Source organism: Desmodus rotundus, chromosome 5 (assembly GCF_022682495.2).
Source record: "Desmodus rotundus isolate HL8 chromosome 5, HLdesRot8A.1, whole genome shotgun sequence".
In the NCBI taxonomy this organism is placed as follows: Eukaryota; Metazoa; Chordata; class Mammalia; order Chiroptera; family Phyllostomidae; genus Desmodus; species Desmodus rotundus.
Window position 1 is genome coordinate 125,526,079 of NC_071391.1, and position 285,945 is coordinate 125,812,023.

General features: G+C 48.7%; 4 protein-coding genes and 1 pseudogene across 8 annotated transcripts; 1 reads left to right on the plus strand and 4 right to left on the minus strand.

Moving 5' to 3' along the window:
• Positions 1-16,743: 16,743 nt before the first annotated feature.
• Positions 16,744-16,868, minus strand: LOC112298199 (U2 spliceosomal RNA; annotated as a pseudogene).
• A 10,926-nt stretch (positions 16,869-27,794) lies between these two features.
• MCFD2 (multiple coagulation factor deficiency 2, ER cargo receptor complex subunit) lies at positions 27,795-51,728 on the minus strand. Of its 5 annotated transcripts, XM_045189466.3 has the most exons (6): positions 37,522-37,600; positions 34,891-34,955; positions 33,347-33,436; positions 31,556-31,716; positions 30,682-30,841; positions 27,795-29,282 (listed from the first exon to the last, which is right to left on the minus strand). In XM_045189466.3, the coding sequence occupies exons 4-6, from the start codon at positions 31,702-31,704 to the stop codon at positions 29,151-29,153; spliced, it is 441 nt and encodes a 146-aa protein (XP_045045401.1). In that variant the 5' UTR covers positions 31,705-31,716; positions 33,347-33,436; positions 34,891-34,955; positions 37,522-37,600; the 3' UTR covers positions 27,795-29,150. The 5 variants fall into 5 exon arrangements, with proteins under 5 accessions (XP_045045401.1, XP_024408613.1, XP_045045402.1 ...); XM_024552845.4 differs by lacking the exon at positions 33,347-33,436 and having other exon boundaries at positions 37,522-37,602; XM_045189467.3 differs by lacking the exons at positions 33,347-33,436; positions 34,891-34,955; positions 37,522-37,600 and adding an exon at positions 51,704-51,728.
• Positions 51,729-54,494: 2,766 nt separating this feature from the next.
• On the plus strand, positions 54,495-168,140 carry TTC7A (tetratricopeptide repeat domain 7A). The gene is made up of 20 exons (XM_024552841.4): positions 54,495-55,282; positions 62,985-63,148; positions 68,368-68,536; positions 84,489-84,619; positions 87,092-87,207; positions 98,558-98,636; positions 99,459-99,616; positions 100,224-100,287; positions 109,464-109,601; positions 111,103-111,186; positions 115,148-115,252; positions 122,424-122,541; positions 123,704-123,761; positions 124,940-125,012; positions 127,954-128,114; positions 141,825-141,941; positions 145,386-145,483; positions 147,078-147,212; positions 154,836-155,038; positions 165,954-168,140. Exons 1-20 carry the CDS (start codon positions 55,099-55,101, stop codon positions 166,173-166,175), a joined length of 2,577 nt encoding a protein of 858 aa, XP_024408609.2. The 5' UTR covers positions 54,495-55,098; the 3' UTR covers positions 166,176-168,140.
• Positions 168,141-175,404: 7,264 nt separating this feature from the next.
• Positions 175,405-212,180, minus strand: STPG4 (sperm-tail PG-rich repeat containing 4). Its single transcript, XM_024552990.3, has 7 exons — positions 212,093-212,180; positions 209,573-209,632; positions 208,210-208,464; positions 196,709-196,773; positions 196,206-196,260; positions 178,185-178,289; positions 175,405-175,598 (listed from the first exon to the last, which is right to left on the minus strand). The coding sequence occupies exons 1-7, from the start codon at positions 212,111-212,113 to the stop codon at positions 175,482-175,484; spliced, it is 678 nt and encodes a 225-aa protein (XP_024408758.1). The 5' UTR covers positions 212,114-212,180; the 3' UTR covers positions 175,405-175,481.
• A 4,064-nt stretch (positions 212,181-216,244) lies between these two features.
• Positions 216,245-230,732, minus strand: CALM2 (calmodulin 2). The gene is made up of 6 exons (XM_024552840.3): positions 230,626-230,732; positions 224,759-224,789; positions 218,246-218,389; positions 218,055-218,161; positions 217,596-217,731; positions 216,245-216,877 (listed from the first exon to the last, which is right to left on the minus strand). Exons 1-6 carry the CDS (start codon positions 230,626-230,628, stop codon positions 216,849-216,851), a joined length of 450 nt encoding a protein of 149 aa, XP_024408608.2. The 5' UTR covers positions 230,629-230,732; the 3' UTR covers positions 216,245-216,848.
• Positions 230,733-285,945: the final 55,213 nt, after the last annotated feature.

Consider the following 285,945-nt stretch of genomic DNA (forward strand, 5'->3'; position numbering starts at 1 on the left):
GCCTAGGGAGCCTGGCATGTTTCAGAGTTGGGCAAAAGGTTGGAAGATCTCTTTCAGCAGAGACTCTGAAGATGGGAGAGGCTACTCTCCCCACCCAATACCCACCTGGGATGGCTCAGCGCACCGCCTGCAGGTCTTGGCCATATGCTTCGGAGGGTTCTCATCTTTAAAAACAGACAAAACTCTGCTGCCCCAGCTTCACATCTGACCTTTTTTGCTGCCCCTTCCTATAATAACCACTCTGCAGTCCAGATCTCTGGTTCAAATCCTAGCTCTGCTTCTTGAACAAATTACTTACCTCTCTGTGCCCCAAATTCCTCTGAAAATGGGGATAATGATAGTACCTACGCCACAGAGCTGTTCTTGGATTAAATACAAATAGATTTAAGTCCTTAGCTTTAGTGTCTGGCATATAGTAAGTATTCTCTAAATGCTAGTGTTTATTATTACTATTATTTGCGTTCATTTTTCTAACCCAAAGCAACCATTCATAACCACTCGCTGGGCGCCTAACGCCAGGGGGCACAATACAGGCTGTCCCTACAGGCATCTCAGTGGTCGTCACAACCACCTTGGAAGACAACTCCCTCATCCTGCAGATGAGCAAACCTGGGCCCAGGGAGCAAGGAACCCGTCCAAGATCTCACTGCCAGGAAGTGACAAAACAGAGATCGTGACCCAGATCTGGCAGAGTCCACAGCTGGCCTTTTTTCACTTTGCCACTGGCCTTGCCACTCCTTTTACCTGAGTAAATTTTTTCAGAGGCGTGTTGGGGAAATCAGAGACATCTGAGATGTGGGAAAGGGACATCACCCAATTAGGACACAATGCCACACGGTCAGAGGTTACCAAGCATCCTGGGCAGCCTCTAGGGAAGAGAGTTGGGGACTGCAGAATGCTTGTGGCCTCCCACATCTGTGGCTTTTGTTGTCTGCTGGCCGATTTTCCATAGTGGTCTTAGGAAACTTGGTAAAAAGAGAACACCTCCTGGGTCATTGTGCAACAGGCTGAAAAAAGAAGCCAGAAGCCAGGCATTTATGTCAGCGGAGGGAGGTGCGGGTGTGGCCCTTGGCTTTGAAAAGGAACAAAGTTCTCTCTCTCCCTTTCCACTGCCCTCACGATAGTGGGCAGGGTCATCGTGCCTATTTAAAAGACCTGGTACACGAGGGCATGGCCCCTTGCAAGCCAGGCCGAAAGATTCCCAGCCAGGGCGGAGTCCAGAGAGGAAAGGCTCAGGATCACTATCCCTTAGAACAGATGTTTCTCTGAGGGTATCTTTCTCCCCACTTGTTACAAGTAACCCTAGACAGCCCCTTATTGCACCTTCTTCTTGCCCAGCCCCAAGCTTGCTCCGTTTAGATGAGGTGAGTGTAAGTGTGCTCCCCGGCAGTCCACCTGGGCCATGGGGCCCACATGTTGGGGCTGTTCACAGCACCTGGGCTGGTCTCTGCTCACCTCACACTCGGTGGCATTAGGGGGCAGAGGCCCTTTGGTTCACAGCTCTTGGGCCTGACTCTCTGAGAAATGGTGGTCCCATGTTGCTTCCAAGGTTTGGGGTCAAAGCTCCAGCCAGCAACAAAGTCTCCTCTTACTTTGTTTTGCCTTTTTCTGTGAGGGGCTGGGAGGTTGGGAAAGATTTGAGTACTTCTAGGTCCTCTGGTGTAATTTCCACCCATCTGATGGCCGTCCCAATCTCGCCCTGACATCTACAGGGGGTGGTGGCAGCCACACTGTGAAAACTTTTTTTCAAAGAAAGAGAAGAGGAGGGCAGACTCTGCCCTTGAGTCTATGGAGATAAAAAGATCTTGTCTTTGGCCCTTGGGAGTTTGCAGCTGAAAAACCCATGCACTTCCCTGACACGTGACACTCAATGCCAACAGCGCTGGACTTAGTAGTAAGGGAGACAAGTCCAAGAACAATGGAGACACTGGCGGTGGAGGACAGATGATGGGGGGAGGAGAGCAGCAGTGATGGAGGCGTGGACAGGGAGCACGTGTCTCATGCCCTGTGGAGCCAACAAAGCTCCTGGACTTCAATCAAACACTTTCCTGTCCTCTAATACAAGCTGTAATGACACCAAAGCAGCTCTGACAGACCGTCTGTGTTTCAGACCTTCAGTCTTTGGGGTGAGGATATGACAGCCAAGGCCAAGATCCAGCTGGCCAGTGGGAACGTGGGACGGGTTCTCAGGAGGGCGGTTGTGGCTGGGGGCACAGATCCGGAAGCAGAGGCTGAACCTGCAGCCATGGGTGACTGCAAGGGGGTGGGGTTGGGTGGACGGGGATCTGAAGAGAGAGGAGGGGAGGCCTCCAGGAACACAGTGTCCTCAGGAAGCAGCAGTTCCTGTTGTAAATCCTGGCTCCTCGCCCCCAACAAACTTCCTGATTCTGCACAGCGTGGCCTCAGTGCTGGCGCCCTCCCCTGCAGAGCTGAGGGGACTCGCCTCTGTGACGACCTGCTGTGTGTCCCCACCGGACTGCAGGATGCCTGCCCTGCCGCCCTTGGGGGCAGGTACTGGGCTCCCACTGTGCCCATGAGCACCCAGGGGTAACAGGCAGAGGCTGAGCCCCACCCCACAGCTCAGCAAAGTCAATGCTACTCCTCAGAGAGGTCGACTTGCTTGTCTCGGCAGCACCGTCCCTAAACTGGGATTGCAGGGACCTGCATTCTGGTCCTGGTCAAATCTCTGGATATCTGGATGTCTCGGGGAAGGCATGTCACTTCTTTGGGCCTCAGTGTTTTTGCCTGTAAACAAGAATGTTGGATCTCAGAGCCCCCGTTCAACTTCAAGGTTCTGGAATTCCACTTCAGAACCCAGTGGTGGCACATGGCTAGCTGGTTGTGTGTCCCTGTGGTGGCTTATCGTTGGGGGTCCTCCAAGCTCCAGTGGTGAGAAGGGCAGCCTTTCTCCCTCAGCAAGTCAGAACCTCCTTGAGGTGAGGCCTCTGCCTTCCTATCATGAGCTACATCTCCTTCTGCTTCTGGATTGAATTCCACTCAGCAAACACTGCCTGGGCCCTGGCGTGTGTCTGGCTCTGTGTTGGGCTCAGGGAGCATCCCTCCAGGAATTCTTGCTCTAGTACGATGAGACAGGCACAGGGAAGGAAACGATTTTCTCATTCAGGAGAGTCAGGGAAATTTTCACAGAAGAGGTGGGTCCTAAGCTGGGTTTTGAAGGGTATATAGGAGTTCAACAGGCAAACCAAGCGTGCGTGTGCACACACACACAGAGACACACATACACACAACTCCTCCAGGCAAAGGGAATAGAATGTGTGAAGGCACAAACAGCATGGCACAGGGGAGATCTGCAAGGGGTTGGAATATAATGAACAAGAAGAGGAACAGCAGGGATGAGGCTAAGGCTGGGAGGGGGTGGGGGGCAGCCTAAAGGGCTTGAGCTTCATCCTCAGGACCTTAAGGAGCCATCAAAAGGTTTCAGGCAGGGGAATATGATATGAAGACCTGTTTCTCACAAAAACACTGCAGTGTGAAGGACAGATCAGAGGCAGGGCTGGAAGGGGGACGGGGTGGAGGCAGGGGAAGCTCTGGGAGCTACTGCAATAGCCCCAGTGAGAAGCAAGGAGGGCTGGCCCATGGCATGACGGTGGGAATGGAGAGGAGGGTGTGGAATCAACCATGACCCAGGACAGAGAGGCAGCAGGAGCAGAAACCATCAGAAGTGGCTGGGAGAAGGAAGATTTGCCAAGGTGCCAGAAGCTAGTTAGGTGTGTTTTGTGAGCTAGGTGTGTTTTTGCACACCCAATAAAACATTCTCACAGGAAACAAACCTGTGCCCCCACACCCAGCTTCCCTGACCACATGCCCTTTCTCCTAGTGCTGTCCTGATAGGAGATGCTGTGCCCACTAGCCCATCCACCCTGACTTAGAACAGCTTTCTGGGTCCAAACAACCCTCTTCCCTATCTAAGAGGCCCAGAGTTCTGGTCCCCATTACAAGAGTCAGGAAGCTGAGGACCCGGTGAGAGATGAAGGGAACCATACAAATTCCCACCGGTCTAGGCATTTTCAGTCCCCAGGCTCATCTCCACTTAAGCCCTCCCTTTAGACCCATGGTTCTCAACAGAGGCAATTTGTCCAAGTCTTGAGACAGTTTGGTTGTTGTGGCAGAAGGTGCTAGTGGCAGCTAATGGCTGGAAGGCAGGGGCACTGCTAAACACCCTGAAATGCACAGGACAGCCCCCACAACAAAGAGTTTCCAGCCCCAAATGTCCATTGTGCCAGGCTGAGGAACCCTGGTTTGGACAGGGGTCTCAGGGAGCCCCTGCCCAGACAAGCCAGGAAGAGGCTAGGTGCCGGAGCAGGGCTCCCAGGCAGGGTGTCCCAGCAATAAGGGTAATCCTGACAATAGGGAGAGTTAAGGGCTGTGTGCTCCTGGCACTGATGAGGCACAGAGGGGCTGTGAGCAGCCCAAGGCCCCCCAAGGGGCAGGACAGGGCCAGGCCTGGAGCCCACCTCTCCAGCCTTCTAGAACAGAGTCCCAGAAGATCCCCTGAGTCCTCTCTGAAGGGCAGCACCTGCCAGAGCTTGAGGGGCTCCTTCCCTCCTTCTCCCAGCATCTTCTACTCCAGTGGGTTGGGCAACTATTTTCCTTCTTTGGGACTTACAGCACGTTCCACTGTCCCTGACACCATGGGTCATGGGGGCTCAAGGAGCCATCCGTCAAGAGCAGCTCAGAGCCCGTGTTCCACTGGCCCGGCTCAGGGTGTTTTGTCAACTTACTCAAAATACAAAAAACAAAAGCAGAGCTGTCTCTAGGCCTTTGTTTCTGCCTCCTGTGGCTCACTTTTCTAAGCTTATAGACCAAATGCCCTGCTGGCCCCTCCCTGGGGCACAGACCCCAGAGCCCTGAGTGAAGGACCTGTCAAATCTGAGGGAAACGTTCCATCGGATCCGTTCATGTGGTGTTGGAACACAGGCCTGAGAGAGCCGGACGCAGACGCCAGCCTGGAGCGTGCTCCTCCCTCTGGTCAACTGGGCAAGCCCACGGCCTGCACCTCCATTCCCCTTACACTGATTTGCATCTCTGAGCTATCACAGCCCTTCCGCGTGTCTGGGTCTCTGTCCCAGGACTACCTGGTACGCTCGCACTGTTTCAGTGATGTCAACCCTCAGAGCGGATAGGCTCTTTCCTAAAAGTGCCACAGGCTTAGTATGCAAATTTAGCCCCTGCTGCCCTGCCACCACCACTGCAGCCACAGCCACTTCATCAAGCGACTGCCAAGCTCCTTGTCTCCACGACCCTGGGAGAAGGTGACACAGCTCCGAGTGCCCACAGGGCTGCAGCCCAGGCCCAAGTGGATCAAAATACCCTCCACACTCCCCAGGAATCGTGGAGGTTTCTGGCCTCACGCTCGGGTACCTGGCTGCCCAGAGCCGTGGGAACCTGCTCTGGAGTCCAGCAGCATCTTCTCTAAGCCGAAGCCTGGCCCCCAAAGGGCAGTCTTCCCCCGACCCTCACATGGGACTCTTGGCTCCCAGCTAAATGGCCGGCTTCTCACATGCCTCCATTTCCCTTGAATATCACGGGCCCACTGTGAATGCTTGATAAACACCCATGGCAGGGAAGGAATGTTCTCAGACACAGCAAGAGACTCAAGCTGCCCACAGGACCAGGGCAGCCCCTCCCCACAGTCCCCAGCCCTGAGCCTGGGGCCAGGGGAGCAGGCAGGTGAGGGAGGGGCAGAGGGAGGGAAAGATGGTGTCAAGGGTTTAGGGATGTGCTCCAGGTGGTGGTAGGAAGTGGCTCTGATAGCCCAAGACCCTCTCTGACCTTTCAGCTGGAATTTCTGCCCTGCACTAGGCTATTCCTCACCCCCAACACTCCAACCTCACTTTGCGCAATCAACAGATTCCTGAAAAGATGCCAGGAGATCGGTTTGGGGGTAATCATACCCTGTTCTGAATGCCTGGTGGGGAATGCTGTGTTGAAATACATCTCCCGTAAATCCTTTCATAAAGAAACACCCCACCACCAGTCAGTGCAGCGATCAGGGGGGCTTCTCCAGGACGCTCCCCACTTCCTCAGTTACTTTCTGCTCCCTCAAGGCTCCCCTGGGTGAGAGGACCCCCAGTCTCAGAGGACATAAAGGACAAACAATGATAAAGGACAAGTAATGAGACATTTGCCCTTTGCCGGCAGGACCTGGGGGCCTGCAGCGAGGTGAGTCACAGGCAATGAGTCACCCCTGCATTGTTTGTGTGGATGCTGATCCGGGGAGGAAGCAGTCAGGCTACAGGAGAAGTTGGCTTTTCTCAGCTCGGTCTGGGCGTGTGAGTTTACATTGTTTACGTGCATGTGTGTGGGGTGTGCACGTGTGTACGTGCATGCATGTGTGTACGTGCATGCTTGGGCCCCATTGAGTGCACATGGGACAGCACGTACCTGGAAAATTACTATTTCCTAACGCAGTTGGGAGTCACAAGTTTATCCTTCCATCACAAGCTCATGACTTAGAGATAACAGGGCGTGGGCAGCACAGGCAGCAGCCTCCGGGACCCATCCCTCAGTGGTGCAGGGGATGGAAAGCTGTCCACTCAGCACCGCACCCACCCCTTCCCTCTGCCTGGGAGCTGCCCTGTGCCCACCACTTGTCGACTCTTTCCAAAAAGCATGTCCCCTACCCCTGCCCCTGGATACACTTTACAAGGCCAGAACTGGAAATGGGAACTGGGACTAAGGTTCCACCCTGCCAACAAGGACCAGAGCTGCCCCTCCCCACAGTCTCCAGCCCTGAGCCTGGGGCCAGGAGAGCAGGCAGGTCCAACTGCCCCCTGGTCAGAAGCCATATGAAGTTGAGGCTCGTGGGCGGCTGTTTTCCCCACTCTATGGGCTGGAAGGCAGAGGAAGCAGCTGCCAGAAGAGAGAAGAAAGAAGCAGGAGCCCAGAGGCGCAGGGAGGTTTTCTACACACACAGCTCTTCCATGCCTGGGCCCCACTCCTGCTGCTCCCCACCTCCCACCTTGTCCTCCTCCTGCAAGTCTAGCCCAGGGTCACCTCCTCAGTGAGGCCTTTCAACCCCCACGCCCAGCAGGGCACCCTCTTCCTTCTCTGTGTCCTCCTTCTCTTGGATTGTTTCCTCACCGGACTGAGCTTCCTAAGGGCCGAGCTGTGGCCCATTTATCTTTACACACCTAGCACAGTGGGTGCGAGTAATGGGGGATTTGTAATACTTCTGGGCTAATGTCCCAAGGCCAGTGTTGACCTTGACCTTCTCTGTTCCCTACACAGTGAAAAGTGCCGCTTATAACCTTGGTGACTCTGCCTCTGTAAAGGCCTGAATTTCCCTCGGTTTACAGGGTTGAGAGCAGCTGGTATCTTTCAAATGCCTCCCCTGGGGAAGCCGAGGCAGGAAGCCCTCTGTTTTCTGATCTGGGGAGCATTCTGAAGAACATGAACCTTGCCAGGCAGAAGGGCTTGTTTCTGAATTGGTTGTGATGTTTGGCTACTGGTAACTACCGCCCCCTGGAGCTGGCTTCAGGAAACACAGTTTAAGGAATGCAGGGGGCCTTAATCCAAGCTTGAGGGCCTTAGAAATCTCCCAAAATATTTTCTATACAAATGTGGATACATATACAAATACAAAATCCTCTCTCTGTAAACTATTTTTATTCAAAAATATATTGCCAACGTTTTTTCACGTTAATAAACCTAGATCTAAACCTTCATTTACTGCAGGCAGTACTTCCATTGTAAGGATGTGTCAGAGTTAGAAGCACGTGACCAGTTGGGCATTTAACCTATTTGCCATTTTACACTGAAAGCAACATTATGAATGAACGTCATTGTACATACATCTTGTCTGATGATCTCCATTAGATAAGTTACTTACAGTAGCATTGCTGGACTAAAGGGTAGGCACTGGGTTTCTGGTGGTTTTTTTCTTAACTTTTTTTGATGCATAACTGCTCTGAAAGAAAAGATTGTAGCAGAGAGCCCTCCCTCTGCCCCCACAGGCAGCCTATGAGAATGAACGTTCCCTCACACCTTATCAGCGCTGCATCTTATGATCCTACAAATTGTTTTCAAAGTGTCAATCACAAGAAATTCATTTTCCCTCCCTTGCTTAAAATATGGCTTTACAGGAGGAAGCCCAAACTCTCTGGGGAGGGGCTGACACCTGTTGAAGCGCTACTACCATGTGCCAGGCATGAGACACGGTCACTCGCCCTTAATCGCCTGAGGCAGATGTCATTGTTCCCATTTGACAGGGGAGGTTCAGGGATGTTAGGTGATCACATAACCAGCCAGAGTCAGGTTCTGAGCCCTAAAGAGAAGGCCCATGCCCTTGCTCCTTGGAGCCCCTAGGGACACAGAAAAATCCGGGGCCTAATCCATGCTTTCACGCCTCATCTCCTGGACCCAGCAAAGTCCCTGCACGTTAGCCAAGCCAGTCTCCCTCCCAGGGTGCTCACCCTGAGTCAGCACATGCACCCCTGGGTGGTGGAATCAGAGGTGATTTTTCTTATTGCTTACCTAAACTTTCTACCAAGGTAATATTTGACATTTCATAAAGAAATAGAAAGGGTTTTTTAATTTTAAAAACACCTCATTGTCAAGATTCTCTTGGAGAAAAATAAAAAACAGTCCCTTCCAGTGGGGTTGGTTGGTGTGAGGCAGGAGATGGTCAGGAGTAAGGGAACTCTGGAGACGCCCTGGGACTAGGACCAAGGACACGGACACAGGACAGAGACTCTGTTGTAAGACTGGTTGCCCCTCCCCTCCCCTTTCTGGAAAAGTGCTGAATCACAGTGAATCGTGACTGCACCTGCACAGAAGATGCTACCTGACCCCTGCTTCATTATAATAGCATTGTAATAAATTAGCATTGCGGGTTCCCCCTCCCCCGTGGCCAATCAAGGAAAATCATGGCAGACTGCATGCACAGTAGCCTATAAGTAATGTAACTACTTGTACTTGCACAATAAAAGCCAGCCAAAACCAGCCAGGAAATATCCACCCTATAGGAATAGAATCCCTCCAGCCACTGCAGGTCAATCTCTGCTCGGAGTTGGCCCACTCCCACGTTCTGTGGAGAGCACTACCGCTTAATAAATCTGCTCTCTCTCTGCTATGAACTCTTTGTGTGTTCGGTTCAATTCATTGTTCATGATCACTGAGAACCCAGTTATCTGGGCCCACCTGTGACAGTGGGCCACAGCTATAGATGGAAGGGATGGAATATCTCAGAAATACCACATGATCTTCCAAGGGGTGACTGGGGCCAACTCACCCACAGTCAAGTCTCCCACAACAGGCCACTGTTCTTTGAAGACAGCCCAGAGCTACTGCTAGCCTCTCTCTCCCCCAGGGTCCTGACCTCCCCCAACTCAGGTTGGCTGTCTCAGGCCCAGACCCTCCACCAGCCAGGCCTTGGGGAAACAGCTGGAACCAAATGACTCCAGAGGCTGCAGCTAAATGGCCAGACCTTCCAAAATAAGCAAAGGGAAGCTGAGGGAGCCAAGGCGGCCAGTATCAATGAGGGCGTCTGCTGAGGGCTGTGAGGCAGAGACAGACCCTGGGAATATGTTGCTCGGGGGGAGCCAGGGCTGCAGCTGGGGCTAATGTAAGAAAACAGAAACTGGGGGATGGACTGGGGGGCAGGGCAGGGGCTTCCTCTCCTATACCCACACCCACTCGCACACCGGACCACACACTCTTTCACAATACACGTAAGGCTTAGAGGAGACGCGGTGTATATTGAGTGGGCGGGTGGGTGGATGGCTGTACAAAGCAATGAATGCACGTATTGATGGACAATGAGTAAATAGTCCTGGTTCCTTTGGAAGTCAATGACACCAAGGTGAATCCGGATTCGTGAAGACATTCATTCTCATTGAGTCCTGCGCCCCACCCCTGTGAATTCACTGTAAGGAAAGAATTCCGAGGAAGAAAACTGCTCTGGCCCCAAGAGGCTGCAATAGACTTGCTTCTAACACAGCAAAGCCCGAGTGGCCTAAATGAGCGATAACCGGAGGCTGACGAGTAAATTCTGGTAAAACATTATGCAGCCATTCAAGTGATAGGCAGATGACAGTGTAAAAAAAAAAAAAAAAGATAACCACCTTTTTGAAATAATATGAAGTAAAAAAAAAAGAATTTAAGATTTGCAAGTATGGAGTTATTTCAAAAGTCAAAGTATTTGGGAAAGTAGTTCGTAGTATTTCAAAGTATTTTCTTAGGGAAAGTATTTGGGTGGAAAGAACCATGCAGGCGCAGACATTAGGTCAGTATGCAAGGCCACCTGCACCTCAGAAATGTCACTCATGTCCCCAGCCTCCTTCTTCACATCCCTAAAGTGGGGACACAAGCAAACCCCATCTCCTGCTGGGCAGGACTGCATTAGCTCTTCTGTGTGAGGGGGCTTTGAAAACTGTAAAGCTCGTTACACACTAGTCAAAATTATAAGTGTCTCTGGGTGGAGACCGGAAGGAAAGCAAAATAAATACAGTGGTGGGGTTAAAACTGGTGTTCAGGGAAATGCAAATTAAAACAAAACAGTGCAATATTTCACCCACGTCAGGATGTCCAAACACCACCAAACAAACAAATGGCAAAAAGCATAGACGGAGTGGCCTCCATGCCTGATTAAGTTAAACCTGAGCCCTGGCTTGGGCTGCCTGCACGTGGCCGTCCACCTCAGCCAGAGGTGGGGCAGAGCTGGGTCGTGGACAAGGGCAAGTGGGACTGTGGGAGAAGCAACCCGAGACAGGGCTCTGCTGTCCCCTGTCCCCTGGAAAAGGGCCAATGAATTCAGATTCGCTGAGCATGGCAGACACATACACAGTGTTTGCTCTGGGCCAGGGACGTTGTAAGGGCTTTGCATGTGTTCATCAATCCTCCTAACAGTCTACCGAGAATGATACTCTTCCCCACCCTTTACAGCTGGGAGCGCTGAGGCACGGAGAGTTGAGGAAACTGGGCCCAGGATCACCCACAGGTAGCTGGGAGAGCCAGGACCACAAACCGTCACCACCTCTCGCACACCCACCCTGACTCACGTGCTGCAATCTCCAGAGCCCACCGCCAGAGCAGATGCAGCATCGCAGGGCTCTTTCCAGAGGGCAAAGCCCACGGGTTAGTTGCAGTTGGCCGTTTTTTCCTGGTGAATTGGCATCTTTGCTGCCCTGGGACAGCTGACCTGGCCTGGACCAGCCCTGGGAGTTCATGCCCCATCCTCTCTCTTCCCGGGTACCCTGGCACCCCATGTCCAGGCCTTGGAGTCCTGAGTTCTGTACCCTGGCCCCATGCTCCCAACGCCAGAGCTCCCTCCCTCCAAGACTCCACTCCCAGGAGAACCATCCAGTCAGAGGACCTGGGGGCCCCGGGTCACCTGCTGAGCACTAGCTCTGTGACCTGGACAAATAGCTGTACTTCCCTGGCCCCATTGCCACATCTGCCCATTGAAAGAAGGATATATATTTTACTCCTAGGTCTGACGACCACAGAGGGGTGCAGCTGAGGTGAGAAGGTAGCCTGAGCGGTTGGTTGTAAGGGCCACTCAGCCTGCCACTCTGGGGGTCCCCATCTCAGGCACAGGGAGAGAGAGCCCTTGCTGTGGTCTGCAGTAAGAGGGGCAAGAGCTCCTTGGCAGGTAAAGGGAAGGGGCCTAAAATCCCCAACAGCCCTAATTCACAGCTTCTTGGAATTCAGCTCTCAAGGACTTACTCAGCTCCCACTGCGGGGGGGTTGTGTTTGTGTGCGTGTTTAGGGCCCAGTGGAGAAAGGATGGACATGGAAGTAGAAGGCAGGTGGCTCAAATAAACCATCCCTTACCTACTAGGCACCAGATTTTTCAAATTCATGGCCTCTTTTGACTTTCAAAGTAACCCCAAGAACAAACAGTCACCCCTTTTACAGACTACGAAGGAGGAGTCATCCCGAGCTCTTCCTTCCACGCTGCCCTGCCAGGTCCAGTCTGGGTGATGGAGGGCCCAGAGCGGGAGGAGGTGCTCTGGGGGACTCGGGTCTTGGCCGAGTCAGCTGGCCTGGATGTGTGTTTCACAGCCTCTCCTCGACTCCCCCACGGAGGACATGACTTAATTCCCACAGGCAATACCCCTGGGCACACGAGGAGGTCGGAGGGCTGTGACACAGAAGCCAACAGCCTCAATTACCCTTCAGGATAGGAACATAGAACATTTTTATGAAGAGAGAAATTTTTGCCTCATAAATCACACTTAACGAGAAACCAGCCCGAGCCAGTGACCACGGTGACAGCCAGAGGCAGCCTCCCCAGCAGGGATCACCCCAGACAGAGTTCTGAGGGAGCACCTAGGGGTCAGCCAGGGCCAGGATGAGGTCAGGACGGGCAGCAAGAAGGCCTGGAGCTCGGGTGTATCCCTGCTTCCCAACCTTGGCTGCTGGTGGCACCAACCACGGAACTGGAGGTGGGGAAGGGGCTTTAAAAGGGTCCCACCCCCAGAGATTCTGATGTAATTGCTGGAGCCTGGGCACTGGGAGCTTTAATCCCCAAGTGATTCTGATAATACAGCCGAGGTTGAGAACTAAATCGGCCTTCCTCCACCTGCTGATCAGTGAACAAAACAGCAAGCTGTCAGCGAGTGCCGCCTGCTAGGGGGGCCCAGAAACAGGACGCGGTGTCTGTCCAGGCCCATGAAGTCATACTTACAACTCCCATACCCCATGGGAGTCACAGAACCCAGGAGGAGGCCTGGGTGCCAGACCTGGTACTTTGGGGAGCTGCAGCGGCACCTGACCCAAGGCCAGAGGCTGAATCTGTTTTGGGGCTCCCACCAATGCACACAAACGCTGCCCCTCCGTGCAGTGGTCATACATGCATCATCCTTTTGGTCCTACTCTTCGCTCCTCCACCCTCACCAAACGTCCCCAGTGCCGCAGGCCTGCCTGCCAGGGGGGCTTCTTTCATATCGTTTACAACCCTTTGCTGATGTCGCCTCAGGCTCACAGTGAATGCCACCAGGCCCCCGTGGGCTGGGACACAGGAGTCAACAAAGCTCCCTCATGCCCACAGTAATTCTTCTCTCAAGGAGTGGAATCCATTCACGTGATGAGCGGCCTCAGAAGGGTGCAAGCAGAGACTCAGAACAGCCTCTAGCAACTTACATTCTTCCAGTGAAATTGCAGGCTGATTCCAAGCTTACTGGAAAAAGAGAGATTATTAATACTCTTGGGTATTAATAAATAATCCCATATTTTATCATAAAAAGTCTATCCCAACCCCTGCCAGCCAGAGCAGCCCTGCGGTGGCTGAGGTTCTCAGATGCGCCTGGTGTTCAACGCTGACCCTGGGGAAGATTCCACGCGCGCATAGAGACCCCCCATGACTTGGGGGGGCCCGGACTTGACAATGTCCCCTCCTAAACTGACATGCCAGCATCGTCTGCATTCAACATGTGGTTCCTCACACAATATTCAGACTTCTGTGGGTCGTTGTTGTTGTTTGTTTTCTAATGAAAGCATTTAAGGACATGAATTTTCATCAGAGTATATAGCCAATTCCCTAATGAGCATTGTTTGCCCTCCCTACCTTTCAAAAATGATCAAAGTAACATAGGCTCATTGTATAGCGCATACAACCCAGAAATGCATTCATCAATTCATTCAATGAATATTTATCTCATGCCTTCTGTATGCCTGACACGGTTCTTGGCACAACGGAAGCATCAAAAAACACGTCAGACGCAGACCCTGCCCTCAGCTTCCAGTTTGCCCGGGCGTCGGGTGGGCACTACTGATTATGAGCTCATGTGATGCAGAAAGATTAAAACATACACACACGAGTCAGCCGTCATCTCAAAGCCCAGAGATTTCCATGGTTCGCATCCCCGTGTCAGTGTTATTGTTATTACATGTAGCATTAGACTGTGAATATTTTCCCATATCAACAAATATTTCTCAACCAAATGATTTTAGTACTTCAAAATGTGCATGAATCATAAATATGTGAATCACAGAATCTGTAAAGCGGAAAGACTCTTTCCAGGCTGTCATGCTGTGGGTGTGTGAAGTGGGTATAAAACCAGGAAATGTCGGGAATTGCGGGTTCCAGCGGCGTTCCCCTTCTACTGGCACACACATTTTTGGAAGGGAAGGGAAAGGAAGCGAAGTTCAAACTGTGCGGATTCAGCCCCAGCCCTCCGTGGAAAGCCCCTGAAAAGCTCCCCCTTCACCAAGAGATGAGAGGTCAGAGACCTGGAAGACTTGTGTGCCCAGAGGGCCTGTGGGTGACAGTGTCAGGACGGCCCATCGTGACTGTCAAGCTGTACCATCTCCAGAAACTTGTAGCTGGGTCTCCCCATTCCCACTGGATTCCTCCATTACTTGAATAATTGCTTCGATCTTTTCATCAAAACCCAAGGTCAAGGGGATCAGCCGGAAGCTCTTTTTAAAGGAAGAGATTGTACTCCTTGGAGCTGCAAGGCTGGACCATTTAACGCCTCCTTAATTCCAAGGCTGAAGCCTTTCCTCAACTGCAGCCAAACTGCAGCCGAATTTCAACTTTATTTAAACTTTGGGAAAGCCTGGTGCATGTCTTTAGCTGGAAGACGTTTTTTCCCCCTTCCTTTTAATCAGCTTAGAAGTCAGTAAGCAGCTTGGGCAATCAAGTTCATAGTTGGAGAAACCAAAGACTAAGTCACCATCCGCATTCACACCCAGGGTGCACGGTCTCAGCTTTCAAGAATTTAGTGTTTGTCTTGGAGAAAACCAAGAGCCTAAGTGTAGCCAAGGGAAAGAGAAAAGTGCCGCCTCAGCCCCGAGCTCTGGTCCCCTGCAAACACAGGTGCGGTGGAAGAATGCGGTCAAGAAACACAGTCAAAGGACGTAGCTGTGCAGTTGTGTTAGTCTTAAGCTTCCGCTCTTGCATCACCCTCCCTGTGTTTGTGTGCGTGCATTCACAAAACCCTCTCCTGACGGCACTCTCTGCCGCTTTGCTTGGTCATCATTCTCCAGCGATTCCCTTGTGGGTCTTCAACTTTCCCAACTAAACTTTAAGCTTCGAGCAGGAACCTTGTGGGACTTGGGGTTTGGTTTGTTTTAACACCTGCCACCCACTCAGGGATCTTCACACAGGCTCTGCTGTGATGAGAAGGGGGTTGGGGGGGGCGGGGAGGGAAGGACACCAAAAGTTGTGGCTCCAGCCTCACTGTAGCCACATGCCACAAGCAAGTCACTTAACTTCTCTGAGTCTTGATTGTCTCATCTGAAAAATGGGGATGTCAGTGTCTGCCATATTTAATCTGCCACACTAAATACAGTGTGTTAAAGTGTAAAAGATGGTATCAAGTTAGTAATTATCCTTACTGTTGAATGCTAATTACCCACATGGAGATTTGAATTGTATCATGAAGACTATACATTTCATTGCATTTTCTTCTTGGCAAGTTCCCAAGGAAAAAGCTTTATAAGAAACTTCCGGAGCTAAAGAAAAAAACTGTAAATTGAGAAAGCCTAGCACTGGACTAGATGTCTTCTTGTAGTTGAAGATTCATTTATTCCACCACAAGTCTATGAGGTGAGAAATATAATTAGCCCCCTTCAGACCAGTGACCTTTATCAAGGTCACCCAGCTGAGGAGAAGTCACAGTGGTATGCTGGTAAACTGACTCTCTGAAGCGGGGCAGGGAAAGCCTTGGTTTCTTGGTTCGTAGGGTTTGCCAATTGCTGTGGTGTAAATACCCCCACCATGGCTGATTTCACACTAACCAGTCAGAGCTAGCTTGAACATACTGCTGGATCTGTAGCATCTGGAAGCAAACTCGGTTTTAGGTAAAGATCATTTCATGAGCTGATGACTCCCTGAGATGCTCCCTGAAAACAGAGAATCCCCTCCCACCAGGGAGGGACCAGGGCTGGCCAATGCATCTGGGCACCTCCCCCAGACCTACCCAACCAGATCCTCTGGGGCAGGACCTAAAAGCCTGCATCCTACACATGGACCTGCACCTGCATTGGTGTTTGGGTCCAGCCCAGCCCTCAGCCACCAAGAAGGTGATCCGTCCAGTCACCCCTAAGGCCCCTCCCAGTCCTGTCTCCCAAAGGTAGCAGGGATGCTGACACATCTGAGCAGAGAGAAGACAGTATCCTGAGTCGCCTGTACTAGGGTTCTGGTCCCAGGCATCCATGGAGGAGCTGGGTCAGGGTGGGGAGATGATGGCTCTGCCTTCATGTTTATACCGTTTTTCACCAAATCGAAGATGCCTCTCCTATAAGCCACACCATTATGTCGTTTACCACCAAAAAAGTGTTATCAGATTCAAAGATGTTAAAATATGAAAAAGTACACTTTAGAATGGATGAAATATGATACGTGTGGGTGTACTCATACGTCCCCCAGGTCCACAATGGCTCAGTTAAATCCTGTTCTTTGAGGGTGAGACTGGGTCCCTCTCATCTTTCTGTCCTCAGAGATCCATCAGACTAGGTTGAATGAATACATACCTAACAGCCTATCAATATATACACTTTATTGGTTGATTACCAATAAATGCATCGGGCTCTGTGCTAAGGACTTTACCCTTAATCACCACAATAATCCTATGAAATAGGCACCAGACTGACCCCACTTTACAGAGGAGGTAACTGAGGCTTTGTGAAGCCACGTAACTCCTGCACACCCTGCCTGGAACTTGACCCCCAGGTCTGAGACTCATGACTGCCCTCACAGCACCGGCTCCCCAGAGACATTCAAAAACGTTCACCAAACTCAATGGCAGAACACCACACCTTAGTCTGTTCTTCAAGGCTTGGCAATAAATAAACCAGTCTGATTTCTCTTTGGTGCTTCAGCTGAAAGAACAGGTAACATTTTCAACTGATAAGAACAGATACTACACTTGATCTTAGCCAAAAGGTTGAGAAGCAATGGGAACAGGTAACATTTTAAAAAGCAAGGTTTTCTCACCTCTTTTGGGGTTTTGGCTTTCTCAGACTTTGAAGAGGAACGGCGGGAAGGGATTTTCTCAGCTTTGGTAATGCTTGGAGGGCTTGCTGGCATAAAACCTTAAGACTGAGTCAGGGTGCAAACTGTGGGGTACAAGGCACTTAACCAAGCACCTCGCCCCCCTCCCACCCCTACTCTCCCTGCCCCTCAGGGTTTGGTTCTTTCATTCTATCTTGCTTTCCAAATCCAGGCTGTGCCCCATCCATGGCCATGCCTCTCCACCCCATCCCCACACTGCTGTGACCTTGGGGGTGGCCCTGCTCCCTGGAGAGCCAGCCTAACGACAGTGTTGGGGAAATGCCTTTTCCCTTCAGCTCAGCTGCAACATGGTGGGGATTTCTCGGAAGGCATTTGTATTAGGGGAAGAAAGCACAGTGGCTCAGAAGTTGACAAGCCGAGGTCCTTCATAGGTCTCAGAAGAGGCTGCTTTGGCCCACTCAGACTTTACTGGGTCTATGGCACCACCCCAGCTCTCCCACCTCTGCTCACCACTTTCGTTGTTTGGGGAACATTTAACAGCACCTTTCCCCACAGTAGTTCAGCTTGAGTGGTTACATTCTCGAGTACTTTTTGTTTTTGAATGGTTTCATTGTTGTTGTGTGACTGTACGTGACTGTGTGTTGTGTGGAGGGGCTTCTGGTGGCCGTTTGATTCAGGGAGGTTTGAAGAGGAGTCGACCTTTGCCCTCGTAAAGGATCGTGTGGAAAGGAGGGAGTCACATCCAATTCAGACCGTGTGATTCCGGTTTGCATCTGGAATACGCAGAAGCATTTGATGTCAGCCAGCCTGGCTCTTGAATTCGAAGACTGAAAGTCTTCTGTTCCACCTCGAAGCAAACAAAGCAGCCAACCCCACGTGGAAGCGCTCGGTGTTGTTCCCGCCATTTCAGCCTCCCAGGCACCATCTAGGATAAGGTCAGTCTCCAAACCTGATTCGTCTATGAACAACATGTGTAACAGATTTGGGGGCTGGCTTAAGTTCTACTCCCTACTAGCATTGTTAATATGTTTTTAAATCTATTTAAAAGTTATATAAAGGCAGTAGGACAGAGCAGTTTGTATAGAGAGCATTCTGTATAGACTGTCCCTTTTCGATCCCATCACAACCACTGGCTTCGTGTGTGCCTGTCGCCTTTGGACTTCATCCACATATAGATTCTAGGTTCGTAATAGTCAGAGTCTTGTGTGACTTAAATTTTCCAAGTGGAGTCAACAGCCCCGTGAGAGCATCACTGCAGCTCCAACTAAACCTTTCTCCCTTCCCCGAAAGGCCACAGCGGCACTGCCCCTCATTCTCAGTACAGGGCCACACAACTGTGGCAGAAACAGTATATCTATGTAAGTGAAGTGTAGCATTAGGTCTGACACACAGTAGGTGCTCAGTGAATGCAGGGAGCAATTGAGTTTCCCATGCAGACCTGTAGGAGCGTTTTGTGTGCGACCTTGGACTACTTACCTGTCCATGTTTTTCCACTGTTCTGCACTGCTTCCGGACAGGTGGAACAAAATAATGCAGTGATTACTCTGCCTGGGAAATCCACGCAGGTGAGGGGCGGTCAGGAGGGAGAGTGAGCTTGGGTTTTCCAGCAGTGAAATAGAACTGACTGTACAAAATAAGTAGCCAGTGGATGGGGCACTAAAGGCTGGCAATGGACCGTCTGTGAGATACTGCTGCCATCTCGTGGTTAGCATGCAAATAACAAATTTTGTATCAGACCTACTGAGGGGTTCAATAGTCAGGGTTGAAAATAAAAATCTCAGAATCGTACAATGTTGGCTTTCAAAGAGTCATCACAGGCAGAGAGTCAACAAAGGCTGACGTGAAGTCAACAAATGCTGGGTCCAGCCCCTGCATCCACTGGCGCGGGGCTGTGGGCCAGGAGACAAGACACACTCAGGCATCCCGAGTACTAAGCACCTGCCAAAGCAGTGACAAGTAGGAAAAGAGCAAACCCCGGTGGACAGCAAGTGGAGGAGTGATGGGGACTGGAATGTTGCTTTAACACACATCTATCTGGCTTTCCACTCTTAGAACACGTATCACTTCAGTGGTCATAATGATTTATTACTTATTATCGACCATGTGCTCCCTAAGGCAAGGGTTAACCTCAGGTCTACCACCCCTAGATTCACCCATAAAATAGGGTGGAAAAAGTTATATCTTTGTTTCCATAAACCTCAGACTGAAAAGTGGCATTTTCTTCCATTATAAATTAAGCAACACACTGTGGCGGTGTTATCAGAACCTGTGACTTCATCATTCACAGGAAGGATCAAATATTTTCCTATCACAGTACAGGTGTTCCAGATACCTCAGATCATTTACTCATCACTACTTCAAAATCACATGACTATTAGAGCTGCTGCTGGATCCTATTCATGTTAATAAAGAAGCACATATATCACTAAATCATTTTTAAACTATTTTGATATCCATATCTCAGTATAATTGGTTTCATTGAAACCCTTTTTTATTTTATGCATTTGGAAACATTGTTTTTAGAGGGGTCCTTGGTCACAAAAGGTCGACAGTGGCTGTCCTGGAGGCTTAGAGAAGGAACAGGTGGCCATGGACTGGACTAGTCACAGAGGGCTCCCCAGAGGACGGGGGTATATGTCTTCTTCACATTTTTTCTTTCAGTTTTATTAAGATAGAATTACCATAATTTTCTTCACGCTTTATTAAAAGGGGGCCCACAGAACAATTTCCACACAGGCCTTACCTGGGGAAGCAGAACCAGGTTTTGCCAAACTGTCCATAGGGGAGGGTTTCTATGACTTCTTCTATGTCCAGCCCAGCAAATGGGTCCCTTTGGAAAGAATCTGAAAAGCTACCTCATACTAAAAGATAAATGACTAAAAACACTTTCATTTCAGGATGATTTTCATTTAATACAATTCGAAGCCTCTCTGAATCCAGGGGACTGACCTCTGTTGATGACATTTGGTTGGTGTGGCACACTGGGGCTACCCTTGAATCACACCGGCCCCCCTGACTTGCTCATCAGCATTAGTAAGATTCTCCAGTTATAAACCATGTAGAAACAAAGTTTCCCAAACTTAGAAGAAGGCAACTGAATAGGATTCCACTGGAATCCAAGGGTGACCACACTTCTAAGAGCAGCAGGAACGGGGCAGCTCAGGGGTCTGGGCAATAGGTGCCTGGAGAGAGCTGAGCTTCTCCCGCACACAGCACTGGGCATCTGTTAGCGAGCAAACTCTGACTCAGCTGATGTTCGGTGACTCCTGAGGTAGGACAGTCGTAAGACCTTCAGCTGATGCCAGTGGTCCATGGACCACACGTTGCGTAGGCAAGGGCACCACTCACCCGCCTCCACCACCGTGTCTCCCTCCTGCTGTGTTCCTCGATCCCAGATACCAAATCTCTGGGACAGAGAATGTGTTGGCCTAACTTGAGTGGCTATCTGGGCCTAGCTCTGAAACTGTGGTCTACAGACAGGGCCTTATATAACCCTGAGTACGTCCATGTTCTTGGAGGGGGAGAAGTGTTGTCAGCCAGTCAAGCCCTGACTGGTGTGGCCCAGTGGATTGGGCATCATCCTGCAAACTGAAAGGTCCCGGGTTCTATTCCCAGCCAGGGCACATGCCTGGGTTGTAGGCCAGGTTCCTGGTTAGGGGTGTGCGAGAGGCAACCAATCGATGTTTCTCTTGCACATTGTTGTTTCTCTCTCTCTTTCTCCCTCCCTTCCCCCCTCCCTAAAATAAATAAATAAATAAATAAATAAATAAATAACCTAAAAAAAAAAAGCCGTCAAGAAGGAGGCACATGTGTGTCCAAGCTAAAGGCTGGACACCTTGAGGTAGAGGTCTTCGACTGCAGCCCTAGTCCCCACTGTTCTGTGCTCTGTCTGGTCCATCTACACCACCGTGTTCCCACCCAGGGATTTGCCCCAACAGCCCACAGTTGAGTTTTGATGAGGTTGTTACAGATGGGGTCCTGGGCTCCCACAACCGTGTGAGAATGTGCAAAACCCTTCAGAACAAGTCTAGGGACACTTGGTTTCGTACTCTTGCTCCTTCAGACATGGTCGCACTATTCCCGTCTCGCACTCCACAGCGCCTTTAGAGTTTAGCTATGGACACCAGAGCCTGCCTCATGGATAAGCCGCCACTATTTCCTGTTCTTCTAATTCTCTGACATCCATGAAGGTCAAGATCTCTCCCTATGATCTCCTCAGTTTGTACAGCTGCTGCATCTCTTTTCTCAGGTTCATTGACTACAGCCCCACTCTCCCTGCTGCCCCCTTGACTATACAGCCAGGGGCAAGGGACCCTCATTCTGCTTCTGTCCTGTGGGGCTCCAGCCATTCAGGTCAGCCCCCATACTCCCCCTCCAGCATAGTACAAGTACCTCCTTAAACTTTCTCACCCCTCTCTGGGCAGCAGGGCCTTTTAACCTTGGCAGGCGTGCCTGCAAGTCCTTCCCCAGCCGCCCAGTGGAAAGGCAATTAGAAATTCATGGGCAGAAAATGCCTGGTATGGTGTTTCCTTTGGATTCTGGCAGAGCGAAGCAAGTTCTCTGAAAGCCTCTGAAAGAAGACTCTGATTAGAAGCCCGGCCAGTACTGCCCTTGGGCTCTAACACCAACGAATGGGCTGACCCTAATTCTGTCCTGAGTTTTACATTGCCCTGGTGGTAATGAAAAGGCTAGAAGGATGTCTTGCAAAACTGGTTTTTTCAATTAAACTTTTAAAAAAAAAATACTCATTTATCTCTATTTTTAGGGAGAGGGGAAAGGAGGGAGAGAGAGAGAGAGAGAAACACCGATTGGTTACCTCTCACATGCCCCCACTGGGACCTGCCCGCAACCCAGGCATGTGCCCCAACCAGGAGTCAAACTGGCAACTCTTTGGTCTGCAGGCCGGTGCTCAATCCACTGAGCCACACCAGCCAGGGCTCAATTAAACTTTTAATTATATTTTAATCTAGTATATAATATTATGTTAGTTATATTATATTTTAGGTGATTCAATATTTTTATACCTTACTGTGTGATCACCCCACAAATTCTAGCAATCATCTGTCTGTGCCGGATTAAAATTTTTAGTTTGTAGTAATTGTTAGGTTTATACACATTCAGTTTTAAAAAATCATAAGGAGATCCTGTGTACCCTTGACCCAGTTCCCCAAGGGTAGCATCTCCCGAAACTATAATACAATGTCCCAACCAGGATATTAACACTGATACAGTCAAGACTGAGAACATTTCCATCATCACAAGGACCCGTGTTGCCCTTTAATAGCCACGCCCACTCCTCCTTGCTCCCACCCCTCCTTAATTCTTTGCAAACACAAATCTGTTTTCCATTTCCATAATTTTGTCATTTTAGGAACTCTATATAAATAGAGTTATACAGTGTGCAACCTTTTGGGATGGGCTTTTTTTTACTCAGCATGATGCTCTGGACATGCAGCAGGTTGCTGCCCACATCGGCAGTGTTTTTCTTTAAGTTGCTGAGTGGAAGGGATGTGCCACAGCTTCTGTAACTATGTATCTGTTGAAGGACATCAGGGAGGTTTCCAGGTTGGGGCTGTTACAAATAAAGCTGCTATAAACATTCATGGGCAGGTTTTTGTGAAAACAGAAATGTCCAAGAATTCAGTTGCTGATCATGCTTAGTTTTTTGAGAAACCGCCAAATTATCTCCCAGGGTGCCTGTACCATTTTACATTCATCTTACCAGTTTGAGTGAAGTATAGAATTTACTTTTCTTTACATTATTTTATCCTCCCAATTTGCAAATATAATTGTCTTAAATATTAACTCTGTGTACACTTAGAACTGCATCAGACCATATTATAATTTTTGCTTCAACTTTAAATATTATTTATAAAATACAAAAAAAGGAAAGTTTATTATATTTACCTATTTTTTCTTTTAAAATTTATTTTCATTATAGTTGACATATATTAACTTCAGGTGTTCAACAGTTATATACCTTATGAATCAGTCTAGTTATTCATAATAATAAGTCTAGTTATTACAATAGTATTCACTATATTCCCTATGCTGTATATTACATCCCCATGACCTATTTTATAATGCAGTTTGTACTTCTTAATTCCCTTCCCCTTCCCGCCCTGTCTCCCCCACTCCCTTCCCCTCTGGCAACCATAAATTTATTTTCTTTACCTATGAGTTTGTTTTGTCTTGTTTGTTCATTTTTGTTTTTCATATTCCGCATGTAAGTGAAATTATATGGTGTTTGTCTTTCTCTGTCAAACTTCACTTAACATAATATTCTCTAGGCCCATCTGTGTTGTCACGATGGCAGGATTTCATTCTTTTCATGGCTGAGTAATATTCCATTATATACACATATACACACACATATATATATAATGTATATCTCACATCTTCTTTATCCATTCATCTATCGGTTGCTTATTTTTTATATTTTTGTTTACCATGTCCTTTCTTTTTTCCTGATGTTCTAACCTTCCTTCTTTTACTTTTCCCTTTCTGCTTAAAGAACTTCTTTAGCCATTATCTTAGGGTAGGTCTGCTGGTGAGAAATTCTCTTCATTTCCTTTCATCTGAGAATATCTTTTTTAAATTATATTTTATTGTTTATGCTATTACAGTTGTCCCCAATTTTTCCCCTTTGTCCCCCTCTACCCACTCCCCTGCTCCATCAGGTAATGATGTGGGCATCATTGTCCATGTCCATGGGTCCTGCCTATATGTTGGCTACTCTATTCACTATGCTGTACTTTACATCCCCATGACTATTCTGTAACTACCAAATCGTACTTCTTAATCCCTTCACCTTTTTTGCCCATCCCTCTGAACCTCCTCCCATCTGATAACCATCAAGATGTTCTCTGAATCTAAGATTCTGTTTCTGTTCTGCTTGTTTATTTTGTTTTTTAGATTCAATTGTTGATAGATTGGTATGTATTGCCATTTCATCATTCATATTTTTTATCTTCTTCTTAAAGAAGACTCTTTAACATTTCATGTAATACTGGTTTAGTAATGATGAACTCCTTTAGCTTTTTATTGTCTGGGATGCTCTTTATCTGTCCTTCAATTCTAAATGATAGTTTTACTGGGTAGAGCAATGTTGGTTGTAGGTCCTTACTTTTCATCCCCTTGAATATTTCTTGCCAGTCCCTTCTAGCCTGCAGAGTTTCTTCTGAGAAATCAGCTGACAGTCTCATGGGGGCTCCCTTGTAGGTAACTAACTGCTTTCCCTTGCTGCTTTTAAGATTCTCTCTTTGCATTCAACCTTTGGCATTTTAATTATGATGTGTCTTGGTGTGGACCTCGTTGGGTCCATCTTGTTTGGGACTCTCTGTGCTTCCTTGACTTGTATGTCCATTTTCTTCACTAAGTTAGGGAAATTTTCTTTCATTATTTTTTCAAATAGATTTCCAATTTCTTGCTCTTTCTCTCCTCCTTCTGGCACTCCTATGATGTGAATGTTGGTATGCTTGAAGTTGTCCCAGAGGGTCCTTACACTACCCTCATTTTTTTTTGGATTTTTTTTTCTTGCTGTTCTGTTTTGTTGTGTTCTGCTTCCTTATATCCGAAATCACTGATTTGATTCTCGGCTTCATTGAGAATGTCTTGATGTCCCCATTGTTGCTAAAGGATATTTTCACTAGATACTGGATTCTGAATTGAGGATTCTTTTCTTTTGGCACTTGAAAACTGTTGTGCCACTTTTTTCTGGCCTTCATGGTTTCTGATGAAAAATATGCTGTCATTCATGTCATTTTTCTCTTATAGGCAAGGTGTTGTTTCTCTCCCACTTAAAATAAAATTTTTTTTGTCTTTAGGTCTCAAAAGGTTGAAAATGGTGAGTCTTGCGGTCAATTTCATTGGCCTTATTCTCTTTGGACTTTGCTCAGCTTCATGAACCTTGGGTCTTTGAATACCTGTTCAGCTCCAGCTTCCTTTTCCTTTGCTTCTGGGACTCTGATTACGGGAAGAATGCTAGATCTTTTGTTCCTGTCCCACAGGTCCTGAGGCTCTGCATATTTATTTTTCAGTCCATTTTCTCTCTGTTGGTCAGACTGGGTGGCATCGATTGTTCTATCTTCCAGTTCACTAATTCTTTCCTCTCCCCCTCTATTCTGCTGTTAAGCCTATCCAGTAACATTTTTATTTTGGTTATTTTATTTGATTATATGTTTCAGTTCTTAATTTTCCACTTGGTTTTTCTTTATACCTTCTATTTCTTTACTGAGACTCAACTTTCTCATTTGTTTGAGGCATGTTTGTAGTTGTAGTATTTTTTTTCTCATGGCTGCTTTAAAACCTTTGTCAGATGATTCTAACATCTGTTGCCTCACTTTTGGCCTCATTTTTCCCTTCAGTTTGAGATGTCCCGGTCCTTGGTGTGATGAGTGATTTTTTATTGAAACTGGACATTATGTAACAAGGCTGGATTTTATTTAATCTTGTTTTAATTGGTTTTCTATGACATCACTCCAGCAAGGGAAGGGAGGGGTGCTGCCTCATTACTGACAGGTGGGGGAGAAGTCCAACCTCTCCACTTGGCCTCATTGACACCCAAGGCCAGGAGCTCATTACTGCTGGGCAGGGGTGGAAGGTTGCCCCCACCTACCACCATGACACTGCAGTGTAGGTTATGCTTGTTATCGCTGGGCAGTGATCAATGTCCTGACCCTCCACTAGGCTTCCTCTGACACACCCAGTGGGCAGGGAGAGAGGAGCCCCAGGTCCAGGTCCCCTGTGTGTTCTCCACTGACCCTGTGGGCAGGAGGGGCCTGATAAATGCCAAAGGGGTGGGAGAATGAAAGTCCCAGCTCCCTACATGGCCTCCTCTGGCATCATCTCAAATATAGGAAGGAAGAAGGGCACCTCATGACAGACTGGCAAGGGTGGAAGTCCCGGCTCTCCCATCAGCCTTTGCTGGCAGGGCCAGTTTTCCCTGTGGTGTTGGCTGGAGTAGACAAGTTATTGTCTAGAAGTTTTCTGCCTTGTTAGGCTGGGCTTTTCTGCATTCTATGGCTAGAGAAAGCAGGTTTTCTTTCTTTTTTTTTTTTCAGTGTCCGCTCTTTTTTTGGCATTTCTGGATTGCCAGCTTCCTTAGCTCCAAGTCTGAGAATGTAAGAGCAGGGGGTGAAAAAGACAGGAAACTTATCATCATGTTGTTCTTTAGGTCCCAAGGCCCCTAGCCCATCTGACTTCTCTCCATCTTTCGATCTTCTTCTGTTTGTTTTATACATAATGTCCTGGGATATTGGCATGCTTAATTAGAGGAATAGGGAGAAGTGCATCTAGTCCTTCTTCCCAGAAGCAGAAGTTGTGTAATTATTTAACTTCCAGTAAGTTCAGACATAGTGTTCATGGTTTCTGCTACTAATTTTCTGGTTCAAATGCTGGATATTAGGTTAGGTTCTTGAGACAATGAATTCTGTCTTGAGGTAGAAATGTGATTTAGCTTGTTTTTATTGTATGAGAATATTTTTGTGTCCCCCAAAGAACCTTCATGGGAAGTCTGACAGGTGATTTAAAAAAATCTTTTTTTCTTTTACTCTTCTCCAGAAGATGTTGAAATCCAGAAACTAGACAAGAGAGGTTATATGGCAAACACACAATAAATATCCTGTGGATATTCATTAGATCAACGTCCCTGAGGAGTCATTAATTTCTTTATAGCCCCTCCAGCCCCCACTCTACAGTGAGGGAGGGCTCTAGGCTCTTCAGCGAGGCTGAGGAACAGATGAGTTATGTTTAGCACCCACTCTGTGCCAGGCACTTACTAGATGCTTTATACATATTTTTTCATTTTGTTAGTCCTATGAAGCACTCTTTAGGTGTTTTATTATAGTTATATTTTAGATGAGAAACTAAAGTTCACAGCTAAAGACCAGCAGGCCTAGGATTTCAACTCAGGTCTGCCCAAGTCCAAAGCTTATGCTCATACAAGGCTGTCCCTTTTGGGTATATTTATCTCCATTTTAGAGATAAGGAAACTGAGGTACAGAGATGTTTCTAGAACATTCTGAAAGACCCTTCAGGTGAGCTATGAGAAGGCCAAGGCCTCATGGAGGGGAGGAGAGATAAAGGGATATACAAGAGATGACTAATCATGCTGTGTCCCTAATGCCACAGACCACTCGCTCCCCAAGGAGACTTTATAGAAAAGAAAAGCAGACTAACAGGATCACAGAGGCCAGCAGGGAACCATTACCAATGGCAGCCAGCTGTGGAGGAAGGAGGTATCCATCTTGTCTGTTTAATGGAACGACTCTGCCTTCTAAGAATCTCCCTCTCTTTCTCTCCAGCTGCTTGACTCCCTTCCCAGCTGCCGACAGCATGAGGTTCCTCCAAGTGTGAGCCCACTCACTAGTCAGTCCAGAGTGGCAGCTCTGGATGAGGAAGGGCCAGTGCAAGATCCAAGGATCTTGGGGGGCGTGGAGGCAATGATAACTCCCTTCCTTGCTTTTCAACTGGCAGAACAAAGTGTCATCTCCAAAAAGCCAGGGGAGGCTGTACTTTTTGCTTGGGCCTAGGAGGCTTGCAATAATGCTATCTAATTTTCTAGCAAAGAAAGAACAATCACCAGACTCAAGGAGAAAACTCTGTATTTTCCCAAGCCAGAAAATGCTGTCATAATCTGAACTCAGCCAGAAAAAACAAGTCCAAAAAGTGGTATCGCTCAGAGGAAAAAAACTGCCTAAAAGGGTAAAGTGACTGAATACTGAGAATTAACTCCTGCAAAAGGAACGGGGTACAGCCAGGGAGGGTCACAGGACCTTTGACAGAGCAGGCCCACGTAAGCATCTGTATTAAAGAAACAACACTTTCACGTGGCGGGAGGAGAAGCCTACGTGAACAGAATCAACGGCTCTTTACTTTGTTTCATCAGTTTTATTGGTCATATATCCAGAATTCATTATATAAATCTTTCAAAATAACTAGATTTTATAAGAATAGTTTATAATTCAGCTCTAAATGCACAAATACTTGACACAGGAAATCATTTTTACAAATACATATGGTTTCTTATAAGAATACTTTAATAAAATAAATCTCTATACATCATACAACAAATTTTATGCAGTTCATTTCTCCATTCAATCATTTCAAGATTTTCTATCATAGTATGTCCATCACATCCAATAAACCAAGTTACAGTTTGCTGCTCCGTGTCATTCTAAACTATTACTGAGATTTGACGCTGTTGGAGAGTTTTTAGGCTTCTTTTCTAATCTTTCCTGATCTGAAAGAATTCACATACTTAGGTTAGAAGAGGTCATTTACACAACACTCCCTCTAACGAGCACTTGACTCAGATTAATCACTGTGCTAGGTGAACCATCTGTTCAGTTTCCAGGTGAGCTACCAGAGCAGCGGCCGGCAGTTGTACCCCCACTGCATCGGGCAGAAGGGATAAACCCTGGTATTCCTAGGTTTCTCAACTGCAAAAACAAAACCCTAAAAGGAGTTAAATAGAAATATTAAGAAAGCTAAAACATTTGCTATTGATTAGAGAATGCTTTTAAATTCAAGGTCTCTCCCAGGTTGAAGAAGACAGAAAAGAAATAAAGTATGAGAATAAGGCAGTAGTTTTATAAAACACTGAAAAACCGAGAAAGGGTAATCACGTAGGCCAGTGGCGTATCACATCCAGAGTGCCAGAAGATACACATTCTGTGGCTAGCTGGACTCGATAGCTGACGTTTGTGTTTTGCTATGAATTTCAAATAGCTTCATCAATACTCACTTGCCCAAAGCAAGTAATCACTTAAGCCTGGGGAACTCTACAGAACACTGACCACGTTCACCTGGAGAGACAGGACTCACAGACGGAAACATCTGGCGTTAATTCCATTCCTTCACTGCTACTGAAAAGCGCGTCCACTTGGCAAAGCCTGTCTTACTTTTCAGGTGGCACGAACTAAAACCAAGAGACCAGCAGTATTCTGTAGTCGTGTTCCTGAGTTGAGTACTCATTATCCGATATCATTATCCGATATTCTTAAAAAGATTCTTTAATCAAGCCCTGTCCGACCAGACAATGTGTCCCATTTTGCTTCTCTTTTATTTCTCTTGACTTCTCTTCCTCACACCAGTGTAACATTTGCTACATTTTTACCAAAATACTTCAGCAGTAGTTGAAAATGAGTTATTCTGCGTTATCGAAGGTGTTCAATCACATTATAATGGATCACATTTGCATCGTAACTAGGAGATGGTCAAATGTCTACTGCAGGGACTTTGCAAATTCGGCATAGTCGATGTATCCATCATTGTTCTTGTCATCGTCTCTCAAAACACCGTCTATTAAGTTAATCAGTTCCTCTTCGCTCATCGGTGGCTCTTGTTCTTCCCCTTCCTGCAAAATTCAAATTAGACAATGAGTTGGCATTTTATTGGAAGTGCTCTGGTAATTTCGAAAATGTCCTAGCTTATACATATCCAAAAACTCCTTCAGTGAGTACGTGGCTTCTTCTAGGAACTCACAAACCATATATCCAATAGAGAGTCAATGCATAATGATCCAGTTTAGAAATTATATTTGCCAGTTAAAAGAAAAATACAAAGTCAGTCCTTGCTTATTTATGTTAAAAATTCTTTCCATCCTTTTCTATTCACAAAAGTCATACACGTTCATTGTAGGAAGATAGATCTGGCTTACACAGAATTATGTGTTTCAGATTCTGCGACCCACAGACCCATCCTCGAGAAAAGCTCACAGCTCTGGGCACCATTTGCCCTGGGAAAGTAAGAAGCAGTCCACTCCGGACCACACCTCGGGGTCAGAACAAGAGGAAGAAGGCACTGCCAACCAGAAGAACCTGTTAGGGTCTTTGAGGGGAAGGTATTTCTCCTGTTCCAGAGGCTCACTGTGCCCAGTGCTGACCTAATGCTGTTCACATCCCATACTGATTCCTCCTCTAGCCCCTCTCCCATGTCCACCCCCCGCTTCTTCTATAGCCACCACCACGCTCGCCTGCCAGGACCCTGAATCCGTTCTTCTCCCCGATGCCAGACTCCTCTCACCTCCATCAGTCGGCCTCCCACAGCACAGAGCTGCCCGAAGCACTGTTCTAGCATGCGGTTCTCCTGTACGGAGCTGTCAGCACTCCCCACTGCCTTCAAAGGAAGCTCAAACCTCCTCTCCTGGGCAGCCAATGTGATCGATCCTCCTCACCAACTTCGCCTCTCCCCCTCTATCTTGCAGTGTGGCAAAGCAGGACCAAGCAGGACCAGCCTTCCCTCTGAAGACCTAAGATCTCGAATTCCATTTCCTCCCCTCCAAAATCAGGTAATAACAATGCCTGCCCCTGCCTACTCACAGGCTGTTGCAAAGATCCAGTGAGATCTCTAACCTACGGAAGTGCTTTGTAAACTGCTTTGTTTGCAGGAGCGTACAAACCTTCGATGATTGCTGAGTCTCTCTGTCCCTTGGTTCTGATTTCCCACTCTTCTCAAATAAAATAACTTCTCCCCTGCTCTGTATTTTGAATATGGTCTGTCTTTTGGGCACTGGTTTGCAAACTCTGGTGTGTAACAGAAATGCCTATGGCACTTGTTAAAGACACAGGATCTGGGGCTTCTGCCTCAGCAGGTCACCCTCTGCGAGAAGGACCACTTAATAGGATAAGAGACAGAACAGAGTGGTGAGCAGAAAAAGGAGAAGCAGTAATATTGGTGCACAAAGACAGCACAGGTCATCAAGCCTGGGGACTGAAGTCCCAGAGGGAGGCCCCGTGCACCACTGCCTGACCTACCTCCTTATGGACATGAGTGATGGCTGTGGAGAGTTCTAGGCCGTCAAGCAAATTATTGCCGTCATAGTCATGCATTTTGAAATAATGGAGCTGCAGTTCTTGTGGGGACATCTCAGCCTCTGGTTTGTTGATGACGCCTTCTAGATGTTCCATGATGTGCCTGGAAACCAACAGTTAGACTCAGACCACCCGGCAGGGACGGTGGGCTCATGCTGAAACCTAAGGACTCTTGCAAGGCCAAGGTCTGAAAAGTCATCCATCGAACAAAAACAAACAGATACAGTGGCAGACCACGCGCAAGCACGGCAGGTACAGGCAAGGCCATGGAAGGAGCAGGGAATAAAATCAAACCCTGCCTCCATTATGCTGGCAAGATTATGGGTGTTTTTCTTCTTTATTACTAGATGTTGTTATATTTTTGAGGCTATCAATTTAAAAAAATTTTTTAAGCAATTCAAGAATAACAGCATAATATGTGAGGCTAACTGGCCCAAGAGAGAAGTTGCGACAAATGATTCAATGTTAGAATGTGCCAATAAAAAAAGAATCTTGTCAGACAGAGTCAAGAAACCGTAGCCCATCCCGATGCCACCACTGCGGCTGCACGTGTGTGCGCGTGCGTGTCTGGCTGCCTGCAGTGAGAGCCAGGATGGATTCCGGCAAGTCATGGATCCCACTGGGGCCTCAGGACCCCCCGCTGGTGATGACAACAAAAGGAACACCTGACTTACAGGTGGATGTAAGGAATCAATCTCATCCTTGAAAAATGTCAAGGAGCACAAATAGAAGGGAAGGAGACTGAAGGACCCATTGAAGCTGGCTGCAGCTGCAGAGGAAGGGGAGGCCCCGGCCCACGGCCTGGCTGAATACGTACTCTTGGTCGTGCACCGTGTTCTTATCCAGGCCCACGCTGCCAGGATGGGAAGAGCCGACCCTGGGCTCCTCGGCCCCGGTGCCTGGGGCACAAAAGGCCCAGAGCAGACAGCACAGGAAGGGGGTTCTGAGCAGCCGCTGAGATCTCATGGTCACCGGCACCTGGGAGGCGGGGAACACAGAAGATGAAGGCGGAACACCAGAGCTAAAGTCCTTTCAAGACTCAACGCAGTGTGCTCCTGAGAAACCTGATGAAGGAGCGGGGTCAGGGAAGAGAACATGTTAATCTGGCTCCAAGGCCACCGACAGCTTAAAGGGCTGTGAAGATTATTCCTGCGTACAAGAAACTTACAGTCTGGCCCTGGCTGGTGTGGCTCAGTGGATTGAGTGCCAGCCTGCGAACCAAAGGGTGGCCTGTTCGATTCCCTGTCAGGACACATGCCTGGGTTGTGGGCCAGGTCCCCAGTTGGGGGCATGTGAGAGGCAACCCCATACTGATGTTTCTCTCCCTCTCTTTCTTTCTCCCTCCTTTCCTCTCTTTCTATAAATAAATAAATAAAATCTTAAAAAATAAAGAAGAAGAAACTTACAGTCTGGTGAGAGAAATACTTCCTACTGAGAGTGCTAATAAAGGTAGAAATAAATTGTACTGAAGACAGACAAACCCACTGAGAGTTCACAGAAAGAAATTTCCTCTGGGTGAGGGAAAATCGGAGAAGGCTGACGGACATGGAGACACTTCGGCTGGGCCCGGATGGGTAAGTGTGCTGTGGACGTGCAGGGATGAAAGGGCTAAGGGAATGGTGTGAGCAGAGTGGCAGGTGCGGACCGTGGGAAAGAAACTCCAAGGGGTTTAGTTGCTCTGGAAACCAGAGGGTGTGAACTAGGCAGAACAGTGAACAATAGGCTGCAAAGGTTGACCAAGCAGTACTGAGTGTGACTTTGCCTTTGCAAGGTAAGCCAAGAGGACTGAAGTATCCTGAGGCTAATGGGAAGCCACTGAGGATTCCTGAATGCAAGGTGAGGTCAGAGCTTGTTTTCAGAATGGCTAATCTGGCAGCACAGCAGGGAAGGTATTTAGTGGAGCAAATACAGAAGCAAATACAGAAAACACAGAAGCAAATACAGAAAAAATCTTCAATTTAGTTGATGGAAGGAATGACGTAAGTTCAAGGCCATCACAGAGAAGATGACATTAAGCTCTTCTTTCATTTACAGGCCTGTGACAGAGGACAGTAACTTAACCGCTGTGAAAGAGCATTGGAAAGGAGAGGTACATAGAAATTAGGATTTTGCCCTGACTGGTGTGGCTCAGTGGATAGAGCACTGGCCTGCAAACCTAAAGGCTGCTGGTTCGATTCCCAGTCAGGGCACATGCCTGGGTTGTGGGCCAGGTTCCAGGTTGGCTGGGGGCCAACCGATCAATGTTTCTGTCACACACTGATGTTTCTCTCCCTCTATTTCTCTCTTCCTGCCCCTTGCTCTAAAAATAAATACACTAAAAAAAATTAAAAATAAAGAAATTAGGATTCCATCAAACACTCCCAGGTTTGGCTGGACCTGGAACTGCAGTCAACACCAGGAAGACGCAGTCAGCCACAGAGCAAGCTCCTTGAGGCCAGGAGCGCTTTGTTCCCATCAATATTCCCCACCAAGAATCAGGCAGGGCTCTACTAACTGTTCATTAAACTGAAAGTCCTGGTCCTTTCTGGGGCTCATGGACTGGCTTCAAGAAGGAAGGGGAAGGACAGCCCGGACTCCTGCACCCAACACAGACAGAGCCCTGACTTACACACTCACTGCCCCAAGGCAACAGTGCAGATTCTGCTGGACAGCAAGGGCCATGAGTTCTAAGCGGGCAACTGTAGCCACAGCCCCAAACCTAGAGCAGTAAAGAGAAAGCATCATGTACTGGCCATAACCTTACACGTGCTACACACAGAGCTCCGCTCCGACACTCCCTGCACCTGGGCTGGGAAGTGGACGTGTTGCAGCCCCCTCACCCATCCTGAAGGGTAGGACCCTGGAAAATGCCACCTTTTCCTAAGGTTTAGGAAACTTTCCCAAACCCACTTTGCCTATCAGTATAACCTCCCATGCCTCCTCCAAGGGGATAATAGTCACTAGGATGCATGACTTTTAGGGTGAAAAAGCAGCACCTAGTCTTACTACTGAAGAGGGGTATCATAATACAATTTGTCGAAATTAAAAATAGGAAAAGATGTTCAATACATACAGTTTATATCAAACAAAAAAGAACAGGATGTAGAAGTCTGTAACGCATAATTCACTTTAAAATTATCCAGACCCTGATGAGGCCACTGCCACTGGGCCTGGTACCAGAAAACAAGGTTTCAAGTTACTCTAAGCAGCGACTGCACAGGCCAAAAGGGAACAGAATGGCTCCTTAGAGTTCTGGGCCAGGAGGGATCGGAGAGAGAAGCCAGTTCCTCCCAGGCCCTTCAGACTCACTCGGCTCAGAGGCCTCTTTCTCCAGCAAGCCTTCTTTAATTCCAAGTCTGACTTAGGTGTCCTTCCCACGGGCTCCTGAGTGCTTCCCTTCAGAAGGGTCCTGTCCTTTGCTGACAACAGCTGTGAACGTGATCTTGATCAATGCCTGACTACTGCCTATGCCCCTTGCTGGACTGGGCACCGTGAGGGTGGGCACTGCATCTACATTCCTAGCATCAGACAGTGCCGGGCACGGAGGCTGCCAGGCACTGTCGTTAGACGGTGTGCCATGGTCTCTGGGGGATGTGGGGAGTCCCACTTTCACATACATGCTGCCAACTTTTGATGTCAATCTCATCGAGCACATAACTTTTTTTTGAGATATCTATCAGATAGTTGAGCTAAGTGATCACTCAACCCACGGCACTGTTTCCTGTAAGTACACGGTTGGAAACTTAGCATAGTATATTAAATTGGGGGGCGGGGGAGGATTCTATTCAAACAACACTAAAAATTGGCAGTGTAGTAACTATGGGTCCAAATGATCCCTTCTTCAAGGGAGGCAGAGTAAAGGCCAGAACCACTGGTACTGGATGCGCCCCGCCTTGGTTGGCTGTGGCAGCTTTCTAACTACAGGCTTGTACTGTGCTTCTCTGTACCGTGTTCTCCTCAACACGGAGGCAAGACACGCCACCAGCAAAAACATTACAACTCCCTGAGGGCTCAAATGATATGTAGCATTTTTTTAGCAGTAAAGTGTTTTGAATTAAGGAATGTACACAGTTTCTTAGACATGTTTTTGTACTTTGCACACTTAAGAGTATACCAGTATAGTGTACTCATAACTATTATATGCACTGGGAAACAAAAAAATTCATGACTCACTTGATTGCAAAATTTGCTTTACTGTGGTGGTCAGGAACCGAACCTGTAATATCTCCGAGGTGTGTCTGTATCAGAACACAACAAAAACCAACTGTGTGAACACAGAGCGGCAATGAACACAGGGAATCTGACTGCCACCTAACACTTTAAACAGTCACATTCAAAAAGAAACATAAGCAGTTCCCATTACCCCTTTGAACAAGTTGCATCACCCACAGTCCAACCCCTTAGCCCAAGGCCAGGGGCAAACAGCCAGGCAGATAAACTCCAGGAGTTCCTGACCTCACTGGCCTTCTTTGAGAAAATGTAAAAGTTAGGTTAGAGAAAACCTGAAGGAGGAGAGGTTTCTGAAAGAGGCCTCAGAATACAACCCACGCTTTGAGACCTCCTGCACAATCAGCCTCAGTCCCCAGAGCTACGCACCGGACTGCAGGCAGCAGTGAGCCTCCCGCAGAACTGGGACTGCGACAGGGTTCCCCTCGCTGCCCCAGCGTCCCCTTCCAGTCCCAGGGCATTTGCTCACACTGGTTCCACCTGTCTGTCATCCCTGTTCCCTCCAGGCTCAGTTCAAATATCACCTCTGGGTTCTTCCAGCCAAGATCAATTGTTCCCTCCTCAGACCTCTCACACTCATCTGGCCTTAAGATACACGACGGTCACATATTGTCCTTCTTTTGTTGTTCTCTTCTCCTCCCTCTCTGAGGGCTGGGAACCTATCTGTTCTGTCGCATTCCTACCCTACAAAATTTATCACAAAGTGCCGAGCTGACCTACAGACAGCTGACCTTCATGTCTGAGTCAGGGCAGTGGGTCTTGGCCATAGCTGAGTTGTTCCCTATCACAAAAGTTCTGGCCTAAGCTGGAAAAATGACTTTCCTTGGAGCCCTCCCACCAGTGACTTGGCCTGGCCCGCCCATCCCTCCCAGAATGTAGTTTGTCCTATCAGCACAGAATAGTCTGGAGCCAGCCTTTCTCCCATCCCGACCGCCGCAGCTGTTGGCAGCATTTCCCTCACACCAAGGGCCCTTGGTTAAGAATTCAGACTCAAAGCGGCCACACTCACCAACATCCAGACACCCGCTACACAGAGTCAATGCCAAAGAACAACTCTGAGCAGTACTTCCCCACTTAAAACTTCCCTGGGCCTGAACTGAGGACAAGAAAATAACTGAGTTCCCAGGCCAAAGAAACCTCTATATGGTTCGGGGGTTGAGAACAGATTCTGAAAGAGCAGATCAGGGAGCCCAAGGAGCTGCCATGTTTCCTTTAAACATTTAACTAACATATTCTTTATTTACTTTTTTTTTAATCCTCTCCTGAGCACATTTCTTTTCATTGCTTTTAGAGAAAGAGAGGAAGGACAGAAACATCAGTGTGAGAGAGATACACTGACTGGTTGTCTCCCACAGGCGCCTGGACTGGGAATTGAACCCGCAACCCTTTGGTCACCGCACAATGCTCCAACCAACTGAGCCACACTGGCCAGGGCATAACATAATCTTTCCTAATAGCCTGGTGCTGCCTAAAGAATTAAGGGTAGGACTGTGACTGAGACAAACTCCACTCACACAGATTACAGCCTGTGGACCAGTAAGACACACAACCCACACCTGAGGTCATTCATTAAGGATTAGAATTTTCTTCAACCAAAGGACAGCACCCGAGGCAGAGGGAACCTGGTGTAACAGACACCTGAGCCTAGAAAGAACCTAGTCCAACCCAGGAGCTAAAAAGGGTTCAATATGGTTGAAGACACATTACAGTGGAGGCTGATGAGTTAGAGTAAAACGACAGCAGGCCACGAAGGACCTTGCAAGCCCTGTTGGATAGCTTGGAAGAGCAGAGAATCCACTGAAAGGTGGGAAGAGGGAAGGGTGACATGATCAGATCTGCGCTTTAAGACCATCACTCTGGCTTCCCAGTACAAAACTACAGAGAAATCAACAAGGCATACATGGGCTCAGTCAGGAGTCTGCTGGGGTAGTCCAAAGAAGAGATGATGGTCGCCTGAACTAGCTACAACAGAGACTGGCAGTGTAGAAGTGGTCGTACCCGAGAAAGATTTGTGATGGATTCCATACGGGTGGTAAAGGAGCACAGGAGGTTGAGAATGACGCCGAGGTTCTGCCTGGGCACTGAGTGGATGGCGTGCCCATGACCGGATAGGAAATACAAGAGGAAATCTCCCTCCCTTGCCTTCCCACTTCCCCGGCACAGCCAGGTCAGGCTCTCCTGGCCAGACAGGACCAGTCTGTTGTCTCCTCCAAGGGCCGACGGGGACGGAGAGTGGGGGACACCACAGCAGACTGAGTCACGCCCCACGGCCGGTCCTTCAAAAGGGCAGACATCTGCCCGGCCGGGCCCCTCTGACTTCAAAGCCCCCAACAACCCGAAAGAAAGGCTCTGCTCCTAGACGGCTAAGCTTCCCGAGGTGGCTCGGGGTCGGAGACCCACACCTAGGCCGCAGAGGCCTCTCAACCTGAGCCCGAGGACCCGGGACCCCCGAGAGACACTGGGATTTCGCCCAGTTGCGGACCCCTGGGCGCCTCCCCACCGACCTCCTCCCCCAGGGTCGAGTCAAAGGACTCACAAGCCGCGGCCCGCACCTGGGAGGCTCCCGGGTTCACTCACCCTCGCTGCCCGCAACTACCCAGTTTTCTCAGACGCGAAACGTCCCAGCGTGAGCCTCGCCAGCCCCCGTCCTCAGAACGCTGTTTTCCCCGGCCCCGCCCCGCCCCAGGCCTGTGGTGCGCAAGCGCGCTCCCTTCTGCCCGCCCATTGGCGCCTTGTGACTCCGCCCCTGGCCAGAGCCCCTCGCGTACGGCTCGGGTAATTCCACGTGTAACGGGCTCCAGAGGGAGAGGCAGACGCAGTTCTGATTTCTGCTTCCGAAGTCAACAATCGCCTGGCGCCTGAGGTGATGGACCTGAACCTCCAGGGGCCTGGAAGGTTGCTAGGCCACGTCGGAAACTACCAGGAAAGCTGTCCCACGTGGGAGGTAGAGTGGCAAAAAACCGAGTGGGGCGGACCCTAAAGCTAGCTTCCAGCTCCGCCTCCATGTCCACTTTTACAGCAGTTTCTCCACCTGCAAATTGGAAAGAAAGATCATGGGAATCCTAATTCCTTTCCTAATGAAAGAGCTAAAGACGCCATAGCCAGCCTTGAATGCTGTGTTTCCAAAATGGGCCTACTTCCAGACTCTTTCTCCATTCCACAAGAGCCATCGTGGGCAATCCCTATTCACTCATATAGGAGTCCCCCCAAGGCAGTTCAGACACCACGTTACCTGTGCAGTTCGTGAAATGCTTGCACTTCTATCTCAATAGAAGACAAGCATTGAAAAAAAAAAGACCCATAAACATAAGAAACGAATACATAAGCCCTGCATAACCCTGCTCTTATTTATACCTTTGCCTCCATACAAGACTGTCATTCAGTGAATATCTGTTGACCAGATAGGTAAATGAATGTGAAAGTGCCATTAAAATTTTGTTTCTCCCATTTGTCTCCAGGAAGATACGTAATCATTTTTCATAAAAGTCTGGGTCCAGAAAGGGAGAAAAGGAAAGAAAGAAAGTGGTTAAGTAAGTAGATGGTCTCAGAACCCTTCCTGCAATTGGCTTGAGCAGATCAGTGCCTTGAAGGCTGGCCGAGGCAACTGCCATGGGCAGTGGTTCGTCCCTTCTTGCCTTCATGTGAGTTTGAAATCTGGCAATCCTACCCAGAGAAAAGTCCCAGGACCCCAAAGTTCCTGAAGAAACCCTATTAATCCAAGACCCCCTGTCCTCCCTTACTCTGAAGTTTGAGTTGGTTTGATAAAATTCATTTTCCAGCCCTGCATCTGCTATCCATCCATCTATTCTTCCACTTGCTCACTTGTTCAGTAATTCAGTAACATTTCTTGAGTACCTCCTCTGTACAAGGACAGCTGTTTTCAACCTTTTTCATCTCATGACACACATGAAGTAATTACTAAACTTCTGCAGCACCCTAAAAAATATATTTCTTGTCGACCTGACAAAAAATAGGTACAATTTTGATTCATTCACACAGATAGCTATTATTGTGTTGGCTGTTGTCATTTTTTAAAATTTGGTAATTGAAGGGAAAAGAGGCCAGTGCCCCCGACTAAGTAGTCAGGTATTGCATGTTTTAAAAATTCTTGCAGCACACCAGCTGAAAATTGCTGTACTAGGAGTTACTAGAGATATAAATACAAATAAGACATGGTTTCTTTCTCCAAGAAGCTCAGTGTCAAAAGAGGAAAAAAGAAAAGAAAAATAAATATAGATAAAACAAAAAGACAAAAAAAAAAAAACCAATGACAAAAGAAACAAAAAGCTCAGTATCTGATACCACTGCCTCTACTTCTGTGGATCTTATCCTATTCCCTCCCCCGAATCACTAAGTGCTCCCTCTCTAATAAACCGTTCCTATCGCCATGTAAGCTCGCCCTCTGGTTTCTTCCCTACCACACTGCCGAAACCGCAGTCTTCATGCAAATCCCGTGGCACCTTCTCCTTCTCTGTTCGCACTTGCCCTCTCAGCACCATGCATCACAGCCAATCACTCCCACTTTGAGACACTTTCTTCTCGTGTGTTCCGACACAGTACACTCCTCCTACCTCACTGTCTGTTCTTTTCTTGGATTCTTTTCACTGACTTCTCATCTTCTGCTCAACCTACAAATGTCAAAGCACCCAGGTTCTATCCTGACTTGCCTTCTCTTCTCTACCTACCCACTCTCCTTACATGATTGCATCCAGTCCTATGGTTTTAGGTGCCATTTCTAAGCAGATGACTCCAAAATTTGTATCTCTCATGATGACCTCTGCCTGTAAGCCCCAACTCCTCTAAGTAACTGCCTACTTGACATCTGCACGTGCCGGTCTAACTGGCATCACAAACTGAACTTGGTCCCTCAAATACTAAATTTCATCCCCAAACAAATACCTCTCAGTTTTGTCCATATGAGTGAATGTTACTGCTATCTTTTTAGTTGTTCAAACCAAAATGCTAGGAGTTCTCTCCCCGACCCACTAGGAGTTAACCCCCGGGGGACACACACACACACTCCCAGCTCTGTTGAGATATAATTGACATCCAACAAACCATCTGCCATCTGGACTACTATGAAAGCTTCCTAACTGACCTCCCTGCTTCCGATCTTGCCCCAGTCTAGTCCATAAGTGAGATGATATATTTGTTAAAGTCATTTATAGGTCAGGATTCTATAACTTGTAGCTGAACACACTTCTAACAGGCAAATCATTTGGTAACAGAAGTAAGGCACTGAAAACGCACTAAAATGTGTTATTGGCTAGCAAAGGGTTCAGGTAGCCAGTGGTGAAGACTCTATTCCATGCTGGAAAGTTGGAGGCCAACTTGTTAAGCAGCAGTGAAACTGTCAAACTGCTGTCACTTGCTGGATTTGGCCACATGCCAAAGTTTTACTGTAGGAGAAATCTCAGGAATGATATAGGATATTGGTGCATTTTTTTAAAAGTAGATTTCAGCAAAGTCCTTCAAGAAAGTGGCAAATCTATATTAGAGAGTTATAACTGACTTGAAAGCAGAGATTAAATAAGGTCTTAGTAAGAGAAGAACTCCTTACGTAAGGCTTACAAGCTGCATTGGCTGAGTCCCACAACTTGGAACCTTGCTAGGTTGAAAAAAATTGTTTTCTTTGTATACCCAAGCTGAAGCTGGAAGTGGAGACAGGCAGGAGGCAACTTTATCAGGAAATTAAGATTGAGGCCCAAGGTAGCAGCAGAAATGGACTATGGGTGGCCTCTCTCTACCTGCAGCTGTTGTTCTGAGTTGCCTCAACTGCAGTTGAGCACACAAAGGCCAGCCCCCAGAAGGCTTGCACAGTCTAATGCTTGGTGGCAGCCCAGTTTCCATTTCCGACTCCCTTGTCTTTCGACATCTCCACGATAAAGGCTAAAAAACGTTAATCTTTTTTGCGGGGAGATGGCCACGTGACACAATTCTGGGCAATGAGATGTAAGGGGAACTTGAGAAATCTTTTGCTCTTCTGATAAAAGAGACAAGTGATTGGTACAGACCTTTCCCCCTTTTCCAGCCCTGAACAGGGTACACATCACCTCAGAGTCCTCCTCAACCACGAAGGGAAGTCGGAGAATTCCGAAAGGCTGCCCCAGTGCTGTGGGGCTGCTGAACAGCGCCGAGAACTGCTTACCTCCAGTTCTCCTGCTATGGGGAGAGAACCATTTGTTGAAGCCACTCTAAAACAGTTACTTGCAGTTCAAAACATCCCTGAGTGATAAAGAAGTCAAACAAGATGGGGACTCAAATGTGAGCTGAATTTATCAATGCGAGGCTACTGGGGGCTTGGAGAACAGTTTTTGTGGAGTACTGAACAGCAGCTGAATGGCAATGGGTGAGGAGTGGCTGGTAGGTAAACAGTGGGTACGACAGGTACGCGCAAGTCTCTGAAGCACTAGCTGTGAGGGGACAGGAAAGTAGCAGAGAGGGACACGGGGAGGCAGGGAGTGTTGTCTATAAGGTAGAGGGCCTTGTGTATGTTTTAAATCCTTCCGGGAAAGAGCCAGCAAAAATAAGATTGAAGAAACAGTAGAGCGGACAAAATGGGAAGAATCAGGTTATTGAGGAAGCAGGAGAGAGTGGATACAAAGCCCAGATGGGGGTTAGCCTGAAATTTGGGAAGCATGACAACTTTCTGAGACTGCCATGTTTGGGGCAGGGGCGGGGAGCTTGAGTGGGTCAACATTGGAAATCTTCATGGTGTAACTGAGAAAACGAGCTGCCTAAAGGGGATAGAAGACCTTCTGGCCTGAGTTGAAGGCTCAGTTGAAATTGGAGATTGCTCATTTATAATGTTGCAGTCCGCATCATTAGTTGGCTGTATACAATGGTTAATGTGCATTTCTTGAATTTGAATTTGAAAAGTTTTTGTATCTAAGTTATATGTGGATATGCCTAGGGGGGAAAAATAGAACAGAAAGTTGCTTAATAAAAAACAAGTTCCTCTCTCTCAATCACCAACTCTTCCCTCTTGCTAGCTGCTGTTTAAGACCACACCAGGGTTGAATGGGGGGATGCACTGGAGAGTGGTTAGGGAAACGGGAAGTTCTTGCTTGACCCGGAGGGTAAGTTGGCTCTTGCACCCCAGCCCGCGCATTTGACTGATGTTTGGTGCTGATTCACTTACTCGCAGTGCTTTCATGTGCGCCCCCTGCTGGAGTCCTCCCTGCAGTTCCCTTGACTTGGGCAGCACCTCTTTCGGAAGGCTGCTGGCCCTTTCCCAATATCTAGTTTCCCCTGGCATTCCAGTGGATACTCTTTGGCCACAATCCCCTTCAAAATGGTCTCAAGCTGGTTCAAGGGCTCCTGACTTTGGCTGCATTCGAGCCAAGGTAGAGACCCCAGTTTCCTTGGGTGTTTTCCAAGCCCCATGGGGCCCAATATGGGACGTGAACAATGGAAAAGCAATACTCAGGGTGATGTCTGGAAAGATGGACCCCCAAGGAGTCCCTCCATCCGCAGGATAGTTCAGCAAAGGGAGGCGAGGGGACCCGGTGTGAGAGCAAAGCCCCCAGGGGAGACCTGGTGACTGGCGTGAAGAGAATGCAAAGTGGATCTGCCTGACAACCAGAGGCCAGGGTGGGACTCCAGACACTGGTAGCATGTGCAGAAAGCACAGGGGTGTCCTGTCCCGGGACATTTGACGTCAGAGCCATTCCTCACACTGCCCCTACTGTGTTCTGCCTCACGAGGGGGCTGACCGCAGTGGGTGGCATTTCCTAGCCTCCCCTGTCACCTCGCTTTCTACTGGCTAAGCTAGTAGAGGGCACCAATAAGAGATGAGAGGATGAAAGGAAGGAGCTGTTTCTACGGGCAGGGGAGACTCTCAGTTTTAGGAATTCCAGGTACTCAGATGAATTGAAATCCACCACGATTCCCCCATTCTAACTCCCAAAGTTCCATATGTTCTTAGTCCATGCCACAACTTTCTCATAAGAGACACGACTGGTTTGTAAATTCATCTCGCGTTGTAATAATATAGGTTCCCACAGTATCAGACATGGCCTCTAGATTTTAGCTGCTTATGTCCAGCAGCCCTAAGAGAAAAGAGATTTTTTTTTCAGGCAGTTTTTAGAGGCTCTGACTATGATCTTAGCAAAGAATTTAAAATTCTGAGTTGGTGATTTTAAAAAATTTATCACTTTAAAGCTCTCTTATGTTTGAAACCATCAAAACTAGCCAGCCAGACTTACATTGTGACCCCCATTCCCATCATATGACCCGTCACCATTCACAGAGGGTCTGGGGAGACACTCCAAGAGGTGCCTAGGCACAGGCAGTTTCCGAGATGACTTTCACAAGGAGGACTTTCGGGGCCTCCGTTCTCATATCACTCTCTGCTAAAGTGATCTGCCTGACAAGGACCTGCCTTAGAACTGTATGCCCTTTCCCAATCATGTTCCCTCCCCACTTTGAGGGGAACTTACATTTTGAATCTTAGTAAGATGCATTGCCCCAGGGCATAAAAAGCTCAGGATAACCCCAAAAGGGGCAATTCAAGATAATGATGTTCAGTAAAATCTGCTTTAATCAAGGGACTGAGGAAGGGCCCCGTATTTCTGTCTCCCCTATTCATATTTCTGATAAGGGTGAAAGGTGCTAAAAGAATTTTGGCTTCTGTTGAGATGTTCTAAATTCAGATATTCTGTAAACTGGGGTGATGAAAATGATGAGCACCTGTATTTAATGATTTCCCTTCTATCTTTGCTAGCAAAGAACGTATCACTCCTGATGAAAAGTCCCACAACTGCTGATTTTGTAAACTTCTAACTATATATACTTTGTCCCTGAAAAGTCAAATACATTGACGGGTCTTAGTATCCCTTTTGTCTCCCTCTCCTTCCAATCATGGTTTTGCTCGCATATTTTGACCTTAGTTATTTTGGATAAATATTCTGTTCTTCAGTCTAATTTTTGAAAGAACAATAAATTTATCAAAATATTTGATCACCCTGACATCCCATATCTCTTGAAGATGCTCCTTGATTTGTTTCTGTTGCTTAAGCACTTCCTTTAAAGGTATTTTCACTGGGGCAAATTGTGAGGCTTTGCATGCCTGAGAACATTTTTATTACTCTCTCTCATCAAAATGAAAATTTGGCTATATACAAAACTTCAGGTTCAAAGTTCTTTTCCCTCAGTACTTAAATAAGGAAATAAATATTTGATCATAAGAAAAGTTATGTGATCATGTAAAAATATAGAGGGAAAGGGCATTTAACAAAATTCATTGCTATTTCATGAAAAAGACTTTCTGCAAACTAGGAATAGAAGGATAGTCTCTCAAACCGATGAAGGGCACCTATTGAAAACCCACAGTTTATGTGCTTGTAGTGGAAGACGACGCTGCCCCCAACATCGAGAGCAGAGCAAGGATAGCCACCTTCAACACCCACCCATCCACCCTTCTATGAGAACTTCAAGCCATTGCGGAAAAAGGTGTAAAAGGCACACAAATTGGAAAGGAAAAGTAACAGTCTTTATTCACAGGTAACATGACCAGGCACGTAGAATATCCTAAAGAAACTACTAAAAAGCTACTAGAACTGTTAAGTAAATTTGTCAAGGCCATAGGCTACAGGTTAATATACAATAATCAATGGTATTTCTATAATGAATAACGAACACATGGAAAATGAAAACTTAAAAATACCATGACAATAGCAACCAAAACCATAAAATATTTAGGGATAAGTCTAATTAGTTTAAGCATGCTTTTAAAAATAGTCCGATAATTCTATCATTCCCAGTTGCGGTCTAGTCGGGCTGTGTGGCTACCCTTGGACGCTGTCAGAGCGTAACTTAGACATTTACTTATCTGCATGAGAACGGTACATGCACTTTATTGCAGAGAATAGTCCTTAGACTGCTGTCAATGAAAAGGGATTTTAAAAAAGAGGAGAAAAAACTAAAGACACTCTGAGGACAGTGAGTCTTGGGGTCTTTTTAGTTTGATATTTGGGTGGGTGAGAAGCTAGTGGACTTTTAGCAGAGTCTACTGTGGGACCTGTGCTCTTGAACAGGCTGCCGCACTCGGGTAAGCAAAGGAAACAATTTCAGTTACTGACAGACTCCCCCAATGACAAGGAGATTTTAGCTATGGAACGTTCACGCCGGGCTGATGTTAGGATGGTAAGCCAGGCCTGTACCACTTCCCGCAGAATTTCTCAACTCTTACCCACAGTGATTATTTCCTCCTGCATGTTACAATTTTAGATGATAACCTCATCTTCAGTGGAGCTTTGTCTATGGGAATCCTGTGTGGTCCAGGTGGAAGGTTTATTCCTTCAAAGAGATTTTATTATCTGCTTAATATCCATTTTAAGTTAATTTTTCAACTTGTGCATTCTGGGTTTCTATAGGTAGTGTAAGGTGGAACTCTAGACTGGAAAATGGGCAGACTCTAGTTATAAATTCTCAGGGACATTTTCTTTTTCCCCAATCAAAATGCTAGGCCGTGAGATACAGCTTTACTGTTTCCTTGTGCGTCTCTGCAGATTTTGTTTCTGGTTCATACTTTCACCCAACGTATAACCCTCTGAGAGTTCCAACTTTACCTGCAAGTATCAAGTCTATCTCCTTCTTGTTAACACGATGGCTCTTCTCCTGTTGCTATGTGTCTAAGACTCGAAGTCCGTGGGCCATGAGACCAGTAAGCCCCAAGGAAGCTTCGTATCAGCTCATCCAATGCTCCCTCTCCCATCTCCTAACTTAGCTCTCCCTTAATTTTCTGACCACTGAGGATTTTCCCTACTTTCTTGTGAGCTTAGCTTTTTAATAGAAAGCTCGCCTTATTTTTACCATCATTTTAAGATGTTTTGAAAGAAACAGAAATAAATATATTTATGGAACATATTCATATTCATGAAGAAAAACATATTCCAGAATATATTAAATATGAATGTTTTGAATTAGAATATCAGAGAAGAATATCTGGAAGAATATCTTGAATAAAAATATTCCATGTGATATTCATTTAAAAATACCTTAATAGTCACTGGATATTTTCAAGAGTACTCTAAGTTTTTGGTAAATTGCACATTTGGCAAATTGGGGGTAGCTTGGACATTGAACTCATTGATCCTTCCATGAACTGGCCTTTAGGAAGCTGGGCGGTTTCTATTCAGCTTTCAGTATTTTTTTTTTAAAGTGCGGGTCAGTTCAGGGCACTGTACTTGTTTTTTTTAGTAAAATGTTGACACATGCCTGCTCAGAACAAATTAACTTGATTATATCACCTATAAGGTGACTTCTCTCCTGCCTTCCCCCCAAATTCCCACTATTACAATCTGTTCTTCTCTAAGTAACATTAATAATTATTTTCTCTTCTTGGCTCAACATCTAACAGTTTTAATAACAATAAATGAAGGGGTAGATGAGTTGAATCAGTTGATCAATTTGAAAAGAATAGTAAGATTTTTAAATTTTATTTTTCACAGCAACACCTGTTGACCTATACCTGAAATTCTTATGATTATAAATATACCAAAGATCACAGTGATAGAAATAGAGAAAAGAAGGGAAGCAGCAAGAGAAGCATTTTTAAATGTATTGAGTATTATATCTCTTTTCAAAAAACAGTGCAGGAATTGAACATTGAAAAGAGCTGAGCTGTAGGACACAGACAATGTTAAAACTGGGTGCAGAGATGAAAGAACACGAATTGTAAGACCTGGCTGGCAGGGGAGGCTTCACCCAGTAGGTGAGAGTTGAGCTGGAACACCTGGGCTTTCAGTCACGAGACTGGGATATACAGAGGCCATTAGCTAAACAAACACAATAATCTATAAGTTCCAGCCAAGCTGTTCACATTATGAAAGCCTCTTCTTAGAGAGGGCACTTTCTATGATGACCATTTCTGCCTTTCTAGTGAGATTTAATTTACAAAACTTCCATTGACACGTCACTCTTTAGCATCATAGCCATTGCATGAACAGAGGTAGTTACTCATTCTGGCGTTTTTCCGGCCACAGTGTTTACTCCAAGTATTAGTTCAAACCCTCTGCGTAGTCATCGACTGATGCATTCATTCTTTGGAAGTGGTTAGGATAAGTGTTCCCAGGTCTATGGTGCGTGCACTCAAGGACCACGCTGGACATGAGAAAAGGAACACGTGAAAATTAAAAGGGACTTTGTTCGCCAGAGCATTCTTTTTCAGAAGAGGGTAAAGGTTTGAATGACAGACAATAATCCTTCTGGAAGAACTATCCCGAATGTTTATATGAACCTCTCTGTACTGATGGCTCATCCCTAGCGCTTGGAGGCAGAGTAGGGGACGAGGGGGATAAAGCAGGTCCATTTTAGATACTATCTTAGAGGTTTATTACCGGAATTGCCAAGATTTAAATAAACAACCCTTCCCCATCCAAGTTGAAGCAGGGAATTTATTGTAAAACACTACTGTGCAGTCTGTCTTACTTGTCTTACAACGTCCATGTAAACTTGCTCCGTATCTCACAAACCCTTTGGCCTTCATAAGCAGAACCTTCTCTCTGATGCTCCCAGTAGGTTGGAAAGCCCAATCCAGACGGGTCTATCAGAAGCATCTATTCCCTACACCTGCTCACGGGGTGGACATAGACAACATCTGCGTAACTGCTGGGTACCACACATGGGATGAGTGAGGGCCTGGGGCGGAGCGGAAGGCGCTGCAGTCCTGCAGTGAATTGTGCAGCCGCAGGCTCTCAGAGTCAGGCAGGGTGGCCACAGCTCCAAGTTTGCAGCCCCAGCCACAGGAGGAAGCCAGCAGCACCTCCCTGGGGCAGAGGTCCCTGTGTCAAGGGAGCAACTCCTCTACGCTGCCTTATTTTCCTCTCCCTCCTTTGTAATGGTTGTTTTATATACTTTTTTTGTGGCTTTTTCTCAATAAAAATGTTTTTTAAAAGATAGGAAAGAAAAACAAATGTTTTGAAAAGCAGATGGAACAAAGCTATTGATTAAGGCCTAAAACTGCTATAATCACTGAAGGGCAGACACTCAGGTGGCCTTAGGAATTGAGGGGGCAGCTTAAAATCAGACCAGCTCCAATGAGCTCTGAGCACTGGTGCCTTGGGCTGACTTCTCTCCCCCAGAATGGCAGCATCTGGGCAGAGAACCAGTACTGGCCAAGGCAGACAGGAAGCATGGGCCCCCTCTCTTGGGAGGGGACCATCGCAGCAGTCCCGCAAGATGACACAGAAGCCACCAAGGAGAAGCAGGAGTCACCTGGGGCCCCAGGGAACAGGAGAAAGTGGGATGATGGGAGGGAGGTCAGTGCATGGAGGGAGGTGCTGGTATCGGAACCAGGAAGTGGGTGGGTGGGGATGGGTCACCCAGGGCTCTCATCTCCCAGGCCTGGGAAAACCTTTAACATCCTAGGATTCTAAAATTAATATAACAAGTAATTACTATGTACTATGCACAAGCACAAAGAATTTATGGTTTTGAAGCTAGCCTTTGTAGGGCTTTGTCCCTTACCTAATTATTAGCCCCAGTTCTTCTGGCATCTGTTAAAGGGAAAGAATGACCATGGAGCCAGCCAGTCTACCGTATTGACAATCCACAACGACGTGAGACCTCGTGGCCAGAAATGTGATGAGCCAATAATCATGGTAACAAATAAAAGTTGATTCTGAATGTAAGGGTTGTGAGCCACATGACTACGGAAGTTTGGGAAGGAAGTTGTCATTCTGTACCACATCACACTGCTGGTAAGAGTGGATGAAAGAAGACTGTTGACTATGAATAAAGGTTTAAGTCATATTCAAATTTAGGAATTTTTTTTTAAAGATTTTATTTATTTTTAGAGAGGGGAAGGGAGGGAGAAAGAGGGAGAGAAACATCAATGTGTGGATGCCTCTCGCGCGCCCCCTGCTGGAGGAATCTGGCCCCCAACCCAGGCATGTGCCCTGACTAGGAATCAAACCGGTGACCCTTTGCTTTGCAAGCCGGCACTCAATCCACTGAGCCACACCAGGTAGGGCCAAATTTAGGATTTTTAAGGTTCCTATTGGGAACACAGGGCTCTGGGGCACCCCAAATGGCAAATACAATAGTATGAGAGAGGAGGCTGGAGTAGAAGGTGGGAAAGACATCTCATCAGGCTGTCTCCACCTCTGGATGGCCCCCTATCCATGGCCACTGTGACCACCAGTACAGATGAAGGTGACTGGATGGGAGCAAGGGGATGTTGTAATAACATACATAATACATCTTTGGGTCAGGGCACAGGAAGAACCAAACCCATCTACACCTGAACATGTTATGATGTTATGATGCTAACATAAATTTACTATTGCAGGAAACTCTTGCCCAGGATGGCACAAGTTGTAACTAACTTTTGTATTTTGCAGAAATTTCAAGAAGAAACCATTTAAATGAACTTTTCAACTTTTCAATAGATTGCATCTTTATTCTCTAAGACTTTTCTAAACCCTCGCCTCACCCTGCCCAGCAATTCTCAACTATCGTTCATGCTTCCTGCCCAGTTCTAAACATGCCCCATCACTGGAAGAGCCATCATAAAACAGACCCCACACTCCCAGCTTTGTCCCCCCATTCTAGATGCTGTTATGGTTCTACAGAGTACTGCCTTCCCTTAGTGTGATGGGGACAAGCTCAGCTTTGCATTATCACGAAGCTGTTTCCCTATTTTCATGGGGCCAGTCTGTAATCATTGAGACCCATCAAGATCCACGCGAGACCTCATCACCTCTGCAGTGCAAGGCCCCTGACTCAGAAACAGTTTGCCCCTCTGAGGGGTCTTTCAGACCACACCAGTGAGGGAGGAAAAGCCTGCTGCTTTAGGCCCAACGTCTGATTTATTTTTCTAATTGTTCTTTTTATTGATTTCCCCAAACATTGAGTCTACTTTGTGTCTTAGCAACAAGGAACACCTCTTAGGAATCCTTTGGTTATCTGACCATACTTTAAAGTCTTTTCTCCTCAGTGCATATCTGCCTTATTATTAACAAGGCTACTGCTTGTCAGTGTCCAACCTGGTCACGTGTTGTGGTGCATCTAGAAGAGGAAACTTACAGCGAAGAGGACAGGTGGCTGCCAATAAGTCCATCCCTAAGTGGTCGCAGGGACAAAGTTTGTCTCAGGCCACTATCAACACGTTATGAGAACTTTCCTCAGACTTGTTTTGTCTGTGAGTTTGATTCAGCAGCGATCTCTTGACACCCTCCATCCTGGGAACTGTAAATTCATCAGAACGTGGTTGGATAAGGCCTAACTGTGAGGTTGGGGGGCCCTGAGCCACAAGAGGCATAAGTATCTCTCAACCGACCATTCCCAGACTCAGTATAAACCTTAGTCCATGACTTCCTGGGGCCCAGCTTCTGTTTCTTACATGTACTTATGCAGTGGCCCAAATCTGTGCACTTATCTTTCTCAACAGCATCGACTCACTAAGGATAATTTAGAATTACAGTGGCTACTACACGGAGTTTCTGATAGAAGAAAGTTATTCACTCGAGAAGTGACTAGAATGAAAAGAGAACACAATTCCTAACATCCAATGATCTATATATTTTTTTAATTAGGTGAGAAATCATCCAAAAGAAATTGGATTTCAAAATTACTTCCTTAACAGATTCCTTGGCCAAAGCAAAAACAAACAAACAAAAAACCCAAAAAACAAATGTCAACAACTTAAAACTATCAGTCTTGTACATCCCCTCAAATCACAACTCAAACCTACTGTCGTCTTCCCCATCCTGTTACAGGGGGGATCTGGCCAGATCACTGGGCAGAGGGGAGGAAACCCTGAAGCGAACCAGAAAGTACTAGAGGCCGCGGGACTGAAATTGCAGCTGGCATGTGATAGATTTCCATACCCCTGGGTAAGGGTAAAGAAACTAAAGCAGTTTGTGATACAGCAGGAGGAAGCTTGCACAGGGTGTGTGCAGGCTGGAATGGTCACGACACTTACGTATGGTGGAGAATAACATGGTAACACATGGAGGGGCAGAGACGCTGTGCAAGCTGATGAGCATGATGGACGCTAGCCTGGAGTGGCTGGGAATTTAGATGCTTCTGCAGTGAAGGGGGTTTGGGGCCTGGACTTTTAAATGCAGGGCACCCGGACACTTGTCCTTCTGCCTCCCCTTGCTCACCCAGTTGGGTCCCAAGCATTCCCAGGCCAGTGGGCCCCAGAGACCACATGGTCTGGCAGCATCCTGGGTGACTGGCACTGTGCTGCATGGTCCCGCTCAGCCAGGCACATGGACGCACTTGCCAGCCTATGGCCAGAGGGGCAGGGGCAAGTGCTAGGCCAGTAGGCAGCATGGGGAAGGAAGGGCAGTGTGCAGCAAATAGGCCACCAGCACGCACAGACTCCAAAAGACACCTGAAGCCAGACTGTGACTGGGAGCCAGCTAAAATGCCTGGATGATTATGATGGGGCTGCCTGCATTTCCCAAAGGACAGTATTTTTAAATGGGAAAAGGAACTCAGGGCACAACCTAGGACTGGTCTGGCCTGGCAAAGGGTGGCAGGGTTGTTTTTCTTTGGGGGTTTTCAAGGGAATGGGCTCTAAGGCAGAAACCTGCCACTCTGTCAAAATTATGTAGCTTTTGAATAAATAACTCCTTTCCTTTTTCACCAAACCTCTGCCTCCAAGGCTTGCCTATTGGGCGGTGGGCAATAGAACCCCAAATGTTTTTTGGTAACAGTTCTATGTGCCTCCTTCTCCTGCTGCCCCGTCTCTCCCTTTGACCTATCCTCCCCTCCTGGGCAGCCAGATACACCAAATTTCACTTACCTCTTTAAGGTAAACCTCCTTCCACACAGAGAAAACCTCTTGTGGTAATTTTTAAGCTCCGATTTCATTCTGAGGTGTAAGATTCTTCAAGGCCTAGAAAAGACAGAGAACATCACAGAGGAATTTAGAATAGTTTGAGGGACATACAGTCTAGAGCATCCAGATACATACCGAATTCGTCTATATGTTAAGTAGGAATTCCAGATACAAAAAGTTCAATGAAAAAGTCAGAATTGGAAAACCTCCAGTGTGAGTTAAAAACCGTGAAGTGCATAGGAGGCCGTGGAGGTTTAGAAAAGCTGCAGGTGTCGGTCAAGCTCTTTGAGAAACTATCCTTTCTCTTTCCTGTGACGATAGATTGTGCTCTGATTCAGCTCTTTGAACCAAAAAAGGAGAAATCTGATGGGGACTTCAGGGAGAGGTTCTTCAATACCTAGGGGCAACATTCAGGAATAAATCCTGAAGCAGACTTGACCTTGGCTCTCCCTCTTATCTTTTTGTGAATGGCCTTATACCAAAGATAGGGAATGTATTATGCAAGCAAAAAGCAGAATGGGAAATAGTGCTATGGTCAGATCCCCAAAACCTTGAAACAGCTCTATATTGAAAGAGCTCTAGAACTAAGAAACAAAAAAAAAAAAAGGAAGAAAGAAAGGAAAAAAGTTTTCAATGAAGGTGTTCAATTTCCCATTCTACTCTGAAACCTGCAAGGAAACGTTTCTCTAAAAATTAAAGGACAACTTTACAACTTTTTGATTGATATGGGACAATAATACTAATCTTAAACTCAAGCACTATTATACAGCCTGTTCCTTGCAGTGAACAAACTACTCCGGTGATGCCCGTGCATCTGCCTAATAATCCTCAGCACAGCTTCTTCCAGCACCGACCCCTGGCCTTCACTGTCAGCCTTGAACCTTTAACCCAAGAAAGTTTTCTCCTTTGTGACACTACACTCATTAACTTAATAGCAAGGGATTTACTGTGTGAATGCTCTCCTGACGGCCTCTTCCTTCCAGTCCCAGAGGACCTACGTATTCCTAATGAGGTCCTGGCTAATTTGGATATTGATTTACCTGTACTTTTGTGTGCAGCTCAAGCACAGATTGAAGCTCTTTGTGGGCAAACAATTCTACTGATATTCTACCAGACTAAACCCATCAATGCTGGTCACTCCAGGACTGGGGTCTTGTCTCTGCAGGAAAAGAGCCACGACGGTACGTGTCCCACAGTACTGAGGAGCAGCTTGTCATAAGCTTAATCGTCACACGTGGCAGGGCTTCCCCTGCAAAGGCGTGTTCCACCCCACCACAACCCACAAATATAGGAGTCTCTGGGGGAAACAAGCAGCTGTTCCCCTCCAGTGAGTTCCCCAGAGTCCTGCAACCTGGGGGTAGGGCTGGCAAAGGACTGGAGAAAAGAGGGAGGAGGGGAGGTTTTCCTTTTTCCAAAAAGATGCCTCCTGCTTATCAGCTCTGCTTTTCTTTGCCTGCTCTGGGGCTGACTATGGGGAATGCCAGACCAGGGGTAAATCACAGGGTGCTCTCAGGCCACTCTCATCCTAAGGACATGCATAAATCACTCTCCTGGCAAAATGCGGTTCTGGTAACGAACCAAAAGCCAGCCAGAGGAGTTGACTGGAGTAGGCAAGGAGGAATGTATTGAGTACTGGTAAGTTCTAACTGTCAGAGCTGTCCTAATTTTCCTTCATCTGTCTCCTGGCTTCTGAGAGTCCAGAACAGACCCTGGTGCTCAGAGCAGCCTCCAAGATGAAGAAATCTTCCCTGCCAATCAAGGGGTGGAGATGCATTTGCCACCTGGAGAGGAGGGTATCCCCGGGGCATTGGGAGGGGTGGGGTAGGGCAGGAAGACTGCCTTCAGTAAATAACCGCAAGTGGCTGCAAAGGGCCCAGTGGGGCGAAGCACCAGCAGCCTGGGCTCAGCTTCAGAAAAAGCCCTCCCACGATTACACTTCTCTAGAAGCGCCAAGCAATCGGTCTCCTAACACTGAGAGGGCAAGGTCACGTGACCGGCATCGGTAAAGGCCCATGTGGAGGTGTCTGAGGAGTCTATGCTTAAAAGCTTGCCCTGACTCTCCTGTTTTTTTGGAGCCTACTTAAACACGGGGTTTTGTTTGTTTGCTTGCTTGCTTTTTGTTTTGGTCTTGCTGTGATTTCTAGCGTGAAGGCCTCAATTTCTACACAAAACTGTAAACCAAGGTCACTCCAGAGAGGGGGCCCTCATAACCTGTACCGGGCAAAGGGTGTTCATCTGCCCCCTGCCTTCAGGCCACCAACTAATCCTTAAACTTCTTAGTGCTCCACAGCGCAGGTCTAAGTAAGCCCTGCCAAAAGCTCAGTAGAGCGTTGATCATAGTCTTTAGACACCAGAATTAAGAAATAAATACCAAGTTGGAGAAACGGCTTAAAACCTTTAAGAAATCCAGGGAAACTGTATTCTGCAGAGAACAGGCCAGCCAATGAGTATGGGGGAGTCAAGTTGGAAAGAGGAACACTACTGTTAAAAAAAAAAAAAGTTGAGAAAAAATCTGTCGCAGCGGAGGCGTCCAGAGAGTTGAAGGACTCGAAACCGGCCAGTTTTCTCTCGCTGACACTGCGGGTGGCGAGCAAGGCCAGCGCGTTCCCAGCAGGGAGCCTGGCAGGTCGCGGACGCCTGCAGCGGGTTCCCGGGAAGGCTCGTTCTCGGAGTTGGGGACTCTGGACCGGCGGGCCTCTCCCTGGATTTGTGACGTGCCGAGGGCAGCAGTGGTGACGGGGTCACCACACAAAGCCGGGACGTCGGGGCGGAGGCCTCCCAGGCTAAGAGCCCCAATGGGATGGGAAGGGGGCGGGGAGCAAGGCGCTCCCGGGCGCCCGGGCTCCCCGCAGCATTAAAGTGAACGCCGAGTCCGCTGCGCGTGCGGCGAGAGGCTGGCGCCGGGGCGGGCGCGAGCGCTCATCCCGCGCCTGGCTGCTGTGGCCACGGTGGCCTCCAGCGCGCCCAGCTCGCCGGAGCCGCGCCACGCCCCCGCGGGGGTGGAGCAGAGGCCAGGGGCGGGTCCGCAGCTGGCGGCGCCCGGGCTCGGGGCAGGGGCTGTGGCAGCAGCTGCAGCAGCGGCGGCGGCGGCAGCGCCAGGAGCTGTTGCAGCAGAGGCGGAGGCTGCTCCTGGACGCGTCCGGGCCGCGCAGCCGGAGCCCCAGCCCGGAGGCGCCGGGCGGTGCACTAAGTGCTGCTGCTGCCCCCCCGCCGCCTCCTGGGCCCCCGCCGCCACACGGGCCCTTGCTGTCGTCCGCTCCCCCATCGACCCCGCCCGCGTGTGCGCCCCAGCCGGGACGCCGCCCCCGGCCGGGTCTCCCCTTCTTGGCCGCACCTCCCATGACAGCACCCGCGCGAAGATGGCTGCGAAGGGCGCACACGGCTCCCACCTGAAGATAGAGACCGAGCTGGAGCGCTGCCGCGCCGAGGGCCACTGGGACCGCATGCCCGAGCTGGTCCGGCAGATGCAGGCTATGGTCGTGCCCAGTGGAGGAGGCCACCGGCGAGCCATTCCGGGCACATCGTTCACCTCTCTGGACACCGGTGAGTGAGGGAAGGGGCTGATTCACCAGCTTGAGCGCGCGAAAAGCGCCGCCTCCTCCAGGAAGCGCGCCCCGACTGCCCCCCAGCCCACGACGGCCGTCTTCGGTATTACTCTTCCTGTATTGCTGGTCTTAGGAGTGCCCGGTCAGTTAGAAAGGCTCTTCTGGCCCAAGAGAAAAGTCATGCAGGTTGGGTGGTTTGGGGGAGAGAGATAAACGTCTTCTACCCTGTGCCCTTTAGGATCTTGTGGGCAACTCCGTCTACTGGGACCTGGTGGTACCGGCATGTGCCAGATTAGGGCTTGGACTGGACTCTTGCACCGCCCCTCCACTACCCCCAATCCCCGCCCAGGTCTTTAAACTCCATCAGATGAAGGCTGTGTGTCTGTCCTTGCCTTACCTCTCCTTCCCCCAAGTCAAGTTGACAGCGGAGCTCTGTCCACAACAGACCTAGCTGGAATGGTTGATAAGCACCAGGGTGGGGTGGTGAAGAGTGAAAGAGGATTGGCAGGCCTCAGTTTCCTCATTTGTGGCCAAACTGGGGACCTTCTAGCTTTGGTAGCCCGAGGCTTAAACGGTAGGGCTGGTTTGGCTAGGCTGGACTCTCACTCTGCGCTGAGGTGGGAAAGCACCCGGATGCGGCAGTGGGGGAAGCCCTGCCCAGGTCTCCAACCTCAAATCCTATCCCTCGTGCTTTCAGCTCCACCTGGAGAGCCCTTCCTGAGCCCTAGCTTCCAGCACTTCAGAGCCCTGTGGAACGGGGTAAATAAATATAGAGAGAGTTTTGAAGCCTGCCTGTGGAAGGCTTTGTGGGGGAGAAGGAATGATAATAATAGTAATAGTAATAGCTAACACTTATCTAGTACTCACTGTGGGCCAGGCACTGTCCTAAGCACTTTAATCCCTTCATTAATTCCTCCCAACAACCCCATGAAGCAGGTACTCTTGTTCACCCCACTTACAGATAAGGGCACTGAGGCACAGAGAAGTTAAGTTAACTTGATCTTCCAGTTGATAAATGGTAGAATCAGAATTTGAACCCAGGCTTCTCAGTACATCCTTTTAACTACTTGCTCTCCTACCTCAAAGGTGTATAGCACACAGTTCCAGCTTGAAGAGTTGCCGAGATGGATGGGGAGGCAGGAAGGCAATCACAGGGCAATTGTGTGTTAGACTGTGGAGCTCAGAGGAAGGGGAGAGGGTTTCAGGAAGTGGCAGAATGTGTGCTGACCTCTGACTGGTGCTGGGAAGGGCAGCCTGTGTCTGCCCAATGAGGAAGAAGGGTAGAAGGACACTGAGGGGTCCTAGGTGGCAGGGATGCACAGTCGGTTTGAACCTTTGAGGTAGGTCTAAGTGTGACAGTGAGGGACAGTATCCAGAGCTGGCACATATATGGGAGAAGCTGGTGAGCTCCCCTTTACAGGGAAGAGTAGATAAATTGCAAGTTCCCTTCTGTCCCCCGTGTGGGGTAAAGTGCTGGGGTGAGTCTGGCAAGGGTGGAAATGGAAAGTGACCCACGCAGAGGGCATTGGAGCCTGGGACAGATGTGGGAATGTGAGTGAGGTCGGCACTACAGAGAAACACATTGGGACCAAGACAGGAACCAGGACTCCCCGAGTCCATGCAGTATTCCCTAAGTTCTTTAGAGGCTCAGGGACACTGACTAGTTAATTCATTGGTACCCCAGGAAGAAAGGGTTTAGAGAGCCACACTAGTTAAGAAATTGGACCTAATGGATTAAATATCATTAACAGACTTTTTTAAACTGCAGGACTTATCAGGGCCTTTAATAAGCTCCCCTGCATGTGATGGAAAAGCCAAGGGAAGAGTATAAATACCAAATTCCCCAAACTTAGTGTATTCTGTGAAGCATTGTTGGGCAACGGCGTTGTGGCCTCCTTTATAAATGGTATTCTATAAAGTGCTTTCTCTCTGTATTTTTAAATTTTTGTAAACAAGCTTGTGAGAAAGGCATAAATTATTGTCCCCATTTAAACACAGGGACACCAAGACTCAGAGAAGTCACGTGTGTACGTGGCAGAGCCTCTACCCAAGCCTGAGTCCCTGCTGCCAGGTCTACTAGCGACAGAGTGGGGCACACAAAGCCTGACTTGGCTTCACTGTGGGGACTCACCAGCCCAGGGGAGACTGAAGCATGGTGGGGGAGTCTCTTCTGCCAACTTTTGGGTTTGGTTCTGTGAGTGACTTTCCCCCCTGTTAAACCCAGATACACTATTCCAAAATGCATGCGCATGAGCAAGGAAAACAAGTGACTCCCAAAGCCCAGGCCTAGAGCATTTTGGTTCTCTCTTCATGGGGCTCTTTTTTTCTTTTCTTTTTTTTTTTAATTGATCTTAGAAAGAGGAAGGAAGAGAAAGAGATAGAGAGGGAAACATCAATTTGTTGTTTCACTTAGTTATGCATTCACTGGTTGATTCTTATATGTGCCCTGACGGGGGAGCGACCTTGGCCTATCAGGACGACTCTCTAATCAACGGAGCTACCCAGCCAGGGCTCTCCACAGTTGTTAATCACTGTAGGGATTGAGAACCCGTTTTCTGGGATGGGAAGGGGTGTTTGTGTTGATGCCCCTGCAGCCTAGGAGGGAGATTCTTCCAGTCCTACACCTGGCCTGTTAGACTCCTACAGTCAGTGACTGGAAGCTTCAACAGTTATATAATTGGGGAAAGGGGAGGAAAGTATGGGGGCAGGGAACCCAAACCCCAGCTGAACCCCATTTTACAGACAGAGGCCCTGCTGTATCTGTGGGGTTTCCTTCAGAAACCCAAAATCCCTGAACGTGGATTTCACTGCAGGGAGTAGGAGGGGAAGGCCCAGCTCGGGGTGCCTTTCTGGTCTGGTGGGAGTGAAGGACCAGGAGACACTCCCCCAGAAGGGGCCCCTACCCGCTTTTCCTGTCTGGGGAGGCTGCTCCCCGCCAGCCACCCAGGAGGATGGTAGTGCTGCTTTTTTGTACATTTACTTTCCAACTCACATCCGGTTTAGAGTTGCTGAGGATGGAGCAGAGTACGCTGTTTGTGGTGAGGTTTGTTCGTGTAAAAAGAAAGAGCCCATCCAAGTGGTTAAAGAGAAAGAAAAGAAAACTTGATTATGAAAAATTTCCAAAACGTCCAAAAAGTAGAAGTAGAGACAGTGAATCTCTTTGTTCATCTATCAGCAGCATCCCTGTTCATGAATTCATGAACTGTCTCGTTTGAGCTATTTCTATCCTCGTTTCTCCCTTGCGCTGCAATATTTCAATATGTATTACACTTATTAAGTAAGAACTCTTGAAAGTTCTCACCATTACTGCAGCCAGCCTCTCTGATCTAATGACTGCATTTTACAGCTCGTTTGTCAGAATCAGGATCCAAGAAAGGCCACACACTGCATTTGGCTAGTAAGTTGGGTCTCTCTTTTCCCCCCATCATTTTATTATGAAAATTTCAAGCATACAGCAAAGTGGAAAGAACCTCCCTGATTCTGATGTTCTCTCACTGTGCTTGCCGTGTCACATCTGCCCCTCTCTCTGTCCATCCTGAACTCTTTCCTAATCTGTGCTCACCACCGCCCAACCTTTGCTTTTAACTGAATAATTTTTTTTGATCTGGAGATTGTTGTGAGTGTTTCTTCAGGTGAGTTAAAGGGGATGTTTGAGGCAGGTGGCCTCTCGCTAGTTTCGGCCTCTTCCTCGTCTGTCGGTGGTTGGAAAGTCCCAAACCTCTGCAGTCCTGTGAGGTGAGCAGCTGTGGAGACCGCTGTGACCCCGTGTGACCTAGTGAGGAAGGGCCTGGTCTGAACTCCAGTCCAGGCTTGCTGGCTGGACGCAGGTTTCCGGGCAGCCAATTGGTAGGTTGTGGAGAGGGGAACATCTTTCTGCAAATTGGGGTGCGGGGAGGAGGCAGGTGTCCTTGAAGTGGCCCTCTCTGACCTGGCACCCTGAGAGAAGCCTGGACAGGGGTGGGAGCAGAGAGGAAGCCAGCTGACAGAGGTCTTCAAAACAAGGTGGGTGGGCAGACTGGGTGGCCACTAGGGCGTGGCCTCATTTAGGTCTCTGTCAAGGGCGGGGGCTGGGCTGGGCTGGGCTGAACTCCCCGAGTCTGTGTCACTTGGTCAGGAAGGCCTTCCTCATGCCGATGGTTGGGGGTGGGGAGGAGAAGCTGGAACACTTTACCCACGCCGGGTAGGGGGTCGATTTTGGACAGCATGATGATAAAAAGCAATTTGTTTACCTTTAGAGAAAGACAGGAAAGCCTCTATTCACCTGCATTCTTATTTAACAACTGAATATCTAGAACTTTTCATTCCAAAATATCCTTCAGTCCCATAGACTGGCCAGTTGAGAATAGTGGGATGGAAAGAAAGGGGGAGAGAAGAGAAAGAATGGCACAGGGAGAAGAAGAATTGAGCAAGGAAGAAAAGAAAGTACATTCCCAACACCTACTGAGTGTCTCCTGACCCTAACAGAGACATCAAATGGGGGGTAAAGAGGGGGGGAAAATGCTCTGGAGAAGGACCTGAAGTGTTTACAACAGAGTCTGAAGCCTCTAGGTATAAAACAGTGAGAGCAGTTCTCATTCCTGCCCTTGGAGTTACTGTTAGCTTTTAACCCACTGCTTACAGCTCTTACACTGTTCTTCATTTGTAGAGTACCGGAGACTCTGCTGTACGTGGGATGAGGGAGGCGGACTGTTCTTTGGCTGTTCATGTTATTGTTATGGGCTAAGGCCCATCGAGTGTCTCCATTATCATCTATAAAATGGGAATAATATCTGCCTTTGTGCTGATTAAATGATACTGTACAGGAAAGTACCTGGTACTCAGTAGGCCCTCCACAAACATTAGTCCCCCTTTCTCCTTTTCTTCCCTTTCGCATTAAAAGGCCCTCTCCCAGTTTAGAGCAGCGCTTCTCAACTGATCTGTGAAGGAGCCGTTTTATGTTTTTACATTCCCAATCTGACGTGCTCCAGTACTTTTGTGAGATACACAAACTTGTACCCTTCCCGTTTTTTATTATTCCAGTCAACAAATTTAAAATCATTCTGCCGTGTTACTATCAGCCTTTGTGAATGTGTACTCTAAATTTCTGCACTTACCTCCAGCGACTGGGTCACAAACACTCACAGACCTACCTGTTCCAGGCCACTGCCCACACTTGGAGCAGCAAGTGTTCAGAGGACACTCCCATCATTCTGAGGAGTGGCGCTGCCCTGGGGAGTATTTCCAGATTGAGGGTTGCCTGGAAGGAAGCTGGCTTCTTTAGGCTGGAGAGGAATGGAGCCAATGAACCATGGGGAGCTCTGGGCGGGGCAGTTGACTGGGGAGGCAGGGCCAGGTGGCAGGAAGGCTCTGCTGCTGTGAACTGGATGGGGAGCTGGCTGTACCCAGCATTGGTGCACTTGAAGGAGGAGGGCGGGGACCAACCCCAGAGCCTGGGGAGGGGCGGTTCCCTTCGAGGAGCAGCTTCCTAACCCCACCCCTGGTTTTTATAGAGGCAAAACAGGTGAGGGAGAGCAGTTTGCCTAGAGGCCCACCTCTCAGGACAGCTGCTCAGAAACCCACTGCTAAGCATCCCACCCCAACTTCTGGCTGAGATGAGTGCCTTTCATTCCGGGGTTGATTTCAACTTTTATCTGTGAATGGGTAATATGTCCACAGGGGCCAGCCTTCCAAAGGTACCCACTGAAAGTGAAAAGTCTTCCCCTGTTTCCGCCCCCTTTCCCAGTAAACCAGCAAGATTATCAGATGTTTGTGTATCTTTTTCACATATGGAGTCCAGCAGAAGTGACGCCAGTGAGTATGGCTGGTAGGGTACGTGAACATCTGGCATTAGATGGACAGCAGTCTGAACATGTCACCTAAGATGTCATGTGGTGTGCTTGAGTGTGATAGGGTTATGTTACAGAATCACATGCTTATGATTTTGTAATAAAAGATTTTTATGGAATAAAAAATGGGCATTATTTGTGCCGGACCCTGTATTTTTATGGATGCCTAAACACCGGTGGCCCATTATGTCCACCGTGTGGACTCTGCTTTCTTATCAATTTATTTTGGAGTTTATTCCATAGTAGCACATACTGAGCTTCCTCATCCCTTTTTATGACAGCGTGGTGTCCCTTTTTATGAGTGTACCATGCTTTAATCAGCTTCCTGTTGATGGACGTACAGGTTGTCTCTGATTTCGTGCTGTTACAAATAATGCTGCAGGAGCAACCTTATATGTCGGTTGCTTTACACATCTGCAAGGACATCCATAGGAGCAGAATTGCTGGGTCAAGGGGAATGCACAAAAACGATTTTGATATGTGTTGCTAAACTGCCCTTTGTAGACGTCCCACCAACTTCAACCTGACCAGCAATGGATGATAGTATGAACCCGGCACTTGCCTGGCCATGTCCTCCAAATGTTAGTTTTAGAAATGGTGAGGTGGGTAGAGCAAAGGATCGGCTAAAAGGCTTTGGTGTCCTCAGAGGGAACATCTCCTCTGACTGTCTTCTGGGATCTGGGCTTTGGGGATGCTCTCTGCATGGAATCTCCCCTGCGGATGGAGAGTCTTCTTCAGACACATGCAATCTGGGACGAGTGGCTTTGAGTTGTGAGCAAACTGCAGTGGTCCTGAACGTGAGGAGTCAGTGGCATCCCCAGGCAGGTCTGAGGATGCCTTCCTGACAGCAGAAAGCGCACTCTGAAGAGACTGGACCAAGCACACCCTCCAGGAGGCATTTGGGATTCACATGTGACTCCCTGAGCCTCCTGGCTTCCTCCTGCGGTGGTGGAGAGGCTCCCATTCACTTGGCAGCTATTTACTGGGCTCCTATATTGAGTGGTGGGCCTGGGCCTTGCCCTGGTTGAAGGGGGAAAGTCAATGACCCAGTGACATCAACCACAGCCACCCGAGACCATCATGAAAGCACGCTTGACCTCTGGCCCTGCACGCTGAACACCCGAATCCCATCTCCACCCGAGTCGCTTTGGCTGTGGGTAGCAGGAATCCGATGGTCACAAGACTGGAGTTTTCAGTGTGGTAGGGGAGGCAGCAAATCAGACCGAGCAGTACAAATTCACCCGCTGGGTGGGGAGGTCTGCAGATAAGCTAACAAAGGAGAGAACTCCAGAAAGTGCCAGTACTAAATCTCTTCAAGGAATTGCCTTGCTGCACAAGTAAATCTGCTTCCCACCTTCCCTCTGTACTTCGTTGCCAGGTTCTCCCCTGGTCGTGGTAAATAAAATACCTTCAGAGTGGAGAACACCCAATATGGTTACGTGGAAATTGGGAGCGTGGGCAAATGCATTATTAAACTGCTTCACATTTTCTTCTTCTTTGGACTTTTGGAGAAATTCCTTCTTGGTTTAAAAACTTGTTCCCCACAATGGGGCATGGGTGTGACCTTGTCCCTCATTTTAAATTCTGGAATTCTGGGAATTTGTCCCAAGTCCTAGGAACTCTGCCTCCCTGACCACTAAACTACAAAAGCCGAAGGGGTGGTTGGTTTATGCTGGCACAATGGCAGAATGCCTCCTTCTGTTTTGTCTTTAAGGCTATTTAAGTTTATGGAACTAGCGACTTTACTGATTTTCTCAAACCTGGGCCATTTACGTGCTGGAGGGGCGGGGGGGCGGGCAGTAGTTGGGTGAGTACAGGGACAGGTACCAGTCTCCACATTTGCCAAGTTCAGGGGGTCGCTGCTCCGTTTTTCAGATGACTTTGGAAAACTGCTCCTGGCGGAGGCCCTCCTGGAGCAGTATTTGAAGGAGAATAATGCCAAGATAAAAGACTCCATCCCTTTGCTGGAAAAGAGTGAGCCGAAGATGAATGAAGCCAGAAACTATCTGAGCGGGGTCCTCAACCGTGGGAGGCTGTCGGTAAGTCGCCAGCCCCTCCACACCTGCGGTCCCCTTTCTTCTCCTGCCTGCTGTCTGCCGTCAGTCTCCCCGGGCCATTCGGTCACCTGAACAGCGAGTTTCTCTCTGCAGGATGGTAGCCGCTAGCCACACGTTCGCTCGAAATCTGGCAACCCCAAATTGAGATGTGCTGTTAGTATAAAACACACAGTGGAGTTTGAAGACTTAGTACAAAACAAAAAATGTTAAATATAGTTAATTCTTTACCTTGATTACATGTTCAGATGATAATATTTTGGATAAATTGGGTTAAAGTGTTATTAAAAATGAATTTTACCTATTTTTACCTTTTTTAATGTGACTAGAAAATTTTCTTAGGAAATTTAGATTACACAGTGGCTTAAGTTATATTTCCATTAGACAGCGCTTGGTTGACCTGGTATGAGCCTGGTCCTGTGTGCTCTTTGGGGTCTCGGAAATAAAACCTTAGTGAGCCCAAGACATAGTTGGAAACAGGCAAACATGCAGAGCAGGCCAGTGACGGAAGAGCTCAGTAACAGGGCAAGCCAGTTTAAGTCCAAGTGCATTTATTGAGCACCTGCTGTATGCCAGGAACTGAGGGGAGGTATAGAGAGAAGTATAGTCACAGCTTTCTCTGGACCTTTACTACTCAAAGCACGGTCCACCCACCTGCAGATTGGGCGTGATCTGGAAGCTGGTTAGGAATGCAGAATCTGAATTAGAATGTGCATTTAACAAACTCTGTTGCATATGACACTTTGAGACAAACAGATTACAGTGTATGCTGACCTGTAGTAGAGGTATTGGTATGTCATTAGAGACCCAAAGAAGATGTGATTTTTCAAGAGATGTTCTAAAGTCATATATTTATTGACCTAAACATTTAATTGCAACCAGCTATGTGCAAGGCATTGTGTTATGTACTTCGAGGGCCATAAAGATGAGTCCAGATGGACCCTGTCCTCTGGAGTTTGCAGGTCTCCTGGGAAGATAAGTCCTATCAGCATGTTGTCCAGTTGGCCCGTGACACATGCCACAGGCATGGTGTACATGCAGAGGCGAGTCCAAGGGGAACACTCCTTAGGGTGAGGCAGGAGTCACCTCAGAGATGGTAGTACTAGAATTGGACCCCTGGGGGAGAGCTGGACCTTGAAGGGCGAGGGAGACAGACATACAGAGATAGGACAGGGCATTCCAAGTTCAGGAAACCGTGTGTAATCTAAGGGTTCCTCTTACAAGAATTTCACTAAAATATGTCAGTAAGCAAGAGTGAAAGGGAACGGTGGGTAATTAGGTAATAAAAGTACACTGGGGCCAGAGGACGGGGGCTGGAACGCCACACAGAGAAGCGCCTGGCTTTTTCTATAAGCCGGGCCGGGAGGGTGTACTGGAAGGTTAAGGTTACTGCCTTTAGACTCTACAGGGATTATTGTAGCTCTGGGAGACTTTGTATCGGATTAAAATAGCCGCTTGACCCTGAGCATGTCCCTTGACCTTTTGGGCCCTCCAGCTCTGCATCTGCCGATCAAAAGGGTTGGACTTGATCAGTGGGTCCCAAGGTTTTCCCACTAAGACCCCTTTTATTTTCTTTCCAGTAGACTCCATGAAGTATTTTTAAATTGTTTTTAAAATAAAGACGACTCTGGCTTATTGTAAAAAGTTCACTGCACAAACAAGTAGTTCGAATAATAAGTCAAAGTCCTCGTATGCCAGCCCTGCCCCCACACTCATCCCCACCCCCAGCGTGGAGCACTGTTCCCCACTGGGTGTGTGACCCACACTCCTTCCTCTGTTTTTTAACAAACACACGTACACACATACAAAGCTTTCTCTTCTTATTAGAATCACAGGATACATATTTGGCAGGCTGTGCTTTTGCACGAGAACTTTCACCCGGAGCTTTCTCCATGCCAACCTCTCGTCCTCTGTATTGGCCAAATATATACACATGCATTGTTGTGAAAGTTGTTTCGTCCATCACATCACATTTATTAAGTGCAAATTTGACCATGCTTGATTCATCAAAGACACACATAGGTACTGATAACATTGAGAAAGTCCCTGTTATCCAGGCCAAAGCCAAAAAACATAATGCTGATCAGGCAAAATAAAATATTAAAATAGTGTATGGGGTTCTCCATCTTACCCCAAAGGCCAGGGTGTGGCTGGGGGAGGGGGTGCTCTTCCTGGCAGCACATGAAACTCCGGGTAGACTCCCGTGTGCCCTGAGTATCTGATGGGACGAGGAGAATGGAGAAGTCGTCCCAAGGCACCTCCTCAGGGTCGCTTGAGACCTACTCTCGGTGACCTCTAAGCTCCTGCCTAGCTCGGTTCTGTGGACTTCAGTGAAAATGAACCATTTGTCATAAGTTGTCATCCACTGAGCCCAGGCATCACGCCATCTCCTGGTTGCCTTGTAGGGACCCTCTCAGTGGTACTTCCTCGTATCCCCATTTTCCACGTGAAAAGACTGAGACCCAGGAAAGGCTGGTCACTTAGCCAAGGACCAGAGTAGCAGGTCCAGGACCTGAGCCCAGGCCTGTTTGTCTCCATATCCCGAGTTCTCATGCTCTTGGCTACTTCTCGGGGCCGTGTCCCTAAGTCCTGCAGTGGAGATAAAACAGTTTTAGGGAGACTCGGATTAATGTAGTAGCGACGGTGACACTCCTGCCCTTACTGGCCCCACTCTGCCTCTGAAGTATTTCCTTACCTGTTTTCCCTCTAACCTGGGGATTCACATGTGGTCGTTCTTCCCTTTTTATTGACAGAGACACTGAGGCACAAAGACTAGGTGACACGCCTGCTCCCCAGCAGAGGGTCTGTTGCCCAGACTGAGCGGCTTCCTGCGCGGCATCCTTGCCCTGGGCCAGGGCTCTGTGCTTCCCTGACCACTACTGGATTGACAGGCCAAGGACGTTTCAAATGCAAATGCACGGGTCCCACAGCGTGTAGCCAGCTTCCAGTTCTGCCAGATATGGGCATTAAAAAAAATAACAGCCACACTGTACCATTTTCTATCATCATCACTTCCTAAAAGAGAATACATCTTAACCCCAAAAAACAAGACAAACGTGCTTTCAGAATTAATGGCAGCTTTTTAAATGGTGCTGATTCAGCTTTATGAAACATTCACCACATTGTCTTTAATTTTTCCCAGTGAGGCGGAAGCTCTGTTGTGCTGTCATTGGTCTACTAGGAACCACAGAGCTCCACCCTGTCATCACCTCGTGCCCCGAAACTTGTCCCTTTGAGCTCAGCTGCCCTTTTCCCTGTTTACGGTAGAACTGGATAATAATAATAATTACTCATGCCCTGTATTTATCATGCTTCTTTCTAAAGAAAAGTTCAAAGCTCATTTCTGGACTTTGCCCTATTCGTGCTCTCGGCACTGCTGTGATGGGAGGTGGGGGGTGGGTGTGCGGGTGTCGCCCTCACAGTGGGGAAACAAGGCTGAGTGGGGAGGAAATGTGCCTGAGACCAAGTGGAGAGAATAGCAGAAGTGTTGCCCGTCTTGGAGGGACCATGGGCTGTGTGCCCCTGGGGTTGTGTAACCTACAGCCCTGGCCTAGGGAGTGGGTGGCCTACTGGGGAGACTAGCAAATGCCCTTGAAAAATTCAGCTCTGAGAGTTAATCAGTAGTCAGCAGGTCAGGCTTGCGGGAGCCAAATGGGTCCGTTTGGTGGAGGCATTGTAGGAATTTAGCAGAGGGGAGCTCCCTGGCAGTCAGGGAGACTTCCAGGAGGAGGTGGGCCTGAGCAAAGCCCCAAAGGATGGAAGACAGTCTGGATAGCTTGAGGGGAAGGGGAGACTGTTCCTGATAGGGGGCCCGTATGAGCAAAGATAAAGGTAGAATGTGTATTCACAAAAACCAAAAAGACCAGTGAGGAGGGAGAACTTGGCTGTCCTGTGCTGCATTTCTCTTCATTGGCTTCTTTTTTTTTTTTTTAAGATTTTATTTATTTATTTTTAGGGAGGGAGAAAGAGAGGAAGAGAAACATCATTGTGTGGTTGCCACTTAAGCTCCCCCTGCTGGGGACCTGGCCCGCAACCCAGGCATGTGCCCTGACTGGGAATCAAACTGGCAACCCTTTGGTTTGCAGTCCGGTGCTCTATCCACTGAGCTGCACCAGCCAGGGCCTCTTCATTGGCTTCCGAGAGGGCAAGAAATGATGGGGAGTGTGGGGGGCTTCCCCTGGGGTCTGTCACATGTGCCCCAGAATCTGATCTCCCTCCACGGAGTGAGGGGAAGCACCTTCCCATGTGACAGAGGCTGGCGTGGGGACCAGCGCAACACCTCCAGGGAACTTTGTGGACAGCATCAATGCTGTGTGGTGGGGACCGTGCCCAGAGCCTGGCCGAAGGGGTGGTAGGCCCTCTGAGCACAGAAGTGAAGACGGCAGACTAGAGCAAGTAGCCTCAAAAGCGGGGCGATCTTGTCCAAGGCCACGTAACTCTCTGGCAGGGCCAACCAGACTTCCTCAGGGCCTGAGTGTCCTGGTATGGGGTGAAGATCTGGGCATAAGCAACACTTGAAAAAGTAGGGCAAAAAGAACAGGTTTGAATTTAGGCCCTTGATTGGGCACTTTTCTTACCTGCTTCTGATAAAATGGGACTGTGGCCCAGTAGGCCTCTCCTCCTCTCTTCTGGCCCACACTGCTGATGTGGCCAATCTCCCCCCAAAGGCCCTGCTTTTGTGTGGGGGCTTCAGCTTGAGGCCTGTCACCTGCGTGGGCTCTTTCCAAGGTTTTTCACCTCGTTGTGTATTTGTGTGTGTGTGTATGCCCCCCAAATGGTATCAGGCCCCACAAAACTTGGCTTGAAATCATTTGGGGGTGCATACATATATATATTTGAACAAGTGCCTGAACTCCTGAGTGCCAGCCTTGGGCTGAAGCTGCTGGGGGCTGCAGGAGAGAGAAGACAGGGCCCAGTCTGCAAGCTGCCTGCAGCGTAGCTGGGTGCATAAGACACACACCTGAAGGGGCTGGGGACTCCTATGAGAATTTCAGTAAGTAGGCCATGGACTGCAGGTGTGGACAGAAGGGAGCCCTCGACATGTGCTCGAGGGTTGGGGAAGGCTTTCTGGAGGAGGAGGGGGTTTCTGAGCAGGGTCTTAGGCAAATTGTCATAGCGCAGTGAGAGAGTGTTCATGCTACCTGATGGGGGTGGCAGCAGGGACTTCGGGCAGGAGCCTGCTGATGTGGCCTTTGTCCTTTCAGCCACGGTACATGTGTGAGGCCATGCTAATCCTGGGCAAGCTGCATTACGTGGAGGGCTCCTACCGAGATGCCATCAGCATGTATGCGCGGGCTGGCATCGATGACATGTCTGTAGGCACCAAGCCTCTGTATCAGATGCGGCTGCTGGCGGAGGCCTTTGTCGTCAAAGGTAGGTATGGGCGCCGGCTGGGGTTCCCCACCCCCACGCCCAGCATGTTACACCCAGGCCCCCCTGTGCTGGGAGCAGGCGGCAGCTGTAGGGCAGCAGCAGATGCTGGGGTGAGGGTGAGCATGCTGGGCCGATGTCCATGATACATCACCCCTGGTAGTGTGCAGGTGCTGACCAGCCAGGTGGACACCAGTGGTAACCGGGCATCCTGGCTGCCAACAGGCACCAGGCTAGATGCCAGAGGACTCAGGTTCTCACCCTGGCTCTGTTGACAGCTAGCTGCCCACTGTGTGCCTTTGGGCGAACTATCTCTTCACCCTTCATATTTGGAAGACAGGGTTGTAATACCTGCCCTCACCAGGTTACCATGACCAAGAGGAATCAGTTGTGTAACCAGGTTGAGAAAGGCTTGAACATGTGCCATCCCCTTGTCGGGCTGGTGCTGGTGGCTGACACTCGCTACAAATCGGGTGCCTGATGGACTAGAGCAGTCCGTCACTTCTCAGGTACTTGTCGGGCACCTGCTGGGAGCGGCCCAGGAAGGTGGTGCCAGGATCCAGTGACAGGCAGGGCAGAACCAGTTCCCAGGGCGAGGGGTGCCGGGGTGGAGACCCAGGCACACAGTGTCAGTGATGTAGGGATGTTCTGGTATAGGAGGCTGCAGGTGGCCCGACTTGGGTAATGGTGCCATCCATCGAGCTGGACCCTGAAGGTGTTTCTTATTAGTTAAAGCCCTACACCCACTTCCTGCTTCAGGCTCCTCCTTCCTGGATTCAAATCCCTGGGACCACAGAGCCCGAGGCGTGGCCCTGGTGGCAGTGAGGTTCCTGGAGCCCTTCTGCCTAAGAATCGTGAATGTTCGATCATCTCCCTATTTCAGCACAAACCAACCCCCAGAGAAAAATCTAGAAATGCGTGTAGACCTGTGGGAATTTGGTGTCTGGCATTGGCAGAGTATTTGTCACCCTCTTTCCATCACATATAGGGACGTTCTCCCCATCTCATATGTGGGGAAACTGAGGCTCAGAGAGGATACATACCTTGTTCAAAGTTACCCAGGGGTGTGAGGTGGAGCCAGGACAGGAGCCTCCACTCTGTGACATTGGCCTTGGAATATGAGTGCCCCAACCCCATTCCTCTGTCTCCCTTGGACACCTGTGCAGGGCACAGCCTCCTTGTCCCTGTTTGTCCACTGCTGGGGCCCTGGATCCCATTCCCCAGTGAGAAACTCTTCTCCCCATCCCAGGAAATCTGCCAAGCATGTCACCCTGGACAGACGCAGCACCAGCCTGCGGGAGGGCAGGTGCCCATCTGAGGTGGTCCAGTCTGTGGGCTCTTCTCCCTTTGCTCTCTTGTCCTCTCCCCTGGCCTCCTGGCACAGGCCAGTCTTGGGGGTGATCTTATTTGGGGTTTGGGTCTTTCAGGCCTCCTGGAAACCACTTCTGCCTCAGACTTCCTGAACCTAACACTTTTCCTTGGGGGTCCTTTCCAGCACTTCTTTTCCTGTAGAACTGGCTCGGTACCTACTGCTCCCTGTCTCCTGCTCTCTACTCTTTCCAGCACTCCTCCAGCTTCTTGGTGGTCAGAGGTGCTGCAGGGGAGGTAAGGAGCCGGGCGTGGGCTGCTCCGTCCTGCGCTGCGCCAGGTCCCCACCCCTCACTGACTGCACGTGACCTCCCACTTGCCTGCTTCCTCTCTGCCTGTCCTCCCTGTCCTGTTGCAGTGACTGTGCCCTGCTGCTTGGCATGCTGAGGTTCCCCTGACCCCGCATGTGCTTGAGACCATGCACGTGGCCTCCGGATATGCATGATGTTGATTTCCTAGCTTTGGGCGGACCCCGTGGGTCTCCCCACGCAGAGACTAGGGGATGGGGATGGCTGGTCATTGGTCCTGACTCCATTTATAAGCAGGGGGATTATATTAGTCAGTTCTATTTCTCTCAGTTCTGGAGGCTGGGAAGTTCAAGATCAAGATACCAGCAGGGTCTGCTTGGGTTGCAGATGGTGGCTTTCTCACTGTGTTCTCACATGGCCCTGCCTCCATGTGTGAGCATGGAGAGACCCCTCTCTCTTCCTCTTCTTATAAAGCCGCTAATCCCATCACAAGGCCCCTCCCTCATGACCTAGTCTAACCCTAATCACCTCCCAGAGGCACTGTCTCCAAGTACCAATTCACTGGGGGACTGGGACGAGGGGTATGGGGGACACACACAAACATTCAGTGCAGAGAAAGGATAGTGGCCACAGAGTTCACGGAGTGACAACACTTCCTCAGCCCTCACTCCGTGCAGGCATGCCCCCATTACATCCGCACGGCACCCCTGAGTGGGTATTCTCTTCATTCCTACGTTACAGACGAGGAGCTATGGTCAGAGAAGTGGAGGGAGTGTGGACTCCACGAGAGGTGGCAGGGCCAGCACTTGCACCCAGGCAGACAGAGCTCCCAAACAGATGTTGGTCAGAATTCTAGACTGAGAGGAATCACAGAAGTGACCTAGGCCAATGCTTCGCATTATAGATGAGGAAACCAAGGCTGACGAAAGTGAAGTGACTTACCCTGGACGTCAGGTAGCAGGTGTTTGCACTGGAATGCTCCACCCCAGGCAGCTTCTCCGTTGCAGGCTCCGTCAGGCCCCAGGTGGCCACGGGAGCCAGCCTCGCCTGCTCCCAAGCACTCCGCCTGGCCAAGCTCTTGCACCACAGCTTATTTGCCACTTCGCGTGGGATTCTGCTCTGTGGTTCTGTTTGGTTCCATGCAGTGTGGCAAGGAGTTCTCAGGCAAAGCTGGCTGGAGGACAGGGCTGTGGCCTGGAGGAGCTGACCAGCTGGGCCTGGAGACTCAGTGGGGGCACCAAGTGGGTGTCTCTCTTGTGGAGCTCCTGTTCTTGTTGAGGGATAGAGAACAGGCTCTGGGGTTCTTCCCCCCTACCCGCCGAAACATAAAAACACACTCAACTCACCTGCTTTCGCCTTTAGTGCAGAGGGCTTGGCAGGGTGACCCTCTGAGGCCTCGCTCACGGCCTTGGCCTTCTTCTGGTGTGGGGGGGAGGAGGACCATGGATTAGACCAGAAGGTGCCTCCTGACTTTCCGGGAGGATATTAGACACCAACATAGAGACAGAGAGAACTGGGCAGAGGTAGCAGCCTTGAGTTTCTCTTGCCTGAAATGCAGAGCCGTTACATGCATGTTTGTATATCCTAGATAGAGGGGTACCTGACCCCCCAACTTCTGTCAGGGGAAAATGTTACTGTCCCTGTCATCCTTGTTCAGACACAATGTCAAAACCACAGAGTTTTCACTAAGACAGAAAAATGAAATGGTTTCATGGGAAGACCTGTCATTCCCTGTTCGAGTGATTTGTGCCCAGCCCCCAGCACTCCCTGTCCCCGGCGTTTTAGTCACACCTGTGCTCAGACCGACCTGGTCCTGCCAGGAGTAGAGAACTGGATTTTAGGGCCTCCAAGTGGCACCTGGGAGATGGGCGGGGCCCTGTCAGAGTCTCTGGCTTTGGAGGAAGAACTGCCTCTTCCCAGGTCCTGCTTCAGCCAGGTTCACTTGTCTGCCACTCAGTAGTAGGCCTGCCCTGTGGCCAGCTGTTCCCAAGCCACCTGTCTGCCCTGGGCAGAGCCGAGGGCCCTCTCTGTCCCCTGTTCAGAACCCCCTGTTCAGTCCTTCATTCCCCAAGTGTCCTTTTCCCTAGCCCCTCTGGTGTACCTGACTTCGGTGGTGGGCCCAGAAATAGGGTGTGGACCCTTCCTTCCAGGACTTGAGGGTCTGACGGGGGAGGGGACAGCACTATGGCATGTGCGCCCCCCAGGAGCTTGATGGAAATGCAGACTCTCAGGCCCCTTCCCAGACGTATCGAATTAAAACCTGCACATCACCTGCATTTCCCAGTGATGTGAGTGCGCATTCCAGTTTGAGAAACACTACCCTGGGACTTTTGTTTAATAAATACTTGTTGACTGACAAATTCACCTGCCGCTCATCTCCGTGAGATGGGAGATGGTTGTCATGCCTACTCTGTGGAGGAAGAAACTGATGCGTGTCTGGACGCACTGCCTGTATGTAGTAGAGCTTGGATTGGTGGCCAGGTGGTTGTCTCCCCAGCTCGTGTCCTGCCTGTGGCAGAGGAGCCCACCAGAGGGTGATGGGGAGCAGTTATAGGTACCTCCAAGATGGGTTTGTGTAGACAAGGAAGATGCAGGAGCTGCAGGAACCCAAAGAAAGAGAGGTTCCTGGCACTTACTGCAGAGCCTGAGGGCTGGCCAGGAGGGACAGTGCATTTGGGCACCATCATTCTGTCCCTGAGGCTAACCGAGAAGGGGCCCTCACTGGACCTTGTGGTAAAAGGGGACTCGAGCCTCTCCCCGCCTCCTTCAGCCCCCGCTGTCCCGTGAGTCTGCTTAGTGCAGCAGCAGCCCAAGGCTCTGGTGTCAGTGGGTGAATTGTCTAGAAAATTTGCTTTTATATGTCAGCATCAGTCACCTTGGTTGGGAATGGGGAGCCTGCCCCCTCCTACCTTATTCCCCTGGCACTGCAGTAGCCCATGGTGACTTCTGCCAGCCCTCTGCCTCCCGGACCAAGCATGTCAGCCCAGGGAAAGGCCCTGGGGAAGAAATGTTCCTCACCCCTTCCAGGTACAGAAGATAGATGGGGCAGCCCATCACCATTTTGGTTTGTTGGGGGGGAACACCTTCCATTTGCTTCGTATCAAGAGAACTACCTAGCCCTGACTGGTGTGCCTCAGTGGGTTGGGCGCGTCCCGCAAACTGAAAGGTCTCTGGTTCGATTCTTGGTCAGGGCACATGCCTGGGTTGCAGGCCAGGTGCCTGGTTGGAGAGTGTGTGAGAGGCAACCAATCAATGTTTCTCTCATTCATTGATGTTTCTCTCCCTCTCTTTCTCCCTTCCTTCCCCTCTCTCTAAAAATAAAGAAAATCTTAAAAAAAAAAAAAACAATCCAGGACAACTGGGTTCCGAGGCTCTTCTCAGAAGGCCTGCGTGCCATCCGCTCTCATGAAGCCCGCGGCAGAACCTGCGTGTTTGACTGTGTGCTCGTGGCTGTCCGCCCTGCCTTGCCACTGACCTTGGAGCCCCACGAGGACAGTGGTCGTTTCTTCTGCACCCCTGATTTCCTCTCCCTCCTTGCCCTCCCGAAGCCCCATACTCCGGCCCAGTAAAGCCTGCTGCTAGTGTACAGCGTGATCCACGAAGTTGTCCTCCTTCACCTTTTCTTGGGCCGCTGTCCTCACACGTACACAGCCCGGACATTCCCTCAGACACAGCTCAGGTGCCCCCCGCTTCCCTTGACGGTTCAGCCCACAGCATTCTCTCCCCGCTCCAGTCTCATTTGGACCTTGGCCCAGAGGGTCTTCCCTGTCACAGGTCAGTCAGCATGTTCCTTCTGTCAGGGGCCTGGCCTTTTATAGTTGAGCCCTTTGAGGTCCCCAGCCCAGCTCCCACAGGAGAAAGTAAAACTTGCCAGGGAAGTGAAATTCAGCAAGTGTGTACCAGGGACACCGAGATGAACAGTTCAAGTCGCTTCCCTTGAGGGAGGCAGACAGGCGAGCAAAGCCTGCAGCTGGTGTGAAGTGGCTCTGGGACAGCAGCTGTCCGGGGGAGGGGCTGAGTGCAGAGGCAGAACTGATGAGTCATGAGCTCCCTGGTGCCACTCTTGCCTGTGCAGGCTCTGCACCCATAGGCCACGGTGCCAGTGCAGTGGACACGCGAACGCCCCACAGGTGACCAGTCTGTAGCTTGTTACCATGGCCTGCTAGGGCGGGACAGGGGGCCTGCCACCTGGCTGTGGAGCCCTAGCCATGTGGCTGTGCCCAGTTCTGCACTGTGGGGAGGTCTGCCTTGATACCGAGAGGGGCATTTGTGAAGTCCCCTCTGGAGCTGCAGTTCCTCGGCAGCCCACTTCCAAATGGGCCTGTCACACCAGGGGTGGCCTCGTGGGTTGAGCAGCCTGAGACTCCTTTGCCAGGTCTGGGGTCTGTCTGCCTCTGCGGCTCCCGAGAGCAACCCAGTAATACGCCTTTGGGCATTTGGCATTGGATCATCTCCATGATGAGAAGCCAGAGCCAAAGACTGTGTTGACCCAGGGTTCTTGGATCTAGATCCAGGTCTAGAAGTTTCTTTCTCTCAGCAGCAGACCCCAGGCTCCTCTCAGCACCCCCAGCCCTCAGTGTGATGGGCAAACCATTGGCTAGGCCGGGGTGCGCATGCCCCTGTCCCCTAAGATTATGCAGCAGCCTGTGAGAACCACAGCAGGAGGGCCTTCCCCAGGCCCCAGCCCTGGCTCCTGATAGGGTCTGTCTTTCTGCCTCCTCTGGCACTGCCTTCCGCAGGAGCAGAGAGCATCCGGCCCTGATTCTGACTTGCCCCTCAGCCACACTGAATTGTTGTCCACAGGGAGAAAGGGATCCTTAGCAAAGCTGTGTCATTCAGATGGGGCTACCAGGAGTGAAGCTCGTCCCCTTTTGTGGGCCCCACAAAAATACCCAACATAGGCTAATACCCTGGAATGTTTCACCAGGTGCTCTAAAGCTCCAGCTTCCATGGCCCAAGGTCTCACCTCAAGACAAAAATAGGCTGCATTTTACTGGTGCTGCTGCGCCGTGTCTAGAATTCCAGTTTGGTATCTGGGAGACGGCCAAGTCCTCTCTCCCAAACCTGACCTCCCCTCAGCCAGTCCTGTACTCCAGGAACGGTCCCCTCTGACGTGACGCTTCTGGGGTCAGTTTCCGTACCACCAGACTTAAGGTTGTAATGACAAAAATACAACTCCAACTATCTGGAAAAGCAACAACCGAAAGGGGGAGAGACTAGAAACTGACAGGCTCCTGTAACTATGGAGTCGTTGGGGTAGGTGGCATCGGGCAAAGCTGGATCCAGAGGCTGTGTGTTGAGGGCTTTCTCCGCAGCTCCAGGTTTCTGTGGCTCTGCAGCACAGCACTTGGCCTGGGACAGCTGCCTCGCGGCTCGGTCCCCTGGACCTGGCCTGGTCTCCTGCCCCCCCCGGGACGAGTTGCCGCGGCCAGCAGCTAGGCTGCTGGGCTGGTGCCGGGGTGGTATTTCCCCTCCAGAATCTTGTGGACCGAGGCGGAGGAATGGCTCCTCACAGGAAAATCAACGTGCTGCTACCAGAGGAGGGGAAAGGTTCAGAGAGCAGAACCTCAGGGCCGAGGCAGAACGGGCTCACCTCAGGTTACACCAGTAGTAACCAGGTTAGGATCTGAACTTGGCTTTCTCTGACTCTGGCTTTTGGGCTCATCCAAGGCATAGTGGTTTGATTGGACCCCTGAGTTCCAGAGAGGGAAGTGAGTGAGACACAGCGAGTGCGGAGCCTTCCTAGGTGGGCGGGGAGGTGAGCCTGATCTCAAGGAGGAATCACCTGCAGATGAGTGTGAGGGGTGCCTTCCAGTAGAGTCCAAAGGGAAGTGGAGGTGACTTGTTTAAAGGTAGGGTGAAATCACACCTTCTTGGGACTAAGAGGGGCCACGCGTAGGAGTGAGTGGGACATGAGGGGCACAGAAAGCCTGGCAGTACTGCTCAGGGTGCCCCTTTCTGCCAGTGGTCTAGAACTTTGTCCCCGCTACCCCACCATGACTGGTGTGGCACAGCCTGTTTCACCTAAAATAGGGCCCCCTGTTGGTCACCACTGTGTCTGGGTCGGTCTGGGGCAGAGGGGTTTGCGCCCTAGATCCCAGGATGAGGCCTCTGGGGATATAGGGTAACTCGCTGTCCTCTTTTCTGTTGGTCTAAGCTCTAAGGGGTAGGCCCAGCTTTGTTGGACATGCAGATGCTTCAGGGCCTGTACTTTTAACATTGCAAGCCTTTTCCAGTTCATCCTCCAAAAGCCCCGGTACCATTGTCCACCTCTCACAGGCCTACTCCATGGCGACAGGCTTCCTTCTTTCCTCAAGCCTTCTGTGTCACTTCCATTTCTGGCACTAATTCGATGTGGTAGTGATGTGGAGAATGACCCCCTCCCCTCCCACCACGTCTCCAGTGTGAGTCCTGGCTCAAGCCTAGTTTGGGGCTCACTGTGACCCCAAAAATGAGCTGCGAGCCCCTTGAAAACCAGTTGTGCCCCATGTTTCAGCCTAGCCACCCCTTTTCCTCTCGCACACAGCCCAGCACCAGCGAGGCTGCCGTCCAGGCTCTGCTTGCCCGCTGGCTGCCGGGCCAACGATCGGCCTGACTGTGGAGAAAAGTGGCCCCATCCACCCAAAATACTGCAGTGAAACGCTAAACTCTGGTGGTGCTGTGAAAAGTCAAAATGTATAAAACACTAGGCAGCTGTGAGAATTATGATCTGGAAATTCTCCTCTCCCCGCCCCTCAAGATTTTTTTTCTCTTTTTCAGTTCTCTTTCCGTTAGTGCGGCCCAGCTATTCTGCTCTCACCTGGGATTTTGTGGCTTATAAAGCTTTAAAAATAAAAGAAAGAACACCAGACCTCCCCTAGGACAGGATATGGTAACAAATTTGGTTCTGGTTTTTATTTTTAGTCCTGGTATGGCAGGAATTAGCTGTTTATTTTGGTTTCCTTCTCAAAGTGGCATGGCCTGTTTGCCAGGGGAAGCAGGTCGGCACTTGTGGTTCTGCAGCCCTGGCCCCAGACTGTGGTCCGTGAAGTGGGAGCCTGGCTTCTGGCTGGAGAGGCATGAGCAGGCGCTGCTGGGGCATCTTGGGAGGTGGGTGTGTTAATTGTGTCCACACCAAGCCTTAACTTCGTGCCTTCCTGGGCTGCGGGACAAAACAGGGCAAGATGGTGAACAGAATCACAGGAGGTGACACCATGGGGCTGCAGAAGAGGTTGGGGTGGCCTCTCCATATCTCCTGCTGGCAGCCTTTCCTCCACTGTGGGAGGCCACCCAGGGAGTAGTCGGTGGGCGTGGAGAGTGTGGAGGGGTGCAGTTGAGAAACTGGCTTCGACACTAGGATAGACAGCTGTAACTAACTCAACCATCAATGGGAAAGGTGAGCCACCTTGGGCTGGCCAGACGCTTGAGATTTGGGAACCCCTGAATGACCTGAGCATAAGGAAAGGCAGCTGGAGTCTGGGCCAAGAGAGAAGACAGAACTGAAGCCAGAAGACCTGGATCTAGTCTGGACTCTGCCACTTTTAGCTCAGTAGTGTTGGAAGGAATCTCTTCTCCCTGAATTAGATTTTTCACGTGTCATTCTAGGGAAGGGCCCAACCCCTACCTGAGAGGTCATTGTGAGAGCATCGCCCAAAAACGTTTTCTAAAAGCATATGTTCTGCGCTTCATAAAACCGTCTGATTTAATTTCCGCGGCCACCCTACAAGGTAGCCATGGCTAGTAGGTAATCCCATCTTGTGTTTGGGGAAACTTTGATCTCTGCAAGCATTTTAAGATAGGCATCCTTCCAGTTATTTTTTTCCTATAGGTTTGTGTGTGTTTGTGTGTTTAACAAAAATAAGTTCATACAATTATACTTTTTAAAGTTAGTATTTTTATGAACCGGTTTCCAGTACACATCTGCGTCACTTCACAACAAGCCTTTCGGTGTAAGGATCTATTGTGATTGAGCAAACTTCTTCCCTGTTGGTGGACCTGTAGTTTAAATCTCTTTTTTTTTTTTTCCCATTATAAACAGTGCTGCAGTGAGTCTCCTTGAACCTAAATTTTTGCATATGAGGAGTGACCCCCAAAAAACAGAATTTATTTATAAAAAATTGTGTATTCTTACATGTTTAAACTTCAGTCACCTTCAAAGCACTCTCCATTTGATGCAATCCACCTATGGAGATGTTTTTCCACTGTTCACAACAGTTTTTGATCTCATTGATTTTGATGCCTTTTAGTGCTTCTGCCATTTTTTGTTTCACCTCTTCCACATTAGTAAAACATTCCCCTTTGAGGACTTTTTTTCATCTGGGGAAGCAAAAAAAGTCACTTGGGGCACAATTGGGTGAATAGGGAGGATGGGACAGGGGGTCATGCCATTTTTTGCTCAAAAACTGCTGAGCACTCAGTGCAGAGTGGGCAGGTGCAGTTGTAAATCACCCGTCATGAAATGGGCAAATGTGTTGAAAAAGTCTTTAAAAAAATTCACTTAAGCCAAAGGCAGCCTCTCACAACAGTGCCAGCTGGTACGCTGATACAGATGGGTTCCTAGAACACTCACCTAGTGCGGGAAGCCTGTACTACAAGGCGCCCACCCTCCAGAAGATAATTCTGGGGGTTTTTTTTGCCCCCCCTTGTACATTATTAATTTAAGATAAATTCCAAGAAGTAGAGTTACTGCATCAAAGTATATGCAATTTTTAGAGACTTTGAGATAAGTCAATTTGCCTACTTTAAAGAAATGTTTCCATTGGTAAAATATACGGAATGTAAAATTTATCATCTTAGCCACTTAAAAAAGTGTTTTATTGTGGTAAAATACACATAACAGAAAACTTACCATATTAACCATTCTTAAGCACACAGTTCAGTTATGTTAAGTACATTTACATTGTGCAGCCAATCTCCAGAACTCTTCATCTTGCAGAAGTGAAGCTCCTCACCCTTTAAATAATTCCCCATTTCCCCCACCAAGCACCTGGCGACCACCATCCTACTTTCTGTCTCTATGAGTTTCACTACTAGATACTTCATGGAAAGTGGAATCACAGAGTATCTGTGTTTTTGTGGCTGCTTATTTCACTTAGCATAATGTATGTAGACTTATCCATGTTGTTATGTAAGGCAGGACTTCCTTCTTTTTTAAGGCAGAGTAATATTCCACTGTATGCACATAACACCTTTTGTTTACCCATCCATCTACCAATGGACACTGGGGGTGCTTCTACCTTTGGGCTGTTATGAGTAATGCTATGATAAACATGGGTGTGCAGATATCTCTTCTAGACCTTCTTTTCGATTCTTTTGGGTAGGTACCCAGAAGTGGAGTTGCTGGGTCACACATAATTCTATTTTTAATTTTTTAAGGAACTGCCAGGCTGTTTTCCACAGCGGCTGAACCATTTTTACATTCCCACAGTTGCCAACTTTTGCATGTGATTTATGAGGGTTCTTCCCTATCTGGCCTTGAGGCTTCCTCCCTAGGGGCTGAAGCAGTGACTTGCTTTTCTTCCTCTCCCCACCCTACCCCAACCTGGGGTTCCCAGGCCTGGGATTAGCCCTCCATGGGCACCCTGTGCTCTTGGAGCAGCTGGGTAGGCAACAGGGAAGGGGTCCAACCTGTATGGAAAGTTCCATTGCAAAGGAAGCACTGTGCTCTCCACCTCCGCATCCAGGGATCCCAGGGTGGGGCTTCTTGGAAGGGCAGCTGTCTGGGATGTGATGAGTCATCCCTGACAGAGGAAGCTGGCACCAGCCTGGGTGTTGAGCCCCGGACTATGTCAGGGTCAGCTTGCCTCCAAACCAAAAGTTTGGAGTTAATGAGAAAGCAAATGCTTCTCTTGAAAGGGGCCCTCCCTTGGCTTAGAGAGCTGGGTGTTTTCCCTCTGCCAGTGGGAATCGTGAGGCAGTGCCTGGCACTTCCTGGCAGCCCTGGCTTCCTGCCTGATCAACAAGGCTTTGTGATGACCACTGGGACCCTCAGAGGGCCCGGCTCAGGAGCAGTCTGTCTCCATTTGGATCCAGGGTTGTAGTCTGGCCACTCGGGCAGAAACGCTCAGGGGCAGAGGGGACGGGGAGCCCAAGGGTTGGAGTCCCCAGCCCATTCCGATCAGATGTTCGTCGTGGACAGGAAAATGGACCTTCATATAAATCAAAGAGCAAATGGAAGGTAAAGCCCCCTTTTTTATGGGTGGAACTGGGTGATTAGACTGTGACCCTGACCGGGAAAAGCCATTGCCAGCTCCAGGAAGTTTTTGGTCTTACGTGTGTTGGAAACTATGTTACAGAAGACCACCTCAGTGACCTTTCAGTTCTCCGGAATCAAAACTGCTTCCTTTTAAAAAGGCATTCCGTCCATTCACGTTAGGTAACTTGTCATACAGTAAGGTGCACGGATCTTAGGTGTGTAATTGATGAGTGGGACAGGTGCAGACACCCAGGCAACCAGCACCCCAGTAAAGACAGAGGCAGTTCCATCACCCAGGAAGTGCCCCCAGGCCCTTTCCCAGCTGGTCCTCTTCCCACCCCTGCCTCAGGCAGTGATGGGTGGGTTTCTATTAATGTAGATTAATTTTGCCCCTTTTTGAATATCATCTAACTGAGATATTACAGCATGTCCTTTTCAGTATCTGACTTCCGTACAGTATAATCTCTGAGAGATTCATTTATGTTGTATGTATATCAGGAGTTTGTCCTTTTATTTCTGAGTGGCATTCCATTGTGTAAACATAAGTTTGTTTATGAATTCTGCAAGAACTGTTTTTAAGTGGAGAGGGCGAAACCCACTGGGCTCGACACTCAGCGGGAGTGTATGTGTAAATTCGTCTGTGCGCGCCTCCACTCACTCAGGGCCGGGCCCTCCTCACTGGTGCAAAGAATGGCCAGAAGTGGGCAGAGAGGATGGTGACAGAGTAGGACAAAGGCATACACAAAGGCCATGCAGCTAAAACACTCTGCTGGTTCAAGGTTGGAAGGCTTAAGAAGGTTTTGGAGAGGAGGTGGTTTTGCTTGGAGCTTTCAAGGAGGATGGGGTTTAGAATCCCCAAAGAAGCAAGGTGGAGAGGCCTCTGCTGGGAGCAGAGGGAGCAAATGAAGCACAGGAGGCCCCACAGACAGACGTCACTAAATTCCCTGCTTTGCATCGGCCACTTGACTGGAGGCTTGGGACCAGCAGCCTGAACCTGCCGGGCAGCTGGCATCGGCCTTCCCAGTTCTGGGCCCAGAGCAGGGGGACAGGGTTGCCGTGTGAAAACAGATCCCTGCTGTCTTCTGGAGTTGGCGGTGTCCTGCTCTCTGCAGTTGGTCTCCCAGGCCAGGCCCCTGAACAGCGTGTATGACTGTCCCACCTTCCTGCAGGGTGGACAGGCCACATGACTGGCGGCAGCGGCTGGGCCAGCACTGCAGCAAGCGGTGGGGCCTCCTTTGCCTGCCTTCTCTCTGCGTCTCCTCCAATACTCCCTCTATTTCTCCTCCGCCTTTAGTCCTCTCTGGTGAGGAGCTGAATTAGTCGTGAGTCATTTGGCAGGAAGCACACTGACACCCAGTAACATGGGTGACAGTCTTTGTGTTGAGCCAGGGCCTTCACGTTCTGCACCTGCCTCCACCCAGGCCAAGGCACCCCAACCTTCGGACCCGTTCACACCCCAGCCTGGCACAGCGCTAGGTCACGGACTCTGTGTGAGTTGGGATGTAGCCAAGAAAACAATAATAATCCCTCACCTGGTATTGGCAGTGCACTTTGTGCTGTCAGACAAGATGGGGCTTGCTGTTTCTCCCGCCAGCCGGTGCTTGCTGAGTGCCTACTGTGCGCCAGCTTGTGGAAAGGTGAATGCAATAAGGCCTATGGCTTTAGGGAGTCTACAATCTGGCTGGGTAACATGTGAACAGGTAAGTCTAAGAAATGGTGGGGTAGGTGAGTGTAAGGCATAGACTGGGGCCCAAGAAGGGATGGTTGGTTATACCAGGGTCATGTTGGGAGGGGCTCCACAGAAGCAACTCTGGGGCAGAAGGGGAGAGGTAATTTGGGGTGGACTTGGCAGGGAGGGGTACATTCTAGGTAGCAAGAACAACTAGAGCAGGGTCTGCAGTTGGGCACGGGAGGTTGGGTGTGGCTGTGGCAGTTACGGGATATTAGACCACTAAAGCTGCAGTAACAATGGGCCACAGACTGGGCGGCTTATATACAACACACATTGATTTCTCAGTTCTGGAGGCTGAAGTCCAAGATGAAGGTACTAGCATGGTCAGGTCCTGGGGACAGCTGTCTTCCACTGTGTAGGCTGCCACCTTCTTGTTGTGGTCTCACATGGTACAAGGAGGGAGGGAGCTCTCTGGGGCCTTTTTTAGAAGGGCACTAATCCCGTTAGTGAAGGGTCCATCCTCAGCACCTCCCAAAGGAAACTGCGCCACATTGGGTGTTAGGTTTTGAACAAATGAATTTGGGGTGGGGGGAGATACGAACACTCGATCTACAGCATATGGTGAGAGACAAGGCTGGAGGGGTGATGGGGATGGATCTTGGAGGGCCTGCTTAGGAGCATTAGTGGTTCAGACCTTACCCTGAAGCAGAAGACACTCCTAGAGGGTCGTAAGTAGTGGGACTGGGCAGCCTCACCCTGGGAGCCATGTGTAGGGCGGATTAGAGTGAGACTGGAGGCAGGGAGGCCAGCTGGGAGGCTGATGGGGTCATCCTCTGAAGAGACACAGCCTGAAATACGGTAGTAAGGGAAGGGAGGGGAGCGGAGGTTTAAATGTTAAGGGCCTGGTCATCAGTTGTATGCTGGGTCGGAGGGCAGGAGAGAGTTGAGGATCCTGTGCTTACAGTCCCTTCGGTCAGTTCATCTTCAGCACCCAGTATGTGGCAAGTACTGTCGGGGGCACAAAGGTGAGAGTGTCCTGGGTTCTGCCCGCTGGGAACCGACGGTCTCAGACAGCACCCTCCCGTCGGGTCTGTGTGAGTTGCACACGACAGAAACTCAATTTGAAATGACTTTGACCCAAAAGGGGGGGGGGTGTTTATTGTCACCTGTACTGGAAAGTTTCAGGGGATAGAGCTTCAGGCAAGGTGTTCAAATAGCATCTTTAATACTCTGGTTTCTCTTCATATCGTATAAATCTTTCACCTTTTACAAACAGCACCATAAGAATCTGCCCTTTTCCTTTATATCAGTCTCTCATCTCTACTCTGTGTAGACTTCTTTGATTTTTTGTATGACTAACGTTATTCATTCTTTCCTGTCTTAACAACACTCATACAAATACAGTTGTTTTCCTTTACGACATTCACTTCTAGTAACTATAACAATGCTTCCCCTTCTTGGCTTCCTACAATTTTCGCGTTTGGGGTTTTTTGTTTGTTTTGTTTTGTTTTGTTTTTTGCTTTGGAGCTCTGCTTTTATTTTCATTTTAATTGTGGTAAAGAACACGTAACATGCACCATCTTCACCGCTGTGGAGCGTGTGGTTCAGTCATGTTGACCGCACTCACGTTGGGTAGCTGCATTTGAGAACAGGCTTCCCCCCAGCATTTCCAGCCCGACCTCTTACCAAGCGCAGTGGAAAGAGGAAAACCTCTGGGGTTGGCTTGCCCTTTGCCCAGACCAGGCCGTGGGCCCCTCCTCAGCCCCTGACTGTGGCCCAATGTTGGCTCATGTGCTGCTCTGGAGGTGCAGGCGGGGTCATTGCCCTTGAACCACCAGGCTGAGACGGCTCAGGGGTGCTCAAAGGGGAAGTGAGGTGCTACTGCTGAAAAATGGGAAGTGGATGCGGGGGACGCGCAAACAGCAGTTGTCCATCCGCTCTAGGCAGCTGAGGCCTGAGTGCAGATCACTTAGGCGAGGTAGCAACTGGTTCCACGGGAGAGGTACTTGTAAAATGCTGTGTAACTCAAGCATCTGCCATGTGCCAGAGATTGTGGAGGTCCAAAATGAACCACATTTTGTCCACATGGAGTTTTTAGCTACTGGCCGAGAGGAAAGCTGGGCATAAATAACCGCTCTTTAGTGCAGACCATGTGAGGGCCTGGAGGGTGGGCGATTTCTTCTAGCAACTGGAAGGAGGGCCGGGAATGGTTCCTGGAGAGGTTGGTCTGGATGCATAGGCAGGAGTTGGACGTGGGCTGTCACAGTGTGGCTCCCCATGTGGGGCATGGGTACCTGCCGTCTGCCTGCCACTTGATTCCAGCTGCTTGCTAACACCACGAGCCTCCTCATTCCCCTCTGTGGACCTCCGCCTCCTGCTGGCTGCTCCGGAGCATAGGGCTCCTCTGTTGAGCCCACCCTGGGCCCATGGGAAGGGCCTGGAGTCAGGGGGGCCTGGGCAGGGCAGGTTTGAGGGACTCTCCTCCTCCTGCAGGCCTCTCCCTGGAACGCCTACCCAACTCCATCGCTTCCCGCCACCGCCTGACTGAGAGGGAGGAGGAAGTGATCACCTGCTTCGAGAGGGCCTCCTGGATCGCTCAGGTGTTCCTGCAGGATCTGGAGAAGGTGAGCTGGGAATCACAGCACCGTGTTCACAGGTGCCCTCTACTGAGAACCTATCCCCAAGGCCCCCACTAAGCCCACTGGTCAGCCTTGCGCAAATGAGAAAAAGGCACCCTGTGCCCCTCCAAAGACACGCTACCTCACCTGTTGGAGAACTCATAATAGACCAATTCTATTAGAATGAGACTCTTTACTGCCAGGATATAGTTTTAATAAATAGATGCGTCCACATCGTCTTTGAGCGGCCAGCACCCTCCTTGGTGAGCTCAGCTTATATGACCAAATGTGACAGCCCTGTTTGTGTCCATTCACATGGTTACTCCTCACATCTCTGAAGTGGCTCTTCTATTCATCCCTGGTGAGGTTTGGAGAGATCAGACCATTTGCTCACCACACTCCCCTTGGAACGGGTACAGTCAGACGAGGCCTCTAGACACTTTCTTGTTCTGGGGTGCCCTGGAAGCTCCCTAGTGGCTCCACTAGGGGAAGTGAAGTCTGAGGCTCATTCTCCAAGCCTTTCAGAGGCTGGCAGGGAGCCTGGAAGTTCTCAGGCCCTCTCATTTCCCAGCTCCCCCTGGGGGGCCCTGTGTGAACTGTATGGGATGGCAGTTCTAGGTGTTAGCATCTCACTGATGTTACCCCTGTTCCCCTCTTCTGTGGGGCTCTTGGTTCATTGCGGGGAGAACAAGCAGGCGTATACAACAAAGATACTGCTAACAGTCACCGAGCCCCTGCTTTTTAGTCGGGCACTGTCTGAGTACTTTCCAATCCTTCTCCGACCCAACCCCCGCACCGAGGCTGGATGGAATAGATACTATATTCATTCTCAAACCAAGAAAACTCAGTTTAGAGAGAATTAAATAGCTTCTTTGAGTTCAGACAGCTAATACATGGCCTCGGCAGGATTTGGACCCTGGGAGTGTGGCTCTGGTCCCTTGTGGGGGAGAGTTTGGGGGTGGTACTCAGGCATTCTCTTTAGCAGATGTTCAATTGCCCTTGGCGGATAGGCAGGGTGGCAGAGTAGGTGAGGATTGGCGACCTGCAGGAGGAGGTGATTATGAGCTGAGCCACTTAGAGCCCAGGAGACATTTGAGCCTCACTCACCTACTTTGGCAAATGTCAAAATGTCAACCTATTGCCTGTTTTGTGGCAGAGCTTTCTGGAGGAGTCTTCTTCAGGCTGGGCCAGTTCCCCTAGGGCAGGGTTTCTCAACCTCAGCACTCCGGACATTTGGGGCCTGATAATTCTTGGTTGTGAGGCTGCATTTCATAAAATGTTCAGCAGCATTCCTGGCCTATACCCACTGGATGCCAGCCGCCATTTTTGTTGGTGACAGGCAAGAATGTCTTCAGATACTGCCCCATGTCCTTAGAGGGCAAAATCACCCCCTTGCTGAGAGTCACTGCCCTGGAGTCCCTGTCCTTGATTGGACTTCAGGAGGAAAGGAGCAGAGATGGAGGGGCTCAACAAAGACAGGAGTTCTGGCAGAGGTCCACGTGCAGGCCTGGCAGGGTCAAGCTGACCTCTGCTGAAGTCAGTCACATGGATCACTGCTAGGCTGCAATGTTTTAGGTGCCCTTCACATTTGAATTGCATGGGGTTTGGAGGAGACTTTCGTGAAGAAGACTTTTAAAAGGGGATTATGGTGATGAGCTGTAATGGTGCCCAGGCCTGGAGCCGATGCCCATGGCAGTGGGCAGACCAGTGGCCCTTATGGCTGGTTATCTTGGGTTGAGGGAGGGCAAGCCAGAGAACACTGAGCGTTCTCAGAAATGCTGTGTGTTCCTCCTAAGGCCCAGCCCTGACCGCTGAGGAACTGAGAACATCTCTTAAATCTGCCTTGATTCTGAATGATAAGGTGGCTGGCTCATCGATTTTTTTTTGGATCAGAGAACGGAAGTGACATCATAAAGGCAGGCCAATCAGACTGGGTGGCCCTGTTCAAGCTGAGGCTTAAGGACATCTCCGTTAATAACATAATCGTTCCCCAGCTTTTCTAGAAGCAGTAGTGCCTGTCCTTCAGCTGGTTTGATGTTTCATGATTAAATGACAGGGACACTGGGGCCTGGCATGTGGTAGGCACTCGGGTGTTTGTTGAATGGATGAACCGATAAGAAGTAGAGACAGCCTGGAATCTGTAGCTGCCCAGACTTGAGTTTGAGGTTGGGGCGCATGCCAGCTTTGTGACTTTAGGCATTTTCTGAGCCTCAGTTACCTCATCTATAAAATTCAGACAAAACCAGCTTTGTAGGTCTGTTGTGGCATATCCGGCATTTGGATGGGGAGAGAGTGCTATAAACATATTTTAAATTCAAGCAAGTTAGGTTGGATTTGGTCTGAGAATTTAACCACATTCCCGTGGGATGTCTGGGGACTTGGGACGGTCCGCGGGGCCGCCTGTGCCTGGGCTGACCCTCAGTCCAGCCCCTCTGCCACAGAACTTTGAGACTGTGGCTCTCTGTGTTCTCTTCCCAGGTCACAAATAACACGACTTCGAGGCATCTGAAAGGCTCTCACCCCGTTGACTACGAGCTCACCTACTTCCTGGAAGCTGCCCTTCAGAGTGCTTATGTGACAAACCTGAAGAAGGGGTAGGTCACTGGCAGCCAGCTGGGGATGAGGAAGTTTCTCTCAGGGGCCGGGCGGTCCCGGTGCTGGTGGCGTTTGGTCTGATCTCCCTCTTCTCTGCGTCTGCATGCATTCTGGTGAGGACACATCTTGTCAGACCGAGCTGTTCAGGAGTGGGGAGGGCCAAACGTCAGGAGCAAAAAAGCCTGCACATGCTTCGGGGGACAGCTGGGACTCTTTAGAAGGGACAGAGCGAAGGACAGCGAGCTGGGCAGCAGGTGCCCATCAGTATTGCTCACTGTCACCTCAAGTGTTGGGTAAAGTCATTTTGCTTTCCTGAGCCTCAGTCTCCCCAAAAATGAAGTGAGGAAGTTGATTACTGCTCATTCCAGCTTTTAAGGAGCAGTGAGATGTGAGAGGGCGTGTGGTGAAAATAAAGGCCTGGCATTGTTCTAGGGATGCCAGTGTCTCTGCTGATGAGGGGGCAGAAGAGGTGAGGCCATCGTCCCGTGCGTGGCCTGGAGGGTCCGAGGCAGGCGAGTATGCCCCGGGGCCTGCCTCGGACCCAGGAACCCTGGTGCTGGACACCTTCCTCAGTCTGGGCCCTCCTGCCTAAAGAGCCCAGTGGGTGCTTCTTCCCTGGGTGGGAGGGGCAGTGGCGTGAGTGGCGAGGACGGAGAGAGAAGCTACAGAATCAGGAAGATGTGTGGCAGGCAACTGGCTCTTCGGCAGTTCCTCTGGGGGTCAGTCCTGCCTGCTGGAAATGCGACCGCCTGGCCCAAGGCTCACAGGTGGGGCCTGGGGTTTCCTGCCTGTCTCTGCAGCTGAGGCTTTGTGCCACAGCAGCTCCCTCCTTGGCATCAGTGCCACCCTCCGCAGACACCCTGGGCGAGCCAGGGACTCCGTGTGCTCAGGACACACCTTGCCTCGCTTGAGCCTTCCTGGGGCCGCGGGCAGCCAAACAGGTGTCAGTTACCTGTCCCTCACAGCGAGGAAACGGGTCAGGACCACACAGTGCTCTCTGCTCTGCTGGCTAGAGCCCTTTGGAGCCTGTATTTTACTTTCGGTATGCTTTATTTTGCTAAATTTCACTTTATTCATTCTTTTGATTTAACATTTTTTGAATAGGCCATTCTTGCACATGATACCATGCTTGAACTTTACACCTTTTGCTTTTCTTTCTCTTTTTTAGAAAATTTCTCAAGTGCTAGGCCAGGGAGGCAGTGGGGTCCCCGTTTGGGACTAGTGCACAAGGAGGCTGAGAGCGGTGGCAGCTGGGGGTCTGGCCCTGCCACCCTGAGCTCCCTGGGCCACCCTGGGGCCTGGGCGGTGGGTCTTAGGGGACATCACAAGGACACGGGGGAGCATGCTGCTTCTGCTCTAGCCCTACCACATGCTTTTTTTTGTCCCTTTTTTCGTTGCTGAGCTTCACTTTCAGAGAGACGGTGGCCCAGAGGGCTGGTCCTGTTTTTCCTGCCCAGGCAGCTGTGCCTGGCCGCCTCTCTAGCTGGAGACTACCATGGCCCCAGCTGGGGCCCTCCTCTGAGGAGCCTCGAGTTGGCAGTTATAGCTTAGAGATGAATGGGGGACAAGAAGGGATGCCACCCACAGCCCCTACCTGCAGAGATTTGGAAGAAGGGAGGGGCTGCTGAACCTCTGCAGCCTGTTTCTACAAATAAAGTTTTATTGGAACATAGCCACAACCCATGATTTACATATAGTCTCAGCTGCAGAGCTGAGCAGTTGAGATTGAGATCCCATAGGGCAAAGCCTGAAATATTTATTCTCTGGCCCTTTATAGGAAAGCATTTGCTGACCGACACCTGCTTCATGTTTGAGAAGCCCTCCCTCCCGAGGCCTCTTGCAGAAGAGGTGCCCCCTTCCTTCTGCATGGGAGAGCTGTGGGGTAGATTTTGTGGGAAGGGGACAGTTCTAATTTCAGTGTTCTGTCCCCTTCATGCATTAATTTAACAAATATTCATTATACTGATACATGGTGCTTACTGAGTGCCCAGTTTGGACTTAAGTGCTTTGCTTGCATGTGTATTTAGTTCCCCCAACATCCCTTTGAAGTGGGTGCTGTCATCAGCATCCCCATGGTACAGGTGAGAAACTGAGGCACAGAGAACATTAGTGAGTCATGGGCGGAGCCAGGATTATGGATGCAGGGCCCATCTGACACTCTTACCCACCAGGTACCCTGCCCAGAGCAGAAACCCTGGGGTTGGGAGGACCCTGCTGCTCACAACCCGAGTGTGCTCAAGCTTGGTAGGCGCGGTCCCGGCTTCTGGTTCGAAGAGCCTGGTGGGTACCCTCACCTTCTAGAGCCTGTCAGGACAGGACAGGGGCAATGAAGGCCACTCCATGGCCTGAGCAAGTTCCTCTCTAGCCTCCAGCTCTGCTTCCCCCGCTCTAACAGGGGGCTTCTCTGTGTCCTGCACCCCAGGGTGTGAGGGTCCAAGAAGAGGGAGGGAATGAAAAGACACCTCGAGCACAGGAGGCACTACTGTGAGCTCCCTCTGCCCTGAGTGCCCCCCTCTCCACCCCACCCCACCCCCCACCCCCCGCCAGGGCTGCCTGCTTCCCTTCCCCACACTGCCTTTTCTGCAGGTGTGGTGAGGTTAAGGGGAATAGCAAGGACAGCCGGGAGGGAGAAGGCCTGCTGCATGCCAGGCTGGACTGCGTGCTCCGTGCACAAGGTCGCGTGGCCCCACTTCACTTTCGAGGGGACAAAGGCTCAAAGAGGTTGAGTAGCTTGCCTGGCCTCACCCACTGGGATTTTAACTTCAGATCTGAGTGGCCTAGAAACCTATGCCCTTTCCAGTTTGGGGTGTGGAAGGGCAGCCTGTGGGGTGTGTCGGAGAAGGACAGGAAGGCCCCAATGATGGCCCTGACGATGGCCCCGAGTCTCTGGGCTGATTCTTGGTGTGCTGACCAGGGGCTCCCATGGACCCTCTGGGACTGGAGTCACCATCCCCAGAGGCGGTGGCTCTTCTCCCTTTAGCTGATGCCACACTCTCTTCACACTGGGCCTGCTTCCTCCCCGTCTGCTAAGTTCTGCACACTCAGGCTGTGCGTGTGTGTGTGCATGTGTGTGGTGTGGTGCCAGCAGTGAGCAGAGGCATTAAGCAACCCTCACTCTCCAGGAAAGCCCAAGTAATTTCAGTTACTTCTCTATTCCTGTCACTCTGCTCCCCTCTCTTCAAACTCTTTTCCTCCTGAAGCACAAACTTAAGCCCTTGAAACTGAATGCTGACTCTCTGCCCCTCTCCCTCCCATCCTCTGGCACCTCCCAGATAGAGAGGAATGGAAATTGAATCATCATTTCTTTCCAAGCAAACAGCCCAAACATGTGGAAGCCTGGGTGTGAGCAGCAGTCTCCAGGACGCGTGGCGGCCACTCAGCCCCTCGGTGGGTTTCCTGGCGCCACACCCAGCTCAGAGGTGGCCCAGAATGTGACAGCAGGGGTCGCAGCCCTGTGTGCCCAGTGGGGCTTTAATTAATTTCCCCACATCTTTCTTCTTAATAGTAGCTAATATTTGTTGAGTACTTACTGCATGCCAGACAGAATGCTGTGAAATAGGAATACTGTCCCCGTTTTACTAAAAAAGGAAAGGTGAAGGACTTGCCCAAAGTCATAGGGCTGACAGGTGGCGACTCTGGCTGAACTGGGTCTGTGGGGGCCTTTCCTGTACCTTGTGGGTTTTAGTGACTCCTACCCACAGATACCAGTGGCTCCTCCGCTCCAGTGTGTGACAACCAAAAATGTCTCCAGATGTGGACGCCCCAGTGTGTGACAACCAAAAATGTCTCCAGATGTGGACGAATGCCCTGGGATGGGGTTCACAAAGTCACCCCCAGTTGTGAGCCACCGTCTTAGCCTGACAGTGAAAAGCAGAAGAACGAAGGGAGACGACTGGGTCCCAGATGGCGGACACTGAATCTTCTCTGCCAGCGCAGCTCTGAGAAGTTCTTCAAAGGGCTCCGGGGCCATTTCCCACTAGTTACATTCACCCCACTTGCTGGGCTCTGGGTGTGTTCAGGGGGATTGAGGCCCAGTAGAGGGGTGGGGCCAAGGTAAGAGCTCACTGTGTGCCAAGCACCCCACCTGACTTGTAGGGTTGGAGCTGGGAACAGGACCAGGTCCCCTCCTGTGGAGCTTACATCCCAGTGGGAACCAATAGCAAAGGAGTCAAAAGTAGTCTCCGACCTCGTGCTGTGCCAGGAAGGGAAAGGCAGGGAGGTGGGGATGCTGCCTGGACAGGGTGGACTCGGAAGACATGAGGGGCCAGGTGGGGTGGAGCCGGGAGCTAAGGTGCTGCTTGGGTATTAGAAGAGGCTCCTTAGGGCCTAAGGAACAGGGAGAGATGGTGGGACCTGCCTCTGGGTGGGAATCTGAGAGCCGGAACTCGTTCCCACCTGGTCCTCGGGTGGACCCAGCTTTCAGAGGGGCCGGAAGAGCCCCTGCTGAGAAATGAGTGTGTCGTTCCGTACCATCCCCCCCCCACACTGCCCAACCAGATGGCTGCAAGCCGTGCCCGCTGCTAGGGTCCAGCCCTGTCCCTCCAGCGGAGGGTTTGACATCATCTAAAGGATGTGGTGTTCTCTGCTGTGCAGAGTGGGTGACGTTTGCGTGAGCTCCGGACAGCACTTCTTTTCTTCCGAGCTTTGGTGAAGCCTGGGCCTCCCCCAGGCTGGCTGGGTCTGAAACCACTGCCCAGTTACTCATTCAGTGTGTCTGAGGGACATTAATTTTTTCCAGGGGCCTTGCCCTATTGATCCAGCAGCTAATTCCCCCAGATGACTCCTTCCCCTTGCTTTGTAGCTGGTGACAGGGTTCCTAATTGACCTGGAACTGTAGGTGCTGGCCTGAAAGAGCAGTCATGAATTGGGAGCCCCCTCCCTCCCCAACCCACCCCCCCCCCCCCCCCCCCCGCCCTCCCCAAGGGCAGCGGCCTGAGACGCCTGGTGTTCGAGTCCCTTCTTGTCCACAAGAGGGCAGCCGTAGACTCTGGTTGGAGCCTTGCCCCAGGCAGTTTTGAGGATGCCAGCTGCCAGGAGGGGGCACCTTTCTGGCATGTTCTCTGGGGAACAGTGGTAGCTGGGCCCAGGGCCCTGGCTGTGGGGGAGGCTTGGTTCTTCTTTGCAGGAAACAGCTCCAGGGATGAGGCAGCAGGGGGGCTAGGACAATGCAATGCCCCGGAAGCTGACTGTCCCTCCCTCTGTGGCCTTGACCGCGAGGTCCAAGTCTCTGGGCATCTCTCAAGAATAAGAACATGAGCTGAGTTAGCTTTTTTCCTTGGAGTGGGCAAGGGGCCATTTCTCTTTTGGGGTGTTTTTTTCTCTTCCTTCTGCCCAGCCCTGCAGAGCCCATTCTTGGTTCAGGGCTGGAAGTGCACTTAGGCCATGAGTGTTGAACCAGGTAGGTTGTATGTTTTGTGCATCTTCTTAAAAAGAATTTCTTTTTTAAATACTAAAGCAATATGTACTCATTGTACCAAAACCAAACAATAGAGAAGGGAGTGTGGTGTTTTCTAAGGGAGTTCCCAGGAGCTTGGCAGGTTGCTCAGCCTTATCTAAGCACTCTCCCCTTCTGCTGTATGTGTGTGTTTGCGTCTCTGTGTCGGCACCTGTACGCACACACGCTTCACCTTGCCAGCTAGGTGCTGAGTCGAGAAGCCACTGAGGCAGTTAAGGCTGCAGATGGCTCTGCGGAGGCACCTTAGAAAACCCAGGCTGCAGTCTGGAGTGACCCCGTGAGGGCTGGGCTCAGTCAGCAGTCGTTTTGTCCTGTTCTCGGCAGCCACCCAGGATCTGCAGTGCTGGGGGAGGGCTCTCAGGGGGGACCGAACCACTCAACAGCGAAGCCCAGGAGAACCTCTTTGGGACACGGGGAGACCTCTGAGCCCCACGGGGGAGAATGCGCTCTTCCAGCCTCTCTTCCTGCACGGCCTTTATTTATTGTTTCCGCCCCCTGCCCCCGCCCACCCCCACCTCACCAGAAAGGAAAGAGCCCCTTGCCTGGACTGTCTCAATGCCCCACAAGGACAGTGTCACAGCCTTTTTCTGGGGCTAGGGGTGAAGAGGAGAGCTTTAATTTTTAAAACTAATGGTGAGGGTCTATGACAGGAGTAAACAGCCTGCTCTCCTTTGAACTTCACCTGACTTTGTCTCTTGATTCAACCCTCCTACTCTTGGGCTCTGTCAGCCGTCTGTACTCTTCTTCATCTCCAACCAGAAACCTCTCACACAGTTTCCAGTGCCAGCCCTGAGACGGGGACTTCCGGTCAGGGTCATGTGCACTGCTATCTGTTTAGGTTCCGTTCAGCCCTAAGTTCCATGCAGTTTCTTATTCTCTGTTTCAAGTCAAATTAAAGCCCCCAAACTATTTTGTTGAGCACCTACTGTATGCAAAACACTTTGCTAAGCTCTGAAAGCATCGAGAATGTGGCGGATTTAACACACTGAGCCCCTTCGGTGCAGGGCCATGAATGAGACCCTCTTCCACTCTTTCAGTTTCTTGGATATTCCACCAGTACTTGTGAGAAGCCTGTTGAGAACAGGTCTGATGGCCAGGTACTTGGTGTGCAGTAGGCACTTTGGAAAGACTCAGGTAGTTGCGTCCTGCGAGTCCTGGAGTTCAAATGGCTGGGAGAGGAAAGTGTAACCATGCCACGTCAAAAAACAGGTGTCACCCTGGCTGGTGTGGCTCTGTGGATTGAGCATCAGCCTGCCCAACAAAAGGTTGCTGGTTCCATTCCTGGTCAGGGCACAGGCCTGGGTTGCAGGCAAGGTCCCCAGTTAGGGGAGTGCGAGAGGCAACCAGTCAGTGTATCGCTCACACATCCGTGTTTCTCTCCCTCTCTTTCTCCTTTCCTCCCCCCCTCTACAAATAAATAAATAAAGTCTTTTAAAAAATGAAAAAGAAAAACAGGAGTCTTCCACGGGGGTCTTTTTAGTTAAAGGGGAATAAAAGCTGAACATCTAGGTGCCTGCTGTAAGCCTGCCTTGCCCCTTGGGTGAGCGATAGGCTGGGGAAATGGTGGGGGCGGGTATTTATTCCACACTGATTTCCTGAGTGCCTTCTCTACCAAAGCCCACCTCACCCACCTCATCGAAAGCTGCACAAACTGAATGAGATGAAGCACTTTGAAAAATCTGTACTGCTGCCCACTGCTGACGAGGGGACCCAAGGCGCTTGCCACCTCCCTGCATGTCCCACCTGGAAGCCTCCCTAAGACGAGCTGGTTTCCTTGACCCCTCGCTGCACACACATCTTTCTTTCTGTCCCTGGCCAGCTGGGCTTTACCTGAGTTGGAATCAGTGGGGAAGCTTCCTGGCTTCCCCACCTGCCGCCTGATTCTGGGCTACGGTTTGTCTGAGGCCCTGTTAGCATATTGTTAAAAGTGGCAGCTTTGCTCAGAAAGGTCAGCGTGAGAGAGCAGAACAAAGAGATCTTTCATGCTGGTCTCTCACGAGGCTTGGAAAAGCCCCAGCTCCGCCTGGCGCGGGCAACAGTAGACCTTGGGGCGGGATTGCTCGGGCTGGGGGGAGAAACGCCCGTCTGGTTTCCCGTTTCCCCAAGGGGTGAGCCGAGGGTTGCCCCCAGCCCTTCAGAACAGGTCAGCACCAGCTGAGAGCCCCAATCTCTCCCTGTGCAGTCCAGGCCACTGGAACCTCTGATGGTTTTTCTCTATGTGCACTTAATAAAATTGGGGATTTGCCCAAAAGGTGTCTGAGGGTGATTGTTTCCTTAGCTAAAGAATTCCTGAGAGCTTATTTTGATAACCAAAATCCCTTGTAGATTTGAAAATGGTAAAAATACACAATTTTTTGGACACAGGACCTTGTTTATATGCAGTTCCAATTCTGTAATTGTGTGTACTTTGGGGGAAGCAGGGACTCCGAGAGAGAGCCTGCCCTTCTCTCAAGCCCCCGGGCAAGGCCAGCAGCACTGTTGAGTGGGGATGATGTGGAGACTGGAGATAGAGGGAGCATAGTCCTTGCCCTGGACTGGGAAGACAGGGGCACTGTCCCTCTTGGCTCTGGCCACCTGGTAGCAGCCTGGGCCAGACTGCCAAGGAGGCTGGCAGATAGCCCACAGAATGGAAAGTCACCTCCAGGTCCCAGGAGCCACCAGCCTCCTCAAGCCAGTGGGCACTGGGGCAGCCCCCACCTCCAGCCCCATCTCAGCCTGTGGCCATTTGGCCCAGCGGCTGCGGCCGAGCTGTCCAGCAGCCTGAGCTCCCAGAGCCAGCCAGTTCTGCTCCTCTGGGAGCTCGTGTGCTCTGTCCTTTTTCTGTCTCCTGGTGGTGGCCTGCTGTCCAGCTCTGGGTTCCTTCCAAAGGCGGAGGTCTCAGTGGCACTGAAGAGTTCTGCTGTAAGTTCTTCCCATCGGACTCGAGGGGGCTCCCAGTCTGTCCCTGGGTGCAGTTTGTCCACCAGGGAATCCTGTTCCACGGCCCCCAGGGGGGCGGGGGATGATGGAATGGGAAAGATGGATGCAAAGCTAGAGAATCTCCCCAGGCGCATGTCCTCTCCCTGCTTACTCATTAGCTCCTGAATGTCCATGCAAAACAATGTTGCAAGTTAAGTCGTAAGTAATATGATCCTTAGGACCCAAATTAGAAGGGGAAAAGAAAATAACTAACATTTAGTGACCCTCTACCACATGCCATGGCACGCTTGGGGCTCCTCGCACGTGCCTCTTCCTGACAGTACTAGGAGCGAATGAGGAGCCTTCCTCCGATGCATTGGGAGGCCAGGACTCAGAGGGGCTGCTTTCCTTCCCAAGGTTACATGTTTAGGATCTGGCTGCAAAACTGGGGTTTCCATGCCTGGTTGTCCCTTCTACAACCTGGCTTCGTGGCATAGAACTGGAAGGCCCTGGGGAACATCTAAACCCCACTGGTTAATGGTTCTCAAAGTCAAGTGCCCATCAGAACGCTCTGGAGACTCAATAAAACCCAAGTTGCTGGGCCCCACCCTAGAGTTTCTGGTTCAGCAGGTCTGGAGCGGGGGTAGGGGGCCTCAGAATTTGCTTTTCTCATGAGTTTCTGGGACGCTGATACTGCTGATTCAGGGACCTGAGGACTTTGAGAACCTATGGTCTAAACTAATGTCTCTCAAAGTATGGGACGAGTAGCTCTAGCAATACACAAGGCAGTTTTAAGTGATACACAAACTTTTTAAACGTGTTTCTATATTTAATGTCTGTTAGCAAAAATAAAAAATAAAAAAATAAATTTCAGGTATTTTTTTCTTAAAGATTTATTTATTTTTAGAGAGCAGGAAAGGGAGGGAGAAAGAGGGAGAAAAACATCAATGTGTGGTTGCCTCTCCCACACCCCCTACTGGGGACCTGGCTTGCAACCCAGGCACGTGCCCTGACTGGGAACAGAACCAGTGACCCTTTGATTCGCAGGCCGGCACTCAAACCACTGAACCACACCAGCCAGGGCTCGAGTATTTTTGATTAAGGTAAGATAGCTGCTGAAGTAAAAAGAAGCTATAAAGACAAGTATTACTTGTCTAGTAACGACTCTATAGTAATAAATCTGATGGTATGCGGCTAGGAGCAGAAACCGTAGATGCAATATGCGGGTAACACAAGTCTGGGAGCTGCTGGCCCAAACTACAGGCTGACTTTATAGCGCAGGAGACCGCGCATGGCCCACGGAGGTGAGCCTGCCCCTGGGCCACTCGGCCATGAGTAGCAGCGTCAGACTTGAACCGTCTCCAAGGATGCTATGGTGCCTTGTCCCACTGACCCCTCCTGTGTCTTCAGAAGCTCAGGGTGGACTAGGAAGGGTCACTGGGACTCTGACTCCACCTCACAGGTCTTCATCTTCATCCTCGGCCTCCTGAACAAGGCTCTCTCTGTGTTCTCTAATGCTGGTAGTTCGCACATTTGGAACTTGTTTTTACGAAACCAGAGGCCCCAGAAGACAGGGACTTGATCTACAAACCTGTCCTTTTATGGCTCCAGCCCCCGAAGCCCCAGGAATCTGTCTCATGTGTGGAAGTTGCAGGAGGGACTCGTGACTTCCCTGGCTGCCGCCGTTGGCTTTTTGCCCTCTGTGATCTTTCTTAACTCACTGGCCTATCAGCCTCAGCTTTCCCTTGTGTACTATGACACGGGGAAGCCCTAGAACAACTGAGAGGAGTGGTCCTCAGACACTGGCCGAGCACGTGCTGTGCGCCAGGGGCTGTGCTAGGGCTGAGCTTCCAGAGCAGACGGGAGTCTTCAGGGCACCAGGGGCCAGCATGTAGTCAGAAAATGACTGAAAAATGTCATGCTTGCTTCAGAAGAGGCATTAACAGGGTGTAAGAGTGATACAGCATGGCCAGGGGCCTGGGAAGGCTGCAAGAAGGAAGTGAGATTGGAACGGTTTTTAAAGGATACGTACGGGAAAGGCTGTTTAAGGCTGTGTGAGAAGCCTGTGCCAAGACTTGACTTAGGGAACCATGGCCGGTCACTGAGAAAGGACTCGAGCGGTGGGTGATGAGAGGGGAAGACAGACAGGAGGCAGACCCAACAGCTGAAGGCCGAGACGGGACCCTGTGAGCATCAAGGGCGCCAACAGCGGGGCCAGCCTGGGGAGGAACAAGATGACTTTTGCATGTCTGGTAGACCCTTTGAGAGACGGTGGAAGCAGTGTTTCAAACTGCAGGCCGCAGCCCATTAGTGGGCTGCAAGATCTGTTTAGTGGGCCTCGGCCCGCATGTTTCAACGCAGGGAGTAGGGGGAGACATAAAATAGAACTATTAGTGTGGATTGCAGGCAGTAGAGGCAGGTGATGTCAAGCAACTTGCTTCAGTTGTGTGTAAGGAAAATGTGTATATACCCTCGGTTGCAATGTCAAATATATATATATTTTTTACTGGGTCACAGTTTTAAACACTTGAAAATTATTTGAAGGCACAGAGGGCTGACTGGAAGAAGTGAGACTGGCAGGGTGGTTATCCAGGCCCAAGGTGACGCAGGCCAGTCTGCGCCCTGGTGGAAGGCACTGAGAGGTGAGGATGAGTTCTGGCGTTGGCCCGTCCCAGAGAGTGAAGGTGGAGGATTTGAGACTGACTGAACTCAGGAAGTCTGACGCCAGCCCAAGGCTCTTGGGCCAAAATACCATCTTGTTTGAAACACTTGGTCTTGGTCTCCTTCAGGGGAACTAGAGAGAAATATCCCCCTCTTCTTCGATGGGTGATGTCCTGGCCTTCTAGGGTCCTGGTGTTATAAGTCTGACCTCCCATTCCAATTATTGAATGTTTTCAAATAAAACTCAGGCAGGCACCTAGTGTCTGCAGGTTGGTGAGCATGTCCTTGGGGGAACAAGGCTGGGAGTGACCCTGCCTGTGCTGTCTTCCCACTAGGAACATCGTGAAAGGCATGAGAGAGCTCCGGGAGGTCCTCCGGACGGTGGAGACCAAAGCAACTCAGAACTTCAAAGTGGTAACGTGGAGGAGGCCCCAGGGCTCGGGGCTGGCTGGGGCTGGGGCTAGGGGCTGGCTGTAGCTGATTTATTCAGGGATCAAGTTCAGTGGGAGACAGCAGAAGTCCCAGCAGGCAGCCCCTGAATTAGGGATGGCAGTACGTCACGTGCATTCTTTTACTGTCCCTGTTTGTGCTCGTGGTGCACACTTTTTATCAGTCTGAGCACTTTCCCGCGAGCCTGGGAAGCACCCTCAGCACCCTTCTCATCTCAGCACTGCAGGGGCCCCTGGCCTTGAATCAGTTGGAGCCGACAGCCATCAGGTCCTAGCAAGGTGGTGGGCTAATTCTTAGGGATTTTTGACCACAGTAAATAACCTTGACTCTGCTTTGCTGCCCAATGCAGGCTTGCTTTCTTGGGCTTTCAGTCACCCCAAATCAGAGGCAGAGCTGCTTTCCACTCTGTAATTTTTGGTCAAATATGAGAAAGGTATTGGGTAGCAAGAGCTGCCTGTACCCGTGGCTTTAGGCTCTGCAGAGGCCTGTGAACATCCGAGTTGTGCCAGGCTCCACAGGCCCAGGAGAAGGGGGGAAAGCACCTCTCGTCTAGGAGAGGAAAGAGGATAAAAGACCCTCTTTTAAAAGTAGGAGCCCTCAAAAGCCAACGGGAAGGACGGGTAACTCAGTGTTGGAGGGTGCCCATGGGTGCGGAGTAGTGGGGCCCCCTGGAGGGGCACCGCTTCGAAAGGCAGGTGGATTTGGTTGGGAGGTGGGTGGAGGGCGTTCTGGCCACATCAGGGGGGAGCCGACTTGTGCCTGGGTCTGATCCTTCCTCTCTGCCAGGTAGCGGCAAAGCACCTGGCTGGGGTCCTGCTGCACTCGCTGAGTGAGGATTGCTACTGGAGCCCCCTGTCCCACCCTCTGCCTGAGTTCATGAGCAAAGAGGAGAATTCCTTCATTATGCAAGCCCTGCGGAAACCTCACCTCTATGAAGGAGACAAGTAAGCTTTGCCCGGCCTGCTGGACCACGCCTATCTCACCCCACACCCAGGGTTCGGCCCCCGCTGGGGCCCTCTCTCTGCCCCATGCTTTCCTCCAGCTGCCACCCAGCTCTCTGCCAGGCAGGCTCTTCAGGATCAGCAGGAGCTAAGTAGACTAGACAAGGCAGGTCTCAGGTGGGGGTTGGCAGGAGACTCCTATAGGGCATCCCAAGGCTGCACAAATTATTTGGGGCCTTCCTAACTGTCTTGCTTAATATCCCATCTCTCTTGTTTGTGCCAGCAATTGAAGGTGGGGTCTGTGACTGCCCAGTAGAGCTACTTGCCCCAGCCTCTTCGTGTAGTGCTGGGCTCTGGAGGGGCCATTTCTTCCTCAGGAGCATTTGCAGCACTTCCAGCCTGACCGCCCACAGCAGCCTTTCAGACCATAATTCTGGGGCATGTGACAGGCTGCAGGTGGTATCCAGTGCCTGTGAATTATGCAGGAGAGGGTTACCTTACCGGGGCTGGTGCTGACTCCAGGGCAGAAGGGCCAGTGTGGCAGGTGTGGTGGGCCAGCGGTGCTGCGTGAGGGCCGTGCTGCAGCCACACCGCCTTTTGTGTCTTGCAGCCTCTACTGCCCAAAGGACAACATTGAGGAAGCCCTCCTGCTGCTCCTCATCAGCGAGTCCATGGTAAGCTCCAGGGCCTTGCTCTACCCCATGGGGTAGGGCTGTGGGGCTCAGCACAGGCCACCAGGTCCTGACCGAGTTCCGCCTCCCAAGGACATCCTTGAAGCACGATCCGTAGGTCTGCCCTCCCCCCACGCACTCAGGGGTGAGGTGCACAAGGTTTGGGTCAGGTGCATGAGGCTGCATTTGGGAGCCTGGGTCCTGCCTCCAAATGAGTAAAGACTGAGCTGACAAGTCCCCACCCACCTCTTCTGGGATTACAAGGAATGGTAATCAGCAGGTCGGCAGTGTGTGTGACACAGCCTGTGCTGGGTCTGGGGCTGCGTACTGGGGTGGAAGGATCTCACACCCCCAGTGGACATGGCCTAGGCTCAGGTTCCAGCTCTGCCACTCTCTCGCTGAGGGCCCTCCACAAGCCACCTATCCCCTCCGAGCCTCAGTTTCCTCACCTATGCAATGATAGTCACTCCCAGAGTAAGTGCGCCTGTGAAAGGAACTCACTTGTTTGCGAAAGTATTTATCGAGCCCCATCTACTTTGTGGCAGGCCGTGTGCTAGATGCCAGAGCTGCAGCAGCAAACAAAACGGAGAACAATCGCCGCCCTCCTGGAACGTACATTCTAGTGAGGGGTGGGGAATAAATTCACTAGCTGCTCAATTGTCCCAGGTGTCAGTGTCTGTGTGCCATGGCAAAGAATGCATTTGGGGGGAAAGATGGGCCGGGCAGAGCACGTGTAAAGTGCTCTTTAGATTTTTTTATGAGGTCATCTCCCCTGGCCTGGGCAGGGAGACACGCGCACATGAGCACACACACAGGCCTGGGCCTGGGAGGCTCAGCAGAGAAGAGAGGTGTGGTTGGGGGGTCCGGGAAGTGGTGAGGTGATGGGTGCCCTGCACTGGTCTGGTTGGGGGGATGCAGGGGAGGGCAGGAGCAGCAGAGGCCAGTTGTGGAGGTGCCATCAATACAGCGTGATGTAGGGGAGTCCTCTGACTGAGGGGCCTCTCGGAGCTTGTGAGCTGGGGACCCCCAGATTGAGAACTAAATTTTTTTAAATGATGCATCTCATAGCAGTGCGTGGAAATGAAGTTTAAAAATCTAAGACCTCCTGAGATGGATCCTTGAGCAGCCTGATACGAATGTTCCTTGGGATACCCGGGACCATGCGATGCCGGGGCTGGTTTACAGGACTTTGGTCAGTGGTTCCCTTCGGCTCAACAGGTCCTCCGGCAGAAGGAGGGATGCTGGGCTAGGGGGCAAGGGAGTGTGTCCTTCCTCAGCCAGCTCCATTCGGATTCGAGAGTTCTGGCGGAGGGGTGTGGGCATTTGGATATGTGGGTGTCTGAGTGCCACCTGGCCAGGGTGCAGTCCTGAAAGGGTTGCAGGGTGTGGGCTTGTGAGGGGGGAAGCGGTTGCTGCGTGGAGGGGACACCTAGCTGCTTAGCCTGATGTGACGATGGCAGTACCAAGTGCCAGACCTGAGTTTCGTTGGAGAACAGTACGCTTTCCACGGAAGAAGGACCCTCACTCTCACCGCAGACTGAACCCCAGTTTCTACTTAGGGAATGTCAGACATAGACCAGTCCCCGCTGGGTCCCCTCCACACCCCTCAGTTAGCCATCTCACCCCCTACTCGCTCAGACGAGGTTGGACCGAAGTCATCTGTCTCAGGAACCATGGCTCACTGTCATCACCTTCCTGTGCTGAGGGTTACAGGGTGGTCCACAGGTGGGAGGTCAAAGGAAGACAGGAACAGTTCTCGGGTCCTTCTCTGCCAGGTTCCAAGCTGATCCGCACAGAGGCAGCTCTGTGTTGGCCCTAGGAAAACTACCGGTCTCACGTGGTTCAGTGTGATAGTTATGTTCCTGGCTCACAGATGAGATGAGTAAGGTCCATAACAGGTACGTGTCTTGGTCAAGGTCACATTGTTAGAATCCTTGCAACCATGATTCCAATCACATCTGTTTCCCTAAATAGCTTCCAAAGCATAGGCTGGGATCAAAGCTGGGCTCTGTCTCCCCACAAATTTTCTGTGGCCTCTGTTTGACTTGGCTGCCCAGGACCAGAGTTCAGATGCTTTTCCATTAAGGTTATTCCTCCCCAAACCCTCAAGCTGCCCTAAAACAAAACAAAGAATGTCTTTTGCTAAAAGGTGGCCCACACTTGGAGCCAAGATGAGTTTTCCTGAATGTGTGGTTTCCCTCCACACAGCTCTTTCCCTTCTTTATGAGACTGTGTGGCTGACTGGCCTGCTCAGGAGACTCAGAGGGTCCAGGCCTGCAGGCCAGGTGGGGTCCTGGGAATTCCCTGCAGCAGGCAAAGCACCTGTTGGGTGCACCACGCTGGGAGGAGGCACCTCTCCCAGGGCTGCCTGGCTGGCTGGCTTCCTCTTCCTCACACCCAACCTGACACACATGTAGAAACTTTAGCAGTCTGGGGGAGAGCTTTGGCAATGGACTTAGCTTTGGTGTCTCATCTACAGAGGGCTTTCCGCCCGGGATCTGGCTGTGGCGGCTGTGGCTCAGAGTGCTTTCTCAGAGTGACCAGGCCGCTTCTGCCTTCTCTCTTGTACTTGTTGCCCACCCTCCTTCCCTGTGGTCACATTCTCAGGCAGGTGTGGGCGTCACTGTGTGAGCCTCCCGGGCTCCTGCTCTGACCCCTCCGGTGAACCAAGGTTCAGTCTGGCCTCCATGTATCTGTAGGGTTTTCCTCACCTCCCTTAATGCTGGCTGGGTTTGCATGCAGATGATGGGGAGGAACCTCTAGCACAGCAGTGGGCTGCTGTGGCTGCTACTTGGATTCCCCTCATACCTGCAGAATTCATTAGACTGCGGTGAAAGCTCTTTCAGCACAGCCAGCCCGGGAGGTGTCATCCTAGCCTCCAGGATCTCTCAGGCAGCTGCTCCAAGAAGGGGTGTTTGCATGCCTCCTGCGCACGGCAGCCCCTGTTTTGTGGTTTGGAGCTCAGAGGAGTAGCCTGCACGGGGTCTGTGTGTGGGGCTGGTGCCTGGGATATGGTGTTTGTTATGGGCTGACTGAGTGTGATCAGAATGAATGAGTTCTTGTCTTCCAAGAGGTAAATAGACATCTTACAAGTGCTTCCGCAGAAATGCAAGGGACGTGAGCTGTAACTGGTTGAAGATTTGTATTTTGGATTCAGTTTTGAGTCTTTGGAGCCAAAAGAGCATTTTAAAATCCACTCCCCCACGCAGCCATCTCTCATCCGCCCAGTCCTGTGTGACCAGGACACCAGGCCGTGCTCAGCACTAGAAACGCAGTTGTGAGCAGCTCAGTCGGACCCTGTCCCACCTGTGCTCCCAGCTGGCGGAGTGTGTGTCCGGAGCCGTGGAGGGAATCCTGGCCCTTCAATCAGATGGAATTAACTCCAGTCTTCTAAAGCCCAAATGCATAGTCTCAGTTTTGAAAGAACCATGTGTCAAAACTGGCTTGATTTTTCTCGAACAATTGGGAAACCAGGGGGTATGGGAACCTTGGCCGTTTCTAAAATCCTGATCTAGGGCATAAAACTATGTGTGACAGCAAAGTGAGTCCTTGGGTCCCTGTTCATCAGCTGCTGGAAAGGTTGCTGCTGCTGTCAGGTTCTTGGGAACCGAAAGGGCAGCAAAGCCTGGTGGGGAGTGATGGGGGGCGGACCTTACAAACTCATTTTTGGCCACACCCAACGTCAGGCGTCGGCGACTTGAATCTTGAACTTGCCGTTCATAGCCTCCATGGCCTGAGTAAGTTTCTTACCTTCCTGATCCTCAGGTTTCTCACCTGTAAAGTGGGGCTAAGAAGGCCTCTTTTGCAGGGATCTGAGCAGATTAAGAAAATGAACATGAAAGTACCCAGGACATCGGGGGTGTCCAACACGTGTCTGTTTTATACTTGGTTTGACTTAGTCATTTTAGAAAACGTTTGGGTTCGGATCTGGTTGGGAGAAAAATTGGTTTGAGGATACCATTTGGTTTAAAAAAATAAGTAAGTGAAGTGCTTCCTGGGCTTGATTCCATGTGGGACTCAGCAGAAGAGCACAGACTGTTCCAGCTCTTGGCACCTGCTTTGCTCTCACACGAGGCCCGGCTCTGCGACGGGAAAGGGTCTGATCACACTGCCAGCTCAGAACACTCAGTTCAGTGCGGGGAGAGCCTCTCACCCTAGCTGGCAGGAAGAGCTGTGATTTCTGCGGCAGGAGCCTGATGCAGCTGGCGTGGGCCTGGCCCGGGGCCTTGGGAGATGGGACACGTCACAGGGCATGTTATTTCTTGGCTCTGGATAGGAAGCTCGAAAGCCAGTGGTAATTATGTCTTCCACTGGGGGACAACAGCCTAAGTGGGACATGACAGCGTCCTCCGAGGAGGGGCAGGTGCCATGCACAGATGCTTCCGGAAGACTCCTTTCTGGGGCAACTGCCGTGGGGTGTCAGCAGAAGGCCCTGAGGCTGGGTCCTTGGCCAATAGAGAGGCTGTGTCTGAGAACAGGGCTGAGTGGGACCCTGGCCACATTGTCCAAGGCCCTTGTTCTCTGCAGAGGAGCAGAGGTTGGGAAAGCCTGGCCTTGGATTTTGCTTGGGTTCTTCCATAAGCAGAGACATGCCAGGCTCTCTGAGGAACTGGCCGAGCTTACTGGGCACTTTCTCAGAGGCACCTGGAGGCTAGGAGAGAGCCAGGGAGTGAAGCCAAAAGTCCAGGCTCTGATCTGAGTCCCAGCCATCTGTCTATATGCCTTGGGGCGCCTCCCTGGCCCCCCGGGTCTCAGCCTTCTCGTCTGTAAAATAGGACAGTAGTACATGAGAAAGGCATGGTGAGAATTAAGAGAAGCCACTTACAAAGTGTCCACAGGTTCATTCCCTTTCTTCCTCCTACCCTGTTTGTGCCCAGGGTTAGAGAGGAGAGACAGGGCTGGACAGAAGAGAAGGTTATTACTCTCTGGCCAGTGGAGGCTGGCAGAGGAGGAACACCGGGTAGCAGAAGCTGCCCTGAACTGGCTTAGTCTGAACTCCCGGGACCTTCCAGGGCTCAGTTTCCCCATCTGTGAAGGGCCCACAGTAATTTCATCCTTCCCGTCCGTGGTGTCACCGTGAGGCCAGATGAGGTGATGGGCATGAAAATTCAGCTCCTAAAAGGTTATGCGTGTCACACACAGAAGGGATGGCTGTTTGAATAGGAGTTGCCTGCCTTACCTTTCACAGGGGCTGGCCCACGCGGGGAAATGCACAGTCCCTCATGGACCTTCTTGTAAGGGCCGTGTTTGCTTCCTGGGTGTTTGTCCAGAGACCTGATGTGTTTCGCGCTGGCCACGATCATGGGACATAGCAGCACGGTTGTTTGACTTTGTCTCTTCTGACCTGCCGGAAGGCCTAGGGTGAATGTCCTTTAGTCTGGGGGAGGCTACCCCTGAAGGGACAGGCAGAGCATCCAAAACTAGGAGCAGGGACAGTCCCATGAACCCTGCCCGGGATTAAATGCAAGGGTTAAAAAAGAGCTGGGCGTCCCCAGAGGCTGGAGGCCTGGGAGTGGGCCTAGGGGTTATGCAGGGAGAAACCAGGGGAGGATATTCTGCCATGATTCCAAGACTAGTAAGGACCACGATGGTGAGAAAAAAATTGAATGTCCATATTGCTTTAAGGGTCACAGGCGCATTCACATTTGTCACTGCATTTGATCTGGAGGATTTTCTAGTGAGACCATTTAAATGGCAGAAGGAAAAGAGTATGACTGGGACTAGCTCAAGGCAAGTTCCTGATGGAGCTGGGAGCACTGTGGGACTTTAATGGTGGTGAGCCCAGGGAAGGAAGGAGCAGAACAGCTGGGATGCCCTGGGCAGGGACTGCAAGCCCTCAAGAGTGTCTGGGGCCTTGTCCTCTGAGGCTTGCTCTGGCCCCTGAGCTGTGCACAAATCTGATCCTGTTGCTCCCCCAACAGCTTAGGCTTCCTTCTTTCTGCCCCATTTCCCCTACCCCGCCCTGTTGCCATGGTTACATACACAGGCCAAGCCCAGCAAGCACTGGAGCATTTCGCATTTCACCGCAGCCCTGCCCCGGAGCCATAGTAACCAGGCAAACTTCTGCTTTCGGCTTTCCTTTGGGGAACCAGGCTTCCTTCCTGGCACAGGCCTCCTGTCCTGAGGACCCCTGGGAAGGTGCTCTCTGCTGAGGAGATGCTGCCGCAACCCCCTCTTCTGTTCCTGTTCTTATGACCTAATTCCTTCCCAGTGTGCTAGAAATCCACCCCTCCCTCCAACCAGGCCCACATTAGGAGACACTGTGTTCTTAAAGGTCAAGGTCTAGGGCGGACAGGAGGAAGTTCCCACACTCGGGCCAGAAATGTTTCTCTCTCAAATATCACTCATTCCACACACATGAACCAAGGAAGGTGCTTTGTGTGAGCCTGTACTGGGCCTGGGAGTCTAAAGAAATGTCCCTGCCCCAAGAACTGGGGAACCAGTTGGACATGTGAGGGTCGCAGTGGGTACCCAGTATTAGGGTAGGACAAGGGGGTCCAGCCTCGCCTGGCGAGATAAGTCAGGGGTGTCACTGAGGGCACGGATACCCTCGCTGAGTGGTGAGGAGGCAGCAGGCATCCAAGGTGACAGAGGGAACAATGATAGGCTGTGGGGGACATAGGGAGCCGCAGAGTGAGGATAGAGAGCTGCAGGGGATGTCCGCTTTGGGGCTGTGAGGACTTTGACTTTATCCTGGGGCAGTCTGGAGGGTGTTGGGAGCTGGGCTGTGGCAGGGGCTACTCTTCAGGGACAGTCCAACCAGAGCTGAGGCCTTTGTTGATGGCTTGCTGCTCACCTACCCTGAACGAGACTGGTCTGCATGGGCAGGACCCCAGATCCAAGATGTGCCCTGCCAGACCTCTCCCTCCGCCCCACAGAAAAGCCGCCCCACTCCCTCTCCCTCAGGACCGCTCTCCCGCCAGACTTCTAGCTCAGATTCCACTCAGCACATGCCCATGTGCTGCTGCTGAGGGTGGGGACCGTGTCTCCCATCCTCTCATTCCCTAACACCCCGTACCCCGAATGCTGCCTCGTGGAAGCCGCCTCTCCACCCCATCCTGGGCAGCCGGAGCTGGGGAGCTGTTGGAGGTGAAGGCTGGAGGTGGGGGAGTAGGAAGGAACATGGCCGGGCATAGAGCAGGTTCTGGAGTTTTGTGTTCCTACTCAGCTCGGTGAAACAGCTCCTGCCAAGCATCTCCTTAAGATTTCTTCTCCCTTCCTGCTGGTGCCTGTGTGGGTGGATTTCACCAGGAAGGAGGGGGTTTCTCTGGCACTTTCCCTCTCCATGCCTCTCCCTTAACCCTTTCGAGCTCCTGACCTGCTCTTGTTTACCAGGCTGGCACCAGTGCTCAGCCCTTCTGGGGGTCTCCTGGCCTCCCATGCCCTCTCCTAGGGCTGGTCCATGTCCATGATGGTGGCGGGCAGCTCTTGCCTATTGGGGACCCCTAGCCACTGGCCTTTCTTCTGCCTGAAATGCCCCTATGGGTGAGTCTCTTCCTTGGGTCTTAGAGGCACTTTGACTTCCAGAAGCCTTTATGGGAACACGGTTCAGGTCTGCACAGCAGGACATCCAGAGCCCGCAGTCCAAAGGCCACTGGGCTTCTGCCTCTGCAGCCACGTGGGAGCCTCAGCCCCTGAGCTTGAGGAGGGGGTGGTAGTCCTGGCCCCCGGGGGAGGATGTGAGGACCCTCTGTGATGGAAAGGGTTGTCTGGAGCTGACCAGCAGGATCTGGCTTTTAAGGGCCAGCAGTTCCTTTACTCACTCGGGAAAGCCGGACCTTGGCCTGAGGTCCTGTGTGGAGGAGGTTCTGACCTTCTAGAGAGGGAGGGGGATGTTGGGAAGAGAGCCCTTGGCCAAAGGACAGGTTGGGGAGGGGAGGATTCGGGAGCAGCCAGTGGGGGCATGTGGCCGGAACTTAGCCTTGCTTCAGCCCTCGGTGTGTGTGTTGGGGGGTGGGGTCCCTGCCCTGTTGCTGCTCTGCTTAGAAACCCCCATAGCTTCTGTTCAGCTATTCCTGAGCCCGAGCGCCATCCCCAAATATGGGTCCCCAGGTAGGGCCACAGGCCACAGGCCACAGAACAAGCGGGTCTGGGATCCGTGATGGTGAGATTTTGGGCTTGGGGAGCAGAGTTCCCCTTCAGACTGTGGCTGTCCCTCCTGAGCAGCTCGGAGCTACAGAACTCCTTCCTGAGTTCTGGACGCCTGCCCAGAGGCCTCAAGTTTGGGGGATATTACTTGGGGAAGAACAGAGAGGAGAGAACTCCTTGGTTGGAGGGAGTCAAGGATAGACCTGCGGGTGATGGGAAGGAAGTATGGGGGACCTTATCAGAGGGACTTGGGAGGAGAAGGGGGAGCCGAGGGCCCGCAGCCTGAGCTCGCCTCTGATCCAGCAGCAGAGCCGCCCACCTGATCTCTACAATTCCACATATTCTCTGAAGCTGTTTCTGCGAGTGAGCGATTACTGGACGAACACAGGGAGCTCTTCCGCCAAACCACTGGTCTAACTCCCAAAAAATGCCAGTGTCCTGAAGGCAGGGGAAGGCTGAAGGCTCCTCTGGATGACAGGACACTAAAGAGACGTGGCACCTGAGTGCAAGGCATGACCCTGGTTTGGGTCCTACATTGAGAAAAAGTAAATGGCTAGAAAGGCCATCGATGGGACGGGTGGCAGTCTGGAGATGAGGTGGTATCGGGCGACAGTGACATCAGTGTTATCTTCCTTGAATTGGTGTTTCTGTCGTGGTTCTGAAACGAACGTCCTCTTGTGTTGAGGGGTAAAGGGGTCTGTTGCTATAACTTATTATCGTGATTGTTACTGTATATCAGAGAGAGAAACAAAGCAATGTGGTCAATGTTAGCCTTTGGGTTTACTGTTACGCTTCTAGGTTTGCGACTTCCCTGTAAGTTCGAAATTTTGCAGAAGAGCATTGCCTGGCCGAGCTCCAGCCTTCAGCACAGCTCCCTCACTCCAGCCTGGGCTGAGAGGGGAGGGTGTTCCCTCTTTGGAGAGGGCCTTCCTGGGGGTGAGAAAGGAGCTGGCTGTTTCTGGGAGGGTGGCCACCTGCCTGGCCTGGGTCAGTGGTGAAAGGGCGACGGTCCCTGGGCCTGGGAGGCAGGGGCCCTGTGGGGACAGGCTTATTTTCTGCCTTCGCCTTCCCAAACCCACGTCCCCCCACAGGCTACTCGGGACGTGGTGCTGAGCCGGGCGCCGGAGCAGGAACAGGACCGGGCGGTGAGCCTGCAGAATGCCGCGGCCATCTACGACCTCCTGAGCGTCACACTGGGCAGGAGGGGCCAGTATGTCATGCTTTCTGAGGTACGGCCAGCCCTTCCCTGCCCCCACCAAGGGCGCAGCTCAGTTCTGGGGAGGCCAGGCTTGGGACCCTTCCTTCTCCAGTGCTGAGGGAGCTGCCCTTCACCGGCAGGGTGCTTTTTGGCTTTACTAATGGTCTCATGGGTTTTTCTTTTGAAAGTAACACATAGCATTGTACAGAGAGGCACAAGAAAAAAATTGCGCCCCCCCTCAGTTTCCCCCAGAGATGACTCTGGTGTTATATGGCTTCCTCTCTTGGCCGGGTTCGAAGCTCCCATTCTGCTGGGGCAGTGCTCCGTGGGATGTGGGCAGTGCCTCTCTGGGGTGGGGGACGAGGGGTACTGAGTTTCCCCCTTCCTTCTGTCCCCTGCCCACAAAGCACATGGTACACACATTTTTGAGATTTCAAATCTAAGCTGAGATCAAGGTGGCTTCGGGGCCCTTGTCTCCTTGTGACAGGAATGAGCTGCTGAGTAGTAGATTCTCTTTCTGTGTGTTTCGGAGGGCTCCTGAAAGGGGGGACCATGGCACCCCCCTTCCCCCTGCTCACGCCAGGCTCCGTACAAGGTGCCTTCTAGGATGATCCCCACCTTTAATGCAGAAGGGTAAGGGGTGTTCTCTCAAGTGCACCACGAGGAAGACGAGGCCCAGAGAGCTGGTTTCTGCCCAGGAAGGCGCAGGGAGTGCTGCTGAGCCAGCACGTGAACCCAGGCCGCTGAGCTCTTCAGGCTCATGCCATCTGGTCCTGTACCCCGCGCCTGTCCCCCCCCCTCACCTGACCATGGCCACATGGGAATCCTGGCCTCATATACTGGCGGCCTCTGCCTCTAGCCCCTGGAGCACTTCTGCTGGGGACTGTCAGGTCTCACCAGGCAGCCCCTGGTGCGGGTTGCCCAGGACCGGCCAGGCCGGAGGAGCGGTAGGTTTTTCTCAGTGGGCTTGGAGAACAAACAGCAGGGTGAAAAGGAGCCTTTACTTTTCGCGGCATTCTAACCACCGGCTTTGCGGTCGGCCTGCTCTGCCTCTTCCAGGCCCTGTGACTGGCAAGTCATTGAGGCCCCAGCTTCCTCACCTGAGGAATTAGGTGACCCACCTCGCAGGGTGGTGGGGAGGAGTAAATGAGTTCAAACATGTAAACTGCTGAGAGCGGTACCGTGCGCAGTGTTAACAAATGTCGGCTCTTACACTTTCATTGGATGTCTCCATTTTGAAAGCACTTTCACAAATCTCATTTCATTCGCTTTTCGCCATCGCCCTGCGAGATCATTCACGGGCTGCGGAGGTGGGGGCCGAGGGTCAGAGAGGGTGAGAGACTTGTGTGGGGTAACACAGCACGCCAGGCAGGTGGATGGGTTATCCCTGGAGTTTTCCAACTAGAACCAAGTACGGGCCTCCTGCAGCCTCCTGAGGGCCGTGACTTGGGCAGTGATTACCCTGGAAGAGCCGGATGGGCTGGGGGGTGTCCTGGCAGGGAAGTGCTAACCAGACGTCTCCCTCCCCGCAGTGCCTGGAGCGGGCCATGAAATTTGCATGTGGAGAGTTTCACCTTTGGTACCAAGTGGCACTCTCCATGGTGGCTTGTGGAAAGGTAAGGCTTGCGGTTGTGCATCACCCTCAGGGGACTCTGCTCTTCTCTGGTCCCTCCGAGGGGTGGGGAACAGCAGGCAGGCAGGCAGGGATTCAGAAATGTTGTCAAGCAGCTGATTTTCATCTCCAGGGGAGTGAAGGCACAGGAGGGCACACACAGACCCCTGTGCGTGCATCCAGTGTCCACACGTGAGTTACGAGTGTGCCAGATGTGCAAGTATGTGTCTGGGAGTCCTTCTGTCTGAGGACATGGGTGAGGATGCACGCATGGGGCATCGGGGCAGTTCCTCGGGTGAACTGATGGGTACAAGGGCATGAGACAGGTGTCGGGGGGAGGTTCTAGCAGGGGAAGGTTGTTTCATTGGGGTTGTAGCTGTCTGCCTGCCCGCCGTGAACCTGCGACTGACCACATCCCAGGTTGAAGGGCTGCATTTGCTCTCCACCCACCAAGCCCTGTTTTAACACCCCTTGTTTTTCCTCGGATGAGAATCACACTTACATAAGCCTCTATTTTAAGTAGTGACATGATCGGAAAAGCTTTCCGGGGCTGGGTGCTGGGGCTGTTGGAACTGAGGATGCTTCGAAGGCAGGAAATAAGATGGCATGAGCTCGCAGATCATTCCAAGAGCTGTAAACACCCAGGGCCCTTTCATGGGGCTGAGGGAATTCCTTGCCCGCCCGCCCATCTGTGCCACCTGCCATTTCTAGCCCCGCAGCCATCTCCGGGGGGGCCCTTCCAGGCTTGCCAGCTCCTCCATCGCGAATGGCGGGTGTACAGGCTGGGTCCTGGCAGGGAGAGGGAAGGAGAGCAGGTGCTGTAGCCTGGCAGGTGGGAAATACAGCCAAGAATCAAGTGGGGAGCCTTCTCTGCCCCTCCCCCACCTGGCACTTGTTGTCTCAAACCTCTTCCCCCTCCCCCATGAAGTCATGGCATGATGTGCCTTGGCTCCCTGCTCAGCAGGACCTTGTCAGGGCTCAGGGACAGTTCAGAACAGAGGTGGGGAAGCAGGAGTGGGAGCTGGAGCGTACATGGAGCCTGGGGAGACAGCTCATAGTGGCATGTGACAGCTTCTTCCTGCCCCCAGGAAACAGAGAAAATGCCTCTAGTTTTGTAACGGTGAGCGTGGACCAGAAGGAGAGGCCCGGGCTGCAGGGGTCCTCAGCCTTCTGTGAGTCACAGGCCCCTGTGAGATGCTAAGGAAAGCTGGGGCCCTGCTCAGAAGAATGCGTCACATGCAGGAGTTGGCTTTAATGTCTGCAGTTGCTCCTGGAAGGCCCCAGGCTCAGGAGAAGGTGTCACGTTAGCCTGGGAGGTATGGGGTCTCCCACCTCCTTGCTGAAGGCTCAGAGGGATCCAAACACAGCCTGGCACATCCCAGAATCCAGGGAGCTGGTGTACCGGCCTGGCTCCTTCACACACCAGCAAGGTGCACACGAGAATGGGCTCAAGATGAGGAGTGGGGTGATGGGTGTGTTCCTCACACAGGAGGCCTGAGACACTGGGCTACACCTGCCACTGCATTTGGTGCAGCAGGGGATTGTCCTAGAAGTACACTCTCCACCTGCCTCAGGAACCCTGCCCACCAGATGGGTCAGCCTGGTTGGCCAGACCTACCTCACCGTTTCTAAGATCCTAAGATCGTAGGTTCTACCTGTTATTGTGCCCGAAAGGTCTTCTAGGAGGTGAGGCCTGGCAGATATAAATACCTCTGGCACTTCGACCTGCAGGAAGAAAGGATGAGTTCCATGGCATGATTTAGGCCGCTCTTTCTTTTGGTCGACTCAGCAATCACATTGGCTGCGTTGCTAGGTAACCGCATGACAAAAAAAGAGAGAAAAGAGCCGGCTGCTCTGACTGCAGAGTCCGCAGATGGCTCCTTAAATAGCAGCGTTCGTGGTTTGTGCAGGGGTAGAAGTGAATTTGGGGGGTCAGGGTTAGAGAACGCTGTATTTTAAGGATGCAGAGGTCAGCAGCCAGCGAAGGAAGACTGGAAGGGCCTTGAAGCTTGCTGGGGTTGTGGCCAGAAGGACCGTGCTGAGAGTGCTGGGAGCAGTGTAAACAGGACAGGGTCTTGGAAGAGGCGGATGGCCTGGCAGGTCCTTCAAGCGCCTCCTGCAGCCTCCCTTGCTCCAGCCCACGCAGGGCATCCTGTGCAATCTCCCAGCCTGCCTCAGCCTGTCATCTGCTAACACCCTCTTGTGCGTGGTCCTCATGTTTCCTGAGAGAGCAGTGGGGGATGGTGGTATTTGCTTTCCCCAGCCTTCCTGATAGCCAAGAGCCAGGGCCTCTTCCCCGTTCCCACAGAGACTCCACTAACCCTTGCCCATTGCTGGGCACAGAGCAGGCTGTTGGCTGAGACATCTGGCATTGGCCTAATAAGCCTGAGCCCAGGGAAATCTGTCACATCTGGGCTGAGAAAACCTCTTCTTCCTTAGCTAGTGGCAAAAGGATGGGTAGTGCAAGAGAGGCAGGGGTCCCAGGTCTGCATCTGCCAGTCCCTCACGCTGTGCTATGGCCAGGCAACCCCCACCCCAGCTGAGGAACTCCCAGCATCACCTCCGGAGGTGCCGGGGAGGGAGAGAGCTGATTATGGTGAGGAGCGCAGCCCACAGTAGGGCCCTGTGGGAACTGTCGAAGTTACAGGTACATATCCCTGCCTATCTGGGGCTCACACAGGAAGGGGAGTGTACACACTGGGTGGTGGGGATCACTGCTGAGTTTCATGGAAAAGTACTGGACTCATTCAAAAGGTTCCAGCCTCGAGTGTGCGTGTGTGTGTGTGTGTGTGTGTGTGTGTGTGTGTGTGTGTCGGGGGGGAGGGGTGGAGGTTACATAGAGGCCTCCTCTCTGGCCAAGACAGTCACCACAGAGACAGGATAGGGCAGTAGATACAAACTAAGAGCCAGACTATTCAAATCCCCGCTCAGCTACTTGTGGGCATTGTGGCTTTGAATAAGCTACTTAACTTCTCTGCATTGCTGTTTCCTCATCTGTGAATAGGGACGTAGCACCTACCTCATAGGAGAGCTGTGGAAATTAAATGCCTTAATCTTTATAAAGCACTGGGAACATGGGTTAGCAGACCTTCTCTAAAGGGTCAGAGAGTTGACATGGTTGACTTTGCAGGCCGAACAGTTTCTGTGGGAAATACTCAACTCTGCCTTAGCACCGTGGAAGTAGCCACAGATAATACATATATGAGTGGACACGGCTGAGTTCCAAAATTTACTTACAGAAGCAGGCAGAGGGCAGTTTGGCCCTCGACTTGCAGCAGTGCTCGGTCCACAGTAAGATCTGCATAAGTGTTGCCATGTTCTTCTCAGTGCTGTGACTAATTGTATCCCTGCCTGGCTCTGGACACTCTCCCCCCTTTGGCCCTCCGTCCACACTCGGCCACCCTCGGTGGGTCCAGTCTGACCCCGTCCCCGTGGCCGAGTCCATGGAGCCTGGGGGATCCCCAGATCCCTGTCTGGAGGTTCTCTCTGGCTCTGCCATCTTGGCTTCTCTCCTCCTTGTCTGCCAGCCTTCACACTTCCACCCGACTCCCTACCACCGGCCCTGCCTCCACATCCCCACACAGTTTGGCCTAATCTCATCATCTATTCACCCGAGAGCGTTGGACTCAGAGGTTTAAGAGAGCCCCTTTCCGCCTCTCACATGTGTGTGGTTCACATCTGAATTCCTTTTAAAGAGCTTCCGCCTGTTGTCACCTTAGCTGCTGTCATCTCACTCTGGGCAAGGGTCACAGCCTCCATTCTCCAGATGAGGCAACGTAGGCCCAGGAGGGACTTGCCTGCCCACACTGCCTGGGCTCCTACCGGGCCCTCCTCCTGGCCCTTGGGAGGAAAGGGGTGCAGAGCCAGGACTGGCAATTTGGGAACGCCCCCACTGTGCAGGAGGTGCCCGGTCAGTTGCAACCTAGGGCTGTGCGTGATGGCATTGCCTGCTCTTTCTTCTGCAGTGGGCCTACGCTGTGTCGCTGCTACGGGAGTGTGTGAAGCTGCGGCCCTCAGACCCCACCGTGCCCCTGATGGCCGCCAAGGTCTGCATCGGGTCCCTGCACTGGGTAAGTGAGCTTCAGGGACAGGGCAGCAGGGCCCAGGTCTTGCCGGCTTCCTGCAGGAGGATGGCAGCAGGTGGGCATGAGACGGGGACATGTCCATCTTGCTGTGTATGTGGGGGTGATATAAATAACAAAGTATGGAGAGAGCTGGATGGGTCAGGGAGACTTCCTGGAGGAGGAGGCCTCGGACTAGGCTTGGAATTCTGGGAAAAATCCACACAGGCCGGCAGCAAGCCCTTCTGTCACAGCTTGCTTCTCCCCAGCCCTATGATTAGCAGGGAAACCTCTTGCTCCCCAAGTCTTTTCAGGGGGACTGCTGGCATCTTGCACCCTAGAGGGAGAGCAGCCTTGGCATGTGGGTGGCATGTGGGTGCTGGCAGAAAGGAGCCACCCAGGCTGAGCAGTGTAGCAGAGGATGGCGGTGCAGCAGAGGATGGAAAACACAGAGAGGGTGGGCTCACCAACCTCTAGCTCACAGCCCTACATACTCCTAGGGCTCTTTAGAGGGGCCTTAACCCCATCACTGGGATGAAGCCCAAAATACCCACCTCACTGAGGTGGGGCGGGGGAGGGCATCTGCGCACCCAAAGGCTGCCAGCTCTGAGGTGTCTGTGGGTCCGCCCAGCCAACGGCCACCCTTGCCAGGAAGTCCTAAATTTAGGGCTTCCTGCAGTGGAGGAGCTGTTTCCCTCAGCAGCATAATTACAGTAATTATGTGCATTCAGATTACATGGTAATAAAATTAGGATCAAATCAGTCCAAATTGAAATCAGATGAGTTAGGAGCAAAGTAATCAATGACAACATAAATAGAAAAGCCCAAAAGGAAACTTAAACATTCAGACTTGTCATCAGAATCGGGGAGGAGGGTGAGTTGTTTAACCTCAGCTGAGAGCGTATTTGGGTTAAGGGGCAGGTTGGAGCTGGGTTTAAATCGGGCGCAGGCTAGGGTGGGTCCTGCAGGGTCGGGGGCAGTCCTGGCGGCCTTCCCTGACCAAAACCTCACCTTGCAGCTCCCTAAAGCCTTCTTATACCTGCCTTGGACACTTAGCACCTCACATGGTAATCATTGGTGTTTCTTGAGGGCAGGGCCTGTCTCTCTTCCTTCTTGAAACCCCAGCCCAGGGTTGATGCCTGGTGGTCATTGGGTGAATCCTACTTGCTGATGAGCACAGACACGTGGCCCTGGGCTCTGCCTTGTATGGTACTTGCCTTCCCAAGTAGACGAAGAGCTTCTTCACTAGCTGTGTCTTGCCCCCGGAGCCCCTCTTCCCCACATAGAACCCTGCACATAGTAGGTGTTCAATAATATCTTATAGAATGATGCCTGCCCCAGCTGGCCAGGAGGGCCAGGAGTGGCGGGGGTGCATCTGGTTCAGTGGTTCTCCCTGGCTCCCTGGGTTGCTGCTGGGCCAAGAGCAGGCTACTGGTAGCCGAGGGCAGCCTGTTCCCCAAAGAGCCGGGAGAGATGCCGCCCAGCACTCTGTTATCAAGGCTTCCAGCAGGAAGAGTGGGTCTGACTGCAGCACACAGAGGGGGGCTAGTGCTCGCGGCAGGGTATGGATCCTGCAAGATGTCTGACATCACCTCTGTCCCCTGCCTTCCTAGCTGTGCTGACTCACATCAGTCTCCAGCAGGCCCAACCATTGCTCAGCCAAGCTCTGTTAGCAGGGGACAGAAATCCAGGGGTGGGCAGCTTGGCCCAGGTTGCAGGAAGGGAGGCTGAAACTGGGACATGTGAAAATCGGGTTGTGCTGGATAAAACTGGACTGGGTGGCTGTGTGCCCAGAGGCGGAGCACCTGCTGTCCCCACATCCTGTCCTTATGCCAGAGCCAGTGTGGGACGTCCCAGGCTGGGTCTGGGTTTGGAGGTGGATAGGGAGGGGGTGGCAGAGGGATGGTTATGTGCTGGTTGATAGGGCATTTGCAGTGGTGTGGGAGCAGCTGAGGCAGCCGTGGGATCAGGTGGGAGGCTTAGCCTGACGCTCCCCTAGGTGACAGTCGCATGGCCAGCGTCCTACCAGGGTCCCCAGTCAGTTAGTTGGGGCAGGAGAAGAAGGCGATGTAAACATTTTTTAATATCCCTTCCAACACAGTTATTTAAAATCCCTGTAATATAAAACGTTGGCTCTCTTCTAGGAGGATGGAGGTGGGGGAATGCACGTGTGCTGTGTTATGAAACGGAAGCAGGCCGTGCTCCTCTTTGGTGGTACTGTCTCTGGGCCTCTTCACCTGAAGGGATTGTGTGGGTGGTATAAAGAGTGCAGGCTTTAGAGGCAGAGAGGGTGGGGTTCAAATCCCTGCCTGCCCGCTTAGTGCTGTGTGACTTTAGGGGAGTGATTCACCCTCGCTGTGCCTCACCTGTAACCTGGAAACACCAGAGCTGAGGAGTGTCCCTGCTTAGCACATTGCAGGTACCAGGTAAATGGCAGCTATCCCCGTGACAGCCTCTTCGAAAGAGCAGGCTCTTGGAAGGGATGTGCTTTTGTGTCTTCGCCTTCATTTTTCAGATTCAGGGGTGGGCAGAGCCAGGGAGATGGACGAAGTGTTGAGGAGGCAGGGAAGAAAGAACAGCAGCTCTGCCGCCGTTAGCTTGTGGGGATTAGGAAGAGTGCTGGCTCCTCCCTGGAGCACAAAAGTGCATTTTCAGTGGAGCAGATAACAACAGGTCCTGGGCCCTGTGGGACAGGCCTAAGGAGAGACTGGAGGTGCCCTTTACACAAGCTCTGCAGGCTCAGAAGCGACCTCTCTCCAGTTCCCAGGAAGGGAGGAGGAGGGTGAAGATCCCCAGGGACGACCTCTCTGGCCCACTGCCCGAGGGAGGCAGCCCTGGTGGTGGGCGGCAGCCTGAGCGTGAGCAGCATGTGCCCTGAAGCCAGTCTTAGGTGGGGACCAAATTAGGACAACTGGAGAGATGTAGGAACTTGTAAAATCACTTTTCCTACTTACAGAAAGCAAAAAGCATGACATCCTCCAGTACATCTTTCCCCAGAGGCTCAGAGAGGAGAAAGAGGGAGAACCACAGAGGGTAGCCATGAAGCAGGCAGCTCAGAAAGAGCCAGTGGTAGATCAGGAGACCTGGATTGGAAACGCAGTTCTGCCCCTTGCTAGCCAGGTGACCTTGGGTGGGTCCCCTAAGTTCCCTGCGCATCAGAACCTTCTACTGTGAAACACCCGTCCCACCAGGAGGCCACGGTGCTGGGAAAGGTCAGATGAGCACCAACTCTCTCTAGAAATGCAAGGGAGGCCAGGGACCTCCACCTGGGTTTTGTGCAAGGTTACACGGCTTTCATAGGTAAAGGAGACATTAAAAGCAGTGTATCGTTGGGAAGGGAACGATTAGAAAGAATTTGAGGACCCCTCATCCTACAAGTATTTTGACGAGCAAGGAGGGCCCGGTGCTGCTACCTGAGCGGATCTCACAGAAGCAGGAACCACAGCTACAGGGCTACATGCTGTTGCTCTTACGCCCTCAGGAGGAAGTGCCTGGACATTGGAAAGGACCACTGAGGTCCTGGGTGGGAGAAAAATACAGCTAGGTTGGGTGTAGGTGGGCAGGTGCTGGGCAACTCAGCCCAGGTTGACACCCATGGGTGGGTTGTAAAATAGAACTGTTTAAAAAATGGAAATAGAGTGTTAGAGAAGGGGATAGAAGATATCCACGTGTGTGCCCCACAGTGGGGGTGAGTGCTGGGACGAGGGGAAGGGTAGGGGTATGTGTGTGCGCGTCCTGGACCACCGTTGGGGGTCAGGGTGTGGGCAGCCTGGCACAGCAGACTGCCTAGGGCTGTGGAGACCCACCCTGGCCTCCTGTAGTCGCCCCTCTCCTGTGACTAAGGGTCAGGCAGGGACAAAGGCAGGCGTGTTCCCTCTGTGGATTCAGGAGGGTCTTTGATGTCACTCCCTGATTTGTCGCTGCGATCATGTAGTGGAGGGAAAGCATGTGCTCAGGTGGCCCTTGTACATCTATCGGGTTGAGACTAAAAAGTCCTGGAATATTGAACTAATTATACTTATAAACTCACAGCTAATAATGACAGTTTATACTTACTCAGGCATTGCTCTGAGCACTCACATGTCCTCTGAGAAGCCCTATGAAGCAGACAATTATTGTCCCCGTTTCACAGAAGAGGGAACTGAGGCACAGCGAAGTCAAGTGACATGCCCAAGGTCACTCAGTACATAGCCACACTGGGGTTTGAGCCCAGCAAGCCTGGCCCCAGAGCGCGGAGAGCTATTCGTGGGTGCGGAGCTGACTCTGGACTTAGGTTGCGCGATAGTCTTCAGGACAAAGGTAGAAAAGCCATGTTCTCAAGGGCTTTAGGAATCCCAACTCCAGTCTTAGATGAAGGGGAACTGTGTGTGTGCTCACTCTCTCTCTCTGTTTTCTTTAAATACATATATTTTGTTTTAAAATGTATTTTATATTTAAAATACACATGCATCTGGGGATTGTTTATCATTGTATATTGTCACACCTAACAGACCTGATTTTATTTCTTTTCCTTACAATCACTGAGTTGGTTCCACATGTAAAAGGCTGCTTTGTTTCTGGTAATGGAAATCAAAATAGTGTTGGCCATGTAGGAAATTGGTGCACTGAAGCCTTGTGAGTTTGATTTGAGACAAACACCATGCTTAGTGATCATTTTAAACATGTGAGCTTAAGGCTGGCAAGTACTGGTGAAGGAAGGCTGGCCTGGGGGTCAGAGTGGACCACAAGTTGGACAAGCCAAGGAGGTATGTTTTCATTGTTTAAAGCTCAAGGATGGTGAGCTCTATTAATCCAGAATGTGATGTGCCTAAACGGGGCGGTAACTTCCCTGCTTGCCAGTCATCGCTGAGCCTTCTCCCCAGCACCCTCTCTACGTGGGTTGCAGGAGGTAGAAGCTGCAGTTGGCCGAGTAGAAGGACATGGGGAGAGTGTTTACACTTGGAGTGCAGTAGGTTTCTGATTCTTTTTATAACTTGTACTTGGAGGTTTATAAAAAAGCCTGTTCCTTTTGCATGAGGCATAATGAGGCCCAGAGACTGTGTGATGAGTCTCGTCCACAGTGGGATATGAGGAAGGAGGAAAGGCCTTGTTTGCTCACTCACCCTTCCCGCGATGCCTGCTGCCCCCCGCCCCCACCATGAGGCCTCCTTAGACAACCCCAGCCACTCTTGAAGCTCTCATATCCCATGCCAGCCTCACGCAGTGCAGCCTTAGTTAAGAGCCACCTTGTTCTGCGGGATCTCGCCCTCCTTTGTGTCGGCTCACAAGACCCCGTGCGAGCTCTCCAGGCATCCTGCACCCTTGTCACTGGGCAGCCCCAGCTGGGCCCAGCACAGAGTCTGGTGTCGCAGAGGTCTTCATAGAAGTTTGTAGGGAGGGGCAGTTAAAGTGAGGGGGGGCAACTCCACACTGTGCCGATGAGGACCTCTGGGGCCCAGAAACTAAGTGACTTGCTGACGGTCCCATGGCTGTCAGGTGCCGAGCCAGGATCAGAGCCGGTGTCGAGCGGCCTGTGCTTTTCTCCCAACCTGGCTCTGACTTCAGGCCCCTTTAGCCCTCCTGAGTCCTGCAGGGCCAGGTACTCTGGAAACAGATCTCGGCATCTCCAGCCTTGGCCCTACCCAGCCAGTCGGGGCTGGGCAGCGAGCAGCTGTGGGGTTTCCTGAGCTGCTGCCTCCCCTTGAACCCCACCTCCTCAGCTCTGATGGTGTCAGAGGCCCAGCTCCCCGACTCCCCCATTTTTTTTTAATGACCAGCCTGTCAAACTGGAGGTTGCCCACCACCCTGGTCAGTGTGTGTCAGGGCTGGTGGTCGGGCCACAGAGGGATTCAGCCCCCCTCAGCTATCTCTCTATGGGCTGTCAGCTCCCCTCTCAGGCTCCACTGGACTTTGGTTTTACTGTCGCCCTCTCCGTTCACTGACTGGGTTCTTTGCTCCCTCAGCCTTCTTCCGCAGGTAGCTCACACATCTACACCCAGGTGGTGGACTCAGCTCAGCTCACTTCTCCATGCTGACGGGCTCTCTCTCAGCATCTCAACTGCGCACTCCAGGGAGAGAGAGTCCGTTGTCCCCTCTACCCCCAGCTATGACCAGTGGTCAGGCCACAAGATTCCCAGACCTGCCCCATTCCCAAGGGAGTGGGGCTGGGCCTAGCCAGGGACCCGAGTGGGGCAGGGCACACTAGGTTGGCCAGAAGCCCCCTTAGGTTTGACTCTGCTCCCTGGTTGGTTGACTTCGTGGGCCTCTCCTGGGGGAAGACACCCCACACAAGGGGGCCTTGTGGGTGGCAGTGGCTTTGGCAATGATTTGTTAAGCCCCCTTCTTTGTTCCTGGTGACACAGACTCGGGTACCCTGCCATGCCAAGCATGTGGGCAGTTAACATTCCTGGGCCTGCAAGGGGGGAGGGGGCATTTCTTAGAGGCCTGTGGGCTGTGAGGGGCACGGCCGAGGCCCCCAGCTGTCTCCTGCCTCCCTGACTGGCCTGACCGCCGGGGTCACCCAGAGGGCTTGGGAGGCCTGCCTTGTGGATGCCCCTGTCTTTGTGTCACGTGTTGTATATGACGCTGTGGGCGCATGTGACCTGTGCCGTTGGTCCCTTTCCAACTGGAATAGGACAAAAACAGCCCCAGGCCTTCCCCCTGTCCCTGCCCCCGAAGAAGTTGAGTTCCCTGTGTCAGGGCATGAGCTCACAGGCAGAGCAGAAGTGGCAGCCCCACCACTCTGCAGGGTGGGCAGTGTCCCCAGGCCAGGCCCAGATCCCAGTCTGTATGCCCTGCCCCTGGCTTCCTTCTGCCGAGCAGGGACAGGCCCAGGGACCCACAGGGGCCAGATGAGGAAAGGAGCTGGCCCAGAACGGCCTGGTCCTGGGTCCCTGCTCTCAGCAGAGCAAGTGGTGGGAGGCGGGGCTCCCTGGGCGAGGGGAGCTTTCTGTGAGAGACCAGTGCCTTGAGAGTTCAGGCCCCCCGGTGGGTGAAGAGGTCCCTAGAGTCGCAGGTAGAGGTAACAGCTTTGATCCTTCCCCTCTGGCTGTGTGCCCTCAGACATGGCCACCTGGCCACTGTGGTCCTGCTGCGCACACAGGAGGAACTGCAGTCCTGAGTGACTGGGGCTGGGACTGTGAGGGGCTGCATGCTGAGGCCAGTGAAGCCCTCCCAGTGAACTGCACTCTCCTCTTTGCAGCTGGAGGAGGCCGAGCACTTTGCCACGATGGTGATCGACCTCGGGGAGGAAGCTGGGGAGTTTCTCTCCAAGGGCTACCTGGCGCTAGGTCTCACCTACAGCCTGCAGGCCACCGATGGTGAGTGCCACCTCAGAACCTCTGCTTGGGGTGACTCTGGCCCTCCAGGCCTCTTGTTCCTTCAGTGTCCACCTCCCAACACACCCCATGGGCTCCTCTGGGGTAGGTGTGCGCACACACACGTCTCAGTCCCAGTTCCACTCTTGCCCAGACCTCACCCCTCTCAGGGATGCCCTCGTCGTCCACCAGTTCTTCCCACCCTTCAAGGCCCAGCCCAGCTCCAGGCAGAGTCCACCCTCTGCCCCTGGGACTCCAGTGGTGCCGGCAACTGTAACGGGCCGCCAGCCCTGACCCCACATTCTACTTCATTCTGGTTCACCTTTAACCTCAGCACTGCTGTGATCTTCTGGGGTCTTTGGAGTCCTCCTCTATGTGTGGTGTAGAGCTGGGTACCCAGCAAGCATTTAATAAATACTCGTGCTTGGCGGAGGGGCTTCACTCCTGCCATCCAGAGCCTTGTGTGCTCTCCCCAGTCCTGCCAGCTCAGCTGTATGGCCCCCACAGCTCAGGCAGCCACCTATTTCTGTCTCCATGGAGCTGGAGGGGAAGAGGTGACGGTCCCCCCGGACTAAACATGGGATAGGCTTCGGCCCCTGAAAGTATAACAGAAAGTTACTGGAGTGGGGGGCGGGACCCAGGGGGAGGGAGGGGAGTTAGTGTTCAGTGGGTGTGGACTTTCTGTTGGGGATAATGAGAGTTCTGGAGGTGGATGGCGGTGATGGTTATACAACATTGTGAATGTACTTACTGCCACTGAACTGTACACTTAAAATTTGTTAAAACTAGTTAAAAAAGAAGCAGCAGCCTTGTAGGTAAGGAAGCCCAACGAGGCATGTGGCCAGGATGGAAGTGGGAACCTTTTTCTCCAGGCTCAGGCCTTGAGAGTGTTGGGTTGGCCCAGGTGGCAAAAACGACGGTGGAGTGGCAGGGCCCGGTGTGCCAAGAATGCTGCCGGGAGGCTGGGGCCAGGTGGACACCGCACACCTTCCCTCTGTAACCAGAGCAGTGGGTGGCATCAGTTTGGAGCTGCTTGAGTGCCAGCACTTGCCAACAGGGCCCGATGGGGCCTCTCTGTGCAGAGCCTGTGTGCCCTGGAGTGGGGCAGGGCTGGGCCGGCACCCCTCAGCACCCCTCATGGCCATGTCCACCCTGTCTCCTGCAGCCACTCTGAAGAGCAAGCAGGACGAGTTGCACCGGAAAGCACTGCAGACGCTGGAGAGGTGAGGGGCCCAAGCGGCACGGAGGCACGGGTGGTCAGTCAGTGCTCAGAGGGCCCTCTGGTGTGACAGGGCAGAGGTCTCTGTCCCCATGTTATTGACCAGGAAGCCGAGGCTCTGAGAGCTCACACACGCAGCAGGGGCAGGCCTTTGGGGTTGGGTGGGGGGTCCAACACTGGTGGGCCGTCCCCACCCCAGGCTCAGCCCCAGCCTTCCTGAGTCATGGCTCTAAAATGGCCATGATAACCCATGAGCGTTGGGATGAGTACCTGAGGTACACCAGGAAAAGCACCTTGCACAGTGCCTTGCCTATAGCAGGAGCTCAAAAACTCAGGGGCTCGGACGAGCCCCCACCCATAACCCTCCCAGAGATTCGCTGGCTGCCCAGGGTCTGGAAGGTATGGGGGGGGTTGGGGAGGCAGAGAAGCCCCTCCCCCAGCAGCACCAGCAGCAGAACCTCCCTCACTCAGACCCACCCTGGCGGAGCGCTGTCTCCACCATAGCCCTGAGCCCCGCACCCCCAGCATCGCTCCCCACTCCTTCCTCAGCCCTGTGTGTCTTGTCCCCCACGCCTTCATCCCCTAGCACCGAGGTGGAAGCTGCCAGGCAGGGGCCTGCCCCAGACTCCGTGTGCCGGCCTCCTTGGAACATTTAGCACATCTGACTCCCTTCTGAGGCAGGTGGATCCCGAGCCCGGGGAGGTCAGACAGTCCCATCCTGAGCACCCAGGATAGGGGGGCATTTCCTTCCATCCCCTGCCACCTCTTCATTCCTGAGGCGTCTTGCCCAGAGAGGCCATTCCCAGCCCCTCGACCCTCAGGAAGGTGCTCCCTTCTGTCCCGTGGTGGAGAGGGCAGCTCCAGGCTCTGCATAAGGGCATAGCAGGTCCACAGCCAGGCCAACGGCTGCCCAGAGATGACAGGCTTCCCTCCCCCGCAACCCAATCTTCCCCCTCCCAGACATCCCCCCGCCCCCAGCCAAAGCCGGCCCTCTAGTAGCCTACTGACTCCACTGGTGGCTTTGTGCCCAAGCCATCAGCTCCTGGCTGGGCCCCATTCTAAGTGGGGCCAGGCAGAATCCCCAGCATTTTGCCCCGAAGCATGCTGGCATGCTGGGGGCCCCTGTCAGACACTGGTCACTCAGCCCCTGGCAACTGACCTGCTGCTCCTTTCTCCGTACAGAGCCCAGCAACTGGCACCTGGTGACCCCCAGGTCATCCTCTATGTCTCCTTGCAGCTGGCCCTTGTCCGACAGGTGAGTCCTCACAGTTCCTAACCCCCAGGTCCCTGGCATCACTGCTTTTACCAGCTGTGTGACCCTTTGCAAGTGACTTGACCTCTGAACCTCTATTTCCTTACCTGTTACGTGAGCACCTTCAAACTCCTCCTCAGATGACTCAATAGGACTAAGTCGGCTAATGTGGTGCAGCCCCTGAGCCGTGGCAGGCTCCTGGTGGGCAGATAGTTCTCTGCCCTCACTTACCCTAGAACCTGTCACACTCGTGAGAGGTTGACAGGAGGCCACGATGAGCGTCTGTTGCTGTCCTCACCTACCGCCGAGCTTCCTCCACGGACCTGGGACAGCCGAGTGCTTTCCCTGACTCCGTGGATACCGCTGTCAGGCTGGGCTCTGGGGCCTGATGGGGGGCCTCCCACCTTCCAACCACCACCCGCAGCAGTCCAGGCTGGCCCACCTTCCTTCCCCACATTGGTCCCAAGAGTGAGACCAGAGAGTCACCTGCCCAGCACATCCTCTTTCAGGAAAGAGTCAGAGCTTCATCCCCGGCCCTTGAGTCACTGACCCACATGTGTTCCTTGGTCCTCAGTGCTCTGTGCCTCACCCGGCCTTGGAAGCAAGGCCTCTTGGTGGCCTTGGCCCAGTGAGTGTGGACTCTGGACTGCTTGGGGACAGCAGGCAAGGCTTGACTCCTGCAGCACAGTCCTCACCTGCACCGGCAGGGACACCGCGGGACTCCACATTGTTGGAGAGAAGCCAACAGAGCCCCACATGCCCGTGGTCAGGTGCCGAGCAGTGCTGGCTAACATGGGTGCTATTGCACCCACCCCACTGGCCTGGGCAAGCCCTGCATCTGGTGAGGAGGCCCTTGGCCCCCTGTTATACCTGAGGGCCTCAGTCTTCTGAGCCCAGTCACTGGGCACTGGCCGGGCCAGCCCTGAACCCAGGCATCTAACCCAGAGCCTATCTGCCCCAGTTAAGAAACCTCAAGTGGCTCTGAGAGTCCCGTTTGGAGACGGGGCACTTGGAGCCTTGTCCTCTGGCCTGGGGGTTGGTCTTACTGGTCCGCAACAACTTCTGGCCTCCAGGCTCATCTCCAGGTGACTCGCGGAGCGGTTTCTCTCTACTCGTCAGGTCGCCGTTTGCCTCACCTTCCCCTCCACCCTGCCACGGCCTGGCTTTCCCCCCTATTGCACCCTGACCGTCATTGCTGGGACCCTTCCCTCTAATGTCCCTGTGCCCCTGTCTGCCACGACCTGAATTGTCACTGGTCATTACTTCTGAGTCACTCTGTCCTCATCTCTGGGCCTTTCTGTCTCAGCCATTTCTCTCTAGCAGCCCACCCCTCCCCCCCAGCTCACTCACCGCTCCTCCATGTCCAGGCTGCCGCTGACTGTCCCAGCCCCTCACCCGCTGTGCCCCCGGCTCCTGACTTCCAGGTCCTGAGTGAGGCCCTCCGCACCTTGCTGCCGCTCTCCGGGAACATCAGTCTGCCCTGGTGCGTCCGGGAGCACGGACAGGAGGCCACCTGAGACCCCTTTATTTTTAGCCCTCTATAAAAGAACCAGTGCTTTTCTTGCCAAATTCCTGATAAACCTTTGGTGATGCATTTTTAATATCTTTAATTATTCAGCCACCTCTGATGAATGGCATCTGTTGTCTCAGAGAGATGGCTGGGCCAGGCCAGTGGAGCCTGGCACCCAGTTTTCTTGGGGACCCCAGATCTTGGTAGCATCAGGAGACCAAGGATGCCTGCATAGACTTTAAGCGGGAACCTGGCCTGCCTGGGCCTCAGGCCCACTGGCCCATTCTGCCCTGAGCATGTATGGCAGCCCGAGCAATGCAGGCTATACATTGGGATACCCAGCCCAGGACCATGGGGTCCGCTCTGGAGAATCACCAGGGTAGCAGCAGCCTCAGGCAGACACAGGCAAGCCAAGTAGGCAGTCACAGAACTTAGCTTCCACCTTTCCTTGACCTTTCACAAAGGGAGGTCCCTGTGGAAAGACTCGGGTCCTGGCACTGCCCACAGCCTGTGCAGGGGCTGCGTGGAGACCAGACAGGGACCAGGCCCACCGGGACCCAAGGCCCCAGCTGGCCTGCACCATGGGCCCCTAAGGGAGCGTGGTAGGGGTGGGCTATAGTGTCTGAGGTTTGATAAGAAGCAAGTCTTTCTAAAAAGACTCACGAGGCTCCTGGGAGGATATGGACAGAGTCACAGAAGTTGATGCAAGTGGCAGACATGAGAGCATGAGACAACACTCTCTCAGGACTAGAAGGAAGAATCCTACCTGCTCATTAACTGCCAGGCATTGAGGGCTTGAAGAAGGACGCGCATTTTCAAACGTGTGTGGTACTCTGCAGAGCATTTGTCCACGTTCCCTCAGCCACGGTAATGGGTATGACTGTTCTCATTTGCAGCGTAAGAACTGCGGCTCAGAGGGGTGAAGTCCTGGCCCTAGGGCGCCAGCTTGAACCTGGCAGAGCTGGAATCCACGTCCCCATCTGACCCTAGAGTGGCTCTTGCCACTGTGAGCCTCTGAGGAGGAGGCACATTTATTTGTCGGCTCCTGTCACTATGTGGGCCAGCGCAGAGAAGAGGGCCTGGCCACCTCTGGGTCTGTAGCTAGTGGCCTGGTGGCCTCCCCTTACGGCTCTCACTCCTCTGGCTTGGGAAGTGGTTCCCAGCATCTATCAGATCTTCTGCGCTGCACCGCATACCTGCGCCTCTCCACTAACCCTTGGGAACAGCAAAGGCTTCCTGGGCCTGAGTTGGGGCAGCAGATCCCTCTTGCCATGTGACTTGGGGACGTGTGTTCTCACTGGAGCACCAGCCCCTCCCCCAGTGCCCGGGGTCTCACTTGAGTTTCGTGTCCCCTTGATGGCGCCTGGCACTGAAGTCCTGGAGGGGGGTATGGGCCTTGGGGAAGGTCACTGAGCTGGCGGTTTTCTCTGGCAGATCTCCAGCGCCATGGAGCAGCTGCAGGAGGCCCTGAAGTTGTGCAGGGATGATGCCAATTCTCTGCACCTGCTGGCTCTCCTCTTCTCCGCCCAGAAGCACTACCAGCACGCCCTGGACGTCATCAACATGGCCATCTCAGAGTACCCCGAAAACTTCAAGTGAGTTCTCTGTGGACGCTGCTGGGCTGGGGGCTGCCTGGGCACCGTGCAGGTGCCCGTGCATACCCCACCCTGCCTGCCACATAGCCAGCTGACATACACTGATTGAGCGCTCACTGTATGCACGTTCCTGGCTGGAGAGTCAAGGCGGGGTAAGGCCCTGTAGGGTTTGAGAATCGCTCTGGCTGTCTGTGCCCAGGGGTGCTGGGCGGGGAGCAGTGAGTTCTGGGTGGCACCTGCAGGCCCCACCTTGGCTGTGTGGATACAGAAGGGGCTATGCAGGAACAAATGTGCTCAGGCTGCTTCCTCCCTGCCCTGAGTTCTGCACTGGAGCCTCGTGGGGACACTAGCTTGTGTAACTCAGTCATAACCCTAGCGCAGCTAGCCACAGGTGCATTCCAACACTGGCTAGGCTGCTGGGCCCGAGGGAGCCAAACCCCTGCCTCCAAGCAGGTCAGCGGGCAGTTTAGGGAAGGAGTTTTCTCTGTCCACGGGGGTCCTGGCCTCTCCCTTCATCCTCAGCTCCTGCACACACATACCCCACCACCACTATTTACAGTGTCACCCACGCGTCCATCTCTGGAGCAGGGTTCACACTACACCTGGCCCAGGTGGTGGACTATGCCCTCCCGCCACCACCTGTACACAGAGGACCTGCTGTCACCCAGCTGAGACACTGGGAACAAGAGCTATGCTGGGCCAGCTGAAGCAGAAGGGTTCACTGCTCTGCAGGAGGGAACAAGGGGGAGGACAGCTTGACTTCTGCTCTCCTCCCCTCGGGCAGGTGATGCTGGGTGTAACAGATGTTGTTTCTCTGAATCCTGTGATCCCAGGTTGGGGGGCCCCTCAGCACCCCACTCCCACCGTGTCTGACCTTAAGGTCTACAGGAGGGCCATTTAGAACAGCCAGTGCTGCTGCAGATGGCAGAGAGAAGGGCAGTCCTGGCCACCCTGAGAGGCGGCTCACGCTGGCCATGAAGCAGGTTCCCAAAGCATTAGGGGAAGTTGGTGGGTGCCACAGCCATGCGAGGCGATGAGGAAAGCTGCAGTTGTCTCAGCCCGGGAAGGTTCCCTTTACCTGGGGAGCCCGGTGACCACCACTGTTCATCCCTAGCCCCTCAGCAACAGAGCTGACCCTCTGGCCTCTTTGGAAGGATACCACCAGGGGGCTTAGCAGTGGCAGAGCATCCTAACCATAAACTTTCCGGTGTGCCTCACTGAAGAGGGAGCCCTGGTGGATACAGCCTTCGGTAGGCATTCATGCTGCACGTCAGCCTGCTTACCTAAGTTCAGGCCAACCCCCGCCCCCCGCAAAGCACCCTGGTGACCAGATGGGAGGAGAGCTGTTCTGATGGAAACAAAGGAAGGGGATTCATACACTGCCCGCTCCGCCCCTCCTCAGGCCCCAGTCCCAGCTCCTGGCATCTTACTTCAGGCTCTCTCTTCCTAACATCCAGGCAGAGAGCTTTTTCCTGGCAGAGTCACCTCCCCTGGCCCTGTGTGGGGAGGCTAACGCCACTTTTTGAAAATCTGCTTAAAGGCCATGGTCTTCAAGGCACAGCAGGAGTGGGGTGTGTTCAGGACGTGGGGGGCCCTCTGGTTCTCCCCCAACCTCCTTCCAATGCATCCTCGGGAGGTGCCTTCTGCCACCTGTCAGCTCCTTCCATCTTCCCTGGCTCTTGGGCTGGGTGAGGAAGCCATCTTCTCCCCAGTCTTCCCTCCCTTACTGGCAGTGGATGCACCCCCCCCCCCACCCCTTCCTCCGACTTCAGTCAGAGGCTCAGTTCTTCCCCAGGATGCGTCAGTCGCTGAAAGTGTCTTCATGGGCAGGCAGGGGAGGTGGCCCTTGCTGTGAGGCTGGTGAGGCCCTTGGGAGGCCCACCGGCGGGCATCTGGGCCTGACCTCTCAGATTTGCGCTGCGCATGCATTCAGGGAGATGCTTTCAGCAGACCCTCAGAGGGAGCCTCACCCAGAGAAGGTGAGAATTCCCATGCAGACTGTGCTGTGAGTCAATCTGTGGGACAGCTGTGCCCCTCTGTGTCAGCTGTGTCCCCACTTCTGTAGGTCGGAGCCTTCTGAGGGGCGGCCTCCATCATGGGAAAAGAGCTGCCCCGTCCAGACCCCACGAAGCCATCGCGGGGGCCTCGGGAGCTGGGGATGTGGGGCCGGCAGCCCCAAGACCCTGTTGAGGTCTGAGCCCAAGGAAGGAAAGTGTTTGAGTGCCATCCTGAGAGGCCTGCTGTAGAGCCTTAGGGGACCAGAGCATCCCATCCCCTGTGGTGCCTTACTTTTGAAAGTCTGCACTTTGGGGGTCACAGGGTGCAGGGGCAGTGACAGGTTCTTTATCTCCAAGCCACCGTGAGCCCCTTACCTCCACAACCGTGAGGAGCTCCATCTTGGTCTGAACCAGCCCTAAAAGGCTACGGAACTAACTGGAAAAAATACAGGGGTCTCTGGTCTCCAGAACTGTGAGAGAACACATTTCCGTTTCTTAGACAGGAAAAAAAATCTTTAAAAAACTGGGGGTGGAAAACCCACCTACCACACCACTCTGGAATGACTGTGGAGTGTGAGCATGGCTTCTTGCAGATAAGTCAATACTGTTCCCCACAGATGAAACCCCGGAGCACAGAAGCCCGTGGATTAGCAGGAAATGTCACTGAGTCCATGACCGGTCAGGGATCACTGAAAAATGTCATTGCTCTTCAATGGAAACCGTGTCCTGCTTCTCCAGCTGCTCCCTGCATTGGGAACAAGCTGCGTGACTCTGGCTGTTGCCACGGTAGTTAATTAAATGGCTGGCCCAGTAAATACCACTGCAGCGAAACAAAAATATCAAACCCACTTCGCCCCGACCTCATCATTCCCAATGAGGTCCATATACTCGGGGGACACATAAAGGCCCATAGTCTGGGCCTGTCTGCCACTGAGCCCCTCCCCACTGGCTGTCCCAGGTGGCTGAGGTCTTTTAGAGGCTGAAGAGCCTGCCTTAGTGAAGAAAGAGGCGGGCAGGCCAGCGTCAGGGGTGGAGGAAGCCTGGCACCGGGGAGAGTGCCGCTGGCAACAATGGACCCCTTTCCATGTAAGCTGATCCCCTTGTGAGTCATGCCTGCCCCTTACCTGTGTCCCCTCCAGCAGCATGCTCCTCCTTTCCGTGCCTTTGTTTTCTCCTGTGCCAAGAGACTGACATCTGTCCTGCCTCTCTCTGCTTCCAAAGTCTATCGTGAAACTCAGGCAAGAAAAGGTCTTACAGTCGGTGTACAGCTGTGGTGAGGGGCAGCAGTGCGGGGAGGGAGGTCTGGAAGTCAGCCCACAGACAGTGTAAGACTATAACATGGGGCCCGAGGGGGGCAGTCGCATGGGCCCCCCTCGCCGATGGAGGGTGGCCTGTGCAACGGAGGGGGTGTGTGAGGGAGGGCAGGGACGCTCTGCGGAAGGTTTTTAAGTTTTCTAGCTGTACAAGTGGCCACTCTTCCTACAGGCAGTCTCAAGACTCCAGGAGAAAAACCCAGCTTTCTTGGAGTTGAACTTTTGAAAATCTGCCTAAATTCAGGGATTAAAAAGCAAAGCAAGGAAGATCTTGATTTCCGTGCTGCGGGATGACCTTTAGTTAATGGAGTTCGGGTTTAAAAAGGCAGGAACGTGATGAGGCAGAGACTGATGGCCACAGGGACAGTGTGACCCCGGCATGGGGGGAACCAGACACCCTGAGTGGCTTCCTGAAATCCTGAGGGCTTCTGACTAAGCCCTGGACACGTGTGCTGGCCAGGCGGTCCTGGTTAGCCTGCAGGGGGCCTCACGGGGGCAGCAGCCACCCTGTTTGGACCTGGTTGCAAGCCAGGTGGGTTGGAAGAAAGTGAGAGGGCCCGTGCAAGCAAGCGTGGAGATGCCTTGCTAGTCTTTTCTCCTGGTCTCAGGTATAGGAGGCAGCTGGGAGGCCCAGAGGGGAGGGGCAGGAATATGGGGTCAAAGGGAACCGGCTGCTGATAAGCTGGGTCCTAAAGCCCAGGGCTCCTTGGGGCTGTGGTTTTAGGTAACAGATTCCTTGTGCTTTAGTCAGGCCACTTGTAGTGAAGGTCGCCATGGTAACCAAACAACATTCGTGGGTGAATGATGGGAGCTTTCCAATAACCAGCCTGTCAGTCACTGCCCCCGCCCCAGGCCTGGCAGCCTGCCAGACGGGTTTTGAAAGCCCAGGCCATAGGGCAGAGGAGCCAGCTGGCTTTCCCTGCCTAACTCCTCCATGCGATGGCTGCCTCCTCCCACCCCTGTGGGTCAGGGTAGGACGTTGCAGGAGTTTCTGCCCAGCCAAGCCCAGGTCCAGGAGGACTTGGAAGGGCCTGGGGGAAGGTGTGTCAGAGCCCCAGGGGGCGCTCCCCGGCACAGGAACAATGCAGCCCTCTGGACAAGCTGGAGCTCGCTGCTCGCAAACAAATGGAACCATCAAAACTGTTTCCCCAGGGAAACCTAGGCTGTTTTGGAAAATGTTTGAGCTGATAACTAGGCGTTGGCTGTGGCCAGACCTCAACCTTATCTGCTTAAGGCTAACGTGAGCCCCAAGGGCACCTCTCTGACTACCTGGCCTGCCTCACCTTTTGCTCAGGGGGCATGTGACATGGCAGAAAATCAGGGTCCTGGGGCTCCTGTTAACATTTCTAACTTAAGCATGGTGTTTATTGGATGGATCTTATTAGGGACTCACAGTAGATCAAAAGGATGCTTAAAATACCAACCTTCCAGTGAGGGGGCTGGAATCAAAGGTATTAGCACAAACCTAGTTTTATCACTTCGCGCATTCATTAAGCATGTTTGGCTGGTGCAGCCCCCCTGAGGACGAGAGCGATGGCTTAAACTCGCAGGCTGTGGGTTGAGGGGAGTGTTAAGCCCGGCATAATCACTGGCGCTGCCTCTCTTCCCCAAAGGTCAGTTCCTCGTTGCTAAGCCGCTGTGACATTCAGCATTTCCCTCTTCTTGTTGCTCCCTGCGGCCTCCTGCGACCTCTCTCTGTGTGACGCTACAGGCGCACACAGTCCTCAGTCTCTCCCTTAGTGGTCTGCTTACGCTCAGAACCAGAGGATAAATGAACTTCTGGTTTTTGTTTGGGGACGAGAGGAAGGAAAAGAAAGAGTTATTTGCAGATTTTTCCAAAAGGAACTCTTCATTTGCTTTAAAGTGGTTTTAGCCCTTTGCTTCCTGACCCCTGTGTCCCCACCCTGTTCTGTAGGTAGCACGGGGGCTCAGGGCAAACCATATTCTAGCAGGAGTGGCCTAGCCCCCAAGAAGAGAGGGCAAGGGGCACTCATGCCCGTAGAGCTGGGCTGGCTTCCCTTTTGCTGTGAGTGGTCGTCAGGTCCTGAGGGTCTGCTTGCTGGCAGAGATAAACCAGGACCAAGCAATTTGCTTCTTGGTGTCTTATACCTGGCTGGGAGCCTACCTTTGTTCCACCTGAGAACCTTCCTTCTGGAAGTTCCTCTACCATTAAATGGTTATGGAATGGCTCTTTGTGGTTTGCGTTCTTATCCCTCAAGATCGTGAATTTGTGTTTGGAGAGTCATCTGGGAGTAACTGGAGGTGGCCTGCAGCTAAGGAAAGTGGGCCTGCAGGAAGGGCCACTTGCCAGTCACAGCGCGGAGAAGGGGGCCTTGCCACGCAGCCAGCCACAAGGCGCGCACTAGGTGGGGGCTGCCCTCCAGGTGGGACGAGCCCTTTGAAGTAAGGACAGGCTAACTTCAGTAAACACAGCTTATGTGCTGTTGATTTTTAAAGCTTCTAAGTTAGGTCACATTGGATGAATTTATTAATAGGTAGGAGATCAGCAGGAGCCTTAAAACATTAGGGGACATGGGACAGTGTGACCCTGCAGACCGAAGGAAAAATCCCTGGTTTGCAGAGCTAAGAAGAGTCTCCATGAGGGCCCCTTTCACATTGGGGGTCAGTCTGTTTGAGGTAATAGAGCTGGGCCTGTGCACGGCCTTTACCCGCTCCTGTTGGAGCTTTAAAATGATACCCTCCAAGGGTGCCGTGTGAGATTTTAATCAGAAATTGCCCTGGTGGAGCCTGTCCCAGAGGCCTGGAATCCAGAGGAGTCAGGGAGACCTGTGGCCTTCACTGATGCCTGGCATTCCTGGCCGGGGCCTGAGCCATTCGGAGTGCCTTGTGATTACAGCCTTGGTCTGGGCAGGGGGAAGGGGCCGGGCTGGCTGGCTCCTGCTCAGAGGGGCTGCTCCCCTCTCCTTCCTGCCCCCATCCTGTCCTGGAGGGAGGGGATCTCTTCCTGGTCAGGCTGGCCCCTCCCAGCCCCGCTCTGGACCTCTGTCCTACCAGTCCAGCCCTCTAGGATGCCCTCCTCCCCTTACTTTGCTTCCAAATCACACCCATTCTCAGAGGCTCCCCTCGGCTCCACTTGGCCTTGAAGTCCGTGCACGTTCCTCAGAGCCGAACTGCCCGATTGAGTACTTGGTTCTCTTCTGTTTTGTTTCTTAGTTGTCTCAGATGTGGTGTTTGAGCTTCCCCTGTTTGGAAGCACCTCTGGGGCAGAAGCTGTGACCTGTCCTCTGCCTCCCCCTCCTCCTGTAGAGAGCCCACAGCCGGGCACCCGGCCCCCAAGCAGGCCCTCCGAGGGCTAGACCATGAAGGCAGGGAGCCCATGGGGATGTTGGTGTCCTACAGCCCTCAGAGTGCTCCCCCACCTTACCCTGTTTTGTTGTCGTTTTGGTTTGATTTATGTTTTAGTTTTTATAACTCTCCTACTTCAAAGGTGAAAAAACTAATGGGAAAGCCAGGTGATACCTCCAGGTCAGGTGGCTGATGAGTGGCGGAGCAGGGAGCAGAGCCCACACCAGCGGATGGGCTGAATGACCCCGGGATACTTCAACCCACGAGCTCAGTCATAGTAAGACAGCAGGCCCACCAGTGCCTGCTCTGTGCCGGGCACCGGTCTCAGCACGTTGCCTGCATTTCCTCACTGAATCCCCTCAGCAGCCCTAGAAGTTGTGGGGACACCATGATTCCCTCTTCACAGATTAGGAAATGGAGGCACGGAGGGCATTAGTGAGCACTGGACATAACAGCAGCAAGGTAGGAAAATAGGGATGACAGGACCAATGTGGAGTGGGCCCTTTATGAAGTACCAGCCCCCTGCTAGGCCTTTATGTACATTATTTCCACATAAGAACCCCCAAGGCACGTAGCTATTGCCATTCCCATTTTATAGATATGAAACTGAGCTTGGAAAGATTACGTGACTTGTCCAGGATCACATGGCTGGAAGAAGGGAAGTTGGGATTTGAACTTGGGCCATCAAATGTGGACCCTGCTTTTCACCCCCACTGAGTCAGACCTGGGGCGTCCTGGGATGGGGCCCACTTCTTGCAGAACCCCATGCAGTGGGCAGGCTTGTCTTCCTGGCTGAGGAGTTAGACTTTCCAGAGGCATGGTTGCCTGACTCAGAGAATAGCCTGCTTTCTCACTCAATTATGTGTTTTCTATAAAAATAGAACGCTTCATTAAAACAGCACAGTGCAGCCATCAGCTGGAATTACAAATTACCGTCCTTTAAAGAGATAATGCCTCCTTTTGTGCATTCGCCACACCTGCTACCACCCCTCCCCGCAGGGTGGAGGGCTCCCACAAAGGCCAGGAGCCACAGGGCTCTGCCAGAGCTGCCCAGAGCCTGGCAGAGGGTGGATGCATGGATGGGGCTGCGGAGAGGGGAGAGCTCTGCAGGACGACCTGCAGCTTCACCCCCTTGGAGTTGTCTGACCCTGGGAACGTCTGCAGCTTGCCAGTGAGTCCTTGTGACCCACCCTCCATCTCTGTAATCCAGCAAAGATCCACCGAGTGCCATTAGGTCAGGTATGGGTGATACCAAGGGAAGAAAAATGTGGTCCCTGCCAGATGACAGCTGTCCTTTCTTGAGGCCTGGCTGTGCACCAGGACGGCCTTCGCAGGCTCTATCGCCCGTAGGCCTCCCATAGCCCTCCTGGGCAGCGCCATTACTGTCCCCACCTCACCCAGCAGGTAGAACTCAGAGAGGAGAAGGTGCTTGCTAGGAAGCGGCAGAGCCTGGAAGTGTACCTGCTTTGTCTGATGCCAAAGTCCACGTTTCTGCACAACGTCCTCCTGTTTGACAAGCAGTGAGCCAGGCGCCAGTGGTGGCTCCCTCAGGTGCACAGCAGTTACTGTGTTCAGCTGTTTATTCTGCATGCTGAGTGCTTTTATAGCGAGCTGCTTTCCGGAACATGAAAGTAAAAATGTGGACCCGTTGTACTTGCCACCCACACAGCCCAGGTCCTTCCCTGCAGCCAGCTCTGTTCTGCCAGTTCACCCTGCCACCAAGAGGTGGGGGGAGGGGACATAGGAATGAATGACCAGAGGCTTCTGGAAATGGGGGAATGGATGAGATGACCTCTGACCCCCAAACTGTGCTTGCTTAGCCGAGGCCATTGTCACAAAAATATCCCCTATTCACAAAATAATTCTTTAAAAAAAAATAGAAAAGGTTTTGGAAAGGCATGTGCTCACCCAGTTCTGCGGAGGCTCACCCTAAGATCCTCTCCAGAAATATCTGTCTTTGCCTCAAATGGGAAGGGCTCCAACCCTCAGTCCCTTTGACAGGTGACAAGCGGGCCAATGCTGGTGCTGCTGCAGGAGCACGGACCAGGCAGGGCAGCGAGGAAGAGGAGGCAGATGCCAGGCCTACCTGAGCACTCCCCTAGGGACCTCCGTCGTCAACCCTGGCCAGAGCGACGGGGAAGGTTGGCCAGGCTGGTGACCTGTGGGGACACCCAGACATGGACCTCACTGGTTTCTGTCTTCCCCCACAGGGGAGCAGGGGGCAGGGGCTGGCCCAGACACAGGCAGGCGGAACACAAGGCTGAGATGTCTCACTGTCCAGCAGGGGCACCCTCCTGCCCACTCACAGTGCTGGGCTGTGAGGGTGATTTCGGAGGTGACAGGTCCTCACCTTGACCAGAGTGCCCCCCGGGCTATCAAGGCTTTAGTGGCATTGTCAGGGAGGACATGAGCTCTCAGAAAGTGGGCTTGTGGCTGCACTGGGCCTCCCTACCAGGACCGGGGCCCACAGGCTGCAACCGTTGGCTCAGGCTGTGGAGAGCGCCAGGGCCCAGGACTGTCCTCCCTGCAGCCCCAGCAGCCTCACCCTGGGAGGGACAGAGCGCCTGCTATGTTTACACTGACCCTCGCTCTTCCCCCTTCCCCAGAGAGAACACTCACTTTCACATCTGCCTTCAGAGGCAATGGCGTGGCGAGGGCATGTGGCCTTAAAAGACCTCGGTGTTTATTCCACATGGGCTTGCGCAGCTTAAAAAACAGGAAAGTGCTTGCAAGAGGGGTCACCGCCGAGGTTGCCGTGGCTCTGTCCATCCCTTCTTCTTATCCCTTTCTCTTGCCAGCCTTGGGTCCCGGGAGCTACAAAGAGGACCACCTGCCTTACCAAACATGCCATGAAGCCCGGGGGCTTTCTGAAAGCCTTCAGAGGCACCTGGCCTGGACACTGCTTTTCCAAGGCTGCCAGGTCTGCAGTTGCAAAGCAGGACTCCCTTCCCTGAACCGTGGGCAGGCCTGTGCATGAGGACTAAATGCAGCTCGGCTGCTGCTTGAAGTTCATCTGTGGGGTCCCTGGGCAGACGGGGCAGGGGACCTTGCTCCTATGTCACAGGTCTGGAACCTGTGACATGCCCAGCTGGGCAGCCACAGAGCTGCGACTTTGGCTCAGATTTCTCACTCCTGGGCCAGTGCCTGTCCACTCTGAGTCAGGTCACAGTGCGGGGGCTAAGGACAGCCACGTGACCATTCCTGTCCCGGAATGGCTTTGGTCAGTGTATGAGTGGGCTGCTAGATTCCAGTGTCGCAGGCCTTCCTGTCTCTGACTCTTCCTGGTTGTTCTGTTGGCTCTGCCTGGGTGATTGTCCTCTGGGATGCAAACCCCAAGTCATAAGGAGCCAGGCATCTTCACATCACGCCCACAGCTCCCTGCTCCTCCCCAGGCCCTGTACAACTTCGCTCCTGGACAACCAGAAGTAGAATCAGCCCGTGCATTTGCTTGTTGGCTGCGTGAGTCCAGCTCACAGCAGTTACGAAGCAGCAAGTGATCAGATTCCTCTCCTACCTTGCCAGCCAGGACCCAGCAGCGGGGAGTGGTGTCAGAAATCCACTCTGAGCTAACGCAGATTGTGAGGCCTCGGCCACGGCCTGGTGGTGGTGGCGACACAGTCTCACAGTCCAAAGCGAGCGAACGTTGTGTGCTCAGCTCTGAGCCAGGCACTGTAAGCTGGGACACTGATGTGGAAGGAGGCAGGGCCCTGTCATCCAGGTGGGGGACCCACTGCAAGAGGCAGGCCAAAATAAATGGTGGTTTTAACACCTGTAGGTAAGACTGGCCACATACTGTTTCCACAGTGTCTGAATTTTAAAATGCTTGATGTGAGCTAATCTTCATTATTAAACTCATAGGTCTCTGTAGCGAAACACAGTGTGTGTGTGTGTGTGTGTGTGTGTGTGTACATATACATAGCAATTAAGTGCTAACGGCGCACGATCCAGAACAGTCCAGTAAGGGCAGAGGTGGTCAGACTCAGAGGAAAAGAACTTAGAGCCGCTGGATTAAAATAGTAGGCTTTTTAAAATTCTCAGAATCCTTCCTTCCCATGACAATTTAGGTTCCTTTAAGTGTATAGAACACGTAGCCCAGGGGCTGGCCTGGTTGGAGGAGCTAGGCAGCCAGGCTTGCCCCTCACACTTCCCACCCCCCACTGCTAGCCGCCAGGCGGCCCACCAGAGCTCCGCCAGCCTTCTCAGGCTGTTAGAATAACTGAGCCCCATCCTGGCGGAGGAGATGGAGGGGCAGCTGTGTGCTCTGATGGGCCTGGGGCGTTGAAGGTCTCGGTCAGAAGAGGAGCACAGTTGCTCCTTCAGAGGGAGCAGAGTTGTTTGCTGACCCCGTTGCACAAGGAGAGAGACTTTCACGGCGAGTTAGAAGCACGCCAGCAAGTGTGCAGATGACCACATCCCGACGTCGTGCAGTCGGCTCTGGAGGGGTGCGTGTGCAGCCCCACCGGCACACACAGTAGAGAGTAGCACTGGCTGGGCCTGGGCAGACGCTGGCGGGGGAAGGGCGAGTCCCAGCAGGGCGAGTCCCAGCAGGGTGACATTGTGAAGCAGAGCATGGACGAGTGCGGGAGCCTGCCCTGTGGTTCGGGGAGCTGCTAATACCCATCTGAGCAGCGCACCCCGGGGTCACACAGAAGAGTGACGGGAGTGGAGAGTGGCACACACGGACATTGGATTGCTGTCATGGACAGTCGGGACAGGGCTTTCTGTCAAAGAAGGCCTCACTGGCAGTGCCGAACTGTGACACCCAGGAAATCGCAGGAACTAATCTGGAGCCTCCCAGGATCTGGGAGTGAAGGATCTCACCAGAGGGCGACTATCGGAGCGCTCACCCCAGCCTAGAAAGGACACGGTTGGGCTGAGACATTCCACTCTGGGTCACTCCTGCTGATGGAACATCAACCGTGTAGCTGCTAGGATAGCAGCTGTGGGTAGAAGTCACTGGAAGGCCAGCTCACTTCTGTCCCAGGCACATGGTCGGGCAGGTCAGCCACGCCCCATCCTGGCTCTTAGGGATGCAGGGAGTGGGACTGGCAGAGGGGAGGTTGCTGAAGAGGGGGCGAGTCTGGGGAATGCTGCAGGGCTGGTCTATCCAGAAGCTGTCCTGGAACCAGCCCAGACCAGTGGCCCCGCTCAGGGGACTCTGCTGCCCGAGGGGAGGGCAGCCTTGGAATGGACTTGAGCCTGGGTGTTTCCTGTGCCCCACCCCAGGGACTTTCACTCCTCACCCACCCCTGCTGCTCTGGCCACTGGTCCCCCACCCCACCCCCATGCTTTTCCTCTTCTCCCCAACTCATAACTATCCCACCTCACCCTCCTTTTCATCAAATACCAGGTCAGCAAGACCCCTTCTCTCTTTTCTCCTGGCACTGAGTCTGATCCAAAGGACTCAATTTTCTGGACAAGTTGTCATTTGTAGCAGTAAGTGTTAGCTTGAAGGCAGACATTGTCTTGTGCTTTATATTCCCTAAAGCAGAGGCTCCTAGTGCTTCTGCACTGTCGGCCCCTTCGAGAATCTGGGAAAGGGGAGTAGGGGTAGCAGGACCAGTTCTCCCCAGTAGCTGCCCACCGGGGTGCTGTGGGGACCACAGTTTCTGCCCTGGGGACCTGGGAGGTCAACAGGGCATCCTGAGAGTCTAGGAAGGCTTCCTGAGGGAGGTGAGGTTTAAAGTCCATCATGAGGGATGGATGGAAATGTAGAGAAGAGGCCATGTGGGGTGGGTGGTGGTACCCTGTGACAGGTACGAAAGGCACGTGGCATGTTTGGGGAAAAGTGAGGAAGAAAAATAATACGTGCCCGGACCCCAAACCCCTCTCTGAGAAGAGGACTGGGGCCAATTCCACCCTCTGCATTCTCTACCAACACGCCACAGTCTAAGAAAAACAAGGTGTAAGGCAGGGGAGAGACGTGGGGGGGGGGGTGGAATGGGGACGACTGTAATGGAACAACAAAAAAAAATTATTTTTTAAAGAAAAAGTGTGAGAAGAAAGGAGCAGAGTGAGGCCATCAAAGTCCTTCATGAGCCTGGAGCCCCAGGGCTCGGGACAAGACGGGAGCCCAGAGCCCTGAGTGTGGGAGAAGGACAGAGGGAAAGCTCCCAGATGGGCAGACGCCCGGACCCCCTGTCCGGGGCCCGCCCCTGCCGTGCCCTTAGATCACAGGGATGTTCCCTGTCTAGATGCAGGACTCGGCTTCCACGAGGACCTGTGTGCCAACCTCGGGTGGGCCGGCAGAACCACTCAGCAGGAATCAAGCTCAGGGTATGAGAGTCATGTGGATTTGCTGAACAGCATGCTGGGAATAGAAGGGCCTTGCTGCTCACCACCCAGTGAGAAGTAGGAGGCTCAGCCAGCCTGCCCAGGCTGCTGGTGTGCATGCGAGGTGCTGGCGGTACCTGTGGTACAGTAGCTCCATACCCACTGGTACACGGCCACTGCCTTAAACCTTGTGAAGGTCCCCAGATTTCCCCAACTACTCGAAGTCTAAGCCCTGGCCCAGCAGGGTGTCCAGACCCCACCCAAGTCCAGGGGGGCCAGTCTTCCGAAGGTCTTTGCTATGTCCTGGGCAGAGGGGGTAGCCATCTGCCGCTCCTGGAGGCCTGCTTCCCAGTGAAACCAGCAATTTCCCTCTCTTTCCAGCCTCTCTGAGGGACACACCCCCACACTATTCTTACATCAGAGGTCTTCCGGTTTTCAGGTTGAGATTCTGAGTCTGCTCTCTCCCCTTGCACCGTAACTGTGTTCCTAAATGGTGACTGAATAGGACTTCATGTAGCTTGAGCCCTGTTGGATATATAAGGGGACCAGGCTATTTTAGGAAATGCATGAAGAATCCTTTGATAAAGTCAAACGGTGTCCTCATGTATCCAGGGTCAGGAAACAAAGTTTGTAATGTAATCGAGGCCATGCTGACTGAGCAGCTGTTGTATGCCCGCAAGGTGGAAAGCAGGGCTCTGCCCTTCGGGGACTTTTTACCAGTCCTTGCTTAGCATCTTTCCTTGACTCAGAGATGCTTTCTGGGTCTGTCCCTTATCCAAGGCCCCACGGGGGCGAGCTGACTGCCACTCTCTCTCCCGCAGCCTGCTGTTCACCAAGGTGAAGCTGGAACAGGTACTGAAAGGCCCGGAGGAAGCCCTTGTGACCTGCAGACAAATGCTGCGACTGTGGCAGACCCTGTACAACTTCTCCCAGCTGGGGTGAGTGGCTGCCATGATTGTCCCTTAGGTTGGGCAGAGTTGACAGGGAGTGGTTGCCAGGGCAACCACCCACTGCAGAGAGGCCACATGCCTGGAGGATGGGGGGTGATGAGAATGTTTGAATGAGAATGGGGGACTTACTGCTCCTGAGGCCTCTTACATCCTGGTCTAATTTTAACCATGTGGCAGTCCTCTGTGAAGCACGTGAAGAACCTATTTAGGATACTGACATTCAGGGGGGTAAGAAGGAAGAGAAATCGTTATCGAGCATCTGAGCCAGGTCCTGGGTTTGCTGCTCTATCTTCCACATTAGCTGCTCATATCTAAGGCATTATCAGATTTTATTCTCACCCCAGCAAGGAAACTGAGACTCAGGGAACTTCTGTGATTTGCCAGAGCCACTTGCCCGGTAAATGGTAGTGCTGGGGCGCGAACCTGGGTCTCCTGAGTCCCAGCCTGTGGAACCTGACACTTCTTTTTCCATTTGCAAACCAAAAGAACAGGAGGAAGCAGAATTCTGGAAGGACCCCTCCTTTCTTCCCCACGCCCCCTGTCTCCTGCTACAGTCCCCGGCCTGGGCTCCAGGGTTTTCCTGGGCCAGAGCAGAGCACTCTTGTCCAGGCTGAATCTGCAGAAAGTCTTTGTTCAAACCCACTGGGATGCTAAGGCTCGACCTGTGAGCCCATAGTGGAAAAGGGCATCATGCAGGATGAGGCCCTGCCTCTTCCTGGGTTCTGGACCTCACCTCCTCCCCCTTCTCTGGGATTGCTGGCCATCAGCTCCCCAGGGCCTCAGGGGACCCTGTGCTGGTGGATGCACTTGCATTTTCACAGGGACTCTGGGAGCCCAGAAGGCTTCCACAGCCCCCAGAGGCAGGTCTCTAATGGTGAAATTTACAGAGGAGGTCCCAGGGTAATCCCATGGAGTAAAACCCTTGGGCAGGGTAGGATCTGCCTTCTCCTTATAGGTCTCTGAGCCTGGAAAATTCCGGGACAGAGCAGGACCAGTGGGTGGAAGCTGCCAGAAGACAGCTCTGGGGTGAGGGACTTTTCAGAAAAGAAAGGGGTCCACCTGGCTGATGTGAGGGTGAGGGCCAGACTCTGGTGTTCAGATGCATCTCTTTCTGCAACTACTGGCTGTGGCCACTTGGGCAGGTGCACAACCCGGTCCCCCGAAGCTGGCAGGGACTGCCTCTGAGCTGGGTGGTGGGCTGCTTGCTCCTTCAGGCCTTCTCAGCTCCGCAGCCTTGTCTCCAGGCATACAGGGCCCAGCTGTGCTCCCCGGGCTGAAGAGGCGTGGGTCTGTGGGAACAATGAGGTTTGCCTTGGGGTCTTTTTAAGTCACCGCTCACACTCTTCTATGACCTTATAATCTGAGGGCCTGGCAGTCCTTAGGGGAAACTTCAGGGTAGGGCAGGGCTCAGCAGGCCAGCTACCTGTAGACAAATGGTTGGGCCCAGAGGCCTGGATCCAGGACCCCCCAGGCTTTCCCAGGAAAATAGGAAACATCCTTTCTCAACCTGGCTCCACAGAGCAGAAACTAGATCTTGTAAAGTCTAGTTTGGGTCAGCTAAGGATCCACTGGAATCTGCAGCCTAAGGGTCTGGCATGCCCTGCCCCACCTCCTGCTGTGCTCCTGCTCGTCCAGAGTGACCCCCAGGCTCTGCTCAGATGTCCCTCCTCTTGGTGCCTCCAGTCACCCTGTCTCCTGCGTCTGCTCTGCCCAGCCTTCTCCTCTCGGTCTTGCTGATTTCTCAACCTCGACTGTCTCTTCTCCCCATCTGGCTGTCAGATTCTTAGAGCAGGAGCAGTGCTGTATATTGGCCTAGACCCAAGGGGCAAAAGGTCCCCGAGGTAGGCTGTTTCTGGAGCCCTAGGGAGGGCCCCTTTAGGGGCTGGGAGGGTGGGTGGGATGAGAAGCTGTACTTGGGGATCTGCTCCAAGCCCACGTGCTCTGGGCGCCTGCCCACATTATCTCACGTGCTCCTCACAACAGCCTCGTGAGAACAACATTCTCACGCTCATTTCAAGGTCAGACAATTCATCCGGAGAACTCACCCTGAAAGGTGGCTTTGCTGAGGGTCACAGAGCTAAGAAGGGGTGGCCCCATGGTTTTAACCCAGCATCCAGCACCACACTCAGGTGCCTCCTGGGAAAGGGAAGAGGGTGGGAGAGGACAGGAACCAGCCCTGACACAGTGTGTTTTTGTGGGTGGTTTCCTCTAATGCCCACAAAGAGGGCTGTGTGTCCACAAGCCCACGTTCAGGCCATTGTGAGCCTGGGTTAGGATGGCAAGGGTTCCCTAGGTTCCACATTCTTCATCCGGCCATCATCTTGGTTCCCTTCTGCAGGGAGAAGCACCTGTCCCCAGGCTGTGCCTGCCACCTCTCCCACCCTTTCTACCTCGCTCCTCCTCTGAGCTTCCCTAGTCAGCAGGTTCAAGGGCCACAGGCATCCCTGGCAGTGGGCAGGAAGAGCTGAAGGGCACAACAGGCTGAGCCTCCTTTCTGAGCTGGTGACTTCCCCACCCTCCCACTCTGAGAAAAGAGGAACCTCCCTAGCAGTGTGGGGGCTGCGGGGGCCTGGAGAATTGGGGCAGGGGAGGAGACTGGGATCACCACACTTATTTGTCTGTCATGCCAGGGGCCCCTTTGGCTCCTCCAAGGCCACATCACCCTGGCAGCCAGGGTAATGTGCCTTAGGCAGAGAGTACCATCTGGCCTGCCTTCCTTGGGAAGGGGTGGGGTGCAGCGGGGGACACTTCTAGTGGCCTTTGAGGCCCAGGCTTTCCTTGGAAGGCAGTCCTCAGCAGAGTTCTGTGTCTGTGAGGGCAACAAAAGGTAGAAAGACACGCCCCCACCCCCGCCCCGGTGGCCTGGGATAGCTCCTGGCCAGAACTGGAGAGTTTCTGATCCTTGGCATCTGTGGTGCAGGGAGCCGTGCTGCCCAACGGAGAGCAGGGAAGGGTGGGTGGCCACCGTGAGTGGCAGGGGGGCCACAGGAGGCTTTCTAGACAGATGAGGGGCACTCAGGCTAGTTTCTGTAGGTGGGGTTTGGGCTGGACCGAGAAGGACAGCGAGAACATTCTTGGTGGCTGCAGCATTAACAAGCGTGTAGCTTTGGGAATGAAATGTGGTGGTGTTGGGGAATAGTGAGGAGACCGGTGGCCACACAGGCACCGAGCAGGCAGCATGGACAGGCATGTGTGAGTGACGGTGAGTACCACTGTCAGCTGAGCCTCTGGGGCGAGCCAGATCCTAGCACCCCAAGCTTGAGCCTTGACCTTTCCTGATGCTCTGGTCGTCTCCATACTTCCTCCTGGGGCCAGCTTTGGCTCTGTTCTGGGGCCTGAACTCTCAGCCCTGGAGCCTGCCTGGCAGGAGGCTCCCTCGCTGTCCTGTCGGCCCTCCACTTCACTGGGGCATGGCCCTCTCTTGCCTTCCAGGGGCCTGGAGAAGGATGGCAGCCTCGGCGAGGGCCTCACGCTGAAGAAGCAGAGTGGCATGCACCTGACTGTGCCCGATGCCCATGATGCAGACTCCGGTAAGAATGTGCCCCGTGGGCAGCTGTCCACGGGGACCCACAGCTCACTTTCCCAGCCTGAGCATGAACGGGGAGAGTGACACCTTCCCACTGCTCCTTGTCGGCTGCTGCCCAAGGGCCTTGTGCTAAGGGGCTGCCCTGCAGAATCTTTCAGGGTCCTTATGGCTCTGGACGAGATGGCTGCTAGCCGGAGTAGGCAAGGGAGGAACTGGCCCACCTCCTGGGTGGAGGTGAAGAGAGAGAGGATACTGAAGTTGAATGTCAGCGTAGAGCATAGAAACCGAAACCACTTCCTCTGAGGCTACACCTTCAGATCAAGGTCAGCCATCACAACATCCCTAGTAGATGGAGTCAAGTGGGAAGGAATGAGCTGAGCTTAAATGTATAACTCTAAGCCCAAAGCTGACTTTTAACCGAAGACCTGATTAAAGCAGAACACCTTCCTCAAAGACACAAGAAGAATTAGTCACAGGAACGAAAGTGTGAGAAAGGCGTATTTAGTGGCCTTGCTCATTTTTCCCACTCTTGTGGACGTGAACCAAGTGGCGCCTTCATCGAGAAGCCACGGCGTTGATTTCTGGCACCAAGACCAGCACCTGGCTTGAGAGGTGCGTCTGAGGCGTGCAGGTGGCCCGCGGGGCTGCTGGCTCCCAGGAGGGCATAGCGCCCTTGCACGGATGGGGAGGAACCACGAACAAATGTTAGGGTTCCGTGTGCATTCGTCTTATTAACGGAAATCGTCCATGGTTTGCCCTGAGGTCTCCTGAGTTTATTGGAACCTATATTGCCTCTGAGAGAAAGTGCTCACACTTCACCTGCGTGTGAATTGTAAATGTCGATAGGTCATGTATCACACACAGGGACCCATGTCACAGAACTGCCACAGGGAGCGGTTCTCCAGGGGCCACAGGGTCTGACCTGAGCTGCCACCTAAGGATCCTTCACAGCATAACCTCAAATGGGACCTTGTTGTGTAAGAAGCAATAACACACATTTGGGAAAACAGAAAGCAAAAGTACCAAAAGGAAGAAAAGAAAAATCACCCATAATTTCACCACCTAGCCCTTAACACGTGGCCTTTCAGGCTTTTTCTGTGCACATCTTCCTTTCTTAGAAGAACGTTGTCATACCTTTTTTCAGCCTGCATCTTCCGCCTCACTGTAGACTTTGCACATCTTTTTGCATCGATGTCCGTGTGTGTGTGCACTGTTATGTGAGTGGCTGCAGAGCCTTGTGTGATTACACCCTCACTTGTTTTTAATCAGTCCCTGTTGTTGGCCATTCAAGTTACTTCAGTCAATGTCAAAGTAACAGGCAGAAGAACCAGCATGTCTGATGTTTATGATTGTGTTCCTCGTGACAGACTCCTAGAAGTGCGCTCACCACCTGATCGCCCCCTTCAAGCTCCTCTCTAGCCACGGGTGAGGGGACCAGGTGGGCCCTTCCTGGTGGCTCTGCGAGCTGTTTGGCAGCCGCCCTGCCCTGATTTGGTGTGCCCTGTCCCTCCCCGTGGGGCTGTGCAACCCCTGCTCTTGAGGCCTATAGTGTGCGGCACTCAGATCTGCTGCTCAGCCCCTCCACTCTCGCTCTGCAGGCTCTCGGCGGGCATCGTCCATCGCAGCCTCCCGGCTAGAAGAGGCCATGTCGGAGCTGACCATGCCCAGCTCTGTTTTGAAGCAGGGCCCCATGCAGCTGTGGACCACGCTGGAACAGATCTGGCTCCAGGCCGGTGAGTGTCCCTGGCCCCAGTGACACCCACTCATGTCCCAACAGGCCCCCAGGCTCTCAGAGCTGTGTCCTGTCCTAGAGAAGAGAGTATGGGGTGCTGGGGGTCCCTGACAAGGCTCACATGGTCTTCACTCCTCACAGAAAAGCCCGGCAATCAGGAACCTGGAGCTCTAGTTCCAGCTGCTGTTTCTTTGCTTGGCCCAGGAAAAGTCACTTAATCTGCCTGGTCGCGGGTTTTCACTCGGCCAAATAGGGACAGTGCCTGTCTGCGTACCCAGGAGAGAGCCTCTGGCAGCAAAGACAAACGTGAGAGGATGTGAGGAAAGGCCACACAGATGAATAGTCTTAGTCTCAACAACTCCATCTTGCCCACCTTCTCCTGAGTAAAACTAGTTAGGGCCCAAGCCCCGAGAGCTCACGGAATAGCAGGGAAGAGGTGGGGAATGGCGGCGCCCAGGAAAGGGAGGTCTGGTGGTAGGGCCCATTGAAGGCAGCGGGCTGGTAGCACTAGGGTTGCCGTTTAGGACACAATCCCTCTTGATGGCAAATCGGCACTATTGCCTCTGTGGAGTTTGAGGGTCAGTTAGTGTTGGGGATGAAGGTGGCTTCAAAGTCACAAAGAGCTGGGTTCTAATGCCAGCTCTGTCTTGCCTGTCCTGGTCTAAAATGAGCTGATGTGGGCAGAGCAGACAGCACAGTGTGGGGCACATAGTAGGTGCTCAGTGAATGGTATTTGACTTCTGTCTGGTCCACGATGGGTGTGGGGGACACAGAGGCAGCAACAGAGGTAGTCACCAACAGTGACTGCCCTCGATGCTGGACGAAGGAATGCCAAGGATCAACTCGCTGGAGCGATGGAAAGTTTAGCCAGATGATGGTGGGGGAGGTGGGTTAGGGTGAAAAGAGAGAGTCAAGGCCGGAGAGGCGCCTGAGATGAAATGGCAGCAGCCGCAGCACAGAGAAGACGGTGACAGAGTAGGTGGAATCCTGAAACTGCCCAAGGCCGGCATGCCTCCTTGTCTGAGATCTGTCCCAGCAAAGCTCCTCAGCTTTTTTCCCATTACCTTCCTATCTGCCCCGCTTCTGCCAAGGAGCTGGAGCAGAAAGCTCCTGAGGGCAGATGGAGAAGAGACCCAGAGTAGACAGTCAGTTCCTGGGACATGTGGGGTTTGCAAGGTAGTGTTAGAATGTGCTTAACTGAGAATCCAAGGTTTCCTGCTGCATGGGGCCCACATACGGACACGTTAGTATACAGGAACCCCCACTCTCCCCGCCGCAGGTTCTGAGTCTGGAGAACTAAAATTGGACCAGGATCCACAGGAAGGCTAGGCAGGGAAGCATTTTAATAATACAGATATTGCCCCAGTTTCTATATCAGGGTCCCTCAGGATGCCAGGGATGGGTCCGGGCTATGCTCCATGGTCAGCTTCTTGCGTTTGAAGCAGGAAAAAGGATGTTGAAAATGCAGAGGACTAACAGACATGGTCTCCTCTTAGGCAAATACTGCTCTGTTTCCTTCTAGGATATGAAACCATAATGGCTCTGAAGGGTATGCTTGGGCTTCATCCACTTCAGGGAATGTAGTGGCATAGCGACACATTCCAGAGTTGTGTGTGGCCTCCTCTGGGGCTCCCAGGGCCTTTTGTTTTAATGACGCGTCTTGTTTACAATATCAGCACGTGAAAAAGTTCTTGTGTCTTACCGGCCTGCTTGCATTTCGCAGATATGCTACTTTATGTTAGGGGTGCCAGCATGTTCTGATAAGTCCGAGGAAGGTTAAAATTGTTCCTGAAGCTGGTTCCTGAAGACGAGGGAGTATTGGCACAAACACATGCCCTTCAGTCATTCACGCATTAGCCTTTCTTTCCTAGACATCGTCCTGGACGTTCGGTCCACAGAGAACTCTGGGAACAACGTCTGGGCACTCTGAATGTGGTGCCAGGTGAGGGCCGGGCAGTGTGGCATTAGGAGACAGGTTAGGGTATATGCGACCGATCCAGAATAACAGTGGCTTCTACAAGCTGGTGGAAGCTTCGTCCTCTCACCTGGCTTGACAGCTCTGCTCTCCTGGTCCAGGGACCCCGGTTCCTTCCATTTTGTTCGTTCTGCTCTCCCCTTGTTGCTTTTTTTTTTTTTTTAAATATTTTACGTATTTATTTTTAGAGAGAGGGGAAGGGAGGGAGAAAGAGAGGGAGACAAACATCGATGTGCAGGAGAAACACCAATCGGTTGCCTCTCACTTGCCCTCAACCAGGAACCTGGCCCACAACCCCACGTGCCCTGACTGGGGATCGAACCAGCAACGTTTTGGCTCACAGCCCAGTGCTCAATCCAATGAGCCAGACCAGCCAGGGCTCCTCTTGTCACTCTTATCCCAGTGATCCAACATGGCTCTCCACCACATTCACTTTCCAAGGCATAACTTGGAAGAGTGGGAGAAGGGGACACCCCCTCCCTTAAGGACAGATCCTAAAGTTTACACACATCACTTCGCCTTACCACCCATTGGTCAGAACTTAGTCACATGACCGCACACCTAGCTGCAAAGGACTGTGGGAAATGTCATTATTCTGGGTGTCCATGTGCCCATTAAAAATCAGGTCATCTTATCATTCTAGTAGGGGGCATAGACTAGTGGGCAGCGGCCACAACCAGAAAGGGAAATGAAAGTGTGTCCTAGGTCTTCCATTCTGAGCATGGGAGAATTCTGGAGTGATCTGCATCCCATGAACCCTCTCCTCTCCCCTGGCCACCGTCATCTCCAGCAAGCATGCGCTGAGCGCCTGTTGAATGAAGGGCGGCCGGGAGCAAATCACCAAGGCAATATAACTTCTCCCTAACTCCCGCCCTTCCCCACACCAGACCCAGGCTAAGAGTACTGACATCAGCACCCCCACCCACCCACCTAAGGATGCCACCAGCTGCAGCAATTTTGCAAGAAGGGGAAAATATCCCCCTTTATCATTTTGGAATGAGCTAATCGCCCTGGTTTGGTGCAAGATAAACTGCATGGCTCTCTGTTCTGGCAGTAAGTTCCATCATTAACCCCTCTCTTAGGCTGGGAAGTGTTGTGTGCTTCCTCTCCTAGTTCTCGTCCTCCCATCCCCTATCCAAGGGTCCTTCCATTTTCAGTCTAACTTAAGAAGCTTCACCGAGGGTTTCCACTTGAGAGATGAATTTCAGAAATGTTGCCTCTTTGGCGGCAGGTATGTGTGAGAATGGGCGAGGCATGGGCCCACAGATGCTTCAGGGTCCTGAGTGTTTACACGTGCTTCCAGGACAGCAAGATAGCCCACCTCCCTCTCTCACTATCGCTCACACCTCAGGAACCGAGTGTGCTGGAGAGGGGCAGATGGATGGAGGGAGAGGTCCCTTGCCCGGAATTCCAGGGACTCACAGGTGGCCAAGGGCTTTCCCTGGGTTGGGGGAAGTTGGCCCAGGTCTTAGCTCCCAAACGGCAAGTTCACACTGCCTGGGAACTGGCGCCCTGGCTCTGAAGGTGGCCCTGGCACCACCCCAGTTGGCAGCTGGGCAGCCTGGAGAACTGCAGTGGGGCAGTCAGGGCTGTGTCCAAAGGTCATATTTGTTATAAAATTATAGTCGAGGAGGATGCTGTCTTACCCTTGGCCCTGAGTTGCCTTGTTCCTCCTCATCCCTTTCCTTATCTTCACTGTGTCCTCTTTTCCCAGCTCCCTACCACACCCCATTCCCTCTTGCCTTCTGTACCTTCTTTCTAAGGCCTCTCCTCCCTTGCTCTGGCATTTTTCTTCTTCCCTCCTTTCTGCCTGTCATTCACAGCTTGCGGGGTCCTGAGTTAGTGAGAAGAGGCTCCCGGGACAGGAAGTGAGGGGCCAGGCCCGAGCAGTCTTGATTCCCTTGTGGCAGAGGCAAATTGTGTCCCTCTCTGGGCCTAGGGGTGGAGGGTGCCAGACCAACCCCCAATTCCCTTAGATCCCTAATTCTCCCAGCCTTCTCCCTTCTGCCCCGCCCCCCACTCCCCCCATCCCCATCTTTCATTCCTCCCTGGTCCACCTCCACCCCTCCTCCTTTATTCTTAGTGTCAATATGTCCTGAGGGCCTGTTCCACAGGGGGGCTGCTTATTTCCTATAGGGGGCAGTTTTGGTGACACCCCTGGAACCCAGGGCTAGCTAAGGTGGATTCTTTTTAGGGCCCAATGTTTACTTCTCTCCTGCCTTGGTGGCTCTGCCCTTTGAGCTGATGGAGGGTCTATTTCCCCTGAGAAAGCCTCTAAAAGGCCTTAGGTGTGGCCCTGGACCCTCTGCCCCCAGCTCCTCAGCTCAGGACAGGCAGAGGGTGAGGCCTGCCCTGCAAAGAGTCTGTGCAAGTAGCCCTCGAAGAGTGAGTCTGTCCCCCAACCTTAGGGGGTGAGGCCTCAGCATTGGCCAGAATGGCAGGAAGACTGGAACCAGCTCTGGTGCAGGGTGCCTTAGAAAAAATAATGAAAGGACGGTCACAAAGCTCCAGGGAACAGATGTTTTCCATTTGGAGTCTGCCGAGAGAAAGCGAAGAGGGGGCGGGTGGAGAGAGATGGAGGGAGGAGGAAGAAGAGCTGAGACAGGCGAGACAGGAGGTCTAGAACAGGCTGGGAGGGGGATTGGAGAAGTGAGAAAACCAGAGTAGGGAGAGGGAGTAAGGAACTGAGACAGGGTTGGGGAGGGCCCTCTGACACCAAGGGGACAGCGAGGACCCAGTTGCCTGGGGTGATGACCACGACTCTGAGAATCCGAGGAAAACCTGGTAACACTGAGTGCTCATCCACTGCCAGCCAGGGGAGGCCAGGAGGGGCGTGGGCACCTTGGGGCCCTGGCAGCCAGGGCCTGGTGGTAGCGAACCAAGGCAGTGGGCAGGCACTGTGCCATGTGGCTATTTGGTAAAACAACTGCCTAGGGACACTGAGTCTGGAACGAAGAGGTGCACTGCAGCCCCCAGACCTAGGAGCCTGACCGCAGGTCAGAGGCCCTGCCCTGGAGGCTGGGCCTGCCAGGAGCTGTCTGCAAGGCCATACCAGCAGCCCGTAGGAGACTCTGTTCTGTGTCATCTGGTTTCCTGCCTAACTGGTAATGAAGTCCACTGGAGCAAAGCAGCCCTACCTATTTTTCAGGGTGTGTTTTCTGGTGTATGGCCAGCCCGACAAGGCCCAGGGCCCCAAAGAAGGAGGGAGGTGGGGATCCTGTCATCGAAATCCCTTGATGTCAGGGCACTGTGAGGAATCCCCAAGGGAGGGACCAGGGGCAGCCTCCAGAGATGAAGCTCAGAAGACAGGGCAGCAAGTTGTAAACAGCTTAATGAGCTGTGCCAAGCCCAGGTGGGCAGGTGGACCAGGCCTGGGGCGGGCCCGCTGGCACAAGGTCTCGGGCAGTGGAGAGCCCGGCCTCTGAGTTGAGCTGCTGGCGAGGGAGAAAGCCACCATGGGAGCTGATGCAGAAAGGCCTCCCCACCCCCAGCACTCACACCACATACTTCCTTCTACTTCTCCCCTCTTCTCTGCAGCCCTGGGGACTTCTGCCAAAGTGGAGCTCAGCCCTCCCGGTTAGCCCAGTCTCCCTTCTCTCTGCCAGTCCAAGTCCCCCTGCGCCTTCAGGCCTTAACTCAAATGCTGCCTCCCTCAGGCAGACTTCCCTGACCACACCAGCACTGCTGACCTGACCCCTTCTGAGTGACAAGAGCACTCAGAGTTGGCACTTATCACTCCACTGCTCTGGGTCACTCCAGTAGTTTGGTGGCTTCACTCTTTGTCCTCGTGGGAGGGCCAGGCATACCATCAGTGCTCAATAGTTGCACATTGGACACGTAGTTATGAAGGCAGCCTGCTCAGAGTGCCAGGTAGTGGCCCAAGAAGGGAATACAACAGCAGAGCAGAGAGCCAACACAGAGAGAGCCAAACCCCTGACCCCTGGGCCAGCCCTCCCTGCAAGGCCCCAGGCTCAAAGCCTGCCCTTCCTGGCCTCACCTCCCTGTGTTTTCTGTCTTGGGAATCTCCAGTTCAGGCTGGCTCAGGGAACAAGGGCCAGCATTTCTCTTTCTGGCCTTATCATGGGAGCCTGGCTCCTCTGTGTTTAATTAATTCTCTGATTCTCCCAAACTCATCTCCACTAGTGAAGAAAAGTACCCTTGCTCAAAGAGCCGTCTGTAGTGTTTTAGGATGTGGCAAGCTATTTGATTATGCAATGAGCCTTAGGCAGCATTCAGGCCAAGTGCTCCAAGTGCTGTGTGCTACCGTTAAAGCCTTAGACCTCCTTCCTGCTTCTTGCCAGAGCAGGAAGATGGGATGCCTGAGCCTGGGTTTCCCACCTCTTTCTGGGAGCTTCCTTTGGGATGTCTCTTATCCAGCCCACCCCAGGCCTAATCTGAACTCATGTAACCTCAGCTCTCAGCCTTTGTAAGGAACAGCTCTTGGCAAAGTCACAAGCTGGGCTCTGCTTGCCCTTCTGTGCTCCCATCTGTGCACCAGCACCAGCCTAGGTGGGGCAGCTGAGCCCTGGGCTGCCGTAAGAGGGCCGAGTGGCCCTCGAGGCCAAGCTGCAACCCCAAAGAGCTGCACTGCTAAAAGCACCTGCTGTGGGTGTGTGCGCACAGGAGGGTTTGAAATGCATTTATGTGGGCTGGCCCGGCACTGGAGAAACTGCCCCCTTTTCCACTGATCTGGGGAAGAAGGCAAACCGGTTGTGGGGCGGATTGCACGTGTGTCCTCTGTTCCTCTCGGAGTGGCACAAAGTCCTCTGGAGGTAGGCTGGGAGCTGCTGGGGGACCCAGCCCTGCCCTGCCCCTTTTCACTGAGGGGTGGGGGTGAGGTCCTCCCTCCCTCAGCCTGGTTTGTTAGCATCGGGCTCTTGCAAGCACCCGCCTCCCTCCCAGACTTGTGAGAATTAAATGAGAGAAGATGCTTCTCACAGTTGGGCCTTGGCCCACAGTCAGCTCTCAGTGGGTGCAGGCTGTTTGGGAGCTGTTACTAACACTCCTTGGTGGGGCCCGGCTCTGCCCCTTCACAGGTGCTCCCGGGCCTCTCTCCTCCCCCACCCACCCCCATCCTTGGCAGGATCGCCAGGCTCTCCCTCGGGCTCTGTGCACACTGCGAGCCTCCTTCCTCAGAGACTGAGAGCTGGAGGAGCGCCACCACATCTGCCTCCCTCCCCCAGCCCAGGCACAAAATAATAAACAAGTGACGTGAGAGGACACTGGAAAAAAGTCACTGTCGCCTGAGAAAACGCTGAGCTCCAGGAGATACCACTTGTGCCCCTACTGCAGGCCTCTGAAGTCCAATGGCCAACGCCATCTTACCTAACCTAATGTACGCTTTCTGTGGCCTCAGGCGACTTCCCTACCCTCTCTGCGCCTCAGTTTCCTCCTCCCTGAAGTGTGGCAATAAGAGTGCGTGCTCTATAGGCCTTTGTGAGCGTTGGCCGAGAGTCCTGTGGGGCATGTGGCACAGCGAGCACCCAGAGCCATCACCTGGTGTTAGCCCCGCACCCCAGAGTGGGCCACCCAGTGCTGTGACTGGTGGGGGTGGTTTCCATCACCTGCGACTGGTTCTGGGGCATGGGGGGGCTGCTGCCTCCGACTTTGCCGCCACTCTCACCTCCCACTGTCCTTCTGGTTTCACAGCTGAACTGTTCATGGAGCAGCAGCACCTGAAGGAAGCAGGTTTCTGCATCCAGGAGGCAGCAAGCCTCTTCCCCACCTCGCACTCGGTCCTCTACATGCGGGGCCGGCTGGCTGAGATGAAGGGCAGCCTGGAGGAGGCCAAGCAGCTGTACAAGGAGGCGCTCACAGTGAACCCCGACGGCGTGCGCATCATGCACAGCCTGGTGAGTCAGCCTCGCGCCCCCACAAAAGGCCTCAGGGCCCTCGCCACCCTCACTCCCTCCGTGCGTGCAGGTGCCTTTCTGCCACCGTTCCCTGGTGATCTGGTGTCTGGAGGTGGCTTCCTCTCTGCTCTGTCGGGAACGACAGCACTCCTTCCTGCAGAGGCAGGCCACTTCCTGCAATCAGAGCCTGCCTGAGGATGAAAGAATCTGCGAGGACGGGTTGATATTCTTTGTGACTTGTTGCTATTAGTTTCTATATGGCAGTCTAGCCTTAGAGGGCTTCCACTGTTACGCATCAAATCCTCACCCTGGAGACTCTAGATACCGGAATGTTCTTTGTGAGGGTTTTTAGGCGCCCCCTCCCGCCCCCCAATCATTGGGCTGCCTTCCCCATTTCAGAGGAGCTCTGGGGCAGGATGCCAGGGGATGCCCCAGGGTGGGCTGTCATTTTGGCTCTGACTTGAGCACACATTGGAAATGGCCCCTGGGGCCCCAAACCTCAGGACATGGAGCTCAGGACTTGGGTGCCCAAGGCTCAGTGACCTTCCTATGGGAAGGTTCGGAGACCGGGAGCAGAATGCTGGTGCTCTTGTCCGGGCCTGGCCATTCTCTTTCCGGGTGACCATGGGCAGGTCACCCCCCTCTCTGCACCTCATTTTTACTTGTCTGTGCAATGGGCCACCCCGACAGCTGGCACAGTAGGCCCTCAGTGTAAATTCTTTCCCTCCTTCCATAGCTGCCTTCAGGGAGTGGGCATGAGGATCAGTACGTTGCTCTGGAAGTGCGTGGGCCTGCGTACACCCGGTGATTTTCGAAGCATAGTTTAGGAGCCCACAGTCAGTGACACAGTCCTCCCCTGTCAGAGTCCAGGTTCCACTTCCTGTCTCCTCTGAGAGATCCTTGAGAACAGCCATGAGAGGGTCACTCACATCGGACCACTAACACAGATGGGTCAGGAGAAGGACTCCAGATGGCCACAGGGTCATCGCCGCCCACAGGGGTCTGATTGTCCATGAGCAGAAGCTACCGGGAGTGAGATTGCAGCCCAGTGTCGGGAACATGGTGTGATAACTCTTAGAAAAGTCCAAGCACAAACTCAGATATCATCATCTGTGAGGATGTTGCCAACAGAAACATCACATAGGGGTAGGAGCTGGACCAGGGCATCTTTATAATGAAGTCTTTCCAACCCCGAGAGACCTTGAAAACAGATTAGGACAGAGATTCCCAGCTCAGCTATCATTCCCACTGCCCGATTTCTCCAGGGCTTTCCAGCATAGGTGCACACGAATGCCCGTGCCAGCTGAACAAAGCCTGCATGGGGACGTCACACCCTGGCCCCGGTTCCCCTCCATGTGGCTCTATGTTGCCTCCCAGCCTGCTCAGCAAATGTGTGTTTTTTGCAAGGCACATCCTTCCTCCCACAATTCAGACATTAGCTCCTCTGATAAATGCCTCCCCAGAGGTCACGTCCAGAAACTTGATTAGGACAGTGGGAGGGAGGATGTGGCTATGTCTTTAGGCCGGCAGCCAGGCAGTGATGTTGGCCTTCCACTGCGCTCGCGGGTATGAGCCTGCCATTCAGTTCCTAAAACCCAACGAAATCCAATAACAAGTACAATTTTGAAGTAACAGAGTACCATTTTTCATTTATGCTTATTATTGTTTGTAGCTATTTCCCTGAAATTGAAGCAGTTTCCAAGGGTGAGTTTCCATGGTAACTGAAGAGCTGTCCAGAGTGGCTCCCTGCAGATGTTTCTGAAATGGTCCCTTTTCTCTTCCTGGGGCGCCTTCCCGATGTGATGAAATTGGAGGGAGTCGGAGGCAGGCCAGCCCACTGTGAAAGTTCTAAGCAACCAGAGGGGCCGTTGGCTCCCGTGTGGGCAGCCCATCTCCTTTCCACGCACGCTGTTCCTGCCAGCATCCTACACATATGCATACAGAATAGCAAATTTCAAGCCTGGGGAAGATTCACTAAGCACTCTTTTCCCAGAGACACACAAACGCTCTGGCATGTTGATCTCCACCTCCCCCAATCTAAGTGTGTTCCCTGGACTGACCTCAGACTCAGGACATCTGTGACCTAACCCTGGCTCTGGCCCTAATTCACTTGGGTGACTTAGGAAAAGACACACTTAACTTCAACCCTCCTGATGTCTCCCTTTGTAAATAAATAATAATCTTCATCATTCCTAGACCTATGTTCTAATCAAATGAGGTGACGCATGTGAAAGTACTCCTGAAAGCCTGCAGCGCACTATCTGAGAAAGCAGAGCGCTGCAGGTACGCCACCACTCTCTAGTCCCTCGCCCATGACAGGCATTACTAATTGATCCCAGCACTTTTCCCCATTGAGCACAGATGTCACACTGGGGTCTTTATCACCACAGTACAACATGAAGGGATCCACTACTCATCGGTTAAGTCAGCCTGACATTTATGTAAGGGAGTCACTGTAAAAATAGTCAGTAGAGAGCGAGAACAACCTATCTGTTATCTCAGCCTTTGTGAACGCTGGGGGTGGGTGCACCCTGGAGAATTATCCAGAGAAAGGAACATGGAGGGGAACTGGTGTTCCCCACTGTGGAGTCATTGATAAGACAGATTCTCAGGGAGGACATCCTGGCCTTACCATGCCACTGTGGCTTTGTGAGGACCCTGGCCTCTCGTAGGTGCTAAGGACCCCTGAGAGCACAGCCACCCATAGCTGGGGCTGGAGGAGCTCTGGTTCCCCCATGAGCCCTCAGAGGTTGGGATTGAGTCCCATTCCCTGCGGTCTGGAAAGAGAAGGGTGAGGAGACTCTGTGAGCCGTGTGGCAGCCAGGTTTGGCCCTGCAGTCCCTGAGGCAGGATCATCACACACCAGGAAGCCAGCCACCAGGCCTCTCCCTGTGGCTGTGTACGGGCAACAGGCCAGCAGGGGACAGGCTGGAGAAAGCTTCTGGGAGTAGAAGGTTGTCGTCTTCAGGAGCCAGTGTTCGGGCATTTCTAAGAATTTGGACTTTGGCCCAGAAGCAGATTCTCTCCTCTCCCCACTCTGGTGCCCTGCTGCCCTGCATGGGACCTCTCCATGGTTCTGGCTCCACTCTGGGCTCAGCTCAGGTTTTTCCACCCAGATCAGGCAGAAAAGAGACACCACCTTGGCAGTGCTCTACCAGGGAAGAGTCTCCACTGTGCCACAGCAGTGTCCCAGAGGCATCTGTGTCCTTGAGTCCTGGTCCTGCAGCTGCCACCTCTGCCGGGCTCGAGGAGAGTACCCAAGTACAGACGGAGAAAGGTGTGCTCTCTGCAGATGGAAACTCCCAGTGACATCCAGCAGCAGGTCCTGGCGGTCTCTGCCAGCTCAGTCCTGGCCTCCCTGCCCAGTAGCCAGACACCGCACTCACTCAGCCTGGGTGTTCAGAAGTTGATTTCCTGGCAGAAGAATCTAGTTAGGAAGGGGAAGCCTGAACTTCACCTGCCTGGCCCTGAGGAAGCATGAGAAAGAAGGCAGGGTCCTTCCCCAGATCAGCAGAGAAGTGGGCCCTGGCTGGCACTGCTTTTCAGAGAGGGTTTCATGGCCTCAACCGGAGGAGGATCCTCAGACAACCTGCTTCCATCTCTCTGAGCCTGTCTCTGTGTTGTCCTCTCAGGAGCCCATCTGCACACCAAGGGAGCAGGGATGGCTAGGGATAGCAAGGAGCCTAAGTGTGGCTGAGTGACTGGCCAAGTCACTCAGAGTCCTCCCAAGGGGAAGTTCCTTTAGGTCACCTGACCTTAATGGTAGGAGGGTCACTATCCCTGGCTTCAGGCCAACTCACTTTCCCTGCCCTCTGCTTGGCTGAGCCGGGAGCATGGATGCTTTGATGCAGCCTGACTCACCACAGAGAAAGCATCAGCTGTGAGTGGGCAGGTGTGGTTGCATTCCTGCCACCTGTATTTCTGGAGGGTAGGTGGGGTTTCCTGCTCCCCGCTAGCCCCTGTCCCTGGTCATGCTTTCTTGGGACAGAGTTCCAGGCTCCTGTTGCCCCATCTCCCCAGAACCCTTTCTCCTCAGTCACCTCAGCAGCAGGGAGAGACTGCCCTGTATGAGCTTTAGCTCCTGTGATGTAATTCCCGGAGATGTCATTTCTGAAGCAATCCTAGCCACGTGACCTGGCCTCTTCTCTCTCCAGACACCCCCGCAAAGATGGAACAGTGTTTCGCCATCCATTGCCCTCTGATGAGAGTGTGGCCATGAATTATTCCCCTGCATTTGTTCCCTCTTGCTCCCTGCATGAGGCTGATGTCTTGCTCTTGACATGGGCTGTGGGCTCAAGGCATGGCCACCCTCCGAGGGCCCCAGAGCCTCTTGCCCCACCTCTCCCCAGACTGGAGTGTGCTGCAGCGTATCTCAAGTCTCCAGAGCTCCCCACTAGATCCCTGGCCTTCCCCAAGGTAGGATCTGAGTCAGGGAGGACCAGGGTCCTGCTGTGCCTAGCCCCTGCATGTGACCGAAGTTCTGGGTTGGGTCTTTGGCAGGGGCTCCAGGATCCAACAAGAAGTCTCTGCTCTCTAAGGCCAAGGAGGTGATGGACTGTGGCTACACAGAACTGCCCCCATCACTCTCACCTGGTGGGCACTTTCCCCAGTCCTGGAGGGCAGGGTCGCACAGTAGAGGTGATACATCTGACACAGCCAGCCAGCCAGGCCTCAAGTTATGGGGCACAGAGATTACTTCCCTTTGCTGGCTCAGGCTTTATCCAATGAGGAAAATAATTCAGGCTCTTGTGAGCTCCAGGGAGAGTTTTAGGCTCAGGTGAGGTGAGACCTGTGAAAAGGTAGGTTAACAGCAGGCATTTTTCTCTCCATTTGTATGGAAGACTTGGTGGCAGGTAGCCTGCGCCCATCCTTGACCAGGCTGTGGGGTGAAGGTCATTGGTCTAAACTTCCTTGTGCTGCTGGATGGCCCCTGGTGCCAAGAAAGTGCTACAAAGGCAGGGAGGGGGTGCTGGGCAGGGACCAGGGGCCCCAGAGCTGCCTCTGGGGCCAGTTGGCTGGCACAGTTTTTAAGCCCCACCGTCAGAGCCAACTGTGCCCGGAGGCCGGAGCACAGCCCTGAGTCTGACTGACCTGGACTTGAGGCCCACTTCCGCTGCACTTGCTGTTTAACCACATCTCAGAACCTCCGTGTCCCCATCTGTAAAATAGGAACCACGGTGCCTAGCGCATGGGGCTCCAGTTAGAATGAGGTTGAATAAGTCCCTGCAGGTTAATGGCCCAGTAGCTTGGGTCACTTGTATCTTTTGCTTTAGAAGTGTGGCTCCCAGGCCAGGTCAGATGCTCTTGGTTTGCAGAGGAAAACAGAAGCCCAGAGCCAAGCCCCAGAGAGTCATTGTACCAAAGCTGCTCAGCCCTTAGTGAGCCCATCAGGTGACTCTGGCCAACATACAGATGTGCAGGACATCGCCCGACTGCCCCGTGGCTGGGACAAGAGCATACACAGCACAAGGCCCAGCTGACCTGAGCTGAGAGTGAGGGGGCGTGGGTGTGAGCTGAGGGACAAGGGAAATTTGAGACCTGGTCTTGCTGTCTCCTGCGTTGGGTGAGCCACGTCAGCTAAGGGGCATGCCGGGGCCCTGCGGCTGAGGGAGAGGAGGGGCAAGGGACGCGGGGCTCTGGGGGCATCCTGCTCAGCCCTGCATGCCGGCCCGTTGTCATGAGCTAGGTGCCCAGCCTCGGCTGTGTCCTGACTCGAAGGAGGAAAGGCGTCCTGAGCAGCGGAGAAGTGAACCTGCGCACCCAGCCTCTGGACGAGGCTGCAGTACACAGAACAGCGGGGCTCCTGGCTCCTGGGGCCCATCTGAGCTAAGCCTCCCTCCTTGTCGGCTTCCAGAGCTGTGGCAGGTGTTTTAGAGGGCCTGGCAGCCTGAGGGGGTGGGAGGACCCTGAAGTCTTTCACTCTGCTGTGTGTGGAGAGAACCTGAGCTCTTGCAGGCACAGCCCCTCATCAGTGGACTCTGTCCCATCAGCTGCAGCAGATGGGGAATATTGCTTCTTTTTGACAGAACAGTTTGAGTACGAAAGCCTTGTTGGTCCTTTGGCCTCCTGGTGCGGTGGTTTTATTGTGAGTTCTGTATTCCTCGTCCCTCTGCAGCACTGCCTGAGGTCTGGAGTCCCTGAAGGGAAAGTGGAGGAGGAAGGGAATGAGAGAGTTCTAGGGCCTGGTTGGGTGGGGAGGTGGGAGATGCACGGGTGCATTCCCCCAGCCCAGGCCTCACTGGCGTCGAGAGACCCCTGCCCACCCTGCCTTACCCCTGGCCTCGCGTAGCCCCCAGCCCAGGCTCAGGGACTTTCCAGAAGATGAGGGCGGTTCCACTGGCTCCGGACTTTGGAAAGCCTTAGGCTGGTGCGTGGGCTCCTGGAGTCCGTGCCAGCCCTGACAAGGAAGTGGAAAGGAAACTTTCTGTCCGCCTGTCATAGATTCAAATCAGAATGCTAGCGAGGCACTGTTGGTTTAACTCAGCCCCAGAGTCAATGGTCCGAAAGACTCACTCTGGAGGATACAGCTGAGTTCAGCCCCTTCCGCCTTGTCCACCAGGCCAGTGCCCCCCACACACCCTGCCAAACATGTCATCACCAGCCCCCATGGCTCCGTCTCCTGGTCCCAGAGTGGGGCCTCTGCAACAGGCCACCTTCTCACTGCCCATCACAGGGTCTTCTTTTCTAAAACCCGAAGTCCAGCAGCCTTGCTACAGCCTCCTGACTTAGCCCTGAGGGCTTGGCCATGTCCAGGTGGGGCCCCAACTAGGCTGGGCTCCAGGTGAGTCTGAGGGCTCCCTCAGCAGGGCCCTCTTCCTATGAGATCCAGGAGGAGCTCTGGTTAGGGGTGGGGGGCCATCAGCCAGGCATGGGGTGGGATCCACAAGGATTTGTGCCCCTTCTCCCAACAGGGAAGTAGGACCCGTCCGTGGCTTTGGGGTGGCCCCAGCTCCCAGATGGAGGTGGTGGTGTGTGGGCTGCGTTCTCAGCCTGAAGAGCCGCCTCATTCCCAGGCTGGTTGGACAGGTTGAGGCTGACACACCTGGGAGAATCCAGCATGCAGAAATGTGGGCCTCCCTCGCTGGGCGTATCAGCACCCCAGGATGGGTGATAGGAGGGAGCCTTCCTGTGGAGCAGCCTCAGAGGTGGCCCCACCAGGGGCTCCTCCCTGCAGCCCCAAGGTCCACAAGCAGGAGGCTCCAGCAGCCTCCAGCTGATTCCCGGCTTCCCAGCTGGAAAGGCTATGACAGAATCCCAGGAATGTGCCTTAAGCTCAGAAAGAAAATTCCCAAAATAACTTCTATAAATACTTGAGGGGAGGGGTGGGGAGGGAGCTCTGAGCTTGGCCGGCAGCTGGTCTAGCACTGGGGACTATTTCCCAGAGCAGGCCTCCACCAAAAAGAAGGAGAAGGCAGGCGGGGACCTTCCTGCTGCCCCTCCCCGCTGGGGGCCAGTGTCAGGCACTGAACTAATGGGATGAGATGCTGTGCAGTGGCAGCTCTGAAAAATAAGGCAGGATCCTCTTTCTTCTGCATCCCCGCCCCAGGCTACAGCCCCTGACCGCACCCTGGACCTCCACAGAGAACCTGGGCTCCTAACAGAGAGGGTCCCCCTCAGAGGGCCCCCCGGGCTGCCTGTCCGCTGGTGCTAAGCTGGTCGCTAGGCACCCACAGGTGCCTCTGGTATACCTGGCTTTGAGCCCAGGACCTTCCCAGCAGCTGTGAGCTCTGTTGAGCTGCTATCGTGTGGGTCATGGTCAGGCAGGCAGGAGCCAGGGACCCGTCCCTCTCAGCCCGGGCAGGAGGACAGGGGTCGAATCTGACAGCCCACAGTAATGGAGCACAATGTCGAGATGGAGATGTGGGAGAGGGGTCCTGCCATCCGTGGGGAAGGCTTACTGGGGAGCGGGGCCCAGGTAGATGAGATGTGGCCAGATGTTTCCTCCTCCCTGTGATCCAAGAAGGGAGGGAGAGAGGAATGGTGGAAGTCGGGAACTTCTGGGACTTCCCCACAGCCCTGCCCCTCTCTGCGCAGCTGCCACTGACCCTGGCCCCTCTTATGGGGCAGTGCTCCGCTGCCCTGAGCAACTTGTACCTCACTTTCTGATCCCTGTGCCGGGGCAGCACAGCTATGACCTCTCCCGGGTGAAGGTCACCAGCAGGTCTGGCTGCTCTGGGTTCTGGATGGCCCCTGCCTGGGGCAGGGGGGAGTCCACAGGGACAGTTGAATAGAGACCCGTGGGGGCTGGGGAGCCAGGGAGTGGCAGCAGGCCCTTGGCAGTGGGGGCTGGGACAGAGCAGGTGAGACCTGCAGTCTCCCTGGGACGGGCCCTGTCCGGTTGTCAAGCAGCAAACACTCCGAGTTGCTACCAAACACGAACGGGCTGGTGTCTCGGGCAGGTGGCCGAAGATCCTGTTACAGGCCCCAGGCCTCTGGGCCCCAGCCTGACCCCAGCCCGGTGTCTCCTTTCAGGCTCTAAGGTCAGCACCCCAGGGTGGTGGGGACGTGAACCAACCCCAGCCTAGCCCACAGTCCCCGCCGACAGAGAGTCCTGCCCTCTAGAAAACTCAGCTGTCCCACCCCTTCACCCCCTCCCGGGACCTCTGGTCATCCTGGGGACACTTCCATTTGCTCTCTGCCCACCATGTACCCCTGCTACATGATTTCAAATTGGTCAGTAGCTTATGAGGGAGGACCCTTCTGTTCCCCAGCTTGCAGATGAGGAAACTGTGGCTCAGAGACAACGGGCCGCTTGCCTGGGGTCACTGCACTAGTCAGCGGCAGAGCGGGGGTTCTTCTGGTTGTGGAGCCCTGGGCTTGTCCTCCGCACAGAGCACACAGAGGCACCCGCTACAGACCCTCCACACTGAGAACAGCACACGAGCACCCGCGTGCACTCCCTGGTCAGCCTGCAGGCACATCTGGCCACTTCCCAAACACCCACACGCTTCTTGAGAATCGGGGGTTTTCAAACTCATTTTTAGATGGAGCCGTCTTTTCAAACAAAATCTCATGTGGAAGCTCAATATAGCAGTCTTAGTGTGTAAAAGCCACTGTGTAAAAGCCCCTGCGGCCCCGCCCCCTCTCTGGGAGGCTCTGCTGGCTGGCCCTTCCCCATCTGTCCTCTGTCGCTCCCTCATGGGCAGCACTTACAGGGCTCAAACCTTCCATTTTTGGTGCTTAATTTTGGTGTCTGGCAGCCTGTCGTCTCGCCTTCCTTCCCTCCTCCCTGTGGGCCCTGTTCCATCGTGCGCTGCTCAGGGTCCAGCTCCCAGGCCCTGTGGGCAGAACTTCTTGGCCTGGAGCCCTGTTGGCTAGACTGGGCACAGCCCCCTGGTCCTAGGCAGCCCTGAGTCAGCACCGCTCCCATCTGGCCAGAGCCAGAGCTGGGGGCCTGCCTGAGGCTCCACCCAGCCGCAGCTCTCTGTCCTCCCCTGTCCTCTGCCTCATCCTCATGGTTCCCTGGGAATAGCTTCACCCTGGGCTGAAGAGACATCTCCTTTTTCCTTTCCTGCCCCCTGGCCCCAGTACTGCCATCCAGCACCTCCAGAGAGGGGGAGGCTTTTCCTAGGGCTTCCTGAGCGCCAGCCTTCCCTCTTGCCTAATTGGTCATGTTCCAGGCTCTTTATGAAATCAGGCATGTGCATCTTCCTCAGTAGGTCTCCATAGCAACGGAGGGCCTAACTCTGGGGAGCATGTTGAGGATGAAAATGTTCCAGCTAAAAATGTACATGGCCGTCAGTGGGCGGGCACCCAGGAGGGGGCTCCCGGCACATAGAAGGCAGCTCCCCACCCCTACCCTGGCCCCCGCCTATCCAGGAAGTCAGTGTTCACGCTTTACCTCATATCTTTGTGCTTTACCCCAAACTGTAGGATAAGAGGAGGCCCCCCAGTGCTGCCATCCCATGCTACCTTCGAGGGCTGGGACACAGATCAGTGAGACTGGATGGTGCAAAGCAGCCTTTCTGGGAACAAAGGCTGAAAGGAGACATCAGCCCCTTCCCCTGCTCACCCAGTGTGTGTGAAAGTAGACAGAGAGGGGCAGGGTGCCAGTTGAACTTCCCAACCCTTTTTTGTAACAATTCCCGTCACTTCCTATATCTCTGGCAGCGGGGTTGTTGGAGCCAAAAATGTAAGGCCAAGCTCGTGACCACCCTTCCCAAAGCCCTCCGTTCACACAGCCTCCATCCCCGGTCCCCAGTCATCTGACTGTCCTGTGACCCTCACTTGCCAGGCCAGGCCAGGGTGAGCATTAGGTCCTAGGACCCAAACATCCCTAGGAAGACCTGAGATGCAGGCAAAGAAGCTAGCCCCACCCACCCACAAGTTCAAGGTTCTCTCCAAGGTGATAGAAGCTGGAGCCTACAGCGTACAGCCCTCAGTCCCACCCACGTCCCCAGGAGAAGGGCAGCGCAGGGTGCAGCAGCAAGCCCACGGGTAACAGACCCATCACAGACTCACACAGGCTAAAAGCTCTTCGAGTATTTTACATAAGCAGACTTGTGTAAACTTCATAATAGCCCTCGAGGTGGCTACTATGGTCTTTCCCATTTATAGGTCAGGAAGCCGAGGGCCAGAGAGTGGTGGCTTGCCCAGGATCCCCCAGCTGGTAATGGGGAGACTCAAAGCAGGGCTGCTGACTTGAAAGCCCATCCCTTGGGGCCAGGCGGGACACAGCTCCCACAATGTGTGATTTGGGAGGCTGACCTGGAAGCAGGTCTCGGGTGGGACAGGTAAGATTTGCATTAATCAAGGGCACAGTCACTTGACCAAAAATCCAAGCAAGACACCGTGTCTGGGGCCCTCTCCAGCTGGTGACTGGTGGCCAAGCTGCTTCCCACTCCTTGCCCCGGTGGCCAGGGTGACCCTACCCCAGGACAGCCTCACTAACCCCCCACCCTATGCTTGCTCCCAGGGTATGATGCTGAATCGGCTGGACCACAAGTGCCTGGCCCAGAAGGTGCTGCGGGACGCTGTGGAGAGGCAGAGCACCTGCCACGAGGCATGGCAGGGCCTGGGCGAGGTGCTGCAGGCCCAGGGCCAGAGTGAGGCCGCTGTGGAATGCTTCCTCACCGCCCTTGAATTGGAAGCCAGCAGCCCAGTGCTGCCCTTCTCCATCATCCCCAGAGAGCTCTAACACTGCCCTGCAGCAGCAGGAGGAAGGGGGCTGCCTGGTGGGCAGAGCAGGCCGACAGCAGGGAATGTGGGTTCAGGGAGGTACAGGACCTCAGGGAAATACATCTCTAGGGAACGCTTCTGCAAGCTGCAGCCCTAGTTCTCCTCGCCTCCCCCACGCCACCCCTGCATTCCCTCCAGGGCCCACTGAGTCTGGGAGAGAGGCTCATCTGGAGCTGGGTGGACCAGATTTGCATCAAAAGCAAATTCCTTGCTCCCTGGGACTCAGACATTGTGGCATTTACGAGCAAGGAAGTAGCTGGGAGGCCACATCAATGTGAGGCCCCTGCCCAGAATATCTGTGCATCATCGAAATGTACAGTAAGGTCTGTGTGACTTGGTCACTTCCCCATCTAGAAACCCCTGTATGTACCTGCCACCGTTCCTCAGCATCCCTGACCCTGATTTCCAGCTTTGCACAAGCTTTGGTCTCGAACCTCAGCCCTCTGCATCTAGCACCAGCGATGAACCCTGAAGCTGCCCTCAGGCCAGGCCAAGAGGGGTTCCTGTGTTCTTCCTTGGCTCCTCGGGAGACAGTCTGCTTGAACCCTAAGTGTCATAGAGTCATGGTGACCGGACCTGCTCCCTGGAGCCCTGCAGCCGTGCCTTCCCCCCACCCGTGCCTCTGTGCCTTGGGGGAGCCCCACGTCCTGGTCCCACGCCACTGTCTCAGGACAAGGTTTTGGATCACTCTCAGGTCTTGCCCAGAGTGGTCATGGCTTGAAGAACCACTGGCAAGTGGGAAGGAGATGGATTCCTCTCCCAGACTTTGAGTTAGTGGGTAATGCCTGGCATTGCCCTTTGCCCGGTGAGGCCATTTGGAACTCACTGTGTACCCTCTGCTGCCAAGCGCCTTTGAGGCCTCTGGTGTCTGGCCAGGGACACTGAGCACCGGCCCTAACCTACCTTCCATTTCTGCCCACCTCCTTCCTGGAAATGCCCCAGCTAAAGCAGCCTCCTCAGACCCTGGGCCATAGCCCTAGGATGGGCCTCAGGGTGTAAGCGTGGCTGCTGCAGCCAGCCCTTTCTAACACATTACACCAACCCATTGCTCCTCAAAGCCTTACCCTTCGGGGCCATGAGTACAGTGCAGACCGCTCTAGGGGTTATAACGTGGAGATGGGGAGTCTCCAGGACTGTCCCAGATTCATCTCACCACCCACAGTCCACTTCAGCTCAGGCTTTGCCGGTTAACCCATGCCCCTCCCTGGCCATTTGGCTCTCCCTGCCTGGCACCTAACTAGTTGAGCTGGCCTCTGTATACTTGACACCTTTGTCAGCAGGGGTCCTGGGTGCTGGTGGTGGGGGTCTTCCCTGCTGCTCCCCTAGCCTGCTGCATGATGCTCTGGGAATTCCCCAAGGAATTGCCCCACCCCACCCCCACCACCACCACAGGCCAATTAGGGGAATCCCTTTCTTACCTGCTCTTGGGTTTTAGTTTTAAAGCTCCATCAGGTACCTCTCTCATTTCAAGGTGTGTGGAAAGGTGGAGCGGGGACTGCCCAGGTTTGTCATAGCCCAGGCTGTCTGTGGGAAACCCCCCTCCTCACCACACTGGCTCAGCACTGCACCCCCAGGTGCTTCCCAGGGAAAGCCCAGAAAGCCCACGCCTCCTGGCCTCCCTCCAGGTGAGCAACACTGCAGAGAACACCGCATCCTTCACCTCTTGTTTGGAGGATCTCAATATGTGTATGTGTGTGTATGTATATGTACAGGGTCCAGCAGGAGTAATGCCTTCTTGAGTGTGGTTGGTAGGGTAATATTATATGGGTGTAATAATTTATAGTTTTAATTTGAACATTTCACCTAAAATGTCATATGGTGTGCTTGAGTGTGATATGTTACAGAATTACATGCTTATGACTTTGTAATAAAAGATTTTTTAATAAAAAAAAGGGGGCGTTATTTGTGCCAGGCTCTGTATATGATAGAGCTCTATTTTTATTCTGGAATTCTGTTACAGGACAAAGAATTAAGACAAAGCAGAAGCCATTGATTTGCCTTGGGGGGCCCAAAGATGTTGGTGGTCAGTTTTTGGTAAGGAAAGGCACCAAGTGCACCCTCGGAGGAGGCCTCAGCGGTCTAGGCCAAGTTGCTGACAGCAGATTGAGTAAAGAGACCCCTGAAGGAGAAGCAGGTTTGTCTGAAGCAGTGTGTTCATTCAGCGCACAGGTGGCTCCAGAACCGGCCTTGAGCGGACCCTGGAGAGGCCAGGGTATTACAGAAGGGGTGGGGCCCACGGAGTCCAGGGCCTGGGCCTCACAGGTCCGGGTTGGGGAGTTGGAGGAGCTAGCAGGGAGGGAGGGCCCCGATGAAGGGATTGTGGTTTTAGCCAGGTGAGAGTAGATGAGCACGGGGGCAGAGGTAGGGGGTTTGGGAGGGCTTCAAGGTCAGGCTGGAGCCTGGAGATGGGTGGGAGGAAGGAGGGGGGGTCTAGGCATGCCCACCTAGTATAGGTCTCGTTTTGGACTGCTACCTGTCCCTTAGGTGGCCCTGAGCCCCCTGCTGCCTCCAGGGCCCAACTGGAGAGTTGGCCAGACTTGCCACCTGAACAGAGAGACTGTTCCCAGAGATCTGCCAGTGGCACCCCTCCAGTGCCCGGGGGAGAAGCCCCCAGGAGGGGCATGTGGTGAGGATCCAGGCCACATCCAGATTGGCCACCTGCGCTGAGAGGGACATACCAATGCACACCTGATATATGTTACACTACATGCCAACATACTACATACAAAATGTGCACTAAAATTTTGAAGGATGACACAAGTTTATATAGGAGCTCTATTTTCTTCGTGTACTCCCAAGGATCATCTGGTGTACCCCAAGGCCGCACCCACCCACTTTGAAGACAGCCGCTCTTGAGGCTTTCCCTAGAACTTGGGGCTGGCCTAGACTGAGCTTCCTGCTCCCTGGCCTCGCTGCGGCCTGGCCTCCCCGACCCTCAGCTCTGTTCTCATTGTGGTTTTGCTGTCCTAGGGGAGCAGGTCTTTCGTGGAGCCTTTAGGTGCCCAGCTCCTCTTTTGCTGCGATGCTTTCTTTGAAGGAAACACATGCACAGTCTTCAGTGATGTAACAATTAGTGTAGATTACTTTTCACACACCCTCACCCCCAGCTCATTGTCCCCTGGGATGAGAATTAAAAGCCATAGGTGATGTTTCATTATCTGCCAGCCTGGGGAGTTTTAGAAGGCTCATCCTTCAAGGAAGAGAATGGAGGCTGGAAGGAGTAGGGAAGGGAGGGGAACCCTTCCTGTTCAATACAAGGGCTGTGCCGCGCTGACCGCAAGTTGGTCAGAGGTTGAAAAGTCAGGCAGGGGTGGAGACATTTCCTGACCCCTAGGTCTTCACGCCCCTTGTTCACACATAAACTCCCTGGAGAAGGAGAGCCTGGAACAAGCTTGTGTCACACTGCCACCCCCTTGGACCTCCAGCCCACCCACTGCTCTCCAGGACACAGCCCTTCAGTATTAATAGCATTTCTCTGCAGGCACAAACATGAATGGAATTTCAGCCTCCACCACCCAGACTCCTCTCTGGTACCAAAGTGCCCATTGTTGCCTTGCACCCCCCACCGCACCAGGGCATTCAGATACCGTCACCGTGCAAGTATTTCTTGGCCTTGTTTGGGAAGCAGCCAGCTAAGTAAATCTCCCTTACCCAAGCTGCCAGCCCCTGTTGACAGCGTACTGTGATCCCAGAGCCCGCCATCCAACCCGGCCTCAGGCAAGAATCTGGGGACTGCTGGAGCATGGGTGAGAGGCAGCCGGCCCACCTGGAGAGGCACTCAGGCCCCACCAAGGGCCACAGGAAGGGCAGTATTTCAAGCAGAAGAACGCCCCACTCCCCATCCCAGGTACGGGTTAGGTAGATGATGTGGAAGCCTGAATAACACCCCTCACAAAGGTATCCTTGTCCCAGAACCTGCAAATATGTTCTCCTACGTGATAAAGGGATTGCACAAACATGATAAAGTTAAGGGCATTGGGGAGGTTGTCTGGATTATCCAGGGGAACCCAGGTAACCACAAGGATCCTTAAAAGAGGAAGGCGGGAGGGTCAGAGTCGGGACTAGATGAGACGGGAGCGGGAGTTTGGAGTGATGTCAGGAAAGGAAGGCAGAAGCTGGAAAAGACAAGGAAACAGATTCTCCCCCGGAGCCTCCAGAAGGAATCACCCCTGCCTTACCCTGACTTTAGCCCAGTGAGACTGATTTTGGGAATTCTGACCTCCAGAGCTGTAAGAGAATAAATTTGTACTGTTTCAAGCAACAAAGTCTGGGAATTTGTTATAGCAGCCACAGGAAACTGATAGATGGTTTGGATAAAGAACTACCCCAGGCACAGGATTCGGCACATGGGCTCAGGGGCATTCTGCAGTCCAGCTCCCATGCCCAGCCCGGCACAGGTTGGGGATTAGAAGCCTAAGCAGATGTGCCCCTGCCTGGCATGTTTTCAGGGGTCCCCTCTGGCACTGTTGAACAAAAGGAGCTGCAACTTCCTTGCTCCCTCATGGCCCTCAGCACACAGAACCTCTGAGCTCTGGGACCTCAGAAAAGGAATGAGCCGTGGCTGGTGTGGCTCAGTGGATTGAGTGTGGGCCCAGGAACCAAAGGGTCGTCGGTTTGATTCCCAATCAGGGCACACACCTGGGTTGTGGGCCAGGTCCCAGGTAGGGGCCGTGCTAGAGGCAACCACACATTAATGTTTCGCTCCCTCTCTTTCCCCCTCCCTTCCCTCTCTCTAAAAATAAATAAAGTCTTTTTTTAAAAAAGAGAAGGGACAAGGGCAATGGTCAGCCCTCATCAAGCACTAGGCTCCGTTTGGGACCTGCACAACTCCCAGCACACTGCCTTGCTGTCCCAGCGGTCCCCTCCCAGGCTCCTCAGTTCCAGTGTGGTGAATCCAATGGGAAGCTTTGTAGGTCCCCGCCGCCTGCCCCCACCTAGCCCTCTCTGGTGACAGGAGATGCAGTGTCACAGAGCCTGAGCCCACCTTCCTGTCTGCAGTTCTCAGGGACTAAGCCACACTCCCACCCAAAGCAGCCGTGTTGCTACCTCCCTCCCCTGCTGACTGGGCCCCTCCAAGCCGCCCCCCCTCCCCCACTCCTCAGAAGGTGACACCTTTTACTGGGCTCTGGTATAGCCAGGGGTGTTGTTAACAAGGCAACAAGGAGCACCTGCTGGGAGATGATTCTCCACTGTCCACCTCCTGGGCCTCCCCTCCCTCCAGCTCCTCCTCCTTCCTATCTGGCTGCCCCTCCCTGCCTGTTCTACTCACAGACCGCAGCATCTGAGGATTCAGCCTTGGCTCCCACTGCCATCCAAAGTGTCCTCTTCTCTAGGAAGGCTGCAGGTAAGCCCTGCCACAGTCTGGGTCTCCAGCACTGACCCCCACAAGCCACCCAGCCCCTGTAGCCCTGAATCCAGAGGCCAACCCCATCCCCTTCCCCACTTTGGGCCCAGTCGTTAGCCAAAACCAAGAGTCTGTGAAGAGTCCAGCCAGGGGTCAGGCCGCTGCTCTCCTTTCTACCCAGAACAACCTCCACCTGGTACCACTCCAGGCACTAACTTCACCCAAACGGGCCCTGTGCCATCCTTTTCCCTTTGGACTCAGCCCGAGGAGAGCATGGGTCAATCTCTTCTTCATACTGGAGAGGGATTTCCAGGGCAAGAGCCCTGTCTTCTTCTTAAACCTTTACGTTGGGAGAACTACCTGTGCCCTCACCCGGGGTTACTGGTGACTGGTGCCCTCGCACCATCTCAATGGCAGCTCTCAACCTTGGCCACTCATTGGAATCAACGGGGGTGGGGAAGGGGGTGAGCTCTGAAAAAACACGAGGCCTGAGTCCCACCCCCAGAGAGTTTGATGGGATCTGTCTTGGAGCTGACGGCACCAAGAGTTTTAAAGTCTCCCCAGGGGATTCTAAAATGCAGCTTAGTACAACTGATTCTGAACTTGGAGATTCCGAACTGTGTTTTCAAGATAACAGGGCCTTCAAAGCAATCCTAGGGTAGCAGGCCTGAGCTCTGTGCTGCCTGGTGGCATCGAACATCAGAGAGATGATGCTGGAGGCAGGGCAAATCACCCACCAACCTGTGGCCCTCAGCCTCTGGGTCCAGAAGGTATCAAATGAAGGTCCAGAAAGTGGTGGGGGGACGGGGGGGGGGAGAGGGAAAGAGAGGAGAAGAAGGAGGAGGACAAGCTGTCCCCAACAGTGCCGTGACTTTTGACATGCTCTGATTTAACGGAGAGGGAGTTTCACATGGAAACGGTAGACAACGTTTGCAGCCAAGAAGAGCCATTCCCTTTGGTCGAAGCCAAATTCAGAGGGCAGTTGCGGGTTGGGGTGGGAGGGGAGAGGAACAGAGGGAGGCTCTGGGAAGCCAGGGCAGGGACCTGGAGAAGCCAGTGTCACAGCAGCCAATGGGGGAGCGAGGAGGGGTTCAGCAGGGAGGCTGCTTGGGGCTTAGGGTACAGGCAGAAGTCTCTTCCCTCCGCGCTCGTACTTCCCGAGCCCTTTTGGACACGGCGCTTGATGTGCACAGTAGCCCAGCTGCCAGCTGTGAATATCCCAATCTCGGAGTGCAAGTTTAAGGTCAACCCAGGTTGGTCAGTCTCTCCGTCTTGAGAAGGACAGAAGGAGGCCCTGCTCTTCAAATAGTGTCTCAATTTCAGGCTTGTGGCAATAAAATGCCATCCAGAATCCCTCTGGTCTCTTTGGGAAAGCCTCTCCCTAACTGTATAAAATTCTATAAAAATGTGAGAATATGCCAAAGAAGAGAAGGGAAATGTTCTCTCCTCACCACCTGGACTGCGCCAGACCTCAGCTGACACCTAGTGCTGAGTCTCTGTCCCATCCCCCGAATCACAGAAGAGGGTGAGGGCTGCATTACAACCAGGCGGCAAGACTGGTAAGGGAGACAGGGCTGAGGCACGCCCCAGCTCCCGGGAGACACACAGATGTCATGGAGCCAAAGGCAAAGCTTAGGGAATGGACCCCAAACACCAAGATGTCCAGACGGCCCTGCAGGATTTTCTTCAGCAGCTTCACCTCCTGGTGAAGTGTCTGCAGGCCAGTCAAGGCACCCTCCCCTTCTTATTCCGCACAGGTCTTTGTTCTCTCCTGGCACGCTGGGGAGCTGCCCTCCACCCGTGTTACTCACCCACCCCCCCCCACCCCCGCACAGCCGGGCCCCTGCAGCCCTAGAACCTTGGTCTGCACCAAGGTTCTAGGCCCTTCTGTCCACAGCTTGAAGGGCCCAAGGTGGACTCCTGACCCAAGCAGGCCAACTGGATTCTCTCTCCTAGGCATCTGATACTGGGACCAAGAGGGGCTGGCTGCATCCTTTTAGGGTGCTGGCTCAGGACATGACGTGAGGGGAGGCCGAGGGAGCTATAATAGATTCCAAATATGAAAGAGGCAGTGAAGTCCGCCTGCTGCAGCAGGGAAAGTGAGCCCGAGAGAGGCAGAGGGGAGGCGGAGGGAGGGAGAAGGGGTCCCTGCCAGCCGCTGGTTCACACTACCCCTACACACTGGCAACACCACCTCCCTCCTCTCCTTGGTGGGGTGAGGGCTCCTCTAACTCCCACCCACGAGCTGCAACACAGACATGGCCGCCTCTCTCCAACCACGTCCCTGAGCACCGGGTGCAACGTAGAGAAAACACTCCCCGTCAGCCCTGCCAGCTGTGTCTTTCCCATCCTGCAGGGGACCCTGACCCAGTTGGAGAATAAAATTTGGAACTATCTGCCCTGCCATCCTCTGCCAGAGCCATCCTCTGATCAAAGCAGGACAGGAGCCACTGTGTCCTCCCACCCCCACCCCAGACATCCCCATCCAAGTGGCTGTTTTCAGCTCCGAAGAAATACAATGTAGGGAGTTTCTCCCACAAACGTGAAACTTGGATGAATTCAGTGACAGGGTGGCCTTCCCTTCCTTGCTCCCAATACCAATTTTATAAGAGCTTCTAAGACTAGTTTTTTTCTCCTTTTAACATATAACAAAATGTCGTATGAGCATTTTATAAGGTTTCTCCCAATTATGTATCAATGACTCTGGAATCTCCCCAAACTTTGTGAGACACTGGCCATCATGCATTGTGTCTGTCTAGCTGGTGCTCCTTGAGCAGGACTGCTTGCCATGCGTGGCTGCATGTGGTCCCACCCCTCTGTCACCCTCCCTCACACCCTCCGCTCTAGTTGGCTTGGCCAGGCTAGGCTCTCTCCGCTCCCCTCCAGCAAATGTTTATTCTTGCCTTTTGTCCAAACAGGGCTCCTTGCCCCTGACCTTCTGCCCTCTCCTCTCCCTGCCTCTCAGCCTTTTGGTCCCTTGGGTGCCAGCCAAGCTTCCCTCCTGCATGCTGCCTTGCCCTGTCCACCCGTGGCCTTCACTGCCAACATCGCTCCTCTGGGCTTTGGGTGCAGTGTTTTCACGGCTTCGAAACTAGTGCGTGTCTTACCCTGAGCTTCCAACACCAGAAGGAGCTGCTTGGCGCAGCTTTCAAAGCCTTCCTTGAGCCAAAGATTACCCCAAACTACCTACCTTCCTGGCCTTGTCTCCCTACCACCCGCCCTAGATGCAGTCACATGCCTCATTCATCGTTCTTTTAAGCCCCTACTCCCCACACAGAGCAGATACTCAAAATATTTTTGTTGACTTGAAACCACAAATACTCATCAGGTTGAATAAATATTGTTCTTTTCAAGGAATTGAGAGAGAAGGACCCACCTGTTGGGATCCTGTCAGAGCTCCATTACGTCTTGGTTAAAAGCAGCACCCCCCAACCCCGACCCCCAAGGAAGTCTCGATGAGGCCGTGAGGTATTAGAGGTATCCCAACTCTCGTGCAGCTGGGACCCAGCTGGAGAGCCCAGGGCCGCACAGAGCACAGCCTGGGCACATCAGGCCTTTCTAAGCTCCTGCAAGGGCAGCCCAGGGGAAGTCTCCAGGATACACCTTTGTCAATAAGCACATGGAGGGGGTTGGGTGGAGGTGGGCAAAGGAGAAAGAAGTGGGGACAACTGTAATAGCATAACCAATAGCATATAATTAAAAAAAATAAACATAGGGAATAAAATTTATTGTTCAAATCAGGACACTCTTGAGAGTAAACTGGAAATTATGCTGGGCCTAGTCCTGATAAATAAGCTGGATGCTCACTCTGGGCAACCTATTAGGTTCTGTGCTCAAATTCTCCTAAGAGCAGACAAAACAGTGTTTTCTAAACATAATGACTTACTCAGACAAATAACTTAGGGCCAAGGTGGCTTTATTTTAAAAGCCGATTGTGTTGTTGAAGAAGAGGCTGTGTTCTCGCCCCATTTTGGCTACGGTCCGGGACTGCCTGGGGAATTGCGCTGAAGCTGTGTATGCTCCTGGGCCTGGGGTTTTCTGAAAGCAGAACAGAAAATGGGGACTGATGAGAGTGTGACACCAAAGCCCTGGAGCCTCCTGGGCCTGGCTGGCAACTCCCCACGGAGGGAGGCAAGGGCCACACTGGTGTGGGCGGAGACGCGTGTCTTTGGAGCCCGGAGTGGCTCCCATCAGCCGCTCTCCCCAAGGCTGCAGAGTTGCCAAGAGACACTGGACAACCAGTGATGACCTGGACCCGCGGGCGAGGCGCCTCACCTGCCACCTGCCCCACAAGGCACACTATCTCCCGCAGGCAATTTGTCCCTGGGAATGCCATTGTCACCCCCTCAGTCTAGTAGTAGAGGATTGGAGAGAATGGATTCCCAACCTGAGAGGCTGACCTCGAAAGCCCAAACGCGTGTGTTTCCAGCGCTGATCCAGCGCGAGCGGTGGGGGATTTCCCTGCCCCTGTCTACAGACCGCAGGGTCAGGAGTATTTGCACGAAATCCACGCATTCCACTTTTTGAAAGTCATGCTTTCATTTTGATGAAGTTCTTTAAAAATGATTACACCAATTGTTTAAACAAAGCTTCTCTTCTGTTGTGATAAAATGCAAATGACTGTCATTTTCATAGGCTATGACTTGGACGTCTGAGGTCAGGGTTTTCCATGCCGGGGCACACACACATATTCTCGAAATCCAAAGGGACTTTTTCTTGGGTTGCTGGAGAGACGCCAGGGTCTTTGTGTGTGGTTAAGGGGAGGATTCTATTGTCAGAAAGGCCTGGGTTCAGGTCCTCGTCTCAGCCCCAATGGCTCGGTGTGACCTCGGGCCATGGGCTTCCCATGCCTCTGCCAACAAATGAGGCTCTGAAGCTCACGGGAAGCCCTCCAGGAGAGAGAGCGGGCCACGCCGCAGGCCAGGCACTCCACACGCTAGCTACCACTGCCAGTATTATCCTTGTTACCACCTTCTTGTCATTTCTTTCCTTCCTCGCAGCTTGTTATCTCTTCAGGAGACAGTGAGATGGAAACTGGATTACCCTGAGAGTGGGGCAGAGACTCAGCCCGGTGTGGATGAGGTCAGCTGCCTGCAGAAGCTGCTTTAAACGACAGGATGTCTCCCTTGCCAAAAGCAGAGCAGCAGCCTGGAATCTCATCAAGTCCTGGCCGGATGTCAAAAAAGCCGGAGCCTTATCATGCTATTAATGAGGAAGCAGCCTGTGTGAGGAGTCCTGGAAGGCCAGACCACAGATGGGTTTGTGGACCTGCCCCCCCAATCCCCGCAAGAACCACCCCTCAGGAGGCTGCCAGTTATGGTTCTCAGCCCTTGAGAACATCTGGCTCCATCCTCCAGCCCTGAGTTCACTGTGACCAAGCAAACTTCTGGTTGTCCTCGGCTTCCCTGAAGAGTTTCCTATAAGAGGAGACACTCCACAGAGCAGCAGCCCTGAATACCAGTGACCCCCTTGGTGGACACTTGAAAATGAAGCCACCCCTCTGGCTTCGCGATCAGTTTCCTGGGCATTTGGTCATCGTGACTCCAGCCTCCCGAGGACGCCCAGCCCTGTGAGTGCCAACAAAATCCCATGTCTGGGTCCCGGTGGTGCCACTAGGGTACGAGCACCGGATAAAGGGATCCACCAGCCTCCTGTTGTTGGTCTGTTTTTAATTTTACTGGCAGGGATTCCCCAGTATTCACAAGTCCAGATAAAGGCCACATTACCCCGCACCGCAACTGGCAGCTCTGGAACAAAATCCTGAAGGCAAGGGCCTGGGCCACCACAGTGGGGCCGGGGATGGGTGCTGCAGCCCAGGCAGCAGCAGCACTAGCCCTCTCCTACCCACTGCCCAGCTCCGCCCCCTTCCTTCACCCCCCAGGGTGTGCCTATTTCCTTACAGGCAGAATTTGTATTTCTGTCTCCCAACCATCTCAAATAAGGCTACATACCAGCGAGTTTGGGGGACTTTCAGACTGGGGTGCAGGCTGGAAACACCAAGGCCATGGAATTAAAACTGTCTTTTAACATTCAAAAAAAAAGCCACTGCTCATAAACTCCGTGTTATGCTTTTGAGATCTCCCCTAAGCCTTTGAGGCTCTCACACACTGCCAGATTCTCCCTTCTTTATGTGTCTCCAAGGACTTGGGACTTCTCCCTGTCTGTTCTAAGTCTTTAAAGGCAGGACAATCGCTCATGCCTTAATGGTTTCCTTTAGTTCAATAATAATGTTTCTGCCCTCACTTTTCGCTTTCAGAAGCCACACACACAAAGAAAGGCAGTTCTGGGTGGGTGGGGACAGCCACTGTCCCCGGCTTGCCTCAATTCATCAAAGGCGTTTCCTTACAAAGCATCCAGGTCATAGCAAGGGGTGGCTAATCACTGTGCTGGCTTTTCTCATCTGGGCCCGTAATTCAGGTACAGCCTTCAGGAGTCACTCTGTGCCTGAACCTGGCCAAAGGGCTTGCCAGGTATTTGAGCTCTATATACCCTTTGCTGCCTTGACAAGCACTTATGTATATACCAGAATTGTATATAATACGCCCATCCCACATCCACTGCCCGCTGCCCACCAATACACAGCCATAAAACCTACAGCCACAATCTGCCTTTTCGAATACTTACTGAACAGGAGGGCAAGAATCGAGGTACTTTGGATTGAAAACAAGAAGCAACAGAATTTGCTGAAGGTGTTTTCAAGTTGTAATGACCTGGTCCTGGACCTTCATGCTAAAATTAAAAAAAAAAAAAAAAAGACGAAGAAGAAGACTGTTTCATAATTACTAATATTTGATATATTTTAATGCTTTATTTGCCTTCTACAAATAAACACAAATCAGTGTGATACTGTAAAAAGCTGGATTTGGGCTTGGAAGATCTTATCAATGTATGCCCCAGCACAAGTCACAGTGAAATGGGGAAAATACCTGCTTTATCTACTTTACCTGCCTGGTGGATGGCTGGAAAGACTAAAGGTTAAGTGACTGTGGAAGTCTCCCTTTGGCCCTGCCTGGGCACCTCCCCACACTGGCATGCCTCACTCCATACTCGTCCCTCTGACTGTTAATAGTGACTTGCTGCTCCAAGCTGCTAGCTTTATAAAACACACTTATTCTTTCATATATTATCTAAGTCCAAACAAGTACCCACAGCAATTCATTGCCGTAAGTACAATGCCATGAAATTAATATGAATGAAGGCAATTTTAAGAAGACAAACATCCCAATAAAAATATTAGCAAAAGGCAATTCCCAAAGAGAAAATACAATTGTTCAAAGAAGAAATGATTGGGTGGCTTTAATCTTATTAATAACCAAATAAGTTCTCATTAAAACAACAATGAGATTCTTTTGGGGGGAGAGGGGGGAGATCTAGAAAATTAACAAAGGTTAAAAAAAAAAGGGAGGGAGGGAGGGAAGAAGGGAGGGAGGGGGGAAGGAGCCCTGACTGGTGTGGCTCAGTAGGTTGGGCATCATCCCGCAAAAGTGAAAGGTCATTGGTTCAATTCCCCATAGGGGCACATGCCTGGGTTGTGGGTTTGGTCCCCTGCTGGGGTGTGTTTGAGAGGCAACTGATCGATGTTTCCCTCTCACATGGATGTTTCTTTCCCTCTCTTTCTCCTTCCCTTCCCCTCAGTCTAAAAAAATTAAGAAATAAAATCTACTTAAAAAAAAAAAGAAAGATAAAACAAAAATTTTAACCACCAGCATGGACACTCTTGGTGAAAGTATAAATTTGATTAGCTTTTCTGGAGCATAATGTGGCAGACTATGAAATAGCTTAAAAACATATATACCTACCCAAACGCAGAGAAAGTGAAAGAGACTGTTACAAGATTGTTGAAGAAATCCAGAAGAAAAATGAGACCTGGGCCCAGGGGCGGCAGGGAGAGTGGAAACAGCCAAAACACCACAGGAGACAATGCAGACAAGATGTTAGCCTTTCATTTTATTTTCTGGTAGTTCACTTTTTTCCCTTCCCATTTGCAAATACCTGTGCTATTTGACAAAAATGAGTCTTTCTGGCGTGATCTTGAATCTGTTTCTAAATGACTCAGGAACTAGGGGAGGAGGGCGGAGGTAGAGGTGCACCAGAAGCTGATCGCTGTTGAACGGGCACTTGGGGTCTGATATAGCGTTTTGTCCGTGTGGTGTACATTGTTTAAGTTTTTATAATACAAAGTTAAAGAACGTATATTTATTATTTTGACCTAGCAATTCCACTTTCAGGAATTCATCCTGAGAAAACAACTGAGAATGTGTGCAAGTGTTTGCCACAAAGACATTCACTATAACATCATTTCTAAGAGTTAAAAGTGAGAAACAAACTAATCCTGTGTGCCTGGTTACATAAATTGCAATTATTTCATCCAGTGTTGATGAATTTTATGGACATAGAAACTATTCCCAAATATTCTTAAGTGAAAAATAGAAGCTTAAAAAATGTGCTTTAAAAAACTGGGCAAGGTATGTTCACTAACAGTTTTCTTCAGGTGGTAGCATGTTGAGTAAAAAGAAACATTTTTACCTGCCAGAATGACCGCCATCAATAAACCAACAAACAACAAGTGCTGGCGAGGATGTGGAGAAAAGGAGACCCTAGTGCATTGTGGGTGGGAACTCAGAACGGTGCAGCCACTGTGGAAAACAGTATGGAATTTCCTCAAAAAGTTAAAAATGGACATGCCTTTTGTCCCAGTGATTCCACTTCGGGGGCTATGCCGTAAGAACCCCAAACACCAACCAGAAAGTATATAAGCACCCCTATGTTCACAGCAGCGTTACTCACAATCGCCATGATATGGAAACAGCCCACGTGCCCATCAACACAAGAGTGGATAAAAAGGCTGTGGTCCCTTTACACAATGGACCACTACGCAGCTGTAAACAAAGGAGGAACTCTTACCCTTTGCAACAGCATGGATGGACCTGGAGATTATCATGCAAAACTAAATAAACCAGTCAGAGAAAGGCAAATACCATATGAGCTCACTTACATGTGGAATCTAAAGAACAAAATAAACTGACGAACAAAACAGAACCGGAGGTGTGGATACATGGAACAGGCTGACAGATATCAGAGGGGAACAGAAGTGGAGGGGACTAGATGAAAGAAGGTAAAGGGATTAGCCAAAGAACATATATGCAGAATCCATGACACAGATAACAGTGTGGGAAGTCCAGGGGAAGGGGAGGGCAAAAGCTGGGTGGAGGCGGGCAAACCAGGGGGCGGGGGTGGATGGGGGACATCTGTAATCGTATCAACAATTAAAAGAAAATAAATGTGTCCGTCATCTAAAAAGAGAAGAAACTTTTTTTGCTTATCAGCACTTTCTAATTTTTCTACACTGCACTTGATTGCTCTTAAAATAATAAAAACAATTATACCTAATGTATAGATGAGTGAATATGGAAAAGGAGTAAAAGAGAAAAGGAGGCAGGAAAAAGAGATAAAATTAACAGAAAAATGTGTCTCATGAGATCCTGGGCCACAAATTAGCCAACGGACTTGGTGGATTTGGCGGGAGGAGCATCCAGCTGCAGGCCCTCCGCAAGAGTCAGGGGTGGGGCTTCCTGTTAGTTCCTGGGAGAGGCTCAGCAGTGTAATTAGGGATCTGTTCTCAATTACTCCGCCACGCATGGAGTCTGTTATTAACAGCCAAGCACAAGTCTGATCATCAAGGGATGGATGTGCCTCATAATTTTACAACCCGTGGCAGAGAGATAAAAACAGTAATGTTTTCAAACCAGTATATTCGTGGGACGGAGACTGTTTTCATATGGAGTGACCTCTGCACTCCCACTGGAGAAATCTGAGCCACCACAGAAAGAAAGGCACAGACAGCCGAGGGATTCCGGACAGCAACAGTCTGCACAACGTCCCCCTGGTTTGGATGTAATAAGCACAGTACTCTCAAGCCAGGGTGGTAGATGGGACAAAAGATGCTGCTGCATGTGCTACCACTGACTCCATGCCTATGACAGCCCAGCTGTCTGCAAGATGGGAAGAAATGCCGCCATTTGCACCCTTTCTCTCCAAGCCCCACGTGGCTTTCATTCCTAAGCTTCCAACTTACAAGCTCCTAGGGAGTGCAGGTGCTGGGCCCAGCGAAGCACGGATGTCTTCCTGTGTCGTCCAGTAGCCTCCCTGCTTGGTCTTGGTCGCCGGAAGCAAAAGGAGTAAGACTTGGCCCTGGCTGGGCGACTCAGTTGGTTAGACCATCGTGGTATGCACCAAAAGGTTGCCAGTTTGATTCCTGATTGGGATGCATATGGGAGGCAGCCAGCTGATGTTTCTCTCTCTCTCTCCCTCCCTCCCTCCCTTCCTCTCTCTCTAGAAATCGATAAAAACATATCCTCCGGTGAGGATTTAAAAAAAGTGACTAAGACTTAGGGCAGAAAGAAATGACTGAATGCTATTTGCCCCCCATGTATCAGATAAAACCTTTTAAGTGGAACATTAAGGAAGTGGATACTTGTAGGCCCAAGTTCATATTCCAGAAGCCATAGGAATGCTGTTCTAAGTGAAAAGTAATGATCGGGCCAGGGTGCCTCTATGGGTGGGAAACAGCGCCAGCAGAGTCCTGGCTTCTGTCCCATCCAAGGACACATGAGTGGGTAGGTTTGGACACAAAGACATGTACCCAGGGAAAACAGCATGTGAGGATGAGGTCAGCGATCTTGGCAAAGATTGCCAGCAGATCACTGGAAGCTGCGAGAGTGGAGAGGAACAGAAGAAACCAACACAACTGGCACCTTGATCTTGGACTTCTGGACTGCAGAACTGTGAGGCAATACTCGTATATTCTGTCATTTAAGCCACTCAATTCGTAGTACTTTGTTACAGAAGCTCTAGCAAATGGATCCCCACGTGTTCAGCTCCTTTCTTCATTCAACTAATACCATACAATGTGCCGCACAGTTGCTGAGAGGTGGGAGAGCAGCAGCACCTAATGGTTTCCCAGTATCCTTTCTCTTATTCCTTGGTATTAGAACAATTTTTAGCTGGGCACATGTCTACCCAGAATAAAAACTAAATTTCCCAGCCTCCCTTGCAGGTAGGTGTGGCCACATGGCTAATTTCTGGCCAATAGGATGGAGGTAGAAGAGGTGTGAGCACATTCCAAGGAGCAGCCTTAAGGAGAAGGCAGCTTGTCCATCTTCCCCGCCCTCCTGCCTGCCAGCCTGTCCCATGTTCTCGGCCCTCTGGGACCATGGGAATGGAAGCCATGCTTAGCAGAGCAGCACACCAAAATCCGGTGCTGTGGAATTGCCACACCAGCCCTAAACTACCTACTGCAGGCACATTATACAAGAGAACATATGTTCCTACCTTGTTTATAATAGTTATTTGGGGTCTTTGTTATGGGCAGCAGAACTCAGTCTTAATGGAAAAGACATACGTGCTTCCCACTCTCATGGGGCGTGCATTCCAATAGGGAATATATACCTCACAAAAAAAATACCGACAAATATGCGGCGTATCACACAAAGGAACACATATGGTGCTATGGGAGAGCATGTTAGAGGGTAAACTGATGTGATCTGAGGGGCCTGAGAAGTCACTTAAAAAGTCCATTTGAGCAGAGACCTAAAGAACAAGGAGGAGGAGGAGTCTGCGGGGCGGGGGTTGGGGGGAAGGCTGAAGAAGAGTTTGTGGAGGGAGCAGGAATAGGAAAGGTTAGGGAAGGCCAAAGCGAACAGGCCTTCAGGGCACACCTAGGAGGAGGGTGCTATTCATTTTAACCTGTAGGGACAAATTCTCTGCATCACAAAAAATGAAATGAAATGAAATGAAATAAAGTGCATAGGCTCCTGCCAAAAATATAGTTAGGAATGTGAAATTCAGCTTTCTCTCTACACTTAATCACTTTGTTGTTTTTTACGTGCGTATTAACACTAAGAATAGTTTTACAATTTAATTGCAGGTATAAAATGTTAAATGCCACCCTTGTCTTTCCAATCTCTTTAAGTCACCAGCGTTCTGAAGCCTCCTCATTTGCAGGCAGGTGTGCTGATCTAACAGGGCGCCCCTCCAGCCTGCTCCGAGGTGGGCTCCCCACCACCGCCCTGCCCTGGGCACCACCCGAGAGCTGCCCTGGCCCTGCTGCCATTTCTAGCTCACGTACCCGCTCTCATTCGATTCTCACAACAGTGCAGGGAAACACTCTCACCTCCATTTAACAGAGGAGAAAGGGAGGCTCAGTCGGGTTAGAAACAAAAGACTTGGCCCCTCAGCTGTGACAGCCAGAGCCAGTTACTGACCCTGCTTCTCCATACTGGGAGGTGTCAGTATTGGTTCTAAGCTATTTTTTAAAATCATACAGCTAAAGAGAACCTAGAAGAAGCACATGGTCCGTCCTTATTGATCCTAGGCACAAACAACTTACAAATCACACTTGGCCCTGGCTGGGTATCTCGGTTGGTTAGAGCATTGTCTCCAACGTCAAGATTGAGGGTTTGATTCCCAGTCAGGGCACACACAAGAATCAACCAATGAATGCATAAATAAGTGGACCAACAAATCGATGTTTCTCTTTCTCTCTCTCCCCCTAAAAATCAGTAAGTAAAAATTTTTTTAAAAAGACATACTTGAAGAAAGGGTGAGAAATAAAATTTACAGCCCATGTCTACATATACACATGAAACATAAGTAATATGCAACATAAATTGAAATTACTACATGAAATAATGAAAGTGATCCCCCCAAATTTGGTGGGATGGGTGTGAGAGGAGGACCATATTGCACAAAAAAGAAAACAGGTGTCCCCACGAGGAGGGTAGAGTCCTCCGTGGAGGTGGGCACGGAGAGAACCTGGCGGCTTCTGGGAATTCAGGACAAGGCAGGTGGCAGGGTGTAGCCGACTGGGGAAATTCCAGGACTCTGCAAACATGTGTCTGTATCTTCAGAGGAAAAGAAGGGAGACATGCATGTGGGTGGGTGGGGCACAAGCAAATCGGTCAGGGGCCAAAAGTTATTCACATCTGTGAAATTAAGAATTGATGTCTCACTTGGCACTGTTTATTTCTGCTGAGAGAAGAACTGTGGCCATCTGGGTTTCCAGGTATGGGGCTGTGTGGGGCAGGGGGAGGGTGGCGGGGAGATGACACTGGCTGATCACAAACCTGCCTACCCTAAATATGCAGCTAGTTTAAAAATGCTTGTGCCAGGGACCCCCTCCCTGCAGGCAATTCAGAATTGCTGCAGGTGTTTACTGGCCCATCCTCTCTTTTCTGCGTGACCCTGGGAGCAGAAGCAAACCCACCATCATTAGAAATATGTGGAACCTAATGAACTAAATAAACTGATGAACAGAATAAAACCAGAGGCATAGATACGTGGAACAAACAGACAGACCTCAGAGGTGGGGCAAAGAGGGGAAAATAGGGGACATCTGAAATAGTATCAAAAATAACATAAAATAAAATAATTTAATTTAAAAAGAAATCTAGGGCGATACTTCTGCCTGGGATCTTCCAGTCAAGCTGGCAAGCCCCTACTCCTGGTCACAGAGATTGGTCCAGGATCCGGCACAGGACCACCACATAGCCAATCAGAAGAGCCTGCCTTTTCACAACCCGCTGCTAAGCAAGCAGGTGTGCATCTGGGGCTGCTGGAAGTGGTCTCCCGCTCGTGGAGAGAACGCATCCAAAGGACAAAGAAAGGCAAATCAGTGGCCTGCGTGCCTGAGGCTATGTGCACCAATGAATCCCACCTCACCTTTATGTTTATTTTTTGCTTAAGCTAATAGTGATGGGATTCTGTCACCTGCCACTGAATAAAATCCTCATGTATTCTTTCCCCAGTTAAGATACTGTTTTAAGACAGGAGCACAGGAAGTTCCTCAGACTCACAGCCAGGCCAGGGATCTATGACTCTGCCAGCATTGGAAAAGTGGTACAAATTTTTTAAAAAGAAAAATTTCCAAGATGTGTTTTTCTTAGTACATCCGCAAATATATTGGAAAGGTTATATTTTTCCAAAATTGTTACCTGCAAGTGAACTCATCTTTGAGGACATGGAGATGAGACCTGCTTTCATCATCTTAACTTTCAGGTCCCACTCAGGTGATGTTGGCTTTATTCATGCCGAACAAGTGTATTGATTATTTTTCTGCTCCGCGTGAAACTTTAAACTATCAGCCCAGTTTCTTTTTGTAGTTAATTTTTAAGTATAGTTAGTATACAGTATTGGTTTCAGGTATATAGTATAATGACTCAACGTTTGTATACCTTACAATGTGGTCACCCCACTGGTTTTAGTAATTAATCATCTGTCACCGCGCAAACTTAGCACAGTATTGTTGACTATATTCCCCTTCGCCTTTGCTGCCAACCCCCCACCCCTCCCCTCTGGCAACCATCCCTGCGATCTCTGTTTATGAGTCTGTCTTTGTTTCATCTAGTTTGTTCATTTGTTTGTGATTCCACATATACGTGAAATCATATATTGATTTGTCTTTCTCTATCTGACTTATTTCACTTAGCAAAATACCTTCTAGGTTCATCCGTGTTGTCACAAATGACAAGATTTCATTCTCTTTTTAATTACTGCAAAATATTTCATTGTGTATATATACTAAATTTTCTTTATCCATTCATCTATCGATAGATACTTAGGTTGATTCCATATCTTGACTATTTTAAATAACGCTACGGTGAACACAGTTTATTTTTTGTTAGAGTTGTATGAGTTCCTTATATATTTTGGGTATCAACCCTTTTATTGGATGTATGATTTGTGAATAACTTCTCCCGTTCTTTTTGTACGTTGTCTTTTTGTTTGTTTGATGGTTTTCATCACTGTGCAGAAGCTTTTTAGTTTGATGAAGTCCCATTTGTTAGTTTTTGCTTTTGTTTCCCTTTATCGGCTTCGTTTTTAATTAACCTAATTCCTCAAATGCAAAAACAGCTGAAATGATTCAGCTTTCTTTTCCAATGCGGGTTTTAATGCAGAGAGTATGCCACAGATGTGATGTCCCTTTGCAAACTCCTACTATTAAATGTGACTAAAACAGACAGATCATATAAAGCTCGTTTGTGTCTGTAGACTCTCTCCTGTTTACCTAACCCCTTCCTTATTCTTTGTAGGCTTGTCAGGTTTTAAGAAAAACGGAAACATCTTGTAATATTTCTGACATCAAACAAAAGAACCCCATTTTCATTTGACATTGTGAGGTTGTATCCCTGCTCTCAGGAAGGATGTGCTCGTCCCCTTTCGCACTTTACGTACACCTGTGAGAAATAACTGAAAAGAGCCTGCGCTTAGCAACCACTGCCAGCCCCAGGTCACATGACTGACTGATTCCCAATTAAGTAGGAGGAAGTGGCACAATCTTTAGTTAAGTAACAAAATATCTTTATGTTGACCATTTTGATGGCTTTTTCCCTCAAATATTATCTACTTTCTGACTTTTAAAAATTATATTTGGAAAAATTATTTTAAAAAATGAAAGAGAAATAAACAACTATCCTTAATTACAGCACCTCAGCATAGCCACTAAAAGCATTTTGGTGCATTTCCTGTTGTTTATGCTCATAATTTTTCTTAGATTAATTTTAATCATAATATACATACCAATCTATATCTTGCATTTTTTCACTACGTATTAGATTGCAAACTTTTTGCTGCTTTATCATTTTATCAATTGTTTCAATGGCTGTAAAATATTTCTTTGAGGGATATGCAATATTCTTTTTTAATTATTTCCCTTCTATTCAATATTAAACTGTGGCTGTTACTATCTTGCTATTATAAATAATCCTTTAATGATGTATTTGGACAGATTTATTTCTGCATATAATATTATTACTTTAGGGGGATTTTCTCCAAATGGGTTTAGTGGACTAAAAGATAGAAACAGTTTTTATAGTTCAACACATACTGTCAGAATGCTTTCCAAGGGGTTGTGTTAGTGCTTAATCCCTCCAGCAATTAGATAAAAGCACTGAGTCTCCACAGTCCACGTAGATAGTGGGGAAAAAGGGTTGGAAAAATAAAATCTTCCTTACTTTTCTTTACCTTAACAGGAGTATTAAATAACAACACCAGTGGCCCCTACATGTCCAGAGAAGCTGTGCAGAACATCTGGTATCCTTCACACTCAGGAGGGAACAAACTTTATGCAGTTCGCTCGTAGGTCAGGAGATTTATTTGGGTCATTTATAAAAGCAGTTAAATCGATTAAAGGGCAAGAGGAAGAAAAACCACCAATGACAAGTTTTATTTTGTTCGGCATGGATATGACTAGGATTTGTTGCAGTTTGCTTTCCTCCTCTTAAAAAAAATCCTGCTCTGCGGAAACTGGCCCTTTGGGTCCTGGGATTCATGGGGCTCAGTCATTACCGAGGTGCTCAAAGGGAATAGTGGCTGGTGGAAGTCTCCAATACAATTTTTTTTTCCTGTGGGTGTAAAAAGGCCCCTTTCCCTTATGGTAGAACATCTTTCTGGCATCTATCCCCAAAAACTCACATAAAAACTCTCCTCTTCACAGTCTTTTCTATGGGCAAAACAATTATGCTGATCTATAATCAATTATTATGTTTGCAACAATAACTGAAACAGCCAATAAGTATACAACCTTACATTGGTAATTTGAAGATTAAAAACTGTTTTCCAACCAGATAAATCCTCACCAACTGCTTCTGCTGAGAGCCACCTACACCCTGTGGACAAAATATAATCCACCAGCTGAATCCCTGACACAAACAAGAAGGAAAACTTGCCGCATTTTTTAACAAGTGAAAAAGGCTCCTGAGAGGCACCAAAGATCCTAGAGGATTTTCAACTTCACAGTTAATGTACTTTTGCCCCAGCGATCCCACATCTGGGAATATATCTGAAGGAACCCGAAACACTAATTCGAAAGAACATAAGCACCCCTATGTTCCTTGCAGTGTTATTTACAACCACCAAGATACTGAAGCAGCCCAAATGTCCATCAGTAGATGAGTGGATGAAACAACTATGGGACATTTGCACAGTGGAATACTACTCAGTCAAAAAAGGAAAACTGTTACCCTTTGCAACAGAATGGGTGGACCTGCAGAGTATTATGCTAAGTGAAATAAGCCAATCAGAGAAAGACAAATACCACATGATTTCACTCATATGTGGAATCTAATGAACAAACTGGACTAACAAGGAAAATGGGGACAGACTCATAGATGGAGAGCAGAATGACAGGTAGTGGGGGGGGTTAGGGGTGGAGAGACTGAGCAAAAAGGAAAAAAGACTCATGGTCATGGACAACAGTGTGGTGATTGCTGGGGGGGAAGGGGAGTGTAAGGGGGATATATGGTAATGGAAAAAATACAATAAAGGTTAATTTTTTTGAAAACAAAGTTAATATGCTTTTACAACTAAAAAATCATGTAGTAATCTGCTATGCCTTCACAAGTCATCTACTCCTTTTTTAATAGGCTGCTCCTGGAGATTCGATGCATAGATGATTAACAAATTTCAATGAGTTAGTTTTCACTGATGATGGAAAGAAAGGAGGAAGAGACGTGTACCTATACGTATCCATCTTTTATAACCTGCCTCATCCTGGAAAGGGTTTAAAGGGACTTGGTGAATATCTGTAGGTCGTACTGTGTTGTGGCAGACCCACAGGTCAGGTCTGGTGACTGCAGGTGTCGTGCACCCACGTGAGACAGTCAGTGCTAAGTCTAGGGGCTTCCGCTGGCACCACGTCTTTACCGCGCAGCTACACACAAAACACACCTTGGAGGATTTAAAGAGTTACAAGTGTTTTAAACAATCAAATAAATGCAAAAAAATTAAAGTGAACATTAGTTCTTGGGAGGGAATCTTTTAAGTGGTGGGAGAAATAAAAAAGGATTTGTTCAACACATTTTTTGAGCATTGTACTAGGGCCTGGGCGTTGATGAGTAAGACAGCCTTTCTTCATGTACTTACGCTTCAGAAAGTGATGACAAACGCTCTAATTTGACGACAGAAGCATTTTGCATTTTAAACTTCTGTATATTAAGAACACAGAAATAAAAAGCAAAATCCCTGAGACACTTCAGCAAAGACGTGTTAATATTTCTTCACTATGGAGTTTATACAAAAAAGATCAACAAAAAAGAATGTTAAAACTCCACCCCGTAGATGCCTGGGTAAAGACAAACCAGGAAGTATGCAGGAAGGAACACTGGTAACGAATAGTTAGAATGTATACCCTCAGATCCCAGATTAAGTTAAAATAATAAGAAGCCATTCTTTTACTATCGAATAAACAAATATTTTTTTAAATAATAATAAACAAGATTTATACTGATTTCATAAAATGGACCATTTTGATTGCTGGTAGAGATGTAAATTAAAATAATACTTTTTTAAAAGCTTTGGAAGCATAATCTCTATCCCCATAAATCCCATTTGTGATACTCCATAAAAAATGATCTCCAAATTTAGAAAAGACCACACATTGTCTTGTGATAGTATTAGTCTTTTGACCTCAGTATTCAGTACGCGTCCTTGCATAACGAAGTAATGAATGTGGACAAAAGATGTCATAACACAAAAGAATTCTCCACTGAGCTGAGCATTCGTGAACTTCTATCCCATCAAATACCTCTGCTCAACACCGGGGCCCACCATCGCACACAGAACAGTGTCTTTGTGAGTCCATTTCTCTCCCTCGCTTTAAATGATACTGATAAATTGAAAATAAAATGCAGTCCACTTCAAAGTGAAAGTGCAAATTTTACTAAAATAGGCACTATTTCATGAAGTGATAGAAAAGTGCCCAAATGATGGGACAAGTCTTTGACTGACCAATGAGAATCCAACAAAGTTAGATTAGTTAACAATAGAGAAGTGAAGACGGATGAGGATGGGGACACTATGGCACCTCAGAGAACCTGCAAAGCAAAAGGTCACCAGGTCAATTCCTGCTCAGGGCAACTAATCCAACTGATGGGTATTTCTTTTTCACATCGACATTTCTCACCCTCTCTTTCTCCCTCCCTTCCCCTCTCTCTAAAAGGAAATGAAATATTTTTTTAAAGTGTCAGAAACATACTAAAATCAACACAATTTCCTTTTTTAATCTAAAAAGCCCCAAGCCTCCCTGTCATTCTAGGGACAAGCAGGCTTCCACCCCTTCTGCACCCTCCCTGCCTGGTTTGTAGCTTCTGGCTGTCTCTACTCTCTGTCACCCAAAAATAGTTGAAATCTCTTGTTTGTCAATGTTTCTCTTTATCCACGTGAATTTACTTATCCTTTTACTATCATCTTATTGAGATTTGAGAGTGAGAAGAGATTGATGTGTGTGCCAATTTGCCATATTGAGCAGGGAATCACATATTACTCTTAGCATAGAAAAGAAAGACTTTCAATCCAAATAGCTATTATGACCATAATCACATAAAACAGGGATATTTAAATTGTACAATGTCAGTTCATTGCACATAAATAGGAACTCCGTCGATTTAACTTATTGATTTTCTCTGAAACTATTCTACTTCACATTTGTGTCACAATGGGATCCTCTCAAAAGTATCAACAGACATTTGTTTTACAAGAAAAAGTCAGTGAAAATTCCCAACACAATACCTCTTTGTAAATTTTATTTTTCCTTATTTTGTAGATACTTTTATGAAATAATCTTAAGGCTAATGTCTGCAAGTATGGTATACATGTTTTGTGCACAGAACGAACAGTTAATAATAAAATGTCTAAAAATTGGGGCCCTTCACACATTTTCCCCTTTTCAGTTCCTTTCCTTTATCCCAGGTCCCCTAATTCTTATCACCTCATCTATATTCCTAGGAGCATGAGGGGGGAGGAAAGAGAATCTAATAAGTCAGTAATACCTTAGTGGTAAATTGGATCAATATATTTCTCCTTCAAGGAGCTTTTGCATTTAAAAGAAGACACGTGAAAAGGAGAACTCCCCCCAAAAGATTTTTCAACAATGAAATCAAGAGGAACACATGTCTCCTGTCTCCGCTCTTAGGCTCACACATCAAAATCCCTACTGTGGAGTCTGAGGCTTCGCTGCAGTGAGTGGGGAAGTACAATTTAAATACAAATTTCCCTTCTGGGCCCTTCAAATACCTTGTGGTAAAACCCTTGGATCCAAAAACTGAGAGACTATGAGCACTTCGGTTTCTTTGACTCTTGTTTAGGATATGCATGAGCTCTGAAGGGACAGGCATGGGTGTCCCTTTCCTTAGCCAAGGCTTCTCCTCGCCCTTATCCTATATCTCTTTCCTCCACCTGGAGTCAGCACTTGCTGGAAGGCTTACAAGTGACTGTGTCAGAAAGTTTGGGAGGTGACTATTGGAACGAAGAAGGTACAGGCACTTCTATCAACAGATAATATTAAACTTGAGTCACCAGTGTCTAATATTGGGTGCTTTGTTTCCAGTGGCGCATGCTAAGCCGTTTGGTCCCGCACCAGATACATTCATCATGAATCATAGACTCTTGTTTAATATGTGTTAAGTTTCTGGGTGCTGGAATGTGTACTCAGCTGGGTTGTTGACTTTTGTGTGTCCCTGCCCTGCAGGAAGGCAGAGAGAGCACCGATAAAATGTCTCGTTTGCTTCTGAATGTTTAACAGGGCTACTCATGGGCCTCACACAGAGAACCATCAAATAAAGTTTTTTAGAGAGGATGAAAGAACTTCTATTGAAGTCAGCTAGATTCAGTTGAGTCCAGCTTTTTACAATAAGGCTTTGCTGAGAAAAGACTGGAAATTCTATCATCCTAAAGATGTCCTGGGAAAAAAATATGGTAAATAAAGAGAAGTCAGTATACAAGGTTCTCAGCAGGAGCCTAAGGTCCATCCATCCCACCACGCACTCATCATAAGGATCTCAGATGATCAGGACCGGCTGGCAGGCTGGCAAGTGGACCTTCCAGGAGACAGAAGCCTCCTCCATGTGAACTCATCCTACTGCAAAGAGGGCCAAGCAGGCCTATCTAGCCCCATGAACAAGCCGCAGGCATCAGCCAGGAGTTGCGACTCCAGAGACAACACAATGTCTGCCACGTGGACTTGACCCCAGGTCAGCTCTACCTGTCCCAAGGCATTAAGCAAATCACTTGACCATGCTCACTTCCCAGGGAGCACAGCTTAGAGCCCAGGTTTTGAGGTCACTATAGACTGAGTCGAAGTCCCGGCTATACCTCTTAATAACTGCGTGACCTCAGACAATTACCTTCCGCTTCCTGAGCTGTCACATGGAGATAATCAATACTACCCCAGCCAGTTGCTGTGAGGGTTGAGTGAAACAGGGTATGTCTGCCATCGAGCGCTGTGCCTGGCACTCAATTTCATATCATTAAAGCTGGCCCTAGCAGAAGTAGATTTATAAAGTTTCTTCCAGTTCTAAGAGTCCTTAACAGTTCTGTGACTGTGATTTTAATTTTTAGAATCATTTAAGCTGAATGATAAAATCAGTCAAATGAGTTTTTCAGATAAAGGCTTATAATGGCCTAAGGATTAATGCATTTACCTCAAGATGCTCCGAGATAATGTCCTCGCAAGCGTCATTTCTTGGCCACACTCACACCGCACGCCACCATCTCCCGCTGCTGGGATCAAAGGAGTTTCCTCTCTGCAGTTTATAAATTGGTGGATCTAAACCAAACCCATAAGTCTGCTCTGGGAATGCATGTTTAGAACAGACATGAATCACAGCCCTGGGCTATTTCTTTGTCTTGGAATGCTTTAGTATCCTTTTCACTTTGTTGAAGGACAGGACATTCCAAATCAGTGAATCACTTTCATTTATAAAATGGAGTGAATGAGGTGACAGCAATGAAAATTGTGGAATAAGGGTCTCCAAAAACCTCTCCTCCATAAAAGCCATGAAAACAAAGGCAAAATTTGTCAGAATCAACTGCCTTGTGCTATTTCCCATACGAGGCTGCTTATCTTACAAGATGCCTAGCCTGAACTAACAGCAAATTATTTTTAATTGAATCTGTCTTTACTAAGAGTAAACAGATCCTTTATTCACTCATGGCATTCAGTTAAAGTGTGTATTTCAAAGGAAATACAATATCACTCAGTAGGGAAAAAACTGGTGTCTCTACTGCATGCTGCCAAGCCAATTGTGTAATCCATTTATAACCATCTCCTTCCCCCCACACACATGTACACACATACACACATGTACACACATGCACACACATACACACAGAGAGCCAAGGAAGAGACAATGGCCAACAGAGATAACATGCTCTTGGAAAACGTGAAGCAGTTTGGAGGAATGCAACCTGGCATGGCAGGGTGGAGAAAGCTGAAGAACGAGTGCCTGGAGAGGTCCTGGCAAGGAGAAGCAGGCTGATTTGTTCCACAGAACCCAAGAGAAGCTCAGGAACGTTAGGCATTATTGAACGTTTTCCCCCCTAGTCCCTACTCACCTCACCTTCAGCGGCCAGTTCGCTTACCCATCCCACATCCCTGTAGGAAACAGAGGGCTTAGTTTCTGGGGAGACTGCACCAGAGATCTGGGCTCAGGAGCACAAGACACGGTGAGGACAGGGGCCTTTACTGAAGATAGTAATTAAGTGAACTTCTGCCTTACAAATGGTGAGATCTCCAGCCCCATCCCCCATTCAGTTCACAGAACACAAGCCACTGGCTTATATCCCAGGCAGGAGGCTGAGGAGTCATTCTGAAGCACATGATGGGTCCAAGAGAGAAGACCTACAGATATAAACATTTATGGTCCTCATCCCATCCATCTCCTGTGAAATCCAACAGGAAGTAATCCCCTTACTGGTTTCCTGCAGCTGCTATAACAAATTATGGTATATTTGGTAGCTTAAACCAACAGAATTTTATTCTCTCAAGGTTCTGGAAGCCAGAAGTCCAAAATCAATTTCACTGAGCAGAAATCAAGGTGTTGGCAGGACCGTGTTCCCTCTGGAGACACCAGGAGAGAATCCATTCCCTGCCTCTTCCAGCTTCTGGTGGCAGCTGCGTTCCTTGGCTTGTGGCTGCATCCCTCCAATCTCTGCCTCTTGGTCACATTGCTTTCTCTTCCTTTTTCAAATCTCCCTCTGCCTACCTTTCATAAGGACACATGATTACATTTAGGGCCCACCAGATAATCCAAGATAATTTCTCCATCTCAAGATCCTTAACGTAATCACATTTGCAAAGTGTCTGCCACATAAGGTAACATTCACAGGTGCTGGTGATTCAGACGTGGACATCTTTGGCAGCCATTATTCAGTCCACCACAGCACCCGCATACAGAAAGTTTTCAGTCAGCCTTTTGGTTTCTCACACTTAAGTGTTAGCCACATCAAAACTTTTTCACCTTTGTAGGATATCTGAATTTCTTGTTTTATTAATTATCCATTCATGGCCTTTATCTGCTTTACTTTCTACTGATGCTTTTCCTATAGGTTAAGAGAATTTTAGATGAGGCCATTAACCCTTTATCTGCTATGTATATTGAAAACACTTTTCCTAATTTGCATTTTCCTATTAACTTGTTTACAGCTTGTTTTCTAATATATACAAATTTTTTTAGTATATGTAATCAAATCTAATACTTCTTTTCCTTTGTAATTCATCCATTGTTATTGTCAGAAAATCTGCCTTATCCTAAAATTAGATATATGCTAATATATGTCCTCCTGGTTTTATGGTTTGAAAGTATTTAATTCTTTAATAAGTACAGAATTTATTTTAATATGTGGTATAGAGAATCTAACTTAATTTTTCCAAATTATTTAACAATTGTCTAACACAAACTATCTCTTCCTTTCCCTATGGATTATCATCTTTCTCAAATACATAAATTTTATATATTCTAGTGTCTGTTTCTGAGCTCAGTTTAGTATCTTAATTCCTCTTTCAGATGTTTGCTGTATCTCTCTTCCCCCTACTCCCAAGTTTCTAGTTACAAATAAATAACTATAGCCCATCAAATCATCCCAAAATAATTTCACATTTTTCTCATTCTTTCTAAACGTTTATATAATTATTTATTTTTTGGCATTCTACTGGTCATTTATCTAAAAGGGTTCATTTTTATCGTAATACTTGTACATGCCTTTGGACATTTTTAGAAACAGGAAAGCATGTTCACATTTTTGAAAGAAAAGAACCTAGACATAGTTTTCCTTTTTGTTGTTAATACAACGATCTATTGAATATCTCTGATGATTTTATTAATTAGTTAATTCAACAAATACTGTGCGTCACCCATTTTTCTAGATGCTAGGTATAAAGGACAAAAACAATTATCCCCAACTTCATGAAACTTACTTTCTAATAGGGGAGACAGATAAAAACAGGACAGGCAAAAATTTATATGTAGTGAGTGTGTCAGACAGCGATGAGTTCTATGGGGAAAAAAATAAAGAAAGGGAGGGACAGGAAATTCTGAACAGGTGACTGGAGATGACCTCACTGAGATATTATGAGTCAAGACCTAAAAAAGTAAAACCTTTACTTTTTTTCTGTGAACTAACACAAATGGTTACTTTACATTGATATCCCTGTTATAGCTTCAGGTATACTTTAAGTATATATCAAATCAATTATATAATCATTCATTGCTTATCTACTTCAATGAGCAATGTGTTAATCTTGATATAGCAAAAGGAATCATTGCATATTTCAAACATCAAATTCACCACGAGTTAAGTGTAATATATACTTACAGGAGTGAAGCAAGATGTTGGAAATCTTTGAACTGTAGAGCGAAATACAAAGCTCCTATATTAAAAAAAAGATATATTTACTAAATTTATTTATTTATTTATGTTCGAATACTTTATTTATTTATTTTTAGAGAGGAGAAAGGAGGGAGAAGGAGAGGGAGAAAAACATCAATGTGTGGTTGCCTCTCACACGACCCCCTACTGGGGACCTGGCCCACAGCCCAGGCATGTGCCCTGACAGGGAATCAAACGAGTGACCCCTTCATTCACAGGCTGGCACTCAATCGACTGAGCCACATCACACAGGGCGATTTTCTAAATTTATTTTTAATGTTAGGACCTTTGTTAATTTATTCCCTATCTGTCATTAACTATTTAAAAATGCTAATCTGGATATAATGGGCATAAATGAGGTTTAAAAGCCATCAGTATTGATTGTTAAGTATGTACATAGAAAGGCATAAATGAAATTATTAAAAGCAACTTAATACGTATATAATTACCTGGAAGCATACGTGGGAACTGGAGGAGGAAGTACATCGTATTGTCCTGGTGACAGCTGAACTGACTACACAGAACGGACAAGCACACCAATAATAGGTTATCATGGGTCTTAAACTCACTTTTCTTATTAGTTGTCACTCATAATCCTCTATTTTATTACCATGCAACATTATATAATTTATTATCCATTTTAATAGTGGAAACAGCACAGTTTCAAAGGCAGAGCTTCAAAACATTCCAGATATTCACATTTCGTGGTGAATTTTATGACTGTATGCCTGAGATGACGTGTTAAATTGACACTATACAATTGATCATATTCTACACGTACTGGATTCAACAAACCATTCAGCCATCATTCACTGAGCTTGTCCTATGGGTAAAGAAACCCACTAGATGTGGTGGGGAATACAATGGTAAGAGAGATATTGTCCCTGACCAGCAGGAGTGAGAAGGTATGCACACAAACGACTCTAATATAAAACAATATAATCAATGCTGGAAAACAGATTGAAGATTTAGGAGGTAGGGAAAGATTAAATCTAACTGGATGACCCATAACGTCATAAACAAATAGTGATAAACTAAAAGCTTTTCCTCTAAGATCAGGAACAGGAGAAGAGTGCCCACTCTCTCCATTCCTTGTCAGTATAGTACCAAAAGTCCTAGCCAGTGTAATTAGGCAAGAAAAAATAAATAAAGGGCATCCAAATTGGGAAGCAAGAAGTAAAATTGTCCCTGTTTGCAGATGACATGATCATATATATATTAAATATATATTTATATATATAAATGTGTCCATATATAAATATATAAATATAAACAAACAAATAACTAAATATATTTATCTATATAAATGTATCATATATAAATGTAAATATATATATATATTTTTAAAAACCCTAAAGACTCCCACAAAAAAACCCTGTTAGAACTAATCAACAAATTCAGTAAAGTTGCAAGATACAAAAACAACATACAAAAATCAGTTGAGTTTCTATACATTAACAGTGAAATATCTGAACAAGAAATTAAGAAAACAATCTCATTTGCAATAGAATCAAACACAATAAAATACTTAAGAATAAATTTGACTAAGGCAGTGAAAGATCTGTATACTGAAAACTGTAAGAAACAAATTGAAGATAGAAATAAATGGAAAGATATCACATGTTCATGGATTAGAAGAGTTAATTTTGTTAAAATATCCGTACTATTCAAAGCAGCCAACAGACTCAATGAAATCCCTATCAAAATTCCAACAGCATTTTTCACAGATACAGACAAACAATCCTAAAATGTATATGGAACCACAAAAGAACCTAAAGTCAAAGCAATCTTGAGAAGAACAACAAAGCTGAAGGCATTACACTTCCTGGTTTCAAACTATATTACAAAACTGTAGTCATATACACAGTATGGTACTGGCATAAAAACAGACATATAGACCACTGGAACAGAATGGAGAGTCCAAAAATAAACCCATGCATATGATCAACTTGTTTTGGCAAGGGCACCAAGAATACATAATGGGGAAAGGATAGCCCCTTCAATAAATGGTAGTAGGAGAACAGGATATCCACATGCAAAAGAATAAAACTAGACCCCTATTTATACCACTCATAAAAATTAACTCCAAATGGACAGAACACTTACATGTAAGACTTGAAACCATAAAACCCCTGGAAGTAAACAGGGAAAGCTCCTTAACACTGGTCTTGGCATATAACACCAAAAAAAGCAAAATAAGACAACAAAAGCAAAAATAAACAAGTGGGAAGACATCAAACTAAAAATCTTCTACATAGCCAAGGAAACAATCAACAAAATAAAAAGGCAACATAAGGGATGGGAGAAAGTATTTACAAACCATATATCTGATAAGGTGTTAATATCTAAAATATATAAGGAACTCATACAACTCATTAGCCAAAATAATCCAATTAAATTGAACAAAAGACCTGACTAGACATTTTTCCATAGAAGACATATAATGGCCAATAGGTACATGAAAAGGTGCTGAACACCACCAACCCTCAAGGAAATGCAAATCACAACCACAATGCCACTTCACAACGGCTAGGACGGCTATTATTAAAAAGAAAGACAAGAGATAACAAGTGTTGGTGAGGATGTGGAGAAAAGGGAACCCTTGTGTACTGTTGGTGGGAATGTAAAATGATACAGCCAATATGAAAAATGGGTCCCTCAAAATATTAAAAATAAGGAACAAAATCAGTATCTGGAAGAGATCTCCACACTCCCACATTCACTGCAGCATTACCTACAACGGCCACGCTACGGAGGCAGCCTGCGTGTCGGCGGATGGATGAGTGGATAGTGAAAATAGGGTACATGAGCAACTGAAACATATATCTATATTACATATATTATTATAATATATATATTATATATTATAATAATATATATAATATATATATGTATGGTTTGGTCAAAGGGCACAAAATTTCAGTTATAGGATAAGTTCTGGGAACACAATGTATAGTATGGGGGCAATAGTTGATAATACTGTATTCGTGCACTTGAAATTTGCTAAGAGAACAGATCTTACGTGTTCTCATCCACACACGCAATGGTAATTATATGAGGTGATGAAAGTGTTCATTAACTTGGTTGTGGTAATCATTTTACAGTGTATACATAGATCAAATCATCACCTTGTATACCTTAAATATATACAATTTTATTTGTCAATTATACCTCCATAGAGCTGGGGGGAAGTAATTATATAAATCCAACTAGGAGACCTAAAGATGGTAAAGATAATGAGATTTGAGTGGTGTTTTAGGGAAGACAGAACTTCCTTGAGGGGAGCAAGGGAAGGATTCTAAGGAGAGACATTGCAGAAGAGACTGCCTCTCTGCCCATTGTCAAAATTGCTGCAAACTACTTGGGTGGCTCCATTGCCCTGGGTTTATGGGTACTAGCTGAGAGGTACATGAAATAAGGAGTGTAAGGGTCTGGTAGGCACAGAGACTGGGATATGTAAAGGAGGGAGGGAGGAGAAAGTCAAATGAGGAGCCAGGGAAGACTGACAGGACCTCCAGAAATTCTTCTACTGCAGGAGCTGGTAGGAAGGAATTACATTACTAAGTCCCAGGAAGAATCCTTCCTGAAGTGAACAATCTCCTCCCCGTCCTCCATTACTTAAAAAATCAGATTTAAAAATACAATACTGCCTTTGCTGAAAAGGAGGCATGCATATCCTGGCATTTTATGCCACATGCAAGTCCAGCTATTATATTTCACCCTGCTGCTTTCATTCATGTATTGATACACAATTTTGATTGCAGACACAGGCTTTTGTAGATACGGTGATAACAACAGTAAGTATAAATTTTATGATGAACCCCACACATTGTCCTGATGCACCTGTACCTTGTTACTTGTTCACTTGATATAACAAACACCCAGAAAATGCTGGTGTTGTTTTTTAATCCTCGTATGGAAGCACAAAATTGTATTTTAAGCAGGGGGGCTTTGGGGTTGCAACATACTATTTCTTGATTTTGATGATGGTTACATGGGTGTTTGCTTTCTATTTAGTTTATTTTTTTAAAGATTTTATTCATTTATTTTGAGGGGGGAGGGAGAGAGAATGACAGGGAGAGAAGCATCGATGTGCGAGAGATACATCAATCAGTTGCCTCTCACACTCCCCCAGCTGGGAACCTGGCCTGCAACCCAGGCATATGCCCTGACTGGGAATTGAACCAGGGACCTCCCGGTTCGCAGGCCAGCACTCAGTCCACTGAGCCACACCAGCCAGGGCTTTCTATTTACTTTAGTGCTTGCTCTAGTACGCTCGCTCACTCTCATGTACCTATACACACGTACACAGGAGGAGAAAGAAGAGAACTGAGAAATGGAAAAAAAAAAACAAACCCTTAAAGCAGCTGTTTATCCCTCTATACTCAGCAACCACATAGAGTTTTAATTTAAAAAGTACTTAAGGAAAAACTCTCAGACAGCATTAGTCTAGAAAGAAACATTGGCTCCCATAGCTTCCATATTTGTCCTACTTTACTTGGCATTGGCCATTCTTTGCTATTTAATATAACTGAGAGAGGGCTGACTTTTTTCCCATAAAGTCATGACTAGTCAGCTGCCTTATGCAAGAGACTATTTCTCTGCACATTGCTGAACTTGTTGCAAAATATCTGGGTGGCTCCATTGTCCTTGGAGATTTTATATATACACATGCATTTTCCTAATTCCAAAATATGCGTCTCAGTTCTTCATTTGTAATGGGGCTCAGATATCTAGACAATGTGCCCATAAAAATACCTGATTATAGTTAATGTTTCAGCCAACATTGAATAGGCACTCAGAAATCTTGCAATAGCTACCCTGGCTGGTGGGCTCACTGGATTGAGCGCCAGCCTGCGAACCAAAGGGTCGTTCATTCAATTCCCAGTCAGGACACATGCCTGGGTTGTGGGCCAGGTCCCCGGTAGCGGGTGTGAGAGAGTCAACCACACATGGATGTTTCTCTCCCTCTCTTTCTTCCTCCATTCCCCTCTGTCTAAAAATAAATCTTGCAATGGCTTGGAGCCAGACAATATGGAAGGGTGATATTAGTGTGGATACTTAATTCTGTTCTGTTGTACTAACACCATTAATGTCAGAAAACTGGACTACGTGAAAAAATCTAACCCTACTTCTTAGGCTCTTCGCATGAACAACGTTTTGAGAACCCAGATCCATGAGTAGCTGGGAGAGAGGGGAACGTTTTCACTGGGTTAGAAGCTCTGTCAGAATGATCGTATGGGGAATGCAGCCAAAGGGCTGGCAGGTACAACGCTTTTAGGTACTATTGATAGAAATTTCAAGTGTACCTACTTTCTGGGAAGTAAAGTCTTCTGTATTGTATGGAAGTGTCACTGGGTCACTGCTAAGATGTTTTTATGGAATGAGAACTAAACAACACAGGAATTGCTCAAAACGAAGCATACCTGATGATATTGTTCTTAATTTTACAGTACCTTGTAATTTCCATCAGTTCCAAATGAACTCAGAATTACTAGTGGGTCCCAATCCCTGAGATAAGTTCTTTCAAAAGGGAAAGGTATCCATCTTTCAAAATTTTTTATTTTTTTGAAAGATTGTATTTATTTGTATTTAGAGAGAAGGGAAGAGAAGGAGAAAGAAAGGGAGAGAAACATCAATATGCGGTTGCCTCTCACGTGCCCCTAACTGGGGACCTGGTCTGCAACCTAGGCATGTGCCCTGAACTGGGAATCGAACCAGTGATCCTTTGGTTCACAGGGGGGCGGTCAATCCACAGAGCCACGCTAGCCAGGGCACCAAAATCCATTTTCATTTGCCACTTTCTTGATATATTTGTATGTGGCATTAGTGCTTTGCCTTGCACTCACTCTCTGGGAATTCACCCTCAAAAGTATCTGCTAAATGGGCCAATTTTTAGGGCCCTTTTTCCATGTAAATGGCGTTGCTCTTGGCTTCATCATATCCATGTTTTGCTCTTCATTATCCCAACATTTAAGTCTTGAGTTCCCTACATATTACTTGCCAGCCTGGTCTCGGGCACCAGGTTTCTGTCTGTTGTTACCTTGCTGGATGAAAAACCATCCTGTTGAAAATCCCTTCAGTTGTTATTTTACCATGGAGCACTTTCAAATGAATGTGTCTTCAGAGATATCATCATCATCACAGCTATAAACACCACCATCAAAGATCGATGAACTGGCAAGATCCAGTGCAAAGACCTTGAGGTGGGAGTGGGGGTGGCAATTCAGGAAGCTTCCAGCAGGCCAGTGGGCCAGGAAAGAGAGTGAGAGGGAGTAGTAAAACAATGAGGGCTGGAATGGAGCCAGTTCACAGTAGGACCCTGAGAACAGCCACTCAGAGATATCACAAAGATTTAAACCCAGCACTATTCTCAATCAGGGGGGTGGGGCGGGGGTGGGGGGGGTGGGGGGACCTTGCCCTCCAGGGAACATTTGGCAACGCCTGGAGACAGTGTTGTTACAACTGAGAGGGGGAAGAGCTAATGGCATCTAATTATCCAGGAATGCTGCTAAACATGCTACAAAGCACAGAACAGTCCCCCACAACAAAGAATTACCCTGTCCAAAATGTCAGCGGGGCCAACGCTGAGAAATCCTGAATCAGACATATAAGTGGAGAAGTCAAAAAGCAGTTGGGTATACAAGTCTGGAATTCAAGAGAGAAGTCTGGGCAGGGGGTGTGATTTGGAAATCACAAAAAGATGGTCTTCAAAGCCAGGGCTGAATGAGATCACCAGGGGAGTGAGTGCAGATGGGGAAGCATCTGGGTCTGGGGCACTCTCGCGAGAGGTCAGGGAGAAGGGGCTGAACAGGCAAAAAGGCTGAGAAGAAAAAAATAACCCCTGGATGGTGTGGCTCAATGGATTGAGTGCTGGCCTATAAACCAAAGGGTCACTGGTTCCATTCCCAGTCTAGGGCCCATGCCTGGGTTGCAGCCAGGTCCCCAGTGGAGGGAGCATGGGGGAGCACACACTGACGTTCCTCTCCTTCTCTTTCTCCCTCCTTTCCCCCCTTTCTAAAAAATGAATAAATAAAATCTTTCTAAAAAGAAAAAGAAAAAATGAGGACTGAGGAGGAGGTGTCAGGGATTTGGAAAGAGATGTGAGATAAAGTCACCCAGAGAGTGGGAGAGTAAACAGACTAGAGAAGTCCATTCAGTGCCCATATGAGGTGAAGACTATACAATGAGGCCAGTCATTCAGCAACCTGGATGAAGGTACAAAGTTCTCAGAGAGTGAGATTTAACCAGGTTTCTGGCTTTGCCAAACAAGTCAGATATGCCATCAGGGTAAGGGAATTGAGGGCATATGCAGGGAGTAACTCTGATGACTAGCTATGGGGTTTAAGCTTTGCAAGGAAGAAAAACACCAGGAAGTTGAGAGGCAGTGTAAAGGTAGTGGGATCAATGGATTATAGATTGGGGGGAACAGGAAAATTTGGAGGGCTGGGGCACTAAAGTGAATGAGGCTGAACACCAGGAGTGATCTGAGTGGGTGCATGCAGTTGAGACCATGCAGGGTTGAAACGATCAGTCTTGAAAAAAATCTAAGAAGTGAGTGGCTAAAGTAGAGAAGAATTCCAGAAACTGAGAAGTGAGATTGTTGGAAGATCAGCCACACGTGTTGGCAATTATGACAGGAGTAGTGGACAGAATGAGAGGTAGCAAAGGGAGCTAAAACCATCCATAAATAAGGAGGGCGAGCCCTAGGGTTGGTGGATGACTGCAACAATGGGGAAAAACAGGTCACAAAACTATGTACGAGGTCTGTCCAGAAGAAGTTCAGCTGTTGTTAATATAATGAGAACAGTTCACACGACATCGATGTAACCTGGCAGCCAAGGAGAGTGGACTGGAGTGGGCAAACATGAATGATGACTTCACTGTACTACTCAGTGGGGGCACTGAGTGACGCCCTTGAGTGAGCATGTGTGCTGTGTGGCCACTGCATTCAAAATGACTGAGCGAGTAGAGCAATGAATCTGCATCAAATTTTGAATTAAGCTTGAACACCCCTCTGTGGAAACTATTCAGATGATTTGGAAAGTTTTCCGGGGTGATGCGATGTGTGCAGTGCAAATAAAAGTGTAGCACAAACACTTCACAGATAGTCAAGAATCTGTTGAAAGTGATCCACGTGCTGGAAGGTCTGAAACAAGCAGAACACCTGAGAACGTTGAACGTGTTCGTGCTGCAATCAACAAGATCAGCGACTGACACCGAGAGAACCAGAAGCTGATCCGGGGATCCCCAAAACTACTGCGTCCAAGATTTTGACACAGGATATTGCATGAAACATGTCATGGCAAAATTTGTTCTACGGCTTCTGTTACCAGGGCAAAAGGAATATCGTGCTGCAGTTGCTAATGACTTGATTCATGAGTCATGACCAATGAACCAGATTTCCTCAAGAAGGTCATAACTGGAGATGAATCGTGGGTCTATGGCTGTGATCCGGAAATGACAGCCCAGTTGTCCCAATGGAAGTCGCCTGCTTCTCCACGCCTGAAGAAGGTGTAGCAGCAATTCACAGCAAGACCAAGACCAGCTTAACTGTCTTTTTTGATTGGGAAGGTGCTGTCCCTCACAAGTATGCCACTCTAGACCAAACAATTGGCCGATAAGGAGTACTACCTATATGTTCTTCATCAATTGAGAGATGCAATACAACGAAAAGGCTGCAGCTATGGGCAACTGGTGATTGGAAGCTCCATCACAACGTACCCACTCGTGCATCATGTCTCGTGCAGTTTTTTGGCAAAACCTCAAATCACCCAGGTGATTCAGCCCCCCTACAGCACAGATTTGGCACCCTGAGACTTCTGAGTTTTCCCAAAACTAAAATCACCTTTGAAAGGGAAGAGATTTCAGACAGTCGATGAGATTCAAGAAAATATGAGGCAGCAGATGGAGATTCTAACAAAGGATTTTGCAGTGTTTTGAACAGTGGAAGAGACGCTGGCAGAACTGTGTGAGGTCCCAAGGTGCCTACTTCAAAGAGGACTGAGGTGTCACTGTCCAATGTACAGTGTTTCTTATATTTTGTATCTTCTTTAATAAATGCCTTTCTCGTACTACGTGGCTGGATACTTCCTGGACAGATCTTGTTGTATGTGTGGAGAGAGCTGGGCCCACTTCTGTGCATACGCATATATCCTACAATAAAAGTGTATTATTTTTCTGATAAGAAAAAATTATTGTAAAAATTGTAGGGCCATCTCAAATACTGTTTTTTTTTAAATTAAATGTATTGGGGTGACATTGGTTAATAAGACTGTACAAGTTTCAAGTGCACACCTCTATACTACATCATCTGTGTACTGTATTGTGTGCCCGCCACCCACAGGCAGATCATCCTCCGTCACCACACGCGTGGCCCTCTTTACTTCCCCCCCACACACATTCAAATATATATACATGATTCTTTGATACAGATTCTCTAGTTGAGTTACATGCTTCGGAATCAAGGTGCTAAAATAGTAAAAACTTTCTTACAAATAATAAACGGCCCTAATGAGGTATAAAGTGAATATTCTACTACAAATTATGAAGCTTGAGACAATGTCATTCTATCTTTTTTCCCAATCTTCGCCCGAACATATGTTTATTGGTTTTACAGAGAGAAGGCGGGGAGAAAGAGAAACAATGATGTGAGAGAGAATCGGTTGCCTCCCATATGCGCTCCAACAAGGGATTGAACCTGCAACCTAGGTATGTGCCCTGACCAGGAATCGAACCCACAACCTTTTGGTGTATGGGATGACACTCCAACCAACTGAGCCACTAGGCCAGGGCTCTGTCTTAATTAATAATAATAATGTATACTATATCTTCCTCAAATTCAAATTATTATTTTACTGAGTTCTGCCATTAAAAAAAAATCAAGTTATGAGTTTTACTGGTGAGTAAACAATGGTTCATCTGGATATCTTTCCTCTTGTGAATATTTTTCTTTGAAACAGAAAATTAGGAAAACATTGAATTCTCCCAGTTTCTGGAGCGCATTCCTTTGTGGGAGGTGGAGTGAGAGAGAGAGGAGAAAAAAAAGAAACAAAAAAATATGTTTTCAGGTTTTATCCATCCCTCTGGGTAAGCCAAATTCTTTTGGTCTTTTAAACCTTTAAATTTTGCCTAATACCAACCTTCTGTATTTTCTTCTTTCAACAATGAGCCTTGGCCTACCCCCAGAAACCCCTAAAACAAGACGAAATGAAGCAGAAGGGAAGGAAACAATGGTGGGGAATGAGGAAGAATGATTTGGCACTGGACGTGGCCAGGACGATTTCACAGGAAGCATGGTGTCCCGATACCAAGACATAAAAGTTTAAGCCTAATTTAGTGCTTGTATTCATCCACTAAAGTGAATAGGATACGATTTACCCATTGAAATTTCATCACTCCGTCCTGTTGCAAAGCTACAAGTTGCAAAGCAGTAGGTGGGTTGGCATGTGGGATACAATATGCACTCATCCCACAGAAAAATTCTTGTCTGCCCTAAAAACCACAACCACTTGTATTTAATTCAACTTCCAATTGCAATGCATTTCTTCTCAGATTATCGCCAACGATATTCTCACAAGGTTGTGAGGACTGATATTATTACTAGCTTCCTTATAAGCAGGGGATATTAAGGCCCAAAGTCCTAAGTAACAAAGTCCAAGCCACAGCTCTGTCCCTTGAGCAGGCACTTGCCCCTCTGTGGAGACACAGCTCTTGGATTCCACCCATCCAAGCCCTGCCCCTCGTGTATGGCCAGAGCCACAGGGTAGGTTGGAAAGGGCACCGAGTTTGGGCTCAGAAGCCCTCAGTTAAAAAGTACTACCTCCGCTACTTATTCACTATGTACCTCTGAACAAGTTACTTAGCCCCTATTCGCCTCAGTTTACTTTCATGTAAAATGGGGATAACATCTGTTCTGCCTATTTCAGAATGCTTGGGAAGAACTGCTAAGAGACTATATATAGAAGCTCACAGTAAACTATTAAGAGCCCCATAAATGTCACATATTATTCAAAGTCCAGCTTGAGTCCTACTTCATCCAGGGAACCCTCCAACCTTTCAATCCAGCCTACACTGAGCTCTTCTCCTGGCATTTCCTGCTACACTATTTATCTCAGCATTGACTACATTCGCTCTTGGATTGTTATTCAAATACTTCCGAGTCGGGGAACGTCTTCCCTCCACAGAGCCCAGCGCTGCACCGTAAGCATAGCAGTGCTCTGTATTGGCAATGTCATGAATGAACTGGTGGAGCTGAGAGTGGAATCTTACCTTTCTGGTACCGTGGTGTGCTCACCTCCACAAGAAACTTTGGAAAAAGCTTTCCTATGGTGTATAGTTACATTCATGCTCTAATAAGGCTACTTACTCACTGAAAGGCAGAGTTTTCTCTTTACAAGAAGAGAGTACACTGTGTAAACTGCATAAAGAGACAAGAAGCATGGCCCAATAACATGAATAAGTTCCCAGAGGCTCCCCCATTGGGGGAATCCTGCCAAAGTTCCTTCTAGAGGGAACATTTCCCCCCACGTCCTCCCCTTGGGAGAGGAGGCCTCACAGGGAGAAATCTTGCTGGACATACAGTCCGGCAGAAGTAACACCTGCTCGGGTGAGGTTAGTAGGGTAATAATATGGGTGCAACAATTTATAGTTTTAACCTGAACATTTCACCTAAAATGTCATATGGTGTGTTTGAGTGTGATATTGTTATGTTACAGAATTACATGCTTATGATTTTGTAACACAAGAGTTTATGATAAAAAGGGGGCATTATCTGTGCCAGACCCTGTATTTGCAAATTAGGCAGCCCTCGTTTGACTTCTGCGGCAAACAAGGCATCCTAAAGGTTGTTCATTCCTCCTGGGGAAGACAACTCTAAGTTACGTAGAATAGTTTCCCCAGAGCTCTTGGCAGCTTTCCCACCCAAACCCAGCTGTTAGTAGCGCTTTACCTGATCTTTAACCAGAGCGCTGGGGCTTGACCGTGGCTTGTCTTTGAATGAGTAAGTGGCCACTTGCTTCTTCAACAAGTCCAAGAAGTCAGGAGGCATGTACAGAGGAAGGTCATTCAGTACTGGGTTGTTTCGTTGCACAAGAGGTGGTTTTTTCCTTCCTTCATTTTTAAAATTATAGGTTGCAGCCACTGGATTTAATAGGGATTCTTCAAGAAAAGTTTTCAAGTGGTAAGTGCCAGGGATAGGAGTAGTCTGTGGAAAATTGACACCATTTTTCAGGGCAGTGTGTAAACCGGCAACATCTCCAAAAGCAGCATTCTGGAAACGGTCGCTCCTAAGTGGCATTTCTCTTTGTTTTAAAGTTTAATAAAATTCTACTGAAATATAGTAAATGCTCTGAACAGAATCATATTTCAAGAGAATCATGATTATTTCCGTTCTGAGACAACTACTGAGTTATTATAGCAAATGGATTATGGCTATAGTTGAAGTTTTAACTTCTCAAAAAGTAGCTCCATGGATACTTAAACTTGAGATTCAATTTGACTATAAATTCCAGGCCTCTAGTGAGACCACTCAGGATGTTTCTTGACTAAATAAAAGTTCTCCTGCCTCTCCTTTGTAGATGCTACATGTTCCCGTCTAGCCCTCAAGTGGGAAGCTAGAGGATAGTAACATGAAGCAGAGGATGAATTGGCAGAGCACATTGTCTAATTAGTCCAGTGAGGGGTTTGGTGCTTTCAAATCCCAAACCGCAATGCAGCTAAATGGCCAAACCTGAAAGTTTTGTCACTGATGCTCTTGTGGCCCTCTTTCCACTGAGTACTCAGCTCAGTTGCACTGTTAAAAAAAGAGTTCAGTTCCAAGAAGGCTTTGGCCCATGGGGCCCCTCTGTTATTGCAGGGTGTGGATAGGAAATACTTCTACAATATAGAAACAATGTCTCTTGAGAAGGGGATCTTCTGGTCATTTTATTTTCATATATCACCCCTTTGCTTTCATACGCTGACCATGTTAATGAAAGTTATCATAGGCTCTCTGCCGCCTAAGATAAAAACTGAAACCCAAAAACCTCTCCATAATGTATGTTTTTTTTTTTCTTATGTAATATTACCAAGCTCATCAACTGGGTTGGTATAACCCAGCCATTCTGTAAATCAGCTAGATTTCTAGAGTTGTTTTACTTTGCCAAGCTTTTAAATTAAAAATGTAGTTCCTCATTCACTTGCTAAAACTAAAATTACAAGTATAAAGTAAGGCCCACTGTTTTATTACGAATGAAGTATTAGTGACTTGAAGGCGAGGCTGAGTAAAATATTAATGAAATAATATGAATAAAAAAGAATGAAAATGTACATACTGTTAATGTTGATCTCCACCATCTTTCTCTTTCAAAAGATGATGTCTTCTGGGTTGGTTTCTATTAACAAACATAAAATATGCTTATTCATTTGAGAGGCAATTTCCTAGAAGTATAATTTGTAAATGACTTACTTGAATTAACTAATACCTGCACGAAATTGGTCAGCCTGAATTAAAATAAAAGCTACATTATGATCAATGTTGCCTTTCATATTTCTTTAAATGGCTACTTTTATGATTTTAACTGCTTTTTAAATATCTAAGTCCTCCTTGGGGGAGTTAGAGCAATAAACATTCCCGTCTGACAGAGACACCGTAAGGGTAACTAGATGTGACAAAACTGCGTGTTCTTGGGAAGAAACGAGCTGTGTAATCCGAAACTGTATTATCATCATTGCTGTTCAGATTCACGGCTCAGTGCTTTTGTCCACGTTAGCAGGTGAAGAGAGCTTGTCCTCAGATGAGAATGAATAGGGTACATGGCAGATTTTGGTGCCAGGGACTGTGTAGATATTATGCTCTTACATGTTCTAGATGCTTTAGAAAACCTCAATTTAAAAGAGAATAATAAGGGCAATGAGCCTCCGCCTCCTCCCCTTCAATGACATCTCAATTCGCAGACAAGGCCTCCTGTGCTGTATTTACCATTGACAGTGAACAACTCTTGGGCTGGTTTGGTGATTGTGATTTCAGGTCTGTCCCTCTTGCTATTTGTGTACATTCAAAAGGAAGAGAGAAAATATATGACAGTCATTTTCACTTAACTGATTTTTACTTCTAGCAGGTAAATGTAGCCAGCAGTGCAGGGGTGACCTCTATCCTGTACCTGGACATGCAAAAGGCTCCCCACATTCAAACTGAAGAGGAAAATGGAAATCTCTAATGAAGCTGCTGTGTGCATTTATGACTAAAAAGTGCTTGGATCGTTTACCTAAAAAAGTTTCATGGCTCAGGTGATTGTGCTGGGAACTCAAGATCGAAGTGTGTAGTCATCAGATTAACATATTGGGCTAAAAATTCCTGGAGATGAGGCAAACGTTGCCAATTGCCATTTCCTAGATTTATATGCATTATCAAATATATATCATATAAATATGGTATAGCCAGTTCTCTCAGCTTATCCAGCTAGCTGTGACACGAAAGAGTCAGAATGATAGAGGAGGAACCAGACAGAATTGGCCTTGAACTCCAGCTCTGCCACTTACTAGCTAAGAGCACTAGGCAAATTACTTACTGTTTAGGAGCCTCTGTTTCCTCTTAGGAGCATAAAATAAGGCATACTAGGGTTGGCATGAGAATAAGGCATTGTACATATAAACACTTGCGCCCACGACCAGTGCCCAGTAATAAATGGGAACTTTTATATTTAACATCTCATCTGCCAAATTGCACAGATTATTTTGGTACTTTTCAGTTTCCAAGGATGCTTTTGTCTTCCATAATAAGTACTCTATACCCTTTTATTATTTTTCCACATCTGATTCAACCTCACTGAACATAGTTGTTCAGTTTTTTTTCCCTTTTGTGCTACTCCTACTAGGTAAAATCATTAAAATTTGACTTTCACTTTCATTTATAGTGCTTTTGTTATTAGTATGAAATATGGGTTATCTCAAGGAACAAGGCATTAAAAACAACAAACAATTGAATCAGCAAAGCTTATATAATTCATTGTTCTTGTCTAGCAACTTATATCCACTGTACTTAAGAGTACCCCAAGAGCTTTAGTTTTACTATGAAATATGAGCATTTCTCTAAAAAACATTGTTTCATACACACTAACGTCAATTTCTCCCTATATGTCCCCTTTATTAGATTTATACTGCAAGTCTCTGTTGCACATTTTCAGTTACAGAAATCGAACTTTCCCAGGCATGTCAAGACAGGTCTCCCACCTCCACCTGGGCCAGGAAGATGAGTTGGGAAGGATGAGAGAGAAGTAAACATGTTATATCCAAAGGAAGGTAACCGGCAGCTGCCGTTTTGTTTTGCCCAAGGCAGGTGATCTAAACTCCACCCATCCACCACTTCAAATTCGCTTTAGGGGTGAATCACTTTACAAAAGATAAACTAAACATCCCGCAACCATTAAAAACTAAACAAAGGTAGTTTTAAATATTTTATAAACAGTAAACTCAAAAACCGTGTCCATAGACAAAAGAAAAAAATTCTCTAGACAAACAGGGGAAAACGAAAGGAATCTAATCACCCTATTAAAGCAGTTGTCCCGGGCGTTTGCAGTAGGGAGGGAATATATACACAAAACAGACGGCAAATCAGGATAAGGAAGTAGGGCAGAGGAAATGAAACGATAGAGTTTGAATAAAGATCAGAAGGGACCACAAGGTGGTGAGAACAGGTAAGAGAAAACAGGGGGGGTGCGAAGGCCGGAGATTAGACACATGGGATTTGGCGCGCAAGAGCGGGACGGAGGGAAACGGTAGTTGGGAGCACCAGGGGTGGGCGGCGGTACCCAGGCCAGGACTACCTAACCACCCAGCCCCAAGTCTTTCCTTACTGCGGTGGACATGATGGCCATGACTGGGCAATCCACTGAGACCTCCTCAGTCTTTAGGCCGAGACTGGTGTCCGGTTGCCAGGAGGCACCCTCGCCACCCTCTCCCGAGCATGCGCAGGGGACCAGCTAAGTCTTTCTCCAGTGGTGGGGGAAGGGAGGTGGGCACAGACTTTGAAGCCCCGCGGGCTTAGCGTGGCGCAGAGACGTACACCTGCGTTGTCAGAAAGCCGTCAGGTAAGTAACTGCACCAAGACTTTTAAAGACGGTTTGTGAAGGCTTGAGCATGCCATCATCTCCATCAGCCCTTTCGTAAATCACCAGCAATCCCATACCCCCAGCAAAGGGGGCAGAATGCTTGGTAGGCATACTTAGCTTTAGGGCAAAAACGAGCCTTGGCACCCACTTTCTAAGATTGTTTCTAAGCTCCTTCAAATGAAAATTTTGTAGGTGTCACTTCTCTTGCCTGAAGTGGAGTGAGCACTAGACCCATGAGGCTTCACAATGAAACCACAGGCCACCTTTCCCTATCTGTACAGACCCTTTCCCTTCCCACCTCTCTTGATGTAGCATCTCAGCTTACAAACATTCACATCTTTAAAAACCAGCCCTCCCCTCAACCTTAGATACTTTAATTTCTCACAGCCCTGTGAAGTAGGTACCAATCCCACTGTATGAATGAGGAAAGAGGCTTCCTTGGACAATTTACTCAGCATACAGGAGTGGCAGAGTTCAAGTCCAGGTCTGACTCCGGTGCCCAAGTCCCCAACCACCATGAAATTTCTGCTCCCTTTTACAAACTTTCAAGAGTAGACTCAATTCTTTCACCTCCCATATTTTCCTAAAACCCATCTTAATCTGACATGTACACACACGTGTCCATTAAAATTGTGCTTGCTAAACTAACCATCCAATGGCTCCATCCAATGGGCATTTTTCAGCTCTTAGCTTTACCTCCATTTGTCATTGCTGCCCTGCTTACCCCACTCCCTCACTCCCGAATCCCTGTCCTCCCCTGACTACCAGAACTTGAAGGTTTGCTGCCATTTGCTGTGATGTGTGCTTCTTTGTCTACCTCCCCATGAGTGATTATGATTAACTTGAGTAGAATGTTTGGACCCAGGCACAATGTTCAATAAATATGGGCTATCATTGCCTTTAGGACAAATGCAAAATTTACAATCTAATCTCTCCTTTTCCATCAGAAGCTCACGCTTGATGTATGGAGTTGACCCTAGAAACCTGGGTTAAGGGCGCTGACACCACAGTTGAAAATTCATGCGTGACCTTTGGCCCAAACTTAACTACAGTCCCTTGGTATCCACAAACTGGTTCCAGGACCACCACCCCCCCCCCAGATACCAAAACCCTCAAATGCCTATGGCCCTTATGTAAGTAAGATGGCTTAGAACAATGCATACAATTGACTTTCTGCATTCATGGATGTGAAACCCAGGGATATGGAGGGCCAACTATGTATTTATTGAAAAAAATTCATGTGTAAAGTGGACCCACACAGTTCAAACCCGTGTTGTTACAAGGTCAACTGTACCTGCAAACCCAAAACATGCCATCTTCACGTTCCTAGCCTCGCCATCTGGTAGCCCTTGACAGCCTGATACACCTTAAATTTCAGCTCCTCTGAAAAGTCCTTACACCTAACGCCCCTTGCAGCCCAAAGGGACCCCGTGCCTATCTTTATTGGAGGGCTCATTTTGATAACTTGTTCCCAATTTTAAATATCCAAAGCACAGGTTTTTGTCTCTAATTCTGGGCCCTTCTAATGCAGGATTAAGTTATTTATTGAATAATTGACCAGTTTTCCTCTCTATAAATAAAATCAGAGGATGGACTACAGAAGTGCTTTTCAAAAATGTGCAAACACATGGGGATTTTGTTAAAATACAGATTGGTTCAGGTGATTCTGTGGGCAACTTTTTGCACAGCAAGTGACTAGAGGACTTCTCTTAAAATACTGGGATTCTAAATTCATTTAACATAGCCTTAAGAAATACAGAAGAGAAAAAAAATAACCAGGCACCAGGTTTGAAATCAAGAATTATAAGGCCAAGAGGCAAGTAAAAACCAGTTTTCATAAATGTAAGAGATTAATCGAGTCCATTACTGTGTCTCACTTCATTTAACAAAACTGGCTCAGCAGACTAGGGACTGGTACCCTAGAGACTAAAATAATATGATGAAAGGTACAGAGAAATCCAGAAACCCATACAAGGTGTGAAACAGAAGGGAATATCTAGATGAGAAAATAGCTTGAGTATCTCAAAAATAGAAACAGTATGGGTCAATGATTTCAGGGACTTCACTGATAAAACAGATTAAGCATGTAGAATATACAAAATGGCCTCAAAAAAACCATTGCATTATACAATACCACTGAGAAAAGGTTAAAATATTTCAGGTTATTATAACAAGCATGTTTCTTTGATAATACAAGGCCACATTAAGTAGAATTTAACAGTGCTTCTGCTATGCATCCCATCTTTAATGAAAATTACACTCTAGGACCATTTTTAACTGCAGTAAGTAAAGGTTTTGTTAGAACTGAGCAAACACGCTACGGAGAGTACTGAGTAAAGAATTATCAGTTACCATGACCCTGCTAGTACAAAACAGGAAACGTGGTAAAGATTTGAAGGTTTTAAAATTACAGTCCTGGGTTTGAAGATTATGTTGTATGAAGTAGAACTGATATATGAACCCAGTCCAGTTTGTGCTCAATGACCAGTTAAATTATATAAAACTGCTTGATGCTTCAATTTCCTGTAAAACCAAAGTAATGCTTACTGTGTGACTTTTGTGAATATTACAAGAATATAACATCAACCATTCATGATACACGAAAGTACTCTAAAAGTGTTTCCTCTTCCACCTTAACAATTTAAACTCCAAACTACCAGTTGCTGAAACCAGAAAACCACCAAGATTAACTTCGCCAAATTCCCTCATTCTATAGGGTCATAACTACTGATTTACCAGGACAGTAACACATCAATGGAACATTTACTCCAAATGCCAAGGACTATGCTAATTGCTTTTTATCTTAATTAATGTAAAAGCCAACTGAGAAACCAGGTGGATAAATTACACCTATTATACATGCTAAGATAACTGAGGATTCCTACTGACCTCTTCAAGCTTACACACAGCAGTAATATGAAGCACTGCAATAAAATACCAAAGCCCAGGTGCCTCAAAGAGCCATATGAACCTTCCACCAAATACTGTGATTGGCCTTTCTTCTGACTAAACTTTTACATCGAATGAAGATCTTCCTACTTAATTGATTTGCCTGCCTAATATGCAATAACATAATGTACCATTAGGGTCATCAATTCTTTGAACTTGCCTTGTCCTACCTGAAACATACCTATCACTGTTTTCCCTCACTAACCGTCCAGTTTTCTATTTTCTGGTAGAGTAACAGTGGTAGTGAAATGGTCGAAGATGGGTAGAAACCTGCCCAATGAAATTACCCTCTGCAAACTGAAAGCCTTGTGGCTATAATCAATGAACAATTATACCCCCTGGTTTGCTGTGGAATCTCTCATTAAGTATTTAAAAAAAACCAAAACCCTAATTAATCACCTTTTGAGCAGCTTAAGTTATAGAGAAAGCATTGGTTTAGAAGCAAAGCCAGTAAGGTTTAGTTATTGCCAATCCACTCCTAAAGAAACTTTTTTTTTTAGTAAAATGTATTGCAGATAGGCAGGCACAACTGAAGTCAGTCTCTTTTGCCTTGTGGTAGAATTAATGTTTTGCCCAAGTAAAACATTAGGAAAGAGGTTAAACATAATAACCCTCCCCCCTCCCTAGATTTAATTATTGTATTTTTCATACATTTAAAAATATTGCATGGCTGAAGTCAGTATGGACAAAAAGTTGAAAAATATATTTAAAAGCTATGAAACATTAAAACATCGACCTTATGCCAGTTCCCATGCTAGGCACATTTTCGTAAAGTTTTTAATCTTTCACTTAAACTTTCTGAAGGAGGTATCATAATTTAAAAACCAAACACAATCTTGATTACTTAAAAAAAATAAACTTACCTAAATTATACCAAGTAACCAACCACCTGCACATTTGATTCTCAAAATTACTTGACCTCAAATGACTCAGATTCAAAGCAACAGCTGGGTAAAATTTTTTTTATTGGAAAACAAATATACAACTTGGAATGGATTTGAGGCAAATTGTGCCATAAGCAGATTTTCTTTAAGTGGCTAAACAAAGTTTAAAAAGCAAGTAACAATAAAAGAAAATGTTTCTGGTACAGGACCAGCAGTACAAAAAAATAGTGTACGAGTACCTGGATAATACACCCGTTTTGCAATAGTGCAACTTTAAGTACATATTGTTGACTGTCCGTAGTCCACGCAGAGTTACAACTCCACACTTCAACAACAACATGCTGACAGTTCCTAAAGAAAACTACTTAAAAAAAGGCATAACCCAGATGTTCCCTCATTGGACCAACTCCTCCTAAGTTTAGATGTGCAGAAGGGCTTAGATATATCCAGAGTAAGCCACATGCAACATGTTACTTGATCAATTTTCTAAAATAAGGTTTCAGGACAATGACAATAAGGGAAGAAAACATGGAGGAATGAAGTCCTAATTACTATACATGCATATTTTTTTTGACAGTAGGGGAAACCTTTTACAGATAAGTTACAAACAAAGAAAAGGCAAATAAACAATTTTGTACAAGAAATTTAACACATTCTGTACAATGTCTTCACTTTGCTGTCATCATTTGTACAAATTCTGAAAAAGAAAAAATACACAAAAAATTGAGTCAGTCAGTGGCAAAAGACTGACAAAACCAATCACATTTACTCAAACACTGAGCAATCTCTATTCCCCTTTCTTTCCTCAAAATTATAAAGTACCAAGGAAAACTAGCTTACTGCCAAGGCTGGAACTTCAAAAACCAAATTAACAAATAAACCCAATTAATGCTTTAGATAGCTGTTGTAAATAAAGAGCATTCTTGCTCTTAGTTTAGTATTACAAATGATACTTTTGAATCTGAAGCATACGTGAACAGCTGCAGACTAAATCTATGTAGAGGAAGGGAATTCAGTGAAGAAAATTACCTTAATTTCATTCTGAGGATCTTGAAATTAAAGTCTGAAGCTGTTCAAATTATCTCGCAAATATTATACAAAAATTGTTTTACGCTGTTTGGAATATAGACTTCTCAAACTTTAATGCATATGAAACCATCCATAAGAAATCCTGTTAAAGTGCAGTTCCCAGGTATACAGGTCGGATCTGACAATAGTTCTAAAATGTTCTCAGGTGACAGGGATGTTGCCTAGTCTATACACAGCATTCCGAATAGCAAAAGGTTAGAAAATACACTGTTCTAGAATCTTCCTGGGGTGAGGGAGCTACTAATTTCGACCTATCGGATACCTAACAAGTAATTCTAAACTTAAAGTAGAAGCATCAAATGAGGTGGTGAAAGTGAGAGACCTACCTTCATAGTTTACTTGACCATCACCATCAATATCTGCTTCCCTGATCATTTCATCAACCTCTTCATCTGTTAGCTTCTCTCCGAGGTTTGTCATCACATGGCGAAGCTCAGCTGCGCTAATGTAGCCATTGCCATCCTATAGAAAAGTCAAAATGTCTAGTTGAAATGGAAGTTTAATAAGTTTACTGAACTTCACATTAGGGAGAAAAACATACTTTAGAAATCCATACAAGTGAAAGAGCATCTACAAACAACTGACCTATAAACTAAACATCAATGTAGGATAGCCAAGTAGGATATCCTGTATTAAAATCACTATTTCTTAGCTCCAAAGCCAAGTGATATTTGACACAATATTAATGCAATACACAAGTTACTAGGAAATAAGCTTATACTGAATTTTTATCTTTATTTCATCCTCAAATTAAAATTTAAGAAATTCAGCCCTCGAAACCCTACCTTATCAAACACACGGAATGCTTCTCTAATTTCTTCTTCACTGTCTGTGTCTTTCATTTTTCTTGCCATCATTGTCAGAAATTCCGGGAAGTCAATTGTGCCATTACCTGAAATGGTGTGTTTAGTTGAAACATTACAATAGAATTTAATACCCACTCCAACTCCCCCCCCCCCAAATTAAAAAGACTTACCATCAGCATCTACTTCATTAATCATGTCCTGTAACTCTGCTTCTGTGGGATTCTGCCCAAGAGACCTCATTACAGTTCCCAATTCCTTTGTTGTGATAGTCCCATCACCATCCTTGTCAAATAGTGAAAATGCTTCTTTGAATTCTGTTTAAGAGACCACAATACAAATACACAGGTTAACCTCCGAAGTGAAATTAATCAACTCTTACAGATATAAAGGGCTCTAAAAGATATGAAGATAGCACCTGAAAAGGAATTTGGATTTCTGAAAGATCAGATGAGAAAGCCTTCAGGCATTTCAAACATCTTTAGCTGATCATACCAATATATGCTCTACACCAGGGAGTTTTTCATCTAAAATCTCACAAAGAACTGCAATATCTAGACATTCTGAATTTAAAGAAGAAAAGAATCAAAACCCTAAATGACTGGCTTCTCCATTTTCTGTTAAAGCTGCTCTGGGAACATAATTCAAAATTATAGATCTAACCCTCACTCCGAACTAAAAAATAAGAGTATTGGTCCCAAATACATTTCTAGAGAGCAACTATACTATTTGCATTGTATTTAGCGAATTCTCAACAAATTAAAATTGTCTATTTTATCAACTACTAAATTAAAAACCAAAAACTTTCAACTTCAGAACTCTATGCCAGTAAGCTAGTTTTCTTTTCTGGTAGAGAGAAGAGACTATCACCAAATAGCCTATACTCATGTTAACAATGGGATGGATGATCAAGACATGAATGGCCAGTGTTAGCTGTATACTGAGAACAGTGACAATTTCAGACCTTTCTTTGGATTATAAAATCCCCAAACTTGTAATAGAGTTAAATATATTATTGTCTAAGATCTCTTTACAAAATTACATTGTTTTTATTTCACTACTAGATTACATGGAATGCTGCTGGAGTGACAGTTCACAATACCTGGATTTACCGTTTATTTTATAGACAGAGAAACTAAAGCAGAGATTAAATCTGGTAGTGCAAGGTCATATGAACGAGTAAGAAAACCTAGTACTTTCCAAGTATTCGGCCCTATAAGCAAGCAAACACAAAAGCAGTTCCAAAGTTCAAGAGGCCATACTTATGCTCTCCCAACATATCTAGAACATTTGAAATTATGTACCTGATACATGTTTAAGAAATGGTATGCCCCCTCCAAGTCTGTTTATGCCCTGTCTGTCTATCTTTGTTCCAATTCATATACCTCCCAGTTTCATTTCTCATAATCTCTTCTCTGGACTCAACCATTCTTCTATTGATTTTGCCATTAATTTATTTAATTACCGTACGCCTCTTAGCCTAAAACTAAACTCAAACCTTAGTTATATTTTCTTTTAAGCACCAAATTCTGGAAGGCACCAAACTCCATTGGATGGAGTACTCATATCCATTTCTTCTCTATCAATCGACTACTAAAATTGCTTCCGGCTCCAGCTCATCAGCTGAAAATGCTAGCTTCACCAAGAACAACCTAGTTGCCCAATCCAGTAAGTATGTTTCAGTATGTGAGGCCATAAAGCACAGAACTCAAACCACCCTTTGGTACTCAAAACTGCAGGGAGTCAAAAATCCCAGCTCTGCTACTTATCAGAAATGTAACCTCAGGCAAAGTAAGTTCCTAAAACTTTTCTCTGCCTCAGGGTGCTCATTTTTGTTAAACAGGGGTAACTGTACCAACTTTCTAATTTTAAGAACTTAAAATCACTACATGTAAAGCACTCAGAACTACGGCAAGTAAATACTTAATGAATGTTAAGAAAAAGATGATCTCATTTTCCTGCAGTACACAAACTACACAAAAAACCCCTCAAACTTCTCTTGGCCTCCACAGTATTACTTTAGTTTACATCTCACCTTAACAATGCCAAAGGCTCTTGGCTCCTACTCGTCTCTCTCTTACAAGTAGGTATGACCAACTTTCTTATCCTTTCTTCTCTCCTTGGCCATTTCATCTATGCCCACTTATCTTAGCATTCTCATCTTTCTCTATAACATGTTACCCTTTATTCCTGACTTCCCACAGGACAGACATCTCCCCTAGCTGACCTCCAGCAAGACTTAGGAAAATGAATTCTACGCGCCCCAGCTACCCTAGGAACATAAGCAAAAGTCATTTAAACTCTTTCCTCCTAAAAATCCATCAACAAGTCCTGTAAGAACTCCAATTATTTAAATACTACTGGATTCTTTTTCATCACTACAACCAATAATTTGGTTTACGGCCCCATCACCTTTTGCCTGGACAATTATGATAGCCTGAGACCTGGGTTCTTTATTTAAAATTACCCTCACAACTACTTGGATCCTATTTACCTTTTTGGATTACCAGGTTCCTTTCTTCTGCTTAAAATCTTTGTATTGCTTAGTTTTTAGATCAGATATTACTGAATAGTTGTAGTTTGCTACATTCAATAGTAACACAGCTCCATTCTGTTTAAACATGCTTGTTTTCAGAGGAACTCATCTGATACCAGAAGCTTAGTACCAAATCTAATCTGGATCAATCCAATGACAAAAATAAATAAATCCCACAAATAGCAGAATTCGACAAAAAAAATTCCCATCTTAATTTTTTTTAAAAAATGGGATGTAGAAATAGTGTCTAAAAATATACAAACCATTAGGGTTTGAACACATAGCATCTATCACCTAATAATTTAGGCCATAAGAAAATTAAAAGTACTTAGTTTTATTTGTTTACATTATATTCTCTGCTGTAATGCTAAGCTACAAGCATCATTTACAATCATCATTTACCACCATTATGTGCAAAATTATGAATGTGTAACCAGTTATCATTTTACTGTATGATTTACCTTAAAGCCAAATAAATTCTAGAAGATGCATGATAACTTATATATGTTCTAAGTTTCAGTATGTTTTACCATCTCATAACTCTTAAAATGTTTGCTGAAAAAAGTGAAAAGCAGAAAATAAAACTTTACCTATGCTGTAACAACGCAGTTGATGGATATAAAAGAGGAATACAAATATTTTAAAGGTCAAGGTTTATTATTCCAAATTCCTATTTGTATTTTTACACTAAAGAGTTAGAAATACCTGTAAAAATTCCTTGAAAGAATGAACTCAGAAGTACAATTTAAATTCACCTGCCTTTACAGCTTACCACCTGTACTTTAGAACTAATATAATCTTCATGTATAGGAGCATGTCATTCTAACCAGTAATTCCCAAGAATGACTTCAAATATAAACCCAGGAGTCAAAATCTAAATACACAGCACGAAAACAAGAGGTCCTGAATGTCACACAGAACAGCTATCTTCAACAAATTGATAGGACCTCCTCCGAATTCATTAGAGTTGTGCCTAAATTGAAATTTTCAGCAAAGTCACACTATTACTTGTTTTGTTTATCAGCAACCCCAGGACCCTTTTATAATTATTTATATTACATAAATTTATAATTTTATTAATAAGTTGTCATAAAACAATTACAACAGAAGAAAAATCAAATGCCTGTTTACTAACTTCTATGTATTTTGAAAGCCAAACTGAATCCCTTCACAGGTCATGTAACGGACATTTTTTGGCACTATGAATTGTTGCTATAAAACTGACTACAAAAAAAACACAAAAAAAAATGAGTACAGTTAATGTCCTTTAAAAACATTCTTGTACATTTTTAAAATTTGTCCTCTACGTGTCAACAATTAACGAAATCATGGCAGAGTCAAAATTAACTTGTTCGTGATATCACACCAGACTGTTCTGGACTGTTCCTTAAGACCAGGTAATGTAAACAATTCTAGTAACTCTACCTAAACAACAAGCATTCTTTTCTTCTGGACCAAGTAATTTGCTATTAGAATTTCTAAACAAATGTGTAATAATGATTACCATATAAAGATAAAAAGAGCCAAAAATGTACCTTAGTGTATTCAATGTTGTATTACATGTACGAAGCTTATTAACATTTTAACGAGCCTTAGACGCTAGGATGCTACTGGTCACAAGTGATTCCGATTCATCAGATAAAGACAAAATCTGTGTTCACCTCAAAGGGGGACATTGAAACATGTCAAATTCAGGAAAGGACTTTGGGAGCAGGCACAGTAATTCTTAGGATAGGGTAGGTAGTGTTCTATAACATTTTTTGTGTCATCCTCCTCTTAAGTAGCATTAAAAAGCTTTGGTTCCTCTAACCTAAAAGTTCACTAAAGACGACCTGGGGTCCAAGGAATATCTTTAAAAGCCTAGCAAAAGGCAGGGTTAGGGAGAGAATCTACAATAGATTTTTTCCTTCCACTCCCACTTGAAATTTAATTGTATGATGGAAGTTAATTAAATGACAGAATTTACCTTAAAGACAATGTTCAAATGAACTACAACTACTCTTGGTAATAATGCGGTATCGGTCACTGAAGGCTGATCCTATTTCAGACACAAACTTTTTTAAAAGAAGCCTGTGTGTTTGTTTGGGAAGGCAGTAATAAGCATCTACTAGGTGACGAGCACCTTGAGTGATATATTTTCTCCATTAAAGGGAATATTTTGTGCTATGTACCAGTAGACATAACTGACTGGGAATACCAAGAAACCAAAGGCTGAGAGGAAGGCCAGATGTATTAAGACAATGTAAGAGTTTAAGACTAGAGCCCTGAGCAGTGCAGCTCAGTTGGTTGGATGTCACACTGCAAAGTGAAAGGTTGCTGGCCTGGTCCCCACTTGGGGTGTGTACTAGAGGCAACAGATCAGTCTCTCCATTTCTTTCTCCCTGCCTTCCCCTCTAAAAATAAAAAATAAAAAAAATTTTAAGTTTAAGACTAGAAATATTAGATAGCCCAGGTCAGTTACTGAAGGATATATAAAAAACTATTTTGAAATACTTTTCCATTTAATTGATACATTTAACAATAGTATAAACCACAGGTGGCAAACACAAGGCCTGTGGGTTCGAATGTGGCCCTCCACCATGTTTCTACCCATAACAGAGCCGGGCTCTTGCTTAATGTTAAGGAGTAGTTACATTTATACTGTCCTAAAATTACATTCGGCCCTTTGAAGGTATCCAGGAGATTGATGTGGTCCCCTGTGAAAATGAGTTGGACACCCCTGGCACAAACCAACAAAGAAATTATTTCTGAAGCTCTGCCTGATTAGTTTAACACACTCAAGCATGCAATTTATCCAAACCTATAAAGCAAATCCCAGGCTTAAATAAAATTTATACAGTAAAAATAAAGTCTGCTTACTCTTGGTCCTAAATGCTAATAGCTTTCTACTTTATATAGTCCTTCTAAATATTTGTGATAAATATTTGAGGAAATTAGTGATTTCTGGTTCCTCCAAATTTGTATTTATAGGGGATGGGGAAGGACTTACTTTAAATGGGCTATATAGCTAAGTCCTATCTGGGTAACTCAGTTTTCTCTAACATTAGAAGAAAGTGTTAAGCCCTGAATGGTATGGCTCTGTGAGTTGGGCATTGTCCCGCAGACCAAAAAATTTGCCCGTTGGATTCCTGGTCCTCAAACATGCCTGGGTTGCAGGCCAGGTCCCCAAATGGGAGTGTGCAAGGAGCAATCAATTGATATTTCTCTCGCATATCGATATTTCTTTCCTTCTCTTTCTCCCTCCCTTCCCCTCTCTCTAAAAACATATAAAATCTTAAAAAAAAAAAAAAAAAAAAAAAAAAGCAAGCTTTTGTATTTTGGGTACTTTTACCTCCCTGCCTACTAAGAAAATTGTGGCAGTTAAAACTGTTTGCTTGATACTTGTGTTAACAAGCCCCTACTGTAGGGAAATGAATAGTTCAAAAGACATTTCAATATTGCATTAAAAGAAAAAAAAAAAAAACCCTTTAGCACATATGTTTACAGGCATAGACAACATGACTTCAGATTTTATGTAACAAGTTCACATATTTCCATAGCAAACCAAAGGAGATCAGATTTAAGAAGCCGTTTCAAATAGTTGTCACTGCTTTGTAAGACACAATGACATTACATGTGTAAAGTAGAATGCTAACTTTTGGATCTAGGTTTTTCATTGGAGAAATGGTTATTCCCTGACTATATATACAATTTTAAGGTTAAAATATTACCTACTTTAAAGTGGGGTAAATTCAACATTCATTTTCTGATTCTACATTTCAAGTTACTTATTAGTAACACTACTTGGCCCTCATTTTTTGTAGACTGATCTGGCATTGTAGTGTTAAAAACTGCTCCAGAATCCATGTTTTAGAGTAAGATAACCTTCAACAACAAAGAAAAAAACCAAAGACCACCACTAGGCTCCAAAATATATCCACATAGCCTAACAACATGTCTTCAGTTACAGTTAGCCTTACACATCTTTTTCAGGCAAGTTTACCACCTCATGTGCCAAAGCGCATTCAAATACTATAGTATATTACAACCATTTGCTATAATCTCCTACATAGAACAAAGTCAATTCTTTCATATAAGTATCTTATTTTCAGGTTGGATATTCAATTTACAATAAAAGCCAATGGGTACAATCAGGCAATGTATTCCTCACCTGCAATCTGCTCCTCAGTCAGCTGGTCAGCCTACAAAAAGATCAAAGAGATAAGCAGGTAAGTGACTGGAGACTATGTAGATTAGCAGCTACAAAAACTTTAAGGGGTCAGCCCTGACTGGACTGTACTGAAAAAAACAAAAGACTTCTGGTCTGATTCCTCATCAGGGCACATGCCTGGGTTGAGGGGCCAGGTCACCGCTCAGGGGTGTGTGTGAGAGGCAACCGATGGATTTGTCTCCCCGTCCCTTACCCTCCCTCTAAAAATAAATAAAATCTTAATATATACCAAGTTTTCAAGGTTCAGTATATACCATGACCTTCATTTAGTTCAACATTCCTTAGTACCAGTAACAAGCATATAGGTTGGATAGAAAATGCATATATCTAATTTACCTTCAAAGCTAAGCTGTCTTGATCTCAAGTGTTAGATAAAATATTTCAGAATATGCTTGAAAGTCTAAATTTTACAAAAACTGATAAAAAGCAAACCTGCCATACTAAAAAGTTTAATTGGAGTTATCATTCTAAAGTAAAGATAGAATCCAATAGACACATTGTTTCCTTTTTGCAAAATTGGCATACCTAAACTTAAGCTCTCCTACTCTAGTAGATATAAATCATTATTACCAGAAATCTCCACTGAACAAAAAATAATGCCCAAGGACTATATTCAAAATTGTCCCTATTAAACCCTAAACCCTATTAAACCCAAAATTTAATCCTAAGGGGTTAAACACATTATTTGGACATAAAGCTCATGTTCCAAACCTCAAAATAAGCAAAACTTCATTAAAAAGATTAAAATCCATGCTATCTTGGACAGGGAAAACAAGAAAGCTACCAGTTTTTACTTCTTCTAACCTGTCAGACAAATACAGAGAATTCAGGATTCTGAACATTTAAACTACATTATTTACCAAATGTTAAGTAAATCCAGCCACCCGTTTTCTCTTGACTTTTGAAATCCCAAAGTGAGCCTTAGGTTTGTGATGTCTTTAGCACATGGAGAAGTTACTGGATTTTGCTTTTAAAAAAACAGGTTCAGGTATTTGCCAAAACCCTTTATATGTTGTTCTTATTCAGTCTTCACACTATTCCTATAATGGTGGTATTATCTCCTACCTAACAAATGGAGAAAAAGGGGCTCAGATTAAATTTCAGAGAGTGGGAATACAAAATTAGTTAACTAGCAGAGTCAGTATTAAAGACTAAAGTGTTAGACATATCCAATGCCTGTACGTTCATAATTCAAAGCACATAATATAAAGATATATGCGAAGTATCAAGACTCTTGTTCTTCCTGTGTCCTTCATCTTTGGACATTTCATTGCTTATCAGTATACATTACCCATGAAGCAACTGCTTATGTGGTTGTGGGTAGCACTGATGAGAAATAAGTCTCCCAATATACATGAAATCAAACACGCTATGATTAATCCATTCATTTTTTTGGTATGAAATGAATAAAAACACTACCTAGTTTCATTCTTTTTAAATGAACACATCCCTGGAAAGGATAACACCTTAATGTAGAATAGCATCACATTCTCTAGGAGACAGCATGAGAAAATGTGAGAGACAAAAAGAAGTTTCTTTCCCTGCTCAACAATTCTGATTTGACCTCAATGCAAAATGAACTTGTTTCTATTTAAAAAATTAAAGAGGAAGGAAAAAGCCAAAAGCCTGATAACTTAAAATTAAAGAGCCAGTAATTTAAGTTCAAATGTATGAGTTTATAAAATAAAAAATTATCTCCAGTAAGTATTTTGGTATAAAATCAGCCATAGATTGTTTTCCCTAGCAATAAGCCCAATAAATCCACTCAGTTATACTTTACTATAGAGGATTTACTTCTAGTATGACTTCATTTTACAAGATTTCTATCATTTCTGAAGGCAAGGCAACACAGTATGTTGCAGGAAAGAGTAGTTTTTTGAGTCATCACTGGGCTAGTATCTTAATACTGACTCTGCAACTTAATAGCTGTGTGACCTTGGACATGTTACTCAACCTCTCATTGTCAAGTTCAGCTGTGTAACATAATACCAATCTTACAGGGATATCAGAACAGAGTAAATGAGAAGCTATGTTATAAAGGGCTAGCCCAAAGAACTCAGTGATAATTATTTTATATAAATTAACTAATCAAAGAACCTACAATGTTAAATATTAACCTAACTAGTTCAACTTCCACACAGAAGGTAAACACGCACAGCACTATCAAGCCCTTTACAACAAACCTACCAGGTTTCATGTTAACTTTAAGCTGAGAAAATATATTTCCACAAAATGAAACTACCAGTTGAAGCCCAGGGACAGATGTGGAAGGCACTACAGCATGTGTGAAGGATTGATGGGCTATGTGCAGAAAAGGAGACATTGGGTTTATTCTCCAAACATGGTAGGGGGAAAATTTTGGGAAAGCTTATTTATATGAAAGCTGAGAAGGCATTAAGAAGAAACAAGGATATTAGCTGTAAAAGAAAAATTTCAATTTTGCTTCGCCAAGTCCAATTTTAATGGCCTCACATCATCTTGCCCAGCTCCTCACCTCCAGGCAAATGCAATCTTAGAAAAGGTCATAAACGAGCTTCAAAAAATAAACTAAGCACAGGGGAGCCTAAATTACTCACATAACCTAAAAAGCACTGTGTGATTTTTGCTTGGAGTGTTTTGAGAAACTTAGAAAAATTTCTCATATTTACTACTAATACAGAGTTCAAGGTTTTATAATAAACTTTATAACAGCAATGATCAGATCAAAGCCTACTAAAAAGCAAGAACACAATACTCCGGAACCCTCTAACTTGTAAACCTTTTCCAACTACATCAAATATATTTGGTTACTTCTGACGATGGAGAGTGACATTTTCTTACTTAGAAGAACCAGAAGAATTATACTTTTGGGAAAACGCAAGCTTATCAACAAGTGTTTATCTCAGTAAAGTGAAGAATAATTCACTAGCAAGGTGACTAGTTCTCACTCCTTTTTTTCCTACAATTCATTTCATTCTTCCTACTGCTTTTATCATGCCAGAGAGATCTTCCAGGCATTAGTACACTCTCAGGTTCAAAACCTCAGATGATTTGTAAACACTGAGAAACACTAATCTAGACCATGGGTGACTTGAAGTGCGTTATGTACCTATTAAATATTTCCTAAATGACATTCAGAAGCAGGTATGAATACTCTTGGAGCTTATCTAGTGAAAGGTAGTACACAAATCATCCAAAATTCTTATCTGAATAAATGGGTGAGTCCATAGTCTTGAAATGGAACATAAATTTCTATCCTTCATTTGTTCCTCTTTCTTCCAAGTGCCACATAGATACAACATAGGCTTCAAAAGTAAAATTTTCCAATTTCAGAAATCAAGGTATTTGTTTTACCGACATCAAAAGTGGTGTCTAAATTAGTTAATTAATTGTATCAGTAACTACTAACAGTACTTACTATATGTAGCATCTTGGACTAAAAGAAAAACCAACAAATTACTTCGTAAGAATTAGGAACTTTACCAAAGGCCTGATTTGATCATTCTAGCTTAATCTAGAACTTCCTGTATTTTAATAGAGACATAGGGAGTTTCCTCAGTCTAACATAAACAGATGTCCTTGCAGTTGATGGAATAATGATGTAGACAGGTAACAAATTTTCTACCTCTTCGTATCTTTTATTTCTCTAAAGACCCCCTTCAAGTCTTCTTAGAGCAATCCCCTTTCAAAGAGCACGTACCAACTACATGTGAACCCAAGAGCTTTGTGAGCAACCTTAATCCACTTTCATATAAACTTTTCTATTCTTAAATTTGACAGTTGTAATTTTAAAAGTCTTATTATTAAGACTTTTAAAGTCTTAATAATAAGACTTTATTATTAAGTCTTAAGTCTATTAAGTCCAAGTCTTATTATTATGAAGTTACCTGAAGATAATTTCCAAATTAAAAAATTAACGATGACAGGTAGGTCATCAATTTAGTAAACAAACCAAAAAACCTCAAGCCATCAACAATGCAAACAGTAATTACAAAAGTTTATCACTGGGGCAAAGAACCATGAAAGCATAGATAAACTACCTATCACCAAGAAAAAAAACCCCACTCGAGTTTTCGATTCAATCAGACTGAAAAAAAAAATCTTCATTTAAGAACACTTTAAAATTTACACCTCAATTTATAACTTAGATTACATGCCTATAATGCACACTTTCACCTATGAGAGTAAATTCAACCAGAATATTCAAATTCAGAAAATAAAAATATCAATATACAACGAATGCACCAAACTTAAAATGAACACTAATTTAGCTAAGGTGAAGTCCTCTCCCCACACCCATACAGGCTGGAGGTTTCAGTTGGCAAGGATTTCCAACTCTTGTTTAAGATGTCACCTTACCTCGTGGACACACCCATCACTGTAATTACTTGGCAGAAGGAACCACTAAATAAGTATTGCAAATTACCGCCCTCGTTAGGATTTTTTTCTTTAACAGAAAAAAGTTCTGGTCTCAAGTGACAGAAAAATGTTTTTTAAAATTCCCTGCCCCCAAAATAGTCTTCTACCACACTACAGTACTTAACAACCTATTATAGTACAAATGAACTGGGCTGCACCTTAAGATGATCTGGCAACTTCTGTACGGAAATATGAGCAATTTCCAAGGGGACTGGAGGGGGGCAATGCTGTGTGTGGCCGTGGTTCCTTGACATTAGGAGAGTGCACGTGACTGCTCAAAAATAGGGTATACTCAGTGGGCCCTTTACAAAAGCATCCTTCCAGTTATTACATGAAAATTACCCTCCACGACAGTCACCCAGAAGTTTGCTTTCTTTCCATAGGTGATACATAGGAAACGCCTTTCACACCCTAACTGGAGCCGATGGTTTTCTCTAACAAGATGCGTACTGCAGAGACGCGCCTTAATTCACACACAAAGCTCATTTTCTCAAACGACAAAGGCACTTAAAAAAAATTTTTTTTTTTTTAATGTCCTGCCTGCATGGTGGGAAAAGGCCCCAGGGCCCAGATGGCGGGGAGAGATCGGCATTCACCAAGCTTCCTTCTCGCCACTGGAGGGGGAGGGGAAGCTCTCGAGGCCACCCTCCCCCACCCATCCCCAACCGGCTGGCCCCGCAGAGCCGCGGCCGGGGGAACCTCCGCAGCCCTGCAGGTGCCAGCACAGCAGCTGGGGCGCGAGCCGAGCGCGCAGCGGCTCCGGCCCCGCGCCCGCCGCCCCGCCCCGCCCCACGGCCGCTCCCCGCGCCCCGCGGGCTCGGCCCACACAGTGCGCCGCACCCGCTCGCGCGCCCCCCCCCTTTCCCCCCCACCCCCGGCAACGGGGGCTGCGGGCAAACGGCGGCGCCAGCGCTCGCCCGGGTCCCGCGCGCTCCCTCCCGCCCCCTCGGCGCATGGCGGCCACAAGCAGACAAAGGCGCTTCCTGGCACCGGCGCTAACCGTCCGTTGGGCTTTTGAATCCGGCCCTGGGGCTGACCTTTAGAGATGCCCGACCCAAGGCTTCGGCGCCCCGGCTCCCCTCACCGTGACACTCGCCGGCCTCCCTAATGTGCTGGGCTGCCCCCGCCCGGTATCCATCCTCACCCAGTCGAGCCCCTGAGAAACTTGCGGCCTCAGGGACAAGACACCTAGCCCTCAACACCCTAGGGGACACCTCCCTGAGGAGAATGGGGGTGGTGGGGACACCTGCGACACAACAGCCGCGGGCCCCCCAGCCTCTTTCACGCCATCTCGCTGGCGAAGACCATTTCGGGAGGGTTTAAAGAAGGCAAGTTCCCTTCCTTTAGTCGATCTGCTTCAGCCTCTCTCCCCGACAGGCCAAGCGCCGGCAGCTTAGCGACGCACTCACCATGCTGCTAGTGCTACCGGTCTCCGAGACTCGACCACACAACCACTCAGCTCGCCTGCTCCACTCGGACTAATTCTCCCCCTCCGCCCCCAGCGCCTCATAAACACCTCCCCCCGCGAGATCCCTCCGCCTCACGTCAGATAACGGAACATCAAGAACGAGTCCCGGCCACCCCCAACCCCCCACTCCCCTACTCTTCTTGAGACCCCTTTATCATCCACGGTTATTTGATCGACGGTGCAAGGGATAATGGAAAGTGGACAAACAGATGACGCAAGTGGGTTTCATTCCCGAGCTAGCCGTTAAAAAGCCGGTGGAGTCTGGCCTTAGTGGCGCTACTTTGCGGCGCGGAGGAGCTTTGACGTAGTGACGTGTACCGATATTCGTTGAACCGGCCGCTGATTGGTTGGTTTGTACCTGCAATGCGTCACTTGGACTCTCAGCCGCCGCCGCCGCCGCCGCTGTCGGGACGCGGTGCGATTTCTGCTGTTGCTTCTCCCGCTGCGCTGTCTTGGCAACTGCGCCAGGCGGCAGAGTCCGTTGCCTTGCGCTGGTCGGGAGAACCTTCCCCCACCCATCCTTCCCTGTCACACTCACAGACACAGTTTGCCGCCCAATGTATCGGGGTGGACGAAACCACCTTAAGCCGATGCATAATGAGGCTGAAAGACCACAGGAACCCCCCACCCGACGCTTAGCTTCTCAGCCTCGTGGAGACCACACATTTGACATTTCAGCCCCTCACAAAACTCGTGAAAATCTGGGTAAGGGCAAATGCGGCTGCTCAGTTGACTAATCTGAAAAGGTCTTCCGTTTATCCTTACTCTTCGCCTTCCTTGCCAGGAGTAATTTACCAGGAAAAAAAGTCAAAACCCAGTATCTGAGGTTCTGTGGGATTAGTCACTCCCTATCGCCCCCTTGATATTGTAGAATAATTGGGTTCTGGCTACTTCAGATGTATAGGACCTTGGATGAGTCATTTAATTTTTAAGCCTAATTTGTAAAATGGAGGTAATAATACCTCTCAAAAGATTATTGTAAAAATTAGACTTATGTAAAGATTAGAGTAAAATGTTGAAGCTCCTGACACGGGGTAGGCACCAAGCAAGTGGTCACTATACTCTACCTTCTCCTCAAAACGAATTTGCCCTTTTGGGTCTCTAATCTCTCAGATTTAAATGGACATTTCATTTTTTAATTTTTAACTTTTTCTAGAGACAGAGCCTGGAGAGGGTCTGCCTCCCGCCAGCCTGCCGTTTGTAGGTTCTTGACTTTGTTCAAGCAAGATTTCACCACGCTAGTCTAGGTGATTTTGAGAGTATGTTCCTTAAAGCTGAGACAGTGAAACAAGGAGGGGCTTAGGACAGAAGAAGCGACACAGGGGGCCTTGGAGACAGGTTGGGGGGGATAGCCTAGGATGAGCCATCACTGCCCACTGGTTGCAACTCCCGTGGCTGCAAGTCTCGCGCGGCCCCTTAGAGTTTAGGAGACGTGTGCCTGTGGGGGAGGGGAGAGGCGCCGGCCTGCTCCCGGAGGGAGAGCGCTTCTAAACCGATGTTTTAAAAACTACATGAAAGTTAGCTCCTTGGAACTGAACCCTTGTGCCCTGTTGTTGGAAGTGTAAAATGGTCCAGCCACTGTGGAAATCAGTGTGGTAGTTCCTTTAACTATTAAAAACAGAATTGCCACATTGATCCAGCAATTCCACTTCTAGGCGTGTACCCAAAAGAACTAAAAGCAGAATCTTGAAGAGATTCTAGTATGTTCATATTTACAGCAGTATTATTCAGGGTAGCTAAAACGTGGCAGCAACCCAAATTTCCATCAATGGATAGGTGAATAGGGAAAATATGTTACGATGGAATATTATTCAGCCTTAAAAATGGAAAACGTTTTATAATATGCTGTCACAGGAAATAAGCCAGCCACAAAAATAGCAAATACTGTATGATTCCATTTACATGAGGTACTTAGAATCATCAAAATCGTAGAGACAGAAGGACGGTTGCCAGGGGCTGGGGCCGGAGGAATGGGGAGTTACTGTTTAATGAGTATAGAGTTTCAGTTTTACAAAATGAAAAGAGGCGATGAATGGCAGTGACGGTTGCACGACATTATGAACGTATTTAATGCCACTGAACTGTAGAGTTAAGAATGGTTAAGCCCGGGCTAGTGTGGCTCAGTGGATTGAGCATCAGCCCGCAAATCGAAAGGTTGCCGGTTCAATTCCCAGTCCGGGCAAGTGCCTGTGTTGTGGGCCAGGTCCCCAGCTGGGGGTGTGTGAGAGGCAACCGATTGATGTATCTCTCACACATTGATCTTTCCTTCCCTCTGTCTCCCTTCCTTCCCTTCTCTCTATAAAGTAAATAAATAAAATCTAAAAAAAAAAAAAAAGAATGGTTAAGACGGTAAAGTTTATGTGTATTATCACACAAATCTTTTTTTAATTAGCTCCTTGGTCCCACCCAAAATAAGCAAGGGTGCCCATAACCTGGACTGTTTAACAAGCAGATAGTGAATACATACAGCGTGAAACTCAGTTTGAGTGTAATATAATTTTTACCATAGAGGGGGCTTACAAGGCACAAAGGAGAGGACCCTAGTTTACCACAGAGGTTCCCAAAAGAATTCCTGAAGACGGCTCCTAAATTAAGTCTGACATGGTAAAATAGGCAGGTAAGAAAGGAAAGACGTGAAGGAAGAGGAAAGCAAATTCTAGAGAAAAGAAAAACCCAGAGCAAAGGCCCGGAGGCACGCAACCGTGTGGCCCGAGGGAGTGGTTAGGCATTGCTGGAGCTAGCTGGGTGTGGCAGAGGGCCCTGGGCAGGTAGAAAGGAACTGGGGTTTTGTGCTCAAACTGCAGTTCTTCAAGAAGATTGTCTGTAGAACCACCATCCAGAAAAAAATCATCTTAGGTCACATCAAGTCCTTAGAATTTCCCAGTAGAAATCACAGGTATGTGGACCCCTGAAACCTAGCGAACAGCATTTTTAGCACATCAAGGTGAAATCCCTCCTTCGGAGAAGTTTCCTTCTAGAGCATTGTCCTGCCAGCAAAACCAAGACCTTTGCTCGTGGCCATCTGCACCCATTTGTAAAGCTTCAGTGGAATGCAACCTCTTTCAACCAAGTGAGACGTTTCCGAGCGCCTTCAAAAATATTTCCTTTTACTAGGCCAGAGATGGATTTTCTTTCTGTCAGTCATGCAAATCAGACATAAAACGAGTGCTTTTTAAATTAGTATTGGCAGCCCCATGACCTTCCTTTCATATGAATGACTGTTCAGTGAAAACTCAGACGCTGTGCTTCTGTTGTCCTTGCTAATATGGCGATGCCATGATGCCATGGGAGGAGGGGGGAGGTTGATTAACAGTATTCCACAAACGAAATACCATTAAGAATGTTATTTAAAAGTAGGTACTTCTGCTTCAGAATCTGAGCTGAAGACACAGCCCTAAGGCCATCATTACATACTCTGCGTTCCGGTGGCTCCGAAGTCTTCCCAAAGTATTACTCAGAAGTTTGCCTCTGGTTCCTCCTCAGAGGGAAGACCCATCGACAATCTTTCCTTCAGCTTCGTCACTAAAAATATTCCCTCTTTACACATTACCCCATCAGTATCCAGTGATTTTACATATGAAATTTTTAATGATGGGAAATTGAATGACAAAATGAATAATCACCTCCTTTAGAAAATGAATTTTTTTAAAATTGAGGCATAACAACGAGCAGGAGCTTAACTCTAATATACAGGTGCATGCTTAGAGATGTATGTGTTGAATCAAGGAAGTTTTAAACAAATATTTGGTAATGAAATATGTCTGTTAAAGAGTTTACAGAAAACTTCTTCCTGGTTTCTTAGATTGAATTTCAGTAAGGCCTCTCTTGCAGAATCTTCCTTGCTGACCTCTCCAAGAAGAGAAAGAAAATGAGGGGGAAAAAAGTCAAGACTTATATTTAAAGCCATTGTGGTTTATGTGCATTTGAGACTGTTCCAAGTCAATTGATTTATAGCTCATTTGTCTTCCACAGGATGACATACAGCGCAGCCTGACTTTGGCAATTGCCAGCTGAGAAGCCAAGTTGGTGACAACCACTGCATCAAAGCATAGGACGTAGCTGATTGTCTTTCTACTTTCCCCTCCCCACCGGTAAGATCTTCCAGCTTTCTACCTTAGTCATATAGCTTTCTTGGGAAAACGAGAATGGACTTCCTCTCTGAGCTTCAGTTCCTCAATTTGCAGAACAAGTCCCATCCTTTGATACTTCCTTCCCATAGATCTCCTCCAGCCAGTTATGCTAATGAACAAGAGCAGAGGACAATCACATGGCATTCTTGATTGTAAGGCCTGTGTGAGTCTCAACAAGTGAATGAATTAAGCCCTAAATGCCTAAGGCATCAATAGTATTGCATCAGCTTCTCTCCTAGAATGATACTTCTAGAATGATACTTGTTATGTGTTGGCTTTGAGAGAATTGAGAAAATAGTACTCAAATCGTTTTCTTGTCCTTTGGTTTGGGTAAGAAGCCCTGGTTGAGAAAGTTAAGCTGTCCTTTTCCAGGATTATGGGAAAAAACAGAGCTGGGACAAGAAGCCAACCAGGTCATGTGAATGTCTTGCCCGCAGCATCCTCAGTTCAACGGGAGGTGAAGCATACCTAGGAAAAGAACTGAATCCTCCAGACATCCTGACTGGGCTCATGCTCACATACACACAGGAAATGTTGAGGCTCATTAACTTCGATATTGACAATCTGCCATTCATTCATTTACTCATTCAAAAAAAATTGAGATGTCAATTTAGGGTGACCATTTATCTACATTTGCCTAGGACTGAGGGATTTCCTGGCAGACAGGATTTTCAGTGTTAAAAGCAGTTGCAGGCAAGCCAGGGTCACCATAGAAGCAGTGACCATTCATTAAATAAATACCAGCACACTAGTATGTGCTATAAATGTTCTATGATACGAATGAGCACAGGAGACCCTGGGAACCTGTAGGAGGGCAAATGAACAGGTAAGAGAAAGACTTCTTAGAGAATGCGATCCATAACAATTTTAGAGGTGAAGAGGAAAGGGTATCAATACATAAAGGAAGAGATACATCATTACCACCTCCATCAACAACATCATTCTCACCACAATTCACAGGCACTGGTTACTGGGTGCTTACATTGGCCAGGAACCATGCTGATCACTTTACATACATTGTTCATGTTGTTGACCATTGCATTCCTCTTGAAACATTCCGCTTGGCTTCTGAAGCGTCCCTCTGCCAGTATTTCTCCTACTTCTCTGGAAGTCTTTTGTTTTTTTCTAAGGTTCTTTCCATGGCTCCTTCACCTGTTGCTTAAAAACTAGTGTGCCTCCACATTTAAGCCATGGCTCTATTCTCTTGTGACTTTCAGCACCTGCCCTGGACACTCTTCCCATTCCCACAGCATTAGTTCTGTGCTAATGGCTCCAAATACGGATGGCCAGATGTATAGTCTCTCCTATACTCCTGATCAGTATTTTTAGCTGCTCAGGCCAACCCTGACATCATGGGCTCAGTTAAGAGTACAAACGGAGGCTTACATAGTGTATATTAAATGTGTTAAAGTTATAAATCAAGCTAACAAACAAATCTAATGTATTCTATCCTCCTTCCTTGACAAACTTTCATAACAACAAGGAAGATCACGGTCAATTTTAGAATCTTGGACTTCCACACCAGATCATGGAAGTGTCAGGAAGCCATTCTCTTACCCACAGTCCACCTGTTTCTCTTCTCACCCCTAGCTCCATCCACACTTCGAGGGGCCTCACATTCACATGTGTGGATACTAGTCCTAATACCCTGGCTTCATCAACAGCCCCACAAATAACTGCCTCTGAGCCATCCCGGAAGGCCCGCATCTCGGGATGTGCACCCTAGAGATGTGGCCTGCTCTCTGGGGAACGGGCCTGAGGAAGAAGTCTATACAGGCCCTGGAAGCAGGGTCGGTACTATTTGAGCAAGGAGTGATCCTGGGGACCTAGCGTAGTCTTGCGTAGGGGTGGGAGGAGTGTGGAATCTAGGTAGGAAGGTCTCCTTGGCCCTCTGTGGAGGGGTGCATCTGGACGAGGGCCACAGGAAGGACCTGTAAAGTGAGGCTAGGGCAGGATCCTCTCTTGTAGTCCTGAAAATGTCTACTGGCAACTACTCCTGGAGGCCCTCAGGCCCTGAAACATAACATCCGAAACTGAACCCATCATCCTTCCCCCCAGATGGGCTAACTTCTATTCTGGTCTCATTGAAAAGCGCCTCCCTCTATAAACACTGTTACCCAAGCCCAGCTGAACTTGCGCATATCTGGATGCACCACACAGTTTCCCACTTCCATGTCTTTGCTCAGCTGCTCCCTCTGCCTAGAATATCCTCCCTCCCTTTTCCACTGCCTGCTGCCCATAGCTCATATCTGGCCCAAGCGTCATATTCCCTATGATGTCTTCCTAACTCCACCAACCCTCTCTCCTGTTCTCAAAGAGAAATAATCACTCTCAAAATAGCCTTACAACATTTTAATGTACTATTTCCTTACAGGTTGTTGTCCTAACTAGGCCAAGTTCCTTTAGGGACTTTAATATGTTTTTACCCTTACCACCTTGCATGGTGCTGGGATATAGTTGATGCTCAGTAAATTTCCTTGAATGAATAGGTGGATGAATGGACAAAGATAATTATCATTTTGTACATGCCTTTTCCACATGGCTTTTAATAAGCACTCAGCAGATTTTTACAAAGTATGAGTTATCTTATAAATACTGAGAAAGTAGCCAAGAGGATAATTCTGATCTCCTTATGTAAGTTATTATTTATCTCAGTTTGAAAATGCTAAATGTGTACTTAAATACAATTTTCATCTTCCTTGGGATTATTTTGGATGTCATTATACAATAATTGTTTATACAATTTTAAATTGTTCTTCCCATATTACTTAAAGAATTTATGGTTCTGACAGTATTAGTTTGATGAAATTAAGAATGAAAGCAATTAGCACCACCTAATTAAGCTAAAATAATTGTGCTTTCAACTCTGAATGGGTTCACAGGAAAGGTGATGGATACTGTAGTCAGTACTGTGTCGGCGGCATGGGGCCTACATGGAGCTGGGAACTCTCTGCAATGGACCTCATATTTTAACTTCCTTTTCTTCATACCAGTTTGGATTGTATTATTCCTTGGCTGGTTTAATAGGTAAAAAATAGCATTCACATTCTCAAGACTGGGAAGTTGGCATCATCAGGGGGTCCCCTTCCCCCCTCCTTGTTTTCCATTGCCCAGCTAGTCAATATTTCTAGGTTCTGCTCCTGGAACTTGGAGTAAGTCATTGTCTGCTTTGGAAGAATATTTTAGTTCTAAACTAAATAGTGTCTCCCTTCTGGATGAGAAGATGGGAGTCACTTAGTGAAAATGTCTTTATCTTACTGTCACATTCTCACTTTCACTGGGTCCGTGGAGAAACAAGTCACAGCCCCTGCAGTCCACATGGCCGCTCAGAGAGACATAGATGCGCCCACACTACAATAATAGGGTTGATAAGGAATGAAAGAGTTTTTGTTTTTCCAGATGTAAGCTTTTTTTTTAGCTTCCAAATATTTTCTCAGAAATTTAGTTCTCAGTTTATTTTTAAAAATGTCAAGTGCGTAGAAAAGTTGAAAGAATAGTACAATAAACCATTTCTATACTGTCCCCTTAGATTCAATATTTACTTTCTCTTTTTGTATCTGTCTGTCTCTTCCTCTCTCCACACATACACACAAGCAGATGTGCATTTTTTTTGATAAATCATTTGAAAGAAAACTGCAGACATCATATTTCAGCCCTGAATTTCGATGTAATTTTCCTAAGAATATATTCTCTTACAAAAGTACAACACTGTTATTTTTGTATTTTTAAAATCCCTTAATTATCTTAGACCCAATCTAGACTTACATTTCTTTAATTGTCCCCAAAGTGGGTTTTTTTTCTATCTAGGATCTGACAAGACTCGCATTTTGCAAGGTCACATCGCTGTAGACTCTTAATTCTTTTCATCCAGATCAGTTACCCCCCTTTGTTTGTTCATGACATTTATATTTTGAAGAATCCAGACCAGTTTTCTTTTTTGCAATGGCCACACTCTAGATTTGTCTGATTATTTTTATTTCCCCCCAAATTGGAAGGGATATTAAGATAGGATAGTCAAGTAGAGCTGTGTCATTGTTTCCTCATACTGTTATTTAACTTGTTTCTCTATCCTCTGTATTTCCTATAAATCAGAATTCATTTCTCAAAGGCTTGTCAAGACTCAGCTTGAAGACTTTGGGCAAAAACATTTTACAGAATATATCGTATATTTCACACTGCATCATATCAAGAACACATAGTAGCCCGTATTCCGTTCTTAGTGATGATAAATTCTATCACTTAGTTCAGATGGCTGCTACCAGACCTCACCAGGTGAGGGAACATTTTTCACTTTTAGTTAATAAATTACTTGTGGGACAATACTCTGCCTCCATGTAAATACCCTCTTTTCCCCAACAACTCTTGTCCTAGTGATTTTATCATCCATTGATGATTCTTACAGCATAATTGCACAGCAAGTTACAAAATGGTGGTTTTTCTAATTCTATGATTCCCTTCTACATGCATTAGCTGGCATTCTTTTTGTAAAGAAGTATTTTCTCCCCTCTCCTTTTCTGAGCATTCCTATTAACTGGGGGGATTTTTTAAAATCCAGTGCATCATAATCTATTATACTTATTTTAGTTTTTGGTGATAAAATTGTCCCAAATTTGGCCAGTGTGTGCTGTTCAGCCCAGCTTCTGTGTCCTTCGAACATATCTGCAACAGTTGTTGAATAGTTTTTTGCTTTCTGGCACAAAATGTGCCAGCCTCATCTTGTACTTTCTCTGCCCAGAGCTGGAATCAGTCATTTTATTCATGGATCCTCAGAAATTTTTAATGCCTCCTTTTCTGTTTTTCATTCCAAACTTGTAAAATGTCATCTGTCTGTGTTTGTTGTACTCAGCCTATCCATAAATACTTCAATGAATTAATTTCCTTGGTCCTCAGGAGTTTTTCTTCCAAATATCGCTTTTATCCTGGACCCTTGCTCTCAGGGCTCAATTACTTGTGCTATCTCTGTGAAAGTGTTATCATCTTCTTCATTCTTTTCCCAAGGTGCTATCTCTATAGGTATAAAAAGTTAGCACTGGGTCAAACTTGAAAATGGATAGTATCGCAAAGCCGTTAGGAACCTACAGGTGAAAGGCCCAGACAAGCAGGGCCTCAACAAGAGACAACTGGCAGGATGCAGCTATAACTGCCTTTGGCAGAGAGGCTACATCTTCCCACAGGCCCTGTTCTCATCTTCACACCTGCATGCCTCCTCAAAGACAGAATTGGGGAGCAGCAGAAGCTTTGCTTTAATCTCAGAGTTTGATGCTTGGGTAGGTGACCCCAAGGTCAGGAGAGAAAAGGAGATGTAACTACTGCCCTAGGTCTCCAAGACCATTTCAGTAGTTTATATGAATCTATAAGACCATTATTTTGACTATATATATATATATATATATATATATATAGGAAATTCCTATGTTAATTTTTATGTTCATGTTTAACTTTCTGTGTTTGAATATATTCTATCTGAATTTATTATATTTTTTAGTAATAAGTAAAACTGGAATAATTATCATATTAAAATTCTTTGTTGCTCACCAGTTCTCCTTCAGCTAATTCTTTCTGTATCTGGTGGTGTTATCTCCCAGCAAACCCTGCATTATACTTACCCTAGCCCAGCAAGTGCCTCCTGGGCTATGCCTTCTTCTGTCTCCAAGTCATTTGACATATATAGAGAACCTGAAGCAGGGTGCAGCCAAGAGGAGGGCCCCAAGAAGGGATTTGTAATGGGGTCCAGGACTCAGGGTGTCCAGGAAATATTAGAAAAATGTATGTAGGATGTCTTCACCCCCACAGGCCTGAGCCAGGGGGGATGGGACACATGGAACAGGGCCATTCAGAGCTGTTTTGGGTAGCAAGAGCTTTGCAGCTAACCCCTGGCACAGTCATTTAACATATCTATAACCTTTAACTGGTTTCATGGATGTGTTAAGTAGCTGTGGCCATGCTTTGAGCCAGGGGGATGGGACCAAATTCCACCCAGGATGGGACTGGGAAGTAACTCCCCCTGGTTACAGGGCCTGCGTGAGAGCGTAGAGATGATTGGCTCCATGCCATGGGGCCACACCTGCCCAGACTTACTATGGCAGCCCAGTAAAGCTGGAAGAATACGGGGATGCTGGCAGGTGTAGCTGACTGTAGGAGTCGGAAATGGGGCTGCAAAGGAAGATGGGGACTGGGATTTAAACCTAGGCCCGGCAGCCAAAGAGGAGACCACGCGGCTCCATAGTAGTGGGGAGGACCACAAGGTTTTGGGGAAGAAGGAGGAGACTACACGGCTCCAAAAGTAAATGGGGAGGAGACCATGCGGCTCTGAAGGAAGGAGTGAACCCCGAGACTCTGAAGCAAGTAGATAGATAGAGGTCCATGTGGTTCTGAAGTGGGGAAAAGAGACCACGTGGTTCTGAAGGAGAGTAGAGAGGACCACGAGGTTTTGGAGTGCTTCTTCTTGCCACGCAGCTTAGGCAGCAGGAGAGACTTTGCTGGGAAGAAAAGGGGAGAGAGGACTCTTGCTGGTGGGCCATGAGAAGGTGCCACATGGCTTTGGATTAACTGGAGACTGCAGCAGCCACACAGCTGATGGTGCCAGGAGCCTGAATCACGGACTTCTACTTCTTTTCCTGAGACACGGTACCCCAGACTGGGCACAGGGAGAGGGAAGGACTGTGCATCTGTGGGTATTCTAGAGGACTTTAGTATCTTATTGAAGACATTAGGTCATTACTCCTAAGTTTGTGTAACTTTTAAATAAACAATTCCTTTCCTTTTCACCAGTCTCTGGCATTGAAAGACGTGTTTCCTCTGGCGGCGGGCATTGCGAACCTAGCAGGTGGGCGTGGGGGAAGGAACCTCCAGAGACAGAAAGGGGGAATCCTTTCTGTAATAATTTATCGTGAAGGAACCACCCCCTGCCTCTTGCTCTGTAACAAACCCATGACTGCAAAGGGACTCAAGGGTGGTGGGGTGGGGGGGTGGGGAGAGTAGGGATTTGTATCTGAGTCACCACCAACTAGCTTTATGATCTTGGGGTAAGTTTCGTGGCCTCCCTGGACCTCAGATTGCAAATCAGTCACATGGTCTCTTGATTTGAAGTCCCTTTTAGTAAGGCTAGGAGAGAGGGAAAGAGACATCCTAGGAATATTTTTTCTTAAATTATAGATGGTTTGAGTGGAAAGAGATTTCAAAGATCATTTAATGTAACCTTCTAGTGAGAAAATTAAGGTCCTAAAGATTAGGTGATTTGCCCAAGGTCCTGCATCTAGTTGAAGGAAGAGCCAGGTCTAGGACCCAGTTTCCGACTTCCAATCTAGTCCCTTCTATACTATGCATGGCTGACCCCCATCTCCACCCTCTTTAAAGTCCTGCAAACACTCTAACCCAGCCCTAGTAACTTCAGTAACCCCATATCCCACCTTTTTACCTCTGTGTGTGTGTTGATCACTTCTGATTATAATTACAGGACCTAGTGTCTTTCTAACACTCCATTTTAGGTTCTGTGCTAAGCATTTTACTTTTAGCATCACATTTAATCCTCTTGGCAAATTTATAGGATGAGTTTTACAACCACCCAGGGTTGAAGATGGAATAGCTGAGGCTTAAAGGATTTACATAATTTGCTCCATCACACAGCTAGTAGGTCTAAGAATTAGATTTCAAACTCATCTTTATCTGACTTCCAGACCCACCCACAGCACTTTTCTGTCTGTGAATCCAATGTTCAGTCATTCTTCCATTCACTGTCCAGGTGCTTACGAGGGACCCACTAGGCCCCAGCACTGCTCTAGGCACTATGTGAAATAAAAAGAAACTGAAGTTCTAACTGGAGATGCAAAATCTATAAACATGAACAACTAGAATATAATTCAAGGCAGATCACACTAAAATTGTGTTAAACTATACCCACGAGAAAAGTTGAGTACCTACTATATGCCAGCTGCAGTGATGGGTACCTGGAAGGTACAACGACAAGGAAGACAGCCCCAACACTCAGACCAGAGGTAAAGACATATCGGAGTGCATATAAATAAATGCCTTGTCCCTGATGTGATCAGAGGGGGCTGGGCTTTAGGAATGATTATCTGAGGCATCTTAGGAAAAGAGAGTTATCTTCCAAAGGGAAGTGGAAAATGACAAACATGGGTATTTTAGGGAGTTGAAGAAGAGCAGGGGAAGTTTTGGGTCTGAAGTGAATACTTATTAGGCCCAGGAAGTCCTCCAGGCAGTTTTACCCCCTCAACATCAAAGGACAGGCTCCTTTAAGATGGGAATTTGACTTGCTTCACTGGTCTAGACTGATTCACTCCTTAGGTTGTTACACATTTATGAAAAAATAGTTTATTTGCATTTCTTTTTTTAAAGATTTTATTTATTTATTTTTAGAGAGAGAGGAAGGAAGGGAGAAAAAGAGGGAAACACTGATGTGAGAGAGAGACATCTATTGGTTGCTCTCGCATGCCCCCAACTGGGGACCCAGCTTGCAACCCTGGCATGTGCCCTGACGGGGAATCTGTTCACAGGCCAGCACTCAATCCACCGAGCCACATCAGCCAGGGCTGTTTGTATTTCTCTACTAGATTTCAGAATTATGAAGTCAACTTAAAATCTTCGAGACAATACATTTAAAATTAGTTTGGTTGGTGACTCAGTTTAGTTTGGTCTGAGGTCTTCAAGTCTCTTCATTGGAGACTGCTTTAAAGTTGTTGAATTACGGAGTGAGCATACTACTATCATTAACAGTGAAATCCTTTCTTTCAAAACTGAAGTTGGGTAATGACTTCCTCTCCACCAAACTTTGTGTCCTTCAATCTTACGATATAGTAAAACAGCAACAACAAACAGGAGTTTCTGGGGAGGGAGGGAGAATCTTTAGATAATTTTCTTTAGACAATTAGCTTTTCTAGCACTGTAAACAAGCTTTAAAATATTAAAGTATGCCAACTGGCATTGAGGCAATGAAACTAAATGCCCCACCAAGGTCTTCCCCAGTCTTTCAGCATTGAGATACTTCATGCAGATACTGTTGAAATTGAACAGGTCTTTTACAACATGGCAGGCTTCCGGAGGACCATCTTCCAGGGGCTCCACCTCTACTGAGAGGCTGCTTCTCTCCACAGGAGTCTGGTACATGTAGTTTTCTCAATTGCCGATGCAAAAATTCCCCCCGACTTAGAGGGCAGTGTGTTGGTAGTTCTGTGGTATGCAATGATTTAATGCCCAGAGAGTCTGTTACTATGCAACCAAAGCTAAGGTCAATTATGACTCTTTATCAGTGACCCTCAGCCTCTCTCCTGCCTCTTTCACTGCAGTCTATTTTGAAGAGCAGACACTTTAACATTTTTAAAGGGAACCAGAATTATCATTCAAATGATAAACTGCCACACAGAAAGACATTCTCTTATGATTCATTGAAGTGCAGGTCTTGAGGTTATGCATCCCGTCTCACTGTTTATTAGAGATAGTGAAGACAAATAGATGAGGGGACAAGTCAGACGTTGCATATCATAGATGCCAAGCTCAACAGAATAATCCGATATTAGTATATGGGCTATATAACCCCACGGGGCAAAAACATGTTTTATTCAGGAAAATGACGAATCAAGTAATTTCTCTATAGAAAGCCACTTACAGTTCATTTAGAAATTGAATTCATAATCTTTAATAAAGCCTGTTTATATCAACAGTGAAAGAGTTTCAAATAAATAAAACTGAGAGCAATGATAAGTTAGCTTCCTAGCCTTTATATGTTTATTACATTGTAATCATTCAAACCCACTAAAGTCAAATTTGTTTTACCAATTTCCTAAATTCAATCCAATGAGTTTCTGGTTCTTACATAAAACCAATTCATATTGTCAAGTGACAGCAAGAAAAATTAATAGCATGCTGGTTCTTACTATCCAAAGGGACTGTACTAAGTGTAAGTAATGATATAGGCTTTTACCATCCAGCTACCTATTATTTAAATGTAAGTTCTAGCCACATGCTCTGAAACCCTTAAAGTGGCAATGAAATAAAAAGCTGACCCTGGGGAATATGTCATACCAAGTATACTAAAAAGGATCCCTAGGGCCTTAGGAAATAAAGGGCTGTGCTAGACTTTTATTGAAAAAATCATGATGACAAAACCCTTTGCATTTAAAAATCACTGTTCATCAACATCATTGAATCAATGGCTGGAAATGAATGGAGAGGTGGTCTCATTTTGCTCTCTGCTGGGCACCTAACTTTAGATAATGCATTCACATCACCAGCTACAAATCAGGTCAGGAGACTATGCTCAGAATATTCCCTAGGACGACAGGGTTCCTCCTCGGCAGAGGCCCAAGCTGAGCTGAAGCTTGCCGGCTGCTGCCTGCTGAAGACCTACTTCTCGCTGATGTACTGTCAGTCTCTGAGACGCCGGCTTTCCCCAGAAAATCCAAAATGCTTTCCTTCAAAGGGGCTCAATCACATGCTGTCTTTCTTTGTGCTGGGTCTGCGAAGGCCTCAAAACATTCATTCCTCCAAAGTCGGCCTTATTGTATGCTATCAGGTATTTTTCTGAACTAGGACTTTCTGACAGAGGTGGCTATTTGAAAGGAGACCTGGGACAGCACAGGGCATGTCTGAGGCAGGCTCTATATAATCCAGGCGCTTCCTTCATTCCTCTCTGCCTTCAGTTTGAAGTTGAGGGAAGGGAGGGAGGATGAGTGCTCATGGGGGAATGTGGGAGGAAAGTAAACAGAGCACGTGAACTGCCCAGAGCTGCTGAGAACCCAGAAAGGATTATTTTCTCCTTCCCAATCATGGGGCAAATATTCACAGAGCGAGACTCTGCATAGCATTTAGCAGCTGAGTAATGGCTCCACAGGCCTCAGACTCAGGGCCATGGGGACCTCTGTTTCCCCTAGCTAGCTAGCCTGAGTGGGGGTGGGGGGAACAGGGAAAAAGATTTCAGAGGCAGGATGGCCAGGTTTGAATGCTGTGGCCCCACTTAAAGCTGTTGCTTTGAGTGAGTCACTAACACTCTGAGCTTGTTTCCTCATCACACAGTAAAAGATAACAGCGTCTATGCTGGAGCGTGACTGCCACAGTGAGAGTGAGTACATGTCAAGTGCCTGGCTCCGTATGAACGGGCTTTCCGCCGTCCTGCCCCCACTGCCCCCTCCCTTCCCCGACTCCATGTTGGACAGGATGCTCAGCATCCAGCAATGCAGCCAGCCCCTCATCACTCTCCTTCCTGGGGGCTTGTCTTATTTCCATATCAAAGTTGCAAGGTCCTTGGGAGCAGCAGGCAGGCAGCTGCATCTTGCTGAGCTCTTCAGGTCCCCCAGGACCAGCCCCAGCTTTACTGTGGGCTCCTGAATAACATTCAGACTCTTTGTTCAGAAACCAAGGGGAAGCCAGTCTTCTCTCTCTCTCTCCCTCCTGCTCTCTCTCTCTCTCTTTTTTTCTCTCTCTCTCCTCTTCTGCTGTAGTCAGGCCTGAAGCCAGAAAAAGCCCAATATCTCCCCCCCCCATCATTTCCTGCAGCCTCCACACTTCTGAGTGCTCCAGACCAAGGCTGCTACTTTCTCTCCAGCCTCGTGTGCTGAACTCAGTTCATGTTCCCTTAGGGGAGTCATATCGGGGATCTGAGGGGAGGTCCAGGGAAGGGGAAAAGCAACGCATATGCAGTTTGGAAAGAGAGTTCCCAGCCACTCCTTAGTCTGTCCCTCCCCCTAGCATTAAATCAAGACACTGTTTCTGAATCCACAGCACCCCTCCTCCTTGTGGGTGAGATCAGGAGAATGAACTCCCATTACTGAGCACTACTGTGGCCCAGGCACGATGCATGATGATTTATAGAGGCTGGTTTAGTTTGCCCTCAGAACATAAGGAAATAAGGTAAATCCTATTGGCTCCATTTTGTTATAGAACAGAAAGAGTTGTCTGCCCTGTGCTAGCAGAGCCAAACGCTGAACATCAAGAACTGAAGTGAAGAAATACTAGCCATGTTATTGATGAATGGTGCCATCCCAGATAATGGAAAGCTAATGCTCAAAAGCCCAAACTCCTCCATAGCATGTAGGTTACAGATTATATATGTGGTTTTAGGGGTTTGGGGTCGTGCTGGGAGCTGATTGATCAGAGGTGAGGTAAGGGTGATGAATCATTGCTTCAGGTCTTGTGAACAGCTCTGGGGTCTTTTCCAATGGCCTTCTGTCTGGTCTCATGGGGGAATAGCCAAGGGGTCATTCCACCATAGGGCTCAGGAACTGAAACGTAACTTTGGTTAAAGCGTCATCTTTAACCTACCAGAGAGGTTCAGACCTGTGACCATAAATCGGGTCCAGGTGACTGTCCTCTGCTGCTCGAGGGTTGCTGACTACTGGGGGAAAGGCTAGGTCCCTGAGGGATATATATGGAGGGAGAGCAGGGGGAATGATTTCTAGAGCTAGGATTTAAAACTAAATGTAATCAAAATCATAAGGACTTTCAGTATCAATTTTACAACTGAGGAAACTGAGGTTATGAGAGGTTAAGTCACTCCTCCAAGTCACAGGCGGAAAGTGCCAGGGATGTGAGGGCCCTAGGCTGTCTGACTGGAGAGCTCACCCCCTCAGCTTCAGCAGGACGCCTCTGATAGCAGGTGGTGGGGAGAGAGCTGACTCATTGCTTTTGATTCATTCAGTCCTCTTTTCTGCATTAGCATTGCTTCAGCCTAATGAACAAATGTTGCACTATGCCTTTCTCACTTTGCAAACATCCACATGAGGCTGCTTGCCTGCAAGAGTCACAGCATTTCCAGGTGACATATTGACAGACTGGCTGGCTGGTGAGTAAGTTAAAAAAGGATGTTAGAGTCCTTAGAAATCATCTGAATTGGGGATTCTTAAACTGGAGTTCAAGGATGGGCCTCAGGGGAATCTCTAAAGCCCTGACTTTGTATATACATATATTTTCCTAGGGCAAGGCCCAGTTTCATAAGATTCTCAAAACAGTTTTAAGCCCCAAAGGGTTAAGGACTGTGCGTGGTCTGGGCTCCGGGGGAAGCAGACCTCACGTCCTCAGGCCGGTTCCTGCCATTGCCCCTGAGGCAGTGCAGTTTGTGATTGAGAAAACGCAGAGCTAAATGCCAGAAGCAGAATCTGAGCTCTGAATCTACTGGCAAACATTTTAAAGACTCATGAATTATTAAAATGGTTAATTAAGTCAACCTTCACCAGAGAATATTTGCTTTTTCTCCTCATCATTGAGCACACTGTGAAATTTGACTTCCCTTCATTGTTTGCTTAAGCACAAGGTTAGATCCCTTTGTTCTTTCTTTGCTGGTCTGGGAAGAACTTTGAGTGGCCTGCTGTGTTTAATAGTAGAAGCCTGCTCTGTGTACCTCAGTGTACGTGGCTGGGAGGCTCTCAACCCATTCTTGTTTTCCTTGCTCTCCACAATTCAGCTCCATGCAGCCAATCTCCGACCTTAATCCCACACCCTCTATTTTGTCAGCCTTTCTACTCAGAGTTCCACATCAGCCATGCCTCTTCCCACATCTTCCCCTCTTACCTGGATAGCCCTCCCCACAGAAGTCAGCATATGTGTGAGGTCACACTGGCCTCCCTGTATCGTGGGGCACTGTTACCAGGTATCTTTCTCCCTCCCCTCCATACCTAAATCCTACTTTCAGGGCCCCTCTTTGATTCCACATCCTTTATGAAAGTTTCTAGTTATTTTCAGTATGTAAAATTCCTCTGTTTCCAACTAGATTGTAAGTCCCTTACGGGGGAAGGAACTTATCTTTTTTTTTCTTCTTCTAGTGTATTTACCAACAGGTTTTGTAACAAGCTAGATACCTTATAAAAACTGTATTTATAGGCTTCTCCTCACCTCCATGGTCTTTGAAGTTGCCCACTTGCCAACAGGCTTCATTGCAAAATGAAAATGTAGGGCCCTGGCCAGGGACAAGGCTATCAATCTCCTACATCCCATAAGACCACAGTCCCAACCCGCTTTCACTAGATGACTTCCCAGGAGATTGCAATCTCCCTGCCAGTTGTACTCAGTACCTAGGTCAGAGGCCTTCTCTGAGTGGCTGGCCAAATGTCCAGGGCAGGGATCGCTGCCACCTTGCTCCACCATGAGATGCTATCATTGTACCCCCAACCCAGACCTTCTCCACCCCTGCGCCCAGGTCCCTGCCAGAAACAGAGGGCAACAGTGGCACACAGGCCAACCCTCAATGATGCAACCTGGTTGCCACCCCACAGTGGAAAGTGGCAGTAACTATAAGGTATTGGTGAGGAAGGGCAGGCCAGGCTCACCTGGTGGCCAGGGGACAGGGAGCAGACAGTCAAGAATCATCCAGAGGAGGCAGGAAGACTAGAGTTACAAGAGAGTCAAGGTTCCAAGTCCCTGAGTGCATGCTCTGTTGCCTCATTAGACTTCACTTACAGAACCCCAAATGGAAAGTAAAATTACTAACAGTTTTAAGATGGTGAATGACGTGCATTAAACCCCAAGCATGGGGCCCTTCAGAGTGCAAGGCCCTATGTAATCACACTGGGCATGCACCCATGAAGCCAGCCCTGTTTCCTGAAATTGTTGGCATACCTGTATCTGTGAAAATACAGTGGAACCGTGGGCAATTCACTTAGGGATTCATAGAGTTACCCTAACAACCATGGATACTACCACTTACCTTATCTACTATTTTGCATGTATACAAGGATTCATGTCTTGGAAATAGAGCTGTAGGGGATGAGTAAATTGGCCAGTAAAGCACATACTTAATATGTAGCAACCAGATACACAGCTTTGGCAGAAAGTTACTTTTTTTTTTTAAGAGGCTGATTTAGCTATGACCTGCAACCCCTTTCTTACCTTCCACAAAATTCAATGATCTTTAATGTTTATCAAAACAGAAATAGTTAAAGCAAAATTTATTCAATTTCTTTTTTCTCCTTCCTTCCTTCCTTCCTTCTTTCCTTCCTTCCTTCCTTCCTTCCTTCCTTCCTTCTTTCCCTCTTTCTTTCCTTCACCTCAACAAGAAGACTAATGCAATGTCACACTTTGGTTTTAAACCCAGTGTTAACTACTGTAAGCTGAAACTGTTTTTCTCTCCCTCACATCCTTAATCCATGACTGTAACTGAATATTTATCCTAATAAGATTTTTAAAGGGTTTATTGATCCAACTGGCACTGGCTTGGATCAGATTCCATGATGGGCAATGCTACTTGCTTTGTTTTTTAACACAAGCAGACAGTCCCTTCTTCCATAACTGAAGTCTTGATGGAGTGAGGCAGCCTCCAAGAGCTAAATTTATGAGCTGGGCTGGGGCAGGGCCTACTGCCCATTTGCACTGATGACATCTGGGGAAGGGAACTGGGTGCCTCGGTTGACTCTGAATTTACTTTCTTCACCTGAGCACTCTCAGACTTGGGTGGATGTGTGTGCCTCACCCAGCACCCAGCTACTGGGTTAACATCTGTGAGCTGCTAATGAGTTGGGGAGTTCTGTGGCCCACAGAAGTGACCTGTACTGTCCCATACTTGTAACAGAACAAGAGTCTCAGAATGGAAATGAGCTGCTGGCGTGCTGGACAGTTTTGCATTTTGGTGTCTGAATCCTGGGAACAAGTTCCTCTGTGGTTGCTAGTAGCTACACATCTGCAAGCATTGCCAGGAACAGAGGTATTATTTATCTCTTGGTGTCTACTACATAGTTAGCATTCCATAAAAGCTTATTGAATTGATATGGCCCGGCCTTTCTCCATTTGCACCTCCAATTCCTCCCTTGAGAATTAATATTAGTATCACTGGCCATATCTTTGCTAGAAATTTTCTATCTAAGAAAATCTTACTCATTGTTTCACTGGTCTGGGGAAGCCATGGCAGTGTGAACACACTTTCCAGGCTAATGAGAGTCCAGTGGATTTCTTCCTTTCTAGGCTTCCATTCCCCAGAGGTGACTTAGAATCCTAGGGGCCCATGGAGAAATAGCAAGTGACCCCATTCCTCACTAGCTCAGGAGGTCACTACAAGGACCCATTGACCTTTTGTCTGTGGGTCATTTCTCTAAGCTGAAACAAAAAATTAAATTATAGGCCCAAATCCCCATTAAGCCAATATTCATTTTCCCTCTGCTTTCATGGGAAGCAGTAATAAATCTTGCTTTGTATGGCCTCTGTCTCCTTATTCATTCCTTCTGCTAATAAGATCAAGGCTATTCATGAAATTAGATTACATAATTTGACTCTCCTCTTTCTAGAAGATTTGGAGCTCTCACTGACCTTTCTTGAAGAAGCAAATATTATTTGGGTTTTTTTTTCACCCAGTGACCTGTGGATATTCTGTCACTTAAAAAGCAAAAGTAGAAAGAAAGAATGAGATAGAGAAGGCAGGAAAACTGGAAGTCATCTTCTACTAACTAGTTTTGTGGACCCAAACTCTCTCGGGGCCTCAGTTTCCTTTCTGTGATATTCAGAACTCTGATGAGAAAGCTATCTTTAAAGGTCCCTTTGGCTCTAAAAGGTCTAGATATCTCAGAGGGTTGAAGACTTCATGGATAGACTGTAATTCTCCGGGCCTACGGAAATTGTTTTCTTGTAATCAGAATTTTTTTTCCTTTTCTTTTTAATAGAATAGAAAAAATGAGCTTAGATCATACATTTAGCTGATTTCTTTCTAAACTGCAGGATTCACTTTCTGAAATTGCTGTCTTTTCCTTCAAAAGCCTCAGCAATCCTCAGCCTTGTTAGCCAGCTCCATTGCTTTCATGTTAGGTCTGTGAAATAAGGAAGCCTTTTACAGTAGACTTGAAATGAGCAGTGACAGACAGGGGCTTGACGGAAGAGGCCCTCTGCACAAACCCTCTCAGAGGCCAAGACCACTCCCCTTCCATCGTCTTCTAACATCCAGAACCCTATCCAGAAGCTGAGTGACGAGAACGCGGTTTGCCAATCAAGCCACCGAGAACAATTTTTTAAGTGACTATTGCATGCATTAAACTGTTGCTCCCTCATGTTTACAACCCTAACAATCATACAAGCTTTAGTTAGTTTTGTTTTGTTTTGTTTTGTTTTTAATCCTCACCTGACGATATACACACTGATGCTAGAGAGAGAAGACAGAGAAACATTAATCACCTCCCACTAAGGCCAGCCTTAGTTTTTAAAATCAGAGAAAGCTATGTTACTAGGATTGAAGGACATTTTCATAAAAGGAGATCATGTCAGATGATTCTAGAGAATAAGAACATGGACTACAGTGGTCAGAATAGGTCTGAGTTCTGAATCCACCATTTTCTAGCTATATAAGCTTTAAGTTCCCTGACTTTCTATGTCCTCATACATAAAACAGAGATAATAAATACTACCTACTTCATAGTATGGGACAAAGAGTAATTGAATTAGATTATGGAAAGGGCTTAGCACCATGCCTGGCACATAGTAATTGCACAATAGATACAGTTATTATTAACAGTGATACTGCATTAATAATACATAAGTGAAATAATCCTTGCTTGCCCTAATCCAGAGAAGCAACAGTGGCCTCAGGTATTACATGCCGTTCTGAGCTTCTCTTGAGTTCCTTAGGCAAAGTAAAGTGGGAAAATGCCATCTGTTTCAATCATTGAACATCATGGTAAATTTCTTTGAAATACCACAAATTATGTTTTAATGTATACATTTCTTTCTTCAGAGATAGAGAATAAAAGAATTTAAAAAAAATTTTTTAATTAAGTTCTTTAAAAATAGAAAGAAAGAATGATTTTTGGCCCTTTGTTTATGACATGGGTGAGTCTGAACTGTCACCCTTGGGTAGGATTGACACTCTGGCTATATAGCCAGCTGGATGGTAGTGAACCCCAAGAAGAGAAGAAACGTGGACTGTCGCAGGTTGTGGCACCATATGGCCTAAAACGGCCCAGGATATAGTAATGCTTGTCAGACTGAATGCATCTATTCTTCTGTCATTCTCAATGCCTAGAGATCTGATAGTGTCTTAAACCCAGGGAGCCAGGGACTCATCCTGAGTGGGGATGAGGCCTGGTGAAACAGCAGTCCTACTTTGTACTTGAGAATTCAGATCCACGTTGAGATGAAGCTCAAATACTCCTTTGGGTCAAGGTGTAGCCCAAAAGGCCCAAGGGGATTTGTGTTCAGGTTTGAATCTGTCCCCCCTCCTGACCAAAGCCAATGTGGTGTCAGCAAATACCCATCAGAGGGTCCCTAATACAGTTTGCTGATATTATGGAATCAACAGCAGATTCAATATGGGCCCCTGTCAGGCAGGAGTGGATAAACACAGACGTGCAGAAACTTTACCGAGATTGGCTCCGAATTGTGAAATGTCACAGTCTGAGCTATGGCCCAAGCAACCCTTGGAACACGTTCACCCAGCTGGCTAGCTAGATCTGGAACAATCCAGAGATGACATAAGTGGAAAAAGGGAAATTTTCTCCTCCCAGATGTGAAATAGAAGATAGAGAGACCCAGCCAGTCACTCAGGTACAGCAAGAGGTTATTTGAATTGAGGGGGGAAAAAGGTATCATGTAAATCATAACTAAATTATTGAACAGTAGAACAGGAAATGTGTATGCAGATAAGTGAAGCCTCCATTAATGCTTCAGTGTATTCATCAGAAGAGATTTCAATTAACCTGATGAAACCAAGGCAATCACAGTAGGATGAAGAGACAGATAATCTCCTGTTGTTTCCGACAGCAATTTATGATGGAGTTGTTTTAGGGGAAAGCCTAGATGGGAATTAACCCAAAATATTTTATATTAGGATTAAAACAACAACAAAAAAAAACCCCTAAAGACAGTGGTTCCCAAACTTAGCTAGACATTTGAATAATTTAGGGATCTATTAAAAGTTCCAAAGCCCCAGGCCACTCCACAGACCAATTACATCCCAATCTCTATGGTGGGATACAGGCATTAGCAGTTTTCAAAACTCTTCATTGATTCCAAGGTGCAGACAAGTTTGGGAACCACTGTAGTAAACATGATGCTTCTTGGAGACATGTTTGGAAATGGCATGTTAGGTTAAAGAAAAATAAATACAGTCATTTAAAAATGGCAGGAAATTAGCTTGCCTTAAAACAGAACATTACTACTTGGCCATAAAAAAGAAGAAAATTTTACCCTTTGTAACAGCCAGACCTAGAGAACATTATGCTTAGTGAAATAAGCCCATCAGAGAAAGACAAATGCCATATGATTTCACTCATATGTGGAATCTAATGAACAAACTGAACTAACAAGCAAAATAGAGACAGACTCATAGATAGAGAGCAGGCTGACAGCTATGTGGAGGGGCTGTGGGCAGTTCGGGGGTGGAGGGATAGAGCCAAAAGGAAAAAGGACTCATGGACATGGACAACAGTGTAGTGATTATGAGGGGGTAGGGGTATAAGGAAGATAAATGGTAATGGAAAGAATATAGTAACCCCCCAAAAAACAGAACAGGATGCATGTCTCTTGTTTTTTTTATTTGTAATTTTAAAAAGTGCTTATCTGTGTTCAAGAGAAATGGATGAAGAGACATAATTTTTTTAAAAATTAAGCAACTAGAGTTAAATTCAAGTAATTATTGAGTGAGTACCTTAAACTTGGGGTCTAGGAGTAGGAAAGAAATCAAGGGAGTGTTTTATCACTATGGATATAGCAATTTATATATTTTTGCCTCATAAAATATTCACATCTATGACCCAATTTTAGTTTGCATCTCTGTGAAGTAGGCAGACAAAAGTATTATTTTTCTCTCCCACTTCCACAGATGGGAAAACAGACCAAGAGAATCTCCTGATTTACTGGGCAGTACAGAGCACAGCCAGTGGCAGGAACAGGGCTAGAACTGGGTTCTTCAGAATTCCCAGCTGAATGTCTTCTTCTCCATACCACGTTGCCCTTCTGCCCCTGAAAAGTTGTGTACAGTGACAACTAGAACAAGAAAACATGACACTTGGGGAACAAAAGAGTTCTGCTGCTGGGGGGGTGGGGAATGTAGAACAGATGCCAAAGACACCTCAAGGTGATAGCAAAGTGAACACCCTGCCTTTGAGGATGCCTCATGAACATTAAATGATGTTGGCACTCCGGATTTGCCTCCAAATTTACATTGGGTTGGTGGGCAAGGGTCAGGTCATTAAGGTCACAAGAAACGATTTTTAGGACAAAAAAAAAAAAAAAGGGAAGTAGCCTTACAGATATTCTGCTTTGGCCTACAGTTTGAGGACCCTTCTTAGGTCAAGTAGATTGTGAGAGCGCCAGTGAATGTTGCCCTCGATTCTACTGCTTGCAAGAAATAGAAATTCACTGGAGTTGGCTTAACCACAAGAGGATGGAAGGATGACTTACAGGCCCTAAGGGCAAGAATGCCCTGAGGCTTAAGGAAAGTCTAGAACTGAGAATTTGCAGACTGTCAGACACTCAAGGGATATGTCTCTCCAACTTTCATTTCTATTTCTCTCTGAGTACTTGTGTCTAATTTTTTTTTTCCTGGGAGTTCCCTCTGCTGCTCCCTTCATATTTGGGATCAAAGACAGACACCCACAGCTCCCAAGTTCACACTCTAGCCCTATGAACCAAGTGTCTCTCTCCCATTACCCCTCTCTCAAACACGAACTCCCATGGAAGGAACTCTTTTGGCCCAAAATGGCTCAGGAATCCACCCTTGATCCAATCAACTATGACCAGGGTTCAGGGTCTCATTAAGCACAAACCGCTTTGGAATGCCACACTCTACAGATGGCAATAAGACATTTATAGATAGGAATCATTTAATCTGAGCATATACCTCAAAATATATCTACCACTCATGTTCACTCGGATGGCTATAAAAAAAAAGGAAAGAAAAAGGAGAATAACAAATGTTGGCAAGAATGTGGAGAAATTCAAATTCTCATGTAATGTAAATGGCGATATAAATATAAATGTATTATGGAGCAGTTGCTATGGAAAACAATTTGGTGGTTCCTCAATAAATTAAACATAGAATTACCATATGACCCAACGGTTCTATTCCTGGGTATATACCCAGAAGAATAAAAAGCAAGTGTTCAAATGAAAACTGTACATGAATCCTCATAGCAGCACTATTCAGCATAGCCCAAGAGTGGAAATAACCCAAATGTTATCAGTTGATGAATCGATAAGCAAAATGTGGTATGGTCAGTCATACAACAGAATATTATCCAGCCATGTGAAGGAATGTAGAGCTGATACATGTTACATGAATGAACCTTGAAGACACTATGCTAAGTGAATGAAGCCAGACACAAGAGACAGCATGTAGTATGATTCTACTTATATAAAATATCCAGACTAGGCAAATCCTTAGAGGCAGAAAGCAGATTAGTGGGTGCCAGAAATAAGAATGACTGCTTAATAATGAAGGGTCTCCTCTTTGGGGTGATAAAAATGTTTTGGAATTAGAAAGTGTTAATGGCTACACAACTTTGTGCAGGTATTGTACTAAATGTCACTGGGTTGTACACATTAAATTTTTATGTTATATATGTTTTCCCATAATGAAATATATATCTACCACATAAAAGTGCTCTGAGAAGACTGCTCACATTCACTATCCTGTAGTAGCCTAATTGGGAATAATAACTAATACATTAAGTCATTCGTTCCTTCAGCAAACATGAATGAATTGAGCATTTATTATGTGCCTAGTTGTGCTGGGCATGAAGCATATGGGAGTGAAGAGGCCAGTCCTCAGCCTCAAGGGGCTGACAGGTTAGTAGAGCAGATAATTCCAAAATAATGTGATAAAGACTGAGACAAACTCAGGGTGGTTTGGGAATTTAGATGAGGCACAATTATAAAAGACTGATTTAGGAATGAGGCAATCCGAGCTTATCCCTGAAAGAGGACTGACTATAAGTGCTCCTGGTGAAGCAGCAGGCAGAGAGCACGGTGCTCCAGACAGAGGAAAGCATGTGGCCAGGGGAGGAGGGGCTAAATCATGTGATAGGGGGAGGGAGAGAAAGCAAGAACCAAAAGACAAAGGCCTTTCTCTGCTCTCCAGAAGAACTTGAATTTCATCCCAGCGTGCCTGAAGGATCCTCAACAGGAAACTGCCAGGAGGGAAAAGCAGGGTCTAACAAGATTGAACAGAGGGGCAGGGGAAGGCGGGAGAACAGAGTAGTAGTAACCCAGAGGTGACAATCCAGAGAAGAGAAAGAAAGAAGAAGAGAAGAGGGGTCAACAATGTCAGACTGTCAGCAAGGTCAAGAAAGACAGGCTGCAAGTGGTCATGGACTTGACACTAAGGGGTTCATCCATGGCTGTCGCACACTTCTATGGTCATGGCAGGCTATGGCCTCGCCAAGTGTACTTTATTGTGAAGTTGGGCTGGGAAAGAGAAGAATCTCAGCGTGATGGACAGGGAACATGTTTACATGCTCAGAAGAAAGACAAGATGGAAAGTCAGGGGAGAGTGGGGAACTGAGAAAGTCAAAGAGGTGCCAAGGCTGCAGAGCTCAGGAGGGGTTACGTTTGACTAGGTAAGGAGGTTGCACAGCCTCCAAAATATGATGGAGGAAGGGAAGATTTGCTTCTTGGTGGGGCAGAGGAGTACCTTAAGGATGAGGGAATTCCTACCTGATGGCTCTTGTTTTCTTAGCAAACCTCAAGGGGAGGAAAATGCTACAAGCGGAGATGGGGAAAGGGCGAGTGTGCTGACAGGGACGCTAACAAGGGTTTCCAGGCTACTCAGCAGCCTGCTGAGGCTGCAGATGATGACTTTGTAGTAGCGCCAATCTGCGTGGGCTGTGATTTTCTCCAGCAGAGCTCAGGAGCCCAGAAGTCAGAGAGAAGAAAGAGCCGGACTGATCAGGCTGGGGTCCAGCTGGACAGGATCAGCAGCGGGACTGGGTGGAGGGGAAGGAGGGTTTAGGCAAAGGAAGGTGATGAGATAGCTCCCGCAGCTTAGGCTGAATAGGGAAGGAAATGAAGAAGGGCGGGGTGGGGGATTTGATGCAATGACAGAAAGTGGCAAGGGAAAAAGACTGTAGGTTTTGAGGAGGCTGAAAACCCAGCAAAGGAGTGGGCGGGCTGGGAGGTGGGAAGCTCTGATCAGAGTGGGCTGGAGAACAATTCAAGGCAATATGTAATCAAGTGCTAAATAGGATGGCATGAAATGTAAGTGGGCATAAGTGCTGAGGAGAGGGGGAGGGGGGGGCGGTGTGCTGGGGGTGCGTGGAATGGAGTGCTCAGTGTGGTTTGGGGAGAAATCTGGTTCTCATTTACAGCCTCCCAGGCACCCCCAGTGGGGAATTCAAGGTGACAGTGTAGCCAATGGTACCTTGAAACCTAGAAAACTCTGGGTGGATCGGACCTTTCAAAGGATGGTTTCTTTGGTCTCAATAAAGGCAGAGAGTGAACGAGAGGAGGGAGCATGCAGACGCTGTCAATCCTGCCTGTGAAATGCTGCAGTCCTCTCTGCGGGGCGCCCTGCGGTTGTGCTCTCCCTCTCACCTGGCCTGCCTCACTCCTGGCTTCAAGCCCCTCTTCAATGCCACAACTCCTCTCCCCCTCCTCATTTGATCTCAAAATTTAAAGAAGCCCAATGCACCCTGTACGTTTCCCCAGGGTAAGAATGTGAATTAACGTGGGGGGTTTTTGGAGGAGAGGAGAGTGAGAGAAATCGTGAAGGTGGTCCTTGGTAAAGACAAGGTTGGCAGCATTTGCTCTGGCTCATGTGAGTCTACAAACAGAGAAGGTAATTGCTGGCCTGAAGTAGCACAGCTAGTGAGCAGCAGAGCCCGAGCAGGCCAGCACTTTCTCCTCAACACCGTCCGGGAGGGAGCCAGCTGATTTCCTTCCCTGCCCACTTCCTGGCCATTCAAAACCTGAGCCTCTATTTCTTTCACTTCCTATGATTACACTGGAATCAAGTATAAGTATTTGTGGTTCTTCCCTGTCAAATACCCACTTTTCATTCTTTCTTTTGATCTCAGCACCCAATTTGACTCTGATGAAGTGCCTTCACCCACACCCCTGGCACATCCCTCTGGGTGGCTCTGTCCAGTGATGACCATATGCTCTAAGGCAGTCATGCTCACTGCCCGCTCACTGAAATCTGAATCCTGAGTCAAGACTGCTGCAGCTATTTGTTTCAGGAATGGGGCCTTACCTGAGGGATAGTGCCTGGTACTAAGATCCCAGACCCACTCGTTCAAAACCAGGTTCTAAAGCTTTTCTTTCTTGTCTGCATATCCTTGCAGACAAGTCCCCATGTGTCACTCTGTGTAAGTGGGTTCTTAGAGGAGCAGGACTGGCAGGAAGAATTTTGTGGGGGGGGGGGGGTTGTTTTGTTTTGTTTTGTTTTGCTTTATATGAGACCTTTGGAGATGCATTGCATCAATTCCCCAAAACCCTTTCTCAGAAGTGTTCCACTTTGCTTCAATACTTGCATCACAGAATTCTACAAGCTTTTTATAATTGCCCTCAAAGATGTTTGCTTCCTAGAAGAAGTACGTTATAATTATGAAACTAGACAACCAGCATATTTTTATAAGAAGCTCATCCTTACCCTGGCTGGGTGGCTCAGTTGGTTAGAGCATCATTCCAATGTGCCAAGGTTGTGGATTCGATCCCCAGGTCAGGGTACCTACCGGAATCAACCAATGAATGCATAAATAAGTGGAACAACAAATCAACGTTTCTCTCTCTCATTCTCTAAATCAATAAGTAAAAATTTTTTTAAAAAAAAGCTCAGCCTTTGGGGCCTGCGGCAAGCACCTGAGGGAGAGCCTGCCCCACATGCAAACCCTTTGAAAGTTTCTCTGGGATCTACTACTGAATAATTCTGTCTGTTTCAGGTTCCCCTACTCTCGAGTCCCCTAAGGCAGAAGGATAGGACTCTGGACTAACATGGCCAGAGACCTCTGTGACATAGGTTTTGTTCATTGCTCCAGTAGCCAGTACAGAGGTGGCCCTAGACACAGACTTCCATTTCCCTCCTCCCAGGTGCTCCTCAAAATTGAAAGATGCAGAAACAGAATTCCCCTGGGCTCTCTATGATGTACCCTTTCATCCCCACTCAACCAGTCTGTTGGCCCTGAAAACTCACTTTGAAACTTCCTAATTCTTGCAGGTCAGGGTGTAGGCAGGGCCTGAAAAGTTATCTTCAGTGTTTATCTTATTTACCCACTCCTTCCTCTTCACACTTCCTCACATCCTTCTGCTTTCAAAACCTACTCTCAGGAAGGGTTCTGTTACCAGTCATTTACACTTTGGGATTAATTTCAATGTCAGTATTTCCTCTTTTCCAGAGATGATTAGGTTTTCAGCCACACTTCTCAGTTTAGGCATCAGCAGTCTGGGTAAGAAGGGAGCAGGAGGAAGGAGAGCCCTTCTTTGTGTCTCCAAAATAATATGACAGTACCGAGCCCTTTGCAGACATTATATTATTTAAATAGTGAATTCAGATTAAATTACTTAATATATGTACAGTGTTTAGCATAGTGCCCAGCACATAGTAAATAATCAATGAAAGCAATAATACTCATAAGGACTCAATGAAATGAGCATTACTCCATTTCATAGATGAAGAGACAAAGGTAAGGGACTCCCCAAATTTCACTCAGATAATGAATGCAGGGCTAGGATTTAAAACCAGATATATCTGACTCCAGGATGTGCTCTTCCATAACAGCATTTGTATTTCAAGTCACTGAAGTGTGCCTACCAGTGTGTCTGGCCAGGAGTTTGGGCACATGGGAAGGTATATCCTAAAATGTCTCATTTTTAACAAGAGTTTATTTACCATGAAAAAATTTTCTATTGTTTTTTTTTCCACCCTGGTCACTGCCCAGAGCAGTGGAGGTTATTTCTCCTACCTGGTACTCACAGCACTTCATGTTGGGGAGGTGACAGTCTAGGAAGATAAGGAAGTCCCTACAGTCCTAAAATGTCAGAGTCAAGCCCCGGTATAAGCCTCTTTAATTTACCTCTGTTCCCAAGTGGGCCTGGGAAAGAGACAGGCCTTTGTCTACTTCCTTCTAGGACAAGACACCAGGCCAAGTGCCTAATGAGGATATAATGATGCTAATCTATGCCTCCTTCCTTCCTTAAATTTCCCCAGCCATCACATCCAGGAACTCTCTGTCCTAGCTGTGTTGCATTTCCAGGAAAATGAGTGTGACTTATGGCCAGGGGTTGTGGGGACTTTGGTTAGAACTTGGTGTTAATAGGATTATCCCTGAATGAACCAGGCAGAACAACACTAAAATAAAACTCTGCCTCACGTCTGACCACCTCCCAGACTGGAGCTGCTGGCTCACAAAGGCAAGAGCCTAAGTTTGGCTACTGTCTGAAAAAACAGCTCAGAGCCCAGGGCCCATGCAAGACAACATGGTCATTTATGGCATCTGCCCTTCTCCCCTTTTGAGAATGGTAGAGATATTTGCTAGGATACAGTCTCACTCAAGTGCTCCCCTGAACATGTGCTGACTACGGGGATTCTTTGTTCCTTGAGGAAAATGTTTGTTTTTTTTAAAAGATTTTTATTTATTTATTTATTTTTAGAGTGAGGAGAAGGGAAGGAGAAAGAGAGGGAGAGAAACATCAGTGTGTAGTTGCCTCTTGAAGGTCTCCCACTGGAGACCTGGCCTGCAACCCAGGCATGTGCCCTGACTGGAAATCGAACCAGCGACCCTTTGGTTCGCAGGCTGGCTCTCAACCCACTGAGCTACACAGCCGGGGCAAGGAAAATGTTTCTGCTACATGATAAAGCCTCACCTTTCATTTGGAGGTTCTGTGTAGTGCCCCCTTTCAGCTGAATTCAAAATAAAAGGCTTCCAAAAGCTACTCCTCTCCCGCAGGTGGCTTCGAGGCTCTAACAGGAACCAGTCTGGAGGCAAGCTGCACAGTCCCTGCTGAGGACAACATTCCCTGGGTCCACCTTGGTGGGTCCAGAGTGCTGTCTCCCAATAAACGTGAGCCACTCTCCCAGTCTTCCAGATTGGTAGAGAAGTCTAAACAATGTAAGGAAGTCATTCCAAGGCTTCTCCCAGGTTTTGTTAGGCAGGCATGATGGCTGATTAGGCAAAGATCACCCATTGAGGTCCTTCTGCCTCTAAATCATACAAGAATGCATGGACTCCACAGCACCGTCCTTGAATAGGTATGCTTAAAAAGGTTCTCCTTCCTTGTACGAGAACACTGATCTGCAAGGGTCTGCATTTTCCTCATTCAGTTTTATCCATCAATATTTTTTCTGCCAAATCTCACTTTTTATCTGACTGGGGTTCACAACTAGCTGATACCAAAGACAAGTGAGGTCTGAGAAGGTCTGGTAGCCATGTCATTGCTATGAGGACTGGACCTCGGGTCTCCCTTGTTTCCTTAGTAACTGGCTGGGAAAGCCTTCTGTACTAGAGCCCTGAATAGGACCCACCTGCAGTTCTTGTCCTCCAGAGCTCTGATGGTATCAGGACTGTGGGCAGCAGCAGGTCTCAGGTGCTGGGCGCAGAGCCCAGATGAGGAAGGCTGGCGCAGGCGGGATGCAGATTAGGGGACAGGCAAAGGATTAGGTCAGACCTGAAAAATACCTCTAGAAATCTATCGCCCAGCTAGGAGGATGGTCAGGAGCCAGATCAGTGCAGAGTGAGCAGTGGGGGATCCAGGAAGACAGTATGTGAAAATCAGAAGGCAACCTGTCAAGAGTTAGAGTTGAAAGCAAACCAGGAAAATAGTAAAAACAAAACAACAACCTATTGATTTTTTGCAAAAGTGTCAATGTAACTCAATAGGAAAAGGATAATTTTTTTGAACAAATGGTGCAGAAACAAGTACTTAACCATTAACAAAAATGAACCTTGACCATTCCATATACAAAATTTAACTTGAAATTGATTTGTAAGGGCTAAAACTATAAAACTTTTAGCACAGAAGAAAATCTTAGTGACCTTAGGTTTGCCAAAAAAAACTTTTTAATGATTCCAAAAGTATAAATTATAACAGTGTGAATATATTTAATGCTGAATTGTATACTTCAAAATAGTTAAAATGGTAACTTTCATTATCTTTAATTTACCACAATAATAAAAAATATAATAAAAGAGAACACTTTCTCTTCAGGCAGTTACACGGGGGGGGTGGGGCTGAACAAACTACAGAAGAAAATGCAAATTTTAAAATATTTGTACTTTAAAAGACACTATCATAAAAATGAAAAGGTGCCACATGAAAAATTGCACAACCTTATCTGACCAAGAACATGTTCTAGAACATATAAAGACCTCTTACAACTCAATAATAATAAGACAAACAACCCAATTTTTTTAAAATGGGCAAAAGATTTGATCAGACGTATCACCAAAGTAGAGAGATGGCAAATGAGCACCTGAAAAAATGCTTAAAATAATTAGTCCCCAGGAAAATGCAAATTAAAAACCACAATGAGAAACCACTATATACCTACCAGAATGCCAAAAATGTCAAAACCTAACTATAGCAAATGTTACAAGGAAATGGAGCAACTAAAACTCTTCATACACTGCTGGTAAGAATGTAAAATGGCCAAAGCACTTTGGATCATAGTTTGGACTTTTTTCATAATACTAAATATATATCTCCTACACGATCGAGCCACTCCACACCGAGGTATTTAGCCTAAGAAAATGAAAGCATGTGTCCACAAAAAGACTTGTCCTTGAGTGTTCACAGCCATTTTATTTGTAATAGCCAAAAACTGGAAATGATTCAAATGTTCAACAAGAGGTGAGTAATCAAATTGAGTATTTTAATGCAATGGAATACTACTCAGCAATAAAAAGGAATGAACTACTGATATATGCAACAACGTATGAACCTCAAAATAATTATGCTGAAAGAAGTCAGACACAAAAAGAGTAAATACTATTTGCTTCCATGTATAAAATTCCAGAAAATGCAAAATAATCTACTGTGACAGAAAGCAGATAATTGCTTGCTTAGCATCCGGGTGGGGGTGAGGGGCTGGTGAGGGAAGGGTTACGAAAGAGCAGGAGGAAGCTCTGGGGAGTGGTAGATGTGTTCATTATCTCGATTGTAACAGTGGTTTTATGGCTGTACACATACGTATGTCAGAATTTGTCAGGTTGTCTTCTTACAGATGTGCAGTTATAGCTTTGTGACCTTGGCCGAATCTGTGATCTCGCTAGGCCCTGCTTTCTTCATCTGTGAAATGGGAATAATAATAGTATTGTGAAGACAAAATCATTTCGAATTTGCAAAGCATTTGCAACAGTAGCTAAAGAATGAGAAATGTGGCTGTCATTATCACCATCATTTGTAATGCCAATGACTCAAATGCTGGCATTTCAGTGGAGATCAGCACCCAGGTAGGGAGGTGAAAGGGAGTAGTTGAAAAATCAAGAATTTAAGTCTAACTGGGATACCCAGAATTCCTACTGCCCCAAGGAATGGTGTTTTGCAGCAAACCTCTGCCCAGCCTGAGCCCATTCCCCAGGATTAGCCAGTCTAGAAGTTGCAGGGGAGAGAGACAGGTGGATGAACCTGGATGAAAGTGTGTGGGTGGAAAAAAAGACAGTTTGACAGCCTGGGAATCCTTCCAGAAATTTCCATGTTTCTAGCCAACATCTTGTTGGTGACATATTCAACACATTGGAAAATGAACTCTTCTCTGTCCCTCTCACCCTGAAAGTGGCTTCCTGACATATCAGAGGGACCACCTTTCAGCCTTGCAGCGCTTTTCAGGCAAATGCCCCTTGTGGCTTAATCTCAGCTAAACGTAGATCTCAGGTGCCACCTGAGAGCATCAGCACCACTGAGCTTCTTCCTAGCCTGGGTGCTCAGAGCACGCACTCAGTCCCCGCCCAGAGGAACAGCTACAGGGCAGCAGGAATGCCGCCGGGGCTGACCACTCACCGTAAAGGCAGCAAAATCTGCAGGGAAAAATGCAGGGCTTGAGTGGAAATACTGAACTGGTGCAGCTGGAGCCTGGGGAGGGGAAACAGCTGGTCAGAAAACCTTTGCCAAGTAAGCACAATCTGAAAAATTCATGGAATCAGCAGTCAGGACTGTGGTAGCATCCAGCTGGCCAGGGGCCTGGGTCCAGGCAATTTCATTCTGTGGGAGAGGTTCCTGCAGGAGCAGCAAGGAGGAAAGAAGTAGGAGAAGGATGTTTAAATTAATAAATAGGAGAGCCAGGCCAGTGCCTCAGTCTCTGAGAGGGCTTGAGCTAGAGTCAAAGATGCTGCATGGTGGAGGGACGTCTCAGCTTGAAGGAACCACAGCCAAGGACAAGGGCTCTTGAGAGCTCATGGCTCAAAATCCAGCTCCACTGCTATGCTGGTGACACTCCATTTGTCCTTGCTCCTCCTCCTCTGTCCTGCTCTGTGCCCAGGAGCTGACTTCTTGAGAGTGCATCACCTTGGTTCTGGATGAGTTTGGCCCATGGAAGATGTGGGAGGGATGGAAAAGTAGGAGAAAAAAGAGATCATGTATTTCTTCTCTGCTCCCTCCTTGCTTGGAGGTTGGTCCTGGCAGTGGTTGTGTCCTTCCGTGACTCTAGGGCCACCCCCATGGTCCAGTTCTCACCCATCTCTGGCCTCACTTCTTCCACTCCATGATCCTTCAGGCTCAAGGGGTGCTGTTACTCATCTCTGGTGCCTCACCAACTCTTGTTTGTCACTTAACCCTGCCTTCACCTCTCTAAGTGAAATGTCTTTGCACTGTGTTCAGTGGATCCTACCCCTTCCAGGACCTGTCTGATATAGTCACTTGTTAGCTGTGTAGCCCAGGATATCAATCTCTGGGATCCACATTCTCATCTGTAGGGGACTAGACAAGATAATGCACACAGTTAGCCACTGCTGTTATCCCAGGTTCCACTCTAGCAGAGGGCCCTCAAGATGATGACTCCTAGACCCTTCTCTCACCCCCCCCCCCAAGCCTCTTTTCCCCTTAGAGAAACCCTGCTCACTCAGAGTGAAGGAGAGAGGAAGAATGTCTCTCCAGCTCCTCATCACACTGGCCAGGGAAGGCAGCAGGGGCATTCTGCCAGCCCAGCACGTCAACCTTCCACTGCCGAAGGTCAGCCTGCCCGGAATAAGGAAGTACACACCCACAGCCAGGAAAGGTAAATCCAAACCTGAAAATACAGGAACTGTGCCCTTCCATCAACACAGGCTGGCTGCCTCATTGTAGAGCCCTGTTTATGAGGCAATAAACCATTTAAATGACTATTTTGGAAACCACGTGGTCTCCTTGAATGGCTTATGAGAAGATACTGCCAATAAGAGCTCCAGGAGGAGTGGAGGGCTTGAGGGTGAGGCTAGGCACCTTGGTCTGGAAGGTGCAGGTTTCCTCTGGGGAGGAGGGAGACTTGGGAGGGAACAGCAGCCCCTGGAGAAGATGCTATGAAGTGGGTGCCCCTGAGGAAGACTCCAGGGTCCAGGCAGAGCAGCCTGAACCACAGGTACTAAAGGGCAGTTTTTCTGCTCTGCAAAGTTGTGAGTAAGAGAGGAATGATTTTTCGCAGGGGGCAGGCAGAGGGAAGACTTAGTGTGATAGTCAAAAGCATGGCATGGAGTCCTGGGTTTGACTGCCGGCTCTGTCATTTATTTATTTATTGACCTTGGCAAGTGTATTTACCCTCTCTGTGACTCAGTTTAGTCACCTATAAGGTGGGGATAATGGTAATTATAGGCCCATCTTAAAGAGTTTCTTGTGATGATTACATGAGATAATATGTATAATGTCATGGAGCCTGGCACATGGTAAGTGCTTTAAAAATTAGCCATTATCAAGAATGTTCCCATTATATCCATTTCTTTCCATCTAACCACCTTTTTCCCAGCTCCACAGAGAGCAAGGGCCCCTGGGAGATTAACATGTAGTAATTGACACCTCCTTCCAGGAGGGTGATGTAGTACAAACTCGGGCCCAGACCAGCTCTCACAGTCCAGCCCAAGTCTCTCCAGTGTCCAGAGGCTGCTGAAGGAAAAGGGCAGAAGCTGAGGAGAGCTGAGTGACTGGTACCAAGTGAATTGTGTGCAAACGGCTCACAGCACAGGAACAATACCTAGTGGTCCCTTTGGGGCAGCACCTTGGATACTCTGACACAGGACTGGCAAAGCTGCACATGACTACACCCCTTTGTAGAAGACAGATAGTCGGAAGAGGGTCTCAGTTTCAAAAACCCACTAACATGTAAGAAATACAATCTGCCAATGTTAGAAAAATGTGTAGCGAGAGAAGGTGGTGCAAAGGGAAGAGGTCAGCTGGTTTCCAGGAGGGTTCCCAAGGCCATAGCTGACTTTGATGAATTTTCCAAAGTCTAGGCTATACCTCCTCAGGCTCTAAAACTTGATGTGACTGACAGGTTGAGAGTGGATTGTCTTTTATGAATAGACTAATATTAACCAAAGTAATAAAACATGATATATAGACCAGAATGCTAATCCATCCATCCCTTCCTTTCTTCCTCCCTAAAGTTTAGTGAACACTACATGCCAGGCAGCTACAAATAGAGCACAGTCTCTCATCTCACAGAGCATACATTCTAGTTGGGGAGATAAAAAATAAACACCTATCAAGAGAATCAGAAGGCAAGCCATAGACTGGGGAAAATATTTACAAAAGATATATCTGAAAAGAAATGTTAACCAAAATATGCAAAGAACTCTAAAAATTCAACAATAAGAAAATGAGCAACTCAAAAACTGGGCAAAAGATATGAATAGATAGCTATTTCATGACAAATAACATGAAAAGATGAAAAGATGAAAAGATGACCATAACCACATGAAAAGATGCTCAACATCATGTATCATTAGGGAATTGTTAAAGGGAATGGTTAGAGAAGTTAAAGCAACCACCAGATTATACTATATACCTATTAGAATGGCCAAAATCCAGAATACTGACAACACTAAATGCTGGTAAGGATGTGGAGCAACAGAAATTCTCATTCACTGTCGGTAGGAAAGGGAAATGGTATAGCTACTTTGAAAGACAGTTTGGCAGTTTCTTACTTAAACATACTTATCATTCAATCCAGGAATGGTGCTCTGTGGCGTTTACCCACAGGCATTGAAAACTTATGTTCACACAAAAACCTGTACATGGATGTTTAAAGCAGCTTTATTCAAAATCGCCCAAATTCAAAAGCAAACAAGGTGTCCTTCAGTAGGTGAATGGATACATAAACCGTGGTAATTCATACAATGAAATATTATTCAGCCCTAAAAAGAAATGAGCTATTACGCCATGGAAAGACATGGAGGAAACTTAAATGCATATACTAAGTGAAAGAAGCCAATCTGAAAAGCTATATATTATATGATTCCAACTATAGGACATTCTGGAAAAGGCAAAACTATGGAGACAATAAAAACATCAGTGGTTTCCATGGGTTGAGGGAGAGAGAGATGAATAGGCAGAGCTGAGGGGATTTTAGGGCGGTGAAACTACTCTGTATAATACCACAATGGTGGGTATAGGTCATGTTAAACTTGTCAAAATCCGTAAGATGCATAATAAAAACAGTGAAGCCTTGCCCTGACCAGTGTGGCTCAGTGGGCTGGGTGGCGTCCTACAAAGGGAAATGTTGCTGGTTCGATTCCAAGTCTGGGCACATGTCTGGGTTGCGGGTTCAGTCCCTGGATAGGGCGAAAATAGAGGCAACCAATCGATGATTCTCTCTCACATTGATGTTTCTCTCCCTCTCTTCCTCCCTTCCCCTCTCTAAAAATCAATAAGTGAAATCTTTTTTTAAAAAAGAGTGAAGCCTCATGTAAACTGTGCACTTTGGGTGATGGAGGTGTGACAAATGTATCTCACTGGTGCATGGGGAGAGATTGGGGAACAGGGAGGCCCTATGTGGGAACTCTACTATCAGCTCCACTTTGCTATGAACCCACCTAAAAACATAAAATTTGCACATACACACACATGATTTCATCCATTATGTGTTGATTTTCTAGAGCCATTCTCATGGGCCAACCTTATTCCTCAGCTCTTGACATCTCCCTTATGCCTACCTATATAATCAACCGCAGGGAGCCGATATTTCCTGGTGATGAATCAAAGAGTAAAATAATCCAGAAAAAGTAAGAAGTTGTAGTTTCTGCTTTGGGGAAACTTACAGTTAAAATGGCAAATAAAATAAAACAAAACATGAAAAAGGCTGAAAAGTCCAATCCCTTACATTTGCATAATGTTTGGGCCTTTCCAAGAATCATCAGAAACCATGCTTTTCCTTCATAGCCTCCAAAGGCAAACAGCTACACTTACCGACCATTTCCTATTTGCCCGGCACCAATCTAAAAACTTACATGTAATTATATGGTGTGGCAAGTTGTGTTTGGCAAAGACTGCTGCCACAATATATCCCACTCAAAATGCTCTTATGGCATGATGCGACATTTCTCACATTGAGTGGTGAGATCTGTGTCCCCTCACCTTGCAACTTGATGGGTCTTTGTGATTGCCTTCATCGGTAGAGTATATCAAGAGTGAAGTTCCGTGACTTCCAAGGTTAGGTCGTAAAAATGCCATCCACTTCTGCCTTACTCCTGGGATGCTTGTGTTTGGAAACCAGCCACCGTACTGTCAGGAAGCCCAGGTCACACAAACAGACCATTCAGCTGACAGGTCCAGCTGGGATCGCAGCCAACCGCCAGCATCAAGGGCTACCTACAGGTATGAGTGAGAATGCCTTTATTAAAATGTCTCTAGCTCCAGCTCCAGCCATTGTCAGGCTGATGTTGCATGAGAAACCCTGAGCAAGAATCACCTAGGTGAGAGAGATAATAATAAAATGATTGTTGTTTTAAGTCACTGAATTTAGAGACGATTTGTTACCCAGCATTAGATAACCAGGACACATGGTTACTTCAGTGATGATTTAATTGCCTGTGTCCCCTGCTGAAATGTAAGCTAAAGGAAGATAAAGACTGAGTTTCTCTTACCCACAGCTGTATCCCTACAATCTAGCAGAGGGTCCCTGCTCAATAAGAATTTGTTAAATGAATAAGCATGTCATTGATTCTGAGGAACCACTTCATGGAGTCAGTAAGGAAGGCACTTTTATCATATTTGTAGATAAAGAAAACCAAGCCCAAAGAGGTCAAGTGACTTACCTGAAGCCACACATCCAGTAACTGTCAGAGTAAAACTAGGTCCCATGTCTCCTGACTCCTCCAGAGGGTGTCTTTCTCTTGCACCATGCTCACAGAAAGCAGATCCCACGTTTGTGGCTCTGCGTAACTTCTTAAACTAGGGTGTTCCCCTGGGATGATGGCATCCTTCCTGAAACAGGTGATCTTTACATGAGGTGTTGAAGCAGGCATGAAAGATGGCATGACTGTGAGAACGGAGGAGGGAATTTCAGGAGGAGAAACAGCTACTTCAGTGACTTTGGTAGCTGTCACTCAAAGGCAAGTGTGGAGTTGGCCAATGGCTTTATTGGTTAGAGAGAATGGACAAGAGAAGTCTGGGACGAGTGAGGACAGGAAAATCAAGAGCTCTAGATGTAGGGAGGTCTCCCCTACTAAGTCTGGCATCTGTCGAATCCCTGAGTTGTCCAACTTCTGGCTTAAAGTACCTAGTGATCCAAGGAAGGAAGTTGGCCCCAGAAAAAGATTTCCATTCCTAGAGCAGCCGTGACAATGATGAGGAAGATGACATGACTCCATCTGTCCTGGAAAGGGAGACTGCAGACTAGAGAAGAGGAAAAACACGGTGCATTTTTCCCTTTATTCCTTGTCTTCTGGCCTTTCCAAATTTGACAAGTCTCCATTTCTTACCACTGGAAGGAAAAATGACAACCAGAATTTCTCTTGAATGTTGGCAACAGAGCTCAGGCTTTTATTAGCATGCAGTAAAAAGGGCATTGACCACAATACCAAATAAATTAAATCCTGGTTGGCTAGGAGTTTAACATCTTGGCCCTTCTAAGTTCATTTGCCAAGTGATTTACTTCTTTAGCTCCTTTAACCCAATATCCCCAGCAGCTCTGACCTTCCAGTGTCTGCCATTTATCTTACCTTGGGGATAAAAATCACAGACAGACCTAGAAATGGGTCTGAGAAACAATCCAGGAAGATTGCCTGTGTTTTAGACATGCACACAGTGGAGGGGCAAGAGGCAGCCTGGTTGATAAGAGACATGGGGTGTACTCAAATGGCTGGGAGGCCAGTCCCAACTGTGACTGTGTACCAGTTTTCTGAACTTTTTGGAGCCTCAATTTCCCCGTCTGTCAAAATGGGAACAGTGTCTCATTAGCATGGAGGACAGCTCCCTAGAAGTAAGATTTTAAACTAAAGTACTTGACTTTACTCTAAGAGTTTACTGAGTACTTTCCATGAACAGATTGAGATCGCCAGTGGAATATAAAATGTAGTCCTTGTCTCAAGATTTCCAGGCTATTAAGGGAGATAAGACACATATAGAACAGCATCCAGCAGAAGGCTGGCAATAGTGGCAGAATGGATTGTAGAGGCAATAAACGTTATGATCAGTAAAAAAGGCTACATGGAGGAGGTGAGACTCGATGTGGGCATTGAAAGACAGGCAATATTTAGGTAGACAGACTAAAGTCATATGAATTTAATATACAGTAAAATCTTCAATAAAAAGTTTATTACCCGTGCCCTGGCCAGTGTGGCTCAGTTGGTTGGAGAATTGTCCCATAAACTGAAGCATCACAGGTTCAATTCCCAGTCAGGACACAAGCGGAAGTTGTGGGTTTGATCCCCAGTCAGGGAGTGTACAAGAAGCAACCGATCGATATTTCTCTCTCATATCGATCTTTCTCTCCCTTTCTCTCCCTTTCTCTCTCCCTCCATTCTCCTCCATTCTCCTCTCTCTCTGAAAAATAAGTTTATTACAGAAATATTACTATATTAAAGCCACAGTATATTCATAATCTGAAACTGCTCTGTGGATAGACCGCATTATTTGTTCAGAGACATTTGCTACCATGTCCACACAGCCTCTCCCTGTGATCCTCCCTATAGGAAGATGGACCTCCCACTCCACTGAGGTCAGAGTTGGCCATGTGACTTCGTTTTCCAATGGCAGTGATGTACATCACCTCTAAGCAGCTTTGAGAGCCATTGACTGGTCCCCCACCCCATCCCTTTAGTCTGATTGTATTTTCTCTGGGGAACTCTGTAGTTAGGACATGGGTAAGAAATTTAAAACATTAGAGGAAAACAGAATATGAAGAAAAGGAGAGGAGGGAGAACAAAAAATAAAGGAAAAAATAACATTAGTTCCCAACTGGAGATTGAACTAAGCCCTGGAGGTTCCTACAGGAGGGAATAGAGGTCGTCTGCCCTATCCCACTCCCATTGTTCATACACCCTTACCTTCCTGGGGACTTGCACCCTGGCTAAGGCTCCTCAGCTATAAAGCCCAGGACAGAATTTGCAGAACAAAACCTGATAAGTTAACATCATAAGTAAAAAATGTCAAGATGGCTGGATGTCTGGAGCCAGGCTTCTTTCCTCTACAAAGAAATTTACCTGAAGGATGGGCTATTCAGAAAAAGGCATTGAGTTGGGAGTTGGGGGACCTGGGACCCAAAACCTGAACCTGTCCCTGATCAACAGAGTGACCTTGAACAAGTCACATTACCTCTCTGACCCTATCAGTGCAATGGGGCTTGGAGGACTGGCTCAGGACATTCAGCCAGATTGCCATTTCTTTCCCGTAATGCCAAACTTATTCAGGTCTTGCTCTTCCAATCGTCTCAACTCTTGCAGTAGGCTTAAGGACACTTCTTTTGATCATTTCACTATAAATAGTAAGTGCCCCAGAATTGTTCCAGTTCCTCATCTGCAGTAAGGGTGGGAGTAATGACCTAAGGTTCGATGATGCCTCTAGCTCCTGGCTCTCGGCTCTGCAGAGCAGCTGGGGGTGACGTTCCTGGGACATGAGCTGGAGGCCGCTACAGTTTGGCTCTTTCCCTGAACAGCTGGTGCAGAGAACAGGGAGGGCAGGACAACCTCTGAGGCTCTGGCCAACTGCAGTGTATATTAAGGGCAACCCAGATGGCCGCTAGCCAACAGCCCCTGCCCGTGTAATTTGCAAGCTGTAGTTTCTCCTTTTGGAGGTCTCTCTCCAGTATATGGGGAAGGAGGTTTATCTCATTCCACTTCTGCGCCGGCCCAGAGCCTCTGAGTCTCCTCCTTCCCCAAGGCCAGTCTATGGCCCCTCATTGGGGCTCCAGGACCATCGTGGTTCCTTGAATAGGCTTTAGAGTTATGGCTCTAAAGGATGATCACATTCCTTTGCTTCTCTCTATTCCAAGCATGGATACAGGCTCATCTCCTATTTTCCAAAGGCTATGAGGTTAACAAACTACTGAAGGCTTGGGTTGGAAAAAGAGATACAATTACAAAAGGAAATCAGTTAAGTTGGAGGGCATCCACAGACTCTATAGAGTCCACTGACCCATGGCCTGGGGTGCCTTGCTGGCCTTCTCCTCCCCACAGCCTTCCGGGCTACCATCCGTCTCCAGAGCTAACTTAACTCCCACAGACAAGAGGGCCCTTGGCCAGACTGCCTTACCTGAAGTCCAGACCCCACCTCTCTGTTTTCCCCAAGAGAGAAGAGGAAAGCCCCTCTTCCACCACATGAGCATTGAATGAACTTCTGCAGTGAACAGTGGCTCTGTTTGCCCTAGTATTCTGTATTAGTATTAGTATTAGTATACATGGCCATTTATGTATTAGTATACACAGCCATTTATTTCCTCTTGTCTCAACCTGTCCATTTCAGAATCAGATCTGAGCTTTCCTCTGCATAACCAAAAAGCCCAGTGTTTTTCCCAAAACAAAAATCAATCTTTCCCTTAGGTATTTTCCCTCTTCCTCTTGCTCAACAGAAAACAGCTGAGGCTTTGGAATTATTGTGTTGCCTGCTTTAAGCTTCTGGGTTGCAGGGTTATCAGGGTCTGATATGAGAGTGCCCTATCAAATAAGTAAAATCAAACATTAACAATCTTATTTGGACCAGTCAAAACTGAAGGCATGAGGGGCCAGGCAGCCTTCAGAAGTAGGTCCTTCTACAAGTCAAGGTTTTAAACTAAGCATAGAATTAGAATGGTCTTCGAGTCCGAGTCCATGGCTTCATCAGCCACCAGGACCAAATTACCCCTGTGTTTATTTAATTAAAAAAAAGGCATTGACCTATGAATAAACAGCACTTGACATTGAAAATTGCCACATTAAATACCCAGCTCCTCTGCCGATTACAGCAGCCTCCAGAGTTCTTCCAAATTGTCACCTAGGATGAATATGACGGCAAACAATGCTGTAAAAGTAAGTAATCTGCTCTATAATTATTTTAGCGGTTGCAACTGCCAGCCGGCAAGCTCACTTATGAAAAAGGAAACAGTCATGCCTTATTTAAAATGCATGAATATACAGTCTCTTGATTGTGGAAATAATCAGCAGACTATCTAATGTAACAAGACTTAGCCACAGAAGAATTAATTAGGGTGAAATTGATTAAGGAGAAGAGGGTAAAAATCTATCTGTGATGATTCAGGCTCTGATTAAACTCAAGCATTAATTCTCACATTCTTTTCGAATTAAGAGCCTCATCTGAATGCTCCACATTAATATTCCAACATACCCCACCCTCCCTTAACTGAAGGGGAATGCAGACATTTCTAATGAAAACTAAATCCTGTTCTTATTGACTCCAGAGCATCTGTCTGGAGGACTTCAGGAGGTTGGAGTTGTTTATTATTATTATTATTATTATTATTATTATTATTATTTTAAATAAAAGCACAAAATGGGGGCGAGGGCAGTGAAATCTCCAAATCCGTTCTAGCCTTGAACACTTATGATTTTTATTAGGAGATTTTTCAAAAGCTAAAGGAAGCGTGCAACACAAATAATTATGTGACAGCCTCTTGAATACTCTTTGTCTCGCTGTAACCTGCTCTGGTACAGATAAGAGGCCCTTGACGGGGTCATACATTCCATCTCACGCCCCAAGATCCATCCATAATTATCTACCATCTCCTGAGAGGCCTCCTGCCCAGGACTCCACAACTCCCTTGGTAACACGATCGGGCAGCTAATATATTCCCAGCTCCAGCTGGTCCTCCCCTCCTCCCTCTGCAGCCATTTGAAGGATGTGAGGAAAAGCTTCCTCTGCATCGTTGATTTTTCTCTTCTCACTTTTCCTCCATTAGGAACTGAACTGCCTCTGTGGTTCCTGGCTCTTCCCACCCAAACCATACGTATGTTCCACAGGGTCACTGGCCTTTCCCTCCTCCTCCAGGGACAGCCATCTCTGCAGCTCTTCTTCCATCTGTTGCCTTGGTATTTGCCCCATGGCCGTCATGGTTGAGTACGTCCTTTGCCTGGGCCGGGACAGTCACCTCACAGCTGAATAGCACCCACAGAAGGCTCTGAGCTGTCCCTCCACTCCATCTGGGGGATCCACTCCAGCCAAGGTCCTCTGAGGTGGGAGCAGTGAGGGTTGCCAGCTTTATTAAAGGAGACAGAAGTAAAGAAGCAATTTCAAGCCCTTTGTTTGGCCTGAATATGCTTTTGTTTTCACCACCCTGGGAGACAGTCATGTTCTCATCTGATGGGGGAGGCAGAGCTGTTCACAGAGACCTTCAAGCAGAGTCTCTCTCCACCTTGGGAGTCCAGCCAGGCTTCCCCTCTATGCACTTTGCCAAGCCGCGGCCAGGAGACAGGGCATTCCAGGCAGAGGGAACGGCATAAAATGTGGCAGGTTTCACCTTCCTGGGCCCGCAAGAGAGGTCTAGTTTATATTTATGACCAAATAGCCATGGTGTCTCCCTGCCCACACATCCCTACTTGCTGGTCTCAACTGCTTTGAGCATAGCAGGGGCAGATGTTGGTGGAAGAATTAAGCCACCAGGGAGCTGTAGGACAACCAGTGCTGATAGCCACGGACACAGTCCAGATCCTCCTTTCCCACCCCTTCAGTTGGGCCCCCCTCAGGGCCCAGACACACTATCCTCCACCCTTGGTGCATGCCCACACCTCCAGCCCCAGGTTCACTGTGTGTGACTTTGAAAGACAAAGAAGAGTGTGGTGAGGAGCAGTCCCCTGTCTCTTCTCTCAGGAAACTCCTTTACCTCTATGTAAATTTGTGGATGCAAATTGTCATGAGGAGGCAGGGATCCTGAAGCAGCCCAGCCCTGAATGCAAATAGTTATGGGCCAGGAGGGATGGTCACCCTAGCATCACCCATCCACAGAGCCTGGGATGCCAGGCTCAAGGGAAACGCCCTGTGTCCTGCATGAAAGCAACCACAGCCATAGCCAATGCTTTCTCTCTTCCCTCTCCCCTCCACCCTCTCTTTTACTCTGTTTTATTACATTCTCCCCCTCAATTCAGTTATTAACAACATGGTTCTGAGGACCTACCTGGGGTTTTAACTTTGTTCCAGTTACTGAAGAAGGTGCAAGGATGAAGATGTGATCCCTGCCCTCGCCAGCTCCACGGGTTGACAGGAGGATGACATTAACTCAACCAAAGCAAGTGACGAGCCATGGGAGATGGTTGTATCATACATACAGTACTAAATCAGGAGCCTCCAATTTAACACTGAATAAAATCACAGAAAGGGAGCAACCCTTGATGTGAGCTGGGGTGATCAGGAAGGCTCCAGGAAGTCAGTGAGACTTGGATTCAGCCTTGAGGCTGAGTTGCTGTCACCAGAATTGAGGAGAGGAAATATTCCAGAAAAGGGTGGAACTAAGCAAAACCCAGGGCTGCAGGGCAAATTAGGGAGCCTTCAGCCTGGCTGGAGGGGAAGGTCCTTGCTGAGGAGGAAAGGAAGGTTTGCAAGGCCTTGAATGACAGCTTTAGAGGTTTGGAAGGTTTTGAGGTTAGCCTCTGTTGGTTCTCAGACTTTGGTGAACTACAGTGTTACTGGGGTGCTAGTTGAAATAAAGGGTCTCAGGCCCCAGCCTCACTATGTATGGGGCATTTAAACAAGCACCCTGGTGGCCCACAGGCTCATCTGCTTAAGGTCCTCTTCTCACTATCTTGTCCCTCCTGCAGGCAAAGCTGGTCTTTGTTTGCACCATGGAAACCACAGGGCCACAGGGGGTTCCAGCTTCTGCGAAGATGGTGAGCCTTGTCTCCTAGGAGCCTGGAGGCCAGGGCAGGGAATTGTTTTGACTACACCTAAGCCAAAGGGAAAGCAGCCCCGATGAACCACGGCTGGATTCACTGCTATAGAAGACTGGAGAAGCTGACTCAGACCCTGGAACCACATGGGGTCCCCTTCTTGATTAAAAGTGGAGCCAACAAAGAAATACTTTTAAGGGAGATATTTTTATTATTATAAAAGCCTTCACCTCTAGTTTCCTTTAAATAGCAATCTCCTCTTAGCCCTGTTGCATACAGTGAGTCCAGATTTATTCTTTAATAAATATGCTTTATAGGAAGTTATTCGCCCTCTCTATTAAATCTCTGTTTGCTCAGCTTCTCAATTTTTACTCAGGACTTTTCAAACCTAGAGAAAAGTTGAAAGGATAGTACAGGAAAACTTACACAGACATACCTTGGAGATATCATGGGTTCCGTTCCAGACCACTACAATAAAGTGAGTGGTAATCTTTTTTGCTGGTGGAAGGTCTCACCTTCAGTTTGTAAAAAATGCCAACATTTGTTGAAATGCAATCAAGCAAAAGAGCAGTGAAACAAGGTATACCTGTAAATTTATCTACCAAGGGTTAACATTTTGCCATTTGCTTTTTTCACTTTATATAAATATACATACCAGGTCTGCCCAGAAAGTATCCGGTCATGTACTATGAAAAATAGAGACATTTATTGAAGAAGATACAAGATACGAGAAACATTGTACATAGGGCAATGATGCCTCAGTCCCCTTCAAAGTAGGCACCTTGGGACCTCACACAGTTCTCCAATCTTTGTTGGTTGCAGCCTGTAGACGTTCAACATTCTCAGGTGTTCTGCTTGTTGCAGGCCTTCCAGAATGCGGATCACTTTCAGGAGATTCTTCACCACCTTTGAAACATTTGTGCCACACTTTTACTTGTGCTGCACTCATTGCATCGTCCCAAAAAGTCTTCTGAATCATCTGAATAGTTTCCACGGAGGAATGTTCAAGCTTAACGCAAAATTGGATGCAGTTTCCTTGCTCTACTCCCTCAGTCAGCTTGAATGTGACAGCCACACAGTACACATGCTCACTCAATGGTGTCTACCTCCCCCACTGACTAGTACAGTGAAGTCATCATTGTTCACACATGCACATGCCAGTCCACTCTCCTTGGCTGCCAGGTTACATCAATATTGTGCAAACAATTCTAGTTATATTAACAATGGCTGGACTTTTTCCAACAGGCCTCATATATTTATATATTATATATATATATATATATATGTATATATATATATATATACTGCCTTTTTGCAAAAGCATTTGAAAGTCAAAGATATCATGACACATTATCTCAGATGCTTAAAAACCAGAAGATTCCCCCTAGTACACAAGAACATTATCACACCTAATAAATTTAACAGTGATACAGTAGTATTAGCTAACTTATAGAGGATATTTAAATTTCCCTGATTCTCCAAAAATACTCTGTATGGTTTAAAATCTAGGAGGCAGTGAAGCTTCACGCGGCACATTTAATTGTCACGTCTCTATCGTTTCCTTTGATGTAGAACAGTCTCCTGCTTTTTTTAAAATGATATTGATGTTTCAGAAGGGGGTGTTGCTGGTGGAGGTTTTTTTGTTGTTGTTGTTTTTATATTGGCAATTTTGAAGAATCTGGGTGAGTTATCTTGTATGATGTCCCACAATCTGGATTTGTCTGATTTGATTCAGGCCAAATATTTTAGGGGAAGGGTTACCACCACAAAGTGATGCTGCCATGGCATGCCATGGTATGCCGTGGTGTTGGTAGCCACGCCATGTCTGTCTGTCCCATTAGTGATGATGCTACACTGGATCACTTAGTTAAGGTGTGCATCGTACATTTGGACACTTGATTTCATTTAACCAAGCACTGTGCAGCTCTTGTTAATTCAGATTATAAAGTGCCTGAGGGCAAAAACTAAGCGACTTCTCCTTCTGAAAATAATGCTTTACGTTGATAAGACTTTCATACAGATGATTTCATTTGCTCCCCAGACAGCTGCGGGAGCTATTTTTATTCCCATTTTACAGAAATGCGAAAGCTCACAGTACTTAGGAACCCTGACATTGAATCCCAGCTCTGCCTTTTAACAAATATATTTTAGGGCACATTATTTAACCTCTCTATTAAGCCCCTGTTGACAAAACAAACCTGGGTGTATAAATTGGGGGTAATAATGTCTTCCTCTTAGAGTTGTTGTGAGGACTAAATGCGGTACTGAAAGCAGAATGCTTGGCATTGTGCTTAGCACAAAAAGAACGTTCAAAACATGAAAGTGCTGTGTGTACGGAGTTGAACACGTTACACACACACACTCGACAAGCATGTATATACCGATACGCAGGGAGGTACGGGTCTGGCCTGTGGTCACTCAGATGAACAAAGAGCAGAGCCTAGATTTAAGGCCCACCCGCCTGGCTCCAAATCCAAATCCTAGACCCATTCTCCACACACCATCCTGCTGATGATGTGCCAGCCAGGGTCACTTTGTCGGAACCATTCAATCGAAATCATTTGAATAGTGTGTGAAAATTAGACTTAAGTTCAAATGTCTGTTCACACTTAACTTCAAGATGCATAAAGCAAGGCCCTGCTGCTCTCATTCTACAGGGCTGGCCAAGGGGTCCCTGCTAGTGCCCTTTCTTCCCAGAACTCTGTCCATGCACTGCCTGCAGCTCCTTGCTCTGTCACTTCGCAATTTGATAACATCCGCAAACTCACCACATTAAACACCAGTCACCATCACCCAGAGGCTGCTCATGGTGGCTGGCCAGCACGGTGTGTTTGTCCCCAAATGTTCCCCTGACCTGCCCTTGCAGAGTGACTGGTCTGGAGGAGGGAAAGGACTAAAGAATGGGCCTTGGTTGAAGAGGGGAGAGGCCTCAGGGGTGTAGGCCAGGCAGAAGTCCCTGAAAGCCCCCATGTGTTTTAATTGGAAATTCCCCTTCCTACATTCTATTAAGCACCTCAGCCCCGCCCCCAGTGTACAGAAGGGAAATCTACAGCAGCAGCAGCAGCAGCAACAAACCATCATTTTGAATCAAATATCTTTATCCCATGTGAACTAGGATGGGTCCTGTTCAGAACTAATCGTGCCTGATTGGGTTTGTGAAGTGTGGGTTTGCTGTTCTGACGCATGTCTGTGATGCAGAAGAAGGGAAAGATCGCTTCTGATAAAAATTTCACAGGGGTGGTGAAATCCTTTGGGAAAGGGTGGGTTGGAGTTGGATAGTCGGGGGAAGGAGGAAGGGCAGTCCTGATTTGGGGGGATGGGGCACAGAGCACTAGTGAAGGCACCAAGGGATGATAGCAAAAGTCCTAGTCTGAGGGTGGAGGGATGGGGTGTGCAGGGGAGGGTGAGAGGCAGGCGCTGAGGAGGCAGGAGCCCCCCCTTCCAGACACAGAGCAGACAGACCAAGGCCCTGCTGCAGCTGAATATTTCATTGATGGAAAATTAGACGTGGCTGTGGTGCTTGGGATGCGGCTTCTAATTTCATGGTCAGATGTACCCAGATGGCTGACTAGGCTGCAGGAGGGAGGCACTCCCCCCTCCAGGCTTCCCAGCCCAGGAGAATGCAGAACTGACCTTCCTGCCCAGTGACGTCGGTGGCTGTCCACACTCCGGCTCTGGGAAGAGAGCAAACCCATTGCTTCACAAGCCCCAGACTTGCCTTGGTTCCAGTTATTCATCAGGCATACATTTAACACCTACTGTGTACCAAGCACATGTTAAGCACAAAGGAGAGATGTAGATGCCTCTGTGCTGGGAGATAGTCTGGGGACACAGACCCCCTGAGAGGTCTCTAATGGTGGGAAGAACAATGCGCTGTGGGGTCCTGGGGAATGACCAACTACCTGAGGCTTCACACAGGAGGGCCCCCTATGCTGAAGCAATCCCCCGACAGAGGGGAAGGGGAAGGATGCTTCCCAACATTTCGTGAAGATTTTGTTTCAGCAAGGTGTTGTGCTGGGAGCTTGTCTACTAACTACAACCTCTTATCTTCACTGGCACTGTAAAAAGTAGATATTATAATTCCTAACTGCATAGACAAAAGGCACCCAGGTGGGAACAAATGTGAAAGAACTTGGGAATGTGGGACATGTAGCAATTTGGAGAGGCTGGACCACTGGAGGTGCAAAGGGGAACTCACAGAAATGAGCCTAGGAGGTGGATTGGGGCTTTGCCTGTCAGGATAACAAATTTGGACTTTATCCACTTGGCCATGGAAAGCCTCTGAAGGGTATTGAAAATGAAGGTGTCAAATGTCCTCTTTTCTTCTTATACCCAAATGGCCTCTCTCATCCTGGCCTCTTCTCCTAAGCATTCCTCATTGTATCAATAAATGTTGATAGTAAAGCGTGAGCCAGGCAGTGTGCTGGGTGCCGGGGGTGTGGCCATGAACATGACAGGGGCCTGTGCCCATGAAGTAAGAGAGGAAGGGTGGTAGAGGGAGACAGACAATACCTAGTAAACAGAGACACAAATAAATAAAAGATTGTGATGGGTGCTGTGACCAAAATAAAACACATACATGGAAAAGAGAGAGAGAGAGAGAGATGGGAAAGGGAGGGAAAGTACTTTAGTTAACGGTCTCCTCTCCTGTCCATGGAGCAGTGGTTGTTACAGAGTACTGGGTCATCAGGGCAGGGAGTTGGGGGCAGGGAGCATTCAATTTCTCCCACTTCAAATCCTTTCCTGAAAGTAAGTTAACTTCTTACAGAACTATGTTCCATGCTTCAACTATTCTTGGGCCACTGATGCTGCTCCTCCCCAAGACTCAGGCAAAAGGCCCCTAACTTCATCCACAGCCTAACCTGATTCCAGTGGAGACTAAACCAGCCAGGGGCATGGGATGGGGCAGCCAGAGGAGTGGCCCCTGAATCCCAAAGCAGAAAGGAGGAAATGCTGAGGCTGTGCAGGTGGATGTTTGGAGAGCATTTTCAGGGGTGGGTTCCTTTCCCTTCACTCATGAGTACTGCAGAATTTCATCCTCTTTGCAGCCAACAGAGTTCTTTTTTCTTCTGAACTGACCCCTCTGCTCAGGGCCCAGTCTTGACCGGTCTTCCATCGGCCGGGAGAAGACATGCTTAGACCCAGGCCCAGTGGTCCACAGAGAAACCAAGTCAGCCAAGGTCATCTCTTCCCCAGCTCACAGAATCTCAAGCCCTTTCAATGTCTCTGTTTTCCCCTCTCAGTGGCCAGATTGGTATTTGTCCTGGGAGTGGGGGAGGAGCAAGTAAGACGCTGGCAGGGTGGCTTGTCATGCCCCAGTTTCTGGTCCCTGTTGCCAGAGAAGCAAAAAGGGCTATGGTGTGGACCTCAAAAGCCCAAGGAGTGGCTTCCTGGGAAATGAGGCAACCTGCTGGGTGATGGCAAGCCAGTCAGACTGGTGGGGCTAGATCCCAGGCTGGACTGTCTTGGAAAGAGACTTGGGAAACCAGGCAGACTCTTGGCCAGGGTTGGAGCAAGAGCCCAGCTCATGCGTACACTGACCTGGGAGGACTAAGCTGCAGTGCCATCTAGACTAAAGTCAAGACACGCTCCCAAGTTCAGAGAAGGAGGCAATCCACGTCGGGCTGCTTATTATTGCCTCCCAACCCTCAGAAAAAAAATGCTTCTGACTGGGCCTGGTCTTATTACAGCATTTTGTCTTCTTGCTTTCCTCAGGAAGTCATGGAAGCAACCTGTCCTGGAGAGTAAGTTGGCAGCCACCTCACTTGCTTAGAGGACCTCTTTCCACCTGCTTTGGGCATTTCCTACAGCCCAGCCTTCCGAGAGGTGACAAGAAAGGAGAGTGTTTTAATTTCACGGAACAGAGCAGCGTGCCTAGCCAAAGTTCAAGATAGTGCAGAATTTGAGGACCCGTGCACGAAAGAGCGCAAACCCATCCTGGCAATGTTTTTTGAGATTCTATCTCAAAAGCATCCTTAGGCTGAATAATAAGGAATTCAGCCTTCTTCCTCATCCCTCTTCCTCTCTCTCTGTCTCTTCCTCTCTCTTTCTCCACCCCCTAAACACAAACACTCCCCACATCCATTTTAGAATCTTTTTTTCTGCCACAGTCTGCCTCCTCATCCTCCTACCCACCTCCCTTCTCAGCAGGAGCACATCAGGACAAGAATGTTACTACAGGAGCTTCCCCACCAAAGGAACTGTTCCTCAGGAGTATTTAATGCAGACCTGGCCGCAAAGTCACGGCTACCCTGAGCCCATTTCTCAGTCTCACCGTGTCTAAAGTAACCCAAGAAATTATGTAACTGCACCTGGTGCCCCAGCTGCCCAAAGGAACTACGCTGCTGTTGTTTTGGGAGAAGGCTAACTCCATTGTGGGGACAGGGGGCTGCTCTCTGGGGCTTCAGATCGGCACTTATTAAACACGGATTCTCTGGAAAGGGCCTGGAACTCAATGCAGGAGTGTGAGGACGTGCGTTTTTCTTGGGAGATCTATTTGTTCTGCCTGATTCTCAAAGGAGTCAGAGACCCTCCGAATGGGTGATATGTAAAACAAGAAATTGAAATGTTCTTTATCTTATTTCGCTCCCCGGTAAGTTTGAGTTTTATGCAATTCCACCTGGAAAAGGGAAGCCTGAGCCCAGGGAAATTGGAGTTCAACATCCTCCATGTGCAGTGCCTTGGAGTCACCAAGGGAAGATCTGAGTAGGACACAGAATGTTACCTCTGGGGAGGAGACTCTTCAGCTGTCTGGAGTGACAGGATGAGGAATGAGGAGGATTGGTGGCCTTGCACCCCAAAGGAGAGGCCAGTGCACCTTTCTGGGATGCGGTTCAGGCTCTGCCTTGAACATGCAGCTCCGAAAGAGATGCTATGCAGATTCCAAGCTGCCAAATCCTGGAGGCCTGAGAAATACCCCAACCCCGACCAAAGATGTTACCTGGGCATCCCCTGCCTTTGCCAGCAGGATCAGGAGCCCAAAGCAGAGTCCACAGCAGAGGTAGGTCTAAGACAGCTCAATTGCAAGCCGCAGCCTTCCCTGACCTCCCACGCAGGGGGGAAGAGAGAAAAGGGCCTCCACCCATCCACCCACCAGCACTGAGTCCCTTTAGCCCTTGGCGTGGTAATTAACAGGGGGAAGTCATGCGTCAGCCTCAGCAAGCTAACAGGCAGGAGCTCCCCGCTGACAGCAGAGCTAATAAGAAATTTGCTAATGCAATTTATCACTTTAAAAAGCCATGTGTCGGTAGGGATGAGCACTCCTCTGCAGCAGCCAGTCTGATTGTCAGAGCAGAGCAGCAAGCAGCTCTGGGCAGGGAGTGAGCGCGCCGTCTCCACTGAATCAATGCTGCAATGCAGCAGGCGGGGGCTGGGAGGAGGGGTGCAGTGCTGGATCTGAGGCCCCCAGGAAGCCCTCTCTGCAGGCCTGTTCTAAGCACCAATTAAGAACCAGGAGGGCCCTGACCCCCTGTCCCTGTTGGAACCTGCAATGGCAGCCTCTCTGTTCATGCTGCAGTGTTAAAATAAGATACAGTTCTGTCCTCAGTGACAGAGGATCTAAGTCTCAGCCAGCAAGTGTCAACACACCACACCCCACTGGGCTCCTGCTGGGGGAAGGGCTGATACCATGGGCAGATTTGCTTTTATCTCCCAGACCCCTGCAAGGACACCATCGAAGACAAGAGCCACTAGTCCTGAGCTGGATACAGGTAAAGGAGACTAGAAACCCATCTTAGACCCAACAAGGTCTCTGCTCCCAGTTTAGACAAAAGGCAACTTGCTTTGAATGTTCAGTGTTTAGCAAAAACAAAGAATGGTTTCTGGAAGGGGGAAAAACTGCTGCTGTGAGATCTTGCTTCAAACACTCACTCCAACTGCTTTCCCCTAACGCAAATTCACAGAGAAACAAGTGAAGCATGTGGGAATGGAGCCCAGGGCTACTAGGAGCACTATGGGAGGGACGAAGAATGTCCACGTGCCTGGATCCCCACTGCTTTCTGGAATAGTCCTCCCTCTCAGTTTCCAGTGGGATTGAGGGGGGTCTAGGGAGAGTGGTGAGGGAGGACCACTCAGAGAAACGTCACACCCAGTTTCAATCAGTTCAACTTTCCTTCAAACCAAATGTTGACCCCAATTTTTCCCTGTCCTTTAAATTAATCTTTGAATTTACTCAAGGAAGCAGAGGGACCAGGTAATGCCAGGGTAAAGAAGAAAAGCCACGCCAGCATCCTGGACATCCCAGTGTGTGTCCCCCCTCCCCATGTCTGAGAAGAGCTTAGTTCGACATGCTGGCCAGTGCCTGGAGCAGCAGCCCACCTACTTGTTTAAGGCCTTCCTTGGCCAGATGACCCCCTAGCCTCACAGGTGATGGGCAAAGCCAGGCACCAGGAACTGGTGCAAATTTCTTTATGAGTTTCATCTTCGGGAACAGGGTTTTGCAACAAACCCCCCCCCAACACACACACACACACACACACACAGGGAGTTGAAGCCACCCGAGTGTCTATGTGCAACCCCAAGGCAGTGGGCAGTGGGCAGTACCCCTGGCCTCCTGAAGTGGCCCAGAGTCTGGGGGACACAGCCTCCCAACCTTGGCCCAGGGGCTCAGCAGCCAGAGCCAAGGAGCAATGAAGCGCATCTGTTGGACTCACTTAAGCTGGAGAGGGCCCCAGGGCTCCTTTATGTGCTCTTGAAAACGTACTTTTAATAGGTAGATACCTACTTTATATCTACCTACTTTAATCTTTTTTTTAATTTTTAATCCTTTTTTAAAATTTTTACTGGTCTCCTTTCATATTTATTTTTCCAACTCAGTTTTAATACCATTTTGCCAAGTTCAAAATAAAGATAATCCTTGTTGATATTTGATCAGAACAACATTGAATTAATAGATTGATTTAGGGAAAAATTTTCACTTTTCTAAAACTGAGTCTTTCTGTTCAAGTTAGGGTATATTTTCCCATTTAAATAAAGTCTTGCAGTCCATGTACTTTTAAAAACTCCACATTGGGCCCTGGCTGGTGTGGCTCAGTGGATTGAGTGCCAGCCTGTGAACCAAAAGGTCACAGG

Bases quoted from the DNA above. Each gene is read 5' to 3' on its own strand.
- STPG4 (XM_024552990.3), bottom strand. From the start codon at position 212,113: ATGGCCATCATGTCCACCGCA. The intron at 209,633-212,092 runs GTAAGGAAAGAC...GTTTGTTAATAG, and splicing joins TGGCCATCATGTCCACCGCA to AAACCAACCCAGAAGACATC. The intron at 196,261-196,708 runs GTAATTATATAC...TTTTTAATATAG, and splicing joins GTTCCCACGTATGCTTCCAG to GAGCTTTGTATTTCGCTCTA.
- MCFD2 (XM_045189467.3), bottom strand. From the start codon at position 31,704: ATGAGATCTCAGCGGCTGCTCAGAACCCCCTTCCTGTGCTGTCTGCTC. The intron at 30,842-31,555 runs GTACGTATTCAG...GTTGGTTTCCAG, and splicing joins AACACGGTGCACGACCAAGA to GCACATCATGGAACATCTAG. The intron at 29,283-30,681 runs GTAGGTCAGGCA...TGAATTTTGCAG, and splicing joins TCACTCATGTCCATAAGGAG to GAAGGGGAAGAACAAGAGCC.
- CALM2 (XM_024552840.3), bottom strand. The intron at 218,162-218,245 runs GTAAGTCTTTTT...ACACCATTTCAG, and splicing joins TAATGAAGTAGATGCTGATG to GTAATGGCACAATTGACTTC. The intron at 217,732-218,054 runs GTAGGGTTTCGA...ACTTTTCTATAG, and splicing joins CATTCCGTGTGTTTGATAAG to GATGGCAATGGCTACATTAG.
- TTC7A (XM_024552841.4), top strand. From the start codon at position 55,099: ATGGCTGCGAAGGGCGCACACGGCTCCCACCTGAAGATAGAGACCGAG. The intron at 98,637-99,458 runs GTAACGTGGAGG...CCTCTCTGCCAG, and splicing joins CAACTCAGAACTTCAAAGTG to GTAGCGGCAAAGCACCTGGC. The intron at 145,484-147,077 runs GTAAGAATGTGC...CTCGCTCTGCAG, and splicing joins TGCCCATGATGCAGACTCCG to GCTCTCGGCGGGCATCGTCC.